The sequence below is a fragment of the Diabrotica undecimpunctata genome, chromosome 3 (genome assembly GCF_040954645.1).
Source record: "Diabrotica undecimpunctata isolate CICGRU chromosome 3, icDiaUnde3, whole genome shotgun sequence".
In the NCBI taxonomy this organism is placed as follows: Eukaryota; Metazoa; Arthropoda; class Insecta; order Coleoptera; family Chrysomelidae; genus Diabrotica; species Diabrotica undecimpunctata.
The window spans coordinates 151,480,126-151,722,168 of record NC_092805.1 but is presented as its reverse complement, the minus strand read 5'-3'; the positions used below and the strand labels follow the sequence as shown (position 1 = coordinate 151,722,168).

The 242,043-nt window shown below is 33.3% G+C and overlaps 4 protein-coding genes and 1 pseudogene across 5 annotated transcripts; 2 read left to right on the top strand and 3 right to left on the bottom strand.

The window, feature by feature from the left end:
- Nucleotides 1-2,041: 2,041 nt before the first annotated feature.
- On the bottom strand, nucleotides 2,042-23,585 carry Cdk1 (Cyclin-dependent kinase 1). The gene is made up of 6 exons (XM_072527182.1): nucleotides 23,448-23,585; nucleotides 23,169-23,324; nucleotides 22,990-23,106; nucleotides 15,501-15,705; nucleotides 14,156-14,379; nucleotides 2,042-11,755 (listed from the first exon to the last, which is right to left on the bottom strand). The coding sequence occupies exons 2-6, from the start codon at nucleotides 23,300-23,302 to the stop codon at nucleotides 11,494-11,496; spliced, it is 942 nt and encodes a 313-aa protein (XP_072383283.1). The 5' UTR covers nucleotides 23,303-23,324; nucleotides 23,448-23,585; the 3' UTR covers nucleotides 2,042-11,493.
- Nucleotides 23,586-23,960: 375 nt separating this feature from the next.
- CCT6 (chaperonin containing TCP1 subunit 6) lies at nucleotides 23,961-30,364 on the top strand. Its single transcript, XM_072527180.1, has 7 exons — nucleotides 23,961-24,167; nucleotides 24,310-24,649; nucleotides 24,703-24,850; nucleotides 27,491-27,751; nucleotides 28,676-29,017; nucleotides 29,623-29,774; nucleotides 29,956-30,364. Exons 1-7 carry the CDS (start codon nucleotides 24,034-24,036, stop codon nucleotides 30,169-30,171), a joined length of 1,593 nt encoding a protein of 530 aa, XP_072383281.1. The 5' UTR covers nucleotides 23,961-24,033; the 3' UTR covers nucleotides 30,172-30,364.
- Nucleotides 30,365-45,787: 15,423 nt separating this feature from the next.
- LOC140437575 (myelin regulatory factor-like protein) lies at nucleotides 45,788-112,643 on the bottom strand. 2 transcript variants are annotated; one of them, XM_072527178.1, is made up of 20 exons: nucleotides 112,473-112,643; nucleotides 93,315-93,498; nucleotides 81,885-82,255; nucleotides 76,632-76,892; nucleotides 72,608-72,779; nucleotides 71,171-71,264; nucleotides 70,718-70,896; nucleotides 70,546-70,666; nucleotides 69,275-69,355; nucleotides 66,372-66,434; nucleotides 64,666-64,853; nucleotides 61,908-62,079; nucleotides 59,232-59,379; nucleotides 59,015-59,147; nucleotides 56,985-57,166; nucleotides 56,796-56,935; nucleotides 54,176-54,404; nucleotides 50,572-50,725; nucleotides 48,481-48,715; nucleotides 45,788-46,925 (listed from the first exon to the last, which is right to left on the bottom strand). In XM_072527178.1, exons 1-20 carry the CDS (start codon nucleotides 112,525-112,527, stop codon nucleotides 46,842-46,844), a joined length of 3,246 nt encoding a protein of 1,081 aa, XP_072383279.1. In that variant the 5' UTR covers nucleotides 112,528-112,643; the 3' UTR covers nucleotides 45,788-46,841. The 2 variants fall into 2 exon arrangements, with proteins under 2 accessions (XP_072383279.1, XP_072383280.1); XM_072527179.1 differs by having other exon boundaries at nucleotides 54,182-54,404; nucleotides 56,796-56,914; nucleotides 112,473-112,641.
- A 21,320-nt stretch (nucleotides 112,644-133,963) lies between these two features.
- On the bottom strand, nucleotides 133,964-174,829 carry LOC140437577 (E3 ubiquitin-protein ligase TRIM37 pseudogene; annotated as a pseudogene).
- An 831-nt stretch (nucleotides 174,830-175,660) lies between these two features.
- On the top strand, nucleotides 175,661-208,073 carry LOC140437574 (uncharacterized). The gene is made up of 10 exons (XM_072527177.1): nucleotides 175,661-176,020; nucleotides 182,118-182,494; nucleotides 183,024-183,400; nucleotides 183,997-184,296; nucleotides 186,141-186,317; nucleotides 191,254-191,346; nucleotides 196,122-196,351; nucleotides 200,560-200,912; nucleotides 201,139-201,318; nucleotides 205,256-208,073. Exons 2-10 carry the CDS (start codon nucleotides 182,146-182,148, stop codon nucleotides 205,330-205,332), a joined length of 2,136 nt encoding a protein of 711 aa, XP_072383278.1. The 5' UTR covers nucleotides 175,661-176,020; nucleotides 182,118-182,145; the 3' UTR covers nucleotides 205,333-208,073.
- The last annotated feature ends 33,970 nt before the right edge of the window (nucleotides 208,074-242,043 follow it).

Here is a 242,043-nt window from a genome sequence, read left to right as displayed (position 1 = left end):
TTAGGTATTGGGATGAGAGCACTAGGTCAAGATGTAAATTTCCAGCTGTACAGGGAAAACATATATAGTGTGCACAAAATACACAATACCGTTGTGTTTTGATAAAGAAACTGTTATTTGCAGTTTCATACTGTATATTCACTGTAGCTTCAAAATAGTTTGACTTTAATATTACATTGTTGCATGATGTTCCATATTTGGCACCAAAAAAATTTTTTTTGTCAAAGTTTTCCCCTTAGCTAAATTTTTTTCATTATTTTTACGTAAAAATATAATTAAATTCTTATCTGAAAATTTATCTTTGACAAAAAACAAAAATTCATGCGGTAAAGGGTTAAAATAATTTTTCTCTTAGCGGTGCTTCGTTTAAAAATTTGCTGATTTCAAGTAGCAGTATAATAAGCATCACGGTTTTTGGATTGAAATGTTTTATTTTTCATTAGAAGAGGTTTTTCCCATCTCAATATCGTAAGTCTAATTTTTTATTTCTTTTTTTACGATCTTATTTGGCCTAATGGAGAAAAAAAAACATCAAAAACAATCAATTTCATTGTAAACGAAAATTGCAATTTTAGAACGCTTAGGAAAAGGAGGATCTATGGCAATTGGAAAACATTTTAATTTAGGCGAATCAACCGTAACAGCAATTAAGAAGAATGGAGTTGCTATAAGCTATAATTATATATATCTATAATTTCTGGTACAAAATTAAGCGACAAATTTCCATCTTATTCAAGGGGTGTATCATTAGAAAGAGCAATCGCAATTGGGATTTAGGAACTAATTCAAAAAAGAATTCCTGTAAGTGTTATTTAATCCAGGAAGCTCTTCAGTTTTATGCGTTAATGAAACAGTCAGAGCCACCAACTTCCACTTTTTTAGCTAGTAAAAAATTTTCAGCTAGCAAAGGATAGCTAATGGGGTTTATAAAAAGAAATGCATTTTATAATATCAAGATCACAGGAGAGAGTGCTCCAGCAGATAAAGCAGCAGCAAAAATATTTCCACATGAGCTAGCGAATATTATTGAAGATAGGGACTATTGTGCCTATCAAGGATTTAACGCTGGTGAAACGGGACTGTATTGGAAAAAAATGCCTAACCGTACTTACATCGAAAAGGATGAAAAAACTGCAAGTGGACATAAAGCAAGTAAAGATCGAGTAACGTGTTATGGAATGCAAATTGTAGATTCCTCATGCCAGTTCTATTATCGTCCGTTTGCTTTAAAAATTGTAGAAAGCACAGATTTGGGCAGTTTCCTCAATTAATTTCAAACGTAAAAAATCTCCGGATTTCTATTATTTATGTTTATTCTTATATTTGACATAATGACGGTATTAGATTTTTGTTTTGATACAGGGCAGCGACAACGGCTGATACGTATTTCGACCTCCTTAGGTCTCATCAGAACGGTATAGCCACTGCTCTGAACCAAAACAAAAATCTCTCCCGTCCTAGACAATAGTTATTAAAATAACTATATAAGGACGTAACTACGCCATCTAAAAACAAAAAGAGAAATCAAACGATTTCTAAAAAAAAAATTTGAATTCGGTTTCGCTAGGTAGAAATCGTTTGATTTCTCTTTTTGTTTCTTATATTTGACTTGTAAAAGTACTTTCTGTATTATTATTACCAATAAATTATCATCGATCTATTTTGTAAAATCGATTCTTGTGATTCTTTTATTATTAACAAACTTCGGAACAAAAAAAAATCGGAATAGCATTTTGTAATATTCATTTATTTGCAAAAGCTTAAATATTTTCAGTCTCACGCTTGTTTTTACAATAATAAATGTTCGGCCCCACCAGCCGAACATCAGCTGGTGGGGCCCTTTGTGTTGCTTGGTTCACTTGTGGTGGTTGTTGTTGTTTTATACTTACTGTCAGGTGTCACAGTTTTTGTTAAACGGCAAGTATTCCCGCTACCCTATATACATCGGTGTTACGATAGAGCATTTCCCGTGTGCAATAGGTCGTGGAAGGGAATTAGGTAAATAGGGAAGGCAATCAAGAGTTAAAAGTAAACAAGTAAAGAAAAACAACTTTTTAATCGCAAAATTGGTCCCTTATAATAGACAATAAAATATTTTGTTGAAACACAAAATAGTCTAAACTAAGATATAAAAATATCTGAAGTAAAAAATTATTCTAATTAGATATACAATGTCATATACATGTGGATAAGTGTAATAATATATAATGTTGATCACAGTCTTCCAATAACAACGGTTAAGTCTTTTGATTAGTAATGATGGTTATATTTAAATTCGAAATATTACAATGGACAAAATATTTTTAAGTACCGTGCAGAAGACGTGACGTATTTCAACTTTAAGATAATTATATATGTAAATCTTTCAAGTTGATTGCTGATTCTGAAAACTTTGGGTAATTTTCATTGTAACTAGAGCAAATAGACTATGATTTCTAATTTGATTCATAGAAATTTCATAATTTTACAGCCTATTTTACAACTTCAATGTGAAGAAGCTACAATGTATTCCTTCTAAAAGTAACCAAAATAATCAAATATAATTAAATAACTGTGTAAGTCCCAAAATTCAATGTTTCTTTAATTTTGGCTGTCCTGCCCAATAAGATGTACAACGTTCTAATACTTAGTAGCGTCATTAATACTTATACTACCCTGTACGAGAGTAGTTAGTAGTGGCTTTGTATTTTAAAATATGGATATTCAAAGAAAAAGAAAAATAGCGAAGGCAGTGAAGTAAATAATCGAAATAAGCTGAGATGTGGTGGTAAATCTTATGTTAATAAACAGGTTATGATGAAACTTACTAAGATTCCGCCGAAAACGATATTTTTGTACAAAACGTGTGGGATTTTAAGGCATGTATTTGATTTTGGGCTACTTGAAAATGCAAATATGCAAGCAAAACAATTCCTTTTGATCTAGGGTTTCGCAGCCTACATACCTGATTAGCCTTGTTCATATTTAAAAAATTAGCAAATACGGCATAAAATCTACGACGATCTAGCAAACAGTACAAATTATTACTGATTTTTATACTGTTCCAAAGGGCTGAGACATAGTTAAAGCGTATAGAAAAAAATTTGAAACCATTTTTGCTAGTAAATTAATTTAATATTATTATTGTCAGTTTATTTTTGGTACTTAGACCGTTATTTAATTACTTTTCATTTCATGTCCATTTAATTCTACGATATTTTAATTTTATCACTTTCTTAAATAAAATATATTAACGTCTTTTTGAGAACTACCTTGGCTTTAATTACTAGCTAGCCTAAAAATATATATAGCTTATCAGTTGCACTAATACAATGTGAACCAACTGAAAACGTAAATTATTTATAAACATGTGAAGATTTGTCGGGAATCTTTACATTGTGTAAAATAGATGATTTTTACTATAAATTAACTTTTGCTTTCTATAGTGAAGTGAGCTTTGTTTACTTCACAAATCTAGCTTGGCACTTAAAGTTGGGACAAAGGGAATGAGTGGAAATAAATCGAATATACAAAAATCAGTCGGAAGATATTTCGAAATCGATTATTTGAAATCTGCAAAAAGATTGAGGTGATTGAGAAAAAGAGTAAGAAATGTTTAAGTAAACAACTGAAATTGTTGACGTCCAAAGAGGGAAGATGCAAAGAATAAATTTTATCGGAAATACCTGATATTTGACAGAAACTAGGCGGAAGACAAAAAAGACGATTGAATATTAGACGATGGTATGTATTTAGTTAAAGTGATTATTAAGAAGTCCCCATACATATCAGCAGAATATCTTTGCTCATATCGACACGATATCGAATATTTATTTTCGATTCGCAGTCTGAGATCTTATAATACCCCGCCAAAATCTTTTTTTTAATAATAGTTATCGTTAACGTGTTACAAAGTCTTTGATAAAACATTATTGCACGTTAATAATGACTAAAGAACTTCTACTAGGTAGGTATAGAGAAACCTTTATAATCACTTTTAACTACAAATCACGTAACAGTTAAAAAAAAATTAAAAAAAAAAGATTAATCTGGGTTAACACCGATAATTTGAATCAAAATTTAGTTTAGCATATACTGATATACTCCAAGAAATTAACGCACCATCTACAAAAACAAAAAAAGCGATTCATTGGTATTTTAAATTTAATTGTATTTATTTTTGTATTGAATATACCATGTATTTGAAATGTTTTTATCAGGTTACTTGTTTTGTTTTTGTTTCAACCGGTTGTAAATTTGTTATTGTCAATAAGAGGTTAGTGTCATTTTCAAGTCGTTGTGTGAACTATTACTGTTTGTTGCTAACATTTTACTCGAGAATCGAGAAATTTGGCTAATGAAGAGTGTGATCAAATAGTGGTTTTGCATGGAGAAGGTTAGAGTTACAGACGCTCGGCGTACACCATACAACGGTCTCACGAATGATGGAACGGTACAGAAAGAGCGGTAGTCATTCCAGGACAAACTCGACATCGTGTAACAACGCCTATTAAAGACCATGTTTTACGATTTCGCACCTTAAGACAACGACTTGTAACTACCAGAAGCTTACAATTCCAACTTGAAGACGTTCATAATGTTCGATTCAGCAGTGAAACTGTTCGCCAACGCCTCAAGGAAGGTAATTTGGTAAATCGTATATCTGCCAGAGGACCAGCCTTGACAGTAGCTCATCGCAAAAAGCGTTAGAATTTGCACAAAATCATGTCCATTGGTTGGAGGCTGATTGAAATAGAGTGCTGTTGACAGATGAGAGTAGATTCAGTCTTTACAATTCTGATAGGCATATTCGCTTATATCGACGTCAGAACGAACGGTATGAACAGTGTAACATGCGGGGAGCGATGATATTCGGTGGAGGGTCGGTTATGGTCTGGGGTAGCGTTTCTTTAACAGGTCGTATAGATTTAGTAGTATTGGATTTAACATGAATATATAATAACGGTACTTCAAGGTCATGTTGTGCCACTTGCTCCTTATATTGGCTAAAATTTTGTTCTAATGCACGACCGCACGTTGCAACTATAGTGCAAAATTATCTAGAGGAAGTTGGAGTCGACATTATGGGATGGCCAGCGAATAGTGCCGATCTCAATCCTATAGAGAATGTTTGGGACTTGCTTGGTAGACAACTGCAGGATTCCCCTAATCAACCAAATACTCTGCGGGAACTGGAACAACGTCCTATCAAATTTTGGAATGAACTGTGTGAGAATACCTTAAGACCGTTTATTTCGAGTATGAATCATAGATGCCAAGCTGTCATTCGTAGCAGGGGTGGAAATACGTCTTATTAAGCAAAAAAATTTGAACAATTTCAATTTTTAGAATTACAGTAGACTCCCGTAAGTTCGGCCTCGGTTAGTACGGTCTCCGCTTAGTCCGGCCGGCTCTCTGAGCATTAGTCACACACTTAGTGAGCGCCAGCCAGACGCGAGCAGGTAAAGCGCTCATCTTTACGGTAGGCCTAGTCAGTGATTCTTGTTTCACTTGCGATTTTTACTGCTTATATAGACAGTATACTTGTGTGTGTGGACAATAACTGTTTCGCGTCGTGCATTAAACTGCTTTAAAATGAGTAAAACGCGTAAACGTAAGTATAATGAAACAGAGACTACAAGCTCTGAAAAGATTGGACAAAGGAGAATCCGTGCAAAGTATTTGCAGAGATTTAAACGTGGGCAAAAGTACAATCAACGATTGGCGGCGCAATAGAAAAACTATCGAAGGCTTTTGTACATAGATTGAAACTGAAAAAGTTTTACAAAAGCGTTGCTTTGAGATCAACATTGAAAAGGAGCTACACAACGAGGTTTTGAACGACGAAGGAATCGCCGAGTGTGTCATTCGCCAAGAAAATGAGAAGGATAACGACACAGATGCTGCTGAGAATGAAGAGGAAGATGAAGAAAATAACATGAGCCACGCTGAAGGCAAAGCAGCTTTGCAACTGGCAGCTACCTACGTCGAACAGCAAAAAGAATGCATCGATGTAATGATTATTAAAAAGTGGCGTGACTTTGCACATCAAAAATCATTAGAAAAGAAAATTTAGAAAAAAATTACTGACTATTTAAGTGTTTAAGAAGCCAAACCACCAATGTGCAATATTTTTAAATTTTATTAGGCCTAGAGTTCTGTAAGTATTGTTTTATAGTATTTTTGTAACGGTCTATCTTTTCATATGTATTAAATATATGTCAGAGTATTCCTCTGTGTTGTCTTCTACTTAATGTACAAGTGTTTTGTTTTTTCTAGATCCATACAAACAATAAATAGGCATTTTTTAGATCAAGATTAAGCATCGGTTATTTCGGCTACTTTAAGTTCGGCCTAGGGTCCGGTTCCGAGGTGGCCAAACTTACGGGATGCTACTATAGCAATTTTGTTGTTCGTTGTTTTAAGATTATGTAAGAATATTGAAAATAGTTAGCGACATTACCAAATCTGTTTGTTTTACAAAGTAAATTAATACGAAATAAAATGCCATTCATTTCAGTTACTATTTTCATGTTTAATAGTAAGTTTTAAAATGTTGCGTTAATTTCTTGGAGCTGTGTATAGATAAAAGGTTATTTTTTCATTGATAAAAATATTTGTCAATTAAGCAGGACGGCCAAATTTAAATAATATTCAGACCCAGCCATCATTTTTGTGTGCGCTGAATCCGAATCTGAGCTCCAAATTGCCAAATTGGCTCTGGTTTTTGAGATATTCTAACCTAAAAGTGCAAAAATAGCGGGTTTTGGCCGTTTTTGAGGTTATGTAGCATCGTAATATAATTTTTCTCCCAGAAACTGTTGTCATATATAATGATGAAATTACCACCTTAATGTATAAATGTTTCTAAAGTACAAATGCTTGTTTTCGCATTTAAATTACTTACTAGAAAATGTAGGTGCATTCAGTAAGAGATTTCACAAGAGTTCAGGCAGAAAAGCGTCATTTTCAGTAAGAGATTTCACAAGAGTTCAGGCAGAAAAGCGTCATTTTCAAGGTCGTCGGGATATACGAATGATGGCAGATTATTACCGGTACTTAATAGAAGTGACGTTTCGGTTAAACATAAACTAAGACACTCAAACGATCGTTTAACTTAAAGCGAGATATATTTATTATTACTATATAATACAAGATTGACTGCTGCAATACAGTGGCGTTCCCCCAGTGCGACAGAGAAAACTGACGCAAAGCAGTTTGCATGTCTCTCTAATGAGTCGGTTTTATCGACCACGTGACCTTCTCATTCGCCATTTAGGTCACGTGCTCGATAAACCTGGCAAATTATAAAGAGATGGAGGAAATTCTTTGCGTCAGTTTCCTGTCGCACTGAGGGGCTGGTACTGCAACGATCAGTCTCTTGTATTCTGTGTCTTTGAGAAAAAATTAACGGTTTTACATAACCTCAAAAATGGCCGAAAACAATAGACATATAATACAAATTAATAGACTGAGCGCTGCAATGCAGGACTGTTTCCCCAGTGCGACAGAGAAAACTGACGTAAAGCGGTCCCTGAAGTGGCCGGGTATATCGACCACATGAAGATCACGTGGTCGATAAACCCGGCCCATTAGAAAGATATGCAGGGACGGCTTTGCGTCAGTTTTCTCTGCCGCATTGGGAGAACGGACCTGTATTGCAGAGCTCAGTCTATTTGTATTATAATATGTATATGCTGAAAACAGCTATTTTTCACTTTTAGGTTAGGCATTCTCAGAAACCAGAGCCAATTTGGCAATTTGAAGCTACTTAGTATTCAACGCACCAAAAACCTTCGAAAAATTGTACTCTGTTTTTTGGGTCTCAGGCTTGTCGTCCAGTGTTATCTTTTGTTTTATTATCATCAGCGATTGCTTGATTATACCACATATTCTTCCACAGTGATAAATGGTCTCAATGTTAATTAAAGTCATCCTTCATTAAAGACTGTAGCACTTCAATGATAGAGCCTATATATATATATATATATATATATATATATATATATATATATATATATATATATATATATATATATATATATGTAACTGGGAATTAATTTTGTGCAAATTTAAAAACATAAGAAATAATCATCATATTTATAATATACCGTCTACAGAAAGTTCTATTCGCAAATTATCTTAATGCTTTATTTCGAATTGTATATTCTAAATGCCAAGCTTAACTAGTAGTTGTAAAGTGAAATGTACAGATCTTTAAATTATCATTAACGAAAATATCAGTTATAATGATTGGAAGAATATTAAGGACTTTCTATTTATAAGACAATTTATATTTCTAAATGGCACAAATTTCTAAACATTGTCTGTGTATATTGAAACCTTAATTTCTCAGTCGTTTTATTTTTTCATAACGAATATAAAAAATATTGATTTCCTAAAAATAAATAAAAGATACAGGAAACAATGCGACAGATAAGAAAACAGAAATTGTGATAATTGGAATTGGAATGAAATTATTTGGAAAACAATGTGTGAAGTAGATAAAACAAAACAATACAGATCTGTTTTAGTAAATATAAACACAAATGATTACATTTTATGAGATTTGTTGATCGATGATTTGATTTAGTAGGAACCAAACTGAGAAATTGGTAAGACCACTAAACTGATGTGTTAAAATTAAAACGAGTGCAGCAAGAGAAAGAAATATCGATTTAACCATTGGGCGTAATATCCCAACGGAATTTAGAAATTTCGAGATCTTTTTCGGTTTTTAACTAATTGTGAGATCTTCGTTGTACAAAATTTGGCACAATTTTAATTATCTAAATTTATGGCAGTGTCCTTAATTAATCCAAGTGACGTGGACTTAAAAGTCTTCTTATTGTCTTGGGGTTTTAATAAGTCCACGGGTAAGAAGTCTTCATAATCGTTGATACTTTTAATTAGTCCATGGGAAAGAACTTTTCTTATGTGTTTTAATAGTTTGCAGTGCATCAACCTAAAGAGTCAAAGAAAAATAGCAAAATATAATGTATTGTTATCATTTAAAAATGTTGTGATGGACAAATTTTTTTCAGGAGCAATTTGTTGGTGTGATATACAAAGCGTCAATTTATCAATGAGCATAACTAGTAACAGAATTATATTTTTACGTCTGAATGGAAGATAATAAGTGAAAAATACCAGGAAGATGTAAATTTTGGGGCATTAATCCTGTCGGACGTATTAAATTCTTAGCAGCATTCTAATTTTTTCATTAATATTTCTTTAAAAACATTTAAACGTGGTAGTTTACTTGGCGGACAAAAATACAGAGGGCATTTTTGCAGTCAGACACTGCAGAGTTGTAAATTTATAACAAGATCTACAAGTTGTCAGTGGACGACAGCGAAAATGTTCCCTGCATTTAATTCGTCAAGCCTATTATCAAGCTCTTTATTGCGCATTTCTGAAAAAAAAAATCGACTGTTGTTGATAATTTTATTGATTGTCGGAAAATAACATATTACAGCTGCAACATTTTTTGTCCGTCAACATTTTCCACGTGCTTGTCACTCATAAGTTTCCAAAAATATAACGCTGTTCGAAAATTTTTGTCAAATTGACACTTTTAACAACATATTAAAAAAATGCTCCAGTTGGGAACAGTATTATAGTTATACGTACAATTGGAAGATAATAAATAGAAATAATACTATTCGATAATATATTTATTATCATCATAATCAGTAGTACTTCATTAAAGGTATTGAAATGGTATGCATACCGGATAAAACACAGAGGTTGTTTTTATAGTGTAAAGATGTAAATAGAAGCTTCTACGTTTCTATAAGATGGCTGCTTGACGAGCTAGTGCAATATTGTAATTAATAATCATAAAATTATGTGTCCGAAATGTTTAATGCACCATAATGTTTGTTAGTCAACATTTTCCTTGCGTTTTCCACTTATTATCTTCCTATTAAACGTAAAGATATAATGCTGCGTATACTATTTCCTATCATTGTCAAATTGATCCTTCTCACAGTGTCTCAAAAGAAACATCCAATTTCAGATTTTCTGACATAAACAATTATCTGTCACAGCATTTTCACCAATTTGCGAAGTTATAGTTTGTTATTATTTGAATTCTTAGGTTGATGGACTGTAGACTATAAAGCTACTATATATACAAATTCTTATTTAGGACTGTATTAGTTTTTAATAGTCCTGAAGGTCAGTTCGATTTACATTAAGCAAGCTTTGGTAATTTTGATCGAACTGTTTATTGCAATTTTTAAGAAGTGAATCATAACAGAAACTCAATTACACAGTTGTTCGCTTTTATCTAGTTTAGTTTATCACTTGTAAAAAAGCGTTGAGCGCTTCAAACGATTACTTTGCACGAAAAAATAATATAATACATCTCCTCAAAAGACAACAACATCCCCATAGAACTTACTTCAATGCTCGAAGTAAGGGCCAGAATCAAATGTCTTAAGAACAACAGATCCCTAGGAATCAACGTAGATAATCTTTAAAAGCCAAATCTACTAAAATTGTCAGTCTGGAATGAAGAACAAATGACAAAAGAATAGCACACTGGAATTATCTGCAAACTACAAACAAAGAAGATCTATTAAACAAAGTCTAAAATCTCTTGAACACAGTGTACAAGATTATCCTCCAGCACCTTATTCAGTTGTCTAAGTTCACAGGTAGAATGACTCCTTGGTGAGTACCAAAGTGGTTTTATACCGGAAAAGTCTATAATGATAGTCTACTGAGTAGGTATCAGCTTTTAGAACTTCAAAAGAAAAGAATGTGAAGACCCGGATAAACGATGTAGTAGAAAGGAAAATGTCAGAAAGATAGCCAGAATAATGTAAGAGGGCAAAAGGAAATGAGCAAATGGAAGGTAGCTTTAAAGACACTCCCAACTTAAATCCAAAAATAATGGTCTAGAAAAGTCACAGCACTTGGGCACCTCCACCTCTTCAGTGATTGTAAAATACAAGTTCACACTATATAATCCTTATAAATCTTACTTTTAAAATCTTTATAATAGCAAAAATGATTTACTTCAAACAGATAAAAGCGAACAACTGCCAATTATTTTAAATGAAATGCTTTCATGGCAGATTTGTTATTCAGCTTAAATCAAAACACCTTCTACAACAAACACCGAATACTACACGAAGAGTACAAAAATAAAATATATAATCCAACTACTATTATTTGATTTAAGCAAGAAAACAAAAATTGCCGTTGCGATTAGCAAAAAGTAACCAAAAATTCACCCAGAATATAACACAAAAATAAATATTAGTTTGGTCTGGAATAGAATGATGCTGACCTTCATTTCATATGCTATTTATAAACAATTGTTTCAAAGGGATTTCAAAAACTAAATGGAAATAATGCATTCACCAAATGATCAAGTGTTTAAACAAGTCATAAAAATCGTGATCCTAATAAAAAAATAAATTTTCAATAAGCACGTAATCCCTGTAATATTGAGATGCTAAAACAAAAGCCAGCAAAATAAAAATTTTACATATTAGATGGTTACTTTTTGTCATCTTCCGGGATCACTGGTTTTACAGATAAATCGAGATTTTGGAAGTATTGATGTCTAGCAATTTGCTTTGCACTTATCCTTTTCGCTGGATTATAGACCAGCATTTCTTGTAATAAATCTTTACCGTCGTCGTCTAAGCTTTTAACTTGACTAGCGAGGTTAAAGTTAACCCAGTTTGGGAACGTGGCTTTGTAGTTTGGAAAAGAGGAAACTTCTGGCCAGATATCATCGGTGGGTGTTCTCAAAATCCTAGAAAAATAATATTTGTACAATATAAACATTATGATAAATACGCGAAGAAAGATCTACATTGCGTATATTTAGTAAAATGCACGACAAAAATTCAGCGTTTGTTCTTACGCACAATGTAAATCAAATAGCAGATTCGTGCAACACGCTTACAGTGTTGCACGATTTCTTACTTTAAACTTACAAGAAGGTAAGAATAATACGTACAAATAAAGCAAATCTGACGTTTTCGAATTAGTCAATAAGATAAACAAAGATTTTTTAACAGGTATGCCAGGCATCTATTGGTAAATAACTGTAAATAACTGAAATAGAAATAATCATGTTTACGAAGGGAGACAGCAGAACCCTTACACTTATAAATCATAAATATATATATATATATATATATATATATATATATATATATATTTGGAAATTTTTTATAGGATTCTTAAATACAATTACTGAGATTCCCTGATTTGCAATTAAAGCTAACAATTTTTCCACTGAATTGCTGCTCTTTCAAGATTTGTAGCAGCATATTTGGCACGCGTAAGCCAACAGTGTTATACCGTCTACCAATTTTTCCTGAAACTGCTTTTGAATATTCGTAATTCTGTATTTTTTTGCAGATAATAATAATACTTTATTAACAATTTTTTTTATGTTCATTAGGTACTATTTGATTTGGTTAATTTATAATTTAATACATTTATTATTCCAAATATTGTTTATAATTTAAAATTTAAAATAGTGTATATGATATATCGAAATCTACCGATTTTTGCCGAAAGTATCTACCCATTTGGCAACAGTCTCAAGGAACATCACTGGCCGAGCAAATCAAATACCTTTGCTTTTCATTATAATGCCATAAGCTGAAATTAAAGTAGTGTTTCTAACCATGTATGTATACAAACGAAGAATAAGTACAAATTTTAAAATGCTATTTTGGGGGCAACTTGTACCAACATTATAAGTTTATTTACTTGTGCCTATGAAGACATGCCAATACCGACACGATCAATTGTTAGTCGTATTATTAAAAAATTGGAACCGTTTGGTTGTATATAAAACTGTCGAAAAAGTACGGATCTACCACGAGAGAAAATAGTCAACGAAGTTTGAAAAAATAGGGAAATTGATATTTGTAGTGTTGCTGAAACTAGTGATCCTTGTTCAAGCAAAACTATTGCTGAAGAAGTTGACATAATTGATAGGTCTGTCAGGAATATTTTGAAACGAAACGGTTACCGTTGTTTTAAAGTTTCAACTACTCAAGAGTTATTAGCCGAGGACAATCTCAAACGCATGGAATTTTGAGAACTCATAATGGATAAACAAAATGAAAATGAATAATTTTTAAAAAACGTTTTGTTTACCAATGAATCGACATTTTCGTTACATCGGAAACATAATCCTTCCTTCGTACGATATTGGCCTCGGCATAATAAACACTTGAGTATTCCAGTACGAACACAATATCCCCAAAAACTTAATGCAAACTGAAACAGGGCACAGTAACTTTACAAAACAGGCACAAAGAGTAACCAAGCTAAAATTGTAATGCCAAAATTGGCCAGGGCAGAGTAAGAGAGATTGAACAAATTTTGTGAGGTACTGACAACAATAAAAAGAAGAAAACTTCAGTATTTGGTACATATCATGAGGAAGAGAAAATACTTACTGCTGAAAAATAATAAGCAAGACAAAATAAACAAAAAAAAAAGTGTAGACTGAAGAAAAATATCCTAGCTGTAGATCAGGTGAATTTTTTAGAAGAACAGCTAATAAAATTAGAGTAGCCATTATGATATCCCATCTCTGATAGGAGTGGTGGAGGAGTTTGGTTCATTCCTTATGATTCAACTGTGTAGAAATTGGTAGTAGCTGGTTAATTATTTAATTTGAATAATATTAAATTGTATACAGTGTCGATCAGTACTACTGCTAATATTGCTAGTGCTATGGTAAACTGTATACATATTTCTTAATTACAATTTAATTTAAGCAAAAACAACAGTTATTGGAATGTTAAATTATTGAAATGTTAAAGTTAGCAACACCAAAACAAATATTAGACTAATGATGTTAATAAAATCAGTTAAAAATGCTAAAATTGATTACTTAGGATATATGGCAATTTTCCAAAGATATTGTCTTCTGGGTTTGAATCTCATAAAGAAAATATTGAGACTAGACACCTAAAAAAACAACAATCATCAGTTCTTTTTTAGTTTTGTTTTTAACCTGCTGTACTAATAGTTTTTTGTGTAATTTTGTTGTAATAGATCTCTGCTATAAAAATTTTATATTTCTTTTAATTGAAACAAGTGACAACACATTATACAAGTGAACACATTATAGTTAATATTGCATCAATAAGATGATTGTATGCTAATGAACTGATCTAAATACCTGAATATTCTGAAGAGCTGATCAATTTCTGAATCTCCCTGGAACAGAGGTTTTTTGGTAGCCATTTCTGCAAAAATACATCCCATAGACCAGATATCAATAGGACAGGTATATCTTGCAGATCCCAAAAGTACTTCAGGTGCTCTGTACCATAAAGTAACAACTTCATGTGTGTAAACTCTTACTGGAACTCCAAACGCACGTCCAAGACCAAAATCTGCAACCTATTATTATTTTTTAAATAACTTTGTAATCAATTGGCCATAGTCTGTAAACGCATAACTTTATTCAATAAAAAAATTAGCATTCTTTGTACTAATGTTAAACAGAAATGAACACTTTTCTGTGATTGCCAGGTTATAATTTAGCCTATAGTGCACTTTGAGTAACACTAAATCGTCTAGAATATACTGGCGATCAAATAATCATAGTATCTCCTTACCACGACATACTTTTTTTGGGTGAAGGAAATTTTCATAAGAAATGCGGTCTGTCCGTCAGGACAGACCACAGCACACCAAGAAACCTGGGTACTGCGCTCCCCACTAGTGTGTGGGATTCAGTCCACTCGCCCGATCCAGACACCTGTGAAGCCAAGGAATTCATCGTGAGAACGCGACTGCCTACTCACAATAACTTCCTCATTGGCAGCTGCTGGTAGCAGATACATGTTTGTAGCAAATGTTACTTCAGCTGCCCCGCTGCTGACCCTCTCTCTACTCCATGTCCGTAATGCCGACATTAAGAAGGAATAGTTCATCTTTTGACTTATATTACTTGCTTTGTTCTTATAATTTGTTCGATACAATGAGGAATAAAAGTCTTGCAGTCTTTTGTCACTCCCTTATCTCCCATCTTGTTTCACTCTCCCTTGTGTTTCCTTTTTTTTTATTATTTCTTTTATTAGGTTAAAATTCTATGGGTACAACAATGGGAAATGGAAACGCAAGATCGTAGAAGATGGAGGGCTATAGTGGATGCAGAGAAGACTCACCAGAGTTGTAAAGCCAGTCAAGAAGGAGATAATCATTATATTCTTTGGTGTTGTCTCTCCTAGCCTTGTGCTCATATCTTTTTGTTTATCGTGAAAAATGTTGCAATGGAATAAGTAATGCTCTGCGTCGTCGCGCACTCCGCATTTTATACATAAATCGTCTTGAGTTTTCCTTATGCGATATGTATAAGACCTAAATGAACCATGTCCGGAATTGTGTAAAAAAGTAATTTTATTACGGAGTTATTTTGTATGCAATAAATTTTTTAAAAATCAGTATTTGCATTTGATTTTCGTAATTCATGTGTAACAAAAAATGTTTACTCCACAAAACAAAAAAAAGTTACTCACCTTTATTTGGCCATCTCTATTAATAAGCAAATTTTGTGGTTTCATGTCTCTGTGAAGAACTCGTCTTTGATGACAGAATAATAAAGCTTCGTTTATTTGATACAGATAACTCTTGACTAATTTTGGATCCATGTAAGTACCAGGTGGTAGTTTATCTATATATTTTTTCAGATCCATAGCAAGAAATTCAAAGATCAAATATAATCTAAAATAAATCAATACAAAGCAGTTAAATTTTGTTACATTCATGGGTTGACTATTTGTCTACCCAATTATCATTCCAAGTCAAAAAGGCAATTGAAGAATATTGAATTATACATTATTGAACAATATAATAACTAAGTATATTACAATCTCACTCTAGGAAAGAGACTTTTGTCTAGACAACACTAATTGAGAAGTAAGTACCAGAACTATGTTAGCAATACTGCAAAAAGATTCTTAAGAATTAAGGAAAAGTTAAAAATAAAACTACTTTTATTTTAGTTTGTCACATCATTTCATTTCGTGCGCGTACTTGTATACAAGTATTTACGATACGCGCCACCAATACGAAACACTTCCTCAACAAGGTCAACAAATAACCTCGTGTCACACCGTCAGTACGAACCAAGTGAGACATTTATTAGTTATTGAGTTCTAACTACATTTTTTCTGGTGCGGTTATATAAGGGTATGTATATATAGGGTAAGTATCGATATAGTGGAGGTGTATAGATATCTACGCAATTTAAGAGAAGGATACACCCCGACAAATATATGCAGAAATCAAGAAGGGCAAATAACCAGCAATCCAAAAGAACTAAAATTAGTCTAGAAAAACTATTTCGCAGCATAACCCTCTTGTGCACAGCGTACAGAGTTTTCACTTACATACTAAACAAACGACTCCAACAATTATCTGAAAATATTGTCAGAGAATATCAAACCGCTTTCCAACAAGGAAGATCTACAACTAACAGCTATTCACAGTGAAACAAATTCTAAACAAATCGTGGGAATACGACATTGACATCCACAACATATTCATAGATTTCAAATAGGCCTACAACTCTGTAGCGACAAGCTAATTACGAATAATTAATACTTTTCTATTCAAAAATTAAATAACAGATCTCATATTTAAATTTCCAGGTAGAATATTATAACATATTTGTTAACTAAAGTTGCTGCCCAAACATTAACTTTAACTTAGTGTTGACGTTGCATTTTCATGTATGGGAAACGAAATATTATATGGTAAGCAATGACATCACAAGAGACCAGGCCGATAATACTTGAGTTTATCGTCTGGCTTTTTAAAACAAAGAGTGTGTTTAGTTTAGTTTAGTAATCAATAAGACACAATTTGCATCGGTCCGCGATACATACAAAAATACCTTCCCTTCGAGAATTAATTACGAAAATAAATATTATTAACAGTTTTTTTCTACGTTTTATTTGATTTTAATATTATTTTTATTTTGTTTCCGTGGAAAATACGTTTATCACACACGCATCCACACAACCACGGAACAACTCAATTAATAGACAAAAGTTATATCAAATATTTCAAAGCTTTAACATCCCCCAAAAATACATGTAGTATTTTTGGGGGATGTTAGAGTTTTACTGACTAGTATGCTTTACTGACTAGTAAAAGCAAAAATGGACTCATCAACAGCAACTGTTAGAGAACAAAACGAGCCCACTGAGAACTTTTCAATAGTGAAAGGATTAAAACAAGGAGACGGGCTGGCACCGACACTATTCAACCTAACTCTTGAATATGTGATAAGACAGCTAAATATAGGAAGAGGTAATCTCCTAACAAATAAATCAATGCAGATTGCCACCTGTGCTGATGACATTAGCATAATGTCTCACAGAACAGAAGAGGTAGCAGAAATATATTCCCAATTAAAAGCAGGGTAGAAGAGACTGGAATAGAAATATATTCAAAAGACAAAAAAGTTAGCACAGGCAAGAGAAGCAAACAAAAATACTTATATATTTACATAATAAAAGTATTTTATTACATAGTATAAGTAAAAATACAAACACATTTACAAAATAATACTGTCAGAATTAGTAGGTATAAAGAATAGAAAAATACAAATATCCCAGAAATAACAATATTTTTGGGTCTTAGAATATAGAAGCAGCTGGTACTTATACCATTCATCCAAACATATTGGTTGAATGGTAGAATATATAAAAATGAAATGTGTTAATTTTTGACAAGACATTGATTTCAGATTCTGTTAATATTTTGGCATTTTGGAGATGATATCGAAAGGGACAGATTATGCAAGATTCAGCCACTACTATATTTGATACAAGAAAAATTTGAACATACTGTTACGATAAATATGACTCATGCCTAAACTGTAAACCTATTTTTCTATCAAGTATTTTTTAGTAGGGTCCCCTCCGATAAAACCTGTCGGGGTTCCATGGCGTTCGATAACGTTCATCAAGGGTCACCGACCGAATTCTAGGGAACTCCAGAACAACGGTTAATAAATATATATAGAGGAATTTTCATTGTAAGCGGTCAGTCTAGAAAGAATAATTGTATCGAGTCGAGTTTGAATTGTAACGCAGGAAATAAATGTATATAAATTAGAATAGTGTAAATAGTGTAAAATAAATTAAGTGTAAGATTATATATAAATTAAATAAAGACTAATAAACTAAGTGTTAGAACATTTTATAATAAATCAAGATAAATTAGATTTATAAATACAGTTTATTGGTGTCAGAGTGGAATTTTAAATAAATAGTGAAAATGACTACGATTTATGAGCTCACAGTTACGAATTTAAGAAGACATCTCGAGGACAGAGAATTAGCTTCTACCGGAAAAAAGGCTGATTTAGTCCAACGACTAAAGAACGCTTTGGAGGAAGAGGGTTTGGACCCGGAAACTTATATATTTGAAGAAAAACATGATGCTGTCATCTCATCGATTTCAAAAGTTTCTGGTGATATCGGATCATTAGAGAACAAAGTTTCTGGCGATATTTCGAAAGTTTCCGGCGACATCGCTTCCTTAAAAAACAAAGTTTCTAACCATATTTCTTCTCTGGAAAGCAAAGTTTCTGCTAACATCTCTAAAGTTACTTCTGAGATATCTGCCCTCGACGATAGAATGTCTTCGTGCTGCCGATATGTTGGCCTTCGAAGAAAAGATGAAAGAGATGGAAAGGAAGATGGAGGAAACAGGGACAGCAGAGAGAGGAAACAATCCAATTACAGTAGAGACAAAAGAAGACGAGACGAAATGTAAGTTGGAAACATGGCCGAAATTTGAAGGAAGTGGAGGTTCTGTTCATGTTAAAGTCCCAACTTTCGACGGAAAATCGTCATGGAACAACTACATGAAACAGTTCGAATCAGCTGCAAGAGCGAATGGATGGTCTGAAAAAGAAAAGGCTGTAAACCTGACTATCGCTCTTCAAGGAGATGCCTTAGATGTGCTTCAGACCATAGCTGTAGAGGAGACGGATGATTTCGAACAACTTAAGAGGTTAATACGCGATATTGCCACGACCATTTGGAGCATGTATATCAGTCGCAGCTTAAAAATCGAAGGCAAAAGAGAGATGAGGCTCTTCAAGAATATGAGGTAGATATTGCCAGATTAGTATGATATGCTTATCCAACAGCTCGCGAAGACATGATGGAAAAGTTGGCCGTTCAAACGTTTATTGATGGTCTTCATGATCATGAAATGCAGAGCAGTGGCGCACCCAGGGGGTGGGGGGTTTTGGGGGTCAAACCCCCCCCCAAGTCCATATTCCAACACTGTTACTCACACATTTTAAGGACTTAAAATGGAGGTAGCACCATAAAAAAATTTCGGTGACCAACCAAAACCCCCCCAGAGGCAAATTCTAGGTGCGCTACTGATGCAGAGAACACTGCGATTAGCTCGTCACAAGACGCTGGTTGATGTCTTATCCGCCGGCCTCGAATACGAGTCAGCTACGCAGGCCTCTAGCGGGTACAGTAAAGTTAGGACTGTAAAAGAGGAAGGAAATGAAGACAAACTTGACCAGCTCCTTAATATGATGAAAAGTATTACATACAAGAAAAACGAAGACCATAAGATGCTGGAATTCTGGCGAAATAGGACAAGTACGAAGTTCATGTAAGCACCTTAGGTACGACACAAATCAAGAAACTCACCATCAGGAAAACTAGAACGGGTCGGCTTTAGGGGGACAGCTTCGACCCGGAACTTTTCCAAAGACCCTCTCATACTAATAGCTTCTTTGAAATGTCGTGAAGATAGTGTATATGTAGATGGAGAAATAAATGGTAAAAGGCATCATCCATACTGTTATAGTTGCTGACATCGAAGAGGATGTTATATTAGGAATGGATGTAATGAATATGCATGGATTCCAATTGGATTTTAAGAATAAGGTAATCAAAGTTGGTAACGAGGAGGTATTTCTTTTCTTCATCCACATGATGACAACACTGTGCAAGCAGCCATTAAAGAAGATACTGTCGTGCCTTCGAGAAGTGAAACGATCATAGTAGCGCGGTTACAGGGAATTGTGGACGAAGGGACACCTGTTATGATGGAGCCTTGGAACCATGGCAACGATGTTGGCATTGGAAAGGAATTGGTGACTTCGGCTAAAGAAATACCTGTGAGACTTATCAATGTCGATGACTACCCAATGACCATCAAGAAAGAGACAAAAGTAGGAACTTGTGTACCTGTGACATCCATAATCTGTCAGACAACAACATCCGATAAATCCAACGAGATATTCAACCAAATGGTTGCAGTTGCTGGAGAGTCTCTAAATCAGGTGGAAAAAAGAAAATTAAGGGAATTTAGTAGATAAAGAGAAGACAGCCTTCACCACAGGATCTGGATTGTGGCAATTCAATGTTATGCCATTTGGACTCTGTAATGCTCCTGCGACATTTGAGAGGCTTATGGAAAATGTGTTGAGGGGGTTATCGTAGAAAACATGCCTGGTTTATCTAGATGACATAATCGTCTTGGGGAGACATTTGAAGACCATCTGAATAATTTAGAAAACGTTTTTAATCGACTTAAAGCTGCCCACTTGTTGTTAAACCCCAAGAACTGCCAGCTATGTAAAGTCAATTATCTGGGTCATATACGAACTGACCAACCAACTGACAAACATCAAGTGAGAAGTTTTCTTGGACAATGTACTTACTACCGGAGGTTTATTAAGAAGTTTGCAGATATCACTAAGCCATTAACGTGACTTACAGAAGAAGCAAGAGATTACTGCTGGGATACAGACTGCCAAAATGCCTTTGAGACCTTGAAAAAGCATTTAATCACAGCACCAATTTTAGGGTATCCACTGCCAGAAGGAGAGTTCATCTTAGATACAGATGCAAGTAATGTGGGAATTGGAGGAGTGCTCTCTCAGATTCAAGGAGGACATGAACAAGTCCTTGGATATCTTAGTAAAGTTCTTTCAAAACCTGAGCGGAATTATTGTGTCACGAGAAGAGAACTTCTAGCAGTAGTGAAATCAGTAGAAACTTGTATCAATCCCTCTATAGAAGGAAGTTTTTAATCCGAACTGACCATGCCGCCCTTAAGTAGTTGATACAGTTTAAGAATCCAGAGGGTCAGACAGCCACAGAAACGCTGATTCTCTTTCCAGAAGGCCATGCTCAGTAGTCTGAATACCAAAACACAAGTCAACACTTTTTGTAATACATGCCCAGATAAAACATTTTTGGAGTGTTTTGAAAATGTTCATAATCCCAATAAATAAATAATAATTACTATTTAAATGGGAATAAGCCACAATTAAAGGTTAAAGTAAGTTTATTGATGTTTCAATTTCTACTTCGAAAATCGTTCTCAAAATACAAACATTAGTAAATTTACTAGTTGGAAATTGAAACATCAATAAACTTACTTTAACCTTTAACTCTGGCTTATTCCCATTTAAATAGTAATTACTTTAACATGCCACAAGAAAATAGCAGCCTCAGAAAAAACTGTGATGTCCACCAGCTTAGGTGGCAAGGTTATCCCACAAGAAATGGTATTTGTAAAATTGTTCTATGATAATAAATAAAGAAAATATAGCTTTGGCACTCCTGAGCAGTTCTCAAGATTTTGTCATAGCACCAGCAAGGGGTGCTTGTGTCCGCCCAATGGGGTGTAGGTGGCAGTTAAGTTATTAAGTGATTTGTTTTATTTTTTCAACTAGAAATTTTAAAATTTACATAAAATTATAATTGTGGTAAATCATGACACCTGTACACAGCATAGATTTCAATATTAAAATTATCATCATTATCTAGTATGGTTATACAGGTATTTATTTTTTCTACTTAATTTCTTATTTTAGTATATTTAATTAAATTACTCCTTATGTAAATAACTGTATTAACCAATATATTATTATAACTTGAATTATAATTATATCCTGGAATTAACTACTAGTCTACAAGGTGCAGAGATAATTGTCAAGCTAAAGATGATGATGAATTATATTATTTTATATAAAAAGTATGTCTTATTAAACTCCATTCACTTAGCTCAGGCATACTTTGACAGATTCATTGTCGGAAACCTACAACACAACAATTCCTACTTCTCAGTATTAATAGCTCAAGTATTCTGCTATTACAGACTTCTTTCTTTAAAAAAAGAAGAATTATTCTAAATAGTCGAAGTGTATACTAAACCCATCAAATTTTGGGTAGTATATATTTAAAAAATATATATTTAGTTGTTATAATTTAACATAACTATTTATTATATGGTGCAGATAAATAAATATTGATTGTCAGTAATTTGCAAAGTTCTATTTTATTTACTATTTAGTTTGTTTACTATTAATATTGGCTATGAGTACGGGTGCTTGGTTGTATAGTAATTTCCAGCCACTTTTAGTCTGTCAAAAAGTAACTAACTTCGCAAAAAAATAATTACTAAATTCACTAGACAGTTCGGACTGGGATTAGCGAACCGAGTTTATCTTGTTTTTAGTTGTGTTACATGTGTTTCCCCATAGTTCATCTCCATAGTTCTGACTTACTTCATTCCTCTCTCTACAATGTAGCACAAGTTATGCTATGATAGCTAAATAATGACAAATGCACATCGTCAAAATTTTTAACTCATATTATTGCCTTTAATATTTTCAAATGTAGTAAAAAACCTAACCTAAATTAATAAATGGAGAAAGAATTAATATAAATATCAGTGACTTGATTTTTATGAAAAATTTCACTAGAGTATTACACAATAAAGTGAAACTAGATTTTTTATTTATAAAATACTATTAAGACTCAAGATAACTAGAAAATCATTAAACACCACATTGCAGCCAGGATACTACAAAAATAGCATTATTTATAAATTGATGAAACATCACTGGGTACTTTTTCACTAGATGACATTTATATTAATAATGATTTAATTCTTTATATTGTACTAAAAAATTACTGTGTTGTCTCTGTATCATTGAACATTTCTTACCTATTTTCTTCCATCATCACATCTTCAAGGGAAACAACATTGGGATGTCTCAGTTCTTTTAACAGAGAAATTTCTCTGATTGCCGTTGACGGAACACCTTCATCTTCTGCTTCTAATCTATGAATATTCGAGAATAATATAAGGATCAGTATGATCAGTAACTATAAAAAAATGTTTACCTTATTCTTTTCATGGCTACCAGTTGTCCAGTCTTCTTGTTTTTGCCTTTGTAGACGACTCCATATGTACCTTCTCCAATTTTTTCGATTTTCAGAAAATCGTGTACTGTTATATTGGGTTTAGATGTGGACATCTTTCTTCACCTCACCTGAAAACTTCAGAAGCACTAAGTAGTAAGATGAATATCTATAAACAATAATTTTAAGTGATTCACAATTTTAATCTTTTACACCATTGTTTCATTTATTCTACTACAAACCTTGTACAAAAATACTTACAAATAAGAAATCAAAATATTAGATGATGTGATATAATTATCTCAACGAACTTTTGTAAATTGTAGTCAATGAAGTAACGGAAAACCGCGAATCTATCAAAAAATAGAGGGCGTTCAAGATGTTCTTCTTTAATTTTTAGGAACGGACTATCGAATATCTTGAATATTTAGCCATTAAAAATATGGTATTCAAAAAATTCTGTAATAACTTCAAGTATTGAAATTCAGTTATACAAACGTATGAAAACTTATTAAAATGGATACAGCAATGTGTGTTTAAGGTCTTTCAGAAAAAATATATTATTATGTTAGGTAATGATACAGAGAAAAAAATGTAATAGAATTTATTTTTAAAATCAATCACTGGAACTAATAACCAAATTTTTATCGAAATATGTAATTTAACTTGGAATTAAACGGCCATACAGATATGTATGTTAATGATTTTAAATTTTATCAAATACGCAAATTCTATGCCTTTAAAATGATTCATATTTTTGACAAATGACATTTGAAAGCTTCTTTTGTCAAAAATTTTTGGCTGGTCTAGCACGAGTTTTCTAGTTGAAAAAATATTATTTTAAATAATGGCTATTAGTTTGTTAAATCCCAAAGCTGAAGTCGCTAGGGCTGCACAAGCCCTAGCCGTTAATATATCAGCTGCAAAAGGTATTCAAGATGTAATGAAGTCAAACCTTGGTCCTAAAGGAACGGTAAAAATGTAAGCAACACATGACTAAAAGAACTAGTATTTTACAGTTATTTTTGATATTTTGAGTATAATAATTAAATATAAATAAACGTTAAAGTATAAATTATCTATTTTAACATTATCAAGTATTAATATTGAACACTACTTATAGGTTGGTATCTGGTGCCGGCGATATAAAAATAACCAAAGATGGAAATGTTTTATTGCACGAAATGCAAATTCAACACCCCACGGCCTCCCTTATTGCTCGAGCCTCAACTGCCCAAGATGATATGACTGGCGATGGCACTACATCTACAGTTTTAGTCATAGGTGAGCTATTAAAACAAGCCGATATTTTCATAGCTGAAGGTCTTCATCCTCGATTGTTAACAGAAGGCTTTGATAAGGCTAGGGCAAAAGCATTGGAACTACTGGACAAGATGAAGATTCCAATTGATGCAAACAAAGAAACTTTGACAGATATTTGCAGGACAAGTTTAAGAACAAAGGTAAAAATATTGTCCTAATTTAGTGTTATATGTACTTATTTTAAAAATTTTAGCTACATCAAAAACTTGCTGATGTTTTGACAGACGTTTGTGTGGATGCTGTTCTAGCTATAAAGAAAGATGATAAACCTGTTGATCTTCATATGGTTGAATTAATGGAAATGCAACACAAAACAGAAACTGATACTCAGTTAATTAAGGGTATGTTAGTAAAGCAGCTTCAAAAATTGTCTCTAATTTGATACTTATTTCTCACCTCATCAAATATATACTTCATCTAATTTACATACTGTTGCACGTCATCAGCGTCATAGCCCGTAACGTCACATGATGCCACCACGAAATATTTAGGCAGTAGGTGTGTTCTTTTTTAGAATCACTTTGCTGAGTACACTGGCATTACAGCCACTAGACATATTTTATAATATATGCGTAGAACTAATATTTAAAGATTTCTATTAATGTTAACTTAAAGAAATAGACAACAATATGTTTCATTTAATTTGTATAAATGCTTTATAAAGCGTTTTTATGAAGAACATTTGTTCGAAACACACTGTAACTGTAATCGAACGAAGGTGAAATTTTGGCATAAATTGGTAACACTTATTTGACAGTTTTTTTATACTTTGGCAACTATGTCAACTTCGATCTCTGACATAGATAATGACGTGCAACGGTTTGCAAATTAGGTGGACTGTAGAGAAGAAGGTTTATTGAAATATTATTGTGATTAAAATATTAGCAATTAACCCATTAATACTCACTGCTAGAGAGAAACAAAATTGCCAAATTCTTTTAGTAGTTGCTTTTAATTATAATTATATAAAAAAAATATTTTTTAAATTTGGTTTTGGAAAAAAAATTGTGTGCCCAACCAGGTACACTGATACAATCAGTATAAAATATATAAAACAAAAGCAATATTTAACATAACAATGGGTACAGACCAACATTTAATAAAAATTCATACATACACATAAAATACACAATTAATTATGAGTGAAATATTTTGAAACACTCTCTGCTCAGTGCAATTTTCATTGCATTGTTCGCACATCCATCTAACTCTCATGTGACATTGGCAACTTCTTTAAGGGTTCGTGGTTCTTTTGAGAAAATGGCTTTCAGCAGTATCCAGTATACTCTTTGGCAAAGAACCAGAGGGTTTGATACATGTGGATGGTCTTTATATGGTTTTGTTGAAAGCTCTGCAGGAATGGCAGACAATATTTTTTTGGAATAGTAGCAAATCTATTTTGTCATTTTCATTTGTACTCCTATATAGTTTCCATGCATTAACAACTGTCACATTTATTATATGAGTAAAGAGTAGCCAATGTTGTGTCCAATTTCAGTATAGTTGATGTGCAGTATTTGACCTTACTTATTTACAAGATTCTATGAGTAGAGTATATAGTATTTATAAAGTCAGTTGAAACATTTCACTCCGACGAGATTTATAAGGGCAGTTCAATATTACATTTACCGGTAATCAAGTTAAAGTATAAATAACACGCGTCAATGTTTCAAACGCATTTGAACAATCCCCGTACTTCGTAGGAAAGAGATAGAAGAAAGAGAGAATGAAAGATACATCCCATCAAATAAATATTGGACATTGATATGTTATTCAAAATCACCAATATTTAACAGGCTACTTGGAGTTTCGCTTCCAGCCGGCGGCGATGGTGTACAGATAAGAACGCTGTTGATTCATGCCAGTACTGTACAGCTAAAATGTTCATTATTTTACAAAGTATAATAACTGTTTTAAATGATTATACTGCCAATATGGCCTATTGCCATTATATATAAATTATTTTTGTTGCTAAATATGACATGTTAAAATCTTTTTTATACACTTATGTACTTTATGACCATTTTAAGAAAATTAAAATTGTCCTTATTCTCTTCATTAATCTATATTTGAATATAAAAATAAATGATGCGCCCATGTCTGGTAATATGATATTATTCTTTTAATGTTTGTCGGCAACCAGTTTTTTGGGTGTTTCAACTGACTTTATAAATACTATACAACAATATCCATGAGACTTACACTACCCTGAACAACTACTTTAGATCACCTTATAAATATAAAAAGGTTTTTTTGATTTACTTATCTTTTTATACATCAATGTCTTGCTCTTAGAATCTGCATCTTAAAATATTTTAAATTATATGTATCTTATAACTAAATATGAGCAAATATGCACAAAAATTAAGGAAATAATGTGCATGTATATGCAAGCATTTTTACCAAATTTCAATGAAATTATTGAATGAAAGTAATGATGATTCGGTACTTATGCTTAAACCTTGATCTTGCAAATTATGATGTTTGCATAAATCTCTTCTCTAAGTATAACTCATATAATGATCTAATAGTTTTGCTTTAGTGAAATTAAAGCATGATTTGAAACATTTCAAATATGGGAACAGAATATATTGCATGATATAATACCCTATAAAGAAATGGTAGTGACAAATCATAACAATTAAGACAAATTAAAGTATAGTTAACATAGAACAATATCCCAGGATATGAAAAACAAAGGAAATTCTACAATAAAATAAAATCTCAATAACGAAGTCGTTAAATGATACACATTAGTGATCCAAGAATGTGACGGTATATGTAAAGTTTGAAATCTTATTTATAATAAATTTACAGACCATAATATTAGAAATTTGAAAATTATTCAAGCAAATTTTTAATAATTTTAAATAGCTGCAATTTTACATTCATTAATTACATTTTGCATTTAATTTCACATTACTACATTTTTCTCAAATTACTGCTTTGTAGCAACTCCTTATAATATGAGTATTTTTTAGGTTTGGTCCTGGACCATGGCTCACGTCATCCAGATATGCCTAAAAGTCTCAACAATTGCTACATTTTAACATGTAATGTCAGCATGGAATATGAAAAAAGTGAAGTCAATTCAGGATTCTTCTACAAAACTGCAGAAGAGAGGGAGAAATTAGTGACTGCCGAGCGTGAATTCATTGAACAGAGAGTTAAGAAAGTCATTGAATTGAAAAGATCACTCTGTAATGGAACTGATAAGACTTTTGTCGTTATTAACCAAAAAGGTAAAATTTGAATTTTAATCAATATTTATGATTTAGAAATATATTTTTTAACATCGAAAATTTTATATAATAGAGGATGCTAAAGTTCATTCGTTTACCAAATTCTCATCAGTAAACATGAGCATGTGTTGATATTCGCTGTCTCATTCGTCAAGAGGCTATTAAATATAATTTATTACCTTACGCGAGACAGTTTCTCATGTTACAGATCCCAACTTGTCATAATTTTAAATTCAAATTGTATCGTATTGATTTTTAAGTTAATATATTGTGTTATATTTATGTTATAGTTATTGTTAAGTTATTTACTGGTCGTGTTATTTTTTAGAGTTTAGTTTAATTGTGATATAATGATTAAATTTCAAGAAATTCTTACAGTAACAGTTTCAAAAGTAAATATTTTTAAAAATCATATGATACACAGGTCATACATCAGTACGACCCTGTTTGGCCTACACGTGGTTCTATTGATGATTGGGAATTTGTAAAATGAATACGGTATAAATGCATTTTAAAAAAATTAAAGTTTCCTAGGATCGTTTTATCTGAGGATAGTGGAATATGAAGGAAATAGAACCTCATAAACATCTATTAAAGTTATTTTTATACAGAAAGCACCATGTATTTTTTAAGAGAAAAATCAGAATAAATTAATCCTCACATCAAAAGAATGAAAGTAGGAAACTTTCTAGTGCAAAAAGCACCAATCCCTGAAGGAGCAAACAGCTACCAATGTAGATTAACTTAAACCTGATCAGGCAAACAGTCTGTCTCAGAAAAAATGCCCACAGTGAAGATCAACACAATAGAAGAAAGAGAGATTTATTTTATATTTTTACTGTTCTTATTTAACTCTATATATTTGTTTCTGTTAAATCAGGTGTATGATTTGAAAAAATAGTTTTATTTTTAATAACATTGTAGGTATTGACCCCATGAGTCTGGATATGCTTGCCAAAGAAGGAATCATAGCTCTCAGAAGAGCTAAGAGACGTAACATGGAACGTCTATCATTGGCTTGTGGTGGAGTAGCTATGAACAGCTTTGATGATCTGCAAGAATCTCAACTTGGTAGAGCTGGACATGTGTACGAACATGTGTTGGGAGAAAATAAGTATACATTTGTGGAAGATTGCAAAATCCCTCAATCGGTTACCATTTTAATAAAAGGACCCAATAAACATACTTTGACACAGATTAAAGATGCTGTTAGAGATGGATTAAGGGCTATTAATAATGCCATTGATGACAAAGCAGTTATTCCAGGTAAAAAATCATTTTTTATATTTTTCTTTCAAACTTATAACACATATTTTACATTTGTAAACTAAATTTAGGAATGCTTTGGGTTTGAGTATAAAATAATGGGACTAATATTGTAAAGTAGGGAATTTCTATAAAAAAACTGCTTAATATTTTTTTACAGTTTCAGTCATAATATATGTAATACTTAAACCACTCAAATAGAATCTTTGATTAACATGCATTGCCTTGTGTATTAAAATATTCTTGTATTTAATAAAATATAAGATTTAATAACATTTTTATCTAGTTCTACAAAAAATTTTATGATAAATATATACCCTATTAGAATATTTATATTTTTGGTATACCAAAAATAAGTATAAAAATATATTTATTATATGGACAGATCACATTGTTGACTTGACTTTATGCTACTCACCTGTCAGTTTAAACTTTGACATATGCATTGTTCGTCTTCAGGTGCTCCAGTCTCTTGTTTTGTAGTCATATTAATTTTAAATGAATACCTTTATAGGTGTTTTAGGTAGTATGTTTGGAAATCCTTGTTTAAATGAATCTTAAGTACTATTCAAAACATAATTTGATATAGTTTGTATGTATTTTAGGTGCTGGTGCATTTGAAGTTACAGCCAATAAAGAATTGCTAGCATTTAAAGACACTGTTAAAGGTAAAGCTCGTCTAGGAGTTGCTGCTTATGCAGAAGCTTTACTGGTACTTCCTAAGACTTTGGCTGTTAACTCTGGATTTGATGCACAGGTCAGTAATTTATAAAACATGGTTTGTGCTTAACACTTAGTCAGATCCATCAATACTCCCGTGTATTGATTTCTTTTACTAGTTTTCTATTTATATATTAGAATATATTATGTTTTTTATTTTAGTTATAGTTTAATTAACTAGGCAAAAACATAAAATAATTTTGTATTTACATTTTTAGGACACCATTGTAAAACTACAAGAAGAATCCCGTTTGAATCCAGACCCAATTGGTTTAGATTTAACCTCTGGAGAACCGATCAATCCTAAAGATGCTGGCATCTATGACAACTATATTGTTAAAAAACAGATAATCAATTCCTGCTCGGTCATTGCCAGCAACCTCTTATTGGTTGATGAAATTATGAGGGCTGGAATGAGCAGCTTAAAGGGATAAAATCAAAGTATTAAAATTTGAATCTGTATTTTTCTGCTTGTTATAATTTATCATTGCATTATGTATTTTCTTAACCTCTGAAAGGTTGCTACTTAACTTTTATTGAACATATACATAATGCTTAACATTTATAACATACACACGTAACAACTCTTATATTTATAATATTTGCAATAATAAAATGTCAAAACTACCATTGTTTTATTTTCACAGTATGTGTATGGGTGTAGAGTCAAGTTTGAGGGAAAAACTGATAGTAACTACTTGATTTTCCTCTGATCTTAATTATTTGAGGCATTTAAGATGAATTTTTAAAGAATTTTCTGGCGAATATGAGGAAATATGCCGCTAAAAACATGATCCAAATCACAATTATTCACGGTAAAAGATCAATTACTCCATCAAGTGTATTTTAAGTCAAATGTAATGTATTTTAAATTAAAATTGTGGTTTACTCTATATATTGCATATAGCAAAAAACTAGGTGGTGGTCAAACCAAGTTCATTAACTATCAAACGATTTTCCTTTGTACTTTAAAATAAGGAATTTTTAAGAATAGAACCAATGGAATAGAACAACTTAGAACGAGATCCTATAACATTCACAAGAGATAATACGAGGAAAATAACAATACCATACATAAAAGAATTATCCAAAAAACTTAAAACGATAGGAAATAAATTCAACAAACATTGAGATCAAATGCGACCATTTTTATTTAGGTGAAAGATAACGACCATTTATTGTTAAAATATTATTAATCAATAATCAATCTTATATCAAAAATAGAGAATTTGATAGATCTCAAATATGTAAACAAGCATGGGAAAATAAACAGAACAGAGTTCAATGGAGAGATACAAGTATAGTACTGAAAGAAACAGATGGTAAAATGCAAACAAAGATGTGGCTGTAATTGTAATGCAGTAGGATCTGATTATCCATATTAAAAGAGGAAGCCAAGAAAAAGTACCACTATTATTAAGTCAATAACATATCGAGGATACACTATTTATATTTGAAAATATCATGAAATGAGAGTAAAATAAATGTAGGACCAAATACTTACTTTTTCTCCTTATGATTTACTATGGGATCACTAACAAGAGAATTTTATCTTCCAATAAAGTCGCCTCAGGAACGCAACCCAAAAATATTGACAATATAATTTTAAAGTCTGCTACTTTAAAATGTATAATATGTCTCCTAATTATGAATATGAATGAGTCAGATAAAAAAAATTGAAGAATTTTCTACCAAAAAACAAAATTTGTTTTGTATTTTGAGAATGATTTCCTAAGCGAAAATCGAAACATGAAATAAACTTATTTTAAAGTAAAATTGTGGCTTATTGATTACGTAGATTCAGAACAATACAAACGAAATTCAAGAAAAAGTAGCAAAGGCTAGACAAAAAATGTGTGTGATATCTTCTTAGTTCCTTCAAAGACAGATCAGCAATTTAGCCCCTCGGTGCGTTCTCAAAAAGTTATCTACCTTGACAGACGAATCCGACGGCGTTGGACTAATGAAAAATCCAAAAAGTGAGTTTATGTAAAAAAGGAGAAGAAAGGATGACAGACAGAACGCTGCAACTTCTCGAAGAGCGAAGGAGAATCAAATCTCTCATATATCAAAACGACAGCAACAAAAACGAATTAGCAAGGTTAAATAGAGAAATTAAAAGAGCATGTAGGGATGATAAAAATAAACATATAAATGAAAAATGCGAAGAACTAGAGAGACATGCAAACCGTTATGAATCCCATGAGCTATATAACAAAGTCCGATATCTATCCAGGTAATTTAAACCAATCACACAATAACGGATCAAAACCAACATATTATAAATGACGAGAAAGGGATTGCGGAGGTATGGAGAAAATATTGTCAAAGTCTATATGTAGATGATCCCCAGAATGCAAATCACGACGAGTTCACTACAGAGAGAGAACTAAACATTCTAAAGTTAGAGGTAGAAAAAGCAATCAAAAAGTTGAAAAATATAAAATCTCCTGGTGCAGACCAGATCACCGCAGAAGTTTTAAAAGAGACTGGAGATGTTGGAGTAAATGTTATGCATATGATATGATCTGCAAAAATATTTGGGAAACCGGAGAGTGGTCCAACGACTGGACAACATCCACTTTCATCCCTATATTCAAAAAAGGAACTCCGCTAGATTGCAGCAACTACAGAACGGTAGCCCTAATATCTACTTCATGTAATACATGAAAGACTAACAGCTTTTCTATTGCCTCAGAAGAACAAGCGGGATTTGTCCCAGGAAAAGGCACAAGAAAACACATCCTTAATGTCAGACAGCTAATCGAAAAAACTCGTGAATTCAATACTCCTATGCTTATGTGCTTTGTGGATTACACAAAGGCCTTCGATAAAGTCAAATGGCAGCATCTATGGTCCATACTAGCGGAAATGGGAACACCCCACTACTTAATTCAACTAAATTAAGTCTATATGAAAATAATAATTCCACAGTAAAAATAATTAACACCCACTCCGATCATTTTCGGAACAGAGGCAGGTATCAGGCAGGGATGCATAATCTCTCCAACTCTGTTTAATAACTACAGCGAACACATTATGCGAAAGGTATTAGATGAATGGAAGGGTCGAATATCAGTAGGAGGTCAAAAAATCGGTAACTTCAGACATGCTGATGACACTTTAATAATCGCGGCAAATCAAGAAGAAATGGAAGACATAATGAGACGTCTGGAGGAGAAAAGCAAAACATATGGACTAAAGCTAAATAATAGTAACACAAAGATCATGATAGTAGACAGAGCTCGGAATAATCTTCAACACATTAAAGAAATTGGGGGCTTTGAAGTAGTAAATAGTTTCATAGAGAGATACGTAGAAGGTTGACTATTGCTAGAACAGCTATGATGAAACTGGTAACAATTTGGAAAAATCCTAGCATAACATTACATACAAAACTAAGGCTGGTAAGGGCACTCATTTTTCCCATACCCACATATGCATCCGAAACGTGGACCTTAAAGAAAGCGGATAAAAATAAACTAAAGGCTTTTGAAATGTGGGTATACCGCCGCATGTTAAGAATATCCTGGATTGATCATCGCACAAACGTATCGATATTAGAACAACTTAAAGTAAAGGATAGATTGCTTAAACAAATACAACAGAGATATTTGCAGTATTTTGGACACATTACTAGAAGAACAGGTACGATGGAAAAACTGATAGTCGAGGGTAGAGTTGAAGGAAAGAGACCTAGGGGAAGATCTCCAAGCCGTTGGGTAGATCAAACAAAAATATTGATTAACCAAGAGTTACATGAAGTCGAACAACTAGCCCAGGACAGGGAAGGATGAAGGGAAATCGTGAAAAAACTGTAAAGGCCTGATGGTGTCACCACATCCCAAAAGGGATTAGGACTGAGGAGGAGGAGCTGCTCTTCAGTTGAGAATTCAATATAAAGTACGTAGTAGTCATAAAAAATTAACATAATAACTGTACTCTTGAATTTCATTTCATGTTCATTTAATGAACAGTTAAATCTAAAGAATGGCCTTCTTCTAATGCTGGCTATACTTATGAAAGTGGGGTATAACCATTGCAAATTCGCCTCTATATTCTGCTTTTCTTTAAATCGTCTGTGTGTTTAACCCGGTCCATTCGCGAATGTCTTTCAGCCAGGATATTTGTTATCTACCAGGTCCCATTTTTCCTTCGATTTTACCCTTCATATTCAGCTGCAACAACTCGTACTTATCATTTCTAAGTATATGCCCCAAATATGCTGTCTTTCTCCTTTTAATGGTGGTCAAAATTTCTCTGTCTCTTATTATTTGCAACGTCATTTCGTTCGTAATATGAACGATATTTTCAAAAGTTTACTAAAATTGCCACATCTCAAAAGCTGCCAGCTTTCTCATTATGTCAACATTAACAGTCCAGGCTTCGACACCATAAAGAAGAATAGAGTGGATATAACATTTTACCATCCGATATCGGGTTTGCAGATTGACCCTTTGGTTACTCAGAAATTTCCTCATCTTCAAAATAGCTGCTCTTGATTGCTCTATTCTTGATCGAATTATTTCTGATTTCGGATTCAGACCTTCAGTAATCTAGACTCCTAAGTATTTCATTTTGTCCACTTTTTCAATATCTTTATTTTTTATCTGGATCCTTGGTATGACTTTACCCCTCTTACCATGGTTTTTGTTTTCTTTGTTTATTGTTAAACCAAACTGTTCCCAGTTATCACAAATTATGATTAGTAGCGTCAGCAGGACTTTCTCACTTTCAGCGATCATGACTATATCGTCAACATATCTATATTGTATATATTTTCACCATTTATCTTGATCCCTTGTGTATAGTTTTGAAGTGCTTGCGTAAATAATTTTTCGTAGTATATATTAAATAGTAATGTTGAATGTTACCATACTTGTTGGTTCCAAGATTTCTCACTATGCTAATTACATTTTTGTCAAGTCTTTTTCGCTTTAGACATTTCATGAGAATGTTATGTTTAACTTTGTCGAAAGCTTTCTCATGGTCTATAAATGCGACGAAAACATCTTTTTGTTGGTCTCGACATTTTTGAGCAAGAGTTGTGAAATTATCCGAAGCCAAACTATCTATTATTCATATCCGCTTCACACTATCTGAATATTCTTGCATGTATAACCTAAGGAATGGCTACTTAACAGTAATATTTTACTGTCTCCCTCAATGCCAAATACAGTTTAAGCCTATGATAACAACAGTACACATTAAACTAAGAAGCACGCAATAAAGAAAACAATTTATTGTACATAATCACAAAACAAAAATATAATGTGTATATATAACATAAATAACTGAATATATTACATACTTATTCTAAATATATCGTATAATATTAAAACATAATGTGTAGTATGTCATAATAAAATCTAGATTTTAACTAAAAGAAATTTGATGCTAAAAATGGAATGTATATTATTCAACTTAACCTAAACTAAAATTGGAGTAATTGTTTCTCCTTATAATATCAATAGATCTAAAAATAGTAGACATGGAATGGACGGACACACTTTTTAAGTACCAGAAAAAATAAAAATGTTATTATCCACTAGTTGTTTTCCAAATAATTCGGTTATTAAAAATTTTCGCTGATATTTGTGTTTATGCAGTTTAAGGGCTTTTTAAAATAAAAAAAAAATTGCAATAATTCCAAGCCGTAGTAATTCATTGGATCGAAATTAAATGCATGATACAAAAAAATATTTAATTGATACAAAACAACTATCCACCAATCTTTTCACGTCTTTTCATAAAAGAGGGAGGCATAAATCATAAAATTTCGTTAGGTGTGACAAATTGATTTTATTAGAACAATGACATCTTTATGAGCTGACTTTTACTTACAAAACTTGATGACCTGATAATGAAACATTAATATTTTGTAATTTTTTTAATAAAAGTTATCAAAAGACCCGATTGTGGACCATAAAGTACCCATTATAGTATCATAGACATAAAGAACACTATTACTCAGTTGGTAAAGAAATATAAAAGAACAATAATAAGCTAGTATGTCATATAGTCTGTCGATTGGATCTTTGCACATGTGCGACTTTAATCACAAATTATTTTTTTATATTACGTCCTACATCTACTCGTTTTAGTACCTACAACCATGAAATTTGGTCGCTTGTCGCTATACAATAGGGACAAAAGACAGCAACAAGACGAAAGATTTATTCACACACTGATTATTCAAAATTTGTATCATTTGTATCTGGGTGATCAAATTATTAAAGACACAAGTAAGATTCAATTTGTTTTACAAAAAGGGTGTAAAATTGACCCGCACAATGTATTAATGCGTTTGTTTCCATTTTATTATCTTGTAAGACTTAATGAAAGTCCAATAAATAGTGTGGCAACAGTGGAAACACATTGGGCGTGAAAATAAGTGACTCAGATGCCATTGTTTGTAAGTGCTATCCAGACTTGCGTGCAACTCGTTTACATATTATATTGCATTCTTGGTGTTTAGAGTTATAATAAATAGTTTCCATTACTCTTTAGTAATATTCCGACAGTCAATATACAATTTAGCAAATATTGTATGTTCGTTACACCAGTGGTACCAGAACATCATGGGAAAAGCCAAAGACATATCATAAGGAAAATAGCGGAAGTAAAAACTTTATTATTGAACACTTATCACTTTAAGAGAAAAATAGCATTAATTTCTAAAGTTTCAAGAGCAACTGTGAACCGTATAAAAAAAACTTTTGATTCAACCCCACGACTCAAACAAAAATGTGGTAAAAAAAATAAACACCATGAGATGAAACAAAAATTCGAGATATCGTCTTGGCAAAAAGAAAACAACCTCGAAAGATTTTAACGAAAATAATGCAAGAGTCTGGCATCAATATTTTACCAATGACAGCTCGTCGGAGAATAAAGGATTTGGGGACCTGTCGCCCTGCAAAAAGCTCACACCAGCCATGAAGAAAAAGGCTTCAATTGGCTAAAGATTGGACCATTGATGATTGGAATCAGGTAAATAACATTACTTAACATTGTTTTTATTTTATATAGTTTACAGTTGATCAATTTTTTTACGATTCTAAAATAATATTAATATTCCAGGTTTGTTTTTCAGACGAATCTACCATGCAGATCCTCATGGTTAGAGCTAAATTTGTAAGGAGAAGACCTGGGGCAAAATACACAGCGGATTGTATTGTAAGGACGGTAAAGCACCCCCTGTGCATTATGGTGTGGTCATACTATCATAAGTAGTCAAGGAACTAGTAGACTCGACATTGTCGAAGGAACAATGCGACAGGACCACTATTTGAGAATACTAAAATGCTTCTCCAGGTCCAAGAGTGGTTCCCGAATAAAAGTTTCACGTTAGTGTATGAACTTGTCAAAAACTTTTAAAAAATTCCTTGCTGACAATCAAATAAAGGCGCTCAACTGGCCTGGCAATCCAATAGAAAATCTTTGGAAGCTCATGAAGAAAAATTTTTTTAATGAAAATATAACCACGAAGCGTCAAATAATACAGCATTTAATAACAGTATGGCACAGGAGTGGAACAATTCAACAAAATTGTCAGAAATGCATAGAAAGTATGCCAAGCAGTCATTGCTGCAAATGATGACACTACCAAGTACCTATTAGGCTTAAAGCATAAGTTTAAGTGTTTTCATGTAATAACCTGTTTCTTTTTTAAAATTTGTAAACTTTATTAGTTTCTAAATCACAATAAAAGAGAATTAACTACAAAAATATGTTTTACAGCCCAATTACATACCATTATTAAACACAAGTAAAATTTTATGGGGTGGCTCTAATAATTTGAGCACCACTGTATATTTAAAGAATGATTAAAGAAAGAAAGCCAAAAACAACGAAGCACCAGGACCAGGGAACATAAAAATGGAACTGTTGAAATATGCAGGCGCAAGGATCGGATCCTGTATACGAGTGTTGCAACAAACAAAGCATCTTTTATAGTATAATGCTAAATATTACCCTATATCGAGCGGAAGAATGGCCAAGAACAACGATAACACGAAATAAAATAAAAATAGTTGAAATGGACTTTATGAGGAGATGTCTACATATCACCAGAGAGGATAGAATAAGAACAGAGGAAATATGGAACAGAATGGAAGTAGTAGAATGCTCAATTACAATGGAGTTGGAAAACAGATATTGCAATGGGACCCGCCGGGAAGAAGACGGAGAGGAAGACCTACTATAAGATGAAAAACTTACAAAGGAAATGCTACGATAGATAGAGACCTCAGAGAGGTGGCTGGGAGAATAGAGTGCTACGGTGGACGAAAACGGCGAACTCATAATGGGAAACAGTAGAAGAAGAAGACTTATATTTTCAATAGCCTTTCGTAGCTTGAAGTTATATATCTGTTTAATATTTGTTCTAACTAAGCTAATAGCGAGAAGTAATATTGTTTAACCTCTAATTTAACAAATATGGAAATATTTACACAATTTTGTGAAATTTTTTTTAGTATATTTTTCTTTCAACAAAGTGAAAGTTTCGAAATATCATAACTAGGCCACGTACTGAGAAATAATAAGTACCAACATGCTCAACTAATAGTAAAAGGAAAGATTGAGGGAAAAACTATCGTGGCCAAAAAACATCCGACAATGGAAAGGGCTAAATTTTGAACAGCTGAAGACAGTTTGCAGTTGTAGTAGTCAACCTCCATTGAAGAGACGGGAATTTAAAAAGAAGAAAAATATTTTTCAATGGGTGTTATTTTTATAATGTTCGTACAAAATCATTGAATTACCAAGCACAGGAACTTGCCTATATGCCTATAAAATTAGACATTCCTTAGGGACGCATAGTTGAACCCATGATTTTTATTTTACGCTTAAACGATATATCGCACTGTGTTACTAGTGATGCTGTATTATTAAAAAAAATGTCAAAATGGTTCACCGGTGTGTAATTAATTATTAATAAACCAAAAACAAATTGTTTAATTTTTAGACCAACCAGATCAAACTTATATTTCTGTTAGAAGATATAAACATTGAAATTGGCACTAAAACTACTTTTTAGCCATAATAATTAATGTAATGTCAAGATAGAGTCACATATAGCAAATTAATGAAAGGTTGAATTCAGTATTCAATACTTTAAGAGTATTATCACAACATTTAAATCAAGATGGTCTAAAAACAATTTATCTTTCTGAGTGATCTAAAATGATACTAGGGAAAACAGTGTACGATCTGTACTAACAAAGTAAGTACTTATTTTTTCAATCTAATCTCTGTGTAAAGATGTATAAACCTTCTAATCAATATTGTATATCAATGCATGTTGTAACAAAGTAAATTTGTGTCAGATCAATTTGTTTTTGAGTTTTCAAGTTTAACTTGAAAATAATCTGTGAGTATTTTCTAATTCTTACATCGATGACATTTAAATCAAACGTTTTGTTATATAGCAAAAAAAGCTAACCAAACCTCTTCTTAGATAATATATTTTCAACAATAAATACAAAACTCATAAAACTTTCATTTTTAGAGACTAAATTGGCACAGTAAAAAACAAATCAAATTAGGCAAACCTTAGAACAAATACTCTATTTTTGCACCATTTGGCGCCTGTGGGTAAATATTTTAAACATCAAACATTTGCACATAATGTGAAAGCATCAATTTGTACCCACAATAAGATAATTATTTAAGTAATCATTGAAATAATTGTCGAATGCAAATAGGTAACACACGAGGGAAAATAACATTTTTACTGTAAATTATTACTACACAAAAACCACAATATTGAAGTAGGTTGTAGAAGTTCATTTTGGACGAATAGTTTTTGAGCAATTTGGATCTCTTACAATTTAATGAATACCAAAACCTAAAGCTACAGTAATATTAAATGAAAATGTTGATCAACCTCAATATCGTGTTAAAAGAATGTGACACAATTCATATTTTTTATTATAATTGACAGTAACTGTTCCTCTCATAAATGATTAATTCAATTATTTCATTAAAAACAGATTTTTTACATTGTGAGTACCGATTCGTCGTGTTTCAACAGTCAACGAAATAAGATATGCGGATTCGTTTAGTCCTATAGTATTCAATTTAATAATGGAACAAACCATTAAAAATTGAAACAAAAAAAAAAGGATACGGAATTGACAGAAAAAAGTAAAACCTAAAATACGGCACAATATTTTGATAGTCCTCTCTACAATCGACTCAGAAAACCAAAACAATTGTAATTAGTAAATAACTAGATGTAACTTAGAAAATTATGGCGTCAATATTGATCAAGAATTGGTGTTCTGAGATTATCTTGTCTGCTATGGAGACGTGGAGAAAGAAGTGAAATACAAGTACAAAAGACAATAGATTGGCAAGATGACGTATAAAACCGTACGGCGGAACCAAGACATTAACGCCGAGATGAAACCATAAATTTTCAATGTCATTATAAGACCAATAAGTTAGACCAGACACAGGCAAACCGGAGAAACTTTGATGGCGAAGATAAAAATAACAAGAAAAATTGCAAGATACACGCTGAGATTGAATAACAAGCGAAGACATTAAATTAATAGGAAGTAAATGATACACGCTGAGATTGAATAACAAGCGAAGACATTAAATTAATAGGAAGTAAATGAGAGGACCTTCAACAGAAAAAAAGAGAATGGGATAAGAAGAATGAAGTGGGTCAGACCTATCAAGACAGCAAGGGACAAATCACCAGACGGTAGAGAATTATCGGTTGAGCGCGCAATAGATGGAGTGATAACCTTCCACAGAAGCATCACTCAATGAACCAACATAATTACTGATAGTGAGGAAAAAGAAGTAATAATAGAAGATGAAGAAGGCGAAGAAAAAGACGTCAAGTCAAAGAAAATTTCCAATAATTTTATAAGTAACTCCCCAAGAAGTTATTTGGCACTTTTAACAGATCGTTAGTTAGAAAAAGCTGCCAACCTAGTAAACAAAAATCAATTGAACTCATTAAATTTATTAGTCGCTTCTAGATGCAAAAGCTGCATGAATACTGTTGAAAACGTTTGATTTAAAAAATCTAGCAGAAAATCTTGAAACCTGCTAAGAAAACTAAATAATGATAATATGTCATAACTGTGTAAAACACCCACACCTCATCCACTGTAGAAAGTGTGCTATAACTCGGTCAGCAAGATAGTGCTCAACGTCACAGGTGCGACAGGAAAAACTCTCTGTCAATCCTAATAAAACAGTGGTAGTCAGTTTCACAAGGAGACGGAACCTAGATAACATCTGGATGTCCGCTCTATATGGAGAAACTGTCAAAGAGGTCAATGGAATCAAATATCTAGAAGTATTACTAGTTAAGCCAGCTTATATGGAACGCTCACCTGAAGAGAATAACCAACAAAGCAAAGTTTTCCCTTTAGACATATCGCAGGATATATGGGAAGACATGGAGTATGAAACTTAAACTGTAATCGCTCTATTTGACTATAGTCGACCTATGATTACCGCCTTCATTGAGGTCATATTTGACCTCCCACCTTTACATAGATGGATGGAGAAGAAGGCGAAGGCGAAGGTAGGAACATATAGAAGGCGGATAAGACACCAGGAAGCAGGGAGAAAGGATACTGGGATCAAATATGGAGAGATAATTGAAAATCATCCAGAGTTATAAATGGTACCAGATGCAATGTAATCTAAAGACAATTTCTAAAAGTCGTTTACCGCCATCCTTCCAGGAAGGGACGAATGGGAGTCAAGTAAAACGAATCTCATAATGTCAGATCAATGCTGGTATACATATGGATCTAAAATCGATGAAGGAGTCACCAAGTATACGAAGGGAAACGAAGGCTGAACCTTAGTGAAAGCTTAGGTAATCACTCTACTATCTTTCAAGCAGAAAATACTATAGGATGTGCCTACAGAAACTGATAAAGAGGAACTGCAGCGGCAAATCCATAAAAATTATATCTGATAGCCAGGCGGCATTAAAGATACTGGAGTCGAATCGGATTGTCTCCAAGTTAGTTTGGAACTGTTTTCAGCATCTGGTTCGGATCGGAAGAAGTGACAAAATAAGTCTATTTTGGGGGCCTGGATATACCTTTTTTGAAGGGAACGAAAAAGCGGACCTCGTTGTCAGTAGAGGGGCGCAACAAACATTCAACTGTTGAGAACCAGAACCTTTCGTTGGGTTAGCAAGAAGCTACAGCCAAAAGAAACGTAAAGTCCAAGTGGCCAACAAAGAACTACAAGTAGAGTTCGGGAACAGATTATTACTTAAATAACAGATTCACCAAATAATTGGGACTAACGTTAGACCTTTCGCTCTTCCTTAGGTAACTCTTAACAAAGATAGCTGCAAAAATCAATATGAGGGATATGCAATTTAAAAAGTTATGTGTAACCAAATTAGGATTCTCAGATACTACTGATACCACTACTACTCAGATATTCCCTCTTATGTCTGGTGTTTTTCATAGCAGAATAATGTGCACCTGTGTCATTGAACAGTATTTTTACAAGTAAACCAACTTAACCACACATTGAAGATGATTACTGGTCATAATAAAATAAATCCAAACCAGAACGAGCAAAACTACCCATATACACTTCAATCGTAAATATGTCTTAACCAGAGAACATCTTAAATACTGTGGTCCCCTCAACTGCATATCTGGCTAACTGTTTAGTAAAGAAGAGAATAGAGAACAACCTACTGACTATCCAGGTGCGGCTGGCTTTGATATATCCGTGGACAATGATTGGCCTTAACAGAAGCCACATAAATCACAAAAAATGTGCAAATATCAATTCTCGTAGTTTGGGCTTCAAGAATCCAAGTTGTTGATAAAACTTAAAAGAATTTGCAGATGGTAGAGATGGTTTGCATGAAGAAGACACTATATAGAAACCAGTGATATTCCTACGAATAGTCAAAAAAGAGCTATGTGCAAAAATGTCAGTATTGTAAATTTACAATACCTACCATATTTGTGAACTACTACCGACCTAACTTTTGAATCCGAGACCAAAATATAGATCAGATTTGACAGTCATGGACTGCCATGACCAAATATCCAAAATAATACATAAAAAATAAATTTAAGTATATTTTTTGGATCAAATCTATGAATTTAGTGACACATTCTGTATTAAACTTACTTTAAACCTTTAGAACATATAATTTCGTTATAATACATAAAATATTAAAATATCATGTTATGTCATGCATTAGAATTACTTCATTTTAAAAATGTATGCTCTAATACCAATGTATCTCCTACATAAATATAAAACAAAATTTGTCTAATATTACTAGAGGTTCCCGTTCATCATAATCCTATAGTTTTCAACAGTTACTTTATAAATAAAAAACTCAAAGTCCCGTGATATATTTTTTACTTTCAATGAAAATATTTTTTTTACAACCAAATAAAAATTATTTGAAATGTATCTTTTAGTTTCCAGCAAAATCTGAGGGTCTAGTTTCTACAAACGCAAGTATCAACTAAAATTTTCATTATTACGTTGAACACTCATTAGTAATTCGCCATACAGTCATTTTTGAGGTCACTATTAGAGGAATTTTTGCATTTCAAAGTATCAAAACAAATTAATTGATTTAATTTCTATCTTGACAAGATTGAGAAAGTATTAGACGCTTTTGATTCAATTCTTTTACCAGCAAGCAAAACAAAAAACTTACCAACGCTGTCTATTTTGTAGTAGTGATCATTGCCTTTATATAACAAACAGGTTTAGCTTAAACAATATTTTAAACAAATTAAAATTGAAAAAAGTGTTGACAACATTAATTAGGCAAAATTTTTGAAATGAAGCATCTAAAAAACTATACAATCATTCTTGTGATAAATCTTAAGACTATATATAATGTTACAAAATTATTTTTGCACACACTTAAAATAAAATTGATAGAGTATTAAACAAACATAAGATATATATAAATATGTTATTGATGTAGGTATGTGATTGAAAAAATTTAAACAAAAAACAATAAAAATTATGTGTTTATGGTACTGAATTCATTTATAATCCCTTATGTAGATTTGAAATTAACAGAATATGTATACATGATAGATATTAGAAACCATCTTTCGATCTTTCTTTTTTGCAATATATAGAATTTTTCAAAAGATACTACAGGGATAATTAACACTATAAGACAACCTATAACTGTTAATCCAAACGTCGTCGTCTCACATATTTATAGTAATAACATTCACTAAACCTAGAGCAACGTAAACAGAATACTCCAGCCTCCCTTTACGTACCTAGATATTTGAAATGCTCTCAAGGATCTTAAACCAGGAAGAACTCCAAGTTTCGATATTATCCATTCAAAGTTTTTAATGAACTGTGGCAAGTACACAAAAGTCTGGTTATCTCGATTTTTTACAGACATTATAAAAACCGGTACTGTCTCTGGAATCCAGCGTTCAAAAATAATTGCTATCCTGAAACTAGGTAAACCATCCAATAGTCCCAAGAGCTACAAACCAATAGCTCTGCTGTCTGCAACATACAGGATACTAGAACGGCTAATCTACAACAGAATCAATACGCTGTTTGAGATGATTCTTGATGAACAAGCTGAGTTTAAACTCAAAAGGAGCTGTGCAGACCAAGTCTTATCACTCACCACCAACATCGAGGCAGGATTGCGGAGGAAATTCAAAACCTCAGCTGCATTTATTAACTTATCAGCAGCCTATGGTACAGTTTGGAGACATGATATACAAGTTTCTTCGTACAATCTCATGCAAACTTACAGCTGACTGAGGGAATGTTACAATTCGGCATAAGATCCAATATACCAACCCAAGTAAACTAAAGAACATGCTACCACAGGAATCAGTTTTTGCCCTTTCTCTTGTCGTACTGCTCTACCATAGGCATCAGTCACCAGCTGTATTCGCATCTAAGTAGCAAATTCATTTTAAACTAATACATCAGCCTTTTTTGTTTTTCTGTCCATGCCAAGATTCGAACTCACTTCCGCTAAAGCATTATTTGGACACTGAAGCGAAATGCGAGTCGACCGCATACCTGCTTGGATATCTGACGGACTGGAGCTTAACACAAATTTGAAATAATATACAGGGTGTCCCACAAAATAATATGTTTGGTTCACCCAGGTAATTGTGACATCTTCTAGATACAAAAATGGAATTATAATGTGAATTATAAAGAATCTTATAATTTTTCTAAATAACTTTTTGGTATCTTCCATAATAACGGATATATCATACTTCGATGCACTATTGCCGCAATCTGTATATACGATACCTTGAAGTTCACATTTAAAAAATAAATAATACTGCAACGAATGAATACTGAAAGTGAATTAATCAAAATAATGTAAATCTAGTAAACATCATAGTCTAATGTGTGATGTAACAATAAATATTTCTTTCCATAACTAATAGTAACAAGAAGTTGGACGAATAGCGTGGCATCGACAGAAAAAAGTTGTGTTGGTGGTGTAATATTAGCGACTGTATATAACTTAACTTTGAAGAATTAATACGAAGACCACAGATAAGTTTCTGTTGCGATCGCCAATCTCCAATAATGAAGACAGCACACACAGAGGGAGAATAATTGTAAATTACTCCAGATCAGAAGTAGAAGAAGAAGACCTACCAAGATCAGTATTTTAAAGTGCCTAATTTATTAGTGACATTTTTCTTTAATCTTCTTTTTAAGGAATTACAATATTTAAGATATTTACGACATTTTATATCTTCATGTTTTATTAATCTTGGAATATTTTGGTCATGTGATGAGAGAGAAAAAGTACCGATTGCCTCAGTTAATTATCCAAGGAAAGATTCAGGGCAAACGAAGCGTGGGGAGACGACGCTTATCTTGGCTCCGCAATTTAAGAGACTGGTTCCAGTGCACATCTAACCAATTATTTAGAGCAACAGCTTCAAAGATACTAATAGCAATGATGATTGCCAAACTCCGTAGCAGAGAGGGCACTTGAAGAAGAAGAATGTTTTATTTCTGTCGTTTGGGTTTTAAGCTATGTATAGTAACATGATATAATAATTTGACTGTAATATATCTTGAATTATATATTTATTTTTTGATTTCGATTAATCTTGATTACTTTCACTAACATAAATTTTAAACCCTCGATATTTAAACAAACAAGTTGGAGCGACAGCGCGGCTTAGTCAGAACACAAAGAGGTTGTACTGGTTGCATAACATCAGGAGCTATATGAATAAAAGCAGACTAGCGACAAATTTCCATTAATGGACACAGCTTTCAGATAAAGAATAAGACAAATTCTTCTAATTAGGATTGAAATATACGCTAACTATTTACGAAACTAAACGAAATGTTAAGATATAAAAGCATTAAATGTATCTTAAACAAATATTAGGAGTAAGCCTTAGACATCGGAAATACAACGAAATATGACAACGACTGATTATGCACCAACTAATACTGTAACGTACCGGAGCAGTAGCAGCTTTTATAGAAGACGGCAGGATGAATTAACTTCAATTTCAGTGTGTATCATCCGACATAGAACATTGGTGATACGTGACCACATCATTCTAATTATCTAGAACGTCTTTTGCAGTACTTTAAACCGGATTTGGAGGAATGACCTACTTCTGGATTTTTCGGTTTTTACCTAGATAATCTCAATTATTATTAAATAGATGTATAAAGATAGATTTTCGTTATGGAGAGTCAGTCTTAGCTGTATTTTTTAAATGTAATAAATGTAGCTAAATATACCAGAATTGACTAACTTGGCAAAGTCAAGACTAACTTACTAGTCAGCTACCGTATCGGTGTGTTGGTTTTATTATGTTTACGTTCTACAGTAAGGAATTATTAATTAAATCAGTGAAATACTATAATGACTTTTTCAATAATTCACAAAATCAATATCTAACAATAAAAATATGGATATAATTACACTATTTTCTAGTGAAACTACAAATCATGCTATACACCCTTAACGTATTTCTATACAAATCAAAATATACATAAAACTTGTCATGAGTTTTTTGTTCGACTATGACTAACATTACCAATATTGCTAAAATTAATAAAGAAAAATATAAAGATCTTATTCATCACAGTGTCTATAAAAATGAAAATTATATTCTACATAATCTAATCCCAATTTGGACAACGCCAGTTTGCAAATGTTCTGGAAAAGAAACATAATATAAGATTAAAAAAATATATAAATATAACAAAGAGTTAACTGAAGTAAAAGTTATGACTCATATGTACCAATAGTTTTGCATGTTTAACCACATGCATATACATAACATAAGCATTTTTTTATCCCATATGAATATCATAAACTAACATGGTACAATGAACACAAGGTATGATATTGCGCATGACATTTGACAGCTGACCCAGGCGTGTGACGTAGTCAAGAACGCTCGAACACATGGTACAATGAACACAACGAATACAACAAAAGAACCAGTTCCATTAATTGAATCTTCTGAAGACAGTATTGTAGAACATGACTCTTGTGATATGCATAAAAAGAGTTTGAGTATTTCTATGATACAGAAGATGTTAACAGATTCAAATCTAACTCCTAACAGAGCCTGTGATAATATTTTAAAGTTAGGCGAGAAGGTGAGCTTTGTCCCAATTGCAAATAAATCATATTATTTGCCTGGTAGTAAGAATTCGTCATATTCAGAAGAGCTTCTTAACGAATAACTAAGAAATTACAGTACCTTCATGTACAAGTAACTTAAGTATTTTTATATATATTTGAGTATCATACGCAGCAACTTCAACTTATTAGTTCGTAATGTTTTATTATGCAATTTGCAATTTATTTAAATTGTGCAATTAATTGTTTATTTTATTATCTTTTATTTTGTGATATTGGCGATTTTTGTAATTTCAGTAAATTTTAATTATTGTTATTTTCTAACTTTTTGTAAGCTTTGTCCTTAAAATTGTACAATTTTCTGTGACAATAAAGCATATTTCTAGTTTATTCTATTCTATACACATACGATATAAACAGTTATCTTCTAAGTCTTTTAAACATAGTGTTAAATATCTCTTGATTTACCACAGGTTCTATTCTATTGATGAGTATCTGTCTCATGTATTGTATTGTATTTTTTATCTTTGACGAATGTAATAATGTAGAAATTTACATGAATAAATCTATCTCTTATACTTTTTAAATTTCCCACTTTTTTCCTCTTGGTAATAAAACGACTCACATAGCAAGATTTGTTTTAGATTCCTAAATGAGATGATTATTCAGATAGAGCGAGTAACTAAAAGCCTAATTGAGCACTGGAATGGTTTGAAAAATTAGTTCGACGTCATGTATACGCTCCAGTGAACATACAAGAATTTATGAACAGGGCGTTCTTTTATAATAAGAAAACATTGTCCAAGCATCCATCCAGAATTTGATAATAAGCATACCCAGGCGAACGCAAACGGTTATATGAGATCGAGGAGGTATTATGCGTTATAAAGTATCACAATTTTCTTCTTATTTGAATTTTTCATTTGCTTTGTGAGTTAAAAAATTTATTCATGTTTTTTCATTGCAACAATGTTTAATCATCCCCATTGACATTATTTTAACACACTAAAAATTCTCAACTTATTCAACTAATATCAAATGCCAATTTTTGCAGTGGTGCGATTATTCTGCGCATAAGTACGTATAAAATTTTTTATATAATAGAAATATTCTAATAACTTACCAAATTAGGTTTAAGAGATGCTCTGTACGTCATCACTTTCGATTGATAGTCAATCATGTCAACTTCGAAAACGATACTTTGATATCCGATCAGTTGACTCGCACTATTCTCATTTACTTTATGCCTTATTTTCATCTTGTCGTCATAATAGGCCTGCGAACTAACAAAAGGGCATTCATGTTGCTTGAAATCGTTGTAGCAATGTTCAATTTCTTTTATATTTGTTTGACTGGACCTGAAAAGGAGAATGAATCAAAAATGTAATGGTATATTGTATGGTAATAATAGAACGTGATCAAATTATTAGTTTCAGCTGGGAAAGTTTCAGAAGCGAAGATGCGAATATTCATAGCCAATAAATATTACCATGGCTTAATTAGGCAACTAAGATAAGTTAATCAGTTAAAATGCCAAAATATACAAAACCTTAGTAAGACTGGTACTCATATATAGTTCAGAAACCTGGACATTCTCTAAATGCGAGGAAAGATTATTAGCTACCTTTAAAAAAAAAGAAGAAGAAGAAGATATAAAAAATGAACTATACAAAATATACCATGACCCGGATATGGTAACGTTCATTACAATTACATTAAATTAAAAAAGGACGACAGCGTTAGATGGGACATGTGGAAAGAATGGAAGAAAGCGAAATATCAAACAAAATAAGCAGACAAGGGCCAGTAGGAAAATGAACAAAAGGATGACCGAAGCTGAGATACATCGAACACACATTCTCATCCTTTGTATTATATTGTATACACAAAGGTTTAATGGTTTTGCATCTGAGACTCCTTTTAGAGTTTGTTGTCAGGTTAGGTTAGGTTAGTGTTGTTAGGTGTGTCAATATAACACCAAAGAATATAAACGTATATACAAAGACATTTCAAATGGGTGATTTGGTCACGGTTATTATACTTCAAAACACTCCTGAAGAGAGCGACTGCATAAATTCGAACTGTGGCCGTCGGTTTAAAACCACCATGAGAGATATAGTTAGGGGGAAGTAAGAAAGGAGTACCAATGGAGCTTGTTAACTTATGCATCCACGTTTAATAAAACTTCGATGCGATTGATTGGCAAACTGTCTCTTTTTTGTTTTTTTCACAATAAAATCTTTATTTTTAATATATTAAATTGTTAAATTTTTAATTTTAAAACTTAAAAAGGTATGAAATTTTCAATAATAAAAGTATTTTTTTTATTACATGTAAATAAAATTTTATAACTTGGAAATAAAAAACTGTCACGTAATTTTTTATTATACTGTTTTCTTGTCCAAAAATTTAGGAAACATTTTTAAAAATTTTCAAAATATATTCAACCAATAGTACAATAGTATGCATGTACCCTAGTCCTAGCCTAGCCTGCAGTATCTTAAATATTTTTTTGAAGAGGTCATTTTCCTTCTGTACAAGAATTGGATAAATCCCCTCCGGACCTAGTGATTTATACGGTACCAACCAGTTTATTGTCCTTTTTGGGCTTTGTCTCCCAGTGATTGACTTTTGATTAATTTTATTTATAGTTTATAAGACGAGAGTTTTAATCATGTTATTTGTAGATTTGTACATATTTAACTAAAAAAAACCGGAATCCCAATATTTTTTCTAAAAAGATTCAGTTATTAAAAGTTAAAATAATATTTTATTTTTTCAAAAAATTTTATAAAACGCAAAAATTTAATGCTATTCTACGACCACGCGGCATCTATGTATGAAAATATCTAAAGTTGCATTTGTTGCCCCACTATTTCATATTTTCGAAGCAGTAATAGTGCTGACATGACCGCTCCCTAGTGGTATAAATAAGGAATCAAAGTCTTGATCAACTTCTACTTCTCTTCTATAACATGTGTATAACCTTTGTTGAGATTAAAAAATGACAGTGAAAGATCCTTCTATATGCGCCTATATTCTTTGATAACACCTAAATCTCGTGCTACAAATGATGTCAAGTGTGATGTCACCTGTGTGGAGAAAACACTAATTTTTTTATTACAAGAATTACAAGATTAATAAATAAACTTGCAGTTGACTCGTACTTACAAAAAATATTTTAATTCTTCAGTACCAAGAAAAAGATACTCACCTAAAAATTAAATTAATAAATTCATCCGGCATATATTTTGATATTGGAACTGAATACGAAATATTGTATGGAGAATTCGTTTCTTCTTTATACTTGGGCGTTAAGGTAGTGTTAAAATTCCTACCATGTAATATTATAGTAAACATTTGGTCATCTAAAAAATACATTATATAAGAGTAAAATTTTGGCAATTTTAGTTGAAAATATGTTTATTCTGACATTTCGATTTCCATTTCGAAGTCAAAATTTGTATTTTGAGAACGATTTCCGAAATGGTCATGGTCAATGGAATAAACGTCAAAATAAATGTATTTTTAACTGAAATTGTGGTTAATTACCATTAAAGAAAGTAAATAATAGGAAATACTGTTAGAGAATTAGAGCAAAGAGTGGAGGCAGGCTCTTGAGAAAACGGTTTACACCTTTGTAGAATAAAAATAGATTATCTATAATGTCCATTTCAAGGTGGACCTACTACTAAAAATAAGATGATTAGGATGGTGAAGTGATTATCAAAATAATATCGAGGATTGATATTAAAGAGCAATAAATAACTCGATGGAGATGCATGCAGTAGATATATGGGGATGAATGTGATGTGCAACCGAAAAAACCCAATGAACCTTAAAGGCAAACTATAAAAGACCGCTGTAATGCCAGGTATGATATAGGGTATTGCATGTTACATAGATAAAAAGAAACAAAACCGTATTGCAGAAACGAACATGCTTAGATGAACGAATAAAGTAAAAAAGTAGTGTACGTTCACTTGAAATGATAATCACTTAGAACCAAAAATCACTATCTTACTCCTTAAATGAGTAAGAAAGAAATATCAAAGAAGACATGATGAGTAAGTGTTAAACAAGATATGCATGTAAACTTAAAAGTGATGATTTTGCTGGATCGAGGGTATTGAAGAGGATTTCAGGAAGTTGTGAGTCAGAAGAGGGCGAATAGTAGCCCAGGATCGATCAGTTTTGACGCAAATACTTGATCAGGCCCAGACCCAGATATATTCTAGTGCCGTGGGGTAAGTAAAAGTATGCTTGAAGTCTGGTAGCATCGGTTGAAAAACATTGGGTGTCCCTTTAGAAAGAGCCTGACGTCCCTTAAGAAAAATGAAAGCCTAACTCTGTTCCAAGTAGCACACTTTAATATATAGGTTACATAGTGAGAAATATTACTCTATATGGAACACTAGACCTAATCTCCAAATAAAAGACTCTCGATCGGATAGCAGCCGCTGGAAGAAAAATATTCCGGCGGAAAAATTTGCCAACACAAAAGATTTTGGAACCTGATATAACAAAGTGGGTATGTATCAGGATCGCCAATAAGACGAAGATTAAAAACTACAGTCCATCTAATTTACTTACTGTTGCACGTCATTATCATTGACAGAGATCGAAGTTGACATAGTTGCCAAAGTATAAAAAAATCCTGAATCCATTTTAAATCAAATAGGTCACATAATTATTGCAAAAGTGGATTATACAACAAAACAAATTAATATTTAATGTAAATAAATAGAAACAAAACAAGAGTTAAAAAATCAATTTGAGCCGCTTGTATGCGTCGTATAAAGATGTAAAATGGAATACTTAAACAAAAATAACACTTTTTTAATTACTTATTAACATTAGTCAACACCGCAACCGTCAAATAAGTGTTACCAATTTATGCCAAAATATCACCTTCGTTCGATTACAGTTACAGTGTGTTCCGAACAAATGTTCTTCATAAAAACGCTTTATAATGCATTTATACAAATTAAATGAAACATATTATTGTGCATTTCTTCAAGTTAACATTAATAGAAATCTCTAAAATATTATTTCTACGTATATATAATAAAATATGTCAGTGGCTGTAATGTCAGTGTACTAGGCAAAGTGATTCTAAAAAAGAACACACCTACCGCCTTAATATTTCGTGTTGGTATCATGTGACCTCACTGGCTATGACGCGGATGACGTGCAACGGTAAGTAAATTAGATAAAGTATATAACTGTACTAATTAGCAAAATAGGGATATTTACTAACAAATTTATTTTAGATTGTTTTGTAACAGAGGGGGCGATTGGTTTCGGGATTTACAATATATAACCCATGATCAGGTCCAGTAGTAGAAACTTTTAAAAGTTTATTAGTACAAGAATTAAGAATGTTTCTAACGGATGCGCAAAATTAATTTGGATTGTGAGTACCTGTCTCTATTTTGCTAAAATAGTTGATATGGGCTCACATCAGCAATTCTTTCATTACCGATTTGTTAAAAACTTTGTGTTATCGCAATATAAGTTTAATAATGTATTATTAATAATACATCGGAACTTCGCCTCTGGTAGTAGCTGGGTGAATTTAGTAGCTCTGCAACTATCAGTGCCGGTCCCAAGCCGGGATAAAGAAGGAGGGTTTGCTTCAGGAAGGGCACCCGACAGTAAAAACCTTGCTAAAACTATGGAAAGAAGGAAAAAGAAAGCAGTTTAGAGGCTAGGGCGTTCCCCGTAAGCGACGCGCAGTTGTGGCCTCGCCTGACCCCTGCGAAAAGTGAACTAGGGCTACTACTTAGAGGACGGAAGGGACCAAAGAAGCTAATCCTGAGAGTTGCAACTCTCAACGTCGAAAGCATGACAGGTAAAGGAAGAGAGCTCGCCGATTTCATACAGAGGAGAAGGATTGAAGTATTTTGTGTGCAGGAAATTCGTTGAAAGAAGTCGAGAGATCTTGCAGATGGATGCAAGTTAATATATAGTAGTTCGAACAGTCACGGCAGAAATGGAGTAGGTATTATTTTTGAACAAAGTTCCTTGATGACATCGATGAAGACAAGAGAAATTCTTGAGGAGGCTAGGACCCACACAGGGTTTTAAAGCCAGAATGATGATGATTATTTTGAACAACGAATGGAAGCAACATCTTATAAGGGTAACCAGAAGAAGTGATAAAATAATGAGTGTCCGACTGAATACGGGCAATACCAACGTGAACATCATATATGCCTACAGAAAGGGTGTGAAGAACAGGAAAAGGAAGAATTTTTTAGGGCACTCAATTGCGAGATGCTCGAGATTCCTGTCGAGAACGATGAAGTACAACAGAAGGTTCGAGAGAACAAAGAGGCTAGAAAGAGATATGACAGGTCTAAAAGAAAGGAAGATAAGGATATATACAAGGTAGCAAAGAGGGAAGCAAAGCGCGCTGTACAGCTACACAGCAATATTCTACAGAATTGTTGAAGCAACAGACAAGTCATAAAAGGACTTGACGCACGTGAGAGTGCGGATGGAAGAGTGTTAAGAAAGCAAAGATGGTATGAGTACTTTAGAATGTTGCTAAATGAAGAACACCAGAGAAGAGACAGAGGATGCGGGATCCCAAATAATAATGTAATACCGGGGATAGCGAGAGATAAAGTTGTTGATGCGTTGAATAGGATGAAGAATGATGAGAAAGAAGAAGAAAAATGTATTATTAATAATAAAAAATCATCATGCACTGGTGCTCAGTGCGTCAAGTTTGAATTTGTGATGCAACTATATTTAAGATACCCAAAATATGTATAATTAAAAATGATGACAATGCAAATCATAAAGCTGACCTTCACCTATATCGAAAAAATTCGAATCGTCACCATATGAGTCCCGCTTTTGTCTAATCTGTTTATTATCAATATCATTCGAATGGAACGGTTTGGATATTTTGTTCTTCTCTAGATTAATTAACGGTCCAGTTTTGTTTCTGCTTGGATTCGTAAGCCTTTTTTCCGAATAGTGCGACGAAGGAATTTCCTGAGAATGTCTCGGTGGAGGATTCGCACAACAGAATATCTGAAAACAAATAAATAATTTTTTATTTTTATATTTTATAGAAGTTATACATTAAAAAAATGGACGGGACTTTGCTGGAATTAAAGTTAACCCATGTGAACTGGAAGAAAATGTTATGAAAAAATTTATTTCAAAAATTAAAGACTATTTTGTTTTAAAAAATTGTTTAGTTTTTACAGTGTTTTATATACACATCAAATTGTTTTGTGTTCCCGTATATTTCTAGTTTCATTCAACTTTCTTGCTGTTTTAAGGTACGATATTTTAATAGATTATCTTTGTTGTGGATGTCCTTTTCTCCATAATAAGACGAGAACCGAAACTTCTAGGTTGGTTGATTATAAAAGACGCCGATTAATTAATTTTCGCCGTATTTTATTTTATTTGAGCACAGTTCATTTTAAAACCACTTTTATTACAATGTTTCTTGACAACTGATTTTAAACAATATTTTGCTATGCCGAGTATGTATGATTAATACGTAGAGAGAGCTAGATGTGCACTAAGGCAACATATGGCTCTATTAACTGAGAATCGCGATATGATTAGCATGAAAGCGAGTCTTTCATGTCAATTTCCAAGCGAGGGGAGATTTATCTATTATTATATTTATGATCTTTTATGGCTTATGGTTTTGTAAATTCAAAACTAATAAAATATTTTACGACAGGCTATTAAAAAACCTTTTAGTGAAAATAGAACGATAAAAAATGCAGGTGTGTGGTTCAAATTATTTCTTATGTCCATAAAAGGAAATTTGACCTAAATTGATTGACGCCTAGAGTTGTTGGTTCAGATATTGTGTATATGCAGGTGTGTAAAAGGGTCGATTCAAATTGTTTTTTATATCAATAATGTCACGCCGGGTCAGCGCCACTATGTAAATAGTCTTTCTTAGATTACATGTAAAAGGGTCTGATTTATGAGATAAAAACTTTTAAAAAGACATTTAACAAAACACGATTTTTTTCTCTATATAGTAAATATGTTAGGGCTGTCACAATCTTATTTTACACGAATAATGTTTGCCCAAAAGTGGAGTTTCTTATTTAAAGAGTTTTATATTAATAAAATATTTCTCTTCATTAGCGTTGTATCAATCGCGATTGATTCGTTCGTTTTGATTTAATCTCTTCAAAGTATTAAACGACCGAATCCCGCTAGTTCATAATGATCGAATCGTATGGTGATAAAAATCTATTGATCGGCCGCCGACGGCGCCGATCGAGATTGAACCAAAACAAAATCGCACAGCCAATACTCATTATTTTCGGTCCTCGGTCGTTCCTCACTTGCGACGAGGACCGATATATGCTTCTTTTGAATGAATGAAAACTTAAAATACTACATATTGAATTAAGAATTGCGTGCAAGGTAGCTACAGACGTGTATTGGAGTTGGAAAATATTTTATCGGGCTCAAGCGATTGCTTTAGCTTGTGTTTTTAATAGTTATTAGGTAGTTAAAATCATAAAATATCGCAAATTAAAATTTGCACAATGACAATAAATATTTATATTTCGATGAAGCACATATAGATATAAATATAAATTTATAATTATTTCTGAGTTACACTAAGAACCTAAAAACAAAAACATAATAAATTCTAGCTTCTCGAATATTTCTTCTAGAATCTAAGCTAAGCCCTACTCGCACTAACATAAAAAATGTATGAAGGACAATGAAGGTGAATACACATATATGAAATACGGTAAGCAATACTACCGGTTTTGAGTCGCTTCAGCTCAATCAATCGGTTATTTGTTATTTGTTTTAAACGGCAACGAAAAGTATTGAAACGAACGAACAATTGAAACGATTCGATCGTTTTCAGAGTCGGTCACTGATTGATTCGGTCCTTGTAAAATGAAATATTGACACAACACTGCTTTTCATACTAGTGAAGTTCAAAAATGTTTATGTCTAATATTTCATATATTGTTTAAAACTTTAGTATTGACTGGACTCAAACATCTTTCACTTAAACTTAAAAATCACGAGTTCTTTATTTGCATGGCATCCCTACTAGTAGATATTAAAGTAATTACTATTTAAATGGGAATAAGCCACAAGTAAAGGTTAATGTAAGTTTATTGACGTATCAAATTCCCACTTCAAAAATCGTTCTCAAAATAGAAAATTTGGTTAATTTACTAATGTTTAATTTTGAGAACGATTTCCAAAGTGGAAATTGAAACGTCAATAAACTTACTTTAACCTTTAATTGTGGCTTATTCCCATTTAAATAGTAATTACTTTAAAATGCCACAAGAAAATAGCTTCAGAACAATATAGTAGATATTAATAAACTTATAGTTTGTGATATCAAAATACAGAATTATTTATACATATAAAAATTCTCATGCTATGAGTTACATTTGAACAACTTACCTGACAAAGATTTGTATTTTCAAGATCCTGATCTACTGCTATGCAATCTTGAGGCCTTCCGATTATTATACTAGGCTTTATACTTATCAAAGTAGGGTCGAGCGTTATTTTTGTTACTTCTGAAAATTCAAAGTTGGAAACTAGACATTACTGAATACACTTAAACTTTAATAAACATTTGTTGCTTACCTTCTTCCTTATATGCACTTGTCGGATAATAGGGTGGCAATGTGGGCGTCCACGTGGGGGCTTTTGTTATTTTTATCGGCCTTTTGGTCGGATAATTTTTGTGAGATCTTTCAATGTTCGGCTGTATGTATTGCGTTTGACGCGTTGTTTCCATCAAGTATAGGGTCGTTATTGCCGCCAAACTATTTATAAAAACAATTAATTCATTGGTGTAAAAATACAATAATAAAAGTACTATGCAAAACAAATACTTTATACTATAGTTGGGCCGCCGAACTGATAGAATCCCAAGGCCGCGTGATCACCGAGTATCGGAGAGTTGCAGAGTTGTGAATGGCTGTCTGCAGACTTACATGCATTTGAAACCGAACGGGAGAAGCCGTGTACACAACACAGCATATTAAATAAAATCAGTTTGTGTTAGATTATCGTTTGTTTTAAATATGGATGGAAATACTCTTTCGCCTCTAAGAAAAAGGGCAAAAAAAAACAAAATTTACTGTTGAAGAAAAATGTGTAATTTTAAATACATATAAAAAAGCATCTGAGGAGTTAAACGAATACAATACAAACAATACCTGAAATCCGGGACTTTTCAATGAAAATCGGGCCATTTTTTTTAAATATAGAACTTTAATATCATCATTTTATTGATTATTTAACTTGCATTATTTGCGGCTTCAAACTGATTACTGACATAAAATAAATTTTTACATAAAATCATATGGCAACGCAGCAGATTTTATTTTGGTTCAAAGCACGTAATGATTTGGAAATGAATCATTCAATGGGATTGATTTTAAATAGCGCGAAAGAAATTATGTTTGTTTGCTTAAAATGGTTGACAAAACCAAAAAAAAAAAAAAACATTGATCAGCAATCATTACATCGTTGTGTGCAGCATGCCTCGTAATACAGATGATTCATGTGTATACACGAATTGTTTTTCAATCGTATTTTCTTCTTCAGGTACCATCTCCGCTACGGAGGTTGGCAATCATCATAGCTATTTTAATTTTTGAGGCAGTAGCTCTAAAAAGTTGTTTTGAGCTGCATCCAAACCATTCTCTCACGTTCTTGACCCATGAAATTCGTCTTCTTCCGATGCTTCTTCTGCCATCTAGCTTTCCTTGCATTATGAGTCGCAGGATGCCACACTGCTCGCCCCGCATCACATGTCCGAGATACTGTAGCTTTCTTTCTTTAATTGTAAGTTCAACTTCCTTCTCTTTACCTATTCTTCTCAGTACTTCATTGTTCGTAACTCTATCTACCCAGGAAACCCTCATAATTTTTCTATAGGTCCACATTTCAAAGGCGTTAAGTCGTCTCATTGTGTCTAGATTTAATGTCCATGATTCCACTCCATAGTATAGTACACTGTATCTCGTATCGTATTTTCAGAAGAGGATAATTAAAATACAGACATTTTAATTTGATATGATTTTTCGGACTATTTGGTCACACTATTCATACTACATAATCAATAATAAATTGTAAATATCATAACTTCATTATTACAGTGACAAATAAAATTAAGTTTTCAATATGTATATTACGTATGGGTTATGGGTTTTACCGCATTCACTGCGATAATAATTGTAAAATATCTTTCTTCTTGACCTAGTGTAAAACGAACTTGTGACGATGGGAACTACAACTCGTAACCAGCGCATGGCGTTCACGTGATAATTCTATCTGTTCGGCGGCCCAACAGATTTGATAACTAGTGTTAAGATATGGAAAGCATAAATAAGGTATTTATGCTGAAAGATTAGCAGTACATCATATATTTTCTCAACCGATATCTCACACCTGATGATGACGAATAATGGACAACAATTTAAAAACTATTCTAAAGATCTTATAAAATATTTTAAAATTTACATAAGTAATGAATAGTTTAACGTAGAAAAAGTCATCGGATCGTAGTTAGAAAGTAATAACATGGTTGATCAAGGAGAAAAGATGAGACCAGGTAAAACTGCAGTCAGACATATTTAACGTAATATAATTAACTATGTACTTACCAAAAAGCCATAATCAACACCAATATCACAATAACAATTTGAATAAACTTATTCGAACAAAGTTCGTCTTCTTTATGACAAGAATGGTGATGCTTGGAACATTTATGTGAATACGATAATTTTGAACTATTAACTGAAAGAAAAATATAATTAATAATTGAATAATTTTCGAAATAACACCCTAAATAATAAAATTCAAAGAAGTACGGTTCCTTACCAGTGCTCGTAGACTTAAGACTATCTCCTCTCTTTAATTTATTTAATCTTCTGTTTATTCTTTCTAACTGATCTATTCTCGTTTCCAAATTATCAGTTACTTTGCAAAGCTCTTTTACAGCGCCTATATTTTCCATAAATATCCGTTCCTATAAAGGCAGTGAAATTTATAAATGATTTTAAGGCACTTAAATTTTACTTTAAATAGAAGCGTATTAACGTAACGTACGAAAGATATCACTTCAATAAAATAAAATAGTGTAAGGGCAATATATGATCGTAAAATAAAACTTAAAGAAGCTTTACAGCCAAAGAAAGGTAGGAAACAAATAGAAATAATCGAAGTTTATGTGAAAAGCCTGTGTTTGGGAAAGTATGTAGTATTTATTTTCATATTTTCACATTTTTTTACTTTCTTTTACTGTACTATAATACGATCTAATTTAACGGTATATTCTAACGACTTTGCTTTAAAATATATTGTTTCCTGTTATTTAATAAAATCTCATTTTTAAACTAGCACACATTTAGTCTGTTCAAAGAATTTGACTTTCTCTTCTCTTATTTTTGTGTCGCAAACACAGAAACTGATGTAAAGTATCATATTACCGTGACAATTAACTTAAATTATCGCTATTCAAAATAGCAATACAATAGAGTGATTTATTGGTATACCCTCGCCCTGGGAACCACCTCGAAGCGTGGCCAGAGGGTTTCTGACCATCTCAAGACACACACTTCATAACGAGACAGCGTACTGAAAACATCCAGTTTATCGGTTAAGTTCTCCTTTGAGCCTCGACGCCGGACGTCGCGACGTAATACCCACGCTAATCCACTGGCTACGAATACATCAAAATTTCAAAAGGTAAGTCGATTCTTTGTACAGAAAACAGTAATGAGTAAAGCTAGTCAATTCTCGTAATTTATTCACAATTGATAGTTGCTATTTTTCGCTAATGTATTTATAGTCAAAATACTGCATTTTTTCTTCGATTATTAATCTAATTTTATTTAACCAGCGACCTCTACGTTTTACACAAAACAGCCTGTTTTTCAAAATAAGTTATAATGAACACCAAAAAATGATCAACCAAGCATACTAATCTTTGTTAAAATCATTCATGCTTTTATCCAGATCTAGGAAGAGATTAAAGATTTTTTTTTATTCCTTATGCATATCTTAAAAATTTAATAAGGTTTTTGTTTAAAACTTTGGAATTTTTAAGCAGAGTCAGACAGGGTGACTCGTTAAGCCCACTTCTCTTTAATATAATAATGGACGAAATAATACAAGCAATACGTAAAGGTCATGGTTACAGAATGGGGAACAAAGAAATCCAAATATTATGTTATGCAGACGACGCCGACTTCCTGCTTTATTATTTTCCCATCAATCGAAATTGATGGGAAAATAATAAAGTAGGAAGCAAGGTTTAGATATCTGGGAATAGATATAACTAGTTACGGAGATGTTGAAGAAGAAGTATGACAACAAAGCTTAAAGCAAGTAAAGCGACGGGATCTCTTAATGACGCAATCTGGAAGAACAAACACCTAAGACAAGACACAAAAACAAGAATCTATAAAGCAGCAATTAGACCTATATTGACATACACGGCGGAGACAAGACCTGACACATCTAACACGAGGCGACTACTAGAAACAACAGAGATGAAAATACTCCGACGAATATCAGGGAAAAGTCTGTTGGATAGGGAGAGTAGCGAAAAAAATAAGAAGATCATGCAATATAGAAGACATAAATGGATGGGTGACAAAACCGAAACAGGAGTGGAACGAACCCATTAATAGAATAGCAGAGGATAGGATAATACGAATAGCACGAGATAAGTCACCAAATGAACGAAGTATTGGCAGACCAAAAAAAAAATGGTGCGATAATTTAAACAATTTAGGAGCCTAATACTGAAGAAGAAACAGGCTTTAGAGCCTACATTCAAGAATGAAGAACAAAGAAGAATTTTTAAGATTTTTAACCAAGTATAAACATAATCAAATTGTTTATTTATGCTGCCAGATGCATACAAGAGGCCAAACGCTGCCCCTTTATTATCCCACGAATTTCTTTCTATCTCATATAAAGTTAAAATACTTATCTGAATTGAACAACCAGAAAAGGCGAAAATAAAGATCCAAGGTCGAGCACTTTTAATTCTCGGCAAAATAGGCAAGGTTCCCCACCAAAATATCCAAGATTAAGGGAATTGGCATTGCATCCAGATGATATTTTTCTACACTCAGGTTCTAGCAGTGTTTGAGGCCAGTTAAGTCGCGCTGGGCTCTGAGCTGAATAATTCTGCATACGACTACAAAAATCTCATTTATGAGATACCTATTTGGGATTGGCATAAATGTTTCCACGATTGGTTTGTTCGAATGCAAAATTTATTGAAATTAAAGGCGAATACTTTAAAAAACAATAAAGCTAATTTTCCCAAAAACTTTGTATTATTTCTATTATCTGTGCAAAACTTTTAGTGTATGATAAAAAACCCAATAAATAAGAACATCATAATCGTAATTAAACATGTAAAACTACACTTGTTTCCCTTAGTGATTTTTTGGTACATGACAACAGGTTCGATTTTGTAAATAGAACACTTTATTCTGCAAGCTAAAATCGCTTAGGCATACAAAGTGTTTTACTGCTTACCTTATTTACTACCAAAAAGTTTTCTATGGATGTACCATTTGGCAGTATAATATTTCCAGCAGGTTTAACGGCTTCCGGCAAAACTTGCGCCACTTCTTGAGCAATAACTCCCGTATCCGAACATTCATTATCTCTACTGAGCTGGTTCGCAAGGGATGGCTCGTATTCGTACCTAAAAGTTAATAAGATTCAGTAAATATAAATGCCTGATAAGATGTTTATTCTAAAACAATGAATTTTTAATTATCTATTATATAAAAATAAATTTTTATTTCCCTTTGTCACGCCATAACTTAAACACGACTTTACCGATTTCATTCATATTTTTTTAAACGTTTTTTAATACTGTGTAGAAGGTTTCTTACGGAATGAAAATTGCACAAAAAATTTAAAAAATGCAGAAAACTTAAGAATTATTTAAATTTCGCGTTTGACAGTTACCACGATGCAATGAGTGCCTCTTGTCACGCGGGGGACTGAGGTTTGATTCCTCGCTAGGGATAATTTTTTTTAATTCAATAAATTTTATTACTTTTATTCTTATAAACAATCAATTAAAATAAAATACGTCACCATTTTCCACGTCCAATTTAAAAGATAGACTGTAATTTTTTTGTCTTTCGCTTTTGAAAGCTATATGAGAATGACTGGACTATATAACCGATTTGGCTAATTTTGGTATTCAAATATTTGCAGAAGTTGAAGTGAGGTTTAAAAGGTGAGAAAATATGATGAAATTTTAAGGAAAATAGTAAAAGCTACAATTTTATTTCCCCATATTAACAGTTATATAATATACTCGTTTGGATTGACGTCACTAACACCATGACTGTCTTCACGCTTATTTACTTTAATACACGTGTCCGGTTTTAGATTTGTCTAAATTATTTTCGACTGTACTGTGTAAAATGGTGGTTTATAATAACAGCAAATCGGTCAGTTGAAAATAAAACTATTTGTTTTAGATCTCAACATTTCGTCCACAATTTTGTGACTTCTTCAGGAAAAAACTGTAAATTTATTAAAATAATTAGATGTTGACATTAACAAAGTGAATATTTCATTACTTACAACTAAAAGAGTAGAAATTTAAATTTCTTCAACATCTGAATGACACAATATTTGGCATATTTAGGAGTTATGGTAACTGCAATACATTATATTTTTGTAGAGTGAAGTCTGATATTGAACAATTTTTAGTGAATAAACTGAAGTAAACAAGAGACAATATTTTCGATATTGTAAGGTGGAAAGATGCAATTAGCGGAATGAGAAAGGATCAGGAGCGTGTTAAATTGATCTATAAAATGTAATTCATGGTGCGTAGTCAGTTATTGTAAGACTGATATTCAGAAATGGTATTGTAGGTAGAGTTACTAAAAGATTAAGTGAATAATGTTTTTTAAGGTCTGTTAAATCTATTATGTCATGTATTACTTAGAATGTTTCAGTAGATGTTACTCAAATGATTGGTGTCAGTCTTATAATTGATAGATTCAGGAATTTTGTTAATGTGTACCAATTCAAGGACAAGCCGGTTTTTATAATTATCAACTTGTTCTACATTATTGTTAAGTTAGTTTTACATTATTTAAGTTAATGTCCTGTCTTTAAGCGGTGGTTCACTAAGGCACAAGAGTTTTTTCTTATGTTGAGTGACACGTTGCTTAAGCCACTGTTGACCAATGTAACAACTTTGACATTCACTGTAATTTATTCGGTAAATTATGTTACTCATTCATGAATTTGCGGTTTTAGCTTTTACCTTTAAGAATAACTTTGAATTTAGAAGTAGATTTTACTTAATCAATTTTATGTTCGGAAATGCTTTGAAAAGTGGGAACACTTTGGTCTGTTAAATTTTGTATGTAAGGTATTTTTTGGTATGTAACTGGTGAATTATTTATTAAAGTTCTCTTATAGAAGTTAGTGTTATAAATGAGTTGTCCTGGTACTTATGCCACTTTTATATTTAAATCATTAAGGGAAAATACAAAGGAGAGGATGTCTTGATCCCGCGTATACCGATGATTCCAACGGATTTACCATTCGATTTTAAGCATCTACAATTTTCCGTGCATTTGGCGTTTGCAATGACGATAAACAAATCGCAAGGTCAATCATTATAAGTTCGTAAGTAATTTTTAGTTCCTGAACTTTGACACATTGCTTAGTTATAATGCGCTACCAAGTTCGTCGGGTCAGCTAGTTCTTGATAAAAATAAAGTTCCGCGAAGAAAACTAATCATCTCATTTGTTCGTTTGTTTTCGGCTTCACTTGATTTCTTCTCTAGGGCAATTTCCAATTCTAGGCTGCCCTCGGCCCATTTTCATCCATTTGGTCGTATTCTGTCTGTTCTCCTGTACGATACTCTTGACAATTGTATTCATATAAAGTGTTCATTTTTCCTGGCTTACATATGTCTTTTTGCCACCATATACTATTTAATCTGCTTAATGATCTCGTCCCTAGGTATATTCTCAGCTTGACTTCCTGTTATTTATTATTGCGCCGAGGTAATTATCTTTCTCACATCCATTTATTTTGAAATCTTTCTAGTCTTCTAAAATCAAGATCTAATGTTTGTTTTCCTATAGGCAAATATGTTGTTTTGTTTAAGTAAGTTTAATAAGTTAAATTAAAAGTTAAATTTTGTCAACAGTAATAACCGTATTGTCTAACCTAACCTAACTTGACAGCATATTTAAAGCAAACCTCCTCTCACAAAATAAAGTTCCATGAAATGTATTTACTTACCTAACAACTCTTAATCTTTGTACATTTTTCAGCTGCTCAGCGGTATTACATTCTACAATATTCTTTTTAGCTCTTATGTCACTAGGTTGTATAATGTGCCCAGTTATTTTTATATTGCCATGAACTACAAGAGACTCGTCTGGTCTATCAGTGTTGATTCCTACTCTTCCATTGTGCACTACAGAATCCTAAAAGAGACAATGTTTCATTAACAAAAAAATAAAAAGCTTACAATAAAATAAAAATTTCTGATGTAAAATGGAATATTTATTAAAAATTTAAATTATCCAAAAAGGATTAAAAATTTCAGAACGTTTTCAGTCCTGTCGGACCATCATTAGTGAAAACATCTTAAGAGCAATTAAAACTACACGAATCGAGATCAAATGACCCTTATATTATATTTTGAAAGAAGCTGCTTTTATAAAGCTGAATTTGCGGTTCACTTAATTTGCTATCAAAGAGAGGTCTCTCGACTTCTTTTTACTTCGTATATATATATATATATATATATATATATATATATATATATATATATATATATATATATATATATATATATATATATAATTATCCGAATTATTAGCAACCTCTATTATAATCATATAGCTGTACTAAAGGACGGGGTGAAATTTAAAAAATTGAAAGGGGTGTCAGACAAAGATGTGTGCTGTCACATATCCTGTTTAATTTGTATTCTAAAGAAATAATTAAGGAAGAAATGTAGGAATCAACGGCTGACATAAAAGTAAATAGATGTCTATTAACAACACAAGGTTTGCAGATGATACAGAGCTAATAGCTGAAAGTCTAGAGGATCTGCAACAAATGATCGATACAGTAGTACAAGTCAGCGAAGATAAGGGTTATTCCTAAATATAAAAAAGACACACTTTATTTAATCACAAAGGGACAATAACTTTAAGTGAGTCTAAGAATACATGGTGAGCAAATAAATAAGGAAAGTTGTGTGGAAAGTGGAAGCGTGGATTCTAAAGAAATGTATTACAGAAAACATTCAAATTATGGGCCTACAGAAGAATGTTAAGAAAGTTGGGTGGATTGTGTCAGAAATTTCGAGGTGTTGGGACGAATTAGGACAAGGGAGGAAAGTGCTGAATACCACAAAAAAGTTACAATACTTGAGTCATGCCATGTGAGGTGAACGGTATATTCTGCTTCAAATGATGATACAGGGAAAAATACTGGGAGAGAGAATCCGAGGGAGAAGACGTATCTCGTGGTTGAATAATTTGAGTGTATGGTTTAGATGTGGTTCCATTGAACTATTTAGAGCAGTGACATTTAAAATGCGTATTTCCATGATGATTGCTAATCTTCTCATAGGAGATGGCACATGAGAAATTGTACTATAAGCTCGGTTTCGTCTTCCTTGCTAACTCAAATCAATTAAAATGATTTGAGCTAACACAAAAACCTATTACAATAAACACATTGGAAAAAATACAAGATATTATTTACAGTAGAGTAGTAGATTATGTGATCAAAAATAATACAGTTACTATAAAGGGTTGGAAGTCCATGAAACAAATACATCATACAACATTACACATTAGTCAACTTTTAATCATTGCCTTGAGATTGTATAAGTAATAAAATATTACAACGCTTTAATTTGCCAAATATTTCTTTCCGTATTAACTCTTAATGATACCGTTGATAATTCATGATTTTATTAAAATTACCTGTGTTTGTCCTTTCTGCCAACATAACTCTACGTCGCTTTCAAACTGTCCAGGATTTGATGCCTAAAACATAAATTTCATATTATTATATTAATTGCAGGCTTTGCTGATTGGGGGGGGGGGATCATGTCCAACATCGGTGGGACCAAAACTGAGAGGAGGGGAGCCCTTCATTCTGTTGTGGAATCGATCGTCCTCTATGCTGCGCCTGTCTGGAGTAATGCAGCTTTAACAAAGGCGTACGGAAGGCAGCTCACCTGAGCAGATAGGAAGAGTCTATTGAGGGTGGCATGTGCATACAGACCAGTCTCTGCGGATGCGTTGGGAGTTATCACCGGGTGTATTCCGACACACGTGCTAGTGAAGGAAAGAGGAATAATATACGAAAGAAGAAATGAGGACATAGCAACAGAACGTTTAAAAAAAGAAGAAAAGGAAATGTCCACAATGGTGTGGCAAGAGGAATGGGACGAGATAAGAGGGGTGGCGCAGTGGACGAAATTGCTGATTCCTAATCTAAGAAGATGGATGAACTACTTTCTGATCGCAGATGCTCACAGGACATGGTTGCTTCAGGGCATACCTTTACAGATTTGGAAAGGCAGAAAATGACAAATGCCTGTACTGTAAAATATCGGATACTGTTTGACACACTCTATTGGTATGCGATAGATGAATAGGTGAGAGGAACCTGCTTGAGAGAGCTAGGAAGTAGGGTGCAATCAGTCACGGAACTGTTAGAGGAGATGCTTAGGTCGTCTAATCGGTGAAATGCAGTTCAGAGATATGTGAAAACGTTGGAGAGAAAGAAACAAGAAAAAAGGCAACCCGAAGGGAGGCAGGGTGACCAGGAGGAAGCAAGAAGATAAGGCAGAATGAGAAGGGGCGATATTGAATATGAATTCAGCGTAGTGAGAAAATTCTAGAAGGCGTGAGAATTGTGCGTGAATGAGAGATTGGGGAATGATGTGCCGATGTTGCGTCACAATCAGGGCGATCCGGCCTGTAAATCACCGCTGAGAAGAACAATTTGAATCAAAATCGATAAATCCAAATTGAAATCAAATTAGGAGTAACTACTTATTCTATTTGTTTTTTTTTATACAACAAAACCTTATATCTTATCTCAGAAATCTTATAAACTTGAATATAATCTTGCAAGAAATAATCGAGATAAGGTATTTACAACTTGAGAATGACAATTTTTATACATAACTTTTTTATACATAAACAGCATATAATTGGTTTGGAAATTATCTAGATTTTTTTGTCTTGTCAGGAGTGCGTACTTCCAAAACTTGCAGAAAGTTTGTAACGTTAACACTCACTTTTCATAAATAGTTAACGCTACTCTTCAATTTTTACAATTTAAAATGATTAATTATCTTTATACACGTAATGTCTTATGTCGACTATATTCGACTTATGTAAATAATTGTAATTATTGTGACTGATAAGATCTCACCGATATTTCATCACTAGGACGACTATACATACCACAACGGCCGCAAGAATAAGTTAGACGAAATAAAGAACTTCCACTTCTGTGGAAAGTACAGATCTCCAATGCTGAAGTAAGCATTACCATGATTTCTTGCAAATCGCAGCTGTGGTCTTTTATGATCGTCGTTTACACGATGCATTCGTAAGGATATTTTGAATCTTACATTAAACTCTTTAAATCTCCTCACCAACGTTTCCTCACTATCAGTTCATTTGCACTTACATCATTCAAGAAATCTATACTAGCATAACTAACATAACGTTGAAAAAGCAAGAGATGTCATGAGGTAGAGTCATTTTTCTTTTGCTACCTTGTCCAACTCCTTGTGTGAATCCTAAAATATGTAAAGTGTGTCCAAAATCTATGAACCACCGAGTGGCTAACGTAAAGATTCATGGCCAAAAAGAAAAGATATTTATTACATTTCTATTGAGCGTCGCGTTTGTATTTTGAATATCGTCAAGATATATCATTTAAATCATGAATGTGTTGCTTGTGTGAGTCCATTTTAAAAAAGGGGTAAAAGAAATAAATTAGACTTACAATCAGTTTAATTTTTCTACCCAAAACGACCGGTTTCGCTTTCTAAAATTTGCAAAGCATCATCAGGTCAGTGGTACAAAGTAAATTAAATGCTGAAATTATAAAAAGCCCATATTAGGGTGCTGTCTTATAAAGATATAGATCAAAAAAGTTAATAGCATATACCTTACTCCTATATCATCTGTTAACATCCCTCCCCTCAAGAAACTTCCTCCTTAATTGTCAGACAGTTACAACATTGACCGAAGATCACCCATTATCAGCAATACGGGATAGTTTGAACTATGTATCACCAATCATTATATAAAAACTCTTGTACCGGAATGTAAGTAGTATTTTGTTTATTTCTAATTTATTACAATTCAACAGATTATCTCTTACCAATTTGTGGGTTGTTACTTTGTCTGCTAAAGCAATTTTATGCATATTAATAAACACAGACATGTAATATTGGCATAATTACTATAACTTTTTTGATCTATATCTTTATAAGACAGCACCCTAATATGGGCTTTTTATAATTTCAGCATTTAATTTACTTTGTACCACTGACCTGATGATGTGCAAATGTGCCTTTGCAAATTTTAGAAAGCGAAACCGGTCGTTTTGGGTAGTAAAATTAAACTGATTGTGAGTAAGTCTAATTTATTTCTTTTACCTCTTTTTTATATATCATTTACCTTAACCAAACAATATTTTACAGCAGCCTAGAAATTATTCTGACATTTACAACCATTTATATGTTAATTTCTTAAAAAATATATGGTTTCTCAAGAAAAAAAGTGTCCGGCTAATTTTATGAAGCATTGTATAAACAAACCTTAAAATTATCATAAATTACAATTTTATTACTTACTCTAACTATAATTTTTTGACTAGCATGGCTAACAATAGGAAAATTTCCATTTGTAGTATGTGCATGAAGACCAACAACAAGCTGAAAAAAAATATAGATATACATTACAATGCTCTATCATAAATAATTTATATACAATACAAAAAAACACAATACATAAATACACAACATATAAACTCGCACCAAATTAGAATTTAATATCGTCTCCAACGTAAAACAACTCAAACCATTGCTATCTGCCTGCAAGATCGAGACCGAGTGAGTTGCCTGTCAATTTGGTCAACCGTCAACAGTACAGAACAAACAAGTGTACAACCTTATTTTAATTTTAATTTTTTTGAATTTTTTGAAAACGGTTTCCGCAGTGGAAGGCGAAACGTTCAAGAGAAGTATAAAATTTAATTTTCATTGCAACCAATTGTGGCTTAATCCCATATAAATATAATATTTAACTTAGATATGCCACAAGAAAACAGTTTCAGCACCTCCTTGTATAGAACAGTATCCGTATCTCATTTGCTAATGGATAAATTATCTAACCTCGAAACATTTCATAATTAGAGAATTTTCATAATTAAGTTGGATAGAGCAACCAATTATCATACTTCTAAAACGTCTGTCACTAAATCAGGCCTGAGTAGAGGAATTTTCTACGTTGACTTAATAGGTTTTTATATGTTTTCAATTGAATTCAAGACATCTGTTTAAAATACTACAATACATTTATACTATCTACTGTTCTATAGATAAAGCACGGTTTTCCATTACGTAAAAAATTGTGCCTTTTCTATTCGTTTTACATATTCCGGTACAATTTTACTTTAATATGTATAACTAATCGACTATATGTAGGTATTTCTTTTACCTATGAAATTTTTTTTATTACCTTTTTATTTGTATTACCTATATGTATGTCGGCTTTTAGCTGAGGTAAAAGAGGAATCATCAAATCATTATATGATAGACCCAAAAACACCTGCCCTAATGAAAAGGCATTTAAGAAGAAAAAACAAAGGCTTTATCAATAAATGATATCAAAAAAAGAAAGAAAACAACAAAACACAACAAACAATCCAGAAATAATAATGGAACTCAAGTTTGTGAAATAATCACAAGAGTACGGTTTGTGAACTGTAATCTACTTGTATGTAATTTATTTACGTAAATGATACATCACTGGGTCCAATCTTTCTATGTAATTTCTAGGATATTACAGAAAAAATGATAAATAAAATGATAATGATAAATAATAAATGCGATAACATACTAACCTGAAAATATCTTTGTTCTGGATTTGGTTTCCCTTTCTTTCGCATATTATTTGATGTTGTTTCACTAAAATGTAATCTTCCGACCGTAACTTTTGTGACTTGTGCGTTTACTAACTCCACTCTAAAATAATTAACTTATGAAAAATATAACGATATTTTAATAATTACTTACAAAACAGGATGGAATGGTTTTTTGCTTCTGTCGCTCTGACTTTGTTCTACCCTAATGGTCTGAGTTGGACAGTCGTGTTTTACTCCGTAAAAATGAAGGTGAAAACTGGAGATTTTTTGAAATCCGTCTGGTGTTTTTACAAATTGTGCATCACCTAATAGTTGTACATGGCAAGTTACCTGTAATATATTAAAAATGTGACCTAACCTTCGGAGGTGATATCGTGTTAAGTAGAATCTTTTAATTATGTTATTTACAAAGCAAATGTTTGTTCCTAATACACTAGTAACATAATGCATTGAGTATTCCTCATCCAGAGTGGATGTAGTTATATATAAAAGTAAAGAAGTTTGTTTATTAGCTGTCAGATACTGAAAAAACTTTTGGTTATTTCTTTGTCAATGAAGTTTCTGCTCAACACAATTTTATTTTGTCATCTAAAGCGATACTTACTTGAAAATGATTTTTCTTCTGGCAAACGAAGGCATCATCGGCATTTGAGAAATTAAAACCCTTATCTGCATCTACTCTATAATGTGGTACAGGCCTAAAACGGAAAATATAACAATCAGTTCCGTATTTATACAGGTTTATTACAACTTATTCTAAATGAGCATCAAATGAAAATAATATGTATGTAATACATATAGATGTTTTCCGCCAGTGTCAGTTTACCTTTATTCACCTGTTTGATCTGTTTTTTATTAATATTTACAGTGATTTATAGTCAATTAGGTTTGAGTATTATACGAATATGAAAACAATTTATGAAATATGACAATAAACAAAGCCAACAAAGATCCATGTACTACAAGTGTATATACCAACATGCGATGGAACAGATGAAGAAGTGGAAGAGATGTACCAGTTAATAAACAGTAACATCGCTAATATACCCAAAAAAGAACCAGCCATAATATTGGGTGACTAGAACGCAAAAATAGGCAAAACAACAACAGAAGATCTGCTGAAAGGAACAGTTGGTGGGTTTGGAATAGCTGAACAAAATGAAAGAGGAGAAAGGCTATTACACTTTGTCATCGACACTGAACTTAGTATCATGAACACCATGTTTAAGCATCATCCGCGAAGACTATCAACTTGGACTTGGGGGAAAGATATAAAAATAAAATAGATTATATTCTTGTCAGCAAACGATGGAAAAGTTCAGTAGTCAACGTAAAGTTAGGAAAGAAAACTCAATATAAGACATAAGTGTGCTCACACTGGGGCTTGCACTGCTCACATCTTCCAAAAACCAAACAAGTTTGATCTTCTCACGATCGTAATTATTTCGAGTCGCGAAGAAAATTAAACTCCTCATTTCACGAATGTATTTGTTTACACAGAGCGTGGCTTACGAAAATGTGGCTCACGTTCGTGGTTCACTACCCACGTCAACGCGGCTTTATACTACAACAAAGTTGTTGAGGAAGTAAGGTTTAGAGATACCCCTAAAATCTAGAAAAATCGAGAAAAATATTTTTCGCTTCTTTGGTTTTATTAGCCATGGTATGCTAACACATAGTATAAATTATAATAAAAAAAATTTAAACCGTTTTAGAGCAATATTAAAATATTCGGTTTTATTTTGTATTTTTAACACGACGTAATTTTTTCTGGGTTCACTTTTGCATATAGGTAGGTAAGTTAGGCCAAATGGACTTATTTTCATCGCTAAAAATCGTGGTATAATTTATGACCAATCTTTTTGTGACACTCTGTATAAGTATAATGTAAAATATAATATTGTTAGAAAGGATGGAATATTTTTTCAGAATAATCTGAGAGTAGTCTGTAGAAAACTATAGTAAATATAAATTGTATACCATCTCTATGGTATCATCGGTAATCACTAACTGAAACAATATAAAATCGAGTTGTACTTACAATTCTGTGAGATTCTGATCACAAAGCATATGCCAATTATTTTGCTGAAAGGCACTAAATCTTATACACTGATACTGAGATTCTGATAAACAGGCTTCTGAAGACGCATAATCCTCATCCATTGACGTGTTGAGCTGCTCGGAAGGACTGAGTTGGCTGGTTGTACAATGGTCTAAAATTATATGTGAAAATATAAATGATTTTAATGTCATAAAACTGCGTAATATCAATTGAATTTGATCGTAAAACTATGTAGTAATAAAGTTTGTATTATTTATTAGTAAACTTTAAAATTATACTCATTGAAACGAGATTAGGACCGTTTATAGTGCACTATGATCGAAACCAAACGGAATACAACATATAAAGTACTTTTACCCTATGACGACCGATATGCAATTAAGACATGATCAGTGGGCCTCAAACAGTGGGGCGTTAATATTTAATTCCGATCGCTTGAAAAGCAAAAATATTTAATTTCTTGTATTTTATGTTCAGTAATAATATTGAATTTTACTGTATCAAAGGCAAATAAAATGAATATAATATGTATATGCAGGGCGTATTAAAAGAAGTGGGACGGAATATTTCGAATACTCGAAATTATTTGTTGACATCAAATGTTCATCAAGGTCTCTATAAGTCTCTATGAAGGCGTAGAGTGAAAATTATACGAATGGTTTTGCATGCAGTAAAATTGGAAAATACTTGCCAAGTTGCTGGTATGTCCAAATTTGAATAAAATACATCCAAGACCTTACTTTCTGCAGACGCTGTATTAAATATAACCATGAAACAAATTGACACTAAATCACTTCCGAGTTTTCAGCAAAACAAAAGGTTTAAAAACGTGTAGTCCAGTAATTAATACCAAAGCTATTGAGAGTATGCAGTAATTAGGTAATGCAGTAATTAGGTAATTAGGTAATTATGCGGTACTTTAACATTTAACTAAAACACACCACAAAGTCTGAATTCAATTCGTGACACACTTTTTTGTTACTTCTTTTTAGCAAACGATTTGTCCTATTCACTGTCTGATATTTCACTATCACTATCTGAATTGTCTATCCGAATAATTAGAGGCCGGACCTCATCTATAACTCGCTCGGTTTGAAAAGAATGAACGATTATGTCTTCCGTATGTCTAATACAATTTTGCCATTGTTCTGCCTTTATTTGTTCTAGCGATTCTTTCCATAAACTAAGAACGCTAGCGTCATCTGTTGTTTTGGATGCATGTTTATCATAAAAATTTTTGGCTATGCCCCAAACTAACTCAATTGCATTATAGTGGCAATGGTAGGGCGGAAGTCGTAGAACTTCATGGCCATATTTAAGAACCATTTGGTCAGTAACAAATTTCTTTTGAATTTTGTGCTCTCCACACCTTTGAAGTAAATCGACTTTTAAAAATATGTCACTGTGATAAATTTTTCTTTTCTGTCAACCACAACTTTATTTTTTCTTTTGTCCAGCTGCTTGAAGGACATCTCTCTTCTACTCTTGAGTGGTAGGATGCATTATCTAACACTATTATGGATGGTCGCTCCAATTTTTTTAACAAATTTTCTTCAAACCATTATTCAAAAATATTTGCATCCATATTTCCATGGTTATCATCTGTATTCTTTGTGGACGAAAAAAATAAACTAGAGTCAGGAATAAAACCCTCATCATTTTCAGCATGCAGTATAGTGTAGCGTTTACCATTACCGGAACGACTAGAAGAATAACATTTAGTGGTGCCATCTTGTCAGGGTGATTTGGACATATTTCCTTTAGCGAAAATCACAGTTTCATCTAAAAATACAACTTGCCTCGGACTTCTTAAAAAATGCCACCGTTTTGAAACAACATTAGAGAGTTCACACAATGATTACGTCTATTATTTGTCTTTTTATATCGAAAACCTAAATGTTTCAGCACTCTCCACAAATTTGTTAAACTAATATCACACAGTTCCTTGTCTTTTATTTTTTGTAACACAGCACTAATTCTTACATGGTCTTTGGCTTTATACATATTATATATAATATTTTTAATTGCAAGTTTCATTGACTGTCGAAATCTTAAGTTTTTGGATGTCGACTATTTCTCTTGTTTATTTTATTTATTTCATCGTCACTCATGTTATTAATTCTTCGGAATGTTCTCTCTGAGATACCGCAATCATCGTATGGGCGTTTCTGAACTATCATAACAGATGTCAATGGACCAATATTATTTTTTTTTAAATTGAAATAACTTTCGACTTTCAGAACTAAACGCCGTTCTTCTGGAGATAACACTCTACGTTTCGACTGTATTTTATTTTCTTCCAAATTACTCATTTTACTTTAAAGTACCGCTTCACTACACTACTATAAAAAAATAGGTACTTATATACAACTACTACACCCTAAAAAGGACGCGGGTTGTACAACAGACGAAACAATCGAACACAAATTATTTAACAGCCAATGCTAAACAAGCATAAACACGGCATTGATTGTGATTGCAAAAACCGTTCGCATGTTTTAAATAAGATTTTGGTTGATTATGTATTTTGCTAAATTATTAAATAACACCAATATAACCCCCACGACCATCAATTAATTTTTAACGATAAACAGAAGTGTAATATGATGACAAGTTTGAATTTGATCTACTTTGTCGATAACAGTGTCGTTAACAGAAAGATATTTTTAAATAGCATGAATCATTTTTCAATGATTGTGTGAATTTAAGAAATACATTACTAAACAAATTTTTGAAGTGTATATAAACGAGATTACAATTATTATGACACATGGTACTCCTTATTTTTAAATAATATGTTCTTGTAAAAGCACAACTTTGATTATTGGGTAAACCTAGATTATACGATACGTCAGAAGAGATTTAAAAAAATTAACATGTAATAAATTCACTATTTAAATAAATATTCCGTACTCGTACTATTGCAATAAAATATTAAAACCAATAAACGATAACTTGTTGAGCAGTGCTGATTGAAGCAACAGAGCAGTAAAATGTTACTCATAAAGGTAGTGTAAAATATATCGCCGTTTATCTGGTCTGCTAGTAATAAAGTTACCAGCATTTAATTGCAAAGCGGTCTTCTTAGGTGGAAAATACTTTAACCACGGAATGTTGTGTAATAAACAAGATAAGGCATTTAATAGATAAATAAGTTGGGAAAAAGAACCAAGACGAATTTAACTATGTAGTTCTATAGAAAGTCCTAGAAAAACCTAGAAGCATTCGAAATGTGGTGTTACCGACGTTTTTTGAAAACACATGGATGGATCGCAAAACAAACGAACAAGTTCTCGAACAACTAGGAAAACAATGCGAAGTTTTAAATTCCATAAAAATCCGGAAATTGGAATACTTTGGCACATTATGAAAGGTGAAAAATACGAACTACTAAGGAATATAATGCAGGGTAAAATCAAAGGCAGAAGAAGCGTAGGGAGACGTAAAATCTCGTGGCTACGCAATCTCCGTGAATGGTTTGGATGCAGTTCAATTGAACTATTCAGGCGCGTAACCAACAAAATTATAATTACCAGAATGATTTCCAATCTCCGATAGGAGCGGAACTTGAAAAAGAAGATAGAAAGTCAAAAATTATCTAAATAGTTAATAAAAAAAGCTCAGTTTGTTAGGACCACAGAAAACAATTTCAAAAGGTAGGTTTGTAATAGTCTTAAGATGAGGTTTTCTAGGAGGCTCCGTCAGTGGAAATCAGAGACGACTTCAGTTCAGATTTAGTGTGAGAAATTATATGGTTCCGGATTCTTAGGCTCAGCTGCAGTCCGTGAGAAAATTCGCTGACTTTTCTGTTTCCGCTGTCTGTTAGGTTCAGAGGGATGTCAGAAGGTAAGAAAAATTTGGTCCAATAATTGTTAGGACCATTTAAAACGAACGGCGATAACGACTAAAAATATCAGTAAGAAATCGATTTACCAAATCTCTCGAAATTAAAATACTAGTAAATAAAACTAACTTGAAATTTATAAGATAAAAAAGATCTTACCTGGCTCGCTTTTTACTAAGGGTGAATCTTGGGACAACTTCCTCTTTTTAGGTGCAGACTGTAAGTTCGTGTAGACGTTTTGTATGTTATCCAAATTTTGTTCGCATATATTATTATCTATATTATTCCTAGGCAAATTCTCTATATTGTGGTTGTATCCTAAATGTACCATGTTTTTATCGAAGTCGTCGTTCTTATAAATGCTCCTGTCGAAGTTTGGCGCTGATTCGGGTGATGACAGTAAGATGGGGCGGTTAGCATCTAAAAATGTCGAGGTAATAATAAAGATGGACAAAATAAATTGTTAAGATCAATTATTAAAAAACATACGTATCGGTGTATCGAGGATCAGATCACCATTTTAACTATTGAAAAAATAAGAATAATAATAACCGAGCCAGATTATGTCAGTAAAACAATGAGCAAACAAAAAACACCGTAATTATTGCAAGCCTTAGGCTAAGTGTTCGTTTTTTTGGATAAATGTAAATAAATATTTCATAACGTAACTTACATACAATTATCTGATTTCTTTAAAACATAATTTTAAATAAAATAAAATGATATAAGACACGTTTAAGCCATTTTGGTTAGTTTTTTAACATATATAGGAGAGATTTTTCAGTAATGTAATAAACGTCCAAAGTCAAATCTCCGGTATCTAGTATATTTTAACTATTTTTGTTCTAAGGCATATTCTTCGTAATTCAGGCGTTAATCCCTGGCACTTGGTAATAAGATAGTTTTATCAAACCCTGTTTTTTTCCATTAAACTCCAATAAGTCGTGTTTCCTCATTGGTAGTTTAAGAATCTCTTCTGGTTGACCTCAAAGAATCCCTACAATTCTCAGTTGACCAATAAATTCCTGCCTTGTAACATAAACGTTACATGAATGTTATTTTTCTTCAAATAATTATTTTATTCCAATTTCTTTTAATTTGATTCTATTTTACCTACTATTTTGATTCTAAAAATAGTTGGCGCTCCACTCTTCTATCTACTAAATATTCTGTCTAATCTTTATTCTTCAATTTTAATTTCCACTTGTTTTTATTCAATATCCCGTATCCCATAGACATATATAAAAGTCTAAGCACTAGAAATAGAAGTGGAATTTTTTTATAATATATTTTGTCTACTTAAGTTGATGTTTCAATCCCAAAATTAATTTATATTATTAAAACTCTTCTGGGCTTTTTGGCCTAATTAATATTTTTCTTGTCCCTTATTCGGGAAGGATTTCCCTAAAGCACATGGTCGATCATAGGGAGTAAACTGCAGTAGTATAACCTGGAATTACAATCAAACTACACACTCAGCCTACACTCAAGCCAGCATCTGGAGCTAACAACCACACTAACTACATTCAACAAGTTATCAAAATAATGAAGCCAACAATATATACAACAATGTCCTGAGTATTATTTTCAAACTTTATAGTTTTTTATTGATACTAAAATTTAATTTAATTTTTAAAGTGTAATAAATATGATTAGTTAATATCATGTTTTATTTGTTCCAGTCAAACTCATTTTTTAGATTTGCATTCATGTTATCTATATTATGAAGCTCATGTTATCATGATTGCAAAGCCAGGGAAAAACGGCATCTCTCCTCAAAACTACAGACCCATCAGCTTATTATCTTCAATAAGCAAAATAACGGAAAGAGTAATACTGAAAAGTTTCTCAAAGAAGAAACACAGGCCGTAAGCACTATTCCGGAAGCTCAATTCGGATTCAGAAGCGAACACTCCTGTGAATTACAGGTATTAAGACTAACGGAATTCATAACGAACGGATACAACGAAAAAATGTACACTGGGTCAGCATTCCTGGATCTCAGCAAAGCATTTGACAGAGTCTGGCACCAAGAACTCCTCTATAAAATAAGTGATCTTGGATACAGCGAGGCGATGACATGTCTTCTTGCGTCATACCTAGCCAACAGCAGGTTCAGAGTTCAAGAAGTCGGGGCCCTGGAGGCAGGCGTGCCTCAGGGAGCGGTGCTATCGCTGTACCTGTACACCATATACAAGGCCGACACGCCAACACAGCCAGGATCCCTGTTAAATCTTTATGCTGACGACACGGCAATAGCTGTCAGCTGGAGAGATCCGAATCATGCAGCTAATCATCTGCAAAGAGCACTGAATAAATTCTAGAGATGGTGTATTAAATGGAAGATCGCATTAAATTCCCGATAAAACACAGGCCGTAATGTTTAGTCATCGAAGAAGTGTACCAAACCGAGAAACCACGATAGGAAACACCCCCGTAGAATGGATAAATTAAACAAAGTACCTCCGGGTGATACTCGACAAAAAGGTTACATTCACCGAGCACGTCAACTAATCGGTATATAAGGCTAAAGCGCTAAAAAGTCCGCTCTCAACACTCATAGGCAGAAGAAGCAAGTTAAGATTTAAAACCAAAATCAGAGCTGCGAACAGCATAATCTTGCCTGTCCTAACGTATGCCTCTGCTGCTTGGGGACACACCTGTAAAACAAACAGGAAAAAATCTACCGATAGGTATCACTGAGATACGTATACAGAGACTCCGGGCAGAAAAGAATCCTACGTACAATGGATGAACGAGCATACGAGATATTCAATGGATTAAGAAATCATCCTAGCAGAATGCTAAGAAAGCTGACGAATTACAACGAGAACATAAGGACGTAAGGACGAACATAAGTCCCCAGTGGGACTGCCGGTGGAAGTTACACTTCTATATACGCATTCGCCGTTACAAATTTATTTGGGAGTCAATCTGCACAATCATTACATATGTAATTTTATAGGTAAGACATAGCAGAAAGAGAAACAGAATTAATAACAACTTACTAACAATGAAGGATTGAATCAATATTTTGATGAAAATGTATATTTTTATTTTCATATATGTATGAAAGGAGTTGAATGCAAAATTTTTTTACACATACTCTGCAGTAAAATTCATTGTTTATTTTGTTATTAATATAATAATACAATACAAATTAAACTGCAATATTCATAAGTAGTTAAAAATGACAATAATATACATAAAAAAATACACTACAATACAGTGCAACATAATTCCATATATAATAATACAATACAAATTAAAATGCAATATCCATAAGTATTTAAAAATGACAATAATGTTGACAATAACATTAATAAAAAAGTCCTCCCCGACTGGGAATCGAACCCCGGTCTCCCGCGTGACGGGCGGGGATACTGACTACTACACTACCGAGGACATAACACAAATGTATTTCAAAATTGACAGTTCTGGATCATACAGTGATTTATTGAGATTATTATTTTGAAAATACAAATATAATTATGAACATTTAATAAATAATACAAAACATATCACATAAATAATAATATTAATAAATATTTTATTATATGTATAATATTATATGTATATATATCTTTATATAATATGTATAATATTAAATTATATATACAAAAGGAACATTTTTATATTGAGAGAGGAAGAGAGAGAAAATATATCTTCTGTCTCTCTCTTACTCATTATCTTACATATGTAATGGTTTCACAGATTCACTCCCATACAAATTTCCAACGTGGAGCGCGCGTATAGAAGTATAACTTCAAAAACAAAAATTCTTTCTAAGTCATCGCGAAATCGCTGAATATCGGACTAGGCCCCTCAGGCAGATCACATGTAGATCTATTCGTGAATTCCGAGCACTGAGGTCATGTGCGGCATACATGGGCTTGGTGGCCGGACCCCACTCGAATGCTCAGCTGGCGAGGAGAACAAAATTTATTTTGCCACACATTTTTTCAGACAGAGAGTCATCAACTCAGGTTGTCATCAACATGTAACTGTCGGTCGAATTACTGATCTGTATAACCAACACATTATCTTTGGTTTCAGCCCCCAGGTTAAACTACAATTCGTCTGCAGTTCAAGAAGTCCAGTCCAGTCCAGTAAACTTCCTCTTATTAGCAAAGGCTACTAGTTTAGTTAGAGAAAGTTTCACAGAGAGGTACTCTTTACGACACCAATTCTCTATGTAGTGAAGGTCATATCGTATCTGATCCGCAACACAACCGGGAGATTTTCCCCTAATCACTATTACAATATCGTCTGCAAGACCCTGAACTCAGATTCCTTGTCTATTAAGCCCATGAATCAGGTCATCAACCACTATATTCCATAATGTTGGTGACAATATACCCCCTTGAGGGCATCCCTTAGTTGCCCCGTGGATATTATTCTGTTTTGAAGCATCACTTGCATATTGTGTTGTTTTTCTTTCTCATCAATACACTATGTATTGATCGATAGAGGTATTATCAAATGCATTTTCGATGTCTAAAAATGCGGAAAGGGCGACTTATTTCTGGTGTAAATTCCTTTTCAGTTCCGACACCAGATTGTGCAGGGCGACTTCACTTGATTTCTCTGCGCGATACGCCCATTGCCACTAGTGAAGTGGGTTCTTATTAAGATTGCCTTTTTGATGTATTCATTCAAGATTTTTTCCATGGTTTTCAACATAAATGGAGTCAGATTTATTGGCCTGTATGATTTTGATCTGATATAATCTGTTTTTCCTGGTTTAGGAATAAACGTCACCCTCGCTCTTCTCCAAGCTTTGGGAATGTACCCAGGGTATGGCCAGCTCAAGATATTTTAGTTAGGGGACTCATAAAGACCCATAGGGTTCTAAAGCATATGGTGCTCCTATAGAATGAACTAAAACTCGGAACTAACTGCTTTAGAATCAATAATTTCAGTGATGCCATTTATGACACTAACAATTACTTCGAATACAGGGAATTTTCTTTGAACTAACGTATACCTATCAAATACCAAGCTGCCCGAGAAATATTTAACATTTCTACATCAGTCATCCCATAAGTCAAAACTTAAATATCAGTCATTGTACATATTTTTAGGAATGTATCAAGTCTGATTCGTAAATATATACCCGACCATAATTAACATAACGTTACGTGCATATCAATTGATAATAGAATTAGTGTAAATGAAAAGAGTAGGTTGTTAAAATTGCAGAAGGGGACAATGCGTTCTTCCTTGTCCTGAAATCATATTGATGGGTCCAAATTGATCTTTCGATAAAAATTCGATAAATTGCTAATTTCTCAAAATACAGAACTACAACGCGACTGTGCGGTACTGTTTGATAAAATTTTAAAAATATCAGAACTTGCAAATATTTTACTAAATCTAAGTGATCAAAAGTATAGTCTAATGTAATATTACCTGTAACAGTGGATTCCGAAAGAATAATCCTACCCTGTAGAATAGTTTGATCACTCTGTAAATTTTCCTGTATTGTTCTGTTACTAAGAATCGTCGTTCCATTTCTAATATCTCCACTGACGATGAGTCCGTTGTCCTGCAGTATTCCGCCATTTTCTAATAGCTGCTCACTACTTTGGTCCGTAACGACTATGTGTGATCCCAAAATAATATTGTCTGTCAGAATGGGACTGAGTATTGTAGGTTTGTAGAGGCCTTGTGTCAGGTTCGTATACATCGACTCTTGTGATGTGATCGGTGCTTCACAGCCATCTTGAGGACTATATGGGTGTTCTGAGCTGCTGTCGGGAGGACTCTCAGGAAGCGAGTGACTGGAAAACAAAATTTAATCAAAACATCACAATCAAAAATTAAAATATACCTTTAATAGGTCTAATGTCTAGGTATTAATTATATCATGATATGAGAAAAAATAAAAGAATAAGTAGTAGGAAACATACGTAAATATAATACAATAATACACGATAATTTTCTTTTATCATCGCTAGAACTTATATAATAATAGAATATAGAATTTTTTAATTAAATTGTACAATATAACAGAGATTGCGATTTATATTTCTGGCCTAACAATGAAAAAACAAGTATTAATGGTGGAAATGGCTTTATTGATTTTCAAAATATTCTCCATGAAACTAAATCCACTTTTAAATGCGTTTGAACAAATTCTTAAAACACTTTTTCCACTCAGATTAAGGTAACTCCAAAACAAGGGTTTTGAACGCTTCAACCGCTTCTTCGGTCGTCGAAAATTGTTGACCACGCAATTTATTTTTGATGTGCGGGAATAAAAAGAAGTCGTTGGGTGCCAAATCAGGATTTTACGGCGGATAATCCATTAATTCGATGTTTTGGCCGGTCAAAAACTCTGTTGGGTGTGCTGATATAGTCTGTATAGATGGTACGTGTGTGAGCTTGCATTGTCGTGGTCAAGAATGATTCGTCTGTTCTTACGTTTTTGTAACGGCACTATATAGCTACACGATTATTTATACCAAAGAAACAAGCGACCATTTGTTTCCATGTGCTTCTTCCACGAACAACTTTTGTTGTATTTGGTTCATCTTGGAACACCCATACTGTCGATTGCTGTTTTGTTTCGGGCTCATATGCATATATCCATGTTTCGATATCTGTGTACATGTTATATACCGCGATTCCATTTCTTCAAAATTGCCTTGCACCAATTGACACGAGCCTCTTTTTGACCTTTTGTGAGATTATGTGGGATCCAACATGAACAAATCTTTTTTACAACCAAATGAACATGCAATACCTTATTGATGCTTTTCATACTAATGACCAAGGATGCAACGATATCACAGTGTCTCACATGACGATCTTGCTTTAACAGTTCACGCACAGCATCGATGGTTTCTGGTATAACAGCCAATTTTATGCGATCTTTACGGAATTCGTCCTGGAGAGAACGCGAATCACGACTGAATTCATTGTACCAATTTTTTACAGTGCTAAGGTTGGTAGGATGGTGCTTAATCCTCGTATAACGATTTAAGTTCATCGATGCACTCTTGTCTCGATAATCTACGTCGAAAGTTGTGATAAATTATCACACGAAAATGTTCACGGTTCAATTCCACTTTTTGGCCGAGACAAATTTTTCAAGACACTGTAAACAACACAAATAATGCTGATACATACGTCAAAACATTCTGAGTGCGCATATGCTTAAAAATGTCTAACTTTCCAGTGCAAGATGTCAGTTGGCAGTACTTAGTGTTGCCTAGGTCAGAAATATAAATAGCAACTACCGTCATTAAGACACATTGTCACATCACCACTTAACTCATATATATATATATATATATATATATATATATATATATATATATATATATATATATATATATATATAATATCCAGTATTTCTTGTATATATATATAGAAATGTAGCCATAAGCTCCCTTACTATTAAGAATCAGCAGATTCCGATATCCGACGTTATAAATAGGAAGAAATCAATATTTTTATTATTATTGTAATTATTATGTTTCAATAGTCAAGTTTAAATCATTAAATGTAGTAGTTTGTAGAATTTCTCAAAAATTGTAACTTATTTTCGAAATAAAGATTTTTTTTTTGGGAATATCGACGTTGAAGAAACATTTCTGGCGCTGCGAACAGGATATTTCATACAGAAACATAGTCGTTTCCTGGTCTACATTAGTTTAATGAAATCCTGAAGAACCTGGTAAAAGAGAAAAATGTATTGGAAATCAAACACGATCATCCTTGCGTAAGTTTTTCCTTTCTTTACCATTGTTTATGAGCATTTATTATTTTTTTAATTGAATTCTTAAACATTTACATTGAATTTATTATTTATTGTTTATTGAATTTATATTATTTATAACATTTTACTTCAACGAATTTTTATATATACTTGCATTTATATTTTTGCATATATTTTATGAGTACATTGAATGATATTTCCCAAAATAGTATCGAAAATTTAAGTTTACTATTCGACAATTTAAATTTAAAAATAAAAAGAAATCTACAAACCTCTAAATCTAAGCCTGCATCTAAATTACGTTCCAAAATGCCGATGACCAATAGCGATATTGCTAGCCTTTGCTCAACTCTGCCCGAATTCTCTTCTGGAGACAACCTCTCCACCTTTATCAAAGCAGTAGATAATTTAATAGTTTTCTTAGGCACCCAAGATTTAAATCCGTCCCAAGAATTTATCTTAAATTCCCATATCGTATCTCGAATTAAAGGAGAACCTAGAAATTTCTTAAACTATTCTAATAAAACCAATTGGACAGAAATTCGTCCAGCATTATTAACTAAATACGGAGACAGACGTTCCGAAGACATATTAGTAACACAACTATCCACTACCGTCCAAAAACATAGTGAATCCTACGACAATTATCATCAGAGAATAACTACAAATCTGAACGACTTACTCCAACACATCACCCTAAACGATAATCCCGCGACAGTAACATTTAAAACTCCATATTTCAAAAACATTGCCCTCAAAACTTTCTGTACCGGAATCAACGAGCCTTATTGCGAATACTTATCGCATTTTGAATTAAATTCCCTAGAAGAAGCCCTTCAAAAGTGTATTGCCTACGATAACCACAAAAATCAACAACAATACATGAACTTCCTTAAGAGCCAACAAAACAAAAAGGCCCCACTCAAAAATAAACCCTATCAATCTCCGAATAATCAAAGATCCACAAACTTCCAACCCACACACTCAAACTTCCAACCCACATACTCAAACTTCCAACCCACGCATTCGAATTATGTGAGACCTTCAACTCACAACACAGAGCCCAATTTTAACTTTACTCCACAACAGAACTATAATTTTCCTCAGAGACAAAATTTCAGTTCTCACGAACAAAATCAATCCTTCCAACGAAACAATGTTCCGAAAAACAACCAACAAAGACTAAATAAATATAAAGCTCCTCGACCCCAACCAAATTTTGCTACTCCAATGAGCGGTGTTCAAACTACCACAACCAGAAACCATCAGCCCATGACAATTACAACTAATAGAAGCCACAATTTTCACGTAGACTCAAATGATACCCAATATTTCGAAAATGATTTCGAAAATTACGAATCCGAACAAGAGCCCGATTTGCATGATGAAAATCATCAGGATTTTCAAGCCATCCCGTTAGACGATCATCCACCCCCTGTATAAACCTACATAATATCGAAAGTTCCCCTGGGTTACCCTGTTTCGTTACACCCAAAACACATCTACGCGTTTTAATCGATACCGGCGGTTCCCATTCAATTTTAAATCCGCGAGCTCTCAAACTATTTGATAAAAATCATATTTATCGAAAACCTTTTTCGCTAACGTCAATGAAAATTACTTCCAAGCACGACTTAAATATTAAGACGCCACTATTCCTAGAATATGGAATTCCACAAACATTCGACGTAAAAATTGCCGACTTTAGTCAATTCTTTGACCTCCTCCTTGGAACTTACGATCTGAAAAGATTCCACGCCACAATTAGCTACGCAACTCATACTTTAACCTTTGAGAATCCTCACGTTAGCATTCCATTTGAAACTTTATACCAAAAAATTCCAGTAAGCGTTCATAATGGCGAAGTCTTATTGCGCGAAAGACACTTTCAAGGTATCAAAATTCCCCATTCTATTCACGTTGCAAAAAACGGCTTTCTAGACACTTTCGACTTACCTATGCCTATGAAATTTAATAAGAGAATCGAAGTTGAGAACTTTTGTAATTATAATATAGCAAAAATTCCAACGACGCATTTTAACGAAAACAAAATCCGTACTTCGCACTTAAATAACGAAGAAAAATATAAAATTATAAGTCTTTGCAAAAAATTTAAAGACGTATTTTACGACGAAAATAAAAATTTAACTTTCACGTCAGCTGTTAGACACGAAATTAAAACTAAGGATGAAAATCCAATTTATGTAAAGGGATTTCGGCATCCCAAAGCAATGCAGGAAGAAATAAAAAAACAAATAAATAATTTATTAGATAATAAGATAATTCGACCGTCAATTTCACCGTACTCAGCTCCAGTTTGGATAGTACCAAAAAAAGCTGATGCCTCAGGTCAGAAAAAATTTAGATTAGTAATTGATTATAGGAAGCTCAATGATCATACTGAAAGTGATCGCTACCCACTTCCTCAGATAGATGAGATACTGGATAACTTAGGAAAAGCCAGTTATTTCACAACATTAGATTTAGCTCAAGGTTACCATCAGATTGAAGTTCATCCGGATTCTATTCGGAAAACAGCCTTTTCAGTTCCGCATGGTCACTTTGAATTTTTACGTATGCCCTTTGGTTTAAAGAATAGCCCAGCAACATTCGAAAGGTTAATGGACAATATTCTTAGGCCCTTTATTCATAAGTTTTGCTTCGTCTACATGGACGATGTCATTATTTTTTCCAAGTCACTGCAAGAACACTTAGTTCATATTGCGACTATTTTTGACACTTTCAGAAAAAATAATTTAAAAATTCAGTTAGACAAATCCGAGTTTCTCACGAAAGAAGTTTCTTTCTTAGGTCACGTAGTGACAACCGAAGGAATCAAACCTAACCCAGCAAAAATCGAAGCTATACAAAAATATCCTCTACCAAAAACAGTAAAAGAAATTAAATCATTTCTTGGTTTAATCGGTTACTACCGAAGATTCATACCCAACTTTGCAAAAATAACGTCCCCATTTTCGAGATGTACTCGAAAAGGAGCAACTATCGACCCCACAAATCCAAATTATTTAGAATGTTTTGCAAAATGCAAACAATTGTTAACTAATTCTCCAGTCTTACAATATCCAGACTTCGAAAAGCCTTTTGTACTGACTACAGACGCCTCTAATATAGCTATAGGATCAGTATTATCTCAAAATAATCACCCTATTGCCTACTATTCTCGAACTCTAAATTCCGCAGAACGAAACTACTCCACTATTGAAAAAGAACTTTTAGCCATACTAGATTCTTGTAAACACTTCCGTATGTATTTATACAACCAAAAATTCACTGTAGAAACAGATCACAATCCTCTCGTATGGATCTACAAAATTAAAGACCCCACTTCTAGATTAGCCCGATGGAGACTTAAACTAGAAGAATATGATTTTGAAGTTAAATATAAAAAAGGCAAAGAGAATCAAGTTGCTGATGCTCTTAGCCGAGTCCAAATAAATGCCCTAAGTTCGAGTTCAGAATGTGCTGAACCCCCGAATTCAGAATGTGCTGAACCACCCGACAATTTCGACATAGACGATTTCCTTGCCGATTTTGACAACTTACAAAACAGTACTAACACACAACATACATCAGTTGAGAACCCTATCACTGGAATAGAGATTTCACCTGAACCAATTAATTTATCCTCAAACCAAATTATTTTTAAACCAGAGTCAAATAATTTTGAAATTAAATACAAAAGAATTTTTAACAAACACCGTTACACTGTCACTTTGACAAATAATTGGAAAACAGAAATAGCAAATACCTTCCAAAATATCCTTAGACCAAATCAAAAATTTGCAATAACAATCCCTCACGAATTTAGACCTTTTATCTGTAACTATTTTAAAGAAAAAATAAATTCCACAGTCAAAGCAATATTTTGCAATATACTACTTCAGGACATAGAAGAAGAAAACCAACAAATAGAATGCATAAAGAAATATCACGTAGAAAATCACAACGGAATAATTGAAACCTACAAACATTTAAAACAAAAATTTTATTGGCCCTCAATGCAGACAACTATTTCTAATTTTATCAATAAATGCGAAATTTGCCTAAAAAATAAATACGAGCGACGTCCTTATAAACTTCCTCAATTAGGACCGTTGTTAGGTCAAAAACCTTTTGATATATTACATATCGATCTATTCCACTGCAATAAAAACCTGTATCTCACAATAATAGATTCTTTTTCCAAATACGGTCAATGCTATAAGCTCACCGACAAAACTTCCATTTCCATACTAAATAAATTAAGACACTACTTTTCGCACCACAATTACCCAAAAAAGATTGTATGCGACAGCGGCACCGAATTTAATTCCGCAGTCATTAAAGAATTCCTAAATATCCACAAAATCGAAATACATTTTACAACAGTAAACAATTCTTCCTCAAACTCTCCAGTAGAGCGCTTTCATTCAACTCTTATTGAAAAACTTAGGACCTTACAAGCCCAAAATCCAAATGATTCGTTAGATGACATTCTAACACACGCCATTCTTATTTACAACCAATCAATCCACAGTTCCACAGATTATTCCCCTTTCTCAATTCTGTACGGACCCTATGCAGAAGAAATACATTTCGACTTTGATCTTCCGATATACGAAACATATAATCAAAGACATAAAGAAGAACTCCAACCCTTTATTGCAGAACTATATAATAAACAAAAACAAAAAAGACAACAACTTTTAGATAGACAAAACGAAAATGCCGAAGATATTCCGGAAATAGACCTTACAAAATCCCTATATGTTTCTAAGAAAAAACATAAGTCCAAATTACAAGCCCCTTTCTCCACTATTCATCCAGAAACGCAAGACAAAACAAAAATAATCGGTAAAACAGATAAACAAAATTTAACAAGCACTCACCTTAAATATGTAAAACGAATACGAAAACATGTAGATAAACCTACTCAAGACCCAAATTTTTCACAGGACAATCCTCGCCCTGGTCCATCCACTCAATATTCAGGAGATTCCGAATAATGGTTACTATGCTGAAGAGATAGGCAAATCAAGAGAAATCTCCCACTATCACAGACATTTTCTTCACATTCCACTAGACAAATTATCCGACAGTATTGACGCTAGTCCGACAAGCTATTTCAAAGATCACTTCAAAAATGCACCTCTCTCGCTACTGTACTCCCAATACACCCACATACAAGAACAAACAAAAGACGATCTACACAAGATTACGCGAAAACAGAAACGCGGACTTTTTAATTTTCTAGGTACAGCCATCAAATACGTGACTGGAAATCCAGATGACTCTGACTTAGACTTGTTAAAATCACACATAATCTCTTTAGAAAATAAACAAAACGAAATCATAAAAAAATTTAATAACCAAATATCTTATGGAAACTCTTTTAACACGAGATTCGATAAACTTTTAGAAAAACTAAATTCTGATAATTCAATTCTCATATCTGCACTCAACAAATTATCAGCTGATTTCGACAGCTATATCATTCTACACAATGAGATAATAAATCTCCAAAATATAAACGAATTTCTAATGAAACTTATAAGAACCATTACTTTATCTGAACTTAATATCTCTAATATAGAATTATTCACTTTAAAGGAAATAATAGACCTTAAAGAGAACCTTCTCAAAATTTATCCCAGAAATTCAATTCCCAATAGTAATGAACACCCTTACGAACTTATAGAGTCAACAAAAACTTTAGTTTGTGTAACTTCAAATACAATGCTCATAATAATTAAAATCCCTATACTCCATGAAATTCCTTATACTACCTATAAAATCTATCCCATTCCAAACAAAGATCATGTTATGATTCTGCCACCTGCAAGCTACTATACGAATAATAAATGGTTCAACACTTGTATAGGACAAGGCGATAACATAGTTTGTTCCAACTATGTACAATCCAAATGTAACATACCCAATGTAGATAATTGCACAAAAACATTAATCACAGAGAACTTTTTCCAAGAAACCAGCAAAGTCATATTGCTAGGAATAGTTCACCCAATGAGAATCCAGCAGATAGAAATTAATTCAACCAGCCTCTTGACGACAGATGTACCAATAATGATTGAAGGTATCCAATTTAATAAAAAGACGTCTCAAGACATTTCCATTCCAAAAATTGTTCCAATAAAATTAATACCAAACCATGAGATGAAAATTGAAAAATTAACAATCCCAGAGACACATGGCCAAATTCAACCAATAGATACCATAGAAGTACTACCCCGATTATCCATAGGACTGAGCACCACTTCTGTTATAATATTTTTAACTATTTTAGCTTTCCTAATAATCTTCCTAATTAGGAAAAGAAAACGAATTTCCAAAATCCTATTTGGAGAAAAATTGCATCCTGCCCAGATCCAGATACTAGACGAGCTGATAGCCGAAGTAACCAAAACTTCGAGGACGAAGTCCCAACCAATGGAGGGAGGAGAAATGTAGCCATAAGCTCCCTTACTATTAAGAATCAGCAGATTCCGATATCCGACGTTATAAATAGGAAGAAATCAATATTTTTATTATTATTGTAATTATTATGTTTCAATAGTCAAGTTTAAATCATTAAATGTAGTAGTTTGTAGAATTTCTCAAAAATTGTAACTTATTTTCGAAATAAAGATTTTTTTTTGGGAATATCGACGTTGAAGAAACATTTCTATATATATATATATATTAAGTCTAAACAATATTTGGTATTAGATTTGGTATTTGGTATAAGATATTATTATGTTAATTCAAATTAACACTTTGACACTTCATGTTTGAAAGTGTTCACGACCGAACATCATCATCGTGGATGACCTCTGCTTCGGTAGGCATCATCTCTCGGTCTCCATTCCAGTATCTGCTTTGTCCATCTATTATCGGTCATTCGAGCCACGTGACCTGCCCAGTTCCATTTCAGTGTTGCTACTCTCTCTACTGCATCAGCCACTCCTGTTCTTTGTCGTAGCTGGCGATTTGGGATCTTGTCTCGTAGTGAAACGCCCAACATAGCACGCTCCATCGCCCTTTGACACACACGGATCTTTTGAACTGTTCTCCTTGTCATGGTCAACGTTTCGGCACCGTAAGTTAACACTGGCAAAACACACTGATTAAACGTTTTTCTTTTAAGGCATATTGGTATATCAGACGATTTGAAAATATGGTTCAGCTTTCCGAAGGCTGCCCAAGTCAGTCTTATACGACGGAGAAGCTCAACGGTTTGGTTATCTTTTCCTATGCGAATCTCATAACCTAGGTATTTATAGGCCATTACCTGGTCTATGGATCTTGTTCCTACGCATATATCTTCGCTGACTACAAGATTTGTCATGATCTGGGTTTTAGATATATTTATTTTCAATCCCCCTTCTAGCGAGGAAAGGTAGAGCTGATTTAAAAGTTCTTTGGTCTATCATCTGCAAACCTTATATGCCCAAGCTTTTCTCAGTTTATGTTTATGCCCTTGTCGGTCAGTTTTGCCCTTTTACATATATATTCCAAAAGCGTAGGGAAAAGTTTCGGCGATATGGTGTCCCCCTGGCGTACTCCACGTTGTATAGGGAATTTCTGGGTTTGACGATCACCCACTCTAACACGGGCTGTTGCGTTTTGGTATATGTGTTTAATTATATTTATATCTTCTTCTTCTTCGTCTAGCCATTCACGTCCACATCTGAACATAAGCCTCTTCAAGTCTTCCTTTCCATTGTTTTTTATTGTACGCTACTTGTAGCCAATTTTTCCCGGCAGTCCTTTACAGATCATTTGTCCATCTCATAGGAGGTCTGCCTCTGGGTCTTTTGTGTTGGTATGGTCTCCAGGTTAAAATTGATCTGTGGCATTTGTTTAGATCGCTCCTAGCTACATGTCCAGCGTATTCCCATTTCAACTTTAATGATTTTTGCACCACATCGGTGACTTTGGTTTTCTGTCTTATCCATGTGCTTGTTTTCTTGTCCTTAAGTGATATACCTAGCATTGCTCTTTCCATCGCGTGTTGGGTGACTCTAAGTATATTCATATTCTTTTTTGTGATTGTCCATGTTTGTGCCGCATAAGTTAATATCGGAATAATGCATGCATCAAAAACTTTAGATTAGAAAACTTTAGAACTTTAGAAACCTGAAAGTTATCACACAATATATCAATGTACGCTTATATGAAGAAACATGATGTCAAAAGACTTCTCATAGATGGCGTTTTAAGTAAACTGCTAAAGTTCGGGACACACCTATTATACAGTCTTCCGATCCTTCTCCGATTATACATAGTTTGGCGGCGAATTACCTTTCTGTATACATGGAAGTACACATAAATAAGTTACAATCCTTTGAAATGTGGTGTTACAGGAGGATGCTTAGAATAGCATGGACACAGAAGAAAACTAACACGGAAGTATTGCGAGAAATGGGCAAAGAATGCGAAATAATAAACACAATAAAAATAAGAAAGTTACAATATCTGGGACACGTAATGAGGGGACAGCGGTATGAACTGCTAAGGCTGATAATACAGGGAAAGATAAGAGGAGGAAGGAGTATAGGAAGAAGGAGAGTGTCATGGTTGAAGAATTTAGGGGCTGGTTTAAATGCAGTTCTATGGAACTCTTCAGAGCAGCAGTAGATAAAGTAAAGATGGTGATGATGATATCCAACCTTCGATCGGGAGACGGCACTTAAAGAAGAAGATACATGAAAGGGTGGATAGTTGAAAACTATTCTGTCTTATGTAATTTTTCTCATTTTTCATAAAATAGAATATGTTTCAACTATCTACCGTTCTATGTATACAGAAAGGTGCCAAGCAGCCGAACTATGTATATCGGAGTAGGATCGGAAAGGTGTATGATAAGTATGTCCCGTGCTTAATCCGAGCTTGCTAAAAGCTATAATACGATGTTAGGAATAACTTTATTATGATATATTCCGACAATATATCAGCAGCATAAATTGCCATCTGGAAAAGTGTTTGACTTCATGTTTCTTAATGTATAGGCGCTATAAGCGTACACTGGCTATATTTCTCATATTTTTCATACTCTATTTATAATATACACTAACTACCTTTGGCGTCTAATTTACTACGTTATTAAAAACACTCACCCGATATTGTTTCTTTTATTTTCAACGATGACATTTAGAAGTTTACCAGACGTTGGTGTTGAGTTGAGCGAGTCTCCGAAATAGGTATTATTGCCTTGTGAACCTTCGCTGTTAATGAAGTCCTCCAACTGAGAAAAATCCAAGGCTTCGTTATCTATTCCACCGACGAAATCTGTACCCCGAGCTGAAACAAAAAATATTATGAAAATTGGATAGTTACCAACACTGTATTAATGAAAGTGTTTAAGGTATGTTGACCGGCAAAGATCACTAATAAAATATATTTAATGGCTTCAAAAATAGGCATGTCTATAATTTTTCATAAAATTGTTCATTTTTGAAGTTATACTTCTATACGCGCGCTCCACGTTGGAAATTTGTATGGGAGTGAATCTGTGAAATCATTACATATATAAGATAATGAGTAAGAGAGAGACAGAAGATATATTTTCTCTCTCTTCCTCTCTCGAATATAAAAATGTTCCTTTTGTATATAATTTAATATTATATATATATATATATATATATATATATATATATATATATATATATATATATACATATATATATATATATATATATATATATATATATATATATATATATATATTATATAAAGATATATATACATATAATATTATACATATAATAAAATATTTATTAATATTTTATGTGATATGTTTTGTATTATTTATTAAATGTTCACAATTATATTATTCTTTTGTATTTCAAAATAATAATCTCAATAAATCACTGTATGATCCAGAACTGTCAATTTTGAAATAAATTTGTGTCATGTCCTCGGTAGTGTAGTAGTCAGTATCCCCGCCTGTCACGCGGGAGACCGGGGTTCGATTCCCAGTCGGGGAGGACATTTTTATTAATATTATTACATTATTGTCATTTTTAAATACTTATGGATATTGCATTTTAATTTGTATTGTATTATTATATGGAATTATGTTGCACTGTATTGTAGTGTATTTTTTTATGTATATTATTGTCATTTTTAAATACTTATGAATATTGCAGTTTAATTTGTATTGTATTATTATATTAATAACAAAATAAACAATGAATTTTACTGCAGAGTATGTGTAAAAAAATTTTGCATTCAACTCCTTTCATACATATATGAAAATAAAAATATACATTTTCATCAAAATATTGATTCAATCCTTCATTGTTAGTAAGTTGTTATTAATTCTGTTTCTCTTTCTGCTATGTCTTACCTATAGAATTACATATGTAATGATTGTGCAGATTGACTCCCCAATAAATTTGTAACGGCGAATGCGTGTATAGAAGTGTAACTTCCACCGGCAGTCCCACTGGACTGCCACACCCGTTTTTTTTATTGTATTTTTGCCAACGAGAGGCAATGTTTAATAAAGAGTTTTAAAGTAGGATAATTATGCCGTATGAAACTTCGTTTAAATATTTCCTGACACGTTTGTAAGTAACAACCTGTTGGATTCCCGTTCTTTGGTAGGCCTTTGAAGTGTTAGCTTGGTGGTTTCGCTGGTAAAAAACTCCCTTTTACTTAATTTGACACAACGTGGCCAAATAATGCCACCTAAAGTTAAATATAAAACTTAATGTTTAAATAAAAAACTGTATCAGTGCTTTTATAATTCTGTTTGTCCTCCATCCAACCCTGGGCAGTTGTACACAAAATGTTCCTCGTCTCATCTTCAGCCTGAGATAATCTGCAATTCGCACTTTCTATCAGTACGATTTTATTTATGAGGCCTTTTAAGCGACAGTGTCCTGTTATGAGACCTACGATAGTTCACAGATCATTTCTATTCATATCTAGTAGATTTTTGGATCTCTTTTTCGAAGGTTCTGTATAAGCCTTCGAATGTTTGAGACCCGTTTATTCGTACAAGTGGTTACGTTTCATCCGTTCCATTATGCCTGATGGAACATTTCTTTTGCCCCTCCTCTGGCTAGTAAGTCTTTTAAACACAGCACTAGAGAAGACTAAGAAAAAAGCCGATTTATGTATAAGGGGATCTATCTTTAATAAATCAACACAAATTATGGCATACAATATAGACTTAGAAAAGAAGAAAACATAAAAACAATATCTACTAAAACAACACAATAAAAGTAAAAGTAAAAGAAGAACTAACCGACCCTATTGAAGCTGCCAATGGGATAAGACAGGGAGATTCCCTGAGTCCTCTATTATTCAACCTGATTATGGATGAAATAATAAAAAAAGTAAGAACTAAAAAAGGATACCAAATGGGAGAAAAACAACTTAAAATAATCTTCTATGCAGACGACGCAATACTACTCTCTCAAAGTGAAGACAATTTACAACGTATGCTGCACCAACGTATGCGGTATGTATAACCGCCAGATGTTAATTTTCCCAAAAAAGACAAAATGCATAGTTATGACAGCAAATTTACTAAGATGTATATTGGAGCTGAAAGGTCAGATAATAGAACAAGTGATGGAGTTTAAATATCTAGGCATCACATTATCTAGCTACGAAAAGCTCGAAATTGAAGTGGAAGATCAAGTGAATAGAGCAAACATAGCCGCAGGCTGCCTGAATGAAACAATATGGAGAAATGAAAAAATCGGGAAAGAAATGAGAGGCAGAATTTACAAAACAGTCATCAGACCAATAATGACATACGCGGCAGAAACACGACCTGACACAAAGAGGACAAAAATGATGTTTAGAAACAGCAGAGATGAAAACACTTAAAACATTGATGGTAAGACACTATGGGACAGAGATAGAAGCATAGAAATACGACGTAGGTGCAAGGAGGAGAACATCAAGAACTGGGTAAGAAATAGAAGAGTAGAATGGAACGATCATATAAGCAGAATGACAACAAATAGAGTAGCAAAGACGGCAGGAGACGGTTCCCCAATAGAAAGACGATCAGTAGGAAGACCACGAAAACGATGGAACGACAACTTACTGGAGGCATATTGAAAAACAGAGAGAGTCACGTCTACATAAAAAGAAGAAGTTTATACGACTATAGCCAACGCTCGAAAACAAGCACGGCACACAAAGAAGAAAATATAGACTTGATTCCTCGTATCGACCGAAATCCTAAAGAAGCGAATCCTGTTTAACTAGTGTAAAATATATGGAGATTACAATAAATGAACGTAATGATGTCCATACGAAATATGTAATAAGTTAGAGATACAAACATTGCAATGATAACTCCACAATATTGGAAATAAAAAGAAGGATATTACCTAAGCCAAAAAACAAACTAACAATATATAAGACACTCATTCTATCAGTGCCGACATATGCAAATTTAACTTCGAAGATAATATCTATCTTAAAAAGCATATTTGGTGTAATCTGCGAAAACAGTATCTGAAGACGGCGATATAACTTTGAGCTCTATGAGAAATGGCAGATGGAACGAATGTAATATCCTACATAAAAATACATGATAGGCAAGTCAACAGCGAATGAAAACTATCCTCCCAAACGAACTCTATTATCAATGCCTGTGGAAAATAGAAGCAGGGGCAGGTCACGGCTGAAGTGGAAAGGTGGTGTAGACGAGGACTTCTTCTTCTTCCTGTGCCCTGCTCATTATCGTGCTTTGGCTATCAAATTGGCTATACTAATTTTTTTTGACAGCAGCTCCAAAAAGGGATGCAGAGTATCTGTTAAACCATTCCCTCATATTTCTAAGTCGTGCTTTTCTTCGACCAGGCCCTAACGAGGACGCGAGGAAGAATTGTAGCAGTCAATTAGCAACGACTGACAATAGACAGGAACGACCGGCAAAAGATTAAAGAAGATCGAGGCTCAATAAGGGTTTGAGCATAAACTATTGGTATTAACAAAAAGAGAAATCAAACGATTTCTACCTAGCGAAACCGAATTCAAATTTTTACCACTGTGTTTCCTAAAATTTGCGAAACAAACAGCTGGATAAATTACTCGGCAAGGGAATCTAAAATTGCATTCCACATGCCGTTCATCCTGGTCAAAATTCGTAGTGAATTCAGTTTCTTGTACTCCAAACGAAGTAAGTAATAAAACATAATGACGGCATTAGATTTTTGTTTTGATACAGGGCAGCGACAACCGCTTATACGTATTTCGACCTCTTTAGGTCTCGTCAGAACGATATAGCAACTGCTTTGAACCAAAACAAAAATCTCTCCCGTCCTAGACAATAGTTATCAAAATAACTATATACGGACGTAACTACGCCATCTAAAAACAAAAAGAGAAATCAAACGATTTCTACCTAGCGAAACCGAATTCAAATTTTTACCACTGTGTTTCCTAAAATTTGCGAAACAAACAGCTGGATAAATTACTCGGCAAGGGAATCTAAAATTGCATTCCACATGCCGTTCATCCTGGTCAAAATTATGTATTGGTATTAAATTAAATAGAATTCCAGTTACCAATATCATCGTCATCCCAGAAAATCTCCATGGATTAAAAAGATTACTAACCAAAAGAGTAAAAATTAGTGAAGAATATGGCTTAATCACCGTATTTAAGAAAAACGTTAGTAATGTTAGACTTTCAATTAACGAGGAAGAGATTAAAAGAGTTCATAAATATAACTTTTTGGGAACATCTGCGCTGCAGCATAAGAATTGAACAAGAAGTGATTCTTCTGCAAAATATTATCCATTGAAATATTGTGGTAAAAACAAGTAAAAACAAGAAGAAAACTGGCATGTCTGCGACAATGGTTTGAGCGACTAACAATTTATGTTTAAATAAAAATTGTATCGACAAATCTCCTGATTTTTCTTAGGCTAATTAATTACCAACAATATCCACAACAAGTAAATCTTCGAGAACTTACATAACTACCTGTTATTCTAAGTAATGTGGATATCGGATAGATAATAACATAATTTAGTACACGTTTAGACAATATTGTGGGTGTTGCTATGGAGATCAGTCAACAACGAGCTGGGATTTATTGAACAAACATATTTGCATGATGACCCCGAAAACATCTTAGCGTGTTTTCGAACAAAAAACGCATTCGTACAAACAGTTTAATGGATACTTAGAGGTTAGTTGTAAACATTTAGGGTCTTTAAAAGGTAAAATGTAGATAAATACTATACGAGGATACTTTGTATAATATTTACCTACATTTAGAATTACTTGGAAGTTGGGAAAATTTGTTTTTATAGTTATAGTTCGGAAAATTGTATTTCTTAGCAACTTTTAATATGTTCAGGATATTTAGGATTTCTAAATTTCTGAGACAAATTTTAGAAAAAACATTGGAATATGGCATAGATACTTATCGCATATTTATAGACTACAAAGCAGCCTACTACTCTGTGAATAGAAGAGAAATGTTCAAAGCAATGAAAGAGCTAGGAATAGCAAATCAGTTGGTAAATTTAACAAAACTAACTCTTGAAAAAGTTGAACGTAGAATGAATTCAGGGGGAACTGCACCTTTTAAAAATAATAACGGGTTACGCCAGGGAGATTCTCTCTCATTTGTACTGTCCATTCTGGGTCTGGAAAAAGTAATACATATGTCACAAATCACAACCATTGGTTTGATATATAATAAATCAGTGCAAATCCTTGCCTGTGCTGATGATATCCAATATTGTTAGGAGAACGGAAAACGCGGCACGAGAGGCGTATGTAGCAATAACGGAGTCAGCTACAAAAATGGGTTTAATAATAAACACCAACAAGACAAAGTACATGAAAATAAGCACGCAACCACAAATCTTACGACCACTTGTTATAGAAAACGACGTCATCGAAGCAGTGTAGTGCAGTGCATTCGAATGAATGTGTAGTCCTGGGAGCGCTCCGTAACACTGAAAATAATTCTACCGCAGAGATAAACCGCAGAATTTGCACGGCCAACAGAATCTATTTTGGGCCCAATCTCTTTCTTTACAATTATATCGAGAAATACAAAAATAAAACTCTACAAAACAATAATACGCCCAGTCCTAACATATGGGTCAGAGAACTGGATTAACAAAATCTATGGAGCGGTGAATGACAAAGGAGTGTGGAGAACAACTTCAAACTTTATAGAATAAACCAGGAACCAGATATCGTAAAACATATTAAGATAGGAAGTCTGAGGTGGATAGGACATGTAATGCGGATGGAACAAAATGACCCAGATAGAAAAACGCTCCTTGATAGATCCATTGGTCAGAGAAGAAGAGGAAGACCCATAACAAGGTTCCTTGATAACATCGATGACGCCATGAGAAATATGGGAATTCGTGCTTGGCGGAGGAATGAGGATGATGAGTGGCACGTAGTTTTCGTGGGAACAGTGTTATTCAATATTGTAAAACCATTATTTTAGAAGTGCCTCTTTGTGGTAAATTCTCTTGGAACAGGTCTATATGAAAGTCGCTTAATATACAGATTGGTATTGATTTGTTCATAAACATTATATCATTAAAGATATATCCACTACCCCCAAAAGATCATTGTGATGGAAATCATGAGGTCTGTATACTCCTCCTAGTATCAAATGCCTATCAATCTATAAGCAAAATATTGAACATTTTGTATTATATCTATAGACTTCAAAATAATCAAAATAGCCGTTAATAAATATACCTAAACCTCCACCTTCCTTGTCTCTCCACATATACACTGTACTATATCCATCCATATTAAAATATGGTTCTTCACCAGTTCTCAACCAATGTTTAGCCACTAAAATTACATCTGGTATATTTAACTTTTAATTTATTCCTGAGAGGAGAAGAGCTACCCCCAGAATGAAAAACTGCATACAGTCTCTCCCAAACCCTTCTTTCAGTGCGTCACTAATTTTGACGTCATATAGGATTTTAAGAATGTCGAGAATTATTGCATGACATTTTAGTTAAATCTGACAGTTGCAGCAAGTTGTAGGATCGTAATCTCTCTTTTTTTAATTGAAAATAATTTTAATATTAGTCTTTATTCTTTCTCGATATATCTCGGCATATTTAAAATATTTTTATGACAATAAATACAAAATTAAATTTTCGCTGTAAAATGTCTGATAATACTAACCTGGAATGACAATTATCATTTTATCAGTTGACATTGTGAAAGTACTGTCACGATCGAGACAAGCTGCGTCAAATTATATTTATGCGCATCATTGATTGGATATCTATTTAGCGTATTCTAAACTCCAACCAATTATACATCCGTAAGTAGAATTAGCTTTACGATAAATAATTTTCTAAGTTCTATGTATAATAATCACAGACTCACGTTTTTTTCTGTCACTTCTAGCTTAATGTGTTAGAGAGAATTCGATCAACTATGACGCACTGAAAGAAGGGTTTGGGACGAACTATATATCAGCAATCTATACAAAAATAAAGGCGACAGAAAAGATTGTAAGAACTACCGAGGGCTTAGTGTAACTAACTCAATCTGTAGAGTCTACGGGAAGATAATTAAAAGCCGAATTGAAGATTGCTGGGAAGACGCTGAAGATCAGAGTGGCTTTCGTACTGGTCGTTCTTGTATAGACAATGTGTTCTGCCTAAAACAAACAATAGAAAAGCGTTTGGAACATAATATGGAGACACACATGGTATTTATTGATCTTCAAAAAGCGTATGACAGTGTCCCATTAGCCAAGCTATGGCAGGTGCTAGAAGACAAGAATATTCCACCGATTTACATTAATGCTGTAAGGGAGTTGTACGATGATATGACGAGTGTAATAAAGATTGGACAAAAAGTGACAAAAAAGATAAAAGTGACCAAAGGACTTCGCCAAGGCTGCTGCATTGCACCTACAATCTTTAAGATTTATTTGGAGGGGGTTTTGGATATTTGGAAAAGAAAATGTGAACCTATGGGTGTTAAAATTGGAGACCATACACTGTACAGCTTGCATTTTGCTGATGCCCAAGTAATACTTGCAGAAGATCAAGATGATATCCACTACATGTTACGAAAAATAGATGAAGAATATAGTAAGTGGGGCTTATCAATTAATCCATCAAAAACAGAGTACGTAGTAGTGGGAGGTGAAGGAAAGCACTTAGAAAGCAAACAAATCCAAAATACTGATAGCTATAAATATCTCGGTGTAAACATTACAAACAATGGTCGGAATACAAAAGAAATAGCTACTAGAATTGGTCAAGGAAATTCAGCAATACGTCAACTGAATAGTATACTTTGGAATAACCACATCACCCGAAACACAAAAATTAGGATATACAAAAGTATCATAGAAAGCATTGCTACATATGGTTCAGAGCTTTGGGTAATAAATAAAAATGACGCATCCAAAATAAAAGCAATGGAAATGAATTATTGAAGAAGCTGTTGCCAACTCACTAGAAGAGATAGAGTAAGGAATACTAAAATCAGAGAGCGTATGGGCATAGACATTGACGTCCTGGAAACTATAGAATGCAAAAGGCTGAAATAGTATGGCCATGTAGAAAGGATGAATGATCAACGATGGCCAAAGAGAATGTTACAGTGGATCCCCACCAACCGCAGGAAAAAGGGAAGACCAAGAAGATCGTGGAGACAAGAAGTAAAAGGTGCAATGGAAGATAGGGGTCTACAAGTAGATGACTGGAACGATCGCAAGCGTTGGAAGCTAGGTTGCGAGAAACGGCGGCAGCTGTAATAAACTCGTTTTACATTCATTACCCATTTTTAATTTAACAAATTTACCATAATTGTCACTGAACTATACTAGTTTCTTTATCTTGTCTTCATTATGGATGTAAATTGGATCCGAATCCTGAGATTTCTCAAATAAACTCTACCATTTTTGTCCAGCAATATTTGAATTGTTTTTCTATCTTAATTTATAAGCCGTGTTAAATAATCTTCTGTTTAAAAAAAATTGTTGTTCATTTATGTATATGGTTGAAACATTACTTTTGTCTTTAATATAACTTAGTATATTTGAGTGTATCTTACGATTTTTCCTTGCTTAACAATTTTTGTTTTAATTTCTCCAGACCTCAATTTTGCCACAACTACTGATCCATTTTTAGTTTCCTGGTTGTAACAGTACCACATCCTAACTAGTCAAATTACATGCATACACTAGTCAATACATAAAAGAACATTAGCAATTTTTATTAGAAGCTCTTTAGGATCATCATTTTTAATTTGGGTTCCATGTATCTCTAGGTTACAGGAATATTCTTTAATTTCTAATTCGCAGATTCTTTTCTCTGAAAAGAACGTGCGAGAAAATGACGTGGACATCATGATCGATGTCCACGTCATGACGTGAAAATAATTGCTGGGGGCTTAATTTAAAAATTGGTAAAGAGCAATTTTTCCAGCCAACTATAGGATGTGAGAGCTTGTATGAAGAGTCAAACTGGATGAGACTAATAAATTTTGCAAGCAACAAAAACATAATAGTAGGAGGAACAAGATGAAACATAAATCACCTGATAACAAAACCTTTGACCAGATAGATCACATCCTAATAGATGCAAGGCATTTTTCCGACCTCATGAATGTCAGAAGCTACCGAGGTCCAAACAGATGGTGACCACTTTCTTGTAATGGCAAAAATCAGAGGAAGAATTTCAAACCCAAAGAAGGATAAACATATGAAACAAGACATAATTAATGTTGATAATCTGTGCATTGAAACAAGGATAAACATATGAAACAAGAAGGAATTAATGTTGATAATCTGCGCATTGAAACCGTTGCAAGAGAGTGTAGGAGACAAATGGATGAGGAAATAGAGAGCCTGGAAGCGGGGGAAAATATGGAGGAATTGTGGACAAAACTTTCCCATATAAATGGGGCGTAGAAAGCGAGATGTTGAGCAATATTTTCTAGAATTGGAAACAGTGGCTAAACAGGTCGGTCTAGTCATCAAAGAAGACAAAACCAAGTACATGTTGGTTATTAAGGATCCTATAGATTATAAAGAACGGGAAACGACATTTGGAAGTCATATCTTCGAACGTGTTGACAGCTTCACATACTTTGTCTCGCTAGGGACTACTACCAATAAAACAAGCCAAGGAATTAAAAGACGAATAAACCTTACAAATAGGACATACTATAGACTCCAAAAACAATTCCACTCAAGAAATATCAACAAAAAAACAAATTATTATATATAAAACACTGCTGAGGCCCGTCCTCGCATATGGGGCGGAAACATGGACTCTAACGCAGAAGGCATGAAATACTTCTGGGAACATTCGTGCGTAAAATATTCCGCAAAATATTTGGAGCTATAAACGAACAAGGGCAGTGGCGCAAAAGATTTAATTTCGAATTATACCAACTCATTAATGAACCAGATGTCGTAACGTTCATTAAACACAGCGGTTTAGATGGACCGGACACATAATACGAATGACAACATGATTGCTAAAAAGCTAACGACAGGAACAACTATACGAAGAAGAAGCAGAGGCCGGGCGCGAATTAGGTGGTTAGATAGAGTTGAGACCGATTAGGGATACTAGAGATCAGAAGCGACAGAATAGCGACTAATCTTAGAGCAGGTCAGGATCCACAGAGGATTGTCAAGCCAAAGATGATGATGAGATTCTTTTCTCTAGCTGTATGACTTTGGTTTTTGATTGAATATTTTCTTTCTTCATATCTCGCAGTTATTGTAGTGCACTGGTTTTCCAACATAAGAGAAATTGACGACTTAAGAGAGCCATAGGTTCTTCAATCTTCTGAAAAGATTTTTTAAACTCGATGTTTTCATTTAGTTTTAATGATGAAATTTTAATTTCTGCTGACTTAACCTCACTTTTTGCTCATTGTCCACATTTGACTGTATTTCCTTTCATTGTACCGGATTTTTTAGCACAACTCTATCGTGGTATCATGCAAATGCTACAAATCGTAACATCTTTAACTTTTTTATACAATAAAAACAACATTTTTGTGTAGAGAACATTTTTCCAATGTTTATTTTAACTTAACCTCGATATATGGGATATACATGTTTTAAGGAGCCAGTAACATATTTTGCGAGCATGGCCTGGCTGATAATCTGTGCACCTTTATTTTGATACAAGTAAATATTCACATCAAATTTATTTAAAATAATAATAATAAATAATCAAAGAAATTCAGTATAGTTTTTGTTTACTAAAAATACACTAAATCAACACCTTGTAAACATTATTGTGCATTAACTTCCAGTTACCTAGTTGGTCTGCGGTTAGGCGCCAAAAATGTCAGTGACGCATTTATAATTCTGTTGGGATTAATTATGAACATATTAAAATCGGTTCAGGACTTATCACAGACAATAAATAATAGTATATGGTCGATAAAGAAAGATATTAATCCAGACAGGGTAACGTATGAGACGAGCAGGACATTTTTTATAAATAACATGTGTCTTTTTAAATAAAATTTTTGACCACGAAAATAACTATAAGAACATTTAAAAGGTAGATAAAAATACAGAACTTTGAGCATCTAAAATCTGAAGACTGGATCTATTATCCGTTAACTGTATTAAAAAGACACTGCTAATGGCTAACAGTATCAAATGCCTTGTGGTATCCAGGAAGATCGCTAACGTAGGAGAGCTATTATCTAGCAGCTTATATAAATAATCAGTAACAGATGTTATAGCATCTGAAGTAGAATACTTTCTTAAAATCATTTTGGCTTGTTGACAGTAATGTAAACTTTAATAGTTTAATTTATTTACTCGCTTAGCCAAGGCCTTTTCAAAGATTTTTGTAAAGTTGGTAATAAGTTGGTTATAAGGTAATAATATAGATTTTAAGGCCTTTTCAAAGATTTTTGTAAAGTTGGTAATAAGTTGGTTATAAGGTAATAATGTAGATTTTAAGGCCTTTTCAAAGATTTTTGTAAAGTTGGTAATAATTTGGTTATAAGGTAATAATATAGAAGAATAATTTTGCAATCATTTCGTATGGCCTTTTTTTAAATACGAGGGTGGATTGATATAAAACTAGCCTTTGATAGAAAAAACAAGTTTTTTGGAATTAAATCGATTTATTTCTCAACGTAGTCCCCTCTTAGCTCGATACACTTAGTAAGACGATGTTCCAATGTTTTATCCCATCCGAATAGTACTTTTGCTTGAGCTCTTCAAAATAGGCCGAAGTTTCAGCGACGACTTCATCATTTGTTGCGAAACGGCGTCCTCCGAGCCCTTTTTTTAGGTTTGGAAACAGGAAAAAATCGCTGACGACAAGATCTGGGGAATACGGTGGGTGATCAACCAATTCATAGCCCAATTCATGTAATTTTGCCATGGCGACGACCGATCGGTGAGCCGGTGTATTGTCTTGGTGAAAAAGCACTTTTTTGTGTTCCAAACCGGGGCGTTTTCGACGCAATTCGGCATCGAATCGATCCAATAATGCTGCGTAGTATTCACCATTGATTGTTTTTCCTTTTTCCAAGTAGTCGATGTGGATAATGCCCTTCGCATCCCAGAAAACAGTCGCCATCACTTTGCCGACCGAATGTGCACTCTTTGCCTTCTTCGGAGGCCCTTCGCCGCGTTTGCGCCACTGTTTCGACTGTTCTTTGCTTTCCGGTGTATAATAATGCAACCAGGTTTCATCAACGGTGATAAATCGGCAAAAAAAAACCTTCGGATCGCGTCGTATCATCGCCAAAAGCGTCTCCGAACAGGTCACACGTTTTTGCATTTGATCGATTGTCAGCAATCGCGGCACCCATCGCGCGGATAGCTTTTTCATGTCAAAATGATGGTGAATGACGTTGTGTACGCGTTCGTAGGAAATGTTTAGGACCTCTATTAACTCGCGGAGCTTAATTCGACGATCTGCCATAATCATGTCATGGACTTTGTTGATCATTTCCGGCGTGGTGACTTGATTTGGCCTCCCGGGACGCTCATCATCAAAAACACTCGTATGACCACGAACAAATTCAGCTTTCCAAAATTTTACTGTTGCTAACGAAGGTGCAACTTCACCATTAACTTCGTCCAGGTCGGCTTTGATTTGCACATTCGTTTTACCCTTTTTGTGGAGGAACTTAATCACCAAACGATACTCGACTTTTTCCATTTCTCCGAAAACACAAAATTTGCTTGCTTTTGACGGCAGTAAAAACCAAACTTATTGTTTTTAAAACTTAAAATTTTGACAGACGTCATGTCATGAATGGCAAATGTCAACACCGAAATCAATTCGGTATCAAGTAGCGCCATCTATCAAAGGCTAGTTTAATATCAATCTATCCTCGTATAGGTATCATCATCATTTTGGCTTTACAACCCTGTGTGGGTCCTAGCCTCCCCAAGAATTTTTCTCCAGTCGTCCCTATCCATCGCCTTCCTCCGCCAAGCACGTATTTCCATATTTCTCATGTCTTCATCGATGTTATCTAGGAATCTTGTTCTGGGTCTTCCTCTTCTTCTTTGACCAATAGGTCTATCAAGGAGCGTTTTTCTAGCTGGGTCGGTTTGCTCCATCCGCATAACATGGCCTACCCACCTCAGACGTCCTATCTTTAGTATTTTTCTTTCGAAACATCCTAACATGTTTTCATTGCTTTTTGTTAAAGTCCAGGTTTCTGAACCATATGTTAGGACTGGGCGTATTATTGTTTTGTAGAGTTTTACTTTTGTATTTCTTGATATAACTGTAGATTTAAAAAGGAGATTAAGCCCAAAATAGCATCTATTAGCCGTGCAAATTCTGCGGTTTATCTCTGCGGTAGTGTCATTTTCAGTATTGACGAGCGTTCCCAGGTATACAAATTCGTTAACTGCTTCGATGACGTCATTTTCTATAACAAGTGGCCGTAGTGTTTGTGGTTGGGTACCTATTTTCATGTATTTTGTTTTGTTGGTGTTTATTATTAAACCCATTTTTGTAGCCGCTTCCTTTAATGCTACGTACGCCTCTCGTGCTGCGTTTTCCGTTCTCCCAACAATATTGATATCATCAGCATATGCTAAGATTTGCACAGATTTGTTATATATTGAACCGGTAGTTGTGATTTGTGACGTACGTATTACTTTTTCCAGAGCTAGATTGAATAGTATACAGGAGAGTGGGTCTCCCTGACGTAGCCCGTTATTTGTTTTAAAAGGTTCAGAGAGTTCCCCCTGGATTCGTACTTTGCATTCAACTTTTTCAAGGGTTAGTTTGGTTAAACTTACCAACTGATTTGGAACTCCTAGGTCTATCATTGCTCTAAACAATTCTCTTCTATTTACAGAGTCGTAGGCTGCCTTGTAGTCTATAAATATGTGGTGCGTGTCTACACCGTATTCCAGTGTTTTCTCTAGAATTTGTCTTAGGGTTGAAATCTGATGAATTGTTGATTTACCACCTCTGAAACCAGCCTGGTATTGTCCTATTATTCGCTCTGCATATGGTGCCATACGATGGCATAGTATATTGGAGAATATTTTATACGCTGCATTTAGGAGCGTAATTCCTCGATAGTTAGAGCATTCAAAGATATCACCCTTTTTGTGTATGGTGCAAAGTATTCCAATATTCCAATCATTGGGAAGGGACTTCTGTATCCATATTTCTTTTATAAGCTGCTGTAGGGCTATTATGATATCGTGGCCACCTTCTTTCGTATAGGTATAGATACTGTTTTTAATATGTATTTGAAGTATAACCCTATACAATATATTAAACCAACTTACACCCCTAAACGATTAACAGAATTCGCAGAAAACCTATCGTTGTAGTAAAAGGTACGGTAAACTGCACTTGTTCTCCATAATGTTTAACATTTTGCTAAATTTTAGGTATAAAATAAATATATGTGTCATTAACCTGTTGTTCATAGTTTTGCATATTTTGTTACATTTTTTTTAATAAATAGTATTCTTGCATAATGTTATTTAAAGTAAATTTCTTTTACCTACTTGTTTAATAATTTTTTTCTAAAACAAATACTACCGCGCTAGGGATAATTTATATTCAAAGTAGATATACAAAGTACTAAAATATCACTTTTAATTTTTGTTAAAAAATACTTCGGAGTAAACTACAACATTTTGTCAATTTAAATAGTGGTGGTTAGATTGACCATATGTCTGTTAGAGTGTACCGTTTTTGAGACGTCTGCAATTACGGGTTAAAGTTAGGGTTTTGGTTAACATATTTAACTTTTTATTTTCAAATGAAAATACTTGTACTAAAAATAAAATAATTGTGGGAAATACTTTAATTTGTTTACGTACGGTTTCCAACCATTTCTAAACTTTTTATCAAACATAATTAAATTACCATCGGCATTCCTAATGATCATTAGGCTAATTTGCTTAATGTGTTTAGGATCGTTATAAGCGGTTATATTATATTTTACCTCCCAAGCACAACAGTTAGAAAGTTTCTGTCATATTGATCTAAACTCAGTATACTGTAATTCAAACGTGTAGTTTCAAGTGACCATCATGCCTAGACGTAAGTTAGATATTGATGAATTAATTGCAAATGAGCATAAATACTTCACCATGGAAAGAAACAATAGTGGACCTTTAAAGTCATTATTATGTATAAATCAACGCGTTTGTGACAAATTCGGGATAAGTAAAAGTAAGCTAAAAACTGTAATGAAGACTGTCAGTGATTCTCAAAAAGATCTTATTATGACTGAGTATCACGAAGACAAGAAAATAACTCGTAAACATTCTAGGAGCATTGACTTACCTGGTGGAAAAAAATTTGAAATTCGCAATATTTTGTATCGAATGCGTGAAAACAATCAACATGTCAGTTTAGATACTTTACTGGTCAAAATAAGAGAGATAAGTTTCTGAAATTAAGAGGACTAGCCTTTGGAAAGTGTTAAAAGATTTAGCATTTAAATTCAAAAAATAAAATATTAGGTTACTTTTATGCGAAAGGAGTAGTGTGGTTCACAAAAGAATGAAATTTTTGAGAGAATACACTAGACTTAAATCTCCAAAATGATTTTGGAGAAACAACCAAAACAGTCGTGGAACGTACCGAGCATAAAAAATTGGTTAGTTAAAAATAATATCAATTTTTCCGAATACGCCTTTAAAGCAGAGTTACTGGAAATTTCGAAACGTAATGAAAAACCAACAGTTTATATAGTTGACTAAATTGTATCAAGTTATGGACATAAGTACTACGGTTACGGCCGTATCACTGCCAGTTTAATCCCATCGATAAATGATAATCACGTTGGATACAGTGGATACAGTGACGATGCAGTTAGGAAAATGTAGCAAGAAACTCTTAAAACTGCAACTCCAGAAATATGGGCAAAAACTGTAAATAAATGTGAAAAATTAATAGAAGAGTAGTGGATCCGGGAAAATAAAATTAGTGAAATTAATCCAGTGATTATAGATTTAGATAATGATAGCGGTAGTGAATTTAGTGACGATGATGATGATTTATAAATTTAAATAATCAGTAAGTACACTACTATAATAATATTTACAAAATAATTGTACACCAGGTTAACCATTATATTTATACATTCATTATTAGCCAAATAAACAATAATATTTAAAATTCCATTTGAATTTTTGCTCCTCATTTTATACAAATTAACTCTAACTGATAATACAGGTCTATATAATGTAGTATGAAATATTGCAGTGAATACAGAACAATATCACTAATAAGTCACATTCTCAAATTATTCCTGAAAATAATACATGGTCGTTTAAATAAAAAACTTGAAGAAGGAATAGATGATAGTCAGTTTGGGTTCAGAAACGGACTAGGAACCAGAGAAACGTTATTTGCTTTTAAGGTGTTAGCTCAAAGATGCATGAATATGAATGTTGATGTGCATGTTTGTTACGTTGATTTTGAAAAAGCATTTGACAAAGTAAGACATGAAAAATTAGTCCAAATTCTAAAGACAAAAAATATAGACCATAGGGACTTACGAATAATAACAAACCCCTACTGGAATCAAAGAGCACAAATCGTAATAGATAACGAACCCAGTCCAGAAATTGAAATCAGGAAAGGAGTTAGGCAGGGATGTATTATGTCCCCATTACTATTTAATGTACATACTGAAGCCATTTTTGAAGAAGCATTACTATCTCAAAGTGAAGAAATAATAATTAACGGAAGATCTATTAACAACATAAGATATGCAGATGACACCGTGATTATGGCAAGCTCTGCTGAACAACTCCAATTACTGCTAAACAAAACAAACAGGTTCTGTGAAAAATATGAACTAAAAGTGAATAGAAAAAATACCAAATACATGATAATAACAAAGAAAACATATATACCAACAAACATACATTTGGGAAATGTACCGATAGAAAGGTTGATAAATACAAATACCTAGGAACCTGGATTTCAGACAATAATGATCAAACAACCGAAATAAGAGCCAGGATAGAAATAGCAAGAAATGCGTTTATAAAAATGCTTAGATTAGAACTGAGAGTAAGAGCACTGAGATGCTACGTGTTTTCGATACTGCAATATGGACTTGAAAGCTGAACATTAAAGCAAGAACACATAAATAAGTTAGTCCTTTGAAATGTGGTGTTACAGGAGGATGCTTAGAATAGCATGGACACAGAAGAAAACTAAGACGGAATATTGCGAGAAATGGGCAAAGAATGCGAAATAATAAACACAATAAAAATAAGAAAGTTACAATATCTGAGACACGTAATGAGGGGATAGCGATATGAACTGGCTGATAATACAGGGAAAGATAAGAGGAGGAAGGAGTATAGGAAGGAGAGTGTCATGGTTGAAGAATTTAAGGGACTGGTTTAAATGCAGTTCTATAGAACTCTTCAGATCAGCAGTAGATAGAGTAAAGATAGTGATGCTGATATCCAACCTCCGATCGGGAGACGGCACTTAAAGAAGAAGATAATACAGGCAAAAATATTCTAAACAAAGTAAGTAATTAAAGAGATTATGGAGAACTCTAGTGCAGTTTACCGTGCCTTTTACTAAAACAAAAGGTTTTCTGTACTGTACATTTGAAATAGATAGGGGGTTAAGGCAGGGAGAAGCGCGGGCGTGTCAGCTTTTTAACATAGCCTTAAAAAAAGTCGTACGAGACGTAGATTTAGATAGCAGTGGAACTATATTTAGGACATCAGTCCAAATTCTAGCATATGCTGACGACGTGGACATTATAATGTCCGAGCCCCAGAATGAAACATGACAAAAAAGATTTTGGAAGCGTAGCCGATAAGGAATAAGAAGACGGGGAAGATCAAAGCGGAGGTGGATAGACGGGATGCTGGGAAGATCGGTGTTGACAACTGGAAAATCTAAACAAGGAACAGAGCAAAATGGACCAGAAAGCTTGATAAAGTCGAGGACCATAAGGGTTGTAGCACCGTGATGATGTTAATGATAAACAGATGTTATAACATATGAAGTGGAATAACCCTTCTAAAAACCATATTGCTTTGCCCACTTTGCTGACAGTAGTGTAAACTTTAGAAGTTTTTATTTAATCGTTTAGCCAAGTCCTTGTCAAAGATTTCTGCAAGCTGATAACAAGTATTACAGGAAGATAATTTTGCAACAATTTTGTAGCGCCTTTTTTAAGAATACGTATAACCACTGTTTTTTAAAGGTCAAAGATGTACCTTGTTCAAATATTTTATTTATTAAATTAGCTATAGGACCTGCAACATCATTGGAAAATTATTTTTAACACATCTGCAGAGATGTCTGTGCCAAGAGATTTGCTGGGTTTTAAGCCCGAAAGGGTTCTTTTAAATAAATATGTATACTTTTTTATACAGAATTTTTTAATAAAATTTTTGTGATGTACCTATAGTATACAACCGACTGCAGAAAATTCATTTTTCTTGTGGAAAAAATAATACTTTCAACTTTTGATTCGGAACAGGTTTAAGAAAAAACGTTTGCTGGCATATAGTTTTTGGAGGATCAGGAGATTTTTATCAAATTCGGCCTCTGCATTGAAAAAATGATAGTAATATTCTGCCTGTTACTAAACTCATTATTTTATTTATAAAACATATAATTTCACTTTTTGTGCAATAATTTGTAAGTCATCCAGATTTGGTCACTAAATAAGCAATGTGGCGATAAAATTTTGAAACAAATAAATGAACATATGAGGAAATAAAAAATAAATTTAATGCAGGTTGTAAAGGCACAGCAAGATCCAATCTTCAACAATGTATATTTGATAGAAAGTGTATACAATACCTTGCAAATTTCGATGTCGCGTTTCTCTCCTGTCATCCATATCCCAAAATTCCATAATTTCAAATCACTAGCACATTTTTAAACAGAATTTTTTCTATATCGTTCATACCCGCAATTGCTAACTTTCGACGGTGATTATTTAAACATAACGGCATTTACATAATGCTATCTCCAAAACGAACTTTTGCCTTGAGAATACCGTTCAATTACGTATCAATGTATTAATTTTATAAATAATTAATCAGTATAGAAATATGCGATCATTTCTACATAAATATGTCTGGTTAACTGTTCCGGTGTTGGTTCAAAATATCTGAAGCGTAGACAGAAGAAAATTGCTACAACATACCACCACCCCAGCGTTTCTGGTTGCTTGGTTACCACTATATTACTTGTAAGCTAGCCAACGGGGTAGTTTAATTCTTTTTTTAAATTGATGGACAGGTGATCAACTTGGTTTGATAATGGTAGTAGTCGTCAATCAAATAAGAGATAAACAAATTAACTACAACAGATAAACAGTAAAACAAACAGATACAAATAATATGTTAAACAGCCGATGTAAGGTTAGTGGGATTAAAGGGGATTCTTTTTGAGAAATAAATATTAATTTTAATGATTAGAGAGTATTTTATGATACAAAAATCCACACGCAAAATATAAAGAGCAAAGTAATAGAATTCGAAAAAATGAGATATGATCGTTAATAATAGAGTAGACAGAAAGATATCCCGCATAATATTGCATATTATGCGTTGGTCAGCTTCCTGACTAAATTCCTGGATAAGTTTCTATTTTGAGTTATAAGAAGATCCTCGATAAGTTTCTATTTTGGGTTATAACAAGGTCGATGCCCTTGATAATAATAATATCAGGCTTTCCTTTTCTACTTCTTCCAGGACTTTGCAACTCAGCGATTCTTCGTATTTGGTAATTATCATCTCTAGCTAACATTAGCTCTCGGACGTAGGCATTAAGTGGCTCCACAGACTTTCAGCTATAAATTCATTCTTAATGTTATCCTTTTTTGTCACTCCGCCCATCCATCTAGGCATATTCATTTTCACAAGAGGCATTTGTTGTTCTTATGTTGTTCCATGGTCTTGCTTAAGTCTCCATGAATCAGTTCCATTGTATGCATACGTCCCTTGATTGGCGCGTCTTCAGTAAGGAAACCTGCTATAATCATGAGCTGATTCCTTAGTTCTACTGATAGCTCTTCGTTTTCTTGTTGGTTTTGTTTTCCATAAAATAGATCTCAATGTCTTAGCTTAGTCCAGATGTTAGAGATTTGACGTCTTAAAATTATACCAACAAGCTGAATTTTGGTGAGAATGTAAATTTTAGGACTCCAAAAAGGTGCAAAAAGTTTGCAACTCCTACCCCCGGGCTTCCCCCTGAAACACTCCTTGTAGGGGGAAACATCGATTTACCAAAAATCAGTACGCCGCGCTATAGAAAAAAAATTTCAAACAAAAATGTAGGTGGGATAATTTTGAAAAAGAATGTTAATTAGCACTTTGTGTTTAGAATGAACCATTTTCTCAGGAACAACGCTTAAAGCACCGATTGAAATGTCAGTTGTCAGCGAGAAATCAATTTTTTGAATAAAATTTTTAAAAGTCGACGGTAAAAATTCGATAGCTTTTGATCAGAGTGTCCTATCGACAAAAATTAAAATGGGTATAAACTGCTGTTAAGTACTACAATTTTCAAGCCCCCAATCGTCAAATATACACATGAAAATCCCGCACCGACTCACCCAAGAACATTAAGTATAAGATATAAAAAAAAACACCATAAAAGCATCAAAAACGTATCCTGGTGCCGATGTCCCTACGGCCCATAATCTGTTAGTATGCAGAATTGTGATGAGAATAAAACGGCTCGAGGAAAAATGCATTAGATTATAAATCTAATTTATAACCAGTGCTAACATATATAGCAGGTACGTGTTCACTTACACAGAATATCCCAAGAACTGCTTAAATGTTTTCAGCGAAAAATCCTAAAAAGAGATATAGAGGAATAAGAGAGAACGGTTTGTGGCATTGCATAGAAGTTTTGGAAAATCTGACGTTGTAAAATTCATTAAGGAAGCACGCCTTAGATGGATAGGACATGTAATCAGGCTAGAAAAAGGTGCAACAGTCAGAAAAGTTTTTGACCGAAGAGGACCGATGAGACAACGAGCCAGACTAAGACCGAAACTTAGGTATCAAGACAACCTAGAGAATGATTTAAAATCTATTGGAATTAGAGTAACGAGAAGAGTTGCAACAGACTGGGGCGAATGGAGGATTCTTCTGAAGAAGGCTTTAGTTCATAACGACCTGTGATGCCACTGATGATGATGATGGTGATAAACAGTTGTAAAAATATTAACGGTGAAATTCTATATATGATACAAAATTAGTTCTTAATAGATGGACACGATATTTCAGCGATCATCTCAATTTAGATTATGTTGAACATAGAAAATCAACTAAATCCACATCAGCAACTCCACATTGAGGCACTAACAAGAGAACAAGTGTCAAATGTCATCCAAAAATCTAAAAATAATATAAAGCCCCAGGAATGTACGCAATATGCTCTAAAATGTATAAGGAAGGTGATGACCAACTTTTGGCAGTAATTGATAAACTGATAGTACGTATATGACAGAAAAAATTAAGACCAGAGGAGTAGCTGAAGGGAATAATGTGCCTGCTACACAAAAAGGGTGATCAACGTGGGCGGTCCATGGTATGCACAACATTCTACGTTAGACCCACATTTCCAATGCCATTATACGCTTTGAATCGGCTTTTTTTTTTATTGTCCAAGTTTTTGAAGCATAGGTGGCGATAGGAAATATCAATGCTCGAAAAAGGCGTAATTTTGTATTTTTTGTGATGTCAGTGTTCTTTTTTTTGTGAGTTTGGCTATTGCCGATCTTGCCATTGTGATGCATCGACGGATCTCGCCTTCACATCCTCCACTGCTAGTAATAACGGAGCCTAAGTAATTAAATTGCTCGATCACTTCGTAACCTGCCATGTTTCTTATCTCTGCTTGGTTGTTTCTGATTATATAGATGATTATCACATTTTCTGCATATTTTTTTCATTTTCAAACCATTTTCCGTACTCACCGTGTCTAGCTTATTCATAATTTGTTTCAGTTCTTCTGGTGATGACGCCAATATAACAGTGTCATCAGAATAACGTAGGTTTTTGATTTTTCTTCCTCCTATCGTTGCTCCACCTTGTCACTCCTCAAAAACTTGACGCATATGTTCACTAAATATATATTTAATAGAATAGGGGATATTATGCATCCCTGTTGAACTTCAGATTTTAATTTGAAGTTTTTCGAAACCACATTATTAACTCTTACGTTAGCAGTATTATTTCCATATAGTTTTTGTAATAAATAGATTAGATGTTCTAGCGTACCCATTTCTCTAAGCATATGCCACATTTTATCCCATTTTACGGTATCGAAGGCCTTGGAATAGTCAACAAAGTATAAATATGTTAAACTCTCGAGATTTTTCGATAATTTGACGAATATTAAGAATATATTCTCTTGTTCCTCTACCTGGGACGAATCCGCATTGTTCTTGGAGAATTTGAGGTAAGAGAATTGATTTTAGTCTTTCATTGATAATGGTTAGAAGTACTTTGTTCGCGTGTGATATCAATGCTACTGTACGGTAATTACTGCAATCTGTCGGTGAACCTTTTTTATATGTGGGAATAAACGTGAGTTTAACCCAGTCATTTGGTCACTTTCCGGTATTGCAGATCTTATTGCAAATTCTAAGCATTACTTCCGTCCATAATTCTCCCATTTCTTTGAGTGTTTCAGCTGTTATTCCATCTTCTCCTTCTGATTTTAATTGCCGCTAAAATTTCTGATTTCAATATTTGAGGTTCTTTTTCATAACTTCTTTTCTCTGTATTATTGTCTGGGTCGTTATTAGAGAATAGTATTTCGCAATATTGTTTCCACACCACTGCGATACCATCTGGGTTTGTTATGGTATTTCCACTATTATCTTTGATGATTTGTGTCTGCCGTTTGAATTCTCTCGCTAGATACTTGACTTTTGAGAAACGTTCTCTACATTCTTGGCAGCACGTTCCTCTAGTTGTACTCATATGTGTTTAATATAATTATTTTTGTCCCTTCTGCACAAGTGATTTATAGTTGTATTTATGGTGCATATCCTATTTATTTTTGTTTTGAATTTGATGTGACATTTCCAAGCTTTCGTCTTTCTACAAGATTGAGAGTCTCTTCAGTCATCCAATGTTTTTCCTCCAACTAATGGCATTACTACAAAAATAAAGTTTTATTTTTTTTTAACTATCAATCTCCAATTTTGTGTAGATTGATAAATAATCAACGTCAGAAACTAAGATGCCACAGATAGCTATCCAGAAACGGTAACTCGTAAGTTGTTTTACGAAGATTCTAAACCCTTGTTCATTTTCCCATCCCCGTACCCTATATTTCTCAAACATGTAAATATTTTTTATGTGACATTAGTGACGCATTACAATCGAATTCTGTCGGTCGACCATTTTTTAAAAGAGGTTAAAGATATCGACGATGATGATATCTAATATCCCTAATAGGAATGAGGCACGCAAACGTTTTATCTGTAATCAGTACGTCCAATGGAGGCGCGAATCGATAAAAGTAGGGGTGTCGTGGTTCTCAATTGGTGGGCAGTAGTTTATAGGGTAACCAATGACTAAGGAGGGATAGGATATGTACTATGTACATTTTAACCTTTCTACTTTTTTTAAAAGCTATACAGGGTTGGGTTGTTTTGACGGTGGAAAGATATTTTTAAATTATAGCTAATATAAAAATATAATCACGAATATATATGCTAATACCAGATAAATGAACATATATCCACAAATCAGAAATACTACGTGATTCTTAGAACACATTACAAACTTCCAGTGTATATTATATAATTAATTAGCGAGAAACACAAATAATAGTAAATATTTTTAGTATTATAAACAATGAATTCAGTGCAGGAAAAAATGTTTCAATTTCCAAGATATTTTTATTCGCATCCGCAATGCAAAAACATTGTTTACAATTTGAAGGCCAGCAATTAAATAAAAAAAGTGTATGACATGAGTAAAGTAATTCTGAATCAAAAAAAGATTCAAATGTATTGAAGGAACTGAGTTACTTTCAGAAGCAAAATTATTAGATCTACGTTTGAAAAAGTATGGATTTTTAAGTAGTACACAGGTAAATGAGTCATAGAATATCTTAAAAAGAAAAAAATCTGTTTATCATATTCATATAAAAGTTCGGGTTTATTATTATCAAAACCATTAGCCCTAATAATATAGAGTTTTACTTCTTGTAAAACGAAATTGAAACCCATAATTGCTATTTAAATCATTCCAAAGCAACTTCAGAACTCTGATATTACTTAGAAATTCGTCAAATAAAGTGTCCACTTTGGCGATCATCATGACAATCTTTATTATCTGCAGCAGCGCGGAAAAGCTGCACAGATGTTGCATTGAACCAGATTCTGAGGTTCTTTAACCAAGATGTTCTTCTTCTTCCTGGACCTCGTTTTCCAAATATTTTTCCTTGCAGGATGGCTTGAAGGAGAGCATATCTGGATTCATTTCGCATAATATGTCCGAAGAACTGTAACTTTCGAGATTTGATGATGGTCAGTACCTCTCGGTTCTTATTCATTCTTCTGAGGACCTCCTCATTTGTGACTCGGTCAGTCCACGGGATATTAAGCATTCTCCGATATAGCCACATCTCAAATGCTTCCAGTTTTCTACACATATCTTCGTTCAAGGTCCACATTCAACACCATAAAAAAGGACAGAGAAGACCTAGCATCGCAGCATTCTTACTTTTATATCAAGAGAAAGGTTGTGATTCTTAAACAAGGCCCCCATCCGATTGAAGGTGGATCTAGCTTTTCCGATGCGTGCTCTAATCTCTTGGTTGTTGGTCCATTCTTCATTTATTATGGTGCCGAGGTAGTTGTAGTGCGTCACTCTTTCTACAGGGGATTGGCTGACGTAGAGTTGACCTTCTGTTATTTTTTTCTTGCTAATTATCATAAGCTTTGTTTTCTTAATGTGTATATTGAGTCCATATTGTTGACTGTAATACGTAATTTTGTTCATAAGAACTTGTAGGTCTTCTAAGTTGTCCGCAAATACTATGGTGTCATCTGCATATCTGATGTTGTTTAGCCGGTAACCATTCAGTAGAATACCTTTTTCAGTTTCGTGCAAAACTTCGATAAATATTCTTTCAGAGTACAGATTGAAGATTAGAGGAGACAGCCTCGCCTCACTCCACGCATGATTTTCACGTAGTCAGTGTGTTCACTGTCATAGTCAGGGTAAATGGGGGTAAAGTAATCAATAATTATTAATTTTGATGCTATCCTAGGTATTTGCTGAGAATCGGCGTTATAAAAGTCTACAATATGAGACCATGAATAAATTTCATTTTTATATTGAAAATCGAATTTTTTTTAATGGATACATTTCAACAGATTGGTGGATAAAAAAAAAGAAAATTTTTTCTTCATTCATTGTAATGTATGGATCAGTAACAGTAACAGTCAATAATTTCCTTAATTTTAGATTATTAGATCATAGATCGCAAAATATTATAACCATTGCGTTGTTGCATACTTTCAAAGAATTGGCTCTTCTATCACCAAAGTCCTCAAATATCTTATTATATCAATATCTTTTCGAACATTTTGTGTAAAAGTACAAACACAATTTAGCAAGATTAGCTAGTAATACAAAAATTAGCAAAAGCAAATATTTTATGTATGTTTATGTTGACAAAACGTAGTATCAACTCAAGCCGCCGTGGCGCTAGAAGCAACGTGCTGACAGTTTTGTGTCGGAGTTGGATGTTTATAGTATTTGACCATAGCTTTGACAACTCCAAAAAAGCCGATATAATTGAAGTTGACAACTATATGAATGAGCTGCTAATAAGCCGAAATGAAAATCCACTATTTTGGTGGAAAAAGCAAAAGAGTTTTATCCTTATATGCTTGCATTAGCCAATAAAAAACTTTGTATCCCTGCAACTTCTATTTCTTGGGAACGAATATTTTCAACAGCTAATCAAATAGATTAAGTAAAAAAGTACTAATGTTATGATGTAATGAATGGGTGAATTAATAACAACACATAACTTCTTCTTTTGGTGCCTATTCGATTCAAATATTGGCGATCATTCTGGCTATAATTATTTTATTAACTGATGCTTTAAATAGATTAGTTGTTATTGTGGAGAAACATTTCCTCAGGTTTTTTAACCATGATATTCTTCTTCTCCCAATTCCTCGCTTTTCGACACATTATGTGTCCGAGATATTCTGACTTTCTTCTTTTAATCGTATACATAACTTCTCTCCCTGCCCCCATTCTTCGTAGTAGTCTCGTTGGTTATCTTGTCCGTCCATGATACCTTAGGATTCTTCTGTATAGCCACATCTCGAAGGATTCAAGTTTTTTCTCCATCCCTTCAGTGAGTGTCCATTATTCAACTTCGTAGTATAATATCGACAAAATATAACATCGTATGAGCCTTACTTTTATCTCCAGATTAAGGTTGTGGCTTTTAAAGAGTTTGGCTAAGTTGTTGAATGAACTCCTAGCCTTCTCTATTCTACATTTTACTTCTTGTGAGTGATCCCATTGTTCGTTTACTATTCTTCCAAGATAGGTAAACTGTTTTACTCGGTCCACTGGTGTATTCTTGATAAGCAGTTGGACGCATATAATTTTATTTTTCCTGATGACCATAAATTTGGTTTTTGATTTTCCAAGGCTTCACTAAATATCCTCTGAATATATGTTGAATAATATAGTAATATAGGTAATACATAATTGTGTAACGCCTCGCAGAATCTGGATCGCTTCGGTCGGTTCATCTCCAAGATTTGTTCTTACTGTCGCTGATTGGTTCCAGTAAAACTTTTGTATTATACGCCCGTCTTTATCATCTATTTGGGCTTTTGTTAGAACATTCATCATTTTTCGGTGTTGAACTGTGCCAAATGCTTTTTGGCAGTCCACAAAGCAGGTGTAGATATCGCAAGTCATATCTATGCATCTTTGGAATAATACCTGTAGACTAAACAGTGCATCTCTCGTATCTACGCCTTTCATGAATCCAAACTGTGTGTCTTGTATTCTGTCTTCGCATAGCTTGTATATTCTGCGATGTATAATTTTAAGAAAAAGTTTTAGTGTATGGCTCATTAGACTTATTAGCCTATATTCTCCGCACTGTTTCTCTCCCTGTTTCTTTGGTAACGTAATAAATTCTGAAACTAGCCAATCTTTTGGAATATTGCTTATGTCATAGATATTATTGAAGATTTTACATAGTATTCTTAAAGATTCATCATTAAGAAGTTGAACAAAATTGGAGCTCTCCCTTTTTTTAGTGATATTATGCCTGCTCTTATTTCTGCCACTAGTATAGGTGGTCCTGTTTCCGTAGGTATTGGGGACTGGTTCTCCCTCTCATCAAAAAATAAATTTCGTATGTAATTTTTCCAGGTATTATCAATACTCTCTTTGTCCACGATTACCTCTCCTTTGTCATCAACAAGTTTACTTACTCTTCTGTGCTTACATTTGCCTGTAATTTCTCTTCCCTTTTTGTGTACGTTGAAGTCGTCGTATGTACTTTGTAGAATTTAGATTCCTTGGCATTTTTTCTTGAGTTCTTTCTGTTTGGTTTCTCTGATCTTTCTCTGTATATCTCGTTGTAATGTTTTATACATAGGGTTATTGTTCTTGTTTTTCCTTCTTTTTTCCAGCAGCTGCAGAATCTCTGTCGTCATCCATGTCTTATTCTTACCTTCTTCGTTCTTCATAAAATTCTCTTTAATGTCGTCTATCGTTTTATTAACGGATTCTATCTTCTCTTCTGTGCTTTCTGTTCTATTATCGATTTCTTTAAATTTTCTATTTATTGTTTTGCTGACTATTTCTTTTAGTTCACTACATTTCAGTTTTCTCATGTCATGTTTTTTACAGTTTTTCCCTCCCGAGAGGGAGAACACATAACTAATAAATATATATTTTAAAATATATTATTGTTATTAATATTACTACTGACCATATTAACTCTAAATATGAAAAACAACCCAACAATACGTATCACAATTTTTTTTTTCAATAAGACATTTCAATCACCTGCTGTTCAATATGTTCATCACAACGATGTAGTACACTCAGGATAGAACCTATGTTGTTGGTACCATTGTCGTTGGAAGTATTGAATACGAGTTGAATACAAAAAACATTTAAAATGGTTGGTTGTACTGCTTGTAATACAGCGAAAACACAGCAGACAACAGAAGATAAGTTTACGTTTCATTATGTTATAAAAATATTTTTTTTTTAATTTTACAATGTTACACGTCATTATATATTTTATTTAAATGTAATAAATAACAACGCAAATAAATAATTGCTAAAATAATTATTGTACATATATGGGTACTAAAAAAAATTGTTCGTACATCACTGACATTCCGGAAACAAGAGTCGGCCATTGTTACTAGCTACTTTGGACACAAGTATTTATTCATAGGTTCTATCTTGAGTATATTACACCGTTGGCTCATCACTTGCCAGTTTAAAGTCAGACCTGCGCTACAGACTTGGTCCTCATCTCGAATCATATTCGATCCGGATCGTAAGAATCCCGGCGACCCGGGTGTTTAGGGTCAGGATAAGGGCCAGCGCCTACGACTACTTTTTATGTAGACATAAGTCTGTCTGTTTTTCAATGTGCCTCCAGTAAGTTGTCGTTCCATCGTTTTCGTGGTCTTCCTATTGGGGAACCGTCTCTTGCCGTCTTTATTACTCTATTTGTTGTCATTCGGCTTATATGATCGTTCCGTTCTACTCTTCTATTTCTTACCCAGTTCTTGGTGTTCTTCACCTTCCATCTATGTCGTATATCTGTACTTCTAGCTGTCCCATAGTGTCTTACCATCACTTTTTCTAAGTGTTTTCATCTCTGCTGTTTCTACCATCTTTTCTGTCCTCTCTGTGTCAGGTCGTATTTCTGTCACGTATATCATTGTTGGTCTGATGACTGTTTTGTAAATACTGCCTTTTCATACTTAGATTAATTATGCAAGAGAAGATACAAGGGAAGAGAAACCCAGGACAACGCAAAATATCCTGGCTAAGAAATTTGAGAGAGTGGTTCGGTTGCAGCTCATTAGAATTATTCAGAAGCGCGGCCAATAAAATTAAAATAGCGATGATGATTTCCAACCTCTGATAGGAGAAGGAACCCGAAGAAGAAGAAGAAGAAGCCTTTCATTTCTTTCCCGATATTTTTATTTCTCCATATTGTTTCTATGTGATCTCTATATATTTAAACCCCATCACTTGTTCTATTATCTGACCTTCCAGCTCCAATTTACATCTTAGTAAATTTGCTGTTGTAACCATGCATTTTGTCTTTTTTGGGGAAACTAACATGTTAAATTTTCTGGCGGTTACATTAAATTGGTGCAGCATACGTTATAAATAGTCTTCACTTTGAGAGAGTAGTATTGCGTCGTCTACATTGCAGATTATTTTAAGTTGTTTTTCTCCCATTTGGTATCCTTTTTTAGTTCTTACTTTTTTGATTATTTCATCCATAATCAGGTTGAACAATAGAGAACTCAGGGAATCTCCCTGTCTTATCCCATTGCCAGCTTCAATAGTGTCGGTTAGTTCTTCTTCCACTTTTACTTTTATTGTGTTGTTTTGGTAAATATTTTCGATCGTTTTGATTATTTCTAGAGGTATCTCTCTTGCGTACAATAAGTTCTGTCTTGCGTACAATAAGACCTTTAATTTGACCAAGTCAAATGCCTTCTTAAGGTCCACGAAACATAGATATGCCGGTTTGTTGTATTCGAATGAATTCTCTTGCACTTACCTCATTATAAATATAGCGTCGGTGCATGATCTTCCCGACCTGAAACCTTGTTGTTCTTCTGCTAGTGTTATAATTTCATTCTGTTTATTTGTTATCGTAATTTTACGCTAATCTAATAAGTAGTGATTATAGGATCTAATGTATATACTACATAAATTGGTAACTTCATATGCTACCCTCGAATCATAATAAAAGTTCCGGGAGCGAAAAACTAAAAGGTGGGAAACTGAAATCTTGCACTTTTTTACCCTTTACACCCCTCTACGGTTCGAGTAAATATCGAACAAACAAAGTTGTCATCGAGATTTTGATTCGTGGGCACGCGATCTTCAAATTACGCCTTAACGATTTGACTTGTTCGTGAAAAGAAAGATTTATTGGGGCGTTTATAATTTTTTATGAGGTATAAAGGGATGAGGATTCGGTAAACAGGACGAAAACGACAATATTTCTAGAGATAATTTTAGATCATTATTTATTATTCGGGGTTTTATGTTTTGAAGAAAGTTAGGGATATGAGGTATGATAAGATGTGTAAATTAATGTTTATAATATCCTTTAAGCCCAATCAAATAACAGCGTGAACCAAAAAATAAATAAATCAAGGATGAAAATTTGGAAATAGGTACATGAATGTGTCTAATATTAAGTTTACATTCCTAAGATACCCCCGTTTTGCAAAAAGGGTTGAGTTTTCATATATTGGGCTGTATTTCGTAAAATAATGAAAAATAAACAAATTTTTTTGGACAATTATCGACATGACTTTACGTTAAAAATGTGCCAAAACAATTTTTCCAATCTTTAGTAGTTTATGAGATATAGACCTTTTTGAACTAACTAATTTTTTAGTCAATAATTTAGGAAATTTACCAAACATAAAAATTTACGAAAGACAAAAAACTTATAAAAAACTTCAATATTAATATGCATGAATTTGCATAGTAAATTAGAAAGTATTTTAATTAGAAAAATATGTTTAAAGATAAAAATACCTATCTAGTTTTTGAGAGCAACAAATATTTTTCGTCATAAAAATGTATACAATAATTTAAATTAAAATTCCTTTTGGATTTGTGTGTGTGTGTGTGTGTGTGTGTGTGTGTGTGTGTGTGTGTGTGTGTGTGTGTGTGTGTGTGTGTGTGTGTGTGTGTGTGTGTGTGTGTGTGTGTGTGTGTGTGTGTGTGTGTGTGTGTGTGTGTGTGTGTGTGTGTGTGTGTGTGTGTGTGTGTGTGTGTGTGTGTGTGTGTGTGTGTGTGTGTGTGTGTGTGTGTGTGTGTGTGTGTGTGTGTGTGTGTGTGTGTGTGTGTGTGTGTGTGTGTGTGTGTGTGTGTGTGTGTGTGTGTGTGTGTGTGTGTGTGTGTGTGTGTGTGTGTGTGTGTGTGTGTGTGTGTGTGTGTGTGTGTGTGTGTGTGTGTGTGTGTGTGTGTGTGTGTGTGTGTGTGTGTGTGTGTGTGTGTGTGTGTGTGTGTGTGTGTGTGTGTGTGTGTGTGTGTGTGTGTGTGTGTGTGTGTGTGTGTGTGTGTGTGTGTGTGTGTGTGTGTGTGTGTGTGTGTGTGTGTGTGTGTGTGTGTGTGTGTGTGTGTGTGTGTGTGTGTGTGTGTGTGTGTGTGTGTGTGTGTGTGTGTGTGTGTGTGTGTGTGTGTGTGTGTGTGTGTGTGTGTGTGTGTGTGTGTGTGTGTGTGTGTGTGTGTGTGTGTGTGTGTGTGTGTGTGTGTGTGTGTGTGTGTGTGTGTGTGTGTGTGTGTGTGTGTGTGTGTGTGTGTGTGTGTGTGTGTGTGTGTGTGTGTGTGTGTGTGTGTGTGTGTGTGTGTGTGTGTGTGTGTGTGTGTGTGTGTGTGTGTGTGTGTGTGTGTGTGTGTGTGTGTGTGTGTGTGTGTGTGTGTGTGTGTGTGTGTGTGTGTGTGTGTGTGTGTGTGTGTGTGTGTGTGTGTGTGTGTGTGTGTGTGTGTGTGTGTGTGTGTGTGTGTGTGTGTGTGTGTGTGTGTGTGTGTGTGTGTGTGTGTGTGTGTGTGTGTGTGTGTGTGTGTGTGTGTGTGTGTGTGTGTGTGTGTGTGTGTGTGTGTGTGTGTGTGTGTGTGTGTGTGTGTGTGTGTGTGTGTGTGTGTGTGTGTGTGTGTGTGTGTGTGTGTGTGTGTGTGTGTGTGTGTGTGTGTGTGTGTGTGTGTGTGTGTGTGTGTGTGTGTGTGTGTGTGTGTGTGTGTGTGTGTGTGTGTGTGTGTGTGTGTGTGTGTGTGTGTGTGTGTGTGTGTGTGTGTGTGTGTGTGTGTGTGTGTGTGTGTGTGTGTGTGTGTGTGTGTGTGTGTGTGTGTGTGTGTGTGTGTGTGTGTGTGTGTGTGTGTGTGTGTGTGTGTGTGTGTGTGTGTGTGTGTGTGTGTGTGTGTGTGTGTGTGTGTGTGTGAGAGATAGAGAGATGGCATTACACAAAAAATCTTTTTGCCACAGAAAATTGTTATAAGGATGTTTAAATTTTTATTTTAGAATCGTTTATAAACTTGATTAGAATATTATATATAGATTTGTCAGAATAAGATATCAGATTGCTGATGTTAACTGGTAGGCTAATATTGAGATCAATTAAATCTAGATATAGGCTTCGAGTCTGTTCCCTATGATTAGGACAATTGAAAAATAAGTGGTTCAAATCTCCTACAGATTTACCATCACAAGGACAGAAAGGGGTTTCATAAATTCCAATCCTATGCAGATGCTCTGGAAAGAGGCCATGGTTAAGTTTTAACCGGGTTATTAACGAAGAATGTACTTTATTATAGTTAAAATTAAAATGGGGAATAATTAAAATGGGGAATATTTTTTGGTAAGCATGGATGAATAGAAAAGTAATGGTTTCTTGAAGTCTTCTGAACCTCTTTATATTTTGACATCCATCTTTCCCTGCCAATACTCCTGATAATAGAAAAAAGATCTTTAAAGTAGTAAAAATTTGTAATTTCTGATATCTCAGATGTATTTTTTGCCATACCATCCACTAATTCGTTTCCAATTACTCCATTATGTCCTTTAACCCAGAGTAAAGTAACTGTTTTTTTGTGAATTTTAGATCATGTAATAATTTTTTGATATCAAGTATAATGGAGTTTTGAAAACTATCTAATGGATGGCTACGAATAGCTTGTAATACTGCCTGAGAATCTGATACTATTACGATGTTCTCACAATAATTAGTGACACACCAAGTTAGTGCTTTCTGTATAGCAGCAGCCTCGGCTGTAAAAATAGAACAACATTCAGGAATTCGATATTTCTCAACATAATTGCTGTTTGAAACAAAAAAAGCGAAACCAGTACTTTCAACAGTTTTTGAACCATCTGTATAAATTATTGTTAAATCTTCTCCTAATTTGCTTAGTATGGATTTAAATATCATATTAGTTAAAATTGGCAAGTCTGAATAAGAGGGCATTATAATGGTTGGTTTGTCTATAAGAACTTCAAAGTCTTGTATGTATAAAGAAAATTTTGGGAGCTGTAATATATAAGATTGAAATGAATTCGTATCAATAAAAGATTCTGCAAGAGGAGGAGAATTTTTTATTCTCCAATAAGAATTTGTTAAATTTTCTGTCAAAAGTAAACCTATTTTGTGAACCATAGTTGTATTAAACGATCTGTATGTTATTAGACGTTTGTTGGCTAACATTTGCCTACGTATGTGTAAAGGTGGTTCCTAGGCTTCTGCTAGAACTGCTTGGTTTGGTGAAGACATCATAGCTCCTAGACAAATTTTTATTGATTTAAATTGTATTCTGTCAAGAGTTAATAGATTTGTTTTGCATGTTGAACCGTAAAGAACACAACCGTAATCCAGAATGGATCGTATGTAGGATCTATAAAACATTAAAGAGATATTTTGATCTGCACCCCATCTTTTTTTAGAAACGAAACGCAGAAGGTTAATTCCACGCTCGCACTTTTGTGTTACGTACTATATATGGCTGTATCACAAGAGTTTTTTATCTAGGATCATGCCTAGATACTTATACTCTTCTGCTAAGGGGAAATTATAATCACCTATCTGGCATTTGCCTGTGACTTTTTGTCTACGTCTAGTGAAACATACAATCGAAGATTTTTCTTGTGATATACTAAAACCCATTTGTTTCACCCACTTATCTAAGTTACTAAAGCTAAGTTTTAGATTCAACATACAATCTTCATAGGATTTATGGCTGGTATATAAACATATATCGTCTGCATATTGAATTATTTTGCATTTTTCATCCATCAAACCATGCAGATCTGCAGTATAAACATTAAATAATAAAGGACTTAGAATTCAGCCTTGTGGGAGACCGTTATATAATATTCTTGGACCGTGTAATACATTTCTATGGTCCCGTAAGTATATTTTTCTATTCACATACAAATTTATTATATTTACAGATAATCTTTTATCAATACCACACCCCACCATTTTTGAATATAATATATCCAAATCAACCAGGTCATATGCACCCTTTAAATCTAAAAACAAACATAGCATAAATTCGTTTTTTGAAAAACAGAGTTGAATATTCCTTTTGGATTTATATTCTAAAATGTTTATATATATTTTTATTTAAAATTTTATTCAAAAATGTCAAAGTTTAAACACACTAATTAAAGTTCCTCACGGATTTAAAAGATTTAAACAGTACTTAACAGATAAATTCATTCATCGACGAATCAACAATACGAAGCGAAGTACTCACATATGCAATCACATTTGATTGCATATTTTTAAAAGTCTAATTTAATTGTGGCTATATTGGTGTAATTAAAGAAAACTAGTGAAAATCCAGAGAAATCAAGTGAGATCCTTTTTTCTTCCTTTCCAATTTGGGAGAGGGTCTATTAGCTACTCTCATATATTGTGTGACTACACACATCATGAGGAGCACGCAACCATCTACATCTACACAAAACACCTCCAATTCCAACCCAAAATCATATATCGCCGCTGCACTCTCTAGGCCTGCTCCCCCTTCGTTTCCTATAGGGAAACAAACTATTGTCATGCACTCCATTTCGGATATTGTTTCATTTAAATATATTAAAGCGATTGGTAAAATAGTTCACCCAAAAAATATTACTTTTGCATCTCGAATTTCGAATAATCAAATCTGCATTTTTCTCACGTCTACCGACATCGTTGATCATCTGTTAAGAAATATACAGCACGTCATAATTAATTCCACCGTCCCCTAACTGCAACCTTATTTCTCCGGCCAAAACTAATCGAACTAATCGAACAGTCCCTAAAAGATATTGGCTACAGCTACAGTAGCACCTGTTACTTTTGTAAAATGCGGAACATCGGATGATCAATATATCATAAGTTTTCGTAGGATATTTGTAATCCTTGACAAGGAGGACTTTGAAGTGCAATCTTCCCTGCTAATTAACCATGAAAATACACCGTTTGGAATATTTTTATCCACTGACAGACTAGTGTTTTCTTTGTAAACTTACGGGTCATACCGCGGAGTTTTGTCCCAAAGTCCCCAGTGGACCAGACCACACACGTATCGCAGCTAATGCTCCTCCCTCTTCTTCACTTTCAGGTGACTCCTTAACTTCATCAAACGAACTTCCATTTTGAGAAATTGAGTCCATCCTCGTTAACGACACACCCTCCCCGGCTACCATTATGGATTTATCTATCCCTCCTACTACTAATTCAAAGTTCAGTTTGACTGTAGGACAAAAAAGAGGAAACTCTACCGATAGTCCTCCTGACACTCCTGTCATTCTCTCTCCATCCGTTATTTGCCCCAATAACTTCTTTTCCCCCTTCGACATTCTCGATGCCCGCAAAAAAAGGTCCAAATCTAATCTTCGATCGGATTACTCAATGAAACTTAACTGTGTTTCCGCTATAAAAACGGTTTATAAAGATAATCCGGCTAATTTTACACTTAATTGCACTCAAATTATTGCTTTTCTTGGGAATTATTTTGGATGTCCCATCCCACTACAAGTAGCTCAAAAATTTTCCTCCAACATAGATGGTATTCAAAAGAACTTATCCCAGCTCTACACAGGTACAAAGGAAAAATCACTAAAAAAACCGTATCACTGGACTTACAATATTATATAAGTGCCTCCTCCGATAACCCCTCTGATCTTGAATCTAATTACAGCACACATACTGAATAAAAATCCCTTTCTTTCTCTAAGATATTTAATTGCAGCATGCACTTTGCTTGATTTATATCGTGTATCTTTCCCAGCATGTACATGTGGGTTGTTTTTGTTACTGAAGATGGATAATTCGGGTGCTGATACGAAATCGTACTCGATTTAAATTCGGAATATGAAGTGAGAGATGTAGAAAATCATGTAGAATATACTGAACATAGAACGGATTCTGCACAGGATGAAGATTCCGAAGAAGACGAACAAGTCTCATCAATCGAAAATTATTATTTGAAAAAGGATAAAATTATGGATATTATGGCTGAGGTTGTAACGTATCAAAGATCCGGTTGTTATAGCCTGTATAATTTTCGTTATTTTATAGTTCGGCGGCACTGTAATACAATAATAAACGTAAATACTTTTTGGGTGTTGTGTACCCATTTCGCTGTTGTCGGTAGCTTTTTGTTTGCAAATATAGCAAATATTCTATAGGAGTTTGACCGTAAGATCTAAGGTAAGACCAAAAACAATGATGTAACTTTGTCTGATCTCCATTAATTGTTGGGGGAAAGCTTATTAAATTCCTTTCCCCAGCGTGTACATTACCAAATATTTAAGGACCATGGACTGTTAAAGAGTTTCCTTCTATATCTGTAAGCAGACTTCACGGCGATGATTTCTTATGTGTTTGGTTTGATAGGGTTGTACTTAGAGAAAAATAAAGCGTAATTAATCGATACTACACATTTAATAACTAGAGAATATTTACAACAGCACTATTACTAATTAAAGAGTTCGCTTGAACACATTGTTCATTCATACCGGCGTTTTAGGGGAGCGCGAATATAGCGGAAACTAAGCACATTTTACTCAATTTTTTTTTGACACTTTACGTCAAAATTTAGATCAGCAACCAACCAAACGGTATTTTGGTTATTTGAATATCGTCCTAGATATAGGTCAACTCTGGCCTTTTTTTCATTTTCCGTTAGAAATTAAGTTGTGAAAATACATTGTCGCCTGTTGTGGAAGAAGCTGCAATTTGTGTCCCCGCTTGTGTTGGTTAAATTACCCACTTTAATTTAATAAGTTGAAATGCATTTATTTCCTAATATCTCCTCTTTATTTTCTTTCTTACTTTTACTGTGTTCTTTGTCTCTCCGAATCTCATTGTTACTGTATTATAGGGTTTAAGATTTGACTGGTGTACAAGTCAAATTCTTCTACAATTAAGATCCGTACTCCTCGCCAATATCCAGCCTTCACGATAAGAAAGTCGACTACACAGTCAAGTCAACATTTAGTCAATTTATTTTACAGTTTAATCGGAGGTAATGTTCATATCCCATTATTTTGCTTGACGACTTAAGTGAAGTTCTTTATTAAAAAAATTACAAAAGCAAAAGGGACTTATAGTTAACTAATTGTTATCAATGCTCAAAATCTCATATTGAAACAGTGCATATTTCGTTATTTTGATTATTTAATATTACTTAATTATAGTTAAGACTAGTTAAGTCTTAACTAGTCTCAAGCGTAAACGTGTTTAACCCAAGGTGGATTAACTAGACTGTAAATTTTTATTGTTCTTTTGCATATTTTAAACTTAATAATAGCATATTTTTTATGTTTTAACAAAGTTAATCCATTAAAGAAAGGACTTAGGCAGTTATCTAACGAGATCAATAAGACATGTCTCCTATGTTATGTTAAATAACTTTCCCAATATCTGATATGTTTCATGCGATATTTATTTACCTTATTTGAATATTTTACCTGGATATTTATGTCTATTTTGAGATATTTATGATTTTAATATTTTTGAATAGAATATATAGAATAGAAATAGAAAGAACGGAGCATATCAAAAAACCTTCGACGCAGGTGATACACGGAGAAAAAAAGAAGAGTATAGACGTCTTAGAAGAGAGGAAAAACGTATCCATTGACGTAAGAACAGGGAATACGAACAGAACCGTCTCAATGAGATACAAAGTTTATTCGATAAAAATGAAACGAGGAAATACTACAAATCCTTAAATAATAGCCGTCGAGAATTTAAACCACGATTAAAAACTTGTACAGACACTAACGGTGAAATTCTACATGATAAAAACTCAGTTCTTAAAAGATGGGGACAACATTTCAGCGAACATCTAAATATAAACGATGTTGAAGGAGGTTACAACATAGAAAAATCTACAACGTCAACTACATAGTGAAGACCCAACAAGAGAAGAAGTGTCAAATGCCATCCTAAAACTCAAAGACAAAAAGCCCCATGAATCGATGAAATCTGTTCGGAAATGTATAAAAAAGGCGGTGATCAACGTTTTGCAGCCATCCATAAATTAATAGTACTTGTATGACAGAATGAATTGGTATCACAAGAGTGGCTAAAGGCAATAATATGTCCGTTGCATAAAAAGGGTGATCTGCGTATAAAATCTTCGACAATGTATTGTTTGAAAGACTTGGAACATTTTACAAAGGATATTGTTGGTCAATATCAATGCGGATTTACTGCTGGAAAGTCAACTACACATCAAATTCAAGCACATAGACAGATTCTAGAAAAGTCACTAGAATATAACATAGATACACACCATATCTTTGTCAACTTCAAAGCAGCCTATGACAGTGTGAAAAGAACTGCATTATATAAAGCAATGATAGACTTTGGGATCCCACCTAAGTTAGTTAAGTTGACCCAACTAACAATGCAAAACGTAAGCTCAGAATTGCAAATGCAAAACGTTAGAATTGAAGGAGAAAACTCTAAGACTCTAATAATGGTCTAAGACAGAGGGACGCGCTGACGTGTCTCCTTTTTAATATTGCCTTGGAAAGAACAATAAGACAATTAAATATTAGAATGAATGGAACTATTTTTAATAGATCAACGCAAATTCTCGCATTCGTTGACGATATAGTTATAGTGGGCAGAAGTATGAGAGACATGGTGCAGTGTTTTTCAAGGCTTGCGGACGCGGCAAGTGAATTAGGACTTGTGGTAAACGAGGAAAAAACCAAATATATGTTGGTTTCTAAAAACCCCCGAAATATCCAACAGAGAATTCAAATTAACAACCATACCTTTGTGCAAGTCAAAAAATTCACACATCTTACATCGCTAGTAAACGCAACAAACACGACAAGTAACGAAATAAAAAGACGCATGGCAATAGCAAACAGAACTGTTCACGGTCTCCAGAAACATTAAAAAAATGAAAATATAAAACGTGCAGTAAAGCTCAATATATACAAGGGCTTAATAAGACCGGTTTTGATATATGGGGTCGAAACGTGGACCTTATTTCAAAATGATCAAAGACTTCTTGGTATTTTTGAGAAAAAAATTCATAGAAAGATTTTTGGGACCGTAAATGAAAATTGGCTATGGCGTCGAAGAAGATAAAACTTTGAACTATATTAGTTATACACCGATCCAGACATTGTGAAATTCGTTGAAGTGCAGAGACTTGGGCTGGACACATTGCTAGGATGTTAGATCACGAATACACGAAGAGATTAACATTTTCAAAACCAGAGGGTACAAGAAGTAGAGAACGACCACGAAGGAGATGGATTGATGATGTGGAAGAAGGCCTACGGATTTTAAGGGTCACAAGATGTAGGGACGTTGCCAGGAATCGACAGAAGTGGCGACTTCTTTGTGAGCAGGCCAAGATCCACAGCGGATGGTCGAGCCACTTATGATGATGATGATTTTTGAATATATTTGATATCGTGAATTTTACCTTTTTTATTTCAATATTTGCAATTTTTTTCTCTTTGATTTGTGTATATCCCATTTCTGTTTTTTTTTATTCAAGCATTTAAAGACAATGGCGCCCTTTCTTTTTTGAAGAGTTGTTTCCTTCCTTAATATCCTTTCTTTGTTGGTATTAGGGAGGATTCCCATGCAATACTTCTATAAGATTTCTTCTCAATTTGGTTTCTATTTTTGTATATCGAGTTGAGTACTCTTGCCATAAATAATGTCCACTTTTTCAACATTTTTTGTTTTGATAAATTTATATGTTCTTCTATTGATATCTCATAATTGATATCTTCTCTAATTTTATACATTCTTTGGCAATGTTATCTGCGACTTCATTGTTTGCTATATCTGCCTGTGATTTGACCTAGTAGAATTTAGAACCCTTTCTTTGTTCTTTAGTATCTTTTCTTCCTTACATTTCTCACCTCCTGAGCCCGCCCGTAATCTACCCGGACTGAGCAACGGTACCCTCGAGTCTATTGTGTACCAGTGTTCTAAGATTAATTCATCACAATCTAGATCTCTAGATATGGTATAAGGTTAATGGATATTATGGAGTATAAAAAAGTATTAGTTTAATAAATAGACCCAATTTATTATCTTAGAACATTTTTAAGAATACTTTTATTTAAAATCAATTTATTCATAAATAATCTTGTCACTGGTGTCCTAACAGAAACCATGTAACTCAAAAATCACTTCAATAAATTTTTAAGTTCTGTTGATAAACTTTTACAGAAAATTATGTATCAGCATTTAATATCATTTGCATATTTCAGTGTATTTCTGATCAAATAAAGCTAATATGAAAATTCAAGATAAAACAATAGTAAATGCTTAAACAAAACACAAACTTATTATCAAAGATTATTACTTATTACAAAAGTATCAAGAGACTAAACATTCAAAGAGATGGCAATAGGTGCAAATAATACATTCCATTAGCAGCTTTGTGGTTAAGTACCTCATTTTGCTTAATATCAAATAATTTCATATTCCTTTGAATAACAAGCACTGGAAAAATATCCAATTTATAGTGAGATTAATAAACAATTATGGAGGGCAGATGTGTTTAACTACACGCACAAAAGAGTATAAAACAGTAAATTTACAATAGAACAATACTCCAATTTCAACCTCTTTTATATTGGTAGCTTTGGAAGGCATGATATAATATTTTGGAGACATATTAGTAGAGAGGAACACACCAAACTTATGGAAATGATTAAAATAATGATTTGCGAAAATTCTCTAGGGCGATATATCAGCTATATTGGATACAACAGATTCATACTAATGCACGATAATGACCTACTACATGCCAGTGGCTTAGTGACTGATCACCTTACCTCAGCTCAGATTCAAACTCTGAATTTGACATCATATACTTAGTTATGACTTAACATGGAAGCTGACCTCACAAAGGGTTAAAGGCAAAGAGAATGATAATAATATATATATTCAATATAATAATACAATCCAATAAAATACATATAAGAAGATAACCTGTTACATGTATAACAGAAGTTTAATTTGCAGTTTAATAAGCATCATTGATTTGTGTAATATTTAAAATATTTCCAATGATCGTCTTTTCATAAATTTTGATATTTACTTAAAACATTTTAAAATTTATGAACTAGTAGAAAGTGCTTGTACTAGTTGGACTATTTAAAGTTTACTTTTTTAACTTTTTTTATTCTGAAAATGTTAAAATATTTTATGGCTTTGTCCAGAAGTACAGGAAATAAATTTTTGAAGGTTATTCTTTAGTAAGTTACATGGTTTCCAATATCTTTTGAAATGTTATCTACGTACTACCTAGGATTTTTTATGTATTATCTAATCAATCACATTTTACACTAATATTCTCAAAATCACATTTAGATTTTAATTAAAAATGCTCCATTTGTAAAGTTTTAATTGTTCTCTACAGTAACGCAAATTTTTTAAGTTAAAAATAAATAAACTCTATCATTAATATAGGTTACGGTGATAATAATAAATAGAAAGAATATTATGAATCATTTTGATAGTTCTGAAGTATAACTTTCTAATGACTATATCAATTTGAAAGGTTCGAAGCTCCAAAGTACTGCATAGCTTTAGAAATGTATCAAAAAGAGAGATAAACATGATTTGATTTCTTTTAATTTTTTATTTTATTATCACAAAAAGTTCTTCATTAAAATTAATTTGAAATTTTACAAATGGAGTACCAAAATGCAAACAGGTTACTACATTTATTTTAAATGCAATTATAACTTATTCAAAACAATATATTTATTACAAAATATGACCTGCAAATAATAAATAAATAGTACATTTGTTATAACAAAATCTCACGAATATCAAATTTACAAAATTATATTGTGGATACACACAAATTTTTTGTTTCTTGAAAACATTTTAAAAATAAACCACAAATTTAACTTTAATAAAGTAAAAAAAATATAGCAGCATAGTGAGCTGTAATTAATAGCAACACTTAATTTACCTACGTCTAAGAGGAATGAGGTTGGTTATCAGATTTATTATCTTCTTTTTCAGGTAGAGTTAGATCACTTGGTGGTGCCCGTGGGGATTTGCTGGCTCTTCGCTGGTTTAGCAAAGATGGCGTCCAACTAAAAGCTAGAGAGCTTGGTTCAACACTAAGACTTTCAGCATTATCGCTCATAGGAGGGGGTGAAACAGATGGCACAATAGGAAATTTGGACTGAGAGGTAGAATGTTTCTTTTTTTCCTTCATTGGTGACTCCTTCCTTCGAGTTTGGTCATGCTCAGGATAACAATTTATGGAGCGTAAAAATGATTCCAACGGACCCATAACTGATTCTTTTGTGATCTGAGATATAGGAACAGTTTCAGTCCACACCCCAACTTGATTAGTACTAGATTCAGGTCCTGACATATCCAATTGCCTAAATCTATGCTTCAGTTTTTTTCTATTTTCTGCAGTGAAGTTACCAGCACTTATAATTGAATTATCTGTTGATAGTGATCCAAGCAAAGCTAAATCTAGATTTGAAGCAGTTAGATCTAACAAATTACTTGCAGGATCCTGAGCTGTGTTTCTTCTTGGAGAATTTTCAAAGAAATTAAGTAATTTTAATCTATCTTCAAAGGAACTAGTCATTTCAGTAGGGGAGAGTGCAGTAGCACCTACAAAACTACTATTCCCAGAACTATTATCATTTTCTAACATTCTTTGAGCCATAGAGAATTCTGCATATTCAACATCATTCTCCCCAGACATCGTTTCAATATCCACATCATTTTCATCATTAGATATTACTTCTCTATGCTCCAATTCTTCTATTAAAGGTTCAGGTTCACTTAAATCACTTTCACTGCTACTGCTAGATAACATTAAAGAGGACACAGCTGTATTTAAAAGATTAGGAGAACTTAAAGAAACACTAAGTCCCAGACGATGAGGAGAATTTGGCTTTTTTGTTGAATTATCTACTTTCCCCTTTGAAGAGCAAGGACATTCATCGGATTTTGTTTGGGTATTTGATTCTACAGATACTAGACTTTTAGCAAAATTTGCTAACTCATTTGAGAAAGATTTACCAGCAGGGCCATGAGATGTTGAAGCTTCTGGACTACAATCTGTATCTCTATCTGGACTGGGTAAAGTGTATATATTCTTTACTAATGAAATGTTGGACACCTCAGATTGCTTTTTTGGCCTAAGGCTTGATGCTACAGCATTCCTAGATATTTCAGCAGCTAAACGCTCCTTTGATTCATTAATCTGTGTTATGTATTGATGTTGCACCGTTTGTAATTGATTAATATACCATTGTTGATCCCTACACCTTTGATAAAAAGTTGGAGCTCTTACTTGAAATCTTAAGACAAGTGTATCCTTGGCTTCATTTAAATATCCTTCACTTGCCAAGAGATCAAGTCGGAAAAACCTATTATAACCCCAACATTCACCCACTTCAAAATCTGAAGCGAATTCTCTAACTACATTTTTTGAAGAATCTCTACTGACTTGATGAACCATCTCAACTCTGTATTCATATTTGGATGTTTCTGGATAACCCGCACTAAGCTCTAGAAAAACAGAAAGATAGTTTCCTCTTACTACTCCATTCCCATCTGGATACACCTTCAACCTCCAACAAAGACCATTACAGTGTAATGGTGTTGAGTAAATAGGATCAGCCTTACGCTGGTAACGTGAAAAGCCATGCATTACAAAAGTACAACTGTCATAAGCAGGTACAATTTCACTATGAAAATCTGCAGGAACTGGTGCAGTCACAAAACTAGTCATTGGTTTTTTTCTTATTGCATGAATCATTCTTGAAATTTCACTACTTTTTGATATCAGTTCTGATCTGGTAGATACATGCAATTGATGTTCTATTTCATGAAGTAAATGTTCTAATTGTTCGGTTTCTTGTGTGAGTGAATCTTTTTGTCCCATGAGAGTAAGTAATTTTGTTTTTAATTGAGAATCTAGCCTAGCAATCATTACTTTGACAGCATTTCTAATTTCCCTTACTCTATCATCTTTAGCTGACCTTACAGATTCAACATTCCTTTCTACTTCTTGTACAATACTAATTAATTCCATTAACCTTCTGCGTAACTGAGCAATTTCATCTTTAATTTGTGTAACATGTTGTTCATAAACTTCATCTAGAGGTTTAAATGTATGTCCTGAATGAGTTCCTCCCCAAAGGGCACACTGATGGCAGATACAGCATCTACAAGTCCAACAATAAACTGAAAGCTTTTCCAAATGAGTTGAACACTTGTCCCTGTCATTTTCATCGTTCCGATTTCCATTAAGACTAACAGCTTGTAAACTATCAAGCTGTTGGGTTACTTCCTCGACCCACCTACAGTTCACAAGTTCATGCAAGTGTAGAGAAGCTCTACAATGAGGACATTGAGATCTTTGTTCTGTTAACCATCTGCGGATACAAACATAACAACACAGTTTTGAACAATGTGGGCACAGATGAGCATCTCTAAGTTTTTCCATACAAATAAAACATCTAAAAACCTCAGCAAGTGTTTCCACACTATGTTCGTCATGTTTTGTTCCTACTTTGTTTCTAGTAGCCATTTGACAGAAGTTAACTTCTTAGAAACCTGAAAAAATATTTTCAGTCAAAAACAATGCATGAACCATTTATAGAGTTTGACCCTTGCTGACCTCTTTTGTGTAAGTAAGAAATGAGAGCACTATTGAATAAGTGAATTGTTTCCTTCCTGTGTATTGTTACAGTGGTCTTTAAAAACTATTTTATGCCAAGAGCTCAACAAAAGAAGTAATTTAAATGGGTTTTATTTACAGTTAGGTATGTATCATAAAGGTCAACAATACTAAGTTTCAAATTTTATAACATGCAAATTAAATGCAGACAAATAAATTACTACGAATTACATGTAAAATACGCACAAACAAATTAATAATTAAAGCAACAAAAATAAATTATTTACAAATACAAAATCAATAGTTTTCTAACCTCATTAACCACCAAAATGTCACTGATTTTCTATATTCTTCAAATTCACTACACAATTAATGTACTGTATACTTTTCCAAGATCTAAAACATCTTTGTAATGGTTGGTTCATCAGGTTACCATAAAAACCACTTAAAAATAAAAAAAATTGGATTCCACAAGAACTATTTACAGTCACTAAACGTCAAATGAGCAACACAAAACAAAAGGAAAAAGCAGGCAACGCAGGCAGAGAACACAAAACGGCAAGTTTACACGAGACAAAACGTGGGCGAAACTGATGACCTACCGATATGTTCGATAGTACAGTCGCTTAACCTGTTTTTTATTAAGTATGTAAAAATAGGAAAAAATTTTATGTAACATTTTTTAAAACGCAATTGGAAATTCCATCATTTAGATTTATTTATATTCGCATAACAACTATAATTTTCTTAAAATATGTTATATTAACAAAACGACATAATAAACAATACAATAATATTTTTAATTCTGACACTTTGGAATTAAAAATGTTTTGTAAAGTTTCAAGAATGGGTTAATTTCGCGAAAACCATTTCGCTGTCCCAGATCTTCGATTTAAAATATTTTTCAGCTGTTTGAGCTCAAAAGTATAGATTTGTTCTATTTAACTGGGTACTTAAAGTATTTTGAAAATTAAAAAAAGGTATTAAGTATATTTAAACGGTTTCAAATTTAGATTTTGTGCAAAATTGTAATAGAGAGACACTCTCATCATATTCTTTAATACCTACGGTGAATCATATTTCAAGAAGCTCATCATATTTCAATTATTTCCGACTCACTCTCTGTTCTTCTTGTTATTCAAACTATGAATTTTCCCAATAACAATTTAAGTGCTAAGTTTACGTTCGTATCCTTTGTTAAAATGAAGCCTATTGATATTTCGATATCCATATTTTTTATCGAATATTTAAAACTAGCTCCCCACCGAACTTCGTACCGAATTAATATTAAATAATGTATCAAAGGAAGGCCTTTGACCGAGTGCAGCATATGAAGTTAATAGATGAATTAAAAAACATCAATTTAGACAAAAAAGACATTGGGTTTATTAAGGAGAATATACTGGAACGAGAAAGCAGTAGTAAAGGTGAACGATATAGAAACAAATAATATACCGATTGCGAGAAGGGCCAGGCAATGATGCGTCTTGTCTCCGACGCTTTTCAACGTGTACTCACAGGTCATATTCAAAAAAGCCTTATGGGAAAGAAAAGAGAGAATAAGAATTGGTGGAGAAATCGTAAACACCATTAGATTTGCAGATGACACGGTAATTATGGCTGAGAGTATAGAAGAACTACAAACTTTACTAGATGCAATAAATAGTGAATGCATTCAAATAAGACTTGACATTAAAGCTTACATCAACACAGAATTAGATCCAGACCAAGAGATCAGGGTACGAATGGAAATGGCAAGGGCAGCGTTCTTAAAATTCAAGCAATTGTTCTGTGACAAAAATCTGAATACTGCGCTGAGACTGAGGTTTGTTGAATGTTATGTCTGGTCCCAACTATTGTACGGGGTAGAAAAATAGACGTTAAAAGCGCAAATAGTTTTTCAACTTCAAGCGCAAAGAAGCTTGAAGCCTTTGAACTTTGGATATACCGGAGAATGTTGAGAATTCCATGGACTGCCAGGGGCACCAATGAGGAAGAGCTGAGAAGGATGGGTCGAGACAAAAAATTGTTGAGAACAATAAAAGTATGCAACACTGCATACCTTGGACACATACTGAGGAATGATAAATATAGTCTTCTGCAGGTCATCATGCAGGGTAGAGTCGATGGCAAAAAGGGAATAGGTAGAAAGAGGAAGTCATGGCTGCGAAATATTGGAGACTGGACAAACATGACTGTAGACGAATTATTCCACGTTGCAAAAGACAGAAAAACTTTTAGAAATGTGGTCGCCAACCTCCGTTAATGGGGACGGCATAGGAAGAAGAAGAATGTATCAAAGTTCAATAAGCTCCTCTTTCGAGTCTGTCAGGTAACAGAAATCTCTGGGAAATGAAGTGAATCTCGTCGAGGTGTCAATAGCGACTTTACTATTTCTAATGTCTAACGACTGGTTCGAAAACAAAATTGTACTTTGATCTTGTAGCAAAAACATCGCAGGTTATTTGTCAATTTCTTTCCCCGGTCCCAGGAACGCAACTCAACAATATTGGCAATATCATTTTAAAGTCGTCTACTTTAAAACTTATAATATATGTCTGAATTGTCAATATAAATGAGTCAGATAAAATTAAATTAATAGAAGGATTCTTCACCAAGTAAAAAAAAAACAATTTTTTTTTAATTCATTAATATTTGTATATGGAGTACGATTTCTGAAGTGAAAATCGAAACGTCAAAAATAAATTTATTTTAAACTTATCTTCTTCTTCTAATGGCGCTACAACCCTTTGTGAGTCTTGGCCTGCTTAACAATGTTCTTCCATTCTGCCCTGTCGGATACTTTCCTTCGCCACTGCCTGATGTTCATGGTTTTAAGATCCCTCTCTACGTCGTCTATCCATCTTTTACGGGGCCTTCCTCTTGTTCTGTTTCCTTGGGGCTTCTATCTCTGGACTACTTTTACAGCTCGATTATCTGGCATTCTTTCTAGGTGACCAAGCCAGTTTAGTCTTTGTGATTTTACAAATCTGACAATATCTGCGCTCTGCATTAGATCATCCAGCTCGTGGTTCATTTTAATTCTCCACGAACTATCGCTGCATTGGGTTGGTCCAAATATCTTCCTTAGTATTTTGCGCTCAAATATTCTCAGTTGATTTTCATCAGTGTTTGAGAGGGTCCACGTTTCACATCAATATGTGGCCACTGGTCTAATTACTGTTTTGTAGATTCTCAGCTTAGACTCACGATTCAGTAACTTACTTTTCATTAAGTCTTTGTATGCATAAAAACACTTATTACCGCTAAGAATCCGTGCTTGTATTTCTTGACTGATGTTGTTGTCATTTATTATTGAGCCTAGGTAGGGAAAAATGGAGGCATATTTGTAGGTATGGTTGTCTACCTTCAGATTCTCATGTTCATTCGATTTTGTGCACTCCATATATTTTGTTTTGCTTTCATTTATATATAGACCAAACGTAGCAGCTTCTCGTTTCAGTTCTATGACTTTTTCGCTCAATACCCTTTTGTTGCGGCTTATTATGGCAACATCATCCGCATATGCGCATATTTGCATAGATCTTGTATTAATACAGCCGTTTACATCCAGTTTTCTAACAACAGCTTCTAAAGTTAGATTAAAAAGTGTTGTTGATAAGGCATCCCCTTGTCTAACTCCATTTTCAATATCAAAGGCCTGCGTCATATCTCCATCTATTCTCACCATAGCTTTGGAACCCTCCAGAGTCATTCGTATAAGTTTAACCAACTTATTGGGTATCCCTAACATAGATAGTTGCTTTAACATCTTTTGTCGATCTACTCCATCAAACGCCTGTTTGAAATCGATATACAAGTTGTAAATAGGTATGTTATATTCAACACATTTTTCATGTATACCTCTTAACATATGTATTTGGTCTATAGTTGACCTCTTTGGTCTGAAGCCACATTGGTATTCACCAATAATCTCCTCCGAAAACGATTCCAGGCGGCTATATATAATTCCTGATAATATCTTGTAGATGACATTTAAAACTGTTATGCCCCTATAATTTTTGCAGAGTCGTTTGTCTCCCCCTTTGTACATAGGAAGTATGATTCCCACTTTCCAATCTTCTGGGATGACTTCTAGTGTCCATATGCGGTCGATTAGTTTGTGGATACGCCTCCATAGCGCATGTCCACCATTCTTTATCAGTTCTGCAGTTATTCCATCTGTGCCAGGTGCTTTGTTATTTTTTAGATGTTTTATGACGTTTATCGTTTCTTCCAATGTTGGTTGCTCAACTAGTTGTTCTGCTGTGTGGTGAATTATCTCTTCATCTTCGTTTTGTTCTTTTTCTGGGTTTAACAGCTCTTGAAAATGCTCCTTCCACCTTTCCATTATTTCCTCTTTCTCGCTGATAATTGCCCCATTTTTGTCCTTGCTAACTGTTGATCTTGTTATGTATCCTTGGGTGCATTGCTTGATTTCCTTGTAAAATTTTCTAGCCTCTCTTCTGTTATTATAATCTGTAATTTGTTGTATTTTTCTATTCAACATTTCTCTCTTTTTCCTTCTGCATATTTTCTTTGCATCTTTTCTGAGTTCTTCATATGCCTTTCTATTCGATCGGGAATCCCTTTGTAGACATTTCTGTCTAGCTATATTTTTTGCTATTTATTACTTGTTGGCAATCTTGGTCAAACCATTCCTCGTTTCTTTGGCTTGAGGTTTCACCTAATGTTTCCTTTGCCATATTTGTAATTGTCGTTTTGATGATATTCCATTCTTCTTCAATGTTGTTTTGTTCTCCTCTTTCATTTAATATTACTTTTATTTTCTGCTGGTACTCATTCTTCTTTTTAGGATTTTTAAACATATATGTATTCCATTTTCTTTGTTTGGCTTATTCCCAACGAAAATAGTAATTTTATTTTACTTTATTTTACTCTATTTTATTTAATATGCTGGATAACCATTTTTATTCCTACACTTTAACCCCCATTTTATTCTATTTCATTTTATGTTATTTTAATTTACTCTATTTTATTCTAATTTATTTTATTTTAATCTATTTTATTCTACTTTATTCTATTTTATTCCAATTTATTCTACTTTATGTAATTTAATTTTATTTTACTTTATTTTACTCGATTTTATTTAATTAATACACGGGATAACCCCAATTTTTATTCCTACATTTTAACTCATATTTTTTTCTATTTCATTTTATATTATTTTATTTTAATCTATTTTATTCTAATTTATTTTATTTTGTTTTATTTCATTTTGTTTATATTCTATTTTATTTTATTCTAGTTTATTTTAAATTTATTTTATTTTATTTTATTTGATTTTATTCTATTTTAATGTATTTTATTCTATTTTAATAAACAGTTTCTGGCCGTTCGCTGTACTTAAAATCTATATAACAATATCTATGTTTTTCCCTTTAAGAAAAGGTAACAATTCAACGTTGTCGTTGGTAATCGTTCAACTCATTGCGTTACGTTTTCTCTCGTGAAATAAATCTCGTTGCCCATGCCCATTCACCGTGTGAACAGCTAAATTAACTACGGTAGGATTACGTTTGTGTATGGAAAAAGGTCCTTCAAACAGCCTTATTGAGATATCTTCCCATCCGTTATTATTTGGAACCGCAATACCATGCCCGGGTATCTCTTATGGGAGTGACAGTCCTCTGAAATTTGTATTTCCTAAGGACACCAGAGGGCGTAGCATTCATAGCAAAGCTTCGTGACTGCGCAATACCGCAACCAACAAAACAAGTACGCCATTTTTATTGTGGTTTCGACACAGTGTTTCGAGTTGTATTATTTGCGATTAAATAATTGTTTGCTTTTTTGCCATCATATTTAAATAATTACGGTTTTTAACTGTTGCGTTAATGGTTGTAATAATTACAATAAGGATGCTCCAATGCATATTTTTCCAAAAGATAGGGCGGTAAGTAGAAAATGCTGATATAAGATTTTATTTATTTTTTAATAATTGCCTTAAAATGTCCGATGTTGTCCCAAACTTCTTTCATTTCACGTTATGATGTGTATTAGAATTGTTGCCGATATAGAATTAGGTAAAAGTTTTTTAGGAATTAAAATTATCGCCATTAAAAATGTGGCAATTCTTCAATGTTTCAAGAACTTTTTCTACAAAACTTTTGTTTATTTCTCCTTTTGTAAAGCACCTCTAGAAATATACTATGTAACATTATTTCACAGAAAATATTAAAAACAAACTATTTATTTTTTAGCTTTATGATATTTGGATTAACAAAATTGGCAGAGAAGACTTGCACAATTCATTTTGGACCAGAAGCCCGCTATGTTGGATTGAGATATAAGTCCACCTTGAAATGTGATGCTATTCCTTCTCTGTTTCTGTGTTGTAATTTATAGAAACTACAGAATAGCCACTGTTTAACCAACTACATTTAAATACATGTAATTAATGTTTATATAAAAACGTAAAAAAGAAAATAAAGTAGAAAAAGAACCAACGTTTGTTTTATTTTTGTAATCAAACCCTCAATATTAATCTTTATATTTGAAGAATTACGAGAAGATTTTTTAAAAAGATGTTGCTTTCCTAAGGCCGCCAGATGGCGCATTGTCCAGAAATAACCTACACAGTTTCCTATCTATTCAGTAATATATATTTTTTATCTATGCGCAATACCAAATACAACTAGGTCGTTACGTCAATCAACACTGATATTTATTTTGTTAATTATAGTATGGCGCCATCTATTAGTGATATTGAAATTAAAAATGACAGAAAAACTGTTTTTTACGCCTTTCCGTAAATCTTTTCCACAAATCTTCTCCTGATAATAACAAACACAACAAAAAAGAATTATACAATTTGGTGAAGTCGTTTTGAAGTTATGCACTTACAAACATTCCGGAGATTCATTTTTATTTATACATAGATTACGAATAATATACTTACTACCACATTTCGATTCCAAATCAAGATTATTTTATAATCCGTTGGTTATTGAATTAGAACTCGTATGTTAATAGGTCTAAATCTATTTACATCATTAATTCAAATACATTAACAATAGATGGAATACAATACTCTGACAAGATAAACACTGCAACATAACGTACATTTTCGTTCACTCAATTTTAATATTTTAATACAACTTTAAACTCCTAAGACACGAAGAAGGCGAAACACCAATAAAATAAGCAAACAAGTACCAGTAGGAAAAAGAAAAAATATTTAATTATTGTTGATTGATTTCTATTAATCGATATTTAAAATTTTGATACACAAAATGTATCGAACTATATGTAAAATTTGAAAACAAATTAAATTTCTAATATTCTGTAATCATTTCAAAACAAACAAAACACTTGCTGATAAATTACCTATTTTATGGAATACCGTCAATTTTATGTGATTGTTACTCACGTTTTATTATGTCATAGGCTATGAATGCGATGATTTAAACAAATCAGGAGCAACAACAATGAAACATTTTATTTTAAAGATAAAACAAACTAATGCAAATTATCTATATTCACCTTTAAGCTTCGTTGTACGTAGTATTAGTAATCTCCGTGCAATATTTTGTAAAAAATAGAAATGTCAAAGGTCGAGAGATCGAACTATAAAGTTAGAATTTATTTTTATTTATTTGAAAGCGCGCATCTTAGCTTGATAAACTTTTATAGGAATAATACCAAATAATTATAAAAACCTCGACTTAAAACTATCCTCCTCTTCTATTCTCTACTTCTTCTTCTTAGGGTGCCTGTCCGTTCCGAACGTTCGCGATCATTCTGGCTATGATGACTTTATTGGTTGCTATACAGAATAGCTGGTGTTGAGGTCTTTCTATACCATGCTCTCAGGTTAGCAAGCCAGGATATTCTTCTTCGTCGTGGGGCCCTTTTTCCTTCAATTTAACCTTGCAAAATGCATTGGAGTAGCTCAAAGCTGCCTTGATTTCTCATTATATGTTCGAAGTACTGCAGCTAGCTTACGGCCCTTCACGATGTTGACCAAATCTGCAGTTGTGTTCATCCTCCACAGTACTCCTTCATTGGTGACTTTGTCTGTCCATGGTATCTTCAGAATCCTTCTGTATAACCATAGCTCAAAAGCCTGAAGTTTTAATAGAGCTTCTGCCTTCAATGTCGACGTTTCTACTCCGTGCAGAAGCACTTAGTAGGAGTAACATTTAAGGAGTCTTATTTTTGTTTCTAGGGTGAGGTCATGGCTCTTGAACACAGAGCTCACAGTCAAGAATGCAATTTTTGCCTTTCCGATGCGACATTTAATTTCTTGGGTATTGTCCCACGACTTATTGATTATAGTTCCCAAGTAGTTGTACTGTGAGACACATTCAATTCTCATTTGGTTCACATACATATTTGCTCCAGTTATGTTTTCCTTGCTGATGATCATTAGCTTGGTTTTGCTGGTGTTTCTATATGTTCTACTTATTTCCGTTATTTTGTTCATTAAGGTTTGCAGCCCTTCTATGGTATTGGAAAACACTATTGTATCATTTGCATACCGCAGGTTATTGAGCTTGACTCCATTTATTGAGATGCCTTCATCAATATCTTTTAGAGCCTCGTCAAAAATGTGTTCCGAGTACAGATTGAATATCAGTGGTGAAATTATGCACACCTGTCTCACTCCCCTTAAGATTTTGACCTGATCTGTATCTCTACTGCCTATGTATTATCTACAACTTAATTTAACGCTCAAACGCAATACTGACTTGCGAATAACCCATTGAGAGTTTTGACCTCTTTCACAAAGCCCCGCCATTTCTTTCTGTCCTGTGTTGCTGTTTCGAGAGGTATATTACCATTTATCACTTTCAAGTCTCTCTTCACGTTATCAGTCAATCTCTGTTGGGGACAACCTGGAGGCGCTTGTCTATAGGTTGCGTCGTAAAGATGGTTTTCGTATTTCCGTCACCATTACTTTTTAGTACATGACCTATCCATATTGATCTACGGGATCTTACAATACTTGGTAACAAAAGTTGTCCAGTGAGTGTTCGTATTTCCTGCTTATTGTAAATTCTCCATTTGCCCTGCTGGTCTTGATTTTCAAAGGCTGTAAGACGTTGTTGACCATGTACCACGTTTCACATCCATATAGCACCACTGGTTTTAAGATGTGTTATATATATTAAGCTTTAGCTTTCTGGGCAACGAACGGAATTTATGAAGTTATGTAGAGCACCTTCTACTCGATTATCACTCAGTATTCTAGTCGCTATCTCTTAACTAATGTCATTAGTAGGTATCGTTAATCGTGCTACCCAGGTAGTTACTTGACATTATCATCATTATCATTGTTTTACAGCTCTTAAAGGACCTCGACCTTCTCAAGTTTTCTTCACCATTCTACTCTGTCCATTGCTTGGATTTTCCAGTTGGCAACACCGATCATCTCAGCATCCTGTGTTACCCCGGCGCAGTTAGAATTGTTTTTATCATGTTCGATTCCGGGGCCTGGGCTACATGTCCTGCCCAATGCAATGGTTTCACTTGGTTAGTATCCTTGTCTCTGACTCATATTTGAAAACGGGGAATATCAGTGTTCTATATAGTCTTATGCGAATTTTTTTAGGCAGACGTTTGCTAGCTACGTACTTTGATGTACTCAAGTGTTCTTTCTATCGTTTTAATATCTTTAATTTGGGGAAAAGGAATGATAAACCATTTTCTATTTATTATTCCTTGTAAACTCACAACAAGATTGATACAAAATATGCTAACAATAGTATTTTAAGTGATAACATGATCGAAAATTCGATGTCCTAAAAAGCTGAAGAATGGTCTGCAGCAAGGATCAGTAATTTGACCATTACTGTTTAGCCTATATATTTCAGATATTTCAAAAACAACAGCAACCAAGTTTGGCCACGCTGACGACCGAGCTCTAACAATATGGTTTAAAAATTCTGAAAAACCTCTCAAACAACTCAAACCAAATCCAAAACCGAAACAATTGTGACTAAAGCTCCAAACGTGATGGGAAACTTCTTTCGAAATGGAAACTCCTAAATAACAAACTGTCTTGGAGAAAAGTTAACATTTATTTAAAAAAAATCTGTTACTAAACATAATAAATATCCAAAATTCTTAGGGGTCGTACAAGTATTAAGTAAAGAAATTTGGGGGGAGAGAGATCTTGTAAAACGTTACGGTGCGTTGCAGGAGCGGGTGGGGGTTCGAACAACGCGTTACGTAACATTGTTTTTTTATTTACTTAAATTTCTCAAAAATAACTTAAAAAACTATGGAATTAAAATCTCTCAAATTGGCAATGCTTTTCGTTTATCTTCTACGGGAAATCCCTCGATTGTATTGTACAAGTTTGACATTTTATTCTTTTTGTTTATATTTCACGAAGAATCCTTCGACTGAATTGTACGCATTTTTATTTTGTTTTCGTTGTCAGTAATACACAGAAACACGTTGCTGTAATGTCATCAAAATTTGACGAAAAAAAAGGGAGAAATTGACAGTAAACCCTGCAAACTATAGCTTGCAGGATCCAGCAGAACCTAATAAGGCATGGTATACATAGACCTCACGTCCGAGAATCGCAATATTTCTTGTAAGTGATTAAATGCGCGGACGAATTCTCTGATTGCTGTTGGAGGAGTGCATTGAAATCTGTCTTTCCGGATTTCCTACAGCCAGTCTAATCTTTGTGAGGTTGTCCATTGATTTATCGCCGGGGCAAAATTAGACAAATTCAGGTTAATTAGCCACACATTGAAAAAATTTTTTCTTCGTATTTTTCATTGCGAAAGAGACCTAGTTGAAACCCAGTTTGTATTTAGGAATGCGTTGGATAACCGTGAGGCATTTTTTGGCTTAAATGTGCTTCTCCAAAAATGCCGCGACTTACGTAAATATATTAATGCGGCTTTCATCGATTATGAAAAGGTTTTCGATAAGGTGAAGCCTGGAAGAACTCTGGGAGCTGCGAGTCGACGAAAAATTAACCAATGCTACATTCAAAGAGGCATCAGATAGGGATGCATTCTATCTCCGTGATTAAGATTTAAACGGCACCAAGTGTTGATGCCCAATTCAATGGGAATAATTGCTGGAGTAATTAAATCAAGTCTAACATAAATGCTTCCAGTACTAAGCTACATTTCACTTACCTTTGTCGAGTCAACAAGTTGACAAATGAATACAGGAAGGTGCTAAGAATTAATTACTGATAACAATTATATTATTATTATATTATTATATTATTATATTATTATATTATTATATTATTACATTATTATATTATATTATTATATTATTATATTATTATATTATTATATTATTATATTATTATATTATTATATTATTATATTAAAGAAAGATCAAAAATAAACTACGCTTTTAAAAATACCATAGACATCGCTAAAAACCAAATAATAGCCAAATAACCAAAAAGTGCATTCAAGAATGAACTTGTTTCAACAAGCTTGACCCAACAATAACATGCTTTGCATAACTCAAAGACCTGGGCCCTGATTCTATTTCATTTCGATGTCGAAATTTAAAAGCGACTACGCCATGACAGTCGCAATCGCTAGCAATTCTCATTCATTTCGATTGTAGTTAAAACTGGGGATATTTACTTTATCATTTTGACACTGCTGAAAATTTGGGTTGGCCCTGTTGTTTATTGAGCTGAAATCCACAAGGTTCGCAAAGTCGCATTTCGACGTCGCCATATTAATTTCGACATGTTTTGAGTCGAAATCTCAATTAGAATCAGGGCCCTGGCTTCAATTTTAACACAGAACCTGGTGCACTCGTACTCAAACAAGTTAACTTCGTATCATGACTCGATATTATTTGTGCTCTTTTTCACTTGTTAAAGGTCTATTACTCAGTTCTAGTAAATAATTCATATCCAAATGATGATATAATCTTTTCTATCTTTCTAGTGTTAAAGCAGAGACGTATTTTTATGAATTGAATAAATATTACTATATTTTGCTACAATTCTTTAAGTATTACCTTTTTCCTTTTTTCTTCCACCTTCTTAAATATTTTACCATTTCCTATATACCTACTATCATTTAAGTGTTATACAACGATATAACCGAGAAAAGACCGTACTATTAGATCATTTTTTATACAAGCTATTAAACTAAATTCTTCTTAGAAATAACGTTAGACGTGTTTACCGGACATATTAAACTAATTTTTTTGGGTTCAACGCAACCTGGGCGCAACCCACACACTATCAAACAAAGCGATCAACGAGATATATGTAAATATGGGGTGTAATGAAGAGCCGTTTACCTTGAATCAATTTGAAACGTTAAGGGCCATTTGATCTAGTATTTAAGGCTATTAGATTTCTTTAGTATACTATTATGGTATAAAAAGAAACAAACATAAGTCTAAATGACAGGCATACACAAAATCAAAACAGTATAGACCTTATTGTGGGGTTGTGGCTGTAAAACATAGAGACAGATTGCTTATCTCTGAAAAATAACCCGAATTTGAAATCAGAAAATGCGCATTTCCGTACAAATATAGCGAACATTACACTTCTAAAATATTTACACCTCGCTATCCCTTCCAGCAATACTGGAAGTCGCTATTAACAGCTCAGCTCAAATTAGCACTTATTTGCCAGAATTATGCTTCGTTTGATTTCTACCTTATGTATTTTAGGATATTATGATATGGATATGTATTTTAGGTATATTCCATAGTTACTATGAAATATACCTAAAATGCAAACAGACCGTCGGCTTACTGCCAAAACAAGTTAACTCCACTTTTTTGTCGATTCTGAGTTACTTACTCCTTTGAACTTGGAAATATAACAAAAAGAGATATGTGAAAAACAAGACAAGTGCCAGTTAGGTTATTTTGGCTGTACTATTTGGCACAAATGCACAAATTTAATTTGATGACTGTACTTATCCATACAGTGATGTAGTCTGATGTATTATAGCCGTAAGATTTGTACCTACAACTTAACGGTGTATGGGATATTAACTCATACTGCTGTATATGGACCGAGTTAAATAGAAAAAGAGGAATACTGGAAATCGGTACATGCCTATTAACATATTTCGATAAACTCTCAGCAGCTGTAACTAAACTCTCTCTTTTCTGTGACAACCACAGCTGTCAGAATCACAATCAGAATCGCACTGCTTTGCTTATGTATTTAGTACAAACTTATCTGTGATAGAACAGAAATTTCTCGAGAGTGAACATAGCTATATGGAGGTAGATAGCATGCATAGTGCTATTGAAAAGGCGCAAAAGTATGTTCCAGTTTACACCATGCATGACTAGTTTAATATTTAAATGGAGTTAGTTTGTTTTGACAATAAGCCGACGAAATATCTGGTCATAAAGACGTGGTATCGCCCATAAAACTAGGAAGACTAAAATGAGCAGCACATCTAGTAAGATTACAGCAGAACAATCCCCCTAAACGAATTCTTATGTCACAGCCTAGAGGAAGTAGACGAATGGGTAGGCTACAAGTTAGATGGAAGTATGGTGTAGACGAAGATTTAAAAAAATCTGTAGTGAAGTAGCTTCTAACTTAGAGGTTCAACTATAGGACTGTAGCACCATCGATGATGATAATAGAGCGTTCTACTAAAATACCAATGTTTATGGTGACTCTTGGTATAACCGGAAGTGGTTATACCAAGTTATATCCAAAAGTTATACTTTCGGATATAACGAAAAACACAAACAGTTCAGAGAAATTGTCGTGAAGGGTAGAGTCATTGAAAAACTGGTCATTTCATCGAATTTTAGTATGATCCATAACATGATGAGACAGTAGATTGAAATCAAGGCAGACAAACGGCGATTATTGAATTTTCTCTTAAATATGGAACTGAAGAGACGTCTACTTCACAAATATATATATATATATATATATATATATATATATATATATATATATATATATACATATATATATAACTGTTTTGGATGGGTTGGAGTCAATAAAAGGGCTATTGGTTAACTATTTTTTATCTCGAGCTTTCAATTGTGTTTACAATTATTATCAAGAGCTGCTAAAAAATACAAAATATCTTACAAAGTTGAACTAGAAAGAAAAAACAATTTTTGTTAACTCACCAAATAAAATTAGTTTAGTAAATAAAAATTGCTGCTAATACATCTCAAAAATAATTAATATAAAAATGTCCTAATCTAATAAATGCTTCTCTGAAATTTTAGTATAATTTTGAAAACATTTTTTTAATACAAAAACAATTGAATTTATAAATAAGTTAAAATAACAACCAATTACAAATAAGCCTCAATGTCATAAATGCAAACTTAAAATTTTTATTTTTGACAATTATATTGCCAAAAATAAAATTTTGTTTAAAAATTCTTTTTTGTTTAGTAACAAAAAAGAAGAAGATGTATTCACCATTGATAGATGTCTGAAAAAATGTAACAAATATACGGAAAATTAAATCAAAATGTGACATTTTACAACTTTTATACATAAATTATAAAGAAAGAATATAATTATAAATTTTGCTTAGATTTTGAATTTCTGATCTTTTGTTTAAATTATTATCACTTTTGCTAATACAAACCATTTCCAAAAAAGTCCTTTTAAATTTATTACTTTCACTACATAAAATTTTAATGTTATCAAAATCCATAATATGGTCTTTATCGATTACATGCTCTGCCAAAGCGCCCAAAGCACAAGATGGTTTTTTAATTTTGCAATCACTTTTGTGAGAAATAATGCGATTTGAAAGATTTCTTCCGGTCTCACCAACATATTCAGCCTCATACTGAGTACAACTAATGCTGTATACTAAATTCGTTTTTTCAAATTTGTCTATAGGATATTTAGTTTTGGAATATAAAGATGAAATAGTTTTGATGTTCTTTGTTGCTATTTTTATATTGTCAATAACTTTTAGTGTTTGTATTAATTTAGGTGTTAATGATGGTATAAAAGGTAGTGAATGATAATAGATGCTCTGATTGTTAGATACAATGTTTTGAGATTTAGCAAAAAATGGTGTTAAGTTATTTATATTAACAATATTCGAAAAAAGCATCCTATGTAGCATATCTGGAGGATAAGAGTTTTCAATTAGAATATTTTTCAACAATTGAAGATCTTCTTGTAGATAATCTGGATGAGAAAGTTTTAAAACACGTTCTTTTAATCCTGTTATAAGGTTCATTTTCATCTTATTTGGATGATGAGAGTAATAGCTTATAAATCTATTACTACATATGGGTTTTCTGAACCATCTGGTTTTCAACATATATATGTATATATATATATATATATATATATATATATATATATATATATATATATATATATGTATATATATATATATATATATATGTATATATATATATATATATATATATATATATATATATATAAAATAAATCCGAATATTGTTTTTGAAAAATTTCCACTAGATTTACTCCACTTATCCATGACATATTTTAAAATAAATACCTTAAATGCCAGAACAGAATCAGGAGTGAAGCCACGATTGAATAAAAATGTAAACAATAGTAATAAGGAAATAATGGTAGCTTTGTTTCGCTGATTGAAAATAACTAGCATCTTTTTTAATTATACACTACAGCTTAAGTACACATTTGAGAATAAAAGGGGACAAAGATCGATGGCAGATAGTATCGTCACTACCAGAGCCAAATAAATATGACGCGAGGAGTCTATATTCAGCAAATAAGAGAAGTGATCATTATTTAATACTGGACCAGATTCGCTTTGATGTTATGGGAGAAAGTTACAAGACAGTAAGTTGGGATACTAAACTAAAAAATAGATAAATTTGAAGAAGGAACTAATAATATAATTATGCCAAAAAAGACTGAAAAATAACATCAAACCATTGAATATAAAAACTATGTGGAATAAAACTGGAAAAAGCTAAAATGAAACACAAGAGTCACAAAATGTAAAGAGAAGAAAGCAGCTTTTCTAAGATATAAACTCTAAGGAGTACAGAGTAATACGAGGAATACAAAATACGAAACGAAACATTAATGTAAAAAACGACGAGTGGATTTCCTATCTTACAAATCAGTTTAAAGAAGAACCGGAAAATGCGTTGTCAGAACCATCAAATATCACGACAGATGAGAGAACAGATGTCATAGAACAAGACGTTACATAAACACTGGAAATATTTCAAATAGTAAACGAACCGCTCAAATATGGAGGAAACAGTCTTATTCAATAAAATTCTTAAGTTAATGTAGGAGATAATAATATATAATAGAATCCCTGACGAATGAGGAATGTAATATGTCAAAATCCGGATACGTTACATCTTGTCAAAATTTCGCTATTTTATTCAATTTTATAAAATCATCACAAACAAAATTTTAATTTCAGTAAACTTTTTCTCACAAGATCAGGTCTTAAGACCACCACCCACTTATCTATTCTGAGTTATAATTATGTCCATAAGTACCTACTGTAATACCGAAGGTTAGAAATTTTTTTAATACGAATCAAAATTTCGCTATTTTATTCAATTTTATAAAATCATCACAAAACTTTAATTTCAGTAAACATTTTCCCACGAGATCAGGTCTTAAGACCACCACCCACTTATCTATTCTGAGTTATAATTATGTCCATAAGTACCTACTGTTGGTTAGAGCTAAACTAAGGATTAAGTATAGCAAACGTAGAATTAACTTTAATAACACGATACAAATAGACACAGAAAAGCTAAAAGTCGATAAAGAAAAATATGCTAGCAAATTAAAAACCGCCCAAGCACTGAATCTAGAACAACTCAGCGTTAATAACAAAAGAACTATTGAATGCTAGCTCAGAAGTTGCAACCCGCCATAACAACAAAAAATCCAAAATAAGTGCAGAATCGAAGAATATGCTGAAACAACGAAAAGAGCTCCTGTCACTAAACAAAAGAAATACCACAGAATACAAAGAACTTAATCGAGCCATACGAAAACAGATAAAAGACGATATTAAAAAACATCAACAAGAAGAGTGATAGAGAAAAATCGAAGTCTGAAATATACCAAACCGAAATTAGGAAAGAAAAATATTATAACTATGAAAAATCAACAAGGCCAACTAGAAACAAGCAAAGCTCAGATATCAAACATAGTTGAAAACTTCTATACTGAGTTATACCGCTCAAGAAACGATCCCCCCGACTCTTCAAAGCAAAATCTGAAAAGACAAATAACAAACGTAAATTCTGAAGTAATGCTCGAAATAAGCGAAGTAGAAATAGAAAATGCAATTAAAGAATTGAAAAGAAATAAAGCACCGGGTAGTGATGGAATTCTGGCAGAAATGTTGAAAGAAGGCGGAGAAGAAGTCATCAGGTACCTAAAAATACTTTTTAATAAATGCCTATTTGAAGGAAACATATCAAAAGAATGGAATACTGCTAACACAATATTAATACACAAAAAAGGGGACAATACAGATCTGAAAAATTATCGTCCAATATCACTACTATCACAACTTTATAAAACATTCACAAAAATAATTACAAATAGATTGACAACAAAGTTCGATGTATATCAACCAGTAGAGCAAGCCGGATTTAGAAAAGGGTTCAGTACATGTGACCATCTTCACACACTAAAGGTCCTAATAGAAAAAGTTAACGAATACAATTTACCAATCTGTTTAGCATTTATAGACTACGAGAAAGCTTTTGACAGCATAGAATTATGGGCTATTGAGGAAGCACTGGTCAACAGCAGAATAGATTCTAGATATAGGATATTAATACATAATATATATCAACACGCTGAAATGGTAGTCACGATGAATAACGGAATGAAAACGAGACCAATAAAAATCAACCGAGGAGTAAGACAGGGAGACACCATATCTCCAAAACTATTTACTGCCGCACTTGAAGACATCTTTAAATCACTAAATTGGGAAACGAAGGGACTATCGATAAACGGAAAGTATTTAAGCCATCTAAGATATGCAGATGACGTAGTACTAATAGCCGACAGCTGGAAAGAACTGAAGACGATGATCGATGAGCTTCATACGGAATCCATAAAAAAAAGGACTGAAAATGAATCTGAGTAAAACTAAGCTAATGTTGAATAAAGATGATCAACCGACGATAACCATCCAAGGATCAAAAGTGGAACATGTAGAAGAATACATATATCTGGGTCAGAATATCAAGGTAAACAAAGAAAACCAAACTACCGAAATAAGCAGACGAGTAAGAATGGGATGGGCCGCATTTGGAAAACTCTCATACATACTGAAAGACAAAAAGATACCCCAAAACCTTCGAACCAAAGTGTTCGATTCTTGTATCCTTCCCGTTCTCACTTACGGAGCTCAAACCTGGACATTCACAAAAAAGAACATGGACAGGATTCGAAAAACTCAGCGAGCCATGGAACGACAGATGCTTGGTATCTCACTAATAGATCGGCAAACGAACGAAGCAATCCGGAACAGAAAAAAATAAAGGACGCCGCGAAACAAGCAGCTAAATTAAAATGGAAATGGGCTGGACACAACGAACGTCTCGAAGATGGTAGATGGAACAAAGAAGTCGGAAACTGGCGACCGTACGATGCGAAGAGACCAAGAGGAAGACCTCAAATGCGCTGGAGCGACGATTTCAAAAGAGTCGCAGGACCAATGTAGAAACGCCTAGCACACAACAGGGATGAATGGCGAGAAATGGGAGAGGCCTTCATTCGACAATTCAGATAGAAAAAGGGCTATAAAAAAAAACCTACTGTAATACCGCAATAAAAAAATGTTACCGCTGTAATACTTCAAGTACCGAACGGTTTCGTTTGGACCTTTATTGTCCCTTGTATGGTAGTTTACCTAAATGCTGTTAAATTAACCAATTCCGTCCGAACACCTTTTTGTTTGCAAATATAATACCGTCAGTCTGTTTGAATCTTTTATAATCCATTGAAGGTTAGAAATTTTTTTAATACGAAGTTTCCAAATCGATGGATTGGACGTAGAGGATTCACAGAGTGGCTTGCTCGTTCTCCGTACCTTAATCCGTTAGATATTTTTATTTGTGTTTTATAATGACATATTTATTTTTTAATGGCGTCTTTTTTGTTTTAAAAATATTTAGTTGGTTCCATACTGTATCCTAACCCTGTATATAATTTTTGATATAAATGTGAAAAAACAATGTAGAACACAATTTTTCGTGACTTACTAGAAGCGACGCCTTTTACATTACTTTATTAAAACGTTCTAACGTACGAATCACCGCCAGTAATTTTTAAATTTCAAAATGGTTCCTTACTTAGAATAATAAGAGATAATGAACAAATACGAAACGATCCCACGAAATACGTTTTATAAATATAACTTATGTAGTATTACCACATGAGTTAATAATATGCACAAAACCGGAACTACAACACAAAAACAGTCATAATTAGAGTCGTAAAATTAAAAAAACTACGTATCTATATGCTATGAACAATATTGTGGTATTAATGAATACATTATTGATCGATATACAGCTATAGAAACCACTTTTTGTATATAAAGGGTCGGAGAAAGTAAAGAAGAAAACGTAATATACAGTGGATGCCAAAGTAGTGAGAAAAAACGGTAAAATAACCTTAAAATGGATTATAAATATTGCTGTGTATTAAAATGATTAAATACACCTAGAGTTAGTCCATTATATCATCCCTTAAAAGGATTAGATCATAATAAGAGCCCAGTCGCTAACAAATCAGAGGACTCATTTTTGCCGAGTGCCCGTTTATTTGCTAGGACAGTGGTAACCGCCTATAATATCTAAGTAGAAATCGCTAGCCTCAGAATCTAATTCCTTAAAAGACTTGTCACCTTGTCACTTGAGAAAAAGCCACAAGCTTTCTTAAAGTCATCTTGATCAGGTTCGGCTGTATAAGCGCCGACCCCAAGTCTAGCCACATAAGCTAAGATATATTGATAGAAAACATTTACGGACATGTAGTCCTCCTCATCAGATAGGTGGTACTTTGGACCATTAAATCCGAATATATGAATACAATTGACGGTAATCACACCGATGTGAGACTTGGAATGTCTTGCCATGTGGAGTAGACTCTAGTCTATATTATAACCTTACCTTCCACCCAAAAGTTCAGGAATGTCTTTGATAAACGTAGAAGGAAACTATACACGGACAAAGACCATGAGCCCTGTTTGAACGCACTCTACACAGATTTCTACTATCTGGTGAAAACAGACGAGGATCTCGAAGATATGCGGCTGAAATATGGAAGCAAAGGAAAATAAGCAACCCTGGGACTGAATTGTCTTACACTTCGCTAATGTACATGCTCGTATACATCAATCACAAATTTACATGTGGAGACTGCCCAAAAACTTACATCGGTCAAACGGGTAGAATATTTAACAAACGAATGGGAGAACACAAAATAGCTTTCAATCATAGAAAAACAGATTCTACTTACGCACTTTACCTTCTAGATCATAATCGTCCTTTTATTAACCAATTTCAAATTCCTCACATTAAAAAAAAAGGCCTTAAGCTATCATTATTAGAATCTATGGAAATTATGGAAATTAATCGAAATTAATGGAAATTAACAAATACAGATATAATTCTGAATGACCACCTCGAGACAAACAGTTCTCCCCTTCTTAACTTATTTAGTTAAAGACTATAAAGTGTTGGCACATAACAAAAATAGCTCACTTGAGAAAGGCACTCTGTCGAAGCAGCTGTAGTGATAATTAATTATAATAAAAATTTGTGAAAGTATTGAAAACAAAAGTTTTCAGTGTTTTATTGCTTGATACATAAATCTTCTTTTCATGCAAATGTGAAAACATCTTCTGGAGAAGGCGATATAATTTTGAAATTTATGGCAAATATAAAGAAATAGCAGAATCCAGTTATGTAATATCTTTCATAAAACTAGGTAGACTAAGATCAGTAGGATACCTATCAAGAGGCAATGAAAACTTCTATTCATTTTTTCTCTTTTTATTTCTTGAGGTAACTTATCTAATTTACTGTTATCATCTGAATTTTTTGTGGATAGTCATTTTTTTCTGGTTTTTTGATCAATAAACTTTAATAATATAATTATACCATTTTAATAAAAATTGCTAAGGGAACTCTAATGCAGTGGTTTCAATAAACGGCGTGCACTGCATATAGCGTTACGCCGTACTGCATCTGTACGCTATTCTATGACGCTACCCGTGAGGACGCCATCTTGTGACGCAAGTTCCGTAACCCTCACCTCAACATTTTACAGTAATAAACGACGTACGCAGCGTGTAGCATTACGCCGTACGTCGTGTCTGTAGGCTTGTACAGTAGTTGCACGCTGCGTACAGCATACAGACGCGACGTATGGCGGAACGGTATACGCGGCATACAGCGTTTATTGGAGACTATCGCCTTAAAGATTTTTATTATGTTTGTCACTATGCTACTATTATAGATGTTTTTGCTATTTTGAACATTATTTTATGTACCTACTCTATTGTTTTAATACTCGTATCGCTTACTCTCAATAAAAATATAAATAACGGGTACTGATATAACATAATTATGACAACAGATCCAAGAAAAAGACATAAAAAGATTATTATGAAAAATTAGTTCAGATGGTCAAAATGTAACCCCAAATGTGGTCACTTAAGCCACTGAACAGTTATACAATCTTAAATGTAGATTAGATTAGAAATGAAATGTAGCTTAAAATATTAAATTTCTATAAAAAAAAATCATTACCTAAAATAAAATAATACAAGGTGACAGGAAGCGATTATCTAGGGTAATTTCGATTGTCAAAGACCTCTCCTTCAACCACCTGTCCATTCGCTGACCACCCCTTCGCACACGAAGGGGAGGATAGATGTTTTGTATCAACAAAACGATCAAAGGTGCATTTTTCGGTTCAGTGATTTCTCTGGTTATTATGCCGATAATAACAGTAATGGGTAATGGGATAAATTAAAATGGGAAAAAGCAATTTTTAGGGTTGTTGATTAAGCGCAATGGGGTGAATAACAAATTGCCACTCGCCAGATTAGGAAAGAATGAATAAATGTTTTTCTGATGAATATAATATATATATATATATATATATATATATATATATATATATATATATATATATATATATATATATATATATATATCGAAAAAGTCTATTGATACTTTTATAACATAATATAATTAATAAAAATAAATACATGTGGTCGTTTAATTTCAATTGAATTTGTACAGTTGCTCATTCTGTAGATTTTTGTGAGTAAAACGGAACGGCAAAACTGATAACGAATATTTGACAAAAGTTTTTAACAGCAGAGGAAAAAACTATAGTTTTTATATTGAAGGAAATACTCTGGTAGTTTCGATTTTATTCGTGTTATAAAGTTCTTGTTTAGTTAGTGCATTGAAAATATTGCTTTTTATCATGGAACGATGTCAATTAACCTTGGATGAGATGAATAGGGCTGTAGGTCTTCTTAAAGGTGGCATGCCGCAAACTAATGTATCTGAGCGCATAGGAAAGTCTCCCAAAGGGTATAAGTCGATTATGGCGACATTATGACACTGAAAGTCCAGCCGAACGTCATCCAGGACATGAGCGCAACTGCAGCTCAAAATGTTTAGTGTTAATCGTTAGAAGATAACCAATAATTACAGCCCCTGAATTGGTTAGCGATTTGCAGCGGGCACATCAGGTAACCATAGACGTGATACTGTAAGAAATCGTCTCCATGAAGTCAATCTCCACAATTGAAGGCCATTGAGATGTCCACCTATCTCCAGAGGCAATCGTGCTGCTAGATTAGAGTGGTGTGAAGAATATTAAAACTGTGATGTAAATGATTGGGCTACAGTTTTATTCTCCGATGAATCTAGATTTGGATTTCTTCCAGATTTTCGTCTAATAAAAGTGTGAAGACGATCTGGAGATGTAGAACGCTTAAGACATGTCCAGAAAGTTTACACATACAGTGGTGGTACAGTAATGGTAAGGGGTGGAATAATAGTCGGTGGCAGAACGGACCTAGTTTTTCCGGACCGCTTCCTTATAGCTCATCAGTACCTCGACACCATTCTTTAACCAATCATTCGTCCTTTTGCTGGTGCTGTTGGTCAAAATTTCCACCTCATGCATGATAATGCTCGTCCACATCTCGCACGCCTAGTAACAGTCTGGCTTGCCAACGAAAGTATTGATGTGTTGCATTAGCTATCAAAATCCCTGACCTGAATCCCATCGAGCATGTGTGAAATATCAGTATTTGTAAAGATGAAATCTATCTTCAGAAGCCATTATTTACCACTAAGAACTGAAGTCCCCATCCTCAGATGTTACCTTTTTCTTTCTTGTTGTAAGGAAAAGACGTTTGGATGCTTTCTGACGCTTTTTTAAAAAAGCTTGAAGCCTTTAACACTTGGTGTTACAGGCGCGTCTAAAGAATTTCATGGGTGGGACTGGGTGACTAATGTTGAGGTTATATGCAGAATGGGGAAGGAATGTTATATGCAGAAAGGGCCACATAATGAGAAATGAGCGTGATACGGATTGTAACAACTTGTTCTTCTGGGCAAAGTGTATGGAAAGGGAGAACCAGGGAAATGAATAATTTCTCGGCTCCAGAACCCGAGAAAATGGTTTAACAAGTCTACAACCAGACTATTCAGAATAGCTCCCAGCAAAGTAAGAATAGTTTTGTTAATCGCCAACATCCGGAAGAGATCGGAACTGTCAGAAGATGAAGGTGTTGGAATATTCTGGTGTTGGTATTTTCATCCTATAAAAAATATAAAACATCCAAATGTCCTTCTTGGTTAAGTCATCAACTAAAGAAATGGATTAGAAAAAAAAGCAGCACATAAACTGTAATAATTCTAGTGACATATACACCACTATCCTATGTCTTCAGGATTAAGATCAGAATGCGGAGATTATATTTATGTAATGGAAGAAAATATGGATATAAGAATAGTTCTAAATATTTTTGAAAATTCATTAACAGCAAGTTCATTTAGATTACCTTCTAATAGTGTATATTATGGTAAAACTACCAGATAATAACAAAAATAATATTATCAATATGTTTACCAAATATTTTGGTACAGGATATTTGAGTAAAGATCAGGATCTTCACATTCCATATAATACATACACGGATATCATTACCTATAAGAGTTGATTGAATATCGGAATATGCAGATATTCAATCAATGCTATAATATATATTATTAACGAGGTAATTGAAATGTTATGTCAGCATCCTCAAAATTATAATTAAAAGCTGATGTTGTTCCTCTTCTTTTTCTTAAGAAGCATATATTTCTAAGCAGAAGCCAGCCCTTTGCATTTGTTATTTAATCTGTCACTTAATTCTGTATTTTAGATTATTGGGAAAAAATTTTCTAATGCCAATTCACAAATATTGGGATCGGGCAAATGTTGAGAACTACTAGCAGGCATTGTATTTGAATTCCGAAATTCCAAAGTTGTTAAATTTTTTGATTTCCAAGAAATTGTATATCTCTTAGGTAACGTTCCTGCGCAAGATATATCATATTAAAAAAGGGCAACAAAATGTGATGAAATATCTTTAAATATTTGCCGCTTTCTTGTGAGAGGACACCATGTATGAGTTCTCAATGACATTAATTCAAATTTGTTGTGTTTATGTAGGAACAATATGCACATGGAATATCCCATATTCAAAATAATATAAAAACCCGACAGACCACATTTCAATACAATAGTTTTCTTAAAAGTTATAAGTATGCAAACAAAACAAGATTATATTGAATACGAGAATATGGAGTGAATACAAGAACTAATAGATCTTAATGGATAATAAAAATGGAAAAAGAATATGTTATATGAATATATACAAACAAAAAAAAATCAAAATGAAGTAATATGCGCAAGCCAGCTTTAAAAAGTCATATTGTATGTTGATAAATCACGGGTCTGAAAGCTAAAATAATCTATTCGTCAGATATAACAGTTCATCATCATCATCATGTAGCGCTACAACCCCTGGGTGGGTCTTGGCTGACTTCAACTTTTTTCCAGTTTAATAACATCACTAAGCGAAAAATTTCCAGTGGATAGCTGTACGAAGAAATAACAAAAATTATACATAATGGAGAACAAAAAAAATCTCAGATGACTGGAAAACTACCTTGATTCATAAATTGCATAAAAAGGGTAAAAAACAGATGTCAGTAACCACAGAGGAATTTAAAATTCTATCTGCCTTCCTCCGAAAAAGAACACTAGAACAGATAATACCAAAATTAGTCGAATACCAAGCCGGATTGAGAAGAATCACCATAAACTTAGAATCACTCCTGTGCATACTAGAAGAAAAAGGGCTGGAACACAAAACAAAAATATTCATAGAGCAAACACTAACAAACACAAAATCTAAGGTGAAATACATGAGAGAACTATCAGAACCATTGGATATAAATACCGGAGTTAGACAAGGAGATGTATTGTCACCATTACTATTTAACATTGTGTTGGGCGAAGTTATGGAAGAATGAGAAAATAAGCTACATGAAGAAAACTACTGGAAACACGTGAAAAAAAAAGAAGAAAGAAAAATAATCAGGAAAATCATCGGTGCTAGACAAACAGAAGATGGATATAGACTACCTAACAAAACAGTTGAAAAAATCTCAAACATAGAAATTGGCATCAGCTCAAATATAAACGAACACAACAGACAACATCTTCAGAAACAAAGTAGATCAATGGGACATAATGCCAGAGCAGACTAAGCAGAAGCAATTCAGAGAAAAAACTCGCTTCAGCATTTTATTGTAGAGAATAAAAAGTAAAACAACGCCAGTATGGAAGCTTCGCTTCAAAAATCTTTTAAAATTACTTTTGGTAGATCAATGGAGTTGGTAAATTATTGTTATTGTATAAATAATGTATCTTTAGAGAAAAGTTATAATATCAAACATTAAGGTAAAAACTTGGATTCTAAATTAACTTTTAAATATCAATTAAAGTTTTAAAGATGCTGCGATTTATTCTTAGAAATTGTAATCCGTTTTCAGTACAAACTTGAAAAAAATCGACTTTAGAGTTCATTTGGTCTGCTTCATATAATAGTGATATCTACAGTATCAAGAGAGTTCAAAATAAATTGAGGGTATGGGCTTACAAGATTGGTTTTATTGGACAACAATATACGTATGATGATATATCAGGAGCTTGGAAGAGTAAGCGCTAACTCACACAGTGGACGTTTCAAAAACAGTCTCATCTTTCTCACAAACATTTAAAGAATGCTTGTGTATATTATAAAAGCATGTTTCACCCTTCATACTCCTAAAATTCTGTAAGAAATAATATACCAACAAGGGCGAACCCACAGGCTTTCGTTGCGTTTTCGTTCAAGGTTCGCCCCTTTTCCTCTGTAACCATATCAACGCGCCGGTGTTTCTGTAGTTGGTGAGAGATGTCTCAGATATAAGCGTTGTTCTTGAGTTTTTGGGTACCATAGTGTGCTTTTTGTAGTTTTATTTACTCGTATTTCAAGAAAAAACCGACGTTACATTAGCCTTAAAGTTGTTTTATTTTTTTCTGACTTATTTTCAAAATGAACGCCGGGAAAACAAGGCAGAAGCAAAAGAAAACGGAACAATGGCTTGTTGACGTGTGTAAAACCAAACGAAACTGTGGTGAAGCGTACGTTTCAAGAAATACAAAGAAAACTGTATCTGCGCGCACAATCGGACTGCCATGTAAGTGTCGTAAAATGTGTTGAAAAGTTGGGCATGAACAATATCAATATGATTTTCAATAACTTTTGGCAAATCGGCAACTACGATAATCAAAACCAATACATTTCAAAAGAGGTAAGTTGGAATGATTGTAAAAAGTCTTTAATTACTGACAGAGCTAATAGGAAGCTTCGGACCATAGAATATAGTGTTTCAATAAATTAATGGAGAAAGAACATGTGTTTGTTGTCAGGCTTTTATTAGCATCCACGGCATAATCGAAAAAAGAGTTCGCGTTGTTTTAGACAAGCAGACCACCACAGGAACTGTGCTGGGTGATAACAGAGGGAAGCTAAGCCCAGGAAATAAAATGGTTGGATATAGAAAGCAGTTGGTCAGAGATCACATTGATTCACTTGTTACCGTTTCCAGTCACTATAGCAGAAAGTAAAGGTCCTTTTCGGAAATATATGTACCGAGTTCGTCAATTACTGGAGTATATGGAGCTTATATAGAATGGCCAAGAAACACACATCCTGAAGAACAGCCTGTGATAGAGTCCTACTATCGAAATACCTTTGTCAACGAATTCAATATAGGTGTTCAGCCTCCTTCTGTTGATGATTGTAATACCTGCACTAAGATTAAAGTTGAACTTGATGGGTTAAAGAATAGCAACGCGATTTCTCCCAGAATAACTGAATTGGATACTACACTGAAGGTTCATTTAGCAAAGCAGAAAGCTGCTCAGAATATGATGAAAAGCTACGAAAGCAATCAGGATGAAAATACTGAAGTATTGATTTACAACAAGCTTAAGCACGCCTAAACTTACCTGCAACGTACAATACTACAAAAGAAAAATGTAAACTTACAACTTAGAAATCCACAACGTTAAAACAGGAGCTTTGCGATGCGTGAAACCATCGCTAAACGCGGATCATGCGAAATAGCCAGTTTTCTTAGTTACTACTTGGAGAACTTTGTTAATAAGCATGTGAGAAAAGTTATAATTTTTAGTGATAACTGTGCCGGGCAAAATAAGAACGTAAACGTTGTTTTGTCTAACCTTCGCCACATTCATGCAAATCGCTTTGATCTTATTAAGCACGTTTTTTTAATGTCAGGGTATTCGATGATGGGATGTGATCGAGATTTTGGTTCAATTAAATTAAAGATCAAGGTCTGTGAGGTATTTTCTCAAGAACACTATATCCATTTCCTTACACACACTAAAAAAAAAAGAACAAATTCCAAGTTGTTATTGTTACGAGGAAAATGGTTAAGGATTTTAGTATTCTTCAAAAAGCAGCAACTAAATCTCAAATGTTGGGAGCTAACTTCAAGGTGTGTAACTTCAGGGTGCTCTCAAGCTTACAGATAAAAAGAAAAAGAACCTACAAGATCTTCTTGATTATGTACCCATGTCTCACAAGCGTGCTTTACAAGAAGCTATTAGTGGAGGAATTAGTACAACTGAAGTCGAAGAAACTGTGGACGATGAAAATCAAATTGAGTTGAACTAAAGCATTATTTGTGAATTTTGCAAATTATTTTACTGCTATTAGCTCCCACATAGTTTGTTAACAAAACTATGTTTATTTTTATAGAATAAAAAATATTAAACCCCTTTTCTTTTCATTTTATAAAAATCTTGCAAATCTTGCAAAATCCTCTTTTAATAACGATATACTTTTATGGGATTAGGCCACCATTATTTGTAATGATAATTACATTTAAAAAAAAACTTTTTCTTTCTTAAAAAAAAAAAAATGTAATTATCATTACAGCCAATTGTGGCTAAATCCCATAAATCTATACCTTTATCAAACATGCCACAAATAAATAGCTTCAGAACTTATTCCCTTTTAAGTTTTGTTAATAAAATAAAACTTGCTCGCCCTTACTATTCTAACATGTTTTTAAACTTTATACTCAGTTTTCCAGAAACGTGTGTTTGCAGTTCGCCTTTACGCTTCCAAGCTCCTGATATGTTCCATACTTAATATCTCGTCACTACATCATAGAAGGTTTGAAGCAGATTTAGGTTTCCTTTATAAGATTATGAATGGATATATTCAAGATCTAGAGTTACTAAGTTTACTAAGTTTTAATGTAAATACTAGAAGAACTAGTAATACTGATATTTTTAACATTTCGTTTCATACTACAAACTATGGTCAAATGAGCCGATTACAAGAATTCTAAGAACTGCAAACGAGCACAGCAATAATTTGGAATTATTTGGAATACGTACAACAACATTTAAGAAATCAGTTAAGGTTTTGAGTATATTTACCTAAGAAGCTAAGTTCCTAATTTAATTTAGTTTAATTTTAATTTTAGTTTGTTTTTATTTAACGCAACTTATGCTTTGTACAGGTTGACAGTTATATTTTTGTAAAAATGGTGTATCCGTAAATAATTAAATAATATATGACTCAACTCAATTAAATAATATATGACTCAAACAAAAACAGTCTCATATTGCGTCTCAATTTAAATATTTATTGTGATCATGTATGCTTGTTTTTGACAGTTCTGACGTTTATGTTGTTGTTCCGAGAACTACAGTACAGAGAGCTTTCCGTCGCTTTATAGAGACTGGTACATACTCACGTCGACCTGGTTTTGGCCGTAGAAGAGTTACATCGCAAAGAGATGATCATCGTTTTATTGTGATGGTACTTTTAAGAAATAGCCATTCCACTGCAATTGCTGCAAGAAACAGTCTGCAGGAGGTTCGAAATGTAAATTTAAGTGAGAGAACGGTTAGAAGACGCCTCAATGAAAGAGGAATAATGTCAAGAAGGCCGGCTATTTTTCCCGAATTACATTCCAGACAATGTAGGAATCGATTAATTTTTGCTCGACAACATCAACACTGGGATATACAGGATTGGAGACGAATTCTCTTTACTGGATGAATCGCGGTTGTGTTTGAAGTCTGGCAATGGTCGAGAGAGGGTTTGGAGACGGAGAAATAAAAGATATGCCCAAGCTGGTATGTCCCAGAGGCGAAAATTTGGCGGTGTTGGTGTCATGGTTTGGGACGGAATCTCAATTGAAGCTCGAACTAAACTTCTCTGAGTGCTCCCGATATATAGAGGATGTTTTGGCAGAAGCAGTAGTTCCATTTGGTCCATTTATTGAGAACAATTAGTGGGGGGAGGTAGGAATTAGTACTCTAGAATGGCTAGCCTGCAGCCCTGATCTGAATATCATCAAACATCTTTGGGATGAACTTCATCGTAGGGTTAGAAGTCAACCAGGCCAGCTCGAAAGTCTTGCAGAACTTCAAAACATGCTTCGTGAAGAATATGAACGTATTCCTCAAGTTTTTATTCAAAATGTGTTCCTTTCCCTTCTAAATCGTATGCAAACGGTTATTGATGTTTTAGGGCATAATACCCGACAATATTAGACAATTTTGCTTAAGTTCACTTGTAATTTTTATTGTTTGTAATTCGTTTCGATATTATACTATTTTTTTATGTAGCCTTCTAATTAAATAAATTATGCTAAGGAATCAAGCAGTAATGGCCATTTTTTGTTTTAAAAATGAAAGATGTTTAGTATACAATATGAAACAGTGCATAAAACTTCCATAAAATTCGGGTGGCCACTTTTTTTGCTGGTCAGTGTAAATGGAATATGTTCACAATCAATCATCACAAAATACCTTAAAATTATAAAACACTATTCAACATTTGCAATAGTGTTATATATCAAGTGTAGACTCTTATAATCACTTTAGTGAGATACCATTATTAGGTGCAAATATTTTAATAACATTATTAGCAGAGTTTTTAATGTTTCAACACTCATGAAGAATTATTTAATAGTGGGTTTTACCCACATCCTTGCAATAAGATAGAATTATTGAACAATATATAATTTATAACAGATCATATTTGAAATCCATAATGAAATCAATTTACATGTTTGGGAAATTTTTAAAATTTTCAGGATACTATCTAATATACAATGTGTTTCTCTAATATATGCAAAGCGTATTTAAGCAGTTCAATTTTTGATGTCAAAATATAACAATTTAACGGAAATCACTTAGATAAAATATTCTCCTTTATGAGATACAGATTATTTATTTAAAAATTTTAAAATGATGTTTCTGATGATGTTTATTTTGCAGCAAGTTCAAGTAATTTAAAACACATGAAATTGGAGCACAAAATACTTTCCCCACATAACCAGAGTTGTAAGGCGGGGTTTCTATATGTACAAATTTCTATGCAGTGCTAGTCAAAAGTCTGTCCCCCCCCCCTCGTATCTTTTGAACGGTTATTGTTATAATAGTGAAATTTGGAGGGAGGTAATAAACAGACGTAGGCTTCTCAACTAATCATAACAGGTGACGTAATAGTGACAGATGACGTTACAGCGCCACTGTGACAGATAATTTTAAATAGGACCTTATGGCAAGTGATATCTCGTTTGAAGGGTATTGAAAATACCTATTCAGTCATAATAATTTTGAGTTTAACTTCGTTGTAACAAGTTGTATCTTCGAATCTTACCACAGATTTTACTTACGGATTTTAATTTACCAATGCTCGTTTGAAAAGTATTGAAAAATCTTTTAATTTAACTTTTTCCAAAATGTTTTTCCTTGTTTGGTTAAATTTTGACAACTAATTGAAAATCATAAAATTGTGTAAGATTTCTTTCTGTTCTTCTCGACCTATAAAATAAAACTTATCCTTTGCTTTTCTCTAAATTATTTTAAAAAAGTCGACATTATAACAAAAAAAATGAGATATTGTGAGTTAAAATCGCTCCACTAGACTCTGAGATATGGCTCTTCAAATATAGGGTAAAAAGGGCTCAAGCTTAATTTTTAGGCGGTCAATAAAAATAGTTCTACGATAAGTAGACATTATTGTATACATATAGAACTACCCCCACCTAAATTTGATTGCAATTTGAGATTGTCAGGAAGAAGCTTATCTTTTGTGGTTTTGTAAATTTTTTCGTAAAAAAATTGACATTATAACAAAAAAATTAGACTTTGTGAGTTAAAATCAGTCCACTGGGCTCAGAGATACAGCTCTTCAAATCTATGGTAAAAAGGGCTATTTTTCAAGGGGCATATCTTTTCAAGGGGCATATTTCAGGCCCAGGGGCATCTAGAGGGCATCGCTTGTAGCGATGGTTCGTGAAGAATAAAAATGGACTATAAGCTGATGAATTAATGCAAATCACAGACATTGTTAGATTTGTAAAATCACAAAGACTGAACTGGCTTGGTACTTAGAAAGAATGCCAGATAATCAAGCTGTAAAAGTAATCCAGAGATGGAAACTCCAAGGAAATAAGACAAGAGGAAGGAACCATAAAAGGTAGATGAACGATGTAGAGGAAGATCTTAAAACCATGAACATCAAGCAGTGGCGAAGGCAGAATGGAAGAATATTGTAAAGCAGGCCATGACCCACAAAGGGTTGTAATACCATTAAAAGAAGAAGAAGATACTGCTTATTAATATTCTACTATGCTTCTAGTATTACCTCTTAGATCTATCATTGTTAAAGAAGATTAAAGAAGTAATTTTTCTTTCAACATAACTATTTTCAACCTTTTTTATAGACTGTTCACTACAGATTTTGTTATAAAATTTATGTTAAATCCAATAAAGATCAGGCAAGGATGAGGTTTGCTGAACACAGCAATAGAAGGACATACTACCTACAACTTTAAATTCTCTTTGCTCAGAGATCTTTTATTTATAATGAAAAACAAAATTAAATAAGCTTCCCTTATTAGTCAAAAATGATTTTTACAAATTCCAAAGGAAGGTTAAAAATCACTTATCCAGAAAGGTCTATTATTTACATTTAATTTTTTCATTAATACTACTTAAATCTTGTAATGGATTGATCAAATTACAGGAAAATGCATAAGATTTATGCATGAGTTAAAAGAAATGTAAGGAGACAGAGATCTTTGGAGAACAGTATATGATATCACAATGACCACTACACTTCCTCCAGAGGGTCAGGACTGAGGAGAGATCTTAATATCAGTATGTTTATGTTTTTTTTATTATTATTGTTTTCTTTGCTTATTTGTAATCTTTTTGAAATGATTTACATATTTATTAGTAACAATGTAGCATTGTCAATATAGTCTATCTTTGACTTATCTTTGACAACAAAGTATATTTTGATTGATTATAAGAAAAACATTTCTGGTGTTATATTTTTTTTATAATTGTATATTTACACTCTACTCTACAAATAATGAAGTAATAAACAAATTTGTTGATGCTGATATCTTGTGAGATAGCTGATCCCAGTGGCAGCTCACCAGTATTTATCTAATTAGATCTGGCCAGTTTCTCTTGGATCTTCTTTCTATTACTTGTTGGTTGGACAGTCTTCTATCCAGTTATTGCACTTTACAGCTCTTGACTGAATCAAATATTTGACAAATTGAATTTTGAGATCTTTATATATGGTTTGATTTGAGATATAACATGATTGATTGATCATAGAGTGGAGTATTTTGGACTGGTATGTATGTAATATTTTTGTATCTGATGGCTTTGCACAGCCCTATATGTCCAGATAGGTTTCAGGATCCCTTTTTATATGATTATTTTACTTTCAATTGATAACTGTGATTGTCTTTTGATTAGCCAGTTCATTTGTCTAGTTTTAAGAGTTAATTGTTGTTTCTCTGCTTTAAAATAGTCTCTCCAAATGTTTGATCCACACAAAGTCCAAGATATTTTACCACCAGTTTGATTGGTATGTGGTTTTCACTGAAGAAAGTTTGTGGTACATTGCAATGTCTTCATTGTAAATGTAGTTTTGTTGATTTAGTGTTATTAACTTTCTACACTTGTTGAACCACTGCTGTAGTGTATTAAGGCGGTTTTGTAAGTTTTGAACAGCATGTACAGGATCATTGTGGGTAGCCATGATTGCAGTATCATCTGCGAATATAGATAGCATTGTATTGTTATCTGTTAGTAGGACTGTTGTGCAGATAAGGTAAAGAAAGGGCCCTAGCACACTGCCCTGTGGTACTGCAGAGATGATTAGCTTCTAGTTACTTACTGTATTGCTTATTTCGATTTGAAAGCACCTATCTTGTAGGTGAGATTTTAATAGTAGATACATTTGAGTCAGAATTACTTCTTCATCTTATATAGTAGTCATTCATGTCATAGTTTGTCAAAAGCTTGTTGTAAATTCAGGAATAGAGAGGCACAGACCTTTTTTGCTGCATGCGTAATGTGGTAATGTGGACTAGGTGTAAATACATAAATAAGAAATAACAAATTCCAATGAACTTCATGCCCAATTGGTACTCTATATACATAAGTAATTTGCCTGTTAATTGTAGAAGTGGATGGTAAAATTCCTAGCTGTAGAGCTATGTGAATGATTTAAAGGATATCAATAAAAATTTTCAGAAAAGCAATCTTCTCTAGTGATTTATGACAGTCAACACCCTGCAGTTAGATTACATCCATAAGAAGAGAGTAAAAATCATGAGGCTTTGAGCAATTCCTACTTTAGTTTTTAGGTTTTAATATGTTTCCAATAATGAATTAAGTATTATATAATCATAGAGGTGATGTAAGCAGCTTGGCCATTTGAATTTAGTGGAAAATATAATTTAGAAGATCTAAATAAGCAGTACAAAATGAATTACTGCCAACAAATGATTATGAAAGAATGCATATTACTTAAAGATGCAAGCTCCCCATTTAGAAATTGTTATGAAACAAACAGTGATATCCTTTCAAACATTTCACAGTTTTTAAATTAGTTGAATAAAAACTAGAATGTGACATTAGTATTTAAAGTAATATAATAATAAATTACTGAATAAATACCAGTACATGTATAAACAAGTCCCTATTTTGAAATGAACTTGATTATAAAATTCAATTTGCTAAAAAACAGCAACCTAAATAAGAATTGATCAAAAATATTCATCTCTGATTATTATTTGATGACACCTAGTAAGAACAGAAAGAAGATAATAGGAAAAAAATAGAGGATAAAAGAAGAGAAATGAGAAACAAAAAGTTTTGTGTTATTGCCTTAGACTTATCAAACATTGAAAGAGGAAATTGTCAATTGAACCACTAATTATTTGTTACTTTTTTTGAGCATAGGTTGAACAACACTTTGAATATTTCTATAATATGCAAGTACTTAATTATATTAAATCGGTTTTGTGTAATTATATTATGTAACTATGTTAGTACCATTGTAATGAACAGCATGAAGTTGTTGGTTTATTATAACAACTGTTTAAGGGAGAGAGACAAGTTTTGATCTTTGATACATTTTCTTGTAATATTTTATGACTGTCACTCAAAGTTCTCCACAAATAGTTCAAAAAAATACAATATCAGGACTATGCAGTACCTAATAAGGATTTTAATAAAATGTACACCTTAGGCTGTTACACTTAAAGTATAAAAAGTATTACTGTCAAATATAGTTACATTTACCTTATGAATTTTAAAATGTTTAAAACTTATCTTTTACAATAAATGCTTCACATTAAATAACTATAAAGTAAAATAATATTAAGTGACCAAATAAATCTATAAAAAAAAACATAACAATATGACAAACAAAAGCAAACATTGACTTCCTACTTAACATAAGGCAAGAGCACTGAAGCTATTGGAAAATTTCCTTGATAAACTTAATCATAACTGATATTTTATTAAATTGTATTGATGTAAACTGGAGCTACTTCTGCATTATCAGCTTTGTACCAATATTTATTTACATACCACATAAGATATCAACAGAATGATTTATTTATACTATATGTATCACATCAATCTTTAATGTATCACAGACTTGTTTTTCAACAGATTATTAACCTTCCACAAGAAGGTAATGCTCTTCGAAATTATAAAATTTGTAAATGAACTTTTTTGTCCCAAATATTCTACTAATGCATTAAAACAATGTATTCATAATCTCAAACACCTGTTGATTCAAAAATTTTGAAAAATTGAACTTTTGCCTAAATTTGATCAAGTTATCTGGTTTTTATTATTTATTTTATTGGTTTAGAAATCATATCAGTAGTAGACCTAGTTTTTGATGTCAAGTCAAAAAGATTGGTCCTCCCCCTATTTTAATATTTATTCAATTTAAGCCCATGAACATATTTAACCTTAAATTACTTGTATATCTTCAGATAGATCAAAAAGAACATTCATTAAAGTCTCGTTAAAATCAATTCCCAGTATCATTATTTTGATAAAACAGTCAATTTTAAAATAACACTATATATATATTTTTATATTGCTTACTTACCTAAAATAGCTTGTATCGCTAAATCTGCTGCAAACGAATCCATTATTCGTTATCTTAACACTAATACACAATCATCGTCAATATTTTTCAAAACAAAAACCACCTGTTTCACATCTCTATTAAATTTTCACAAGTTTTAAAAGTTTTCATGTTCTCCTTAACACGTTTTTTGACAGTTCCACTTATCTACTTCATACAACTGACATTTACCAACAACTTTTGACATTTCATAATAAACTTGAATGTTTACTTTTTTTAAATGTTGGTTCGCCTGAAACATCTTCAGACAAATTAGGCCTGCATAGCAATAGGCTAGAAATCCAATGTTGCGAATAATAATTTGAATATTATATTTAACAATTATTATAAAATTATTTAAGCAAAATGTATTATTATTTACTATTATTATTGAAAATTAACCACAATTTCAGTTTAAAACACGTTGATTTTGACGTTTATTTCCACTTTGAAAATCGTTTTCAAAATACAAATTAAAGTTTCGTATGTGGAAGTCGAAACGTCAAAATAAACGTGTTTTAAACTGAAATTGTGGTTAATTCCCAATAAAAATAGTAAAATAAGATTAGAATGCGACAACAAAATAGCTTAACAAATGTATAATTTCAAAATGGCATTATAATGTCCCACCAAAAAATTAATTTATTTTTAATTTTATTTATTCGCACTATAAATATAAATTAATGAAATTATAAGTGCCTGGATTTTTATTAAAAATAAAGAATAGATAATAAATAACATCATTGTATGTTGTGTGTTGTGAACAGATTATTGAGTTTAAAGTTGATTTTTTTATATATTTATAATTAATGGACACTATTCATATGGATTGAACATTTTTGGAGTATTTAATATGTTCATTGATAAATTTTTGTTAATATCTAAATTTATTCAATGTATCTAAACTCAGACATATTTCACTTTTAACGCATGTGTATTAAATTTTCTGACACTTCATTCACAAAAACTAATTTATTGATTATCAGTGTATAGAACATTCAAATGCACATGCAAGAATCTGTCATAAATTGAACTACTTGATAGGGTGTTTTCAGGTCACATGACACATTGCTATGTTTTGAACGGAGTTTAAGAAGGACTGAAGATTGACCTACTACCAGCTGTTTACAATTTACGTGAATGTGATTAGAGAATGGCCGCTAGTTCTTGCCCAATTTTCAAAAAAAGACATTCGGAAATGGTTAATATGTAAACAAAACCAGTTGGATTAGATATTTTGAGATAGCAGTGCAGCATGTAAAGTAAAACATAGCTTTTAAGATCAACGTATATACGTTGTAAAAACAAATAAATACATTGGTTTCTTTGATTACACAGATCAAAAATAGCCCAATATTTTCCATGTAAGTGTTCTGAATTTTATTCTAGGCTTATTTAGAAAAGTAATTATTTACTCATATTTAATGTTTTCATTTTATAGTTAATGTGTAGGAGTAGAATCGTATAGGTTATGTATTTGTGTAAGTTTTGATAAAATTTTATTGCTATATTATAATGAAATTCTCTAAAAGTATAACATAAAAACACAATTAAAATTTTATTTAGTTTTAAAGTAAATAATTATTATAAAGGTTTTACTGGAAGACTATGTTTGTTTTTCTTATCAATTAATATAAAACTTGTCATCAAGGATAAAGTCCTAGTATATACTGTATTTAAAGTAGTTATTTCCTTTGTCTACAGGTAAAAAGTCTTTATTTTGAAAATTAAACAATAATAATTACTATTGCACAAAGACCACAACCCTGCTGTTAAAAGGTGAATCATCAGTTAATGACTTCTGTGTAAAATATATATGAAATAATCATTGAAATTTGTTATTTTGTCAGCAGAATGTTATTCATTTAATAGGTTTAATATATCCATTTTCAGTGTAGGTTTACTATTAGATATCATGTACTAATGTACCTGTATAGCTTTAAAAAATATTAATTTAAATAATTAATTTTAAATTTTTTCTAGGCTAATAATCTCAGTATGTTTAAACCATGTATCAATAAATAAGTATGTAGATACCACAGTTTTTACAGTAAAAATAATATTTAACTACTAATATAGTCACCACAAACAATTATTTAAAATATATATGTTATAGCTGTTACAGGAAAACAAATATATCTCTTTTTTAGTAAATTTGGGGAATTTTATCTAATTGCAAAGTATATTCATGTAAATGATGATAAATTCTAGATAAAAGTGATACATTTGCAAGAATTAGGTCGTTATTTGATACAATGCATAGAAAATTTAAAGCAATTCATCGCTTTCACACACAATTTTGTTATGAAGAAAAAATTATTGGCTGGCTACTTTATAATTGCTTTGACAAAAATATTCAATGTTCTTTTCATTTTAGATAATAGTCTATATATTTAGAATATTTTTTGTTATATGCTCTATACATATACGATTATAATTCAGAAATCAAAAATTCTTGTACTGATACTAGGTATTAAAACTATTATTTTTCATAATAATTTTACCACCCAAAATTATCATTTTATTTGTAGTGGTTACTCCCTTTTTAAATGAACATTCCAAATAATCAATTATTCTTGTCTTACTATGTTTTAAAACTTTTTCATCAACAGTTAGTAGCCACTGTCCTAGTTTTTATTCTAAATCATTTTTAGTATTTACTACTAACACTACACTATCAGCATAGATCAAATACCAGAGGATATTACCCCATAGTTTCCCTGTTATGTCATATATCACTTGAGAATAAATAGAGGCTAAGATTTCAGCAACCCTACTTTCACACGAAATTTATCATACATGTATTTCACAATCTAACTTCTTTCCTATTGAGTACCCAGCATAAAATCTCTTTCTAGTCTAGCACATGATTCCTCATGATCAATGTATACAATATGAGCATTTGTTTTTTTTATTCTTTATTCTTGTATTCTTTCATTGGCTGCCTTATAATGAAAATTGCACTTGTTGCAAAACTGATATTGGATAATGGTTAGATCAGTTTTGGATATCTTGAACTAGATATTGAATAGATATCTTGAAGTTTACAATTAAAACAAAGTGTGACCTGTTGAAGAAACTGACTGAAAAAAAAAATGATTAACACTAAACATTATTGGAAAAATATCTTCCGCAATAGCTTATATTCCCCCCTCTTGCATTAATGAGACCTTGAATGTTATGAGACATAAGTTCAATTAAATTGTGGGATCATTATTGTTTAAATTTGTAAATACTCAGTCTAGAAAGACATTATAACTATTAGGTAAAATATTAATGTGAGACATGTTGAAATAACTAAAAGAATTGGCCAAGTACACAGCAGTAGAGTCATCAGGGCATTCAACATTTAAACCAAAGTTGTCATTATCCCATGAAGTATTTGGTAAATTATAATCACCACACAGTAGCAAGTTTTCAAACTTCTCCATAACATATTCAACTAAATTGCATTGCAACATTTAGGTCGGATGATGGAGGGATATAAATTCCACCCAAAACTATGCACTTATTGTTAATTTTCAGTAATATAAAAATGGGTGCTGCTTCACAATCAGGAATTATTACTTTCTGCACATTGATGTCATTTTTAACTGCAATTAACACAGCTCCACCCTTAGTTTTTCTGGTAGAAACAGGATTGGGGTCATTTCTAAACACGTTATAACCAGTAAAGACAACTTTTTTGATAATTCTTGAGAAGAAATATATTTTTTTATATGTTTTCTTGTATATGTAAATACAATGTTCATTAACTAGTCATAAATTATTATGTGATGTCATATATGGCTGTAATTGGTACTTATTAATATTTTAGCACATCTTCTGACATATTCCTTTCTACTCTTACCCTATTTTTAAATATCGAAGTAATAATAGATCACACTTTTTAAAAAACGGATATTTTAAAGCCAAATCTGCATGATTTTTTTTTAATTCTTGGAAATTTCCTTCCTCAAATGTGTATGCTCTATTTTTTCTGAATTAAATTTCGGGTTCAATATAATTTTGTAGATTTATTTTTGAGAATCCCTCTCCAGTAAAATAATTATTCTTATAATATATGAATCACACAATTTACAGCAATTTGTGTGCTCATTATACAGAGCTGGCCACTCAAAAGAATCCACCCTAATATTTGGCAACATTCATTTGATTGTGTGAAAATACTAAAACAGGTTGATTTTTATTTCAAAATGATCATTTTTGAATTGTATAAGACATCTGTAATCTGTCAACACGACAATATTCATCTGTAAGATGTCCGTCCCCTTCAAGCACATTGACTTCACTTTTCATAGTAGTCAGCAAAGAACCAACCAGATGTAAAATAGAAATTGATGGCATCAGTATTGAACAAGTAATGGAAATAAAATACCTGGAAATTACACTATCTAGCCATGGTGACTTGGACAAAGAAGTGAGAGATCAGGTACAAAAAGCAAATAGAGTGGCAGGATGCGTTAATAACACTATATGGCGAAACAGACATATTAACACTGAGATGAAGTCAATAATTTATAAAGCCAGTGTAAGACCAATAATGACATATGCTCGGCACAGCCACAATGCAAAGGCAACTGGAAACTGCAGAGATGAGAGTACTGAGAAGAATTACAAGAAATATGCTGGGAGATCGAAAGAGAAGTGAAGACATTAGAAGAAAATGTAACGTACAGTGTATAAATGAATGGACACAAAATAGAAAAAAAGAATGGAATAACCACATAAGCAGAATGGAGGAGACCTGTGTCGTCAAATAGCAAGAGATGTCACCAATCGGCAGAAGAAGTATCAGACGACCACACAATAGATGGAGTGACAACCTTCCATAGAGGTATTAATCTGCCAATGAACAAGCCCAATTGCTTATAAAGAGGAAGAAGAAGAAGAAGATTATTTGTTCTTCAGACTCCAAAGACTTATTAGAATTTGCAAGGAAGGTGATAAATTTCTGGAGTTGACAGTTTGACACTGGTACTTTTGCATCTTTGGTCAATATTGTCTTTGTTGGTCTGAACATAAATTAGATCTGTCATATTTTTACTAAACTGTAAGAAAGGTTTTTTATTGTTGTTCGATATTTTAATTAACTCTTTTTGAATGTATATATCGTTTGGTTTCCCTTGGAGCATATCTGTTCCATTCCAATGTTTTTCTAGATGAACCAACCAACAAACAGGGATACACACAAAAGATATAAATGTGTTCTGAAAATAGCGACATAAAACAAAGCATAATCTTTAGTTATGGTTATGGTACATTGGGGCAGGGCCTATAAGGACCTTGTATTTGACATTTATAGGGCCCAGGCTGCTCCGGACTGCTATAGTCAGCAGGGGATCCTAATCTGAGCTCTTTTTGCTGTTCCAAATGTCTAATCTTTTAGTTACCTTGTAGCCTCACAGAAAGCCACAAGTCTCATTAAGGGTAACTCCCTCATTTGACTCAGTTGCATAAAGACTCCTCGTTACAAAGACGACACCGTGGGCCATCCGCCAACCCAAACAGATGAAGGTGCCGCCTGAGTCTACATTGTTGTAGATGGAGTACAGTGTGTGATGTGTGTATGTATATCAATTGATATAAAGTGGACTGAAAACAGTTTAGCTCTTTTACCATTAAAATATAATACTTCTTGATCTTATGATTTTTTAACATACATATTATTTTATTGGGAATAAGCTACAATTGAAGGTTAATAAGTTTATTGACGTTTCAACTTCCACTTTGGAAATCATTCTCAAAATACAAACATTAATAAATTAAACAAATTTTGCTTCAGAACATTATTTTTAACAGTATTTATGACAAGTTAGGAAGGTTGCATACTTCCTCCACCATGTTTTTACAATAATCTAATTCTGCGCGTTGATCCATGCGCCTACAATCCGCATCCTAACAACCAGAGGCGTGCGAATAAGAAACAAAATATGATATCTAAAAATAAAAAAATAAATGGAATAATAACCTTAACACAGTGGCCGGTAAGAAGTTGTAAGACTTTTGGATGGTCCCACTATGTAAAGCCTAGCCTGTCTCATACCTCCACCACTGACCCAGAGGTCCTGGAACCTCCACAGAAGAAACTCTTTGAGACTACCCCGACCAGTACTGAAGGGCACTCCGATCACAGATTAGGGTCCCACAGAAGCGTAATCTTACTAATAAACACATTATTACAGTTAAGAAGCTACGATACTAAGTGTTTCGAAGCAACATTTTCTCGAATACTCTTATGCGCATAGTTAGACAGAATGACACAATATTGTAAGAAATAAAAATACACATCAACTGTTCCTATCTGGTTTTCTCCAGAGTTTAAAAAAACAATAAAAAAAAAGAAAATGCATAAAAATATCTAAAATCTCAATTACTTGCTGACTATAATGAGTTTTCTTTATTACAAGCTAACTGTAAACAACTGAAAGAACTGCCTTTTAGACACTGTATCTCAGATAAAAGACCTAGGTGTTGTGCTCAATTCCAGCTTATCCTACATCCCCCATATCTCATCTGTTTTCTCAAAATTACTTCAACTTTTAGGGTTTATCAAACGTTGTGCTAAAGACTTTCTAAATATCCCATCCATAAAAATTTTGTATTGTTCACTTGTGAGACCCCACCTAGATTACTGTTTATGTGTTTGGTCTCCTCACTATAACACCCATATTCAAGCTATTGAGAGAGTTCAACACAAAATCTTAAGATTGGTTGCATTTAAACAAAACCAGAGGATTGAAGAAATTAACTATTCAAATATGGAAAGGCCCTCAACATAACTTCTCTCCAAATCTGACGCATGCACGAAGATATCACTATGTTTTATAGTATACTGCACTCTATTATTTTTGGTCCTCAACCAGTAGACAAACAAGGCTAAATCAACCCTTTTATGTTAGATCTCATCGCACAAACTACAGACACAATTCCTTCACGTCTAGAACAGCAAGGTTTGCTAATCAATATTCCCAAAGGTTGGATTGTCATAGTATTCCAAAAGAATTTAAAGCTCAGCTTAAGAACTGTGTTAGCTTGATGTCCTTGTGTTTTGTACATTCTTTGTTAATGTTTGTTATTTACTGTTCCTACTTTTATTTTTTGTATGATTAAAATTTTTAAATTTAATTTGGGTAGGTTACGTTAAGAATCTTCTGTAATTTATCAATAATGATTACATTTTATTTTAATTGGGCGATAAATAAATAAATAAACTATTGTTACGCAGTATACACTGTTGTTTCAGTACCTATAAAAAATGTTGTAATAGAAAATATGTCTTCAATTATCTCTATAATTTTCTAGTTGTTTTTTTTTGTATTGCATATTTTATTTGTGCTGTGAGAGTTTCATTCTGATCAGATGATTACTTTTGGGACAATATTTAAAATACTTGATACACAGTAGTTATTTCTCTTATACTTAAAAAAAAACTATAACCTATTTTTTTGATTATTGTAGGTTGCAATAGAACATATGCTCAAATATAATGGAAGATATAACGACAACACCGCCAAAAAAGGAAAGAATCTTTCCTAGACTAGATCTGTCAGACCAGTCAACATTAACTGCTGCAGAACAACCAGTTTTAATAGTTCAGTCGCCGAAAACTCCGACTCTTTCTAAAAAATTAAAGGCTGTTAGCCTCGATTCAGATCCACCAGCTCAATCGACGAGCCTCGAAGTGTCCCGGGATGTATTTTCCATGCCAAACACCCCGAAGAGGCAAATCAAACAAAAACTCTCTTGTGATTTTGAAGATGGACCACATAAGTCAATGTTAGCCCCCAGCTTGAATTCGAATTTAAAGAAATTTGCGTCAAATACCAGCATTTCAGGTAAATATTGATTTATTAGCCAAAATCAACCAAGAATGTAAAAAGTTATTACTATTAAAAAAATTGAATAGAAATCAATTTTATTTATAACAATTGAATAAAAAATGAAGGTGAAATAGACAGTTAAGTGAAAATAAAATTTAAAAATCCAAAATAAAAACAAATTCGGATAAGTGTTGACTAAACAGAAATACTTTATGTGAAAAACGCAAAAAATGCAAAAAGCACTACATTCTGTTTTTACTATTACACTACGATTCAATAAATTTTCAAGTGCACATAGATACATATGTTTCTCCACCTTTCTGACCAGTGTTCTTGTAAGTTTTGGTTGGTAATTTCCACTGAACTGTTAAGGCCTTTTTACTATCTATTTGGAATCAAATTCTCCAAGAAAATTCATTCTATCCCCCGTATCCCTTTTATCCTAACCACACCCATATATTTAATTTTGTAAACTAGCTGTTTCTGATGTTTATATACTTTAAGTAAATCCATATGCAAATTTTCTCTCATTACATATTTTCAGGATCACAAACTCTGAAAACCTTACCAGAAGTAATGACACTACACGATTTTTCCGATGGACCCGTCACAGTGCCAGTAAAAATCAAAGCCAAAGGACTCTTAGAGCGTCGTGGATCAAATGCCAGCCTCACAATCGATTTGGGTTCTAACCCTAGTATTGCCGACGTTAAACCTGTTGCGTTTAATAGGCTCAACACAGCAAAAAGTGTCTCCAACCTCAACTTATCAACGTTTGATTCGGATAAAAGTTGCAGTTGCTTAAAAAAGTGCGAAGCTCACGTTGTCACGAAGTCCTCTATCGAGAGAAGAAAATCGCAAGAGGCATGTGGAAACTGTACCATTTATGAATCTGTTCCAAGCATTATGAATAGCTGCAAGGTTTGTATAACAGACTACTTAATTCGAACTTTTATTAACATTTATTTAAGCTTATATAAGTTTTTGAACTGTGTAAACATTTACTTTCTAACTTTCTAAAGCCATCTTCAGAGCTATGCTACAATAGAACACTGATATAAAATAATTACAATACTGAAATAAAATACATCAAGTTTTTAAAAGTATCACTACTAAGGATTCTCCATCTCAATTGCAATTATAAAAATCTTTTTAAATTATTGTGGGAGACTTTAGAGGAAGAAGAGTGACCTCATGCAATCTTTTAAAAATTTATTCTATTTTTTTTAACATTTTTTTGTAATCAATAATTTGACAAGTTATTCTTCATTGCAACAAGAAAAATGTTTATACATGGCTGATGGCTAAGAGACCTCGTGTCTTACCTCCTATCGTTTCTTATTCTGAAGCATTTGTTTTACGTCTATTATACCTCTGTTTCTTCTTTTTTTATCACTATGAGTATCCAGGAAAATTTCCTGAGGCTTTAAAGTTACAGTTGAGGCTTACAATTTATTCAGATATGTTATATGTATACTTAAGATTCGTTTAAATACAAAATGTTTTCTTATTATCAGATTGTCAAATGCCAACAACCAAAACGTTGCAGTTGCTGCACCAAAACCAGGAGGAAATCTTTATCTAATGAAAACCTCTATATTCCACCTTGCGGATTTTGTCAAACAGGCGCTTTGAAGGAATGTACAGGCACATCTAAACATTGCAAGGGATACAGAAAGGCCTATTATCCCCGACAACCTGATCTGGAAACGACGCAGTTGTTGTCGGAGGATTTCAAGATGCATTTAGAGAACGTCCACTATCTCGAGACCGCTGGGAATTTGCTGACAGTTGAGGAGCTAAAAAGAGCTTGTGAGGTAACAAATTTTTTGAAATATTAGTTTACCTTGGAGTTTATTTTTCATGGGTTTTTTTTGCTTTACTAAATTTATGATAAGTTAAATTGTATTTTCGAGAAAGAACACTTTAAGAATACTATTTAAAATCTTCAATAATATCTATGACACAGGCAATCTTCCAAAAGATTGCCTGTGTCATAGATTCCAAAAGAATCATAAGGATATCATGGACGGGCAAGATAATCATCGAGGCTACTACGAATAATGGGGAAAGAAATACAAGTGATGTATACGATTAAAAGAAGAAAGTTAGAATATCTCGGACACATAATTAGAAACGGCACTAAATACTGATTACTGAAAATAATGTTAAAATAATAATAAATAATGAAAAGAAATGTTAAGTCGAAACTTAAATTTTTTGGAAAATGTATTTAGACATTTTATCGCAATAGGTTCATTGACAGATATAATTATCATTACTCCGATAAAAATCTTCATTGCTCCAGAACAGGTGGTCGTTGAATATTTGGAGAGACATTGTTGGATCATATGTTACTTGGAACTTATTTTTCCAAATGGTTACTGACAATGAGTATCATAGGTTTTTAACAGACGAGTTGCCTGGCTTGTTAGGGGATGTTCACGTGGGAAGTATACGAAACATGTAGTTTCAACATGACGGATTATCACCTCATCCTACAATAAATGTTAGGCATGTGCTAAATAATAACTACAACGACAGTTGAATCGGATACAGTGGTACAGAGTTTTTTTTCTGGGTACATCAAGAACATAAAAGATGTCGACGAGCCCATAACACAGGATAATAGGAAAATAATTATACAAAATGTCTTTGATATTGTTAAATGATTTGATGAATTTGATGTTGTTAAAATAATTTTTAATATCATATTTTTTTAAATTTTTTGTTATTTTGATGTACGTTTATAAAATTAGATTATAATTTTTGTTTGATTTATTTCAGTAGGAACACAAAGCTTATTAATAAAAAATCTGCAAAAATACAAAGTCTATAGTTCTCCTCTAAACATTTACGAAACGGAACATGCTAGGTATATAAAACCCAATACCACACGAATGGTTGTGGTATTGGGTTTTCTACAAAATACAATACTAATATAAAGGGTGTTCCATTTTAAAAAAAAGAGAAAATTTTGTATTTGAAAATAGTGATCACACTGTATATTGTATAGTTCGATTTCAAAGATATTAAATTATTTAAAAATAACATTACACTATAAAATATTTGACATATCATTAACATTTTCATTACCTTGAAAACCCCATAGCCGTTTAAATATTACCGTTTTACTCAATAAAAGTGTAAATATTTCAAAAATTAATAACTTCAGGCCTATAAAACCTTATGCAAACTCTTCATATTTTAAAAAAATATATTCAAAAATGTTTTAATACAGGGTGTTCCATTAAAAAACACAACTTTGGTTCATTCCGTTGTTTTGACTGACCCTGTATTCATCGAAAAGAATTTTAAATTATAGATGTCTTCGTTATACTATTCCAATTTGTCCTAACCTGGTGTGCGATCATGAGACTCATTAGAATTGGGAGTAGTGGAATCATACTAAAGGCAGAGATTACCTTGTAAATTACCGTTTCCAAACAGAAAAATTTTCGTCGACCTTACGGTCCAGGTCTGTAATGTTTTGCGTTAACCTTGTGTAGGATATGGCCCCTCATCATGCATTATGATCTGGGCTAAAGAGGGCTATATTCGCATCCAGAACGAAGGTACTGCCTCTTCAATCTTCCTCAACCTCAGAAACAAATATGAATAAAGGTATGTGTCGGTATTGAAGTATTTATATATTTTTCAGGTTTCTCGTGTTCCAAAGCTACACCAAGAATTCTGGGAGGTGCCGTTGAATCTTCAGGAGAAATGTTACGTTTCAGGTAGTCAAAGTCGTAATAGATATAAAGGAGTATTGCCAAATGAACACAGTAGGGTTCATTTACCTGGACCGCAGACGTATATACATGCCAATTACATTAAAGTAAGAATTTGTATTTTAGAGTAAAGTATACAGTTTTTTATATCCACTGCGCATCTTTTGAAATTGATAATTAGAATTATTTAAAATAAAACAAGATATAAGCAAGTTTTTTTTAAATTGAGACTGACATGAAAGACTTACAAAACTGTATCATAAAAATAAAATCGAAAACAAAGTCATACCATATTTCTCTAAATTAGAATTTATATAAAAAATAAATCGCCGATTTCATTGATGAATCTTCCATTCAATTCTTGTAATACTCTTTCCGCTCTAAAAGGAGATTACCTACAAAATAGTTAAGTTAAAAGTGCCAAAAACTCTTGTTCACTACCGATAAGGATGAACTGATAGATATAAAAAACGACCGTGGACTTAAACTTAAGTACAGTAAACTAGTCTCAGTCAAAACTGAAGAAAATCTCAAAGTAATTGTAGATGTTGAATCATTTTGGATTCCCCTCTTCAATGAATATCCACTGGTCACAAAGAAAGCTATGGATGCAATAATACCGTTTTCAATTTCTTATATCTGTGAATCTGCTTTCTTGTCGATGAACGCCATCAAGAACAAAAATCGTTCACAACTAAAATCTTTAGAGGGTGTGCTTGTCTACAATACTTCCTAGAAAGGATTTAATAATGAATGGTCACCAAGTACAAATATCGCATTAAATATGGTGTCACTATTTTTAATTAGATGGACATTCTGTTTTATACTCCGGACAGTCATTTTTTTTATTATCAACTCGTCTCTTTTAACACAACATATATTTATGTTTGTAAGTGCATTAAAATTTTGTTTCCCTAATTTTCCTAATTAGTTTCCATAATCAGCACAGCATTAACTCAATGTGTAACGAATATTTTGCCTACCGCATAGGGTGTTATTATAGGGGGTTGAAAATTGGGGACAGAAATTGCTGCGGTGGAGATAGGGAAGCAAAATAAACCGAAACTTTTGCGAACGGCACTCAGGGTTTATTTGGAGAGCTGGGTCGTGGATAAGTGAATGGCAAGGGTGTTGGATTGGGGCAACTACAAAGATGAAACAAAAGGGGTTAGAAACTTTTTTTAAAATAAATAAACAAAATGGTTTAGGAAAAAAAAATTACACATTTATTGTTGTCTCAACACAAACAGTTACAAATATAGATATTAACAATAAAATACAAAATATCAAAAAACAGACTTATTATGTCCTCTCCGTTTACAAACTCACAGTTGAAACAAACAGTTGAAAATACTACAAAACTTACAATTGTTAGTGGGCGACAATTTTTAGGAGAAATAAATTATTACAAATAAAGAAATATCTTTTTAAGTGAAACTATACATAGAGGTTAACCTTTTTAAAAAAAAAGTCTCAAATATGATTAGATATTTACCAAATGTCAAAAATAGTGCTAACTGTCATATGTCAATACTAAATCTTAAAACTGAGAACAAATAATACCCTAAGATCTACAATTTTAATTATTCTTAAATTGTTATGAAAGCAATTATTGTTAGAAAATGTTTATCTCTAAAAATCAACACAAAAGAGTTACCTGGATTTCACTAAAATTACTTTAAATTTTCTGGGGTTAGGAACTGGAATTAAACTCTCTACCACAGGAACAAATTCGTCTCTAAACTGCGAAAGATGTTCTGAAACGGCTTCTTAGGACAAATCAAAATTGAGTTTGAAATGGGCACTGGACGCAAACCTTGGAAACTTTTCCTTAAAAACAAAACAATGGAACATGTGGGTATCTTTCAAATTTCTTGAAAAAACACCGTTTTACAAATATCTCAGATGAGATATGGCATACAAATAAAAAAACAGTGATTACTGTTATCGGAACTGACACATTACATTGAGTATAAATCACTTGTTCTAACAAATTTTTGCCGGCTTCTTCAAACTACACACCGACGTCTGTTCTCAATGATCAACCATTCAAACCTCCACTTAAACTTCACATGCACTTTACAGTGCTACACATTTTTCATGAAAAGGGACAAAAATACATATACGAGGAGATTTCAATATATACCAAGGAATTTAAAAATGAATTATGTTTTAAATTATATTTTTAAAGAAAGTAACGTAGTAAAAAACAATACATTATGATTATATTCATTATAGAGACTATTTACCGAGGTATGCCGTGTCTGAACGAATTTTTAAGTTAGTGTGCCGCAAGCTAAAAAGGGTTGGGAAGCGCTGCTATAAATGCTAAGGAACGCTTATAAAGAAGTTGTAAATACAGCGGGAGATGTTTTAAAGTTGGTGGAGGCTTTCGAATAGTTTTTTATATACTGTTAGTTTTTGTACATTATTATTCTTTATTAAACCCCAACGTAAGTGGACATGGAAGAGTCCGAACCAAAGAACAAAAAATGAGATTGATTTCATAATATCAAATCGGAAAGATATTGTTCAGGATGTAACAGTATTGAATAAATTTTCAACAGGGAGCGACCATAGACTAGTTAGAGCAAAAACCACTTGTAACACTGATGTTGAAAGAACAAAAATGATCCTCAAAAAGAAAAGTGGAAGGTGGCTGTTCCCAGAAGATATAACACTTTACGAAGAAAATATTAAGACTAGTTTGGATACACACGACTTAGAGAATATCAGCATCAATTAAATGAACAATAATATTACCCAAATATTGAAAGAAGCTGAAAAGAAATACTGTCCTCGTCCTGAAAATAATAACAAAAAATTAAGCCACAACACAAAACATCTTCTAGAGGAAAGAAGAAAATTTAGGGAAAATCAGGATCATAAACAAAATGAACTAAGAATTTTGAATAAGAAAATTAAAAAGGAAGTTAGAAAAGATCTGAGACGATACAATACGATGGAAATAACTAGAGTAATAGAAGAAAACAAAAGTTTGAAAGTACTCAGACAGAGCATGTCCATTGGAAGAAAAAACGTCCACAAATTAAGAAATGAACAGGGGCAAATCATTTAGGATAGAATTCAAATTATGAATACGATAGAGAGTTTTTATAGACAACTATACAAAGAACAGCAATGTAACCGGAGTGGATCATTACCAAAGATAATCAATCAGGGATCTGAAATTTTACCGGACGTAACACCCAATGAAGTTCGAAGGTCAGTGCAAGAAATGAAAAACAATAAGTCCCCCGGAGGCGATGAAATAGTGGCAGATGCCTTGAAGGTGGCTGGAAAAAGATTATGGCAGGTCCTTGCCAAACTATTCACTAGATGTTTGCAGGAAGCAATAACACCAACCCAGTGGTATAACGCAGAAATTATCATACTTCATAAAAAAGGGGATGCTACCGACCTCAGGAATTACAGGCCCATAAGTCTACTTTCACATATTTATAAACTATTTACAAAAATAATTACGAAACGACTAGAAAAAAAATTGGAATTTTATCAGCCCATAGAACAGGCGGGTTTTAAAAAAGGCTATGGAACAAACGATCACCTACTGGTAATAAAAAATCTTATAGAAAAATGCACTGAATATAATAAACCACTAGCTTTAATATTTGTCGACTATGAAAAGGCATTCGACACCGTAAATCAACAAAAAATGTTGGAAGCCTTGACAGAATGCCGAATTGACTATCGGTATATAAATATAATTAAACATATATACCAAAACGCAACAGCCAGTGTTAGAGTGGGTGATCGTCAAACCCAGAAATTCCCGATACAACGTGGAGTATGCCAGGGGGACACCATATCGCCGAAACTGTTCACTACGCTTTTGGAACATATATGTAAAAGGGCAAAACTGACCGACAAGGGCATAAACATAAACGGAGAAAAGCTTAGCCATCTAAGGTTTGCAGATGATATTGTACTAATAGCTGATAGGGATAGATGAGGTCAAAGAACTTTTAAATCAGCTCTACCTTTCCTCGCTAGAAGGGGGATTGAAAATAAATATATCTAAAACCCAGATGATGACAAATCTTGTAGTCAGCGAAGATATATGCGTAGGAACAAGATCCATAGACCAGGTAATGGCCTATAAATACCTAGGTCATGAGATTCGCATAGGAAAAGATAACCAAACCGTTGAGCTTCTCCGTCGTATAAGACTGACTTGGGCAGCCTTCGGCAAGCTGAACCATATTTTCAAATCGTCTGATATACCAATATGCCTTAAAAGAAAAACGTTTAATCAGTGTGTTTTGCCAGTGTTAACTTACGGTGCCGAAACGTTGACCATGACAAGGAAAACAGTTCAAAAGATCCGTGTGTGTCAAAGGGCGATGGAGCGTGCTATGTTGGGCGTTTCACTACGAGACAAGATCCCAAATCGCCAGCTACGACAAAGAACAGGAGTGGCTGATGCAGTAGAGAGAGTAGCAACACTAAAATGGAACTGGGCAGGTCACGTGGCTCGAATGACAGACAATAGATGGACAAAGCGGATACTGGAATGGAGACCAAGAGATGATGCCTACCGAAGTAGAGGTCGTCCACCAACACGTTGGACTGACGATCTAAAACGTTGTCATAGGAATTGGATGCAAGAGGCACAAGATCGAAATAGATGGAAAATTATGAGGGAGATCTATGTCCAGCAGTGGATAAGCGAAGATTGAATGATGATGATTCTTTATTACTATTTTTCTTATTCATTATAATTGAAATTTGCTATTTGTCTGAAAATTTTAACCATTTTTAAACATCACTTGCTAGATGACTATTACATTTCCAAACTCTGTAAAAATTCATAGGGATTTATATAAAGTTGAATAGAAATCTAAGGAAGTTTTGAAAAATTTAAAATTGATGTTATATTATGGAAGGTTTTAGAACAAACAAAATTTTTGATCAAGGATGGCATTTTTCGCTACAAATAAAAATAAAAAAGTTTCTCCTCTTGGATCCGTTGATTCATTATAATATTCAAGGAAAATTATACATGTTTTTTTCTAATTGTAGGGTCCGGATTACACAGAGACCTTATATATAGCAACCCAAGGGCCAATGGCTCACACTTGTCAAGATTTTTGGGAGATGGTTTGGAATACACATGTAAGTTTGTTACTATATTATTTTGATCGTATTTACTACTAAGGAAGTGCATAATGATTTATTTTTTTAATATTTTATTGCACATATAATCCATTGTTTACACGACGTTTCGACAAGGTAGTAACGCTTGTTGCTGGTGTTTGAGGTAAACTGGCTCTCACGGTCGCAGCGGTTAGTTAAATAGTCGATATTGGCGTGTTTCTCTCGACTGTTCCTTGGCAGCGCTTTTTGTGATTGGCCCTTTACGTATATAGGTAGGCGAAGTCCTTCTCGTCGATCTCGTCGCTTGATTTATTTTTGTGGTCTTCTTCAATACCATTTTGCATGTTATTGGAAGCCTTTGAGTATCACACAAAAGAATACAAAAATAAATCAAACGAGTTTGCAGCAGTTGACCTGAAATTCCGAGATAAAATTTAAAGGACATTTCCCGATATATTTTTATAGTTAAATTAGACATGTATGTATATAATTTGTTTTACGACTAAGTGTTAGGTTAATTTATTTACTGTGTATAGTAAGTGTTTAATTTATGAACCAAAAAGCTTTTTCGATCGAAAAATTGTGGTCTACACCCCTCATTACTTATTTCTGAATTTTTTTTATTATTAATTAATTTACTTTTCCTGAAACATCTATTTTTATCTGATCCTGTGACCGCAATTTATTTAAATACTAGTTTCTTGTTTTCTGTACCCATTTTTAACCGTAATTAATAAATACCGTTTTTTAAAGTTTATTTTTTTATGATTTTATTTTATTGACTAATTTTTTGTGTATTATATAGGTAAACATATTAATTTTAATAGTTTGGTTTGTGTAAGAATTTGATATAGTTTATTTTGGGCGACTACGAACTCCTCCACGCTACCTAGATTTTAATGGGTTCACAGTTTTGTAGTAGGATTAAAAGCGACTATGAACTGTCCCACGCTACCTAGGTACTTAGATAATATTTTTGTGAACATATATAGTTTTTATATTTATAAATCTACATTAAATTATATACAATAACAAAAACTGCAGTTAAACAATAACAATGTTTAATTCTAATGTCTGATTAGTGATTAAAATAAGTAAGAGTGAACACTATATTTTAGATTTTAAAAGTTAGCTGCATAATAATTGCAAACTGACTTAATGAAGTCTAATTTAGTAATGTTTTGATTAACGTAATATTCATTCAGTCTATTTTCAATAAAATTAATTTTTCTCTTTGCCGTTTAATCAAGTTTTTTTCGAATCTGTGTGCAGTTCTAATTTTCACATATACTTCTGCTTGAAAATTTAACAAAATGTCTGTAAATTTAAATATGTCAGGATGTGATTTATAAAAAAATTTCTTTAAATTTCGAGTGAAATGATTCACATGCGTTTGTAGTAAATATAAGAGATTGTAATGTAAACATAGCAAGGAAATAAAGAAGGAAAAATTAAGGGACAATTAGCCTAGTAAAGAGTAATAATTATTTAAGAAATTATTACATATTCCAAATTGATTAAAGAACAAATAAATTCATAGCTAGTAGGTAACATATTAACGTAAACATTTTACATTAAACAAAGATTGAAAACTCGACCCAGTTTAAATGTATTACACTAGTCTCAAATATCAGGCCACCACGGTTGTTTAAATCACGTTTCAAAAACATAGACCTCCGCTGAAATATAACACGGGGACCCAGTCAGCAAAAAAAAAACAATAACACGACCTTGGTACTACGACTGAAAATTGAGAATACGGGCTGATAAAAAAGCGAACAAGGGGGCCAGCGAGGACTAGTGGGAAGTCGGCACTCTAGAGCGCTCCACGCCAGAAGTGTGGAGATCGGACGATACGCAGCCAGTGAACGCGCTATTTAACTCGACGGGATAGTGTGACGCATAAGTGCCGGCAACTGGAGATTCGAAAGTTCACGATCTCGAATCCCTGTAGGACTGGAGGCGTATTCATTAGCTAGAGCCTAAATACGCTAAGGTAACTAAGATCTATATACTAACCCAAGGTATATCTAATGATACGGAATTGTCCGACCTTTAATTCCTTGCTTTGTCTCTTCTCGTCTCCGCGCCTGATCGAACATTATTGGTCATAACTGATATTTTGTAGTGTACAGTCTATTTAATACATTGTAAACTCGAAATTTGTTTTTGTTATTCCTGGCCGTTACAGGTAGAGACTAGAAGAGATACACATTTCGCTTATGCAGTGCTCCGGCTAATAACATAAGCCCATAGCCTCTCACTCTTTGCAGGACCTGAGACCGAGAAGTCCTTAATCCCCTTCCTTCCAAAAATTTCCCTACCCTCTTGTAAATCCGCGAGGGCGGAACCAGTCAGTCCAGACTAGTGGAACCAGTAAGCCTTGCCCCGCTCGCAGGGATAAGTATCCCCTAAGAATTGTAGATGCATTGATAAGGATATTGAGACAGACGTCTTCTACAATGGTGACAGCCTTTATTAGAGTGGAGACAATTCATTAGAGGGGTTTATTAGATTTATTTACAGCTTCAATCCTAAATTATTACAGCTAGCCCCCCCAATTTACTACAAGATGATGAATTTGAAGCCCACATGTAAGGTGGAAATGTTGAATCTTCCGTTAAATAATTATAAACTAGGTAATCACAAAATTGCAAAACTCTGTCATCTTCTGGCATAATATTAAAAAGTCCATCAGAAAAAAGTCACCAACATCATTTGGATCTAAATAAGGAATGCCGAAAAACAATTTTAAATATTTTCCAATAACAGTTTGATTTTTCGGTACCAATTTTGTGTTAAATGAAATTTGCAACAAAAAATAATAATGTCGGGCCACACTAACTTGGCTGCATTTTGTTCTTCTTCAAACTTCGGTTTGAAATTTAAATTCAAATCTGTACATATTGTTATTAATGTATCAAAAGTACTTTGTACGATTGTTGTGATTTATTTGTTAACAAACAAAATACTAGAGGAACATAAAAACCATTTTTGTAGCCATGTATAGTAAACATCTGACAAAAATATTTAGAACAGTATTGCAAAGTTCCATCTACATACAAAGAATCTACATTACACAAAAAGTAAAGATTTGTGAAACAACTAAAAATTGCGGAATTATTTTTTGTAGATAATAAAAAGTTTTCACCTGTATTTGTTTTATCGGTGCACCAAAACCTAGGGACAGTGTTTTCTCTGTTATTTACCGAAAAAATTTCTCGAAATTTGGACACGTTATTCGAAATTATGTTGCCTTTAACATGATGGTTTTACTTTTTTTATTTTTTTGAAACTTCTGTTGAAAAATTGAATTATACTGTTTAACGTTCTATTATAACCAAACTTTTTACACCCATCACTTGAAAGAGTTTTTTTTCTGTAATCGTTGATTTTTGTTTCACCTTTCTGTGTCCAGTACTAATCGAGAAAAGCGTATTCCAACTTTGAAGAAAATTGCTAAAAAATACTAAAATCTAATAGTGAAACGTGTTACTCATCATTGGCGCTTAGTTTCATCGTTATCGCCTTCGTGACGTCAAATCTCATGAACGTATGGTCAGTTAGTTCGTGTTAAAACTAATTAGAATGGAGAATAATGCATTTGTCATTAAACTACCCGTCGGCCGGCGGCACTGAGTAAACATGGTCTGGCGTAAGCAGTGTAGAAAAGTAAGTGATACGCCCATTTCAAATCGCAGTGTGCTTGAACTGCTAAAACAGCCTTAAGTAGAACTTCTTCCTGTGACTTGGGCAATGATGGTGTGGATTTTCGTTTTGCAGCATAGATATTTCTTCGAACGCAAGAAATGTCTTTCGTTGTCAGCGGTGAATTGCTGAAATTTTCCTTCCTCAATCTTTATGGCACAATCATTCTTAATCAATGGAATGAATATCTGGAGCATGATTATGCTCCACCGATGCTTTTTCAAGAATAACGTAATTTTCACCACCTTCCTTTGTGTACACTTTTTGTTGACACCCTTTTTTGATGCATCGCCATCTAACTTTTCCATCTTTGGAGACATGGGCCTTTGAATATTTATATTCATTAATTATTAATAAAAGTTCTCCCCTTTGACTAAACATAGTCGTTGGATTCGCCATTTAAAAGTTAAACACTAACGGACAAAACTATACCGTAATACTTGCAAGTGAAGTGAATAACTGAAAATATTTATATTCTTAGAGATAGTGCAAGCACTCCTGACCACGGCGCAATAGACGAAATTTGGTTTAGTCCCCACTTCCATACGAAACGCATTGTACTATGCACTGTATAATTCCACTTACAATAGAACCTTTCTGCCTTTACGTGAATTTGCCATGGTCAGGAGTGTTTGAACTATGTTTACTTTCAACTATAATCACATTTGGAATTCCGGTCATTAAGACTTAATCCCCAACTTTCTCGGCGATGGGGCAGCAGGTGGGGCAGTTAGATAACGCCGTTTATTTTATAAGGTAATTTGAGGTCTTTATAAATGTCTGGGTAAGATTTAATGGCGCCCATTTAGCTTTGCAGTTTTGGAACATTTGGGTTCTATCAAACTGTTAGCTATTATTCATATTCCTACCCATTTCCAACGCTACCGATAATGCGTTACGAGACTTTCGTATTGTCTTTGTATTACGACTGGCTTATTACCCCCTAAAACTATTTTTTGTTCGTTTCACTGTATCTAAGAAAACAATAATTTAGGCTCCAGGATAAAAAACATTTTGTTAAACAACTGTTAATCGCTCTTACATTGTTTATTTTCTAGATTTTTTTATTTTATATTATATTCTAGTGTAAATGCCTTGTGATGTTAACGGGTCTGGTGGAAAAAGGCTACAATAAATGTGAGTTGTATTTTCCATTGGGAAAACCAGACGACAGTCCTGAAAAATCGTTTTACTACGTAAAAACAACAAAAGTTAGAGATAAATTTACGTTCGATAGTAATATTAATACTCAGCTATACGAAGAAGAGACGCAAGCATTCGAACAAGTTAACGAAGTAACGTTCGGTAATTACAGGTAAGATGATTCAATTATTATTTATGCACTGTTTTCATTGGTAAACGTTCATGTTTGAGTCGTTGTATGAAGACAGTACTACACAATGATTAAAGACTAATGCTGCTCAAGGTAGCCTTCTATTTATTTCCTAGATTTGATTTTCTTTACTCAGTTTTATACTTTTAGTTTTATCAGAGTTAAACTTTTGATTCAGTATTTTTCTCGTATCGATCTCTTAACTTGATAAAAATATCTTCAGTCATCTCTTCATGTCTATATGACTGCCCGGTTTATTTTGATCGGCTAATTGCTATATTTAACATGCACAAAAAAAATACAGGGGTATCGAGATTATTCAATAATCTTTTGAGTTTGAATATTTCTGGTGCTTTCAATATTATGTAAGAACTGTCTTCAGAAAATAAACAGTTGGATGCGTGTCTGATCGATTTTTTGTCTAAAATTGATTATAGATTATAACAGTGGTTCTCAAACTTTTTAGTCGCGGCACCCTTGTAGGGCTAAAAATATTTCGAGGCACACCCTTGAAGCGATTTGGGAAACGACAAAAAATGAAAAAAAAAATACAATTCTGAGGCTCATTTGATTTCAATATAAACTTTATTTCAGATCAATAAAATACAGTATATTTGATATTCAAATATCCTTACTTAATGTGATGAATGAAACTGTTTCGATGATGTTTTCATTATATCCTTTATAATTATGGGAATCTTTGTAAGTTTGACCCTCAAATCCCTTAATGCATCAAGTTTGCTTCTGTATTTGGTTTTAATGTAAACATATGTAAGTCGATGTGAAACACACAAGTTTTTTTACTGCAACCTAGACAACTACATTATTTTCTGAATATACCTGCATCCAGAACTCTTCTTGGCTTCCTTCACGGTATTTGAGTTTTAAACGGTTATCTTCACTGATCTCAAGTAGATTTTGAAAAACTTCATTTGTCATTCCGACAGGTTTATTTTTTGGGTCGTACGAAAACGGGTGCATCATCCAGCTTATAAGGCATCTGAGTCAATGTCAGGAAAATAGTTTACAATACTTTCTTCTAAACCTTGCAAATGAGCAATAACAATTTCAAAGAAGTTCGTTTCAGGATTGATTTCATTTGTTGTAACAAATTCCTGTAATCGAGAGAAATTTGTGAGGTTCCTCTTTTCAACACATGCTTTTAAAAATGTAACTTTTTTACGCAAGGCTTTGATTTTATCTAATTGTGCTCTCGTTTGCCTTGAAGCGAACTGGTGGTTTTATTTATTATTTCGAAGATGTCTGAAAGGTATCCCAATGTTAGCAGCCAATTGACATCTTTTAATTCTTGGATGAAAGTTTCCTCTGTAAATGTGATAATCAGTGGATCTTTTAGTTCAAATAGTCTTCCTAAAATTGTTCCCCTCGATAGCTACCGGACCTCTGTGTGGAGAAAAAAATTGAAGTGATCCATACCCATATCTTCAGGGCTGAGCTTTAAAAGGCGTGCTTGAAGCGGACGGCTCTTCACATGGTTAATTATTTTCACAGAACCATTAACTACTCCTTTCAAATCTTGCGGCGTCTTTTTAGTTGCCAAAAAAATGTCTATGTAAGATACAATGACTGCTGGAGGCATTTTCTGCCACTACCTTTATTCGAGACACCGCCCTTCTAATTTTACCAACCATTGCAGCCGCTCCGTCACTGCAAATATCCACACATTTACTCCACTCTATATCATTTTTTCTTATATACTCGTGGATAGCTTTGAAAATTTCTTCACCAGTGGCATAACTTTGAAGCTCTTCACACATAAGGTGTTCTTATATTTTCATCCCGAATGGAAACCTCACAAGCAGAACAGCAAGTCCAGCAACGTCGGTACTTTCATCAAGCTGTAAACTGAGGAGTTCACAAGTTTTTAATCTATTTATAAGCTCTCTCTCTCTGCAAAGTCTGAAATAGTGTGAATTCTCATGCTTATAGTGCTGTTTGACATCTGCACATTATCAATCTTCTTGGTCATATCTGGACCTAACATGCATTGTATGACATCCTTCATGCAAGGTTTAATCTGTTCCTCGGCAATGGAATGGGGTTTTCCAGCTTTTGCAATCTGCAAACCAAAAGTAAATGATGCTTCAGTGGCGTTTTCATTCAGTGGCGTTTTCATTCAGTGGCGTTTTCATTTTTGCAGACTCTTTCCATCATGCATGATCCTGCCTGAAGAGATGAAGCATGACGTTTGAAAGTCTCTTCGGCCTTATCGACTAAACCAGGATGATTACTTTCCAAATGTCTCATTAATTTAGATGGAACCTAGCAACAATTTTGTGACAATTAACGCATTGGCCTTCTGGTGCCTGTTCGTTGCCAACTTGAATAAAGCATATATACCTTCATATTTTTCCCCGAATTTCTTTTTGGTAAGGAACCTCCTTTCCACGAATTGGGGGAGAACAACTTAAAAGAGCTGGACTCGAATGGATCTCGTGGAAATTTGCATCTTCTCCATCTCTGCTAGTTGTCACTGAATAATTTGATTCAGATGCTTCAGTGACTTCACTATATTTCCTTTTCAAATGCCCAGATTTCAGCCAATTTTGCATTATTCTGGAATGAAAAAAATATCCCAAATAAAAGAGAGTAAAACGTTGCCAACAATGAAAGGTATTTTCCAACCGTAATGGTGCAAGATATATTTTATGGCCAAAATAGCAACAAAAGTACCTAATATTATACATATTAATTCCAATTAATATAATTACTTACGTCGTCACTTTTCTTCTGCAGTTATATCTAAAACTTCCTCTTTGAAATCTAACTGTAATTTTTACAAAACTCACTTATCTGTTGCAAGAATTAAACTGTGGAATGAATGCAGGTAGCAGTCGCGTCGGTCGAATTCGGCTGTTTGTTTCTCGGTTACCATCGAGGATACACAAGTACAAATAGTCAACATGTTTCGATTGGACAGTGGCGAATGCTTGAGGTACCTCAAGGTGACGCGTCACCCACTTTGAGAACCTCTGGATTATAATATATTATTAGCTTCGTCGCCTATTGTTTTTCTCTTTGTTATTTTACCAACTTTTCGTGCCCCAAGACTATTATGTTTTAAAAAAATGTATTGGTGGGTCCTTGAACGAGAAGCGTGTAACTCAGTTTTTCCTTTTTTATTGTTGAACATCTTTTAGTTTTATTTTTTTTGTGGTTAGATTAGAGTACAGATTTAAGAAAATGAAAATTATGTTTCCTCTAATTTCACATGTAACTGACTGTTACTCTCTTTCTCTCTCTCCCTTATCTCTCTTTCTTCCACTCTCTCTCTCTTTCTGTATCCTTTCCTCCCTTTTCCACCCCTCTTCCACTATCAGCATCTCTCTCTTTTTTGTGTATTATCAAAGTGTGGAAAGTAGCCATCTGTCTTCTTGAACTCCTAAGTGGAGCATAGAGCTTCAGTGAAAACGCGCTATCGGGTTCTGTTTTGCGCTAAGGCCTTCACCTCATTCAAAGACTTTCCTTGGCCTCTTATCTCGTCCATGATGGATCTTCTCCAAGTTTGTACTGGGCGACCTCTTTTTCTTTTCCCTTGGGGATTCCACTCTAGGGCAGTCTTTGCGATACTGGAACTATTTTTTCGGAGTGTGTGACCGATCCAACCCCACTTTCTGGACTTAATTTCATTTTGTACCCTCTTTTGTTCGGTCAGGTGTAGCAGATCTTCGTTTCTGATGGTGTTAGGCCAGAATATACGAACAATTCTTCGTAGATATTTGTTAACAAAGTCCTGCAGTTTGTCTGTGAGGGTGTTTGTGATCGGAATATTCGGATCTTTGTCCTTGTAGTATACTCGTCAGATCTCCAAACAGGGTTGAGCGTGCTGAAAGCTTGTTGGGCTTTTCGTATCCTCATACGAATATCGTCTTCTGTACCTCCGTTTTCTGTTATGACACTTCCAAGATACGTAAAGTTTTCCACATTTTCAATCTGCATATTATCGATAGTAAATAGCGTGTTGTTCCTTGCATTTATTCTCATGGACTTGGTTTTACTAATATTGATTTTCAAACCTATTTTATTGGCTTCAGTGGAAAGTGTTTCCAATTGGTATTTATTTATATTATTATTAATTATTATATATTATATAATTATTTATATTTAAGTATCTTTAAAACAAAATTTCAAGCAATTAAAATAATAAGCTAATACTTTGTGCTTTTTAGAATAACTTATTTGAACGAGAACAGTATAGGTGAATGCCATATTCGACAGTTGAGATTGCAGAAATTGGATTCCGCAGCAGAACCAAGGATAATTAGTCATTATTGGTTTTCGAACTGGCCTGACCACAAGATGGCTTGTCCGGAGCAAGTGTTGAAAATAGCCCTTGACGTTTTGAATGTAATGCACTCAAAGAAAAAATCTACCGACAATAACGTTAATGACATATCGAAAAAATTCGATGAATCTCTTTCCAAAAGTACAAATTGTAATATTGATCTCAAAGGAAAAAGTTTCCCTGATAACTTTGATTGTAGTATATCAAAGAAAGATACGATGCTTGCCTTATCGAAAGGTAGGTACGATTGAGTAAATTTTTTAACTCGATAAATTTAAATTGGTTGGACTTCTTAACTTTACATCTACTCTTTATTAAATATACTGAGATTTGTCAGCGTGGAATGGAGACATCCACTGGTTTTACTAATTCTCACCAATATTTAATTCTGTTGAACGAAATCAGTGAATTAGTTTTTCGTTTAGCCACAGTTGAAAGGTTCCATTTTGTCATTAATTTTTAGGTACGCCCGAAGCACGACGCAAATCTATGGAAAACTTAAAACTACCTGTAATTGTCCACTGCAGCGCGGGTATTGGTAGAACAGGTTGCTTCCTAGCCATTCTGAATGGAATCCAACAGCTAAAGGCGAACTCTAATGTCGATATTCTGGCCATATTGTGTTCTCTTAGACTGAACAGAGGTAAGTAGCATTAATTTATTAAAACAGTAAAACATTTAGTGTTCAGTGATTGTAGCGGTGGTCCCAAAAGTACCCGACCCAACAAAAAAATACTCAAAAATTTTGGAAAAAAAAATTTATTTTACAACCTAATCTCATGTCAGCTCTATACACTTTTCTCAGCGATGTTCAATAAGTTCGATACCCTCTTTATAATAAGACCTGTCTTGCTCCTCAAAATAGCCATTAATCCTTGTCAAGCAATAAAACACTGAAAACTGTCTCAAGTTGGTCATTCAGGATTATATCTGTATTTTTTAGGCAAAATGCGTAGGTAGAATCTGTTTTTCTAATATTGAAAGTCCTTTTGTGTTGTGCTATCCGTTTGTTAATGGTTCTACCCGTTTGACCGATGTAAGTTTTTGGGCAGTCGCCACTTGTAAGTTTGTATACACCACTGTGTAAGTGTTTTTTCTTTTGGGTCGTGTTGTTCTTATATATTACTTAATATATTTGCTTAAGTTGTTGTTTGTTCTGAAATATGGCGTTATTTCTTTCTTTTTTATGTTTGGCCATTTTTGATGATATCTTGCCTGTATATGTAATCGAACAGCAAGTACTGTGTTTTTTTTTTCTGTTGGTGGAAAGACTAATTTCAGGGCTTTCTTATTTAGTTTTTGGTTTAAAATTTTGTTTATTGTTTCTTCATTCTCGATTGTGAACAAACGCCAATAGAAAAGACACTTACACAGTGGGGTATACAAACTCACCTACGATGACTGCCCAAAAACTTACATGGGTCAAACGGGTAGAACATTTACCAAACGGATATCAGAACACAAAAGGGCTTTCAATAATAGAAAAACAGATTCTACTTATGCACTTCACCTTTTAGATTATATTCATCATCATTCATTTAATAATCAATTTCAAATTCTCAAAATTTGACGAATATGGTACATGAGGTAGCAATTCAAACTTTAATTTATGAATTTTGGCCATTTTAATAACGGATCTGTGGGCTGGTGCATTATCTTGATAGAACAATACTTTTTTCTTAAACGAATGGGGCAGTTTTTGCTTCAGTTCTTCGCTCAAATGTTACAATAAGTTCGTATAATACTCACCGTTAATAGTCCTCACCTGCATCCAAAAAAAAAACGACGCCATGACCTTGTCTGCAAATCAAACGGTCTTCGCCTTTTTTGGAACCGGTTCTCTCTTTTGAGTCCATTGTTTTGATTGTTCTTTTATCTCGGGTGTGAAGTGATGGGCCCATGTTTCATCCATGGTTATGCAACTGCGTAAAAATTCTGCTTGGTTGCTGTGAAACTTTACTAAACACTCAATTCAAACATATTCACGACAGTGTTTTGGCTTAAGTATAAGCAAACTTAACACCCATATTGCACGCAGCGTTCTCATGTCCAAATTTTCAGTTAATATGTGATGTACCACATTTTTTTATGTGTCTACTAATTCTGCTAACTCGCGATCTTTCAGTCGACGATCCTCCAGTACCCCTTTGTGGATAAACAAAGGAGAGGACTCCTTCAGACTAGAAACTAGTTAAGGTTTTATTTTATATTGGTTGAGTAGAGGCCTTTCAAATAAAAGTATTGTATCACATAACAATGATAATTTTTTCAATTTTTTGTGATGTTTTCGTGATGTTTTCAAACAACTACCGCCATCTCTATGTCAGGCCTTATACTTCTGGGAGCACCCAGACAAAAGGGTAAAGTAAGTTTAACGTGATATAAGTATTTTATGTAATTAATATGTATTTTTAATTTTTCAAATGCAAATAAAATTTTCGAGTTCTCCATTGATGCAGAAATCAACCAGCTTATCGCCACGTTTATTCCTTTCCCCGAGTCCATATCGCCTCACACAATTCTCTACTTCTCCTTGGCCCACTTTAGCGTTTAAATCTCCCATTATAATATTTATATCATGTCTTTTAGTCAGCATTTTTAAGTACTTATTACATTCACCTAATATTTACACCATGTCTACCAGTTTTCTGCTTTCAAAATGCATTGTTGGCTGTTGTAAATCATTAAAATTCAAGACAATGTCAAAACAATTTTATTTAAAACTGAATTGTCAATTTGCGAAACATAGCTTCATAACAACCTTGATTTGAATGATACGGAAACTCATTTCGAACGCCTTCTGCGGTAAAAATAATAATTTCTTTGTTTTATTTTTTTATGTGTTGCTTTAAAATATTTGTAATCTATAATATAAAAATGAATCGCAAAATGTGTTGGTAAGCGCATAAATCAACAACGCATGGACCAATATTAACAATTCTTTTTTTAAAATGTTCCTTGAAGTCTAAGGATGGTTTTTACGGCATGAAAAATTCGAATAATTTCCGGGAAAACCCTAAAACAGCTCTTTTCTTTTTCCCATAAAAATATTTTCTACTAAATGTAGAGTCAATTTGAACTTTATTGCTATTTAATAAAATTTATACTAAATTACAAGCACTCACTGTTGTCTAAACAATCTATAATATAAAAATGAATCGCAAAATGTGTTGGTAAGCGCATAACTCAACAACGCATGGACCAATATTAACAATTATTTTTTTAAAATGTTCCTTGAAGTCTAAGGATGGTTTTTACAGCATGAAAAATTCGAATAATTTTCGGGAAACCCCTAAAACAGCTCTTTTCTTTTTCCCATACAAATATTTTCTAACTAAATGTAGAGTCAATTTGAACTTTATTGCTATTCAATAAAATGTATACTAAATTACAAGCACTCACTGTTGTGTAAACAATCGATGATATAAAAATGAATCGCAAAATGTGTTGGTAAGCGCTAGATCGGTAGTTATAATGTTGAGAAATATCAACCAACCGCGTCTTTGCAACAGCACACGGTTAGCGATAAAAAATTATTGAATAACGTGATTATACAACGCAACTATACTGAAAGGAAAGTATAAAGGAGAAGACGTTTTGATACCATGCATTACAATGATTTCGACTGATATACCATTTGAATTTAAACGACTACAGTTTCCAGTGCGGCTTGCTTTTGCTATGACCATAAATAGGTGAGGCAATCATTAGATGTTTGTGGTATTAATCTAGAAAACCCATGTTTCTCACATGGTCAATTGTATGTTGCCTGTTCCCGTCTTGGAAAACCATCAGATTTGTTTGTATATTCACCAGATAATCAAACAAAAAACATTGTATATCATAAAGTACTACAATAAAAATAAAATAGATTTTTGTTAATAATTATAATTCACTTGCTTTACAATAAAAAGATTACTGAAAATACTTATATACGTTTTATTTTATTATTCTTTATTACATCGGTTATTAACCCTATGTTAATAATAATATATAATTAATTATCTCTATGTTTTGTCATTGAAGCACCCACTTTATAAATATTTGTCACCTTTAGGTTTTCACTATCCCTTTAGATTAGTTTTCAATCAGATTTGAACCTTAAATTCCCCTCTTAGTTTGAAGCCCTCGGGCAGACATCCAAGTCGGGGTTTTTAGTGGGTCCAAAAGGCTGACCAAAGTTCGTCGAGGCGAAGATACTTAGGTCACTCGAGCTGACCCTCACACACCGCCCTATCATCATGGTGACGGTTCTGTTCAGGAGAATTAAAGAAATAAACTGCCACATTCCAAATCTATTTAACAGAACGAAGTCTGTCGGGTCCGCTAGTATAATATATAAATATTTGTAATATTTTAAAGCAACACACAAAGTCCAGTAAGTGTTATGAAAGACCGTGTATATCTGTAACTAATTTTAAAATGTGATAAATCTATCCTCCTTTTTTAGTCTACATAATAATCATAATAACATAATCTTCTACACTAACAGATATAATGGATTTTTTCACAAAACTTTCTCACTTTTATATATAACCATATACATACTTTATAGATTATATAATTATATTTGTTATTAGGTGGAATGGTGCAAACAGCCGAACAATACGAACTTATTCACAGAGTATTAAGCTTGTACACGGAGAATATGACATAAGTATGGCGTCTTAGTTCGTCGTTTTAGTGTAATTTTTAAATTGTCAGGGGATATTTTCTGGCCGCTTTGATGAGAAAAAATAAATGGTTGCAGGTAGAAGAAGTTCAACCATCAAATCGCCACCGAATACGTGTAGGTGGAACAAATTGCGAAAATTTTTTATAAAGTATTAGCAAACAGGACGAAGTTTAATGTTAAAATATGTGTAGTACTCAAAATAATGTTACAGGAACATGTATTTACATATCAATAACTTTTGTAATTTTAAGATTCTGGACATCGCTCATTTATGGCTATAAGGGCGGAATTGAAAACTTATAAAACCAAAAACATAAGATTTTTAACATCTTCTGGATGTCGTAGGTTCTAAAAATTAGTTGAATACGTATACCAGCTAAAACTATAGTATATTGGAACAACAAATAAAAAAAAGGAAATAATAACATTGCCAATTCCGAGGTCACTGATGTATTAGTTATTAACTGGCATTTAAATTATTCACTAATCGTTATTTAGACAATATTATTGTATATATCCTATTCACACTTGCTTACCACTAATATTAAAATTGGCTAAATTCTCTTTATAGGGATACTTACTAAAAACTCCTTTTAGTAAGTATCCATCAACTTATCGTTGTGGTCCTATCCAATTTTAAGCATAACTCCTGTGCATATATCTATGGTGTGTATCATTAAGTGGATAAAGATATGCAGGACCTACAATTTAATGTCCATTCAGAATGGCTTAGGAAAATGGACCGCGGGAGTGATGAGGTAGACTTTATTGACATCTGTCAGTTTCACTTTCCAAACAAACCTTGTTTAGTGTGGATAATTTGTATTTTTCGTTATTTTTTCAATTTTTTTACAAAATCTTTCCGCTTTTTCCAATATCTAAGTATTCTAATATTACTACAACAATTTTACAAGGTTGTGTAAATAATAAAGCATGTTGTTTTATAAAAATAGCAATAAAATGCATGTATCAATAAAGTAAGGTTAGAATGTCTTTAATTTAAACTTTTAAACTATATTTCATAGTAATAGGACACTGAATTATGATGGTATTATCGTAAAAACACTATAGTTAAAAGAAAAAGAAGCAGAGGAAGCAAAATGTTAACTTTATAGAAATTAAAAAGTCTTGAGATTGGGCATTTCAACTTTTGTTTGGAAAGTAATTGACAGTTGTGACGTCACACTCCTCGTGTCCATTACTGTTCAAGGTCGTTCCAGCACGTCAAATCTGTTCGAAAACAGCTTTTACAAGTATTATTGTGTTTCAAAATATTTTTCCCGAACATTTATGTCCTTTTCAATTCATAAATTAATGCTCTTTTGCATAGGTTATTGGAATTGCATATGTCACATTCTTTAGAATAATAATAATTTTAAAATAATCTAAAAATTGTATTTTATTAAGGGTATGGTCGGTAACCTCCCAGTATTTATTTATTCCTTGATAATGAGGTCTATGGACGGTACTTCCATAAGTAAGTAAAGGTCCAAATGACCCTAGTCCCGGATCTTTTAAATGGTTTAAATCCCTTAATTCGGCTCTTTAAAAACATCCGTATTTACTAGTAAAATCACATCAGCTCAGTCCTGGTAAAATCACGTCTGCTATGTCTGTTCCTTTAATGCTTATGCTTTTTGCTTCAGTTGGGGTTAGCAAAATCTACGGCTCTATAAACTCTTTCTATTGTAGTTGGCTTCACACAGCTTTATGTTGAATCTGAACGTTTCGCAGATCAGTGCGCACGGGCAATGGCTCTCGAGACTGGCAGCGCGGTACACCATATGTTATTGGTAAGTTTTCTGAGATTATTTCTCGCTACTACGGTCTGAAGTGTTTTTCACTTTTTTTCTTTGATCTCTTGGAAAATAAACTAACTCGTGGAGATTCTTCCTTGTCCCCCGAAATGTGACTCAATACACCAAAGCAAGAAAATTACAATATATCGCCTGTGGTGCTCCACATTTTCCTTATAAATAAATACAGATTTACAATGTAGTAAAGGGTACTCTAATCTTTTTTATAACAAATTATTTTCTTCGTGCTCTGAATAAATTGGTAGCCGATGTCGGTAATGCAGGTCCACTGGTTTCCGAGCAGTGAGATTAATTGACCTTAAAATACTATTACCGTTTAGAATGCTAAAAAATGACACATTTTCAACATTTTTTTTTAATATGGGAATCAAACTTTTTTTATATCATTATACAAACTTTTGAAGATTACAAAAAAACCATCCATTGCTCCCGTGTTTTGAAGATCGCGCCAAACATCTTTCGTCCAAACATTACTGCTCCTTGGCGGACAGTTAATCACAGGAACGGCAAAGCTGAAAATATAAAATTCGAGATGACTTTTAAAAAAGAAGTGCCCTTACGTGATACTTTACCAGAAAAATTGAAAATTCTCAAAAAAAAACACAAAAGGGCGACCATTTGTTTTTATTTTTCAAAAATTTACCTTTTTTCAGTCACAAAAATTTTATTTTTTTTTTGTCAAATTGTGATAAACTATCATAGAGAAAACCAAAACAAACAAAATGCATCAAAGTTTATTAAAATCGACCGACTCGATCCGGAGAGTAACCAGTTTTAAAGAGGGTCTTTTGAGAAAAACGTGTTTAAAGTTTTTTTTATAAATATTTCTTTCAAAATCGATTGATTCTATAAAATAGAACTGAGAATCTATGAGAACGCTAACAATACAAGATGTACAAGTATAACCGGTATAAGTCGCGCGACTGACCGAAAGCTGCATGAACACCTGCGCCGAGCCGAGAGCGCGCTACGGTAAATGCGTTATATCTCGTGATTGGCTTCGTGTTTCTATATAATATTTTAGAGAGTTATTTTTCAAGGTGAAAGGGATCAAAAAATGTAAAAAAATTGATTTTTTTTAAATTTTAGACGGTAATAGTACCTTAAATTATATTTCCTTATCGTTGTATATATGACGAGTTATCAAAAGCGGTCAGTTGTTTTGTTTACATAATAATAATTTTATAAATACCATACTAAATTGCACTATAAAGTTAGACTTTATCCTGTTTGATAATACTCACCATTTTTCAATAATAATTTTGACAAGTTTGTCAATAGTTCATTACAGGTATGTTACTCTCTTTCTTATAGTAAATATAGTTCTTCCAATAATTGCAACAACAAAAATATTGGGATTTGACAACGAAACAGCCATTATCACTCCCACAATTACTAAAACCTCGTTTGATACAACTTACTATCGAAAAAGTAAAAACGTTAATTAAACAACTTAACAGATTTTTCATTTACTATTTAGGTAGAAATAACCGTACGGCCTATAAGGATAACCATTTGGTTGTCGCTTTTACAGTGGGACTTATTTTGGCTGGGTAAAAACCTATCAAAAGAAAAAAGCATGGTTTCGTTTAATATTGGAAGGACTATACATACATTTTATTTAATCTTCACGTCGATGTTTAGCTGTAATATCAATAAATTACAAATCGATTCTGTACTTGCATTCATGACTGATGATTAATATTTATTCGTTTGAACAAAAATTAGTTTTTACGGAACGCTGGATTTTCATCCCGTATTTTTTGGTAGAACTTGTGGATTTTCTAAACTGCTATGATCTGGAAAATATCTGCACGTGGGCTCGTCCAAAATTATTAAAATGAAAAAGGAAAACATTGCCTCAACTTATTCTATTAATGAACTGCAATAGCCCATCAATATAAATAAAATTATACTATTTGCCGACTAAATAAGTATTAAATCAGGAATATTTCGAAGTATTTTTATTTTATTTTCAAGGAATAAGATGTGAGATCGTTTACAATTATGTTTAAATCGTAAATATTAAATACATAATATTATAAAAACTATTAAATCTAAAATTTTGATTAATGTAATAGTTGACAAGCTAAATTATTGTATTCTGATTCATTGTGATTCACTCTCACTGGTATCTTCTACAACATTGATTATTAAATCTTGCATCTCGTCCATAATGTGGTCTATTTCCATATATCCTTCATTTTTCTCTATGTGGAGCAAATATTTTGCCAGTTTTGAATTGTTACCTATTGAAATGTTTCTTCTGCTAGCTGCCTTACATCAACTAGTTTGAATGAGACATTACAGGATGCTACTTCATTCTTTACTAGTGTCCATATTTTTTCAATGGGATTCAGCTCCGGGCGGTAAGGTGGTAGACGCAATGTCAAAATGTCATATTCCGCTAGAAGCGTGTCAACAATAAATTTTTAAGACGGTTTATGCTTTTTAATTAGTGCATACAATTCGACTTTAAAACATTGGTTCCATATTAAATACCTCGTTCCATTAGGTATAGCTGCTTGTTTCCATGAAAAATTTGGGCTGTGATTCATCTGTACATTTTAGGAGGCATTATCTATAACTAAAACGCATTTTTTGAGCATTAGGGATAAATTTGTCTTTTAACCATTGTAAAATTTGTTGAATTCATTTCTTCGTGGTAGACGCCTGTTTTATTTCTCCTTGTAAATATATTTAACGGATCGTCTCACGTCTTTGGTACCGTATGGGAACTGTAGATATAGGTTTCATCGCAATATACATATAGTGGTTCGTCCTTCCTTCTTATATTTTTTTACTGTTCGTAAATATTCAATGCATTTAGATTTAATGTCAAATTTCTGAATCAACACTTTTCCATTGTCTTCTGCTTTTCTCCACCTAAATCCCATGTTTTTTTACTAATTTTCTAAAAGGATCAATCTCCTGTAAAATTAATTTCCTTTTCATGGTAGGTCTTTTTTTATGAATAGCTGTATAAGGAGTAAATTATTTTTTAATTATTTCTCCCTTAAATTTACCAACTGATTGCTTGGAAGTTGAGAGTTTGTTTATGGTTTTCCTCGGTGACTTAGAGGAATTACCAGCTGACTTGTTCTTATCTTCAGAAATTATGCTTTTCACAGTAGTGATACCAACTCACAAGCTTTAGCTACTCTCTTTTGTAGATTTCTTAGAGGAATTGTTGTATTTTGACGATCTTTCCTAGAACTGCTCATGTTTGCAGACTGGTATCTATGACTTTTTCGTAATTTTTGCAACTGCTAATAATAATTATTATTGTAGATAGAAAACCAAACTGACTACTTCAATAAAAGTAAAAACTTTAAAATAAAATTAATTAACATAAACCCAGAACACAGTTGTTTGTCAATAAAATAAGCTAACTTGAAACGAAAATGCAATTTGACTGTACTCTATTCCACTTCCGTATGTACGCGCACGACTTTAGTCTCCTTAAAACAAATGACGACATTTTTAAAACGGTTAGTATAAGACGGTCGAATCGTAAATTTGTACTTTGCATATGCATGAGTCATAGCCGTTTAGATAATCCAATACCACTACGCTCATACATACTTAAAAGAAGTTGGTAGTTTTAGAGCATATAGATAGATTTTGCATCTTTTTAGGATCTGCCTATCCGTTTCGGATGTTGGTGATCATCATGGCAATCTGTATTTTGCTAACTGCTGCTATGAAAAGATTTGTGGTTGTTGTGTTGCAACACGTACGTAGATTTTTCAGCCAGGAAATCCGTCGCCTTCCTGGTCCTCGTTTTCTCACCATTTTTCCTTGTAGAATTAATTGCAGCAACTCATATCTTTCGCTGTTCCTCCTGATGTGACCGAGATATTCTATTTTGACTGTTTTTATTAAAAAAATAACATTAAGATTCGAGTACTTTATTCAAATTTGACATGTTTATTCCGCATTTTCAATTTCTTCAGTCACTCCCTTTCAGTAATTAGTTAAGTCTATTGCCTAATGTAGTTTATCTATTTTATGCATATTCAGTGATTGACAGATTGTTCGTGAAATATTGTTTATTAAAAGAAAAGCAATTACAAACAGAATTAATTAATTTTTTCACATTTTACTTGATTCTGTTATCCCAAAAACCATACCTCAATGACACCCTCAACTCTCGTAGTTTTTGTTGTACTCTCAGCAATCTGATCTTTTATATAGCCCAAAAATTCTAAATGATTAATTTCCGCTGAGTTTTTGGCCAGTCTAGGAGAGTAACCGTGGCTTTGAAATATTAGAGCAACATCTTCGAAACAACACACGGTGCTGAATTCTGGAGTGCCGAAGTCAATTTTTTATCCACACCTCTCTGCACAAATTTTTTTCGGTATCCCAGCCCCACAACGGTATCTATTTGAAAATGACATTCCTCCAGTGTTATTCCGTCCAATGAGCATATTTTTTCCCAAATTGTGTCTTGATGTAGTATATTGTTGAAAATATGCAAATATGCATGCCATCATCATCCTCCACCCTCTCATTTGCATTCTCCACATACTTTCTGGTTTTTCAATTTTGTGAAAATTATACCTAAGTATGTATATCTTTGTATTTCCGTATACCCGTTGTCCATCGTATTGGTGACATACTCCGGTTTCGGCTATCTTAATAGGGTCTTCATTTATTATAATAGTGTTTTAAGCTCTCTATGGTATTTTAAGATATCTATAAGAGGTTGAGTCTGAGCTGATGCCGTAGATTTCACTTTTTCTATAATATCTTCTATACTTGTTCTGGATGAATCGGCATCTTAATTACAAATATCGATTTTTCCATTCATCTTTGTGATATTTTTAGTTTATTTGCATTATTTTTATTAAGTAGTAATGGTACAACTCGTGTGTTAAAACTATTTAAACGCATTGGTTGTATGCCGTGGCTTAAGGGTATTTCACTGTTAAATATGTTATTTCTTCAGTTTTCCAGCTTCGCGGTGGCCGACCACGTTTCCTTTTTCTACATGGGCCCAAAACTATATTTTTTTTGGCCATCTAGTGTCATGCATTCTTTTTAAATGACCAGACCACACAAGTCTTTTCTTTTCTGTTGTTTCTATTGAATTACCATCTACATTCATAATTCTTCTAATCCCATCTAATAGCAATCTGTCTGTATATTTCTTTCGAACTTCTCTCATATTTCTGACCCATATGTACATATGGTTTCAACAGTGTTTTTGTAAATAGACTAATTTGTTTTATTTGTTACTTTATGGATCCAGATGATTAAATTTAATTTGCGAATAGGCCGTCTTCCTTGTTCAATTTTGTTTTTAATGTCTTGCTGTCTCTTTCCGTCAGATGTTAATGTTACACCCTTAGTATTGGAACGATGAGCAATGCTTGATATTCATTTTTTCTGAAAGATTTAGAAGTTTAAATGAAATTTTTAGAGGGCTAAAATGTAATCAACTTAATCATGAATAAAACAGTACAGAATTGGATGCGTCATTTTTTCGCAAATAGCGAAGTTTTCAACCAAATATTTGTGTTAGAATTTTCCCATACGGAAAATAATCGATCTTTACTAACTAGTGGTAGGTTTTTTGTAAAGAAAGTACTTATCAAAATGAACTAATTTCTATTAACAGTGTCTGAAAGGTTTCACGACAGTAGCAACACGAAAAGATTTAACAAATCCTATTTTTTGATTGAATCGAATTGATTATTGTTTTTGTTAGGCAAGTTTTCTTATAAGTGATGATATACCTATAGGTAAAATAATTTTATTTCAATAATGTCTACATACACGTTTTTATTGAATGCAAATTTACAATATACTCCTTAAAATATATATAGTAATACTAAACTTACAGTGAAGTGAAAAACTTCTAGTGTAAAATGGTATATATTTAAAAAATGTGTAAATCACTTTTGATTACATTTTAAATATCATCTACTTCTAGTGCCGACTCCACTACTAAGATTGGCTATAATTATTGCGAATTCGTCTCTATCTTTTGCTTTTCTTAAAAGAGTCTGTGTGTATAAAAATAACTCTTCGGAGTACATATTAAATATCTTAAAAATTAAAATTGAAGCGACATAAAGTGGATGTTATAATATTTAATTTTAAGGGAATATACACTGAACCCTACTCGAAATGAGGAATACATGTGACTCTTAGAAACGATACCAGCCAACTGTAGGTATCATACTCTTTAGAACCTGCAGAAGAACCTGCATTACTAATGTAAGAACCTAGGTAATTGAACCCATTAACCATTTCAAACGGTCCAAGGAGCCGGTTGTTTGCAGTGACTTTAACTACTCGGTTTCCACTAGCTGTAGCAGGTTTGGCATTTCTTCTTCGGATGCAGTTATTAGAGTTGTATCGTCCGCATACCTACGGTTTGATATCTTTTTGCCTGTAATAGAAATACCGCCATTCCATATGTCAAGTGCTTTTCTCATTATATATTCCTCATAGAAGTTCCTCAAGAGATTTGAAAATAGAATATATCCTTGGCGGACTCCCTTACTGACTTTAAAAGGGACTTGAATGGTTTGCAGTTCTTATTCTGGTTTCATTATTCTCGTGTAGGCTCTTTATTAGAGCTGACAAATGATCGGGAACTCACATTTTGTGTACAATGTTCCACAAAACTTTCCAGTTTACACAGACAAATGCCAAATGGTAATCCAGAAAGCAGGTAATCATAGGAATTTTAAATTCTCGAGCTTTTTCAGTGAGTTGTCGCATATTGAGATATTGTTGCCTTGTGCCATTGCCCCTAATGAAGATTGCTTTTCTTGTGCTATTTGTCTACCCAGGTGGGTCTACAATAGAATTCCTGAACATCATAATTATACGTTTTCTAGCATGAGTTCATGGAAACTTCAGCTCTCTTCATTTTAAGTTCTATTCAATTTTTAGCTCTTTGATGAAGATTACTATAAATTTCGTTGCCGACTTAACTGAATAGAAAAAAAAATCATTTGGAGCTAATTCGATGGATAACTTTCTGTTCATGAATATTGTACTATGAAAAAAAGTTTCATTGATAAATGTCATAATAAAACCGTCTCCTCCAAGATCACTTCTTTGGTTCTTTGCATTACTCGGTTCTCTGTGTCACAAAGTTTCTTGACGTCGGGAAATGGATTAATGAACGAAGCGTCTTTTACTTAGTTAAGAGAAGTCTTCGTGTTGAAAGTATCCGAGTGCCGTCATCTCTTTTATTAAGATAATCAGGGCGCTTTTCGATCTCAATGGCTTCTTGGATGAGTATTGCTTTATAGAAATGAATAGGAGGTACAGTTCTGAAATTAAAGTCATTTGTATGACTTATATGGTCATTATGTTGACTAGGAGTGATGGACATTGCTCAGTGGCTAGGTACTGGCTTATAAAGCCGGATGGTCCGGGTTCGATCCCGATACAGGCATCAGAAATTTTTCAATTTTAATTTAACTATCCGCCATCGCATTCCTTAACATTAAAAACCTGAGTCTGTGGGTTACAATAATTGAAGATGTACAATAAGCCAATATGATACAGTACGACTTCAATAATACGATAATAACAAACGGCTTCCGAAAAAAAAAATGCTGAGCTAGGACAAAAATTGTCATAATGCGGACGTAAATGGAATGCTCATACGTTATGTTTTAAGTTCTTTTGTTAGTTTGACCTATGTAAAATTAAGGACAGTCTGCACAAGGAATTTCATAACCTTCGTTCGTTTGGAATGTCGTTGATGGATCGGACACGAAAGTTTCTGGTGAGAAGTAAATATTTTCTTTATTCCCTTTGCTTTGAGTGTTTTGTCAGTGGCGTGTTTGAGCTAAAAAAGAAAAGCTTTGACAGATCAGTGTTTGATTCTTTAGATTGAGACTGAACGGAAAATAGAGGTCTGCGAATGCTCCCTTTGGTATGATTTTCGCTGTAACCATTTTGGACGAAGACTTGTTTTTGGGAAAATAATTTTCTGTGGATCTAGTTACATCTTCGCAAAGCTATATCGATGTGGAAACAAGGATATAGCCAACTTCTATCACCACTTTAACAAATCTATTCTGCCATCAACACCAATCACTGACTGTCGCTATCAAATCTCGTTTATTTTGATTTTTAATCAGAATATCAGACCGTCTTAATGAATAAAATACGAATTAAAATACAAAATAAAATAAAGATAGGCTAGAGAAAGCTTTATTAACAAAAATAATTATTGATTTGTTAGTACACAGTCTTTTGCACTGTATTGCTTGTATAATACCATTTTTGCAAAAATAATATGCAGGTGGATAAAATATTCATTGTCGTGGAACGTTTCACACCATTATGGTCTTTGATAATCAAGAAACGTATATATTATATGTGATAATTTCTAGGTATTAAGAAAAGTTAATGTATATTTTTAATATTTTATATTTTTTGTATTTTTGTTGTTCATTTATATTTGTATTGGAACTATAAATTTTAAATAAGTGTTAAAAACAGATATATTATATATGTAAATGTCTTATAAATGGGTAATTATATCACAGCTCTCCACTATTATTAAAAATACAGTAATCGTAATTTTGATTGATTTTATACTCGTTTATAAAATCCAAAACTATTTTATTTTCAGTGCGAATACTGTCTGAGAAGATATTTATTATTTCTTAAACAGCGCAATATTATTTTTACGCGTGTTCCTGTGACGATTTTATTGAAAGATAGTTCATTTGATTATATAAATATCTTCTTTACATCTTCATATAAGTTGTAAAGTTCAAGAATATTTCAAAAATTCTCAGGGTTCAGTAGATTTTCCCTTTTTGTGCGATTTGCCCAGGTTTATAACGTCATCTTGTTTTATTCGTATGGAAGATCCTCTACTCGGACTTTCGGTATGGTAAGATCGTTAACTTCTTGGTAGTCTTTTCTTATTCATCAGAAAATGTTTTGAAATATTCCTTCCATTCTTTTTATACGAAGATCGCATATGTTTGTGAGTTTAGGTACTTTTTCTTCTTGTTCAAACATTGTAAGATCCAAGACAGGCGAATTACTTATATATATTTAGGGATTCTACAGTATTCCCTGCCTTCCCTCGCTCAACCGTTTCCATCTCTTTCTGTTGTTCCATTCTCCATCGTTTAGGCCTCTCTTACTCATGGCGTCGTCTACTTCGTTCCTCCAGGATTTTCAGGGTCGTCCTCTTTTCCTCCTTCCTATGAGGCTCCATTCAGTTATTCTCTTTATCCATCTGCTGTCGCTAGTTCTTCTTACATGTCCATACCACTTTAATCTTTTTTGTTCTATATATGTTAGTATGTCTGTTTCTATTGATGTTCTTTGCTTTATTTCGTCATTACTTCTCCTATCCATTCTTGTTACTCTGCAGCATCTTCGCAGGCATTCCATCTCTGTTGCTACTATCTTACTGCTGTTTTTCTTGTTTATGATCCAATTTTCAGCCCCATATGTCGTAATACTTCGCACTAATATTTTATAAATCTGCGTTTTTGTCTTCATATTTAGGTGTCTATCCCACCATACTGAGTTAAGTTGTCGGATTGCTGTTCTTGTTTGTCCTAATCTTTGTGTAATTTCTTCCTCTGTTGTTGCCTTTTTCGTGATTATAAACCCCAGGTATTTGAATTTATCCTTTCCTTTGATTGTTACGTTGTCATCAATCTGTAGATCTTCTATGTCTTCTTCACTTGTAGATAGGTACTCTGTTTTCGCGAGGTTAATATCTAGGCCAGCCTTGGTATATTCTTTTTGTAGTTTCTTCATCATGTAGCTGAGGTCGTCTTGGTCTTGTGCAATCACTACCTGATCGTCTGCAAAGCTTAACTTATAGCGAATTACTTACTACAACAAATGACCAAGTAGAGAGATGGAAAGAGCATTTTCAGGAGATTCTAGGCACGCCCAGGGAAAACGCAGATGAAATTGTCGAAAAGGTATATCTTGCTAGGCCCCTTCCAAAACGGAGACAATAACAGCTATCAAATCTATGAGAAATAACAAATCTACGGGAATCGATAACATTGCTGTCGAAATACTTCAAACTGATCCGTATCTAACCGCTGAACTTTTGCTCCCCATAATCCGAGAGGTGTGGGAAACAAACCGCATTTCAGCGGGCTAGAAAAGGGGTAACATAATTGAGCTTCCAAAAAAGGGCAAACTCACACTGTACAAAAATTGGAGAGGAATAACCTTGCTTACCGCAGTAAAGAAAATCTTCACGACCATCATACTTAAAAGATTAACAAACAAGATTGAATTTCGAGCTGGTCAAGCAGGCTTTAGACCAGAATCCTGCTGCATAGACCACATTAATACTGTGAGGGTAATAATGGAACAATCAGTTGAATGGAATACACCCCTATACATGCTTTTTGTTGACTTCGAACGTGCCTTTGACAGCTTATCTCATGCTGCTTTATGGAAAATTTTAGAGCTTTAGACACACAATGGAATCAACAGCGACGAATTTGACATACTTACTGGAGTCAGACAGAGATGCATGCTTTCTCCCTTTCTTTTTAACATAGCAGTAGACTATGTTCTCTCCAAACTAGACTCCGACACAAGAGAAATACAATGGACGTTAATCACACGCCTAAGCGATCTGGAATACGCCGACGCAGATATCTGCCTGTTAGGACAAAGGTTCCAAGATGTGGCTGATCAATTGGAAACACTTTCCACTGAAGCCAATAAAGTAGATTTGAAAATCAATATTAGTAAAACCAAATCCATGAGAGTAAATGCAAGAAACAACACGCTATTTACTATCAACAACATGCAGATTGAAAATGTGGAAAACTTTACGTATCTTGGAAGTATAAGGATACGAAAAGCTCAACAAGCATTCAGCATGCTCAACCCTGTTTGGAGATCTGGCGAGTATACTACTCCGCATATTCCAGTCAAATGCCATGTCTGTTCTACTCTACAGATGTGAAACCTGGAAAGTGACAAAAACCCTTACAGATAAACTGCAGATCTTTATTAATAAAGGTCTCCGACGAATTGTTCGTGTTTTCTGGCCTAAAATCATCAGAAACGAAGATCTACTACACCTGAAAAAATAATTCCAGTACTGCAAAGATTGCCCTAAAGGACTGCAAAAAGGAAGAAGAAAAAGAGGTCGCCCAGTACAAACAGACTTGGAGAAGATCCATCATGGACGAGATAACAGGTCGAGGAAAGTCTTGGAATGCAGGAAAGGCCTTAGCGCAAAATAGAACCCGATGGCGCGCTTTCACTGAAGCTCTATGCTCCACTTAGGAGTGTAAGACCCTAAGTTTTCGTTAAATTCTATTTATTTTTCTAGGCGAAAAAAAAATTTTATTGTGAAATTATGTATCTTTATTCTCAGAAATGTAAATATCTTCTCTGAAGTCTTCGCACTTTTAAAACTTTCTGTATATAGAAAAGCATTTGTAATTAAACATTTAGAAATGAGGAATCTTTCCGAAAATTCCTGCATTTTAATTTTTTCGCGCTCTGAAATTGTTTCAATCCTCATATCCTCATTAGATGGTTGGTAAAATTTGTATATGGGTTTTGTGTATGGGTATATTAAGCGTGAAACAAAATGTTTGTTTAAAAAATAAGTGTAACTGCTTCTTAACAGCTTTGGCAAAATAGAAAAACACAGGTCTGGCAGTTTATTAAATGCTGTTGGTATATTGATTGTAAAGGCCCATTGGTTTTATTTTTAAATTTAAATTAATGAAAATGCTGAGACTTCCTAACGAAATTATTTGCCACAATTCACCTTATAGTGAATAGTCGTGTCAACTGCGCAAGCGTTAGAAAATAATGTACAAGACAGATGTATACATAACTAAATGGTGCATTTTCAACATTGTTCCAAGATCTTGTCTAAACATCACCGACATATCAATCAAAGTGATATCTTTTGCCAGAATCTTTCTTCATACAGTGTTGTAGATAAATTTTTTCCTTACTTTAATACCTTCTGAAATTTATTGATGATATTTTGCAGCAAGTTCAAGTAAATGAAATTGTTACTTTAAAATACTTTCTTATTATTACTAGAGACGGGCAGGGAAAGAATAATATATTTATGTATTTTACGTTCTCGGAATTCTCATTTTAGAACAATTTTTTAACTTCCTGAAACTTTCTGTGTAAATCGTGTACTCTCTTTTGGTAATAATATAGTTATCTATCACTACCTTGAAAGATGGCCGTCATATCTTTAAAAAAAAGTGAAAAATGGACTATATTAGTGAGAAGGTTTCAAATAACCTATATTTTTGTGTGAGATAACGTCATAAAGTTAGTTTATGCCTATGGCCGTCAGATGGCAGAAGTGAAGTGGTAGGATGTGTTAAATAAAATTTCCAATCAGACAACAACCACACACTACTCCCTACAATTCCTAATACGGGGCTTGTCGGAAATTTGAGGAGCCATGCCAAGATTTCTTCTTTCTTACCTCTTTTTTGACGTTTTCTAAAGCTCCCAGTCGTTTCATAGCCATAACGTTTGTTTTCTCTACCAATAAATGCAGGGGATCAGAACGGTTGTCAGAAATCTAATCCTACACTTGATCTGTCTCCACCATTGAGATTTGTCGAGATTCGCTATATCCTTGGTATGATATATCTCTAATTTTACTAGGAATTCTCCATTTTCGCCATCCGACTTCAGTATATAATATTGTTCTGGGTGGTTTACACAAATACTTTGTTAGATTGTAGTAGTGTTTGGGCACGAAAATGAACTTTTATGAAATCGTCGCATGTTTGTTTATAGGGAAGCCATGTGAATCTTGCATTACATTTGTTTCCGCCATACCCCCAATCGTTTACGATGTGTGCATGGTCTTTATAGAAGGCAAAACAACAATTATCGAATCTGAATAGGCAGCAGAGGTCTCCAGATTGAACTCTTCCATAATTTCATCAGTGTTAGAAATTGTCTCTTCCATGTTATATTCTCCAACAGGATTGCTTCCTGAATCGCTCCCGGAAATATTGTTTTTAACTGAGCTAGAAGAAGACCTAGAGGAGGTCAAATTAACTCCAACAATATCAGTAGTGAGTCCTGTGGCTGATCGTTGGCTGCTGGTGATAGAGGTGAATAACTTACAATCTATAACAAAAAATTACATATTAGAAATTGAATTACCATTCATTGTAATACTAGGGGACTATTATAATAATAATTTATAATATAATAATATTTCAACATGTGGAACAACTAAACGTTGGACCGAAAAATTTGCAGGATATTCTTTTCCTGCCTCTAAACTATATCGCCAATTTGCAGGATATTTACCAAATTTATTGACAAACTTGCTATTATCATCTACTCGAACTTTAGGTAAAATTTCATCAATAAATTCTTCTGGAATAGACATACTTGATATAATATACTGTCTTGCTCGGGAACCACAACGGCACTATTGATACTGCTTACAACTTCAATTGGATTTTCTGAAGACATACGTGTTCCTTCGTAATAGTGAAGCATTCAGAAAACTGAACATTTAATTATGTTAAAAAGCCCTTTAACACTGTGTTTTCCCTAAGTACCTCTGAGTTATCGTACGTTGTCATTTTAACTGTATTATTTGAAACCAAAGTCAAACTAACAGCTAGAAAAAATCTTCTCCGCAAACTTTAACCATTACAATTAAAAAATGACTATTTTGACCAAAACAAAATGAAACATTTAATGACAGAAAATGGAAAGACAGACAAAAGTGTTAGAAACAAGAAGAGGTTTGTAAAAATAGTGCATGTATGTATTCTGTTCTTTCGCTCAGTTAAAAGTGAATACCGTTTTTCATACTTCATTGTTAAACATTAATTAACGAAGCAATTTTACAAAGATAGTCGGTGCATAGTTTTCCATAAAAAAAATGCAAGCTTCAATCAATAAATCACTCAATCAAGTTACAAAACAAAGCCTAAAACCGTGTTAGTTGCACTATTTATAACTCGAGTACGGCTGGACCGGTTTTAATAATTTTTGTTTTTTTTTATTTGTCTCCGCCCAGAATAGCAGAATAATTATTTAAAAAAAAATAAGGATTAATCAAATGCGCATGAATAACTGTTATTGTTATCTATAGAAATAAAAAAAAGTCCAGTTAATCAATTAAAATCAATTTGTTTGTTTATAAAATAAAATCTCAAGATTGATCTTAAGATATTTATTTATTTTAGTTTAACCATAACAAAGTTTCAAAAATTGTTACCAGATAACAGCACATTATTGTTTTTTTTTTTAATTATAACCTCTGTATAACTTTTTGTTTATAAATATGGACAGTACAAGCTGTACAAAGGATGTACAGTACAAGAATTTGTGTCAGTTCAAGAAATCCCTATCTAGAGGTTAATGAGGAAGTACATAACCAGGCTTTGCTTTTGATCGAAGATATGTATTACGTTATGTGCAGTTGTTTGTTGGTCAAGCTCAGAATGCCATCGTCAAATTGTGAATTGAGCAACGCTTTCAATGGGCAAATGGAAAATGAAAGTGAATATAATCGAGATGCATTACACAAGTTCGAATTAATGGTTCAATGTTAAACCCAAAATATAAAGAAGTGCACAATAAGTTAAACTGATTGATGAGAAACACATAAGTTGTATTGCTAACGATATTTCTGTCGAAAATTTCTCCAAGCAATATTTTTGTCGAAGTTTTCTCCAAGCGATTGCTGGCTATTTTTGACATTTCGTCTCAACGAGGGACGAGTTCATTAATAAAGTGTTCCCAAACATCGATTGCTAATCCCAAAAATCACAATTGGTTGAGTGATTTAAGAATTTCAGCAGCAAAGAACAAGGATATGAACAAGGACTTAAACTTAATAATTCAAAACCAAATCCACTCCTTCCAATTTATTGGAATCACAACTTACTAATACGTGTGATTGATACTAATAAGTTCTCATTCCGAGAACTCCAATGATACCAACCAATATGCCATTCGAATTCAAAAGGAAAATCCTTGAATGTTTATCGACTAAATTATGTCGTGATCAATTGTACCTAGTGTATTAACGTGTAGGCAAACCATCCACTTTGTTCATTCTAGCGCCTGGCAACACAACGAAAAATATAGTATATCACAAGATCCTTCATTGAAAATAATGGGCACGAGCGCGGGCCATTCAGCAAATGGTTACTTTGTTGATACGTGAATTAGATCCTTTTTGTAGGTAATTAATTTGATCTTAATATTTAATTCAGCTAATAATTTAACAAAACATTTATTAACTCCATACAGATAAACTACTGCTTATATTTAGAATCATTTTAAACTAATTTTATCAGGCGCTGCAATTGGTCGTAACACTTGTCCAGATTCTTTTCCCTCTCAAAATACTACAACACTCCTAACATCAATTTCTGATTTTTTCAGAATCATTGGCGCATTTGAAATATCTAAAATGAAATACTTAGAATTAAATTAAATTCGGTTGAATAATATATAATGTGGTACTTGTAAAATATGCACTTGTTACTAGATTTCCTTTTCCTTATAAACTGCCAGAAGCTCTGTGGTATCGGTTAATTTCTAAGCCTAACAAAATAGACGAAGTATTTATATTGTTTGTTATTGTTGTATCGAAAATTATTATGTTTATTATTTTAATATAAAAATCGAAATTATCTTTAAACCGCACAATTGTGATATACTGTTGGATTTTCAAAATATATCTACAAGTTAGCACGCCAAATTTATGGAGATGTATAAATGATTTCCATGCATGCAATATTTATTTAATCAAATAAAGAATAACAATATTGATTGCAATTAGAAATTGCTTATATAAAGCATTACTCTGTTTTCATATTATACAATAAAAATCAAACTATATTTGTGAAAAATTACGATTATATTTACTTTGCATAACATGTTTCACCACATTATGGTTCCTTAAGATGTTATCGTACATATTATATAAAGCTATAATTAAAAGGTGTTTATTACAATTTTTTATTAGGCTGCCAACGAAGAAGAGAAAAATACGGAAGTGTGCACAGACTTGAGTTCTGTGAAAAAAATATTCAATATTTTTTTTATTTACACAATTATACCACATTAACAATGCAGGGTTATTAGTGGAATTACAATAATATAATTTTGTATTTTTTGAATAATTGTTGAAATATTTTCGATCGGAGTGGTTTTGAGGTTAGCCGTGAACATCCATATGTTCTTCTTTCTTCTCTGAATAATGTACAGTCAAGAAGGACATGTTTTACTATCAAAGGAATGGAGCAGTTGGTGGATGTTAGTAGTGGATCTTTTTTACTTAAAAATTTGTGTTAGGACAGTATGGCCAATTCACAAGCAGTTAATAATGACTTGGTCTCTTCTAATAATAGGGTCATTCAAGGTCTTCACTTGTGAGCATATTGCACTGATTGTTCCCAGTAATTTTGCCATATATGTACACTGAATAATAATCAAATTTTTGAGGTCAATATAAGGATATATTATAATTATTGTTGCATGATTTAGGTTTATTCGACTTATATTTGTAATTTGACCTACTTTCTCATTTCCCTAGATTACAGTGTGCCATGGATATTCAATAATTGTTTTTAAGTGAATTAATAGGCCTATAGGTGTGTAATTTTTTCTGTTTCTCGTCAACCGCCTGTCTTCTCCAATTCTGGATTCTCTGTCCCTGCTTAAAAGATATTTTTAAGGGTAGACATAAAGACCTTCTTTATATACCTTTTCTTCTTTTGATCTTTTTAGTCATTAACTTGTTACTATACATTTTTTCTATATTCTGTAATTCTCGCATATTCTGATAGTCCGGTTGCAACAATGTATCTTATAGGGAATCTCTTAGTTTCGACCTTTCCCTGTATGATAGGATTCTCGAGACCATCCTGTCGAAAAACGTGGCCGAAATAGCCTTTACTTGTTGTGTACGTACGTTTAAGTTCTGGTAATTGTAGTGTTTCTGGCGATAAATTCTTACACAATACTGTAGAACAGAATAAATCATGTTTAGTTTTTGTGGACTCATATTCGTCAAATTTCAACAAGGATTCTTCTGTCCATCGAGTCATACTCTGCTTTGAAATCAATGGAAAATAGATCTATTTATATATCGTATTCATAGCATATTACTCATTGGTACTTTAGACTTTATTTTCTACAATTTTTCTGTGGTGTTCTTTATTAATGTGGCTAGCACTACACAATATGTCTTGTAGTGTTACACCATGATATTTACTGCAGTCTGAGATGTTTCCTCTTTTATAAATTGACAGTATTACAGCTAGACCAACGAATTAAAATGTAAATGAAGAAATCCAGAAAAAAATTCGATTCTTACTGAATCAGAATAAACGAAGTTATTATAGGAACATCATAAAATGAAATGGAAATAGAAACTGGTGTCCAGAAAAATTATTGGTTTTATAATGGATGTAACTAGGAAAAAGATGAAGATTGATGATGGCAGATGACTAGAGAAAAAAATTCAGAAACGAATTTAAAGCCACGACAAACCAATACGTGAGTATATATGGATAGCTATTACCGGAAAGGAAATATATATTAAATCGATGAGTGGGACATTTTAGAAAGGAACTTAATGTAGAGGAAGAGGAAGAAAACTTTGAACGCAAAAGAGATGAGGTAAGCGAATGAAAAGGAAGAGGAACCACCAATAATTTTAAAACGGCGTTTAAAAAAATATCTGGAAACAAATCTATCGGAGGCCAAGATACTTAAGAGTTAAAAAAATAAATAGACAGAAATCCCTCCCTAGTGATTGGAATACTCTGCACCATGCACAAGTAAGAAGGTATCATCGAATGTTCTAACTACAGACGAATTATGCTTCTAAATACAGCGTATAAAATAATCTCAATTATAATATGCTGCATAGATGGTAAATCGACAATTCATCGGTTTTGTATTTGAAAAATTCTGGAGTATGGCATATATACTCACCACATATTTATATATTACAAGGCATCATAGAACTCTGTAAATAGATAAGAGATGATTAAAGACAGAGAGAGTTGGTGATTCTGTCTGCTGCTTTAACACTAACCAAATTGTCGGGTTGTTACACCCATACCATAAACAATGTTTTTATGGAGTCTAATGTACTGTCTTTTATGTATTTTTTCGAAGAATCAAGTTTATTAGCTTTTTTGTTGCTGTTTTCAATATTTCTAGCATTTTTTTATGTTAGATCTTGTTAATTGTACTATTGTATACTTTATCATTTATATATCTATATCAGTACTTGTATACTGAACGGGCTTCTTTCATACCCAAGCCACTCCTAACTCCAAACCGAGTATTACTAAGTTTTTTTACTTTAAACTAATTTTTACTAATCTTTAAAACGTGACTCATTTGACTTTTGTACGATAATCACTGCATGTTGTTGCACGTTGTTGCTTTGGTATGCTGTTACTATCCCCGTGTTTTAAATTGTGTTAAAAAGGTCACAGTGTGCTTTAATTTGATTTTCTCCCAATAACTTTCGTATTTCAACTCTCACCTCATGGGTCCTTGCACTTTTCCATTGTTTGTCATTTGGACTGTTATGGCAATGGACCTATTCAATGCATTTTTCTTCCCATAGCTTTCAAATTGTCTTACATTCTTTTCCATGAAATTGTGTTTTCTCATATAGTCTGATTATTGCGTGCATTCACTTGTATTCGTTTTTATCTTTAGTTCTGGCTTCTCTTCTTTGGTCCATGAACATCAGTATTTCCTCTGTCACCAGCCTTGTTTATTTCTTATTTTTACAGCACTAAATCTTGTTTCCTGAATGTTCTTTAATATATTTTCTTATTCTCCTCAAGTTTTCCCCAATACCTTCCTCTTTGCTTGGTGTCCACTTTATTATTTTCTCATTAGCTTCATATATTTATAAAAATGTCTGTACTTTTTATATATATATTTAGGGATTCTACAGTATTCACTGCCTTCCCTCGCTCAACCGTTTCCATCTCTCTCTGTTGTTCCATTCTCCATCGTTTAGTCCTCTCTTACTCATGGCGTCGTCTACTTCGTTCCTCCAGGATTTTCGGGGTCGTCCTCTTTTCCTTCTTCCTATGGGGCTCCATTCGGTTATTCTTTTTATCCATCTGCTGTCGCTAGCTCTTCTTACATGTCCATACCACTTTAGTCTTTTTTGTTCTATATATGTTAGTATGTCTGTTTCTATTGATGTTCTTCGCTTTATTTCGTCATTACTTCTCCTATCCATTCTTGTTACTCTGCAGCATCTTCGCAGGCATTCCATCTCTGTTGCTATTATCTTACTGCTGTTTTTCTTGTTTATGATCCAATTTTCGGCCCCATATGTCATAATACTTCGCACTAATGTTTTATAAATATGCGTTTTTGTCTTCATATTTAGGTGTCTCTATCCCACCATACTGAGTTAAGTTGTCGGATTGCTGTTCTTGTTTGTCCTAATCTTTGTGTAATTTCTTCCTCTGTTGTTGCCTTTTTCGTGATTATGAACCCCAGGTATTTGAATTTGTACTGTACTTTTTCTTTCTAAAATTGTCTTGCACTCCGACACTTTTTAGTTGGAAGTTTCTTTTCTTATTTCTATATTTTTTTTCTTTGAATATTTGTATTCTAATTTTGATTTTCTAATGTACTGCATTTTTACATTCATCGGTATACAGTTGTTTTTCTCTTCTACTTGTTCTCATTAAGATTTGCTCCATTACCATTTTCATAGTATTTTCTATTTTGTTCCATATTACTTCTTTCTTTACGTAGTCCATATATCTTCTTGCTTTTTGTCGATTCTCCTTGGAACTTTCTCCGTGTTTTAATTAAATACTAATAAAAATTAGCCTGAATGAGCATCTTCTGCATGAAATGACCTGACATTATTTACCATCCTTATCCTTTCATGATTTTCTTTGTGACAATATTCGTAAAACTTTGGACTAAAATCTTTCTGCGATCGCAGATTGCAATATTGGAGTTCTGTATCCTTCCTTATTCCGTATCTGCTTGGAAATTAGCAATTGCGGGCTAATTCTTTAATCAATTTGCATGACCCAATCAAATTTAGTCATAAAAATGAAATGAATTCATGCTCTAACTTGAAAATTCTATTGGGTGCCGATTATTAAGTGTTAATTTTTATAAGTTCTATATATTGGCTACACATATTTATAATATCTATAAAATATTTAGATTTTTCAAAATTCTTACGGATATATTTCGAAAAATCCTGTTTCGTTCAAAAAAGAGTGATTTTTTACCATAAAATAATGTTTTTTATTAATATTAAGTATATTATATCTTAGCAGTCGTGTAGGTAAGACTTTTTAAATGTTTATCGGTTATATATTTCTATATAAATTATAAGAAACAGAAAGCATTTCTCACTTTAAACGTAGATACTTATTTGTTACAAAATCGCTATTTTATTAGTAACAACTTACACTTTAATGTAATATAAAATGTGTATTTATTTTGTTTTATTTAGGAATAGAAAAATAATGAAAAACCGAATATGAATTATTAAATTGCAACTTGGGCAGTTAACTAATGTTTTTTAATTAATAATTATGTATGATTACCTTGTATTTTTATCTATAAAACCAAATATCAGACTTTATAAGTTCTTAATATGTGTCAAATAAAGATAATTAAATATAATTAATATGTTTATTTCATTTATACACCCTTGGTATAATACAAGAGATACTTCACACCCAAGAGAGATATTAGAGAGAGAGAGAGAAATATTAGAAAACGATAACATCGAGGAAAGCTGAGAAAAACTCAAAAATAACACAATTAACATAGCAACAGAATCACCTGGAGATAATAAAACAGAAAATCGCCAGGAGAGGACAGAATACCGAACTAACTCCTAAAGTACGAAGGACTAGATCTGACCAAACAACGATTAAAATTAATCCAAAAAATAATAGAACAAAACTGAATTCTTCAAGAATGGAGATCAAGCATCCTAATAACTCGCTTAAAATAGGATGACAAATCGTACCCGGAAAATTACAGAGGAATTAATTTATTAAACACAACAATAAAATTAACAACCAAAGTGATAACAAATAAACTGAATAAAATTATAACACTAGCCGAAGAACAACATGGTTTTAGGTCGGAAAGATCATGCACCGACGCTATATTTATAAAGAGGCAAGTGCAAGAGAAATCATTAGAATACAACAAACCGACATTATCTATGTTACGTGTACCTTAAGAAGGCAATCAAAACGATCGAAAATATTTACCAAAACAACACAATAAAAGTAAAAGTGGAAGAAGAACTAACTGACCCTATGAAGCTGGCAATGGGATAAGACAGGAAGATTCCCTGAGTCCTCTATTATTCTAAATGGTATTCTAAAAGAGGATACCAAATGGGAGAAAAACAACTTAAAATAATCTGCTATGTAGTCGACGCAATACTACTTTCCCAAAGTGAAAATGATTTATAACGTATGCTGCACCAATTTGATATAACCGCCAGAAAATTTAACATGCCAAAAAAGACAAAATACATGGTTATAACAGCAAATTTACTAAGATGTAAATTGGAGCTGGAAGGTGAGATAAAAGAACAAGTGATGGATTTTAAATATCTAGGCATCACAGTATCTATGGTCTGTTTTTTAACCAGGAGGAGTAATTCAAATTTTCCGCGCCGTAATTCTTGTTTCTAATTGGTCCAACCGCAGGCAAGTTTACTCCACTAAATTATGACATTTTGACACTAATGACATTTGTGAAATTTTAAATTTCAAAATTATATCGACGATTTTCTGTATTTTCCATGATACTATGACTAACAAGATAGGATCTTCCCGTAGCACAAAATCGGTCGTGTTCGCGCATGCGTCATTGGAGACCAGAATTTGAATTCTTGTTAAAGTTAAATGGGATTTTTATGCAGTCTATGATAAAATTATTCAATTAGCAAAATTATAATATTAAATAAAGGTTTAATAATTACAGTAATCGTACACAAAAGGATATCTCCAAACTATTTATTAAAAATGATTTCTTGACACATTCAAAAAATTGACATTACGAACGTGCAAGTCTCCAATTACGTCACGACTTATGCGCAATATCTTATCTTCTTAATCATAGTATCATGGTATTTTCTGCATTATTCCTTACATTTTTTTAATTTTTCGTTTGTATTTATATAAAAACAGTACATTAAATAAAATTTTAAGTGAAGTAAACAACCGCCCAGATCTTCCAAATATGTGTCGTTCATTATTATATAAATTCTTGAAGCAAATCAATTTTAAGTACGTAAATATAGGTTAGCCACAATTATATAGTAAATAAAACGTGCTACCCAAAAAATATATTATGTCTGAATTAGGGAATCGATTAGAAGATAAAGAGCTTTAAAAATATTAAAAATTACTGAACATATCGATTTTTTTTCTATTTTCTTCGCTTATAACTTTAAAATTATTCATTTTAAAGCAAAGCCGTACAAAAATAAAATAAAGTAATGATTAAATTTCCTGTTATACGAATAGAGGTTAAAAATGTCTTAATTTATTTCCCTTGCTGCAAAATAGCAATAAATACCATTAATCCATTTCCATCAATCCATTATTACAATTAATCCTAAAGATGCTTTAATGTTGTTAAAAATAAATTAACAAAATATAACTACTTATTTTTTCCTATGTTGTAGACCTTTTAACGCTCTAAATGCAAATTGTCTCATTTGAAAGCTGTATAATTAGTTAAACAATCTTTGTTTAATCAAATAGTCTTTATTTGATCAAGGAAATATAAACACAGATGACATATTCTTCTGGGGCGAAATCAGAACCGCTGAAACTGATAAGTACCCCGCCAGGTAAAAAAATTAACAAAAAAATTTAATTTGTTTAAACAAAGATTGTTTAAATAATTATAGACCATTCAAATGAGAATATTTCTATTTATAAAGTTAAAAAGTACACGTGTGGTAAGTTTTTGTAAAAAAAATTCCACAACGTAGGAAGAAATACCTATGTAGTTTTATTTTGTTATAAATAAATAAATTTATTACAACAAAACTAAAGCCTTTTTGTTGTGTGTTAGTTAGAAAAAAATTAATTTATTTATTATAATAAAATTAAAACATATTTGGAATTTGATAATGCGCTATTTAGCTGGCTCTACTCAAGTTACTTTGAATTAAAAAAAAATGAAGAAAATTGCTCAATTGGAAGCTGAGAAAATGCATTTTTTTATGTATACCGATTTTGAACTTTGAAGTTAAACTTTCTTCAACCTATTTTTTTTTTTAATTTTTGGTATTTTTTATACCAAATAATCGCTCAATACGATTGTTTTTTGTTGTGTACTGTGTATATAGTGTAGAATGAAATATATATTACTTGAAAACTACTTTATTTTAATATGTAAGTACAATACTAAAAACTATGAATCTTAACCTCAACCTTCTGCCATCCGGTTCTCTCCTTCTTTTCTTTTCTGTTACCATCTGTAATACAAACTTAAATATATGCATCAAATATAACATTTTCTTCCTTAACAATGAATTTCTTTACAAATTCATTTTTACAATAGGTTTACTACATATTCTTGGAGATCTACGTAAGGTAGTAGAAAAACTAAATAATATATATTGGAAGTAAATTGAAAAAATTATTATTCAAACGTGCATAAACAAACAAAATTAGGTTAGAATCGATGTGTGAGGTTGTCCAATACTGATTACTGGATTACCGCAAGGCCGAGACAAGCAACCAAAAAAGAAGATATATTTGGTGACTTTTCTAGTAACTTTCTTGGGTGTGAATCTGTCTTTTTAGTTTACTCCTCCTGGTTAAAAAACAGAGTATAGCTACGGAAAGCTCGAAACAAGTGGAAGATCAAGTGAATAGAGCAAATAGAACCGTAGGTTGCCTGAAGGAAACAATATGATGAAATAAAAATATCGGGAAACAAATGAAAGGCAGAATTTACAAAACAGTCATCAGACCAATAATGACATACGCGGCAGTAACAGACACAGAAACGACAAAAAAGACTTTAGAAAAAGCAGAGATGAAAACACTTTAAAAAATTGATGGTAAAATACTATGGAACGGAGCTAGAAGTACAGATATACGACGTAGATGCAAGGTAATGAACATCAAGCACTGGGTAAGAAATAGAAGAGTAAAATGGAACGATCATATAGGCCGAATGACAACAAATAGAGTAGTAAAGATGGCAAGAGGCGGTTTTCGGGCTGATAGTAATATACCTATCCATGTTTCACCAACAGTCACAATGTTCCATACCAAACTTGTGTAGTCTGCGTTGAATCTTTCCGTTGACTCGTCCTCGAGTGTGATGCAGTGCCTTCTTACAGGCGGCAGTCGAATTATGAAGAATCCAAAGACTGCTCATCTTTCTCAGTACTAAATGGCCATGCAAAATGATTTGTATTTGACTGGTGAGTATGCCTAATAATGCACTAATCTCATGATAGATGTCGATCTACTTCAATCATGCCGCACACAGCAACAATGACTGTGGTGGTCGGCCTTCACGAAATTCGTCACTGAGGCTGGTGCTTCCTCACCAAGACAACCTCTGTTGTTTAGTTAGGCTAACTACAGCTGTTTTTAAAGAGCAAGTGTTGCATATTTAACGTTAATTTAAACTAAGAGCAAAATCTATGTCACTTTTTGAGTTGAACTGGTAGCATTAATAGCAACTTTTGAATCGTTATGACAGGGTGTTGCGGGTGAATATTGTGAGTAGGAGAAGTTGTCATGAGTGATTTATGGGATTTAAAGAAAGCCAGACAACCCACGTTGTCATCCTCTGTGACTTTTTAAAAGAGTGAAGAGTTTCATATGATCAAATCGTCGTACTATTTAGTTTAAATTATACCAAGAAATTTTCACCTAAATATCTGACATCCACCAACATAGGAGAGCAGAATAGTTTGTTCCACAGATCACCTACCTCGGTCTGTGGTTTGTTCCAAGGCAATAACACCGAATTCAGATTTGTCAGGAAGTTGTTGAAGTGGGAAACGGGTATGAAAATTTGAAAATGGCACAAAAAAGTGTCAATTTTTTCAATAGAAGTCAAAAATCTTTTCGACACTTGAAAAAGCATGACAGTTGAAATAGAACGTAAAATATAATGTTCATAATTTATTTTTTCACTGGAATGGGTGTGGTGCACTATGAATTCCTTCCATGAGCTGAAACAATTAATCGTTTTCGTTATATTCAATTTCTGGGATATTGTTGTGAGAATATGCTAAATAAGAGACCGGAACTGTGAGAACCATAGTCTCTATATCTGTTGATATTACAATGATGTATTGTGCTCTGATTTTGACCACTATCACAAAACTTCTGCAAGTTTCGTCTCCATCAGTAGAGACACGCAAAAATTTCGATGTGCGGTATTGTGCCGTTTTCAGAAGTGTATATGAACTGTGTATCTGTCCAACACGTCGAACAAATCAAATAGAAAACACGCGTTCAATATTTTTTTTTTAATCTAGCGAATGACATTAAACTCGATACCCAGGGAAGGGAAGTGAGGCAACTTTAAAATTCTAACAGAAAGCCCCATTTTAATTGCAGATTTCGATTCCTTATACAAAAATAAGTAACTTTTATTCGATACATTTTGTTGAAAAACAGAAAAATCGAGTAACAAAAACTACGACTCGGGGGCTGGGGTGGAGGCAAATTAGAAATATTAAATATGAAACCTTATTTTTTATTGTATCCCAATATTATTTTTATAATAATAATTAATTTTATACCACAATAAAACTTATTTACGTTTTATGAGGAATACAAATCTGCAAAACGGGATGTGATTTTCAATTTACAAGTAAAATTATTTCAAAGTTGCTTCTCCCCCCACTTAGGGGGTGGACTGGTCATGTTTGGTGTCATTGAACAGATTTTTTAAAATATTGAACAGGTGCTTTTCAGTTTTTCAGTAATAATGTTTCATATAATACAAATCATAAATCATATAAAGGTAATAACTTCACTGTATCAATATCAAACTCCATGCCAACTGTCACTTTTCCCTTTAGGTATATAAACCACCGAATACAAAAAAACTTAAAACATTATCACTCATTATTCGCGATTGAAACTGAATGTAGAGGCAAAGAATATAGACGCTTATAGAAGACCAGTTCAAATGGGCGATTTGGTTATGGTTTAAGAGGGTGGCTGCATAAACTCACAGCGTGGTGCCGTGGCCGTCGGCTTAAAACTATCTTGAAAATTTCATAATGAAATATGTAGTTAGGGGGAAGTGGGAAAGGAGTACGAACGGGTAACTTTGCATCTACGCCTAAACAAATTTCGATGCCATTGATTTGCAAACTGTCTTTTTTTTTGTTTTTTCACAATAAAATCTTTATTTTCAATATATTAAATTCCTAAATTTTTAATTTTAAAACTTAAAAATGTATGATATTTACAATATTCAAAGTATTTATTTTTTTAATTGTATAACTTTGAATTAAAAATTGGTTTGTTCCAACACAACGAAAAACCGTCACATAACTTTTTATTATACTGTTTTTCTGCCCAGAAATTAACGAAACAATTTTAAAAAATTTCAATTTAAAAAAAAAGTATTCAATGAAACTTTTTACTAAATTATGAAATTTTCCATTTCGCCAAAACTTCCATTTCATCCATAATTTTTCAATAACAACAAAAAGCATTCCTGATTTATTTTTGAAATAACAAAATAAACTTTAACAGTACATTTTAATGAATAGTACCTATATGTGAAAGTTTTTACGCTGTATGGGTACTATTTAATCTTGTTTTAAAATAACAACTAATAGTATCTAAAACATAATTTTCACAATGAATGAATATTGGTGAAATTATTACAATATAGTCTTAAACTGATTTATACTTAAGATTTGTACATATTTCAATTAAAAATTTGAATTATAATAATTTTTCTAAAAAGATTAATTTATTAAAAGTTAAAATAATATTATTTTCTTTAAACAATTTTATAAAACGCAAAAATTTAATCCTATTCTACGACCACGCGGCATCTACATATAAAAATATCTAAAGTTGCATTTATTGCCCCACTCTTTCATATTTTAGAAGCAAACCGCTCCTTAGTGGTACCACGTGCAACACGTGCGTTCCACTCGTCCCACTTTTCTTTATCTATGTCACATCTTTTGCTATGCTCAAAAATAACAGTGAAAAATTCTTCTATAAGCGTCTATCTTCTTTGGTAGAGGGCAGGTCGATTGCAGTGTCATGGCCGATCAGTGTTGCCAATCGGCGCATAATTATGCGATTTGCGCATAATTTAATTCCCAGCGCATAATTTTCGCATCCTTCATAAAATCGCACAATTTCGCATAATCCAGCTAAGCAAAAGAAAAAGCCAAGGCCAAGCCACAGCTTACAACGTTTATAAGAAGAGTCCGCGTCTTCTTTTTTCCTTTAAAAAAAGATGTTTGTACTGACCTGACATTTTATAGTTATACAGCATTAACTTTAGCAAATAAAAATTACTTTATGGAAGAAAATTTCCATTCTATGGCGGCATTATATCGAAAATAAATTTACAACATGTAAAAATTGATTTTCGGCCACCTGAGTCACCTTCATTAAGAGTGGTTTAGGGTTAACCCGGGAGTGGACGGGTGGTCTGAAAAAGTCACCTGTGGAGTCCATCAGGACCAAAATTTAAATGACTTACAAATTTCAGATAACATTCACATAATGTTTTTAAGTATTTTGTCGGTTTACGTGTCTATTACTTAAGGACCTTATGTTATTCTATTTTTGTTGTTTTATTTTTCAAAAAATATAGGAATTAATCTAAAACCTTTAATTTTCTGCTTTGTTTAACTTTTATTAGCACTTGGTAAACAAATGTTTTCCAAAATTCCTACAGATGTTTTATTAAAATACAAATATTAACCTACACAAATTTGGTTATAACAATAAACAGAAAAATTCTCTGCTCAAAATACAACTTTGAATTTTACTCCAAATTGTTCTCTGTGCATTCAGAGCAACATGCTACAATGTTCTCCATACACAACCAGGACAGACAAAATGTGCAAAAATATCGCGTTTTCTATCTTTTTTAGTATTTGCAATTTCTTTTTTTTATTGGTGGTCATTTCTAATGGGCCTGGTATAGGGGTATTTGATAAGTGTAATGCTGGTTGTTGTACAACTCAAGCTAAATGAGGGTTCAAAGCTTTCCTCATATTTTATTTTGTCATATTCCTAAATCTTTCAAATATTTTTCAGCAATGTTTAAATTCTTCTGAATTGTTTTTTTTATAATTCGAACGAATTGACAGCAGCAACATTCATGAGGCCATAGAATAATACCATAGGTTAACATCTAGAAGTGTATCTAACAAAATTATAGGAATCTCTATTCCTTACTTTGTCAGATCATAAAATGTAATAATTTCTATATATGTAATAATTTGTAAGAAACCGAAAAAAACTGCATAACAAGTATATTGTTACGATAATTATCCTGGCCTAAAATAACCGTATTATATTATGACTAATGCTGTTCTGTTTTAGAATATACGAGACCTTTCGAATAACTGGCATAAACTCCAAGTAATAAAAAAAACTGGTTCCATTCGAATCTTCCGGAATTAGGCCTGTCCATTCGAGGCGAAACCAGGTCAATTGAGGTCAAAATCCATGGGATTCTAGAGCAGCTGTTTTCGTATAAATATGAGGGAACTTTTATTTTGAAAACAGTTAGTTAATTTTGAAGACTCTCGCGATCGGGTATTTTAAATGTAACGCTCGGATATACAAATTATTGTAAGATAAATTAATATAAATAAAACTTAAATAAATTAAATTCGTAAGTGTTATAAATATTGAACCTTTTAATAAATTCACAACAAATGGTGTCAGAGTGGGATCGAACATAAATTAGACTTATAATAATAATACAAGTGAATACGTAAAATAAATTGTGAAAATGGCTACGATTTATGAGCTCACAGTGACGAATTTAAGAAGACATCTCGAAGACAGAGAATTAGCTTCTACCGGAAAAAAGGCTGAGTTAGTCCAACGACTAAAGAACGCTTTGCTAGAAGAAGGTCTAGATCCAGAGACTTATATATTTGAAGATGCTGTCATCTCGTCGATTTCGAAATTGGAGAACAAAGTTTCTGGCGATATTTCGAAAGTTTCCGGCGACATCGCTTCTTTAGAAAGCAAAGTTTCTAACGAGATTTCTTCCCTGGAAAGCAAAGTTTCTGCTAACATCTCTTCAGAAATCTCTAAAGTCACTTCTGAGATGTCTGCCCTGGACGATAGAATATCTTCGTTAAAAAACCAAGTTGCTGCCGATAAGTTGGCCTTCGAAGAAAAGATTAAAGAGATGGAAAGGAAGATGGAAGAAACAGGGACAGCAGAGAGAGGTAACAATCCGATTACAGTGGAGATAAAAGAAGACGAGACGAAATTTAAGTTGGAGACACGGCCGAAATTTGAAGGAAGTGGAGGTTCTATTCATGTTAAAGTCCCAACTTTCGACGGAAAATCATCATGGAACAACTACATGAAACAGTTCGAATCAGCCGCAAGAGCAAATGGATGGTCTGAAAAAGAAAAGGCTGTAAACCTGACTATCGCTCTTCGAGGAGATGCCTTAGATGTGCTTCAGACCATAGCCGTAGAGGAGACCGATGATTTCGAACAACTGAAGAAGAGGTTAAATATGCGATATGGTCACGAACATTTGGAGCATGTATATCAGTCACAGCTTAAAAATCGTAGACAGAAGAAAGATGAGGCTCTTCAAGAATATGAGGTAGATATTGCCAGATTAGTACGATATGCTTATCCAACAGCTCCCGAAGACATGATGGAAAAATTGGCCGTTCAAACGTTTATTGATGGTCTTCGTGATCATGAAATGCAGAGAACACTGCGATTAGCTCGTCACAAGACGCTGGTTGATGTCCTATCCGCCGCCCTCGAATACGAGTCAGCTACGCAGGCCTCTGGCGGGTACAGTAAAGTTAGGACTGTAAAAGAGGAAGGAGATGAAGATAAACTTGACCAGCTCGTTAATATGATGAAAAGCATGACATACAAGAAAACGAAGACCATCAGATGCTGGAATTGTGGCGAAATAGGACACGTACGAAGCTCCTGTAAGCACCCTAGGTACGACGCAAATCAAGAAACTCACCATCAGGAAAACTAGAACGGGTCAGCCTTAGGGGGGCAGCTTCGACCCAGAACTTTTCCAAAGACCCTCTCATACTAATAGCTTCTTTGAAATGTCGTGAAGATAGTGTATATGTCGATGGAGACATAAATGGTAAAAAGCATACGTTGTTGGTGGATACCGGAGCGACCAGAACCATTATACGCCCGACAGTTATAAACAGCCGAAAGAAACTGTTACCAACGAGGTTGCGACTTCGGACCGCTACAGGTGAAAATGCTAACATTCATGGAGAAATCCAGGTACAATTGGGAATTGGAGCAGAAAAGTTCGTCCATACTGTTATAGTTGCTGACATCGAAGAGGATGTTATATTAGGAATGGACGTAATGAATATGCATGGATTCCAATTGGATTTTAAGAATAAGGTAATCAAAGTTGGCAACGAGGAGGTATTTCTCCATCCACATAATGACAACACTGTGCAAGCAGCCATTACAGAAGATACAGTCGTGCCTGCGAGAAGCGAAACGATCATAGTAGCGCGACTACAGGGAATTGTAGACGAAGGGAGACCTGTTATGATGGAGCCTTGGAACCACGACGATGAGGTTGGCCGTGGAATCATAATTGGAAAGGAATTGGTGACTTCGGCTAAAGAAATTCCTGTGAGACTTATCAATGTCAACGACTACCCAGTGACCATAAAGAAAGAGACAAAAGTAGGAACTTGTGTACCTGTGACATCCATAATTCGTCAGGCGACAACATCTGATAATTCCAACGACAAATTCGACCAAATGGTTGCAGTTGCAGGACAGTCTCTAAATCAGATGGAGAAAAGGAAATTAAGGGAATTTCTTCGGCAGTATCGTGATATTTTCGTACCGAAAGGAGGAAAGACGGGAAGAACTACCGTTGTTAAGCATAAAATTGATACTGGTAATGCTAAGCCAATTCGTCAAACAGCTCGACGATTACCACAGGCGAAGAGAGAGGAAGCTGAAACGATTGTTCAGGAAATGAAGAAAGACGGGGTGATAGAACCTTCTACGAGTCCATGGGTCTCTCCGGTGGTCCTGGTTAAGAAGAAAGACGGAACGACGAGGTTCTGTGTGGATTACCGTTTGCTGAACAACGTTACCAAGAAAGATAGTTATCCTCTGCCTCGGATCGATGACACATTGGACACATTGGCTGGAAGTAAATTGTTTTCTACTTTAGATTTGAAGTCTGGATACTGGCAGGTAGAAATGGACCCAGTCGATAAAGAAAAGACAGCCTTCACCACAGGATCTGGATTGTGGCAATTCAACGTTATGCCATTTGGACTTTGTAATGCTCCTGCGACATTTGAGAGGCTTATGGAAAATGTGTTGAGGGGGTTATCTTGGAAAACATGCCTGGTTTATTTAGATGACATAATCGTCTTGGGGGAGACATTCGAAGATCATTTGAGGAATTTAGAAAACGTTTTTAATCGACTTAAAGCTGCCCAATTGATGCTAAACCCCAAGAAGTGCCAGCTATTTCAAGGTAAAGTCAATTATCTGGGTCATATAGTCAGTAAAGAAGGAGTGGCCGTGGATAAGGGAAAAATCGATTCCATTAAGGAATGGCCAAAACCAACTGACAAACATCAAGTGAGAAGTTTTCTTGGACTATGTACTTACTACCGGAGGTTTATTAAGAAGTTTGCAGATATCGCTAAGCCATTAACGCGACTTACAGAGGAAGCAAGAGAATACCGCTGGGATATAGACTGCCAAAATGCCTTTGAAACGTTGAAAAAGCATTTAATAACAGCACCAATTTTGGGGTATCCACTGCCAGAAGGAGAGTTCATCTTAGATACGGATGCAAGTAACGTGGGAATTGGAGGAGTGCTGTCTCAGATTCAAGGAGGACAGGAACGAGTCCTCGGATATTTTAGTAAAGTCCTTTCAAAACCTGAGCGGAATTATTGCGTCACGAGAAGAGAACTTCTGGCAGTAGTGAAATCAGTAGAGCACTTCTATCAATACCTCTATGGAAGGAAGTTTTTAATCCGAACCGACCATGCCGCCCTTAAGTGGTTGATGCAGTTTAAGAATCCAGAGGGTCAGATAGCCAGGTGGATCGAACGACTCCAAGAATACGATTTTAAGATTGAGCACCGAGCCGGAGTTAGCCACAGAAACGCTGATTCTCTTTCCAGAAGGCCATGCCCAGCAGAGTGTCCTCACTGCAACAAAACGGAATCCAAGGAAGCAGCAGTGCTAAGAACGACGATTGTCAACGACGACTGGACGCCTACTAAGATAAGGGAAGAACAAGAGAGAGATCCAGTTATACAGAAAATCCGAAAATGGAAAGAGGAAAACCGTCGACCACCTTGGCAGGAAATATCAAACCTATGCCCAGTAGTTAAGACGTATTGGGCCCAGTGGGACTCATTTATCATCGAAGATGGCTTGCTTAAACGAGTCCTGGAAAATGATGACGGTTCAGAGAAGAGAAGACAGTTGGTGATCCCAAAGAGTAGAATAGCCGAAGTACTTCGTCAGTTACACGACAGTCCATCGGGAGGGCATTTTGGTGTAAGGAAAACCCTTCAGCGAATTCGGGAACGGTTTTATTGGATGAACAGTTCCGACGACGTAAAAGACTGGTGTAAGAAATGTACTATTTGTGCTACGAGTAACGGGCCTCACCGGAAAAGGAGAGCTCCTATGAGACAATATAATGTTGGAAGCCCGTTTGAAAGAATAGCTTTGGACATTGCAGGGCCATTTCCAGAAAGTGAAAATGGGGGCAAGTACATGTTGGTAGTAATGGATTACTTCACTAAGTGGGTCGAGATTTACGCACTTCCAGACCAGAAGGCCGCCACCGTTGCAGATAAGTTGATCCAAGAATATATCAGCCGATTTGGAGTGCCTTTGGAGATCCATAGTGACCAAGGCAGGAACTTCGAAAGTGATCTATTCCAAGGAATATGTGATAGACTAGGCATGAAGAAAACAAGAACTACCGCGTATCATCCGCAATCGGATGGTATGGTAGAACGAATGAATAGGACAGTTGGCAAGTATTTGACAAAGATGGTGTCCGATCATCAGCGAGACTGGGACCAATACCTTCCGTTCTTCACAATGGCCTACAGATCTGCTGTTAACGAATCAACGGGCCAGACACCAGCCAGAGTCCTATTCGGACGCGAAATGCGACTACCTTGTGATCTAGAATTTGGGTGTCGACCTGGAGAAGATGTAGCAGGTGAAGATTATGTGATCGAATTACGAAGAAGAATGGACGATGTACATGAGTTGGTCCGTTCCCACCTTCAGATCGCTAGCGACCGAATGAAGAAACGGTACGATACACAAGCCGAAAAGGGTTGCTTTAAGAAGAACGACAAAGTATGGCTGTATAATCCCAAGAAGCGAAAAGGTTGTTCTCCCAAATTGCAGCAGTTTTGGGAAGGTCCATACCTCATCATGGAGAAGATCAACGATGTCATCTACCGAATAAGCAAGATTCCGAGGGGAAAGCCGATGATAGTACACCATAACCGGCTGGCGTCTTTCGAAGGTGACCACGACGTAGATGAAGAAGTGGAAGTAAACCAAATCCAAGACGTGTCTGACCTCACGTTTGAGGAATTCATGGGTGCCTATGGAGGTACCGGTAAAGCAAGACATGGTGTTACCACTGAAGAAAAGCAAGATCTACTCGCGCTCCCCGATGACTACTCGCTGGCCCTTACCATCCCGGCCAGTATCAAAGACGCACCAGGGTTGGCATCCGTCTTTCGAAGGAAGTTTGGTCGAGTTGCAGAACTTCAATGCCAGGTGCCAGCTCCCGGTAAAACCTTGAAACTCCAAGATGCATCACGTTACCTTTTCTACCTGGTAACAAAAGACACTGCCCGTGACCAACCTACCTACCGAGATGTGTGGGAAGCCTTACTTCAATTGAGAGAGCACGTACTAGAGTCCGACGTGCAAAAGTTAGCCATGCCAAAGTTGGAGTGCCGCCAATTAGATTGGAGGGTTATCCGAAATATGGTGGAGGAGATCTTTAAAGACACCGAAGTCCAGGTGTTAGTCTGTTGCAATCCGCATAGTTACTGGTGCGGAGAGAAAACCGTCCCTTGTCATTTTTATACAACTGGAAGTTGTAAAAGAGGGTCCAGTTGCCGATACCAGCATACAGTTCCGGTTCCAGTCCCGACAAGGTTCCAGGAGGAACCATCTTTTAAGAGGGGGGCAATGTTACGATAATTATCCTGGCCTAAAATAACCGTATTATATTATGACTAATGCTGTTCTGTTTTAGAATATACGAGACCTTTCGAATAACTGGCATAAACTCCAAGTAATAAAAAAAACTGGTTCCATTCGAATCTTCCGGAATTAGGCCTGTCCATTCGAGGCGAAACCAGGTCAATTGAGGTCAAAATCCATGGGATTCTAGAGCAGCTGTTTTCGTATAAATATGAGGGAACTTTTATTTTGAAAACAGTTAGTTAATTTTGAAGACTCTCGCGATCGGGTATTTTAAATGTAACGCTCGGATATACAAATTATTGTAAGATAAATTAATATAAATAAAACTTAAATAAATTAAATTCGTAAGTGTTATAAATATTGAACCTTTTAATAAATTCACAACAATATGAATCTCAATTTCC

Excerpts from the sequence above, each read along its gene's own strand:
- Cdk1 (XM_072527182.1), bottom strand. The coding sequence starts at position 23,302 with ATGTCCACATCTAAACCCAATATAACAGTACACGATTTTCTGAAAATC. Across the intron at positions 14,380-15,500 it reads ATAGAGATGGCCAAATAAAG|GTTGCAGATTTTGGTCTTGG; the intron begins GTGAGTAACTTT and ends AAATAATAATAG. Across the intron at positions 11,756-14,155 it reads CAGCTCTTCAGAATATTCAG|GATTTTGAGAACACCCACCG; the intron begins GTATTTAGATCA and ends TTATTTTTCTAG.
- CCT6 (XM_072527180.1), top strand. The coding sequence starts at position 24,034 with ATGGCTATTAGTTTGTTAAATCCCAAAGCTGAAGTCGCTAGGGCTGCA. Across the intron at positions 24,168-24,309 it reads CCTAAAGGAACGGTAAAAAT|GTTGGTATCTGGTGCCGGCG; the intron begins GTAAGCAACACA and ends CACTACTTATAG. Across the intron at positions 27,752-28,675 it reads TGTCGTTATTAACCAAAAAG|GTATTGACCCCATGAGTCTG; the intron begins GTAAAATTTGAA and ends ATAACATTGTAG.
- LOC140437575 (XM_072527178.1), bottom strand. The coding sequence starts at position 112,527 with ATGGAATTTTGGGATATGGATGACAGGAGAGAAACGCGACATCGAAAT. Across the intron at positions 76,893-81,884 it reads TTCGGAATCCACTGTTACAG|ATGCTAACCGCCCCATCTTA; the intron begins GTAATATTACAT and ends CGACATTTTTAG. Across the intron at positions 50,726-54,175 it reads TTTTTTCGATATAGGTGAAG|ATGACCAAATGTTTACTATA; the intron begins GTCAGCTTTATG and ends TGTATTTTTTAG.
- LOC140437574 (XM_072527177.1), top strand. The coding sequence starts at position 182,146 with ATGGAAGATATAACGACAACACCGCCAAAAAAGGAAAGAATCTTTCCT. Across the intron at positions 182,495-183,023 it reads GTCAAATACCAGCATTTCAG|GATCACAAACTCTGAAAACC; the intron begins GTAAATATTGAT and ends ACATATTTTCAG. Across the intron at positions 184,297-186,140 it reads AGCTAAAAAGAGCTTGTGAG|GTTTCTCGTGTTCCAAAGCT; the intron begins GTAACAAATTTT and ends TATATTTTTCAG.